The following is a 288,358-nucleotide window of genomic DNA, read 5'->3' on the forward strand; positions in this document are numbered from 1 at the left end:
TGAGTAGTGGGATCGCGCCTGTGAATAGCCACTGCACTCCAGCCTGGGCAACATAGCGAGACCCTGTCTCTTAAAAAAAAATAAAATAAAGAGCTCACCTACATTCAGTACTTGGTGGGGGGGGGAAGTTATATTGAAAGAAGAGGTGATTGTAGGCAGGGGAAGGGTTAACAACAGGTTTTGAGCGTTTTCTCTGTACCAGGAGTATGTTCTCTTAAGCAATTCTCACTACAGCTTTAAAAGATAGGTTTTAGCTTTCATCTTACATATGAGGAAACTGAGGCTCTGCAAGATTAAGTACATTGGCCAGACTCACAGGACTGGTAAGTGACAGAAGGCTGCTGTACAGTGACAGTCTGAAAGCTCAGCACCATTTATGTTTTTGCTCCATTCAGCAAATGTCAAAGGTGTAGAATAAAACCAGACATCCTTGAGTTCACACAAAATCCACCCAGACCCTTCAGAGAGAAACAACTCGGGATAACTAAGGGTATCACAGATACAGATTCAGAGAGGATTTCAGGCTCTCCTGATTTGGGATTTTGAAGGCAGTCATTTCACAGATGAATATAAAATTTAGACAAAGAAATTAACTTGTGGACTTTGTATTTGAAAAGCTCAAGTCCATATGTCTACAACGGTCAGTTGGTTTTAATATCTTGAAATACACTAAAGTTTTCTTAATTACTACTTTCTGCTTTAAAAAAACAATTTTAAGGTAATTTGGAGCAGGGATTTTACTGAAAGTTCTCTGTAGACCTCTCTGTAACTTCACCTGCCCTAAGCTTAGAGTCACTGTGACTTACACATGAAATAGCTTGAACTTAAACCCTAATATATTGACACTACCTCACATAGTTTTTCAGCCACCACACCAACATGCTTTGCAGTTATGAATGGGAAATAAGTGCCATTTCGGCTGTAATCTCAGTAATATCTGTGTCTAAGACACTGTCGTCTGTGGAAGAATCCCCCATACTGGTAAACTTCAGCACATCCCAGAACAGGGCATTAATTTGCTTCCTTCTTTTAACATTTCAATGCTCTCCCCACTGCTAATGGGAAACAGAAATGCTGGCCACAACAGGAGACCTCCAGGCAGAACATGGATGTACTCTTCAAAGGCATGGAGAATGGGGGACCTCAGAACCCAGCTGCCCCGCAGATGGGGCTCATTATCCACACCACCCTCCCACATTGAAGGAAGGCCAAGCAAGAGCCACAGAAAATTAGAGGCTTGTGCTGGAGAGGCCAGATGTGGAGACAACGGGGACATCCTGTCTCCACTGGCCTGGTCAGTGGCTTTGAGTACTCTTTGGTGTGCTGGAGAGTGTGGGCTTTTTTCAGTATAAGATAAAGGGCATATTAGGAAGGTCTGTAATGTTAGAAAGTCACAGGAAGTAGTTGCAAAAGAAAATGGTAGCGTCGTTTCCCGGAGGTTCACCTGTGCAGATACAGAGGGACACGGAGCAATCGAAGGGACCTGATATTGGTTGAAACTCCCCTGTGTGAATAACTGTACTCTGACACACGATCGAGTTGTAATTCTATTTTTAGTTCTTTCAGACATCTTCAAACTGGAAAAGCTGAGACTTACGTATGTTAATTCCTGCTGTAGGCTCAGGGACACTGCGACTTGGGACAATATCAACATTTTGACCTGGGAATTATTTTAACATTTCATAAACAGCAGCAGCAACAACAGAGACAACAATAATACCCTAGAGCTCAGAGGGGTGCAGCGACTTAGCCAAAGCCACCTGGTATGAGTCTCAAAGGTGCGACTTGAGCCTATGTGTTCTTGGACCTTCTCCATTTACATCTGTGCTCCTCAGTACAGCCCCTGGACCAGCTGTATCAGCATCACCTTAAAATTCATGACAAATGCAAATTCGCAGGCCTCACCCCAGACTTGCTAATCACTCAGAGATGTGCATTTTAACAAAGCCTCCGGGTGACTTGAATTTGCACTAAAGTTTGGGAACCACAGCCTTCCACAGTGCTACTGCCCTGTGAAGCAGCCCCTCACACTAGTCTCTGTAAGTTTCTAGTCTCTTCCAGTCCCTGTGAATTAAAGCCCTAGTTTCAGGAATAGAGAAACAGCTCTTCAAGAGTTCTGGGTAGGACACTGTGAGATTTGGCTGTCTTCAATGACAACAAACTACAGTGAAATAACTTTGCACATGGCTCAGCCCAGCTTCCTCTGGTTCAGTGGCTGCAGGTGGTGAGATGCAAAGAGGCAAGGGGATGGAACATGGAAAATTGCTTTGAGGAAACCGAAATTCTATCCTGATTTCCTTAGTTCCTGACCCACTGGGTACAATGTGCATTCTGGCTTTCAGCAGGTACAGTGGTGAATGGTCCCGGGGCTTGGATCACAAAGAAATAAACCCTCCAATAATGTTTCATCATCCAAATGCATGCTCTCCCTCCTGGGCTATAATTAATGAATTAGCACTAATTGTCTGGATCATTCCCATCACTATGACAGGCCCTGCTTAGGCCAAGTGCTATTCACATTGGTCATTCATTTTCCTACAGTTGTTTTAGGCCTTCATTAAAATGTCAACTCTAGAACATGGGAGTTGGCAGTTTTTATAACCAAACATGGCAAATTTAATGTTAAAACGCCTAAAATCTCTTCCAGAGTATTGTAAAAAAAAGGCATTGAATTACAAAAGTAGAAATTTGAGTTAAAAACATCTCCAACAGTCCCTAAGTATTTGCTGGTATTCAAGTAGTGGTCAGTACCAAGTTCTGTGAGGAAATCAAAGTTATGGAGCCATTGTACAGACTGAGATTCAGGGAGATGATTTAAGGAAGATATACCACGAGGGCCATTGGCCCTGTGGGTATAATCCCAGGAGATTCAGTTATGGCTGTGCCATAGCTACAGGCTTCCTGGGGTGATTGTTAATAAAAGATGTTGACTATTTTTACAAGTTGTTGCTTATCTACTGATAGGACCCAATGGAATAACAGGATGAAGGGGTTGGGATGGAGGAACTACATTCCCCCATACTCTCTGGGGTTGTTTCAAAGCAGATAGAAAAATAAATGAATGTGATAACCCTGGTCAGCTCTCAGGTTGTCTATTGTGTTTATTCTGAGTTCCAAGTTCCACGTTTTGACGAGATGTTGATAAGCTGGATGAAATACAGAGAAGGAAATTCTGTGTTATGAGAGGAAATGGCAGGACTTGGAGATGTTTTGATTGGAGAATAATTAACTTTAAAATAATGAGGAACAAAATCTCTTCAAATGCTCCTATCTTAACCTATCTCCATCATTAGATAGCATATGTAAATAGGGAACACGCAATTCCTCATGGTTTCACCATTCCAACATATGACCTTTTTCCATATTTTGCATATTCCCTCTTAGAACTTCCAGTACTTCCTTCTCTATGACTTCGAAAACGCAGGCCAAGGACAAATAATGAAAATTCTAAGGAGGTCATGTGTATTGCATTACAAATACGAAAGTCCACATGTTTAGTGTATTACAAATAAGAGGGTCTGAAAATCAAAGCCATGTAAGGCTGGAGTCAGACACTATTCTAGGGATGAGCTCTTTCCCTTTGGGGTTGTTCAAGAAAGAACTGAGAGGGCAGCTTTCAGTAAGGCTGCTGGGGGCTTTCTAGGTGGATTCAGTGTTTTCTGTTTGCTCAGGATAGATTTTTTTTTTTTAAGGCAGAGTCTTGCTCTGTGGCCAGGCTGGAGTACAGTGGTGCAATCTCAGCTCACTGCAACCTCCGCCTCCTGGGTTCAAGCGATTCCCCTGCCCCAGCCTCCCAAGTAGCTGGGATACAGGTACTTGCCACCACTCCCAGCTAGTTCTTGTAGTTTTAGTAGGATGGGGTTTCACCATGTTGGCCAGGATGATCTCAATCTCTTGACCTTATGATCCGCCCACCTCTGCCTCCGGAAGTGCTGGGATTGCAGGCATGAGCCACCTCAGCCGGCCCCAGGATAGCTTTTACAATCTTTTCCTACTCATAAGTGTACATGGGTCTGTGGTTCCATTATAGCTATCATACTTCCTTTCCTGAATCATCATTTCAGAAAGTAAATGGCAAGAATGGAACAAACATGTTTTTCATGTCTATTTGCTAGATCTATCCTTTTGGCTCCTTTATATTAGCTCTAGCCTAATGTGAAATACCTGCCCATTATTTTTGTATTGCAGATGGATGTCTTAGGACACATTTGCTCCTAAAAAGTAGGACTATAGCCAAATGGATCCAAAATTCAAAAGACTCAAAAGCTGGAGAATAGCTGAACTACAGACGTCCTTACCATGGACAAGAACCAATGAGGCCTCAATGGCTTCAGCGTCAAGAGTTGCTGGACGTTTACGTGTCTATTCCCCATCAGTAGCACTCACCTACCACAACTCTCGAGATGCCTCCTTGTGCAAATTGTTTTTCAGAAGAATCTTATTGGTTTATGTCAGCCAGTGGACCAGTTTTCCTTGGGTCAGGTCCAATAACCTATGATGAGGGAATGAGCTTGCAAAATGATTCACGTGAGATGCCTTGGTTTGCAACATGTGCAGGTTGTGGTGGCAGGAACAGAGGTGGAGTTATCTTAGAAAGATATGAGTAGGAAGCAGCAGTCCTTATTTCTAAGAGTCTTACAGTTGCCTAGGATCTCACAACTATAGATCCCAAAGCCTATCGTCAGAATAAAATCTGTCTGGATATGAAGTCCTTGATCTTGCTGACATATCTAGTAAAAGCAGCACAAGGCTGACTCTCAGAGAAGCTGATCTCTTGTCCAAGGCCACATGGTCAGTGGGAAATGCAGGAGAGTGCTGTTCACCATTGGTAACCCTCTGTCCAACACTGGAACATGCTGGAGAAGAGCCCAACCATTCATTTCTATCTGTTATATGAACAGAGTTGCAGAATCTAGGTAGCTGCTTTAATAATTAAATTGATGTGAATTCAGGTCCAGAATCTGTCTATGTCCAACTGTATGATCCTAGGCAAGTTAATTAATGAATAAACAAAGCACTAGTTCTTGGATTCCAATCCCTGGATTCTAGGAACCTCAGTTAATCTGAAATGAGAATGTTAACTATATCCTCTCTCAACGTCACTCCAGATCTCAAATTCTGGTGAGGGTCTTATGCAGGAGTTGGCAAACTATATCTCATCAGTCAAGTTCATCCATTTTTGTAAATAAAGATTTATTTGAACACGTCCACACTCGTTCATTTACATACACGGCTGCTTTTGCAGCTATGATGATAGAGTTGAGGAGTTGCAACAGAAAGTGAATGACCTGCAAAGCATAAACTATTCACGATCTGACTTTTTACAGAAAAAATTGGCTGACTCCTGGCCCAAAGGGAAATCATTTATTTCTGCTTTCAGCTCCCATGCTGTTTGCCCAGTTCTTGGCTTTCCTCGGTACTGTTCCCCTTCAATTCCTTTTATGAAAACTTAGAGACCGATCTTTGAACATATTCTCCCTGGGATCAAATCCCAGCTCTGCCACTCACTAAGGGTGTGAGCGTGGGAAAATCCCATAAATTTCCTAAGCTTTAATACTCCCTAGAAAATAACATTAGATAGATATATGCCATAGTGTTTTCCTGGGATTTCAATGGAAATTCCGTGGAAGCTGCTTAGAAAGTGCCCAGTGGATGTTAGCTACTATTACAATGACTGATCTCTTCTTAAAATATATATATTTGTACAAATTAATAGCGTACATGTACAACTTTCTTACATGTGTATATAACGCATAGTAACAAGTCAGGGTATTTAGGGTGTTCATCACCAGCGTACGGTGGCTTTGTCTTAACTATAGTCACCCCATGCTGCTATCAAACATTGGTATTATTTTCTGAATTAATCACTCTGGGCAAATTTTCATCTCCATGTTTCTTCACTAAGGAGTTTAACACTTAATCCCTGGTAGCTCATGGTTAATACATGGTCTGACCCACAGTAAACACATTATAGGAAAGAGAGATGTCTATGTTAATCCTCACAGCATTCCTACTTCGGTGACATTGTCAGTATACTTATTTCATACAGGAGGAGAGTCAGAGTTAGGAAGGAAGCATCTTACCACAAATCTCAAACCCTGTGAAGTTCAGAACCAGGATTCAACACCAAGGTTAAGGCTGCACTCTACACCACTGGAAATGCCAATGCTCATAAGGAAACAATAATCCAGAGATTTAACTTTCAGCCTAGTGGAGCATTTATTTCCAGTCTTTTCTTTCTGTTTGAATGATTTTCTTTTATACGCAGTTGATATCTGTTTGTGTATGAATGAGTATAACTTTGCATCTTGCTTTTAAAAATATATACACTACTATGAACATATTATCATCAGAAACTCTTGGTAACCATAACTGTAAATGACTTAATAGTCTGCATAGCATCGGTATAAAGTATGAATGTGTACATCATAATTTATTCACACCAGATTTCCAGCCAACTGTGTGTTACACCCCCCTCAGAGCACAAATAGGTACAAGAGCCTGCTGTCTACAAGTGCCAGGGAAGACTTGAAGGATGCCTCCACCCATCCACCCATTCTTTCCCCAGAACAGTGAGTCTCAGACAGTGCACAGAGATCCAGATTCCTGAAACAGTCCAGCCCAGGAAAGAAGTCACATCTCCTTAGGTTAATCAGAAGCAGGCACGCTCTGCTGAACCGGCTGCTCAAAAAAGAATACAAATGCCTATGTTTGGGGGAATAGAAGGTGGGCTCCACCAAACACACAAACACCCTCCCCTTCCCTTCCCCCAGCACAGGAAGCTTCAGGCTAAAGGCCTATATACCTTCCATGCATCCATACCCTGCATTTCCACCCCTTTCCCCAGCCGTGGGGGTTGAAGTTTCATTACATATCTCAGGAGGGATCTTCATTCTTTTTCAATGAACATCTGGCCTAAAGGATGTCCTAATTAAAACCACCAACTAATTATTATCACCTACTCTCTCCACTTATTTTTTATGATTTCCGTGTACTCCCACCTGCCCCCAAAACACATGGATTCCTTCAGGAATCTGCTTAGCTCTCCCCACTCCCTTTAATGAGTCTCATGTCCCAGCCTTGTTTCTCAAGGAATTGGAGGTCTGGGGCCCTGATTACTACCAGGGTTTCCAATTGCCTGTTCTCCCCCTGGCCTTTCTGAAAGGATCTATTGAGAAAGAGGTCATGATTAAAGCCTTCGGAACAAGCAAAGTGTAATTGAAGCAGTGCCTGGCGCCTGTCGGCTTAACCTCCCTCCCCATAAACTGCAGCCAAGCACAGCAGGCTGCAGGCCCCCTTCCTGCATCTCTACAAGGGGAATGTGAAGTGTGAAGTGGGGGCGGGACATTCCAAGTCTCTGCAAGCCAAATGCAGGGAGCTAAGAGAAACAGCTTTGACTTGTGATGAAGATGTTTGGGAAAATCCATGCAGAAAAAATTATGTCAGACTTGTCACAAAGAGAGTGGAAATGTATTTACATTGTTTACACTTTGGGTTCATATATTCAACTCAGATATTAAAGGTTTGTTGCACAGGACCTCTCAGGAGGGTAGTATGCTGTGGTAGAAGGAGGCTGCGCTTCTGAAATGTTCTGAATCCTCAAGATGCCCAGTATTCTCTGGCTACAAAATATCTTGGATTAGTTACTTCATTTTTAGCTTCATTTTTTTTTTTGCAAAACTCCTTCTTGCAAGATACTGGGGAGGACTCAAGAAGCTGGCTTGAGTATCTAATACAGTCTGTGCATAAAAGTGCTTATTCATTGTAAATGTCTATCTTTTCTTTCAAATATTAGGCACAGAGGAAAGGAGACTCAGGAGCATTGCTATGTGACTTGAGCCATGATCAACATCATCATGACAGCAGCTAACCCTGCACAGTTTTACTATTTGTGAGCAGGCACGCACACACACACACATGCACAGGCACACTGGCACTCCCACAGTTATAAAGCATATAAACCAGCTACCATTATTTTCGTTTGAGGAAATAATTGCTAAGATGTGGTTATTATTAAGAAGGGAATCAAGCCTTGCTTGGAAGCTACCTCAAGAACTCGTAACATATTACTACTCTTGGACTCTGATAAGTGCATTATGTTGCATATAAAAAGATACTTATTACAGCATCATTTATAGTCCCAAGGCAATTAAAGCAATAAGGGAAATAACTGAAACATATACTCAGAGTTTGCTGGTGTGAATAAATTATGATATACAGATTCATACTTTGTACCAATCCTATGTGGACTACTACATCATTGATTATTATGGTTATCAAGAGTTTCTAATAATAGTATATCCATAATAGTGTATTTTTTAAAAAGCAAGATATAAAGTTATACTCATTCATAAACAGATATCAACCATGTATAAACGGAAATCATGCAAAAAGAAAGTTAAGACTAGAAATAAAGGCATCACTGTGCTGAAAGGGAAATCTCTGGATTATTGTTTCCTTATGAACTTTGGCATTTCTAGGCGGTAGAGTACGACCGTAAGCTTGGGGTTGAATCCTGGTTCTGGTCTTCACAGGGTTTGGGATTTGGAGTAAGATGCTTACCTCCCTAACTCTAATTTTCCTCCTGTGTGAAATGAGTACAGTGATAACGACACCTAAGTAGGAGGGTTGTGAGGATTAAAACAGAAAATGCATGTAACATGTTTAGCTTGGCACATAATACTAGAGTTCATTATGTTTTCCTGGTTAAAAATAAGTTGGAATGGGAGGAGCAAAAGCCCAGCGGAGACCAGGAGAGTGGAACATTGCTGACAGAGGATGCAGTTGGGGCCAGGCCTGCCTGGTGCTGAGCGGAAGGCCTGGCAGCACTGGGCCAGTCCCTATCTCTTTCCACAAACAAACAAAACCCTTCTGGAGTGAAACTCCACACCGACCATCTGTGTTCATTCAACACCCACATTCACCCTTTTCACCCCCCTCAGTTTCCATTTTAACAGCTTTGCTTCTCTTTGATGTAGATAAAAATCTGCCTGGAGCAGCCAAATGTTTTAAAGTGGTGAGATTTAGACTCCAGGCCTCTGTCTGTGTCGGAGAACACTCTTATCCACGTTGAGAAGGAGACCAGATTCAGGTCAGCAACACCTGGTGAAGGGGCCTGGGTTCTTTCCTATGCTAAGTACAACACTGGGCCAGCCCACGACCAGGAGTCTGCATTGGAAGTAGGGGCTGTGTTCTGATTTCACTCAGGAAGCCATTAAGTGCAAGACTGTGGGTTTCCTCTTCAAACTCTGTCCCTGCTGCCCCTGTATGTGTATGTATGTGTGAGCTTAGAGACTTGTCCCTCTCTCCCTCAATCTCTCTCTCTCTTTCTCTCTCTCTCTCTCTCTCTCTCTCTCTCTGACACACACACACACACACACACACACACTCCAAGATCCTTTTTGGGCCCTAAATACTTCCCAAGAATATCTGTTATCCATTCCTGTTTCTGCAAAACAGCACAGACTTCTCTAGTGCACAATGAATATTATTTTAAAAAGGACTCGTATAATCTTGGTTTTCTCAATTTGGTGAACATTTCACAAGGGTAGGAATTGTTTCTGTTATGCTTGACGTCTCACCAGTGGCCATACATTCTAGCAAGATCGATAGTTTGGTACTCAAGTGAATAAAATGAGTGAATATACCAGTAGAAAAGCAATAACTGAACTTAGGAGCCCTGACTAGTCAGAGTCTTGAGAGTTCCCAGCTGCAGAGAGGCAGGGAAGGTGATGCCATTGGATGGGACAAGACTGGCTGAGGGATTCCAGTGGCCCAGGCTCACTTACTTTTTCCAACTTGGTAAGAAAACGGGTCCTTGTTTTTTTTTTCAAGACACAGAAGAAAAGATGGGGAGGTTCTCTCCAGGGAACTCACACATGGCGGTCAGAATCTGCCATGCAGAGTGCCCAGCACATGAAGCATTAAAACCAGCTAGGCTGGGCTGGGTGGGGCGGCTCACGCCTGTAATCCCAGCATTTTGGGAGACTGAGGCACAGGGATCACCTGAGGTCACTAGTCCAAGACCAGCCTGGCCAACATAGTTAAACACAGTCTCTACTAAAAATACAAAAATTAGGCGGGCATGGTGGCAGGTGCCTGTAATCCCAGCTTCTCAGGAGGCTGAGGCAGAATCACTTGAACCCAGGAGGTGGAGGTTGCAGTGAGCAGAGATTGTGCCATTGCACTCCAGCCTGGGCGACAAGAGTGAGACTCCATCTCAAAAACAAAACAAAACAAACCCCAGCCAGGCTGAGTAAGAAGCCCAGCTACCTGCAGAGGACCCAGTGACGGTCTCTGCGTTTTAAATGCAATAGTCTTATTTGTGGATACAGAAGCACATAGATGCCGAATGCTAAAGCTGGAGAACTGGAACGTCACAGGTGGTGCCACATGGCCCAAGGGAGCTGAGGTGAGGCTGGGAAAGGGAACAGCAGGGGATGGGCTCTGCGATGCTTCATTCAGTCCAGTACACACACAGGGAGCACGGGGCCCCAACTCTGTTCGTTGTCTGTGTGTGAATGTGTGAGCTTACTTTTGAGCTTAGTGATCACGACCTTGGGGGTAGCTATTATGATGCTCTCAGTGAAGCTGTTTTCCTCCATAGCCAGTCATGTGCATTTCTGAGCTCAGTGTACAATGTACGGCATGCAAGACACTCAGTTAGTGCGTGCTGCTTCTTAAAATACTAGAGTGTGCAAAGACTTGGAAACTAAGAGCAGGAGGCTTCAAAGACATGTTTAATTGTTTAAAAAAAAAAACAAAAAAATAACTCTCTTGTTTCATGTAAGTCAGACCAAGAGAGATTTAATAAACCTGTCTTCCCAGTTAGCTTGCTCAGGGAGGATCAGATGGCTACCTGGTGTCTTAAGAGAACAGCAGCAACCTCACAGGACTCCTAGAAATACCATTGTCTTTGGCCACGGAGTGAAGTCTCACTGCGCTGCACGACAGTGCCATCATTACAAAACCGATCAGCAGCTCCAAATATGATCTCACAGCCTTCAGACACAGCTCAGGACTCCAGCCACTGCTATGTGATGCGAATGTGCATACCTTTTCTACGCCCCTTTGGTTTTCGTACTTCAGTTTCATGGTAGGAATCGGGATTTTTGTGGAGCCTACTCTTTAGTTCTTTGGGGACCCCTGAGCTTTGCAGTAATGCCCTGGGATTCCTTTGGCCATGCCTGTAATCAGAGTTACACAATCAAGGAAAAAGCGAGCTCGGGGCTGTCATTTCAGATGGAGGAGCAGCAGGGAAGAAAAAGTTATTTGGTTGTGTCTGCAGAATGACATTGAACCCTCCGAGAAGGGAGTGGTTCCTCCATCACCTCTTCCTCTGCTGTGTTCCCTTTGGGTTTCCTATAGAGGCAGCGGCTGCCATTTACAACTCCCCCAGAATTTCTGTCCCCATCATCATCCATCCAGCTTGCTGGCAGGGGTGCATTCAGCTCCCCCGAGGTAACCTTCAAGGCAGTGTCAATGATGGATTTGCACAATTTCACTTCTGACTTCTGAATACATTTTGTCTGCATGACACTGAGGGAGGGGCGAGGTATAGTGCTGGGCTGCAGCCACCTAGCTCTCTGGCTGTCTCCATTTAAAGAATCATACCCTCGCTCCACAGGAGAATCTTAATGCTTGGCGATCTTGTGTGTACTGGAGAGGAAGGAAAGAACACAAAATAAACAGAAATGCCTGCACTCCTAATCTGGTCACCTCACCCTCTATCCCCCACTCCCTTTTATTTCTCTTCCTAGCTTTCCTTTCCTTAGCACAATACATATCCTCACCTGTCCTCCATCCATTCTGACATTTAAGGCAATACTTTGTCTATTTTGTTCTCTTCTGGATCTTTAATGTCAGGAATAGTGCCTGGCATATAGCAATCAGGCCCTGAATAAATATTTATTAAATGAATGGACTGGACCTGGTGGCAGCGTCGGTTTGAGATGAAACAGACAGCAGTGGCAGTTCTGGTGCTGACAGAGGACAGCTATCTGCTCCAGCGCCAACACCTCCCTTCTAGCAGCCTCAGTTTCTACATCTATATAAGGAGTGTAGTAATTACCCAGACCTGCCAGACATCTTGTGAAGAGGAAATGGAAGGATGCACGTGGAAGTGTCTATTAAGCTGCAGTATTCTATGTGTGAAGCATGGCTTGTTTAGCCTGATTTCAGTGTTTTGACGGCATTTTTTTTCTATTGAGGACTTTAAATCCTTTTGAAAGTAGATAGAATATAAGTGATTCAGGTAGAAAAAGAAAGTAGATGAGAATATTTTACAAATGAGGGTGTAGCATTAAAATGAAATTCTCACACACAAAAAAAGTACAAGTGGTAAAAACGCTTCTAAGACAATTGAGAATCAGTCCATTGATGAGAGGTGACTTTAGAAATCAAATTGGTGATGATCATACACACACACACACACACACATGCACACAAACTCTCAGAGTGGGCAAGGGTCCCAGGAGATGACAGTCATACATTCCTGGTGAAAATAGAAATTTTTACAAAAAATAATTTAGCATCAAGTATCAAGAGCCTTAAAATATTGATTTTTTAAAACCGACTAACCTAACTATTTGGAATCTATCCAAAGAATGAATTGCTGGTAGAGTTGCATGTAAAGATAGTTCGACATGATGTTGTTGCTTACAGTAGAGAACGGTTGGCAAGAACCGAATCCTTAACAACAGAGGAAAATTCTAAAAACCTTCCTGTAAAGAATAATGCACTGAAATTCATCAATTACAGACATTATGCTCTAAGAGTGTTTAATGTTGGGGAAAATTCTGTCAATGTAACTTCAAATGAAAAAAAGAAAAAAGCTGTATATATGGCATTTTCTAAGTTTTCAAATGAAAGCACATTTACATACAATAACTATTTCAAGTGTACAAATATAGAAGTGAAATTATCGGTCCTCCATAACATATAATAGGTACTACATATTTGCAAATTGTACATATATGTATGTGTATGTAATTCATTTTTCTATCAATGCTTTTTTGACGTTTTTATGTTTTTTAAAAATTTTTATTGATACATAATAATTGTACATATTCCTGGGCACGTGATGTTTCATTACATGTATAGAATGCAGAGTGATCAAGTCAGGGCGTCAGGAGTGTCCATCACTCTGAGTATTTGTTATTTCTGTGTTGGGAACATGTCAAGTCCTCTCTTCTAGCTACTTTGAAATGTACAACACATTGCTGTTAACTATGGTCGTCCTACTCTGCTATGGAACATTAGAATTTATTTATTCTATCTAACTGTATGTTTATACCTATTAACCAACCTCTCTTCATCCACTTCACCCACAACTTTCCTAGTCATTTCCATGTTATTTTTAATAATAATAAATAACTTTTGAAATAGAGAATATTTTTAAAGTTATTTTAAACTCTAATATCTAAACTTCATATTACATGTTAATAAATGTACCAGTTATATCATTGCTGAGTCTGAAATGTTAAATAAGCAATTGCTTTTTATTGCATAGCACAATTCTGAACTGGAGAAAGACCTGAATTAAACAAATGAGGCTCCAGTTATCCCAGGAAATTAGACCAACCCTGTGTATCCCACCCTTCACCTTCAGGCCTCCTTTTCCTGTTGAGAAGGACGGGGCATAATCCAGGAAGAATCCCAAGTTTATAAGGAACAGAAATAGCTGACCCTCCCTGTCTCTGTCCTTCCTGGAGAACTAAAACCTCACCCAGAGGTACCCCCACTGACATCACCTCTCACAGCCTCCAATAATGCAGGCAAATCTCTGGTCACCGTCTCAGTATTCTGGGGACCTGCTTTTCAGATTTTGAAATTGTTTCTCCTCTAACCAATATGTAAATTTTAGCAAGATTCAAAAGTCACAGGGCCTAAGGTCCATGTTAATGGGCAAATTATACAGAAACATTGGATATAGAAATCAAAATGCCAAGCACATTGAGATTACACACCAATTATATACAGGTGTTTTCCACACCTGCAAAGATGGAAAGCAAAAAGGTAAGGATAAAAACTCACACATTAAAGTAATGAGATTGTAAATTTCCTTTCTGTCTTCCAAAATTCTATCTGAAGTTCATCTTGTATGACTTACACAGTAAAATTATTTTATAAAAAGTGATTCTCAATAAGGAAATGGGTTCAGAAATGTTCAGCAACTTTCTCAAAGGAACACAGGAGGTAAGAGACAGGGCTAGGATTCAAATGAAAGCCTGTCTTCATTCCACCATTCTGTTTAATCCCTCATGGCTTTTCTGTGAAATGAGATCAACCATCGCAACAATTGGCACAAATCACAAACACACACAAAAGCATGTTTACACAGAAAGAGAAGACAGATACGTGAATGTGGATAGAAAAATATATATTTTTTTTTTTAAAAAAAGAAGGAAATCAAATAGGAAGGAAGGAAACCAACTGCAGCACTTTTGCTAAATTGAGCCTTAGAAATAGTTCAGATTTTGGGGTCAGAATATTGATCTCCCTCCACTGCTTGTCATCCCTAGCTAATTCAAAGTCACCCACTTAGACATGCTCTTAGCACACTGAAAATCTGTTTTAGGGCGTTTATCTGAGTTGCAATTTTACATTTCCTTTTGTACTTATCTATGGAGTGCCTTTCCTTTCTGTTAGACCCCAAACTGCCTAAATGCAAGGTCATGACTGTTTTTGTTCACTCTGTACCCATGGAGTTTGGAACTGAGCTTGGCAGATAGAAAGTGTTCAATTAATATTTGTTGGATGAATGGGTGGATGATGAATTTTTATCTGTCCTGATGTTTGAGCTGCTTGCTCTCCTGTCCATGTGTTTTTCCCTTGTGTGTGCTGACAGCTGGATTCAGACTCTTCTTTCAGCATCCCTTCACCATTCTCAAGTTAGGCTCTGCAGAAGGTACTGAGTCAGTTCTTTGACAGCAAAGTGCTGTAGCGCACTTAATTGTTCCTTCTACACTGGAGCCCTGGTTTGAGGGCCAGAATTTTATCTCAAGAACCAACTCTAGCTGAAGGGGGAAGGATTGCTTTACATGTCTGCAAACTCTTTTTGTGAGGCCTCAATTTTGTGTGTCATGTCTTTGCATCAAAACATTTACTTCTTTTCTCCTTTAGACTTGCATTTCTTGAGTGCAGCATCTGTAGGTACTATGGATTGAATGTTTCTCTCTCCAAATTCATATGTGGAATCCATAAGTCTCAATATGGTGATATTTGAAGGTGGAGCCTTTGGGAGGTAATTAGGTTTAGGTAAGGTCATAAGGGTGGGTCTCCCTGATGGGATTAGTACTGTTATTTAAAGGGATGGCTAGACTAGTACTCTTTCTCCCCACCATGTGAAGATTCAGTGAGAAGCCAGCTGTCTGCACACCAGGAAGCTGGACCTCGCCAATAACCTGACAATGATGGTATCCTGATCTCAACTGTCAACCGCCAGATTATGTGAAATAAATGTTTATTGCTTAAGCTACCCAGTTTATGATGTTCCATAATAGCAGCCTAAACTGGCTAAGAAAAGTATCATTCTGTGCTCAGCACAGAGGTCTATTCACACTTTCATTCCTTAATTTATCTATTTATTTAGTGACTTTTTATTAAATGCATACTTTGTTTTAGGCACTGGGGCTCCAGAAATGTTAGTAGCCAGTTTAGTAAGAAAAAACAGAGAAGACTAAAATTCTGTTCCCAAGAACGAATGTCATGTTTCTGAAATCCCCATTGTTCATGCTTGAGGAACTTGACAGTCATTTAATTCAGTGTTTCATGTGTAGAAGCTCATATTTAAGATAAAGAACTCAGTAAAGGTGGTATTAATGCTATAGTCTCATTTCTATAATTTAACTGGACATTTATTTTTCATTTACAATTCTTTATATATATATATATATATTTTAACTGCATTTTAGGTTCTGGGGTACACGTAAAGAACATACAGGATTGTTGCATAGGTACATACATGGCAATGTGGTTTGCTGCCTCCATCCCCGTCACCTATATCTGGTATTTCTCCCCATGTTATCCCTGCCCAACTCCCTACCCTCCACTGTCCCTCCCCTAGTCCCCCCTCACAGACCTCAGTGTGTGATGCTCCCCTCCCTATGTCCATGTGTTCTCATTGTTCAGCACCCACCTATGAGTGAGAACATTCCATGTTTGATTCTCTGTTCCTGCATCAGTTTCTGAGAATGATGGATTCCAGGTTCATCCATGTCCCTACAAAGGACATGAACTCATGGTTTTTTTATGGCTGCATAGTATTCTATGGTGTACATGTGCCACATTTTCCCTGTCCAGTCTATTATCAATGGGCATTTGGGTTGGTTCCAAGTCTTTGCTATCGTAAACAGTGCTGCAGTGAACATATGTGTGCATTTGTCCTTATAATAGAACAATTTATAATCCTTTGGATATATTCCCCTAATGGGATTGCTGGGTCAAATGGAATTTCTGTTTCTAGGTCCTTGAGGAATCACCACACTGTCTTCCACAATGGTTTAACTAATTTATATTCCCACCAACAATGTAAAAGTGTTCCTATTTCTCCACATCCTCTCCAGCGTCTGTTGTCTCCAGATTTTTTTAATGATAGCCATTCTAACTGGAGTGAGATGATATCTCAGTGTAGTTTTGATTTGCGTTTCTCTAATGACCAGTGATGATGAGCATTTTTTCATATGTCTGTTAGCCTCATTTACGTCTTCTTTTGAAAAGTGTGTGTTCATATCCTTTGCCAACTTTTGAATGGGTTTGTTTATTTTTTTCTTGTAAATCTGTTTGAGTTCTTTATAGATTCTTTTGGTTGGTAAGCTATTAATTGCTGCCTCAACTTCAGCCCTTGTAATTGGTCTATTCAGGGTTTCAACTTCTTCCTGGTTTAGGCTTGGGAAGGTGTTAAGTGTCCAGGAATTTATTCATTTCTTCCAGGTTTACTGGTTTATGTGCATAGATTTGTTTGTAGTAATCTCTGATGGTTGTTTGTATTTCTGTGGAATCTGTGGTGATATCACCTTTATCGTTTTTTATTGCATCTATTTGATTATTCTCTTTTCTTTTTTATTAATCTGGCTAGTGGTCTATTTTGTTGATCTTTTCAAAAAACCAGCTCCTGGATTTATTGATTTTTTTGAAGGGTTTTTTCTGTCTCTATCTCCTTCAGTTCTGCTCTGATCTTAGTTATTTCTTGTCTTCTGCTAGTTTTTGAGTTTTTTTTTTTTTTTTTTTTGGTCTTGCTCCTGTAGCTCTTTCAATTTCAATGATAGGGTGTCGATTTTAGATCCTTCCTTTCTTCTCATGTGGGCATTTATTGCTGTAAATTTTCCTCTAGACACTCCTTTAAATGTATCCCAGAAATTCTGGTACATTGTATCTTCATTCTTGTTGGTTTCAAATAATATCTTTATTTCTGCCTTCATTTCATTGTTTATCCAGTCAACATTCAAGAGCCAGTTGTTCAGTTTCCACGAAGTTGTGTGGTTCTGAGTTAGTTTCTTAATTCTGAGTTCCAATTTGATTGTATTGTGGTCTGAGAGACTGTTATGATTTCCATTCTTTTGCATTTGCTGAGGTGTGATTTACTTCAAATTATATGGTCAATTTTAGAGAAGGTGTGATGTGGTGCTGAGAAGAATGTATATTCTGTGGATTTGGGGTGGAGAGTTCTGTAAATGTCTATTAGATTTGCTTGGTACAGGTCTGAGTTCAAGTTCTGGATCTCCTTGTTAATTTTCTTTCTCATTGATCTGTCTAATATTTACAGTGGAGTGTCAAAGTCTCCCACTATTATTGTGTGGGAGTCTAAGTCTCTTTGTAGGTCATTAAGAACTTGCTTATGTATCTGGGTGCTCCTGTATTGGATGCATATATATTTAGAATCATTAGCTCTTCTTGTTGCATTGATCCTTTTACTATTATGTAATGCCCTTGTCTCTTTTGATCTTTGGTGGTCTATGATGAAGTCTATTTTATCAGAAACTAGGATTGTAACTCCTGCTTTTTTTGCTCTCCATTTGCTTGGTAGATCTTCCTCAATCCCTTTATTTTGAGCCTATGTGTATCCTTGCATGTGAGATGGGTTTCATGGATACAGCACACTGATAGGTCTGACTTTTTATCCAATTTGCCAGTCTGTGTCTTTTGATTGGAGCATTTAGCCCATTTACATTTAGGGTTAATATTGTTATGTGTGAATTTGATCCTGCCATTTTGACGCTAGCTGGCTGTTTTGCCTGTTAGTTGATGCAGTTTCTTCATTGTGTTGATGCTTTTTACCATTTGGTATGTTTTTGGAGTGGCTGGTACTGGTTGTTCCTTTCTATGTTTAGTGCCTCTTTCAGGAGCTTTTGTAAGGCAGGCCTGGTGGTGATGAAATCTCTAAGCAATTGCTTGTTCATAAAGGATTTTCTTTCTCCTTGGCTTATAAATCTTAATTTGGCTGGATATGAAATTCTAGGTTGAAAGTTCTTTTCTTTAAGGATGTTGAATATTGGCCCCCACTCTCTCTGGCTTGTAGGGTTTCTTCTGAGAGATCCACTGTGAGTCTGATGGGCTTCCCTTTGTGGGTAACCCGATCTTTCTCTCTGGCTGTGCTTAGCATTTTTTCCTTCATTTCAACCCTGGTGAATCTGATGATTATGTGCCTTGGGATTGCTCTTCTTGAGGAATATCTTTGTGGTGTTGTCTGTATCTCCTGGACTTGAATGTAGGCCTTCCTTGCTAGGTTGGGGAAATTCTCCTGGATAATATCCTGAAGAGTGTTTTCCAGCTTGGATTCATTCTCTCTGTTAAATTCAAGAACACCTATCAAACATAGATTAGGCCTTTTCACATAATCCCATATTTCTTGGAGGCTTTGTTCATTTCTTTTTACTCTTTTTTCTCTAGTCTTGCTTTCTCATTTTATTTCATTGAGTTGATCTTCAATCTCTGATATCCTTTCTTCTGCTTGGTCAATTCAGCTACTGAAACTTGTGTATGCTTCACGAAGTTCTCATGTTGTGTTTTTCAGCTCCATCAATTCATTTATATTCTTCTCTAAGCTGTTTATTCTCATTAGCATTTCTTCAAACCTTCTTTCAAGGTTCTTAGTTTCTTTACATTGGGTTAGAACATGACCTTTTAGCTCAGAGAAGTTTGTTATTACCCACCTACTGAAGCCAGTTTCTGTCAATTCATCAGGCTCATTCTCTTGCTAGCCTTGTTCCCTTTCTGGTGAGGAGTTGTGATCCCTTGGAGGAGGAGAGGCATTATGGTTTTGGGTATTTTCATTCTTTTTGCACTGGTTTCTTACCATCTTTGTGGATTTCTACCTGTGGTCTTTGTGGTTGGTGACTTTCAGATGGGGTCTCTGAGTGGATGTCCTTTTTGTTGCTGATGAAGTTATTTTTTTCTGTTTCTTAGTTTTCCTTCTAACAGTCAGGGCCCTCTCCTGTAGGACTACTGGAAGTCCACTCCAGATCCTGCTTGCCTGGGGATCACCTGCAGCGGCCTCCACATTTTTGCTGGGAACTGCAATCCAGAGCTGTTCCTATTTGGCCATCTTGTATCCTCTACTCGAGCCTTCATTTACAATTCTTTCCATACCATGGTATGGAGATGCTTTTAAATTTATTTTTCTTTATTGCTAATATCATACTTATTAAGAGGATTAAAGACTGTGCCTCATCCATCAGCAAAATATCTATATCACTTTGATTATATGAAATAGAGTTGACTACAATACCCATGGCCAGTTAGGATTATAGCCAGTTAAGAGCTATACAATAATTAGAACATTTTGTAAAATATATTTAACGAGTTTCTAGGACTATTTTTTCCTTCTTATAGTTTTATTTATTTCAAACCCCAATTTCATGGGTTTCTTCTTTTTTCTTCTTTAATATAATTTCCCCCCAAAAGAGTTAAATCCCTCTGTATTCTCCAGTGCGATATATAGGGAAACAGTTTACCAAATGCAAATTCATATGCCATAGTTCTTTCTAATAGATCCCTATGGCTGTGGAGCAATTCATAATAACAAATAATAATGGTAAAGTGGAATGCTAAAAGGGCACGCCTTGATCAAGACAAGAGACATTCTAGAGTTGGAAAACTAAGATGTTAGTTAATAAATGACCTCATCACATGGAAAACCATGAGAAATTAAAGGGGGCAGATTTTAGGGAGCTATTAGTAGAATGAGTGTCCCCAACGCTTCACAATGGAGAGAGGAGGAGGGCAATTCCTTCTTTCAAACTTTCACAGGTGGCCTTGGCAGTACTACTCTGCCAAGTATGTCATGTATCTCTCTTGAAATTTTGGTGGCATAGGATACCTGCCTCAACAACAAACATAACAACAAGAAAAATGCTTGCTAGAAGCTTTCATAGTGGAGCCAAGGTGAGAACGGCATGTTGGGTGGTCTACACTCCTAAAATTGACCCTACAAATGGTGCATGAGTGCTTACCATTATTTAGAAGAGCTATACTATTCCCCTGCACCACCACCCCCCGCCACACACACGCAAGAAGAGGAAAGGAGATCTGGCTTGACATCTTATTGGATTACTTCCAAACAGGGCTACCTTGAGAGGTAGCTGATCAGGTCCCAGCAGAAAATCTACATATCTGGTGACTGAAGAACAAGTCATTGTCCATTGAAAACAGAGATAACTTCTTCCTGTCAAAAGAACAGTGGGTAAGAGGAGGCTAGGTGGGGGGGTCTTTTAAGAACCAAACAAATGCTTTGGAGAAAGTCAGTTCTCAATAACACATCACCTGTGTGACACTGCTGCATGACTACCAGTCATATAACAACTTTCCTTCATAATCCCATGCTGATGAGACTCAGAATCTCAGTAAATTAAATAAAAAGGTGTCAAAGCACTGGGAGAGAAGGAAGAGAAGAAGCTGTCCACACACAGGCTTTCCTCCTGAAACTGCGGTTTTCATGTCTGCAATGGGGCACAAATGGGGAGGGAGTGAAATCTCAAACTATAAAGACAACTGGAGTTTGACTTTTCCATGGGATTGGATATTATACTTGCTAAAGAGAGATTGCTTCTCGTAAATTGACCTCAGAACTATTTGCAAGAGCTGAGACTGAACATAGGGTTCAGGTATTTGCTGTATTTGTCCAGTAGCAGGGAAAGACCTTGCACTGGAGGGCCAGCTTTGGAGACATGAGAGATGAAGGTAGCCTATCTTATGAGTCCTTTTAATTTGATGTGATGGTTGCAAATGTCACGGAAACATTACTGAATTGAAAGGGCCTAATCTGACGTGAGAGATGAGAGAAGGCACCTTTAAAGGGGCAGATGTCTGAAATGAGTCTTGAACAATGAGTGAAAATAGACAGATTGTTGAAGTTTTTATTATAGGAGCATCTGCCAGCCAAAATCCACACCTCATGAAATCACTTAGAAATAGTAAGAAACAGGCCTGGCTCTGTGGCTGATGCCTATAATCCCAGTACTTTGGGAGGCCAAAGCAGGGGGATCACTTGAGGTCAGGAGTTTGAGGTCAGGAGTGTCGAACGCTGTCTCTACTAAAAATACAAAAATTAGCTGCATGTGCTGGTGGGTGCCTATAATCCCAGCAACTCGGGAGGCTAAGGCAAGAGAATTGCTTGAAATGGGAGGTGGAGGTTGCAGTGAGCCAAGATTGCACCACTGCACTCCAGCCTAGGCAACAAGAGCAAAACTCTGTCAAAAAAAGAGAGGAGAGGAAGGGAGGGGAGGAGGAGAAATGGTGGAGAGGAGAGGAGAGGAGGAGAAATGGTAAAAAACATTGGAAGAGTACTACTTCCAGCTACCAATTTCTGAGTGCCTACTGTGAGTTGGATCTTCTGGTAAGAAGCATTTTGCATATATCACTAATTCCATCCCAAAATGGTAAGGATGAGGTTATTACTTCCATTTTGTGGATAAGGAAAATGGTCCTAGAGGGGTTAGGTAGAAATCCGGCTTTCAGTGCGTGAGTGGTGGAATAGGATTTCCACTAAGTACTTTCTAGCCCCAGGGCTGGTGCCCATTATTGTTCTTTATGTGGTAGGTGAGTTCATTCTTTAACTTAATTTTCAGAATTGTCTTCTCAGGAGAGCTATCCCTGACACCTCTAAACAGCCTCCTGAACGTCTTTCCTTCCCTTGCTCCTGTAATCTTTGCCTAAGTCTTGAAAATGCATTTACCTTGTTACTGTAAAGATTTATTTATACACCTGTCTCCTGTTAAACTGGAAGATTCCTAAGTGCTGAGATGGAGTTCTTGCTTTCTGTGTTCACTAAATATCTTGGCCAGCTTTGCACACAGTAGGACTTCCTAATGTTATTGAATGAATAAATATATCATTAATTATACGTGAAAAAAGGGAATTCAGAGAGTTGAGATAATAAACTTAGGTAATGCAAGTAATTACTTTGGAGCCAGAATCTAAATCCCTGATTCTTGATTTCAAATATAGAGCTCTTTTCCATTTATTTAAATTGGGATTAATACCATTTTCATAGTGGCTTTGGATATATTATACTTGACTACCAAGACAGAATCAGAAGGGTGTATGTGTGTATACACATGCACAGTAAAACACACACACACACACATACACACACACAGAAATATAAGTCAAAATTTTGTCTTAGTTGGCTAACTTGGGCCATTAACATGCTAGTTATTGAATTAGCCTCACTGTTTACCCTAATTCCTATTTTGTTTGGTTTTGTTTTTAGAGACAGTCTCACTCTTGCCACTGCACTCACCTAGGCTAGAGTACAGTGGCAAGATTATAGTTCACTGCAGCCTTGAACTCCTGGGCTCAAGGGATCCTCCTGCCTCTGCCTCCGAAGCAGCTGGGATTACAGAAACCACTCCGCCCAGCTAATTTTTTAAAAAATGTAAAGATATGGGTCTTGCTATGTTGTCTATGCTTGTCTCAAACTCCCGGCCTCAAGGGAGCCTCTTGCCTTGGCCTCCCAAACTACTGGGATTATAGGCATGAGCTACCATGCCTGGTATTTTTAAATTTTTGTTTTAAGAGAACATTCCACAACTTTCATTCAAAAAATATTCATCCTGTACTTAACGCGTTGCAAGCAATTTGATATACCCAAGGAGAACCCAAACTATAGATAGGCTTGGGTTTTCCTCTCATATATGTGTATATGCAATCTATATATATTTACTTTATGTCCCCATATACGTGTGTGTGTGCATATATATACATCTATATATATATACCTATATATAATACAAAATATACCTATACATATACCTAAATATAATACAAAATATTATATTTATATATATAGGTGTATACACACAATATTATATTTACTAATCTGAGTTCCAATTATATGAAGAAAAAGTTCACAGTGCTTTGAGAATATATGATAAAGAGACTTGACTTAGGCTGGTTCCTCAGAGGAAGGGTTCCTGGGGATATGAAGGCAGATTTGAGAGCTGATGGAGAGATGGCATATATGTCCAGAGTAGGTAGATAAAGGGATAGGTTTCCAAAGAATTTGTGAGCAGTTAAAAGGGAGGCTGATGTCACTGGGACACACAGACAAAGAGCTGCATGAAAGCACGTAGACCAGGGCAGTGGTCAGGTCTCGCAGGACTCTGCTAAGACTACTAGTATTTTCTAACTTACTCTAAAACCACTACAAAACACTGAGGTGTTTTAGCTGAAAAACAATATAGTCAATCTTGAATTTCTAAAGCCTTTCTGTTGAATGAGAAGAGAATAAGTTGGAAGAAGATGAGAATGGAAGCTGGAAGTCCAGTTATGAACTGATTAAGTAGTCAGAGAAGAGATAATAAAACGTATCTGAATAGTCTATAAACTCCTGGGCCATCTATCTTGGCTTCTCTACATAAAAAAGAGAAAGTTCCATCCTCTGGTTTGGGCCATTAAGTCTTGAAAAATTTCCCCTAAAGCATGCTGCCGTAATTTTGTTCAACACAATTCTCCCTTTGAAGTGTCCTTCAAAGGCACCCAGTGTGGAGAGAAGGTGTGATGGTATTTTCTAATCTATGTTTGTTCAGATCTGTGGTCTTTTGGATGCTGCAAGATCTTTTTCACCAACCTAATATCCCACTGTTTGTGGCTGAGCCTTTCCTCCATGAATCTGGTGATGACCTGATCTTGTGAGGCTCACATCTTTCAGTAGCCTGAGTTTCCTGTTGAAGTAGTTACTCTCTGGAGCCCTGTAGTGACCTAATTCTCTACCTTCTCTGTGCCTTGAATACAGGGGAAGGGTATCTTCATCTCCAATCTTCCCCTGCTTTGTCTTGACTGCTCTCACACTCAGAGCTAATGCCCATGGAAGTTTTCCTCCTCTTCTTTCTCTACTGCAGGAATGCAATGGGGAAAAAGGGACGGGTGGGTGGGTATTGAAGTGGTGATTTGGACCATTAACCTTGATCTCTAACCTCAGAAATTTAGAAAAGGGAAAAGAAGAGTGGAACATCCTCTGGGCTTTTTCCTAACCGGCAGTCTATGCATTTCACTAGCAGTAGTCATGCATTTCACTTGCAGAGATAATGCCAAATTAATGACTCTGTCTGCCTTATTAAGCCTTTTTTATCTTCTCTGCAACTGCAAAGGAAAAAAAGCCCACCTCAGCCATCATCACTACACTAAACCAGACCTCCTATTATTCCCATAACCTTTTACCATGTGAGAACTAACATTCCCTGAGGACCCACTTAGTGCACCTCCTCAAATGTTACAGTTTGTAAAATTGACAAACAAAGAAAACGAATTCATTCATTAACTCAAAAATTTGTACGAAATACTCATCGTATGCTAGTCTTTGTGCTTGGATAGGGAATCAGAGATGTAAATGAGTTAAAGTCTCTGCTGTTGAAGAGCTCACTGACTGCCCAGTAAACAAGTGAATTAGCCATAATCTTGTGAGAGCTCTGTCCTTGCAAGGGACTGATAGCTCCTTGTGAGGGGTAGACCAGAGTAATCTGGCCCTATGCCCAAGGCTCCTATGAAGGCTAAGTCAAAAGTTCCACCTCTACTGCTAAGTTGTTGTTTTCCAGAAAACATCTAATTTGGTCAGCCTTGGAGTTAAACACATTTTTTATTCTCCTTATCTTGTGTTTTTCAAACTGGGAATATTTCAATTACAACCTTATTAGATAGATAAATGTATATTTTACTGCTTTAATTTGGATCCAGAAAAAGATAGACAATCTCATAAAACTTATCCCAAGGCCACGGATACTGCAACTATTTAATATATTAAGTGCTGACTATGTGCTGAAAAATAAGAGTCTCTACTACCATCTAATTTCTTGGTTAGATGTGATGTCAAATTAACTTATACCAACAGGCATACTGCAATTTAGAATAAGTTGTCACAAAAGAGGCACCAATAGTGAGGATTTAGGGAGATTAGTGAAAAACAGAACGTGTGCATCAGACCTAAAAGAATGGGCAAGTTATCAACAAGGCTTGTGTACTGAAGAATGCCCTGCAAAGTATATCCTGCATAAGCTATTTCACCGAGTTGAGCCCGAATTTTCTCAACAATGAAGAAAGGAACATTATTTAATAACAACTGCCTAATGCAATAGGAACTAAATGAAATATTTAATACAAAACGAGACCCCAATGTATAGTAATAATGACAGTGGTAGTATTGGTGATGATGATGGTGTAGGGGTGGTGATGATGGTGATGGTAGTGGTGATTGTAATGATGTTGGTGATGCTGATAATGGTAGTACTGGTGGTGATGATGGTGGTGGGAATGGTGGTGATGATGATGGTGGTGGTGGTGGTGATTATGATGTTAGTGATGGTGATAATAGTGGTAGTAGTGGTGGTGATGAAAATGGTGATGGTGGTGATGATGATAATGGTGGTAGTAGTGATGTTGGTAGTGATGTTGATTGTGATGAAGAGTACAAGAATAATGATTGCAATTATCTTGGTGCTGATGAGATAGTGATGATGAAGAAGTGTACCACTTCTACGGACATAATCTATTACCTTCAATCATCCTTCAGGTTTATTTATTTATTGTGTATATATATATTTATACAATTATTAGTATATATTATACAATTATTATTATACAATGTATATATTATACAATTATATATAAATGTATATATACACACATTTATAAATATATATACATATATTATATTAATATATTTAATATATATTAATATACCTATATATTATATATATTAATATATATATACTTATATATTATATATATTAATATATATATACTTATATATTATATATATTATATAAAATAAGTATACTTATATATAATTATATATAAATATGTTATATATTATATATAAATATGTAATATATATTAATTATATACTATATCATATATATAATTAATATACGTAATATATTACATATAACTATATATAATTATATATAATATAATTATTAATATATATTATGTGTACATATATATATACCATAATATATATACATATATATACACATATATATACCTATATATAAATGTATATACACACACACACACACATATATATATATATATTTTTTTTTTTTTTTGAGACAGAGACTTGCTTTGTCTCCCAGCCTGGAGTGTAGTGGTTCGATCTCAGCTCACTGCAACCTTCGCCTACCAGGTTCAAGAGATTCTCCTGCTTCAGCCTCCTGAGTAGCTGTGATCACATCCGGCTAATTTTTCTATGTTTAGTAGAGACGGGTTGCCCTGTGTTGGTCAGGCTGGTCTCAAACTCCTGACCTTGCGATCTGCCCATCTCAGCCTCCCAAAGTGCTAGAATTACAGGCATGGGCCACCGCACCCAGCCTCAGGGTTCTATAATCACTTATTTTTTGTAGGACTGATGTACCCTCATTAGAATGACAATTTGCCTAAGAAATTGTTTAGTGATTCATGAGGCCCCAAAAGACAGAGTGACATCTCACAAATGGCAAAGGTGGCTATGGACCATGCCTACTCAGGGGTGTTGCCAGCCTATTATGGGCAGAAGGCAGAAAGCTCTCAGAAGGGCTTGACATCCAACACAGAAATTTCTCTTGTCTTTCAGCAGAAAGTTTATTTTCTATGGGGATGAATTTGATGGAGATTTCTTATTTCCTTGTTTTCTGTGGAAAGTAGTAAAGAGCACGTTCCATTTCATTCTGTACAATGTCTTATCAATAACAAGATTGCCTCTCTCTGCCTTTTTTGTAATTACTTGGGTTCAGGACCCTGTTTATAGCTTCTCTGGTTAAGGGATTCCTTTTACTCAGAGGAAGAAAAGCAGGGTGCTTGAGAGAAAGAGTTCTGGAGTTTGAATGTTGCCTTTCTCACAGATTTGCAGTGTGGCCTTAGGCAATTTTCTGGAACCAGCTAAGTTTAGTAATACCTATTTCATGCTTTTTGTCTTCCTTCCTCCATTCTCACTTCTTTCCTCTCTGCTCCAGTCTTTTCCATGCTGGATGACAGTGATTTCAAGACAACCAAGCCTTTTCCCTGGCCTGCCTGATGCTCTCTGTAGATGAGTAAGAACAGGTCTGCGAGAAAGGCAAAGCTTGATCCCACATGCTCCATGAGTCCTAGCTGTGGAGATGCTGCTCTTCTGTATAGAAGGAACCAGAACTTTCAAGAGATTCTAGAGATGTAAGTAAAACAGAGGATATCATACTGAAAGAGGTTGTGGAGCTGTTCATAGAAGAGCATGTTGTTTAAAAATAGCCCACAGCTCCATTCTGCAAATCTGCCCTCTCCCCTTCATTCTGATTTTGCTGCAGTCTATAATCAAATGTGAGTGAAAGTAAGTCTACCTAACCTTGAGATAAAAGCTTTCTCAAAAAAGAAAAGATAGCTTATTTTTAGTATGGCATGCAAGCAGCTGAGAAGTTTCTGCTCTGTCCTCACAACAGGTAAAAAGCTGAACAAACTAAAAAAATCAACAACTCCTCTTATACCGCAAAAGAAATGAGATCATAGGGTGAACTACTGCCCCCAAAATTGAAGACACAGGTGGATACAGAAAATCACAACTTACAGGAGCAGGAACTTATGAGTAGAAATCTCTGGAGTTGCTAGTGCCAGTGTAGGAAAATCTACAGTGTAATTGATGAATTGAGTAAGGTTCAGTGTGCCCAAGTCCAAAGGTCAGAAACTCCAAGGTTACCAAGTCATAGAAAAGTTCCAAGGTTACAAAGTCATAGAAAAGTCTTCACACTTTTTTCAGTTTTACTTCCAAGAGCTCTACCAAGTCCTCACAGTGGATAGGAAAAAAAAAATTCCTTCATGCTGTCAGAAATGTAAGGAAGCCATCTTAAAATGTGCCAGAACATTCATTCAGTTCTGCTTAACAAGGTCTGCTCTCAGAAAAAAACTGTTTAACCAGAGACTAATCTGCTGGAGTTTTATCAGATCCTAACTTCCCTGGGGGGAGGAAAATACCAAACTCCAGTTCACTCTAGTCATCCTGTCCCCGGGAGAGAAAAACACTACAAAACATCTGTAAAGTTCACGGCTCAGAGGTCTAGGCTTGCTAAAAAGCTGAGACCTATTAATAAGACTATGAAATATTGTCTCTTTCTCCATATTATGCCACAACATTAAAAAGACCTAATTATAGCAGTTTCTTTTACCTAGTACATTAAATACAGCTATCCACAAAAAAAAAAATTAAAGCATATTAAAAGGCAAAAAACAGTTTGAAGAGACAGAGCAAACGTAGGAGCAGAGTCAGATATGGCAGGGAGGTCAGAATTATCAGATCAGAAATTTAAAATAATTCTCTTAGGGCTCTAGTGTAAAGGTAGATCCCATGTAAGAAGATGAACATAGAGATGGAAACTCTAAAAGAAAAATTAAAAGATGTGTTAGACATAACACCCACACAGAGAGAGAGAGAGAGAGAGAGAGAGAATGACTCTGGAGGGCTCATCAGTAGACTGGCCATGGCTGAGGAAAGAATCTGAGATTGAGGAGATAACGACAGAAATTTTCAAACTAAAAAGGTAAAAGTTCTGAAAACAATGGAACAATATTCTAAAATGTGCTGGACAACTCTGAAAGAGTAACACACGCATAATAAGAACGCCGAAAGGAGAAGAGAAAGAGAAAGGAACAAAAGCAATATTTGAACCAATGATGACTAAGAATTTTCTCAAATGAATATCAAAAATCAAACCACAGATAAAAGCTCAGAGAACATTAATCAGGATAAATATCACAAAAACAACACTTGGGTACATCATAATCAAACATCAGAATATGAAAGATAAAAAAAATCTTGAAAAAATTGAGAAAAATAAAATTTCTCTATAGAGAAGAATTCTTTTAAATTTCTACTTAGAAATTCTGCAAACAAAAATAGAGTGAAATACTTGAAACATTAAGAGGAAATAAAAAGCAAGCAAGAATTCTCCTCCCAATGAAATTATTCTTCAAAATGAAGAACCAATAAAGACTTTCTCATATAAACAAGAATGGAGGACATTTGTTGCCAATAGTCATGCCTTGCAGGAAATATTAAGAGTTTTTCAGAGATAAGAAAAACGCTATAGGTCAGAAACTCAGATTTACATAAAGAAGCACATCAGATAATAATGGCAAATTAAGTGAAGGTAAAATAAAAACTATTCTTATGCCATGAGAGAAAATATTTGCAAACTATGCACCTGACAATGATCTAATATACGGCATCTATAAAGAACTTAAATTCACAAGATAAAAACAAGCAACCCCCTTAAAAAATGGGCAAAGGACATGAGCAGATGAGCAGACTTAAAAAAAGAAATCCGGCCAACAAGCATATAAAAAAAAAACACAATATCCCTGATCATGAGAGAAATGCAAATCAAAACCACAGCGAGGTATCATCTCACGCCAGTCAGAATGACTATGATTAAAAAGCCAAAAAATAACAGATGCCAGCAAGGTTGCAGAGAAAAGGGAATGCTTGCACACAGTTGGTGGGAGTGTAAATTAGTTCAGTGATTGTGGAAAGCAGTGTGGTGATTTGTCAAAGAGATAAAGGCAGACCTAACATTTGACCCAGCAACCCCATTTCTGTGCTTATACCCAAACAAATATAAATCATTCTACCATAAAGACACATGCAGGTGAATGGTCATTGCAGCACTATTCACTATAGTAAAGACATGGAATCAACCTAAATGCCCATTGGTGACAAATTGAGTAAAGAACATGGTACATACACACCATGGAATACTATGCAGATGTAAAAAATAATGAGATAATATCTCTTGGAACATGCATAGAGCTGGAAGCCATTATCCTCATATTCTCATTTGTAAGTGGGAGCTAAATGATGAGAACACATGGAAACAAAGAGGAGAACAACAGACATATGGGCCTACTTGAGGGTAGGTGGTGTGAAAAGGGAGAGAATCAGAAGAAATAACTATTGGGTACTAGGCTTGGTATCTGGGTAACAAAATAATCTGTACAACAAACTCCCATGACATGAGTTTATCTGTATAACAAACCTGCACATGTATCCTTGAACCTCAAATAAATGTTTAAAAATTGAAAATAAATAAATAAATACATTTCAAGGGAAAAAAACACGTACTTATTCTTAACTGATCTGACAGATAACAGTTTTTCAAAATAATCACAACAATGTATTCAAATATGTATTAAATATATGTTAAGATATAGTTACACTTACATGTAAGTAAAATGGGTGGCAGTGATGTTACAAGGAACACAAGGGAAACATCAGGGGCATTTTATATGTAATTATAAGGTACTTGCATGATCTGTGAATAGTATAGTGTTATTTGAAAATAAACTTGAATTAGTTCTAAGTGTGTATTTTAAACTCTAGGGAAATCACTTTTAAAAGTTTTGGAGGCCAAGGTGGGTGGATCACCTGAGGTCAGGAGTTTGAGACCAGCCTGGGCAACATGGCAAAACCCTGGCTCTACTAAAAATAAAAAATTAGCCAGGTGTGGTGGTGGGTGCCTGTCGTCCCAGCTAGGAGGCTGAGGCAGGAGAATTGCTTGAACCCAGGAGGCGTCGGTTGCAGTGAGCCAAGATTGTGTCATTGCACTCCAGCTTAGGCAAAAAGAGCAAAACTCTGTCTCAAAAAAAAAAAAAAAAGGTGAAAAATTGAATAACAAAATGCCCAGTTGAAACCATAAATAGAAGTTAGTATGGAAGACAAAAGCAAAAACAAAACAAAAAACAGGGCAACAAATATAAAACAGTAACAGATATGGTAGATATTAATCCAACTACATCAGTAATCACATTAAACATCAATACTTTAAATGCATCAGTTACGAAATAGATATTGCCAGAGTGGTTAAAAAATAAAAACCCAACTTATATTGTCTAAAAAATCTACTTTAAATATAAAGGACATATAGGTTAAAAGTAATGGAGGAAAGATATACCCTGCTATTAATAACAGTAAACTAAAGAAAATGGAAGTAGCTATGTCTATTTCAGACAGAGAAAACTTCAGAGCAAAAAGTTATCAGGGATAACAAATAGCATTACACTATGATAAAGAAGTCGATTCTCCAAGAAGATACAATAATCCTTATTGTGTATGTGCTTAACCACCAATATCAAAGTATGTGAGGCAAAAAGTGATAGAACGCAAGGAGAAATAGATGAATCCACTATTATAGCAGGAGACATTAACACTCTTCTATTGGAAATGGACAGATTCAGCTGACAGAAAATCAGTTAAGTATTTTCAACAGCAGTATCAATCAACTAACTATAATTGACATCTATAGATTACTTTATCTAACAACAGCATGTTACACATTCTTTTCACACTTATATGAAGCATTCACCAACATAGACTGAATTTTGTCCCATAAAACATGGCTTAATAAATTTAAAAGAATAGATACCATGCAATAGCTGCTCTCAGGCCACAGTGGAATTAAACTAGAAATCAATAATAAAAAAATAGTTGGAAAATACCAAGATACTTGAAGATTAAACAACACACTTCTAGATAACAAATGAGTCAAAGAAAAAAAATATCAAGAGAAATGTTAGAAGATTATGAATTAAATAAAAGTGAAAATACAATGTATCAAAATTTATAGATTCGGCAAAAATAGTGTTTAGAGTGAAATTTATAGTGCTCAATGTATATATTAGAAAATAAGAAAGATCTAAATCAATAATCTAAGCATCCAACTTAAAAAACTAAAAGAAGAGCAAATTAAATCCAAAGTAAACAGAAGAAAAGAAAGAATAAGAATTAGAGGAGAAATTAATTTAATTGAAAATGGGAAATTAATAGAGTAAATCAGCAAGACTGAAAAGCACCTTTTAAAAAAATGTATGATAAAATTGGAAAGCCTCTAATGAGGCTAAGAATAAAAGGGACAAGACAAAAATTACTAGTATTAGAAAATAGAGAAGAGACATGCTATAAAGCCCATGGAATTTAAAATGATAATAAAATAATATTGTAAACAACTTTATGCTCACAGATTTTATAACCTAGATGAAATGGACTGATTTCTTAAAATATGCAAACTGTCAAAACTCATGTAAAAGAATGAATGTATAAATAGGCTTATATCTACTAAAGAAATTAGATCAATAATTACTAAGCTTCCAAAACAGAAAGCACCAGTTATAGATGGGTTCACTGGTGAATTCTGCCAAAGATTTAAAGAAGAAACTATACAAATTCTCTACAGTCTCTTCCAGAAGTTTAAAACAGAGAGAATACTTCTTAACTCATTTAATGGGGATAGCATTACCCTAATGCCAAAACCAGGCATTACAAGAAAAGAAAACTACAGAACAATATTTACCATCAACATAGATAAAAAATTCTAATTAAAATAGTAACAAATAAAACCCAACAATGGTTTATAAAAAGAGAATTATATAACATAACCAAGGGATTTATTCCAGATCCGCAAAGTTGGTTTCACATATGAAAATTAATAAATGTAATCTGTGATATAAACAAGCTAAAGAAGAAAAACCACATGATCATATCAATAGATGCAGAAAAAGCATTTGACAGAATTCAACACCCAGTCATGATAATATCTACATATAATATAAGATACATAACAATATATAAAAATATATATTATATGTATATATGCTACATAAGGATAGATGGGAACTTTTAAAACTTAATAAAGAACATTAGTAAAACATTACACTAACATTACACTTAACGTTAAGAAACTTCAAGCTTTCCTGCTAAAATCAGGAACAAGACAAGGATGTTTTTTCTTACCACTGCTTTTCAACCTTGTACAGGAAGTCCTAGCAAACGTATAAGAAAAGAAAAAGAAAAAAGGTATTAATATGAGGAAGGAAGAAATAAAACTGCCTTTGTTCACAGATGACATTTGTCTAAATAGAAAAACCAAAAGAATCAGCAGAAAACCTTTTGGAACCAATAAACAGTTATGGACAATTTACAGAATACAAAGTTAATATAGAAATTCAATTGCTTTCCCATACTACTGAAACAAACAAGTGAAAATTGAAATTAAAACATGTTGCCATTTATATTAGTGCCCCTCAAAATTGTATACAATTCTGCAAAGCCTATATACCACATGATTCCAAGTACATGACATTCCCACCTGTCATGAGTGGGAGATAATTAAACAATGGGGGGCAAGTTTTTCCTGTGCTGTTCTTGTGATAGTAAATATGTCGCAGGAGATCTGATGGTTTTATAAAGTACAGTTTCCCTGCACACGCTCTCTTGCCTGCCCCCATGTAACATGTGCCTTTGTTCCTCCTTCACCTTCTGCCATGATTGTGAGGCTTCCCCAGTCATATGGAACTCTGAGTCCACTAAACCTCTTTTTCATTGTGAATTACCCAGTCTCAGGCATTTCTTTACAGCAGTGTGAAAATGGATGAATACACCCTTCTCTTTCTGCTAACCCTTGGCAACCACTAAACTTTTTGCTATCACCATAATTTTGCCTTTTATAGAATGTCATGTACTTGGAATCATGTGGTATATAGGCTTTGCAGATTAGCTTCTTTCATTTAGTAATATGCATTTAAGTTTTCTCCCTGTTTAATCATGGCTTGAAAGCTCATTTCTCTTTAGTGCAAACATTTCACTGTTTGGGTATATACCTCAGGTTATTTACCTATTCATCCACCAAAGGATATCTTGGTTGCTTCCATGTTTGGGATGTTGTTAATATGGCATAAGGTTTCACAGGTAGTGATTCAACCAACCTCAGATTGAGATCTGCAGATACAGAGAGCCAACTGTGCTACATCATTTTATATAAGGAATATGGGCGTCTTTGGATTTCAGTATCTGCGGATGGCCCTGAAGCTAATCGTTTATACATATGTATTTTGTTTAATTGATATCTAAGTATGCAATTTTGAGAGCTGCAGTTCAAGGTGAAATTTGGCTGGAACACAGCAGAGAGGATTTGTAGTGTAATGAAGCTATTCTGTATGATACAACTATATATAATACTATATGATAATACATGTCACTTTATACTGTATCTGTTCAAAGCCACCAAGAGTGTGCTATGGACTTTGGGCGATAATAATGTGTTAATGTAGGTTCATCCATTGAAAAAAAAATGTGCCATTGTGGTGCAGGATGTCAATAGTGGGGGAGGTTGTGCATTTGTGGGGACAAGAGTAGTATAGGAGCTCCAGACACTTGATCAATTTTGCTGTGAACCTACAACTGGTCTCCAAAAATGACACTTGCTAATCCAAAAAGGAAAATATCATATTAAAAACTGAGTGCCCTCCAGAAAATGAACATAGCAAATAGCAAAAAGTAAAAATAACAGCAGGTAAAATAAAAATAACAACTAAGTGTTTAAACATTTACTCTGTACCGTGTCTCATGAACTCTTTATATGCATTATCTTATCTAATTCTTATAACAACGTTATGAGATGTGTACTAGTGTTTTCTTAAACTTGCAGATAAAGAAACTGACCTACCAAGAGGGTAGGTCACTCCTCCCAGATGCACAAGTTAAAGGTAGTACAGTCAGGGTTGGCATTTAGTTCCTCTATCTTACACTTCGTCCCAAGACACGTGCTAATGTCATATTTGTTTTCCAGATCTTGGTTAGAATGCTGATAAGTAAAAGTGGCCGGGACTGTAAAATACAGAAGAGCACTTAGAGTCCTAGATGGAAGATGGGGATTTCCTTCACCTCTGCAGTATTGACATTTTAGGGCTCATACTTCTTTATTGTGAGAAGCAGTCCTGTACATTTAGAATGTTTTGCAGCATCTCCACTTCTACTACTATATGCCAATAGAACCCCAACCTTTAATGTGACAACCAAAAACGTCTCCAGGCATAACAGATTGTCCCCTGGGGACAAAATCCCCCTCAGTGGAGAAACATTGCTTTAGTACATGCTGTCACTCCAGGCCTTGATATCAATCACAGAACCAGGCTTACCGTTTCTGTAACTACCAAATATCTGGGCCTTCCTTTACTGTGTCTTTGTCAATCCAGCTTTTTCTAGCTGCCAACAATCTCTCTGTCCCAGCTCAATGAACGATAAAATGTAGATAATACTCTGCAGAAGTAATGAGAAGTTTAAAGCATGACCTTCCTCATGGATGACAATGTCAAATAATATTTACTAAAAGACCAAGACTATCATGATACTCAACAAATGCTGTTATCTAAACTTTGCCCATCTCACCTAAAATGCCACAATAAACCAAACTGAACCCGCTCTTCTTCCCTAATGAAACAATCTTATTGCCCACAGACACTCTACAAGGACCACTCTCAAGAATTGATGCATTTTAACAAAATGTCAATTCCTGAATTTGACGATTTTGCCAGTATACATTAAGTAGACATTTGAGAACATCTGAATAAAGAATGACATTCCTTAGTTTTTATCCATATGTCTGTGCCTCTCAGCCACAACCTAAAAATGACTTTAATTAACTATGAAAGCTTCAATGGGCTATATGGGGACTGAGTTCATCCATTCTTTTTTTTAAAACAGACCATGGTGTCATAGATTTAAATAACAATATCTCAGAATCTGATGTGGAATAACATTTATTTCACATTTCTGACATAGAATTTTATTTTAATTGAAAAAGGAGATGTGTGTGTGTGTGTGCACACGCATGTCTGTGTGTCTGTGTATATACATATATGATGTCAGCATTTACACATGTGTGGTGCTGGAAAATTATATAGCTGACATAAAGCTATCTGTATCAGATGAAGATTGAAAACAGAAAGTTTAACACATTGGCCAATCTGCATAGAGAGCACATACACAATTGCAGCCATCTTAAAAGGCAAAAGCAGCACTTTCTGCTTCTAATGGCTTGATAATAGCCATTATCGGCAACAATGTAAATGAAAAGAAAATAAAAATAGGCATTTTTATGCACTGCCCATTAAGAGCAGCATGCATATAAACTCATGAACTTGAAAAATAAATAAGCAGACTGGTTGCTAAGCAAAAGCTTTATTTCATTTCCAGACCTATCGATGGACAGTTTGTCATTAAAAAGATAGAGCTGTTTAAGCTGTCCCAAGGGAAAGACTTCAAGTGGGATAAAAAAGAATCCAGTGGAGTATGCAGACCTGAGCCAATTTTAAATAATTGCCATTCCACCCTGAAGCCTGAGATTGTGTTAAGACGTGGCTCATCAGCCACAGGGAGCAGGGCCTTCCTACAGGAGATGCCATGTGCCCAATTTGTCACACCATGGAGCCCCATGGGAGCAAACCTAAGGAAAAGACAGAGGAGTCCCTGCCTTCACTATGAGATAAAATGATGCTTAAAGACCTGTATATTTTCCTTGCTGGTTTGTCACGTGGCCTCATATATCTTTGGAATAGTGCCTGTGAATTGTGGAATGAAACTCAAGAGGTCATTTGGTCCAACTGCTTTTTGTAACCTCTCTAAATCAATTTAGCTCCCTAAGTCTCATTTATATCAATCCACAAAAAGGTACTAACTTTATTACTGGGTGCATTAGCTCAGTAAACGGCTTAACATACATGGAGTATATAACAGTGGCTGCGCACAATAGATGCTCAATATATGACCATTTCTGCTGTTCCTCATATTTAGTATTTTTTTAAAGGCTACTAATGTAAGAAACTTGATTGCCTTTGAAATTAGACAGAGCTACATTCCAATTATGACTGTGTGTTCTTGGGTGAGGATTTGGCAGCTATGAGCCTTAGTTTCTTAATTGATAACACAGGAATGAGGATACTTTCTGCGTTTCATGACTGTTGTGAGAATTAAATGAAGAAATCCTTGCAAAGGAGGGTGCATAGGAAATTCTTAGTGGATATCAGCTACTATTGTCATCACTGCTGTTATCATTTGCATCTCAATAGATGACATTCTGTTGTTGAAACTACAGACATACTGGGATGAAAAATGAATGGTAGTCTCTCCTATTACTTATGCCTTGGAGTGATGTCATGTATTGAGTAATTTTCCCATTGAATGGAGCTGACAGCTGAGTTTTATGAGGAATGAGAAAGAGAAGATGGTGAAGAGAAAGAGGATGGAGATCAAGATTGAGAGCTTGGACTCTGTGTGAGAAAGGAGATCTGAGTAGTGACTTACTGTCCTGGAGGATAGAAAAGAATCTTCAAGAGTGTTCAAGATCTCACTTTCTTGCATCAACTGAACTATGTTCAGGGCTGGAGTGAGACCACAAACAAAAATAGCAAGGTGTCTGGCTTAGGGATCTCAAGGTCTAGTCAGGGATAGAGGAATGTAAATGACCATTACAATACAAGTTGCAAGTTCTAGGATGGCTTAGAAACTCAGAGGTGCTGGCACTTAACCCTGACCCAAGGTAATGAGGAGGACTCCCTGGAGGCATATATATCTTAGAGGCTTCTGAAGAGTTCAGAAGACATAGAGACAGCAATTGCTCTGCCATTTTATAAATATAAAATGTGGAATAGCATGCTTAAACTTTCTTCAGTCTTGTTTTACTATAAAATATGGGTAATGGAATATGGAGTATGATGATTACAGACATTATAGTACATATTATACTTATATTGAGAAGTTTCATCAAAATTTCTTATTCATTTATTCAATGAATTCCAGCCTTTATTGCCAAGATGCAGAGCCTGGGCCAGTTACTCACCAACTATGGTCTTCACTTTGCAATTGGCAATCTCTAAGATCCCATTCTTAGGCTATACAATTTCATGAACAAGACTTCTCTCTGCAGATCAAACATCTCTCTCCTCTCCCTCTCTCTTTCTTTTCTACCCCTCCCTCTCCTGCTATTCAGTCCCCCTTAAAAAGCTTCAAACCCAGCTGAGTACAAGAGGGCATATTTAATGCTGGGTGCACACCCATCGGGGACCACTTCCCAGAACTCAGCTTCTCCCTTCATAATTAAAGTGAAGGCTTTGAAATGTTCAGTGCAGCTTTCTCTGAAGTTGCAGCTGACCAGTTTCTCCCGCTGCCTCTCAAACCCTTAATTTGTCAGTAAAATTGTTCATTTTTCTTATGACTACTCGGGGTTTTTCATCCTCCTGTGGCTGCAGAAACGGACCCCAGTGAGCAATGCCTGTTTTTACGAGAACTCCCTTGCACAACATCTGGGCTATCTCTGGAAGCTGTTTCAAAGGGAAATGGATGAGTGATTTCCTTCAAGGGCACCTGGGTACCTGGGGAATTTAAGTTTCCATTTTTTATTTCCTTGAGGGCTAAGGATATATGTTGCTTTCTCCTAAACAGCCAAAGCTAAAGCTCAATGCCAAAAAATGCATTTTTCTCTAGGCCATTGTAAAATCTCAGTTTTGCCCTTGACCAGCTGTACAGCTTGGGTAAGTTCTGAATTATTTGCAAGCCTCAGTTTCCTCATTGGTATAATAGAGATCAAAATGTGACCTAAAGAGTCTGATTTGAGAAAACTAATCACCAGCACACTCTACATAGCTATGGTACAAATGTTGACAGTTTCCCAGCCTCCACAAAAAATGCAGTTAGTGACAGGAGCTGGAAATGTGGGTGGGATTTTGGTGCCCCAATCCCCTCCTCCACTGTGGGTTTGTGGACTAAAGGGGCTACAGGCACGTTGAAACCATAATTATGGAGAAACACAGTATCAATTATATTCTCAGATCAGGCATTATTCCATAACTTCCTGTACAGCACTGAGGAGACTGTGTTGGAGCTGTGGTTGTCTTCCTCATCTCTCCTCTTTAAATCTCTAACAGTTGGGCCTAAACGGTCCTTTTCCCAGATCAGCTGCATGGATAAGTCAGGCTGGTCTGAAGAGTGCTCTGATATCTAGATGTTCACTACTTTTTAGCATAGTGTGTCCCATCCATTAGGAGATTGTGGCCCACTTAATGTTAAGCAGCTCCACTGTTTGATCCTGAAAAGGAGTTAATAATGTGGTAGGTGAGGAGGGCAGGAGCACAGAGCATAGAGGGTTAACAGAGTTGGTCTGTTTGTTTTCCCACAGCCCCTATACAAGGCTAACACACAAGGTCAAGGGACTATAAGAAACACCCCTCCCTGACCAAGCAGGGAAGATGTATATAGATCTAAACAGCCAAGTATGAGTGCAACCAGCTATATTGTGTAACCAAGGATCAGAAAAGGGCTGACTCTTTATCAGCACAGTCACAGACACTATGTATGTGACAAAGAATCAGGAAGAACAAGGGCAAAGTGGTCTTAGGAAGCAACCAGCTCTTAGGGAAATTCTTCTGTGCCCTGTAGGTTCTTACTCCTTCATGTGTAGAAATTTATTTCTGGATAGCAGCTCTTTAGGCCTTTTTTTTTTTTTTTTGGTGTCTACTTTTTAAAAATTCAATTTGGCTAAGCTTGTCTCAGTATCTACTGTAGAGAAGGGTATGGTAGGTACAGTAGGAAAGATGAAATGCAAAGTCCCAAACCATCTAATGGTCATCTGCCACAGAGGATTAAAAAAAAGATCTCTGGAATAAGACTGCAAGACTGTTGGAGGAGGGTTCATTGTGTTGCTGGTACTTGCAAACTGAGTATTGCTAGGCAAGTCACTTCTCTCTAAGTCTCAGTTTCCTCATCTGCAAGATGGGGTGCATAAAACCTGTGTTTCTCTGGGCTGCTTATATGATTTCACATAAGCAACTGACACAAAAGTTACTCAGTAAATATTAGTTTCCTGTTCCCACACTACCCACAGGAGGACTCAGATACTGGGCACCATCCTTAGAGAAACGGGAAATGTGGGGATAATAAATTTCAACATCTGCTTGTTGGACCTTTTATCTGTACTTGGAGACAGGGTGTTTATTGAGACAAAGTAGATTTGCAGTGATGCATTATTAATAGTTTGTGATACGTTCCGGGTGATGGATATCTTACCCCCCAGACATACAGCGACAGCTGCATTCTCTCTCGGGGAAAACAACAGCTTCAAGCCGGAGCTGAGAGCTTCGAGGGAAAAAGGAACAAAAAACTTCAGATGCCAATTATAGTCCTTGTGGCTTTACTCTGGAATACTAGAAGGATCTCTTCCACCTCCCACTCCATCAACATCATAAATCTTTTGCCTTGAATTCACCACACTTCTGTTTAGAAGTTCTTGCTGGCATAGACACTACACTGACAAGATCTGCAAAATATCCCCTTCTTTATGGTTGCTTTATGATAAAGTTTAGAGACTCACAGTACATCACTACCTACTCTTTTTCTGTGCATTGTGACAAAATATTTGTCCTGAGTAAAGACTGGTTGTCTCTGCAGCAGCTCAGTCAATGGTGATTTCAGAACACAAAACATGGAGCTTTGCTGCAGAATTTAAAACTTTTTAAAGTGACCGAAGGGGTTAGAGATTGAAGAGATTGTTGATCCCCATTCTTCCTGTCTTACAGGTGGGAAGAGGTAAAGGGTTGTGCCAAAGGTCTCACTGGAAATTAGAGGCTACAGAATGGATAAGAGCTTTGGGTTCAACAACATGCACACACTCATTTATTAGAGCTGGACCAAGGTCAGATTTTATGAAGGTGCAAAGTATATTTGATCTTGGGAGTGTAAGCAAGGACATATTGCTCTCCCATTCCACACTAATTTTTTTTGACTTGCTCTCTGATTCTTGCAACATCAGTTACAGGTTTGATGCCTTTCATTCATTTACATTGGGACAGACTAATGCTGTAGACATAACACTGTACTTGGAGACCAGCTAGTTGCATTCTTACTGAAACAATGGAGAACATAACTAAACTCTTTAAACTTTGATTTTTTTCACAAGTAAAACATTTAATAACAATAGTTCCCACCAATCTAAAAGTTATTTTATTTATTTATCTTTTGAGACAGAGGTTCACTCTTGTTGTACAGTGAATGGTGCAATGGTGTGTTCTTGGGCTCACTGCAACCTCCGCCTCTCAGGTTCAAGTGATTCTCCTGCCTCAGTCTCCTGAGTAGCTGGGACTACAGGTGCCCATCACCACGCCTCGCTAATTTTTTTGTATTGTTAGTAGAAATGGGGTTTCACCATGTTGGCCAGGCTGAGTTAGATTTATTTTTGTAACAATCATCTACTATTTATAGGGCAACCACCAAATGCCTAGTGATATCTCTGTGTTGGAACATGCATGAAGTGGATTACAACACTGCTCCTTTATTTTAGAGCTTTGGATTATACTGCTGGTTCTACTCCAACCAGATTCTAGGATTCCGTTATTTTGTTTCGTTTTTAATTTTTCAGCGATCTGATAATTTGTTATCATGGTAAAAAGAGTTTGTCACCTTTTGAGATGGTCCCAGTAAAGGATGATTTCTGATTACCTTGAAGAGTTGAATGTCAGCAGCCAGGCCCAGGTTTGGCTTTGTAGCAAGTATTAGTAGAAGTGAGTTTTTTGGGAAGATGTGTCTGGTTGTATATTTGCAACTATTACAATCAAGGCATTCAGGCTACTACCACCCCTAATTGTCCTCTCCTTTCATCCTTCTCTCTCTCCTACTTTCAGACATTCAGTTTGTGTGGCCTTGATCTCAGCATTATAAGATCTACCAAAATGAATTACTCTTTACCTGTGAAGCCCATTATCTGTATGGGGGATGCTAGGATTTATCCTAGGAATAGTCAGGTGGCAAGGGACATGCAAAGCATGGATATTACCTAAAATGTTGACATCTTCAACAACATGATAGGAAAGATATCAATGCCCTTTGTGATGCATTAATGTAAGGCAGAAGCTTTTAAAGCTTATAACTTGGTTGTAGCTGGATTGTGATGGCTGAGGACATTTCTTATCTGTGGAGGTTCTTAACTTTATGAGTAAAGATTACTTGCCTGGAAGCATCTCAGCTTTCTTCTAAAAGGTCCGGTCTTAGATACATCTTTAACGGATATATCTCAGCTTTCTTCTAAAAGGTCCGGTCTTAGATGAACACTTCCTGCATGTGCATGGGCATGTGTGTAGATATGCAGGTGCAGGCTGTGGAAGCACAGATTCATGAGCCATTACGGTTCCATCTGGGGCGTGTTTCTAAGACACTTCTCTACCTTAGTCTGTCCATCGGAACGTTGTTCTCTCTCGGGAAACAATGCATCCATCATATGTTTACCCTTTACAGGGGGAATGTCCTCTCTAAAAGATGTGTTATATTTCATTTAGACAATGAAGTTCATAAAGAGTTTGTTTAAAATACTCATTCTGAGGAGAGAATGAGCCAGAGCCTTTATTAGAGAAAACTGTATCACTGGGAGGGGACATTTAGGGTCTTGTGTTATCTTTCTGCACTGTCAAGGGTCACACTTAAGGATCTCATCTTCATCTGAAGGAAGCTTCCTCATTCTCTCTGCTTCCTTCTTGCAGCTCCAGAGAACTAGCTCTGAGTCATTTCCACTTTGAAGCTGCCACTTCCCACATTTCCCAGTTTCTCATGGTCTAATCTGCTGCCATTTTTTATTTTTTCTGATTTTCCTGGTTACGCTCATTGAACTCTTCATTTGTTTGTTTTTAAAACTGGAAGTCTGGAGGAAGATGGAAATTAGCTATTACTAATTGGTCTTAATTTTTTTTCAAATATGACTTTAATAGATAGATTGCTATTTAAAGTCGAGATAGATTGCTAAGTCCTTTTTCTGAATTATTTTATTGACTATTACTAACAACACTATATGTAAATGTTATTTTATCTCCAAGTTATGGGTAAAAAAACTGAGGTATCAGAAGATTAAAAGACTTGTCTAATATTACACAGCCTGTAAGAAGTTTAGCTCTTTTAGACATGATTACTAACATGCTTGGGGAAATAGAAATGAAGTCGAAAAAAATTATAAAACCTGAAAATTATGAAAGTTACCAAATTCTTAAAAGAATTTGAACTTTTAAAAAAATTGAACATATTTTTGGTTTGTCCCTTTGGTATAAAGCTCTTCTATTCCTCTCTTCTTCATTATCTTTATGTCCTCATCCTTTACCCAAGGAAGGTCACATTATGTCATTCTTTGGCAAAAGCTATGTTACTATAACTGTTTAAAAATGCGTGATATAGTTAACTTCTCAAAATAGTTCAAAGTTTTGAAAATGAATCATGTTTCAGACAGTCACCAACTGTAGCCCAATTTGCCTGCCATTAAGTGGTTTCCTAGATGCAGACTTTACCAAATGATTTCACTTTACTCTGTCATTTATTCCCAAAAGTGTTTAAGAATCACGAAGGAACTGAACACATCTTGAGGAATGTATAATGCTAATAATCATGGCTGTCATTTACAGAACCCCTTTATGCTCCAGGCACTTTCTTAAGCTCTTTGTACACCCTGTCTTATTTCACTATCATGGCAACTCTTCCAGGTAGGGATTACTCCCTCAAGCTTTATCAAATGAGGATAATAATGCTCAAAAAGGTTAGGCAATGTTCTTAGGGTTCTTACAAAGCAGCAATGAGCAGAGCAGGAATAAGCACAAGTGTCCATGTCTACGAAGGTCACACAGACGGAGGAAGCTGAACCCGTTTTTCATTGTGTGGCTAGATCTTCCAGGCAGAACAAGATGTCAGACAGTTCCTTTAGTGACCTCCTAACTATAACCCAGACAATATCTCATTGTCTCAATAATAAAGGTCTTAAGGGGAGACTTTTCTTCTAAAAATCTAATGAGAATAGCACAAGTTTGGCCAACTGGGGCGTTTTTTCCATCTTCATGCAATAAAATGGTGAGATTCCAATCAACACACAAATGGCTCAGTCAACACTATACTAACTAATTGGATTGTACTTTTGGGAGCAGTTTTAAAGTAGACTAATGGGAACACACCCACATTAGACACAGAGCAATAGCATAATCCTTGCAAAGTTGTTTCATTTAGCAAAAAGACTGAGTATTTCTGGATATAGTCTAGTTTTTTCTACGACATAACAGGATACTTTCCTTCTTTTCACCTTCATTTTTTCCTCTGAAAAAAACAGCTTTGTGATTAAAGGAGTTCTTTGAAACATGCAAATTTCTAGAACATTGTTTTGCACCTTTAATCCAAAATAAAATTTGCAATACTCACTACCAGCGTGATGGGATCCATACTCCAAACCTCAGCATCATGCAATATTCCAGTGCAACAAATCTGCACATGTTCCCCCTATATCTAAAATAAAAGTTGAAATTTTCACAAAATAATAATAATATTTATTTCCCCAATAAAACTTTTAAATATGAAATCAATTTTAGAACAGTGTGTGTGTGTTGTGTGTGTGTGTATGTTTATGGAGTTAAGTACACAGCAACCAATGTTGGTGAGTTCTCAAACTGGAATATTTGCCTTGAAATGTTTGCAATAGTGGTGTGCTGAGGGCTTATTGGGTGTGTTAAACATTTTGTGTACATTATTTATAATAAAGATATGTGATATAATAATATTTCTGCTCTACAGATGAGCAAACTAGGGTTTAGTGAGGCTGAATGGCTTGGTCAAGGTCAACTCTTTCATAAGCCCATATGGATCTGATGTCAAACTCTTAACTGACCAGAACTGCCTCTCCAGCCTACACTGAAGAATGCATATCTAGTGCTAGCCCACACGAAAGGAAGGTCACCATCCTGAGGCAATGTTATCCAATATCAGTCACATGTTCAGTCAAACACAACCTTAGAGCCAAGCCAAGTTTTGGCAAATACAAAACCAAGAGACTTGATTAAATGAAGGTGCTTTCTTCAGTGAGCCTCTACCGACAGTGAGGTCCTGGAGAACCTGAGAACATTTTAGAAGATGGGTCAGTAAGACAAAGGCTGAAGCTCTGCTTCTTTGTGTTCCCCAAGTAACCCACATGATGATCTGATGATTCTGATTAAACAGTATGATGTCCTTTGATCCCCAAGTATGTTCCAGCTTCAGGCAGCCTCTAGGTCCCTCTGAGTAGGCAGATTTTACATTACAGTGACAGCCATCATTAAGAAAGTGTTTCGGCTGGGTACGGTGGCTCACACCTGTAATCCCAGCACTTTGGGAGGCTGAGGTGGGTGAATCACAAGGTCAGTAGTTCAAGACCAGCCTGGCCAACATGGTGAAACCCTGTCTCTACTAAAAATACAAAAATTACCCAGGCGTGCTGGCAGGTGCCTATAATCCTAGCCGCTTGGAAGGCTGAAGCAGAAAATTACTTGAACCCAGGAGGCAAAGGTTGCAGTGAGCTGAGATGTATCACTGCACTCTAGCCTGGGCGACAGAGAAAGACTCCATCTCAAAAAAAAAAAGAAGAAAATGTTTCTCCAAACCAGAGGTAGGAGAATGCTGGAATTTATTATCTCCTTATGCATATGTTAAACACATCCCAGAGCAACTTAATAAGGCAAAAATTCTCCCCATTTTACAGATGAACAAATTGAGAATTAAAGGAGGTTATGCTTTCCCCATGGCTCCAAGCTAAATCTGAAATTCTAAACCTGTCTCACTGGACTCCAAAGCCAATCTTACTCTAACACTGTTCCTTCCTGACTGATTCTTTTTAGCATTCGGATCTTCTTGGTGTCAAGCCAGCAAAGAATGGCTCTCCACTACAAGCTGAGCATAAACTCTGAAGAGCTTAGTTTAGCCCTCAGGGAGGTATTCTCTCTTGAATCTCTGATGCAGAGTTTGGTTGCAAAGTTGGATCTATGTATGAGGGAATGACGCTGCTGGGGACTAGTGGAGAGTCCACTGGTCTGACGCCAGCTGGCTTAGGGAACCATCTCTCCTTCCTTTCCTGGAGCAAGCAGTGTTACGTCTGGCCATGCTTCTCTGCTTTGATGCCCATTTCCACAGTCATTTCAAGTCTTCCCACTCCTCAAACCAAGCATTTAGACTCCCATGGATCACCCCTTTGATATTTCTAGCCACGTAGCTTCAGCTTCGAAAACAAATCAGGAATGACATTCTGTGACTGTATTTTCAGCTATAGCTCATAATTTGGTGTAAAGCTTGTCATTGTCTAAGAAACATATCCTTGTGCAGAGAACCCGTTGGACACCAGGATGAAATTGACTAAATAAAAGCAGTTCCACTGAACAATTTGCAAATATCACTGCTTCTTGCCAATCCTTTTTTGGCAAAACTGTCTTCAGTGACTCGAGAGTTTTTCAGCCAGAAAGAAATTTGAGTTACCTTATGCTTTCCTCTCTACATTTTTCTGATATAATACTTCCATTAAAGCCACATGTCTCAGACAATGGAAATGTCATTTAGCAAAATATTAATGTTCATTTTGTAGGAAACACTATTCAGTTCTGTTGTTGTTTTGTTTTGTTTTTTGAGACAGAGTCTTACTCTGTTGCCCAGGCTGGAGTGCAGTAGCATGATTTCGGCTCACTGCAACCTCTGCCTCCTGGTCCAAGCGATTCTCCTGTCTCAGCCTCTCGAATAGCTGGGATGCCAGGCACCCTCCCATCATGCCTAGCTACTTTTTGTATTTTTAGTAGAGATGAAGGTTTGGGCTAGGCTGGCCTCGAACTCCTGGAATCAGATGATTTGCCCACCTTGGCCTCCCAAACTGCTGGGATTACAGGCATGAGCCACTGCTCTAGCCTCAGGTTTTTTTTTCCCCCTGTAGGAAGATGGGCCTAATGTTAGATCCAAAAGCAATATTTATTAAAGACAGTTTTGCACAGCACAATTAAGATATGCTTGCACTCATGTGGTGATAGACAAGAAGGTGTTACTGGAGCCATATTTCCTGGGAAAAGTGATGACATGTTTTCTGTCTCATTGAGGTTAAAAGTGAAGAAAGGATCTTTAGGATAGGAAAGAAATATGGCAGGAAGTATAATTGTGAAACTCCTGGGATGGACATCAAGAGCCAAGGATTCTAGTTTAAATCTAACTAACAATGGGTAGCATTTTGTTATAAATTAAATATATAGATATGCACACAACATTGAGTAAACTTAAGTTGAAATTTAAGTAAGAGTGGAATTTACAAAAAAAAAAAAAAGAAGAAGAAAGAAAAGGAGAACTAGATAAAAATCACAGCCCTTGTGGAGCTTACATTATTTCTTAGATGAGTCACTTGACTGGTTTAAGTCTCAGAGTTTTCATCTATAAGACTGGGCAAAAAGGAAGAAACGTGATAGAAATCAGTACTTCCGTGCCAGACACCACATAAAACTCAAGACAATATGTCATTAGCCCAATACTTCACTTGACAAACATCATAACTCCTTTATATACTCATTGAGACATAGTTTAGTGGCACTTATTTAGGGAAGCCATCATTAGGAAATAGAACACTCCCTTTCCCTTCCTTTATGGAGCTGCTTGTCCAGTGGCTGAGATCACACATGAACAATTGGACCAGCAAATCCAGACTCTTCCCTGTGCCCTGTTGTAGTGAGGATAGTCTGCACCGATGCCTGATCTTCAAACATAATTACTACTGGCCGGTGTGCCGGTTTGGATGATCAGTTATATGCCTACCCTCCCTAAGACTCAGAGGGTTTCTTCTAGGACTTGTTGCTAGACTATTTCTTAGGACATCCAAGTGAAACCAGGGCAGGACAAAAGCTAAAAATTTCAGTCCAACAGATTCTTTAAAAGTTTCTGGAATAAACAATTTGCTTGCTTATAGGAGACATAAAAGTTTGGAGCATCAAGTTTTCTAAACTCCTGTCCATTCTTCCCTCAGTCTTTTTAATGTCTCTATTTGAGTGTGGTCATCAAAGGGATGCATAAGAGTAATGGAGTATGGGAATCTTGCAAGATGGTGCTGTCGGTACTTTGAAGGCATTTCTGCAGGGAGAAAAAGAACCAAACCTCCCACTTCAGAAGAGTCTACAACAATAACCTGCTTTCTTTCCTTCAAATCACTTTATTTTCTTAGATGGAGTCTCTGTCTGTTGTCCAGGCTACAGTGCAATGGCACAGTCTCAGCTTACTGCAACCTCCACCTCCTGGGTTGTGATTCTGCCTCAGCCTCCCAAATACCTGGGATTACAGGTGCCTGACACCATACAAAATATATATATATTTTTTGTATTTTTAGTAGAGACAGGGTGTCACCATGTTGGCCCGGCTGGTCTTGAACTCCTGATCTTAGGTGATCTGTCCACTTTGGCCTCCCAACGTACTGTGATTAAAGTCATGAACCACCATGCCCAGCCTTCAATTTGCTTTTAAATTATTATTATTTTTCTTTTGCAAAAGCCCAGCAAGCTTTCTTTTTAACAGTAGAATACAAACTAAAATGTAATTATATAAATATATAATACATATCAAAACCATAATTCTACCACAAATGGATAAGCTTGATTAAACTCCCAGGGATATATCCTGGCAGGCATTATCTATGCTTACATAGACTTTCTTTCTTACCATAAGATCGCACTGATCATATTAATATGCAGTCTTTTTTTAAATTTGTTGATTTGTTTTTAAACCCATTTGACCATATGTCTCACCTTACTGGTATAGTTCTTTGAGTCTTTGAAAGGTGATTTGTGGAGGACAAGAAAGGCTTTGTAGCCATCCCATACCCACATCCCTGGAATATCCCTTCCCCCATCTCCTCCTGATGCCAAGAATTCCATTAGCAAGTCTGCATGTGTGTTGATGCATGAATTAGCAGGCAGATGCATGCAGGAGAGGTCGACATGAGGCCCTAATCAGTAATTGAAATCATAGCCAGTGTAGCTGATAGGATCCTTCTCAGCAGGCAGCTGGAGAGGAGATTTCTGGCCGGAGGGAGAAAGGACCCAGAGTGGAGAGTGGTTTGTGAGTCACTAGGGGGAAGGTGAGCAAGAGCTCCAGACACTTCTCTGGAATCTCAGCAGGGGAAGGTGAAGTAGCTACAGAAAGGGTCTAGACTTAGAAACTCCAAAAGGAGGACCCCCAAAAGAATGAAAGTAGAGGGAAAAAAAACCAGAAAACTCACCCCTGCCAAGAGGGAACTTTTCATCAGTGCCCTCAGCTTTGTTATTAAAATTGCAGTCATAATAATATCGCTGTTCATATCATTGATTCATTTACTCATTCAGTGGTTTATTTGCCAAAATTTATGCAAAGCCTGCGGTGTGCCAGCCACTTCCCCACATGCTGGCTTGAGATAATGAGCACGGCAGACACGGCCCTGCCCCATGCCATGCTGACAACCCAGTGCTGGAGTTGGACTTTTAACACATAGACACATGGATAATTACTTAATTAAAACTCGTTATAAGTGCTAAGGGGAAAAGAAGGAAATCACAGTACCTTATAAGAGAGAATAACAGAACAAGACATAACATAGACTGCAGGGTCAGGATGGCCTGTTGGCCTAGTGATATTTAAAGAAAATCTGTAGAATGAGTAAGAATTAAGCAGTCAAATTCACAAGAAAGGGCTCTCCAGGGTATGAAAAACCTGAACAAAGGCCTGGAGTCAGGAAAGAGTAGAGCTCAATGGAAGGTCAGAAAGTCTGTTTAATGTGGCTGGAGTTCCTCCAGCAGTTAGATGGGTAGGCTGGGGTGAAGTCCCCATATGCTCTCTGTTAATGATTTTAGGTGTTTGAAGAATTTTCTGCAGAAAAATGACATTTCTCAAGTTATTTATTTTTAAAATAATTCTGACTATGGAGAATTTTTAGCCAACACATTTTCAGCTTTTTTTTGCTCATTACCATTCTATAAGCAAGATACAAAAATAAATACCAATCTTTAAAAAAACACTAGAATATGGGTGTTACCTCTCTGAGTTTAGTCATTACTCCGTGGGAATTTTCTGAAGTTCTGAAAAGGTTGCCCATTCTCAGCAAGGCCAAAGTTGTGCTTCTGCCTAAACAGTAGCTCATATTTATGGAACACTTATTATTTGCTACATATTTTATTAAGAAATATGTAGAGATGTTTACCTTTTAATTTTTCAAAATGAAATTTTTATAGCAACCTTATGCAGGAAATGTGATTATTCTTATTTGACAAACCAGTGTCATGACAGACTCACTCGATCCCCACAATAAACCGGAATTGAATCCCTTTGCCTGTAATCTGTGCTACTGCTAATTTTGCTTCAGGCTATTGTCCCAAGAAGCTGGTGGCTCCAAATGTCTCCCCTGTTCCTAAAATGATTTAAATCTGGGCTCAAATAATTTGGGCTACAGGTCATATAGTAGACCTTTAAAACAGCTTTCTCTTCTGTCTAGAGAAAGTACTTCAGTATGTGTGGAGAAATTTCTGAGTGTCTAGAAAACCTTATTAGAATGGGCGGGGTGGGGGGGCAGTTACCAGCTGCTTTTGTCTGCTGCTGCCTGGGCCCAGTGACAGCTGATGCATTACAAAGGGATAATGTTGGTTGGTGATGCTCATTGACAGAAGCAAGATTGGCAGTAATCTCAACCCTTGAGCTGAAGGGCCCTCCCAGGAGCATCTGGTCCAGCCCTTTGCCTTCAGACTGGGGCAGACCTAATCAATCAACCCATCCATCAGTGTATGGGTACCTGTTAAGAGGTTCAGGATCCAGTTGTAAGGTAATATTTACGCTCAAGAAAAAAATATCATTTCCTGGATAGCAAGGCAAATATTCTTACAAGGGAAAATGAAATTAATTTCTACTGTTCCTCTTTACGATAATTAGAAAAAATATGAACTGCAAACAGTAAATTACAAAGCAACCTAAGGAATTCTAAAAAGGAAATTTTAAAGAAATAACTTTTTTTTTCAGCATTTCCCACAAGATCTCTGTATTGGTTGTGTGTACTCACACTGATATGCAGATAAACAGACAGGATCTCTAACTGGTCTATATAGATGGTCATCTCTTCAATTCTGTAAACTTTTTCTTTTTTGTACAAATCAAGTCTAGGCGGACACATTAAACATATCAGTTCTTTGGGTGCTTACTCTTCTTAATAACATTTACATATGTATATATATATTCAATTATAGTGCAAAAATAAATAGACTGGGATAAATTGAAACAAAAATGTTAAAGCCCTACCTAATAAATACAACAGATTTTGCTTGTCTGGAAAATTGCAATTTTTTTTCATTATATTTTTTGAATCTTTATTGGTTGTTGTTCAAGTAGAATGCTTGTTCAAAAATCAAAATTCTGAAAAAAATTTAAGAACAAAAGCTGCAAGTAGATCAAAATACAAATAAGGCTATTGTCAGAGTGATATATTTTCTTTCAGTCTTTTAAATCTAAGCTTTTGTTAATGTAAGCATTAAAATGGTATATAGATACATTTTACATTTGGACACTTATCAACTTTTATTACATTGACACTTTTCTATGTTATTACATTATTATTAAAAATATCATTTTACATATTAGTCCTTTGTTGGATGTATAGATTATGAAGACTTTATCTCACACTGTGGGTTTTCTATTTACTTTGCTGACTGTTCCTGTTGCTGTACAGAAGAAGCTCTTTAGTTTAATTCAGTCCCACCTACTAATCTTTGTTTTTGTTGCATTTGCTTTTGGGTTCTTGGTCATGAAGTCTTTGCCTAAGCCCATGTCTAGAAGGGATTTTCTGATGTTTTCTTCTGGAATTTTTATAGTTTCAGGATTATATTCAAGTCCTTGATCCATCTTGAGTTGAATTTTGTATAAGGTGAGAGATGAAGATCCAGTTTCAATCTCTTACATGTGGCTTGCTAATTATATCAGCACCACTTACTGAATAGGGTGTCCTTTCCTCACTTTATGCTTCTGTTTGCTTTGTTGAAGATCAGTTGGCTGTAAGTATTTGGGTTTATTTCTGGCTTCTCTATTCTGTACAATTGGTCGATGTGCCTATTTTTATTCCAGTACCATGCTGTTTTGGTGACCATGGCCTTATAGTGTATTTTGAAGTCAGGTAAACTCAAACAAATCACCAAAGCAAAACAAAACAAAACACCCGAATCCCATCATAAAGTGGGCTAAAGACAACTCACAAAAAGAAGATATACGAATTGCCAACAAACATATGAAAAAATGCTCAACATCACAAATGATCAGGGAAATGCAAATTAAAACCACAGATAGCATCTTACTCTTGTAAGAATGGCCATAATGAAAAAATTTTTTAAATAATAAATGTTGACATGGATGCAGTGAAAAGGAGACACTTCTACTGCTGGTGGGAATGTAAACTAGTACAACCACTATGAAAAACAATGTGGAGATTCCTTAAAGAACTAAAAGTGGAACTACTATTTGACCCCGCAATCTCACTACTGGGTGTCTGCCCAGAGGAAAAGAAGTCATTATATGAAAAAGATACTCGCACATGCATGTTTATAGTAGCACAATTCACAGTTGCAAAAATATGGAACCAGCCCAAATGCCCATCAATCAGTGAGTGGATAAAGAAATTGTGATACATAAATCAGCCATACAAAGGAACAAATTAATGGCATTAGCAGCCAGGTGGATGGAACTGGAGACTAGTATTCTAAGTACAGTAACTCAGGAATGGAAAACTAAACATCATATGTTCTCACTCATAAGTGGGAGCTAAGCTATATGGATTAAAAGGCATAAGAATGATCGAGTGAACTTTGGGGCTTGAGAGAAAGGATGGGAGGAGGGTGAGGGATAAAAGACTACTAATTGGGTTCAATGTATATTTCTTGGGTGATAGATTTACCAAAATCTCACAAATCACCACCAAAGAACTTACTCATGTAACAAAATAGCACCTGTTCCCCAAAAACCTATGGAAATAAAAAATTAAAAAAATATATATCATTTTAGTTACTGAATATGGTTTTATCAAGTGGGTGAACAAAGGATAATTTACTCTTCTATTGCTGAGCATGTAAGTAGTTTCTAAGTTTACATATTTATAAATAATTCTATGATTCTTATCTTTCTATGGAAAATATGTTACATATATATTACTTTCCAAAAGAAAATTAATAGAAATGGCATTAGTATGAAGAAAACAATTAACACATTTAGTGATTTTTTAATTAATTTGAAACTGTAGTTTACTGGTTTATCATCTCTTGCAAGGTATTTTTTGTGGGTGGTGGGGGTTTTTTTGAGACAAGGTCTCGCTCTGTCGCCCAGACTGGAGTCTGGAGTGCAGTGGCAAAACATTGGCTCACTGCAGTCTCCAGCTCCCAGGTTCAAACAATTCTCCTGCCTCAGCCTCCCTAGTAGCTGGGATTACAGGAGTGTACCACCACACCCGCTGCACCTGGCCAGCTTCTTAATCAACACAGAATATTATTATTTTCAAAATGGTTCTAGGTTTAAAAGAGTTATTCATATTTCATTGACTATTTCTCATTACTAATTGTTGAACTTTGCTTTCCACATGTCTATGCTTGTTTTTAACTACAAATAATTGGTATGTGTCCTTTGTTCATTGTGTACTGTGTTCCTACGGTTTTTCATTAGCTTGCGTAATATTTTTGTATGCTAAAAATATCAACTCTTTGTCTACTATATAAATTGAGAATATATTTTTAGTCTGATTTTTTGCTTTCATTTTAAATTACCTTTATTTCTCACAATAGTTCTGGGTTTACAGAAAAATGGCAAATAGCGTGCAGAGTTCCCAAATAGCCCTTATTCAGTTAATATCTTAGAGTAGTATGGGGCATTTTTTTATAATTAACAAATCAATATTGATCTATTACTACCAACTAAAGCTCATACTTTGTTCGGAGCCCTGTCGTTATTACCTAATATCCTTTTTCTCTTCTGGAATCCCATCCAGGATAAAGCATTACTTTTATGTGTAATGTCGTCTTAGGCTCCTTTGGCTGCGACAGTTTTCTCAGACTTTCCTTTTTTCTGATGACCTTGAGAGTTTTGAGGACTTTTGGTCAGACAATTTTTAATACATTGCTCAGTGGGTCTGACTTCGGTTTTAGAGAGGAAGAACACAGAGGCAAAGTGCAATTTCATTATATCATATCAAGGATACAGACCATTAACATAACTCAACTTATCACTGTTGATGCTGACTTGATCACCTGGCTGAAGTAATGTTTTTCAAGTCTCTCTCCTGCAATGTTACTATCTCTCCATTCCTAATCTGAAGGAGAAAATCATTATGCACAGCTCACACTAAGAGGTTGGAAGTTATGGGCTATATACATTTTTTGGAATTTTTCTGCATGGGCGATTTATGTTTTCTTTCTTTCTTATTTATTTGTCTATAGCAGTAAGAATGCATGGATATTTAGTCTATACTTTGGACTACAATCTAATACTCCCTTAGTTGCATAGATTGTTCCAGATTTGGCCATTGGAAACTCTTTGAATTGTCTCCTGTGTCCTTTTGACATAGGGTCTCTTGCTTTTTAAATTGGGTGTCTTTCGTGCATACCTGTGAGTTCATTTGTGAAATGTGTGTGGAAATTTTGCTTGTAGATGTGTGTGGGTTTTAATTTATCATCTCACTGATGTTGATAATGGGAAAGACAGAAATCATATAAGAAACCATGAAGCAATAAGACATCAACTTTATTTGATGGCTAAAGTAGCTTTCATTGAAATCAAACAGACCTAGATTTGAAAATCACTACTGGAGATTGCTACATTAATAGCTCTCAATAAATTATGTTTTGTAAAATACATCTGTTATGAAAATCACTCTCATTCCCCATCCCCCACCAAGCAGATTGATTCTAGGCTTGATAATGTAAATTTCTTTGGCTAATGAGATGTAAGCTAACTTGACACAGAGAGGCTTGATAAGCACTTGCACACAAACTTGGAGTCTTGGAATTCTGTTACCACTCTATAAGAACATTAGGACTATCCTGCTGGAAAGGACATGAGAAAGAAATGAACATCTCAGCTGAAATCCCAGTTCATTAGACATGTGAATGCAGCCATCTTGCAATAAATAGCCCCACTGACCATCTAATAACCATGGGCATGTACTAGAGCAGAGGATAATTTAGCAGAAGAACTATTTAGCTGAGTCCAGCCCAAAATGAATGTGCAAATAAATTGTTGTTTATAATTCAATAAGTTAACAAACGTAAGACCTAGTTCCAGAAGTGTATAGGAATACTGACTTTTGTAATTTCAGTTTATTATTTTAGCTCTGTGAACCTCAGTTGTCCATCTATTGCACAGAAACAATAAAGGATAATAATACCTACCTACACTCTGTTTTTTTTTGAGACAAAGTTTCTCTCTTGCTTCCCAGGATGGAGTGTAGTGGCACAATCTCTGTCCACTGCAACCTCCACCTCCCAGGTTCAAGTGATTCTTCTGCCTCAGCCTCCGAAGTAGCTGGGGTTACAGGCATGTACCCCATGCCTGGCTAATTTTGTTTTGTATTTTCAGTAGAGACAAGAGTTTCTCCAAGTTGGTCAGGCTGGTCTCAAACTTCAGACCTCAAGTGATCCACCTGCCTTGGCCTCCCAAAGTGCTGGGATTACAGGCGTGAGCCACTGTGCCAATGAAATCATGCTTATCAAGTGCCGCACCCAGAGTTAGAATGCTGACGTGGCTCCAACCTTATCCTAAGCCATTTCCTAAGACACAGTCACTAAAATGTTTCTTCCTTTCCCAAACATGCTGTTAGATAAATCAGAGTCCAATTGCAATAAAGGAGATTGCAAATTAAGCTTGTTAAATGCAGCAGGAATGGAATATGAACTAATACCTCATCCACAAAAAATGTGACCCCAGAGGTGTGCCACCTGAGTGCTATCTGGGACATTCTGACATGACCCACTAATGCCATTTCTAATTAGAATCATCATAGCATTTTATTCCAGATATCAGAAGCCAAACTCAGCCTCTCCTCCTCATTTTCCATCTTCTAGAAATAATTCTGGAGGCAAGGTCATGCTTTAATGTATAGATTTTATGTGAGAAAATAATATATGTCTTGAAACCAAAGATATGTGGGCATAGCATGGGAAAGTCCAGTATTGCAGAAAAGCACATGTGACTGGGAGATAGGAACAGACTCAACATTCTATTCTTTCTGGTGAGAGGAAAGTTACGCAGAAAGTGTCTGGGTTTAGTTATGGTTTTGTATTAGCATTTTAGCATTTGAGACTGGGGCTGGGTGATAAACTGTCAACATTAACTTACCTGTAATATTTTTTTCTATCATCCTGTTACATATTATTGTTTCCAACTAGACAGATTGAATGTAGTTGGTTATGTCTCATGACATATTAAGAAAAACGGTATTCAAATTTTGACCCACTAGCAAAATCAGAGTCATCGTGTTTTTTCATTTGCCAAATTTGTATTAGGCGACTTAACTTCTTGAATTAGGCTCAGGGTCTTAACACACACATGTGGGACATACCCACTTATAAAGAAACATAGACATATACGCATGAATAACCATGCATAAGCATGCATCCTGATACACATATAAAAGCATACACCCTCCTTCACAAATACAGACATTTCCCTCATCGCCATCACTGCCATTATTGAGTGACTGAATGAGTTGTATATAACTTTCTCACATCATTTTAGCAAGCCTCATCCATGGGTAAGACAAGCTGATGTGGCCCTGCCAGAGCCCCCAGTGAGTACCTAGATGTGGGTGTCTGGGTGGTGGGCATCACAGAGCACCTTTGGGGAAGAGAGTCCAATATTCATTGGATTCCACTTGGACTTTCACTCTCCTCCATAAAAATATGCCATATTGACCCTCAAAAGAGGGCAACCAAAGGGAACCAGATGTCACAGGTTTAGTTCTACCTCTTTCACTACGTTTTCTTCTGACTTTGTACAAATCACTTTCCTTCCTGGAATATTCGTTTCTGGTAAAGACTTCCAGTTCTAGCTAAGATGGAGTAGGCTCACAATATTCTAGCTCTCCTACTGACTATAACTAAAATCTGTGGCTATACTTCAAAAATCAAATACCTGCAGTCTCTGAAAGGGATGCAGTTTGATCAGGAAACAAAGTCAGAATTTGAAGAATGACCAATATTGCAGAGATGCTCTTCTTTCTCCTTTGTCTCCCCATTTTGATCCAAGAACAAAACTGCATAAATCTGACTAGCCAAACCTCTGAGAGGCACTCTAGCCAGAAAAGGGGTCTCTGTAAACCAGAGAGTATGGAATCCCTGTGAGCAGAGACGTACTTTTTCTTTTTCCTTCTTTTCTGTTTTCTCTCCTGGTTATTCCCAAAGACCAGCTTGAATTGCCGTGTGATGGTGGCAGCAATGTAGAGGGTAGAAAAGTAAAACCCCAAAAGAACAATCCATCTCTGTGGTCAGGTAACCTGTGCTTTGAAGAGTGTGTTTCTTGGTAGGGGAAGCCAGAAGCCATATTGTTTTTCCTCCATTTTTCTCTGACTGTATCGCCGCAAGATCAGATATGTGGAAATGGCCAATAGCAGGTAAACTCTAAGAACACTGCTTTCTGGTTAGAAAAACAGAGCAGGGAAAAAAATTCTTGAGAGCTGGAGAATTTTAAAAAATCCTGGTGAAAACAGACCTAAGAGGGGTATCTCCTAGTTCTGTGTACTAGCAACTAGAAAGCTCAAGTTGATGCCTGAGGTGTGCATTCAGGGAACAGACCTAAGAAGCACAAGGAAGGCTCCAAGGACTGAGCTAGAATATCAGCCATCACCCAAGGTTGGTGAGAGTTTACACAGTCAAACTAACTGCTGAGAGGTGCAGGGATGGGGCATTGCCAAGTCTTTGGAAACAGAACTGAGGTTGGACCCTCTGAAGGCAAGGCAGAACTCGTGATCTGTAGCTAACCAAGCCTATCAAAACAAACAAAAAAGAAATATGATAATGTTCTCCAGATGATTTTAACAGGAGTTGGAGTCTCATGACATAATATATAACCTGTACATAGCACAGTCCAAGATGAATTGAGGTAAAAGGAACCAGAAAAATGTGAAGAATTCTCAAGGGTAGGCCTTGGTACATTATACTTCATGCAACAAAATTGTACTAGCACCAGGATTAGTATGGCTCTGAAGATAAGAATAATTTGTACATTTCTTAGTGATTGAAAAATATCAGAAAAAAAATTTATAAAATGTGATATGTCATGTCATTCAAATTTTGGTATCTACATGTAATGTTTTACTGGAATGCAACTACACTCATTCATTCATATGTTGTCTACTGCAGCTTTCATGCTGCAATGTCAGAGCTGAGAAGTTGCCACAGGGACTATATGGCCCACAAAGCTAAAACAATTACTATCTGACCCTTGACCAAAAAAGTGTGCTGATCCTCACTACAGAAAAACAGAATCCCAACAAATATCCAAGCTTGAGATGACCTCGATGTTGGAAATACCAGACAAAAACCTTAATGTAGATATTACAGCCACATTCAATGAGATAAGGACTAGTGTATAGAAAGACAGAGATTCTCAAAAAACAACTATAAAAACAGAACCAAATGGAAATTTTAGAATTGAAAGGTACAGTGTCTTAAGCAAATGATATTCACTAGGTGGACTCAGCAACAGAATGGAGATAAGAGAAGAAAAAGTCAGTAAGCTTACAGATATATCAGGTAAATTGTGAAGAGCATAGAGGAAAATATGAGTGGGAGTGGAGGAGAAAGAACAGTGCTTCAGAAACTTGAGAATACAAAAAGGTCTAATATTTTTGATATCACGGTCCCAGAAGAAAGGAGAAAGAGATTGGGTTAGGAAAAAAATTGTTGTACAGATTATTTTGTCACACAGGTGTTAAGCCTAGTACCCATTAGTTATTTCTCCTGATCCTCTCCCTCCTCCAACCCTTCACCCTCCAATAGGTTCCAGTGTGTGTTGTTCCCTTCTATGTGTCCATGTGTTCGCATCATTTAGCTCCCACTTATAAGTGACAACATGTGGTATTTGGTTTTCTTCTCCTGCATTAGTTTGCTAAGGATAATGGCCTCCAGCCCCATCCATGTTCCCGCAAAGGATATAATCTTGTTCTTTTTCATGGCTGCATAGTATTTTGTGGTGTTTTAAAAAGTGGGCAAAGGACATGAACAGACACTTTTCAAAAGAAGAGATATATGCAGCCAACAATCATATGAAAGAAAGCTCAATATCATCAATCATTAGAGAAATGGAAATCAAAAACACAATTAGACACCATCTCACACCAGTCAGAATGGTTATTATTAAAAAGTCAAAAAATAACAGATACTGACAAGGTTGTGGAGGAAAAGGAAGGCTTTATACACTCCTGGTGGGAGGGTAAATCAGTTCAACCACTGTGGAAGATAGTGTAGTGATTCCTCAATCACCTAAGAAGAGAAATATCATTCAACCCAGCAATCCCATTACTGGGCATATACCTAAAAGAATATAAATAATTCCAGTATAAAGACACATGCATGCATATGTTCATTGTGGTACTAATCACAATAGCAAAGACATGGAATCAACCTAAGTGACAGTTTACACAGTCAAGCTAACTACTGAGAGGTACAGGGATGGGGCATTGCCAAGACTGAGTAGAGCCCATCAATAGTAAGCTGGATTAAAAAAAATGTGGTATACATTTTTTTCTATTCTTCCTTCCTCTTCTTCATGTATCACTTTCAAACACACACATGCACACACACACACATACACCCTAAAGAGGATTCAAGGGATGGGCTTTGATTTTCATACCCACATTGGGAACTGTAACATACCAAAGTGGTCCAAAGGAAGTCCACATTTCATGAGGACCTACTTAGGTCTTCTTGAGGAAATGCTGGAGAAGCTTTTCAACCTAATATTTGGAATCTAAAACTTTACACCTTCAGATGATAAAGAGGCAGAAGAGATTCAGTTTGGTAAAAGTGTTCTGCGATTGTGAGAGTCACTCGGCAACACTGAATGAAATCTTGTCAAGGTCCCTGGCTCAGTGTCAGTGTCTTGGGATTCAATTGACTTTCAGTGAAAACCCAGAGTGATTTATGTAAATATCTTAGAAGTAGTGAGCAAGACATCTGAAAGAACACTTTGGCTTGTTGATGGGCCTTTCTTTCTTACTTCTCTAAGAGTAAAGAGGAAAGAGACTCTGGAAAGACAGCCAAGGACAGCATTAGAAACCCTGGATATGGAAGGCAGGCATCAGAAGTCTCTGGTATGGCAACTTCCATTCATGTTGTCAGGTAGCTGCCACCACTCTGAGCAGGGAGAACAAGAGTGGAATGGGTGGCAGGTATAGGGCACATTTGAGTTCAGCCAAATAAAATGCTCCAGGGTTCTCTGGCTTCTTCTACGACAACAGACAGCGCATGACATCCTTGAATCTCCTCTGATTTGTCTTTGCGCAGAGATGGTACAAACTTCCATTTGCAGCCCTGCTATAAAATATAGGCATCTCCTTGACATTGCTGTTTTCTGGGGGAAAAAAGATCAACTCTGTATCACTGTTCCTTGCAAAGAATAACCAAAACAGGTATTTTGAGCAAGAAAAATATTTTTTAAAAAAATCTCAAAACCTCCAGTTTATTTTGCCAAGCCTAGGTTGATCTGGTCTAATCTTTTTGCATGTGACATTTTCCTCTGTTCTGTCCTTTTTGTCTCCAGACTCAATATAAAAACATATTGTTTAAAAAATGGAACGGATGACTGATATCATAAGGAAAGACCCGAGGGGGTTTCTGGAAAGGACGTAGAGGTCCAAGGATTGTTTTGAAAGCTCTGCTGCTCTGGTCCTTGAGGACAAAAGCTGGAAGGAAAGAGGTGGAGAGGTGATATAAAACTGATTAGAACTTGGCAGGCAGAAAAAGAAAAAACCCCTCCTGGAAGATAGGCACATTCTATAGACGTGGCTAAAAAGTCTTGTTCCTCCAATTTTGCTGAGATATTCAATATAATTTTATCTTATTTATTGTCACTATTATTATTTATTTATTTATTTTTGAGGTGGAGTTTCACTTATTACCCAGGCTGGAGTGCAATGGCGCGACTTTGGCTCACCGCAACCTCTGCCTCCTGGGTTCAGGCAATTCTCCTGCCTCAGCCTCCCGAGTAGCTGGGACTACAGGAGCATGCCACCATGCCCAGCTAATTTTTGTATTTTTAGTAGAGACAGGGTTTCACCATGTTGACCAGGATAGTCTCGATCTCTTGACCTCGTGATCCACCCGCCTCGGCCTCCCAAAGTGCTGGGATTACAGGCGTGAGCCACTGCGCCCAGCCCTATTATTATGATTATATTGCAGGAAGCTGAGCTAGAAGAGCTTGCCTTGAGTAATAATTAGAATAACATAATAAGAAGCTTCTCTAGTAACTTCCAGTGAGAAGAGTCTATATAATTGTTCTATGGACAGTGTTTTGAGAGATGTGATGCTGAAGAATAAACACATCTAAAAATTATTAGGCATGATTGCTTGCTGATATTAATTCATTCTAAATGGGTTGATCAGCTTCAAAGGAAGTTTCCAGATGCACATTGCCATTTCAATGATTTTGTACTCAGTACTGATTAAGCAGGATTGGACTCCATACCCTGGGAGGAAAGATACATTCGGCACCATCACAGCAGCCATTGGGAATAAAGAAGATCCAGCTGATGGCTTAAGAAAGGAAAAAAGAGGATCCCAGGAAACCAACTGGTGAATAAATAAGTCCACAGGCTGCAAGGCTGGTGTCTGGTGGAGGAAAAGCAGAAAGATTGTTTTGAGTTCCAAATCATAAACATATGAGCGTCAGCAGTCCTTTTTGTAAACTAAATGAGGTGCCAGGGCTCACATGATGTTAAATTATAAAATGTCTTCCTCTCTCCTTCTCTCTTCCTATATTCGTCCTTCCCTCTTCTTTATTCCCATTAACTGTGAACTTCTTGTTCTTACCAGAGGAGTCAGTAGAGATAGGAATGTTAATTTATTGAAGGAAGGCTTTCCCAATGAACGGTGTTTGTAAGCTGTTGGTGTGTTGGTGAGCTGAACAGATGTACATCATGTAAGTAAACTTCTAGAGCAGGGAAATATCACCAATAGAAATTTTTCAGAATACTGGCTTAATTCATTTCAGCAGAAGATTTCATCTTTTTTCATTAATAAAGGGAGTTACAAACTCCTGATTTCCTTTCAATTTAAATCAATTTGCTGAATATTAGTTACTACTCTGTGCCAGGTAGCAGTTGCTGCTAAAAAGGAAGCAGCAACTTAATTTGCATGAACTTAGATCCCACTCCATACTATACCACTGGAGTGGGATCTAGGTTCATACAAATTATTTCTAATCACAGTTCTTTTACTTACTACCTCTATGACTTTTGGTAGCATACCTCTCTGAGCCTCAGTTCTTTTCCATCTTAAAGTAGAAATAACAGTGCCCATGTCATGGGATTGCCATGAGGATTAAACAGCATATGTAAAATGCCTAACAGAGAGCCTGGTATACCTAAGTACCTTGTTAATTGTTGCCTTTATTTTTTTTTTCGTTCTTCCATTTTGCAAAGGGGATCCAGGCTTAGTCACGTCTGACACTTCCTAACACCTGCAACCAAGGCTCCCATCTGAATAGCAGTCACCACATTTTATGACTTTGTTATTGTTGATGCTTGGTGTTCACACATGATAACACTTAACCAAGCAGCAGAATGTATTGAGAAGAGCATGGACTTGTTCAAGATAGAAATAGGTCCAAAATGTGTTTCTTCCATGATGGCTTCTGAACGAATGCTTTCAAGCTTTGTTTCATTAATCAATGAGTCAATAATGTCTGCCTGGGAAGGTTGTTATGAGGATCAGACATTGTGAACTGTGGTAAGATGGAAAACACCAAGCACAGTACTTGGCACTCAATAGGCACTGCTAATATGAGCTCCCTTCTCTTCCCTTGCCTTCCTTGTTTTCAGACTCAATAAAATAAAATGATCTAATAAGGGAACAAAAATACTCTCGGCATGAGGGAGAAAAAAACCACCTTGGCTGATATTCCTCTGCCAAAAAGATCCTATCCAGACTTTTTAAATGACTCCAATTAAGAGGTATTTTTTGAAGACACACACGTACAGGGTTTTTTTCCCCTCTTTTTGCAGTGATCAGGTTAGACAGAAAGAAATAGACAGACTACTTCAATTTTGCATAGAATTTGATGAAAAATTTAGAACTCTAACCACTCCTGCTCCCCAAATTGGCATTTATTAGAGTTATGAGGAGAGGTTGCAAGAGAAAACTACATCAAAAATATGCACAGGGCTTTTGGAGAGATGTTTTCTGGAAGTGATGATGTCTTACTGTCAGCCTTTGAAAGAAATATCAAAAAGGTAATGTGAGCTGAAGCTTAAGATTTCTCAATATGTCCATTTGAGTTACAAAGGATTTTTATGCTCCATTTCAAACATTATTTAAACATTGGTATTCCTGCAAACATGCCACACAGAGATAAGGTTTTGCTCTGAACCACATCGAAATGCAGATTGGTCTAGAAAGTCAGTTTCAAAGTGCCTTCTCAGAGGTAACTGTTTACTAAGCCTTGGAGAAATGTCTATTGCAAACCTTTAGTGGGGGTGGGTGGTTTAAGATTTGTAATATTCTTTTTAATCATGTGATTCACACAACACTGGTACGGTTATAATCTAAATAGAGTTACTGAAGACATCAGGGCATTATACTGTAGCTGCTTCATTTAATCTAATGGTCCACATTTAGGTAATTTCTATGCATTTTAATCTATTTAATGATCACCTTTCTTGAGAGATTTACAGCAACTGGGTATCTGGGGCTCTGGTACCTAGAAGCCATCACGGCACAATAAATAGTAGAAAATGCTACCGGAAAATGCATGTTTTGTGTAGAGCTGCCTTCATTAAACACCTGAATGATATTTGCTGAGGACCCCCAGGTGTCTCACAAGATTTAATAATGAGCATTTTATAGGCATCCAAAGAACAAATTTGATCTTGGTTATTTTGTTAAATAGAGTTGAATATGTTGAAATACTGGATCCTTCAGTAGAATCGGTGGACATTTACTTACAGATCATTTCCCTTGATCAGGGTTTTCTTGAATGTTCAATGGAAGATGAACAAATGCCGTAGCTCCCTACATTCTAGGAGATTTAGAGTTAACTGTATTCATTTATTCAAGGTTCTGAGAAGTCCTGCAAAGGGATGTATTTTGCTTGTTTGTATAGTCTAATGTTTCCCAAACCAAGTTAATTACAAAAACCATCTTCACCTTGGAACCTCTTAGGTTATAGAGAGTCTTAGCCTATACCTAATATCAGATTTTCACTGGAAAAATCAAACATAAATTTGGAGACAGACATGGCTGGGCTTCTGTCTGGCATGTACACTCATTGCAATCTCACATCATAAGCTACTTCAGCTCTCAGAGACTTACTTTCACCTTTTGAAAAACTAAAGATAATAACAGCTACCTTGTAATGTTACTGTGAGGTTCAGTGAGAGAACATATGCCAAATGATTAGAAAAGCACCTGGCACATAGTAGGTTTAAATTCACTGTAGTCCCTTTCTTCACTCCATTCTATTCTATAAAATCTCTAAAAGGCTGGAAATATAATCATGAATAAGATGCTTCCTAATTTGCAGAATCTTATATAGTTTTTCCAAATGACAGCCTAGTCTGTTTTAGAGGGCCCTCTGGACAGGCATTTTTGGGAAACCTATAAAGGAGATCTCATTGTAAATGAGCACTTACCATATGCCCAATGTAGAGATTGCAGTGCCTCGTTTAAGCATCACAGCAATCTCACGAAGATGGCATTTCCTATGAGACAACTATGTTTACTAGAAATATGTGACATGTCTGAGATCACAGAGCCAGAGCTGGAGAAGTAGAAAATAAACCCAGAATTATCTCCTTGAGAACCTGTTCTCAGCAACCACTGGGCTGTTACTTATCATGAAGAGCTTGTTCTTAATCCTCCCAGTCTGGAATAAATGACCAATCATAAGGCACTTGAAGAGAACGAAGAAGGGGGAAAAAAAAAGAAAAGTGGAAAGAAAATTAAAAGGAAAGAAAGTCACAGAGCAAGAACATGAATGAGTCGGGGCAGCTGGATCATTTGTGACAGCAAGAGGTGCAGCAGGTGATGCCACTGTGGCTCTGTTTGGCAGAATTCTGCAAAACATTAGGAATCCATCAGAACTTGGTAAATAGTATGTCATATTAGCCATCAAAACTCAGAATGATTAATACAGATTAAAGTATTATTTCATGTGCCAGGATTTTGTCCATCAGGCATACGTACAAAATGGTAGAAATTTCTCTGCACTCCCAACTCACTGACCTCAACTGGTCATAATTTCTCTAGGAGTTTGTGGGCTATAACTTAGACTTTTGTGAAACACTATCAGTAAAGGTGAGAGGGATTACAAGAGTTTAATTAACTTTGAAGAAATAAAAGAGTGTTGATGAGAATATCATGTTTTAGTGACGTAAGTCTGAAATTAAAGACAGAGAAAATATAAAGATGAATGAGGCCTGGACATCTGCTGCATGGAGCTCACTAAGGGAAAGAGAGGCAAAAGTCATACTAGCTTTGTGAAATGGGTTCCAGGAGAAGACCATGCTGGGAGACTAGCCAGTCAAATGACTCGTCTTCATAGAGGAAGAATTACAAGAGGATGTCCACAGGAGGTGATGTTCAAGTTACATATTGAAGAAGGCTAAGACTTTGACTGGGAGACGGTGGGCAAAGAGAATCCCAAACAGAGGAAACCCCCAAGCAGAGGTAACTCCAGAGGAAACCCTGAAGTAGGGGAAACCTTCAGGGCAAAGTCAAGAAGGTGTGAGGTAGCTATGCATACTTCAGATTGCAGCCAGCCTGGAATGCTAAAGTCTATGCCCCCAAGGAGACATTGAGTGAACTGAAACTACTGGGCCAGAAGGGTCTTCTTGGTCCTAGTGGGCTTCAAAGGCCATGTCCATCACTTCCCATGGGGAACAGGAAGCCACAGAAGAACTTCAGCAAGACAAAGATGAATGCACATTACGTAAAAGACAACCCCAGCATCTCCATGGAAGAGACTCCTCAGTTAAGTAAAGCATCTTATATGATGTAAAGACATTGTGGACTAGTCAGAAAGGGCCCCTGGGGCATCTTTCTAACATGCAGCCATCCTCACTGAAACTCATACCCTGAACAGAATGATTTGGTCCTTCCCTTCAGTAAAGGATAAAATCCTTCTATATAACCTTCACATGAAGTCTCAGATCCTTTAGCAGAGTTTTGGGTCACATTGCATGGAATGGCATGGCTGCGGCAAACTTTAACTTCTACATATTTTATGTGGTATATTTTATATAGTCAGAAGTTCAGGATTGAAAGAGGCATCAAAGATAATTTAATTTGACCCTTCTGTTGATGCTTGAATCACTTCTATGAGATTCCTGTCACAGTTTGCCCAGTCTCTGTCTGATAATATCGAGCAACAGGGAATACATTGTTTGCCCAAATAAAAGTACTAATCAGGCCAGTGAGGACAGGGAACAGGATGAACTGAGACAGTGTAATGAACAGGCAGGAATTCAGTTTTTGCAAGCAGCAGAAGTCAGATGTGGAGAAGGCAGGGCACCTGCTGGGTGAGTGCAGGGGTTGTGTCCAGGTGACCCAGAGACCACATGGAGCTGGGGAAACTTGTGGAAATCTCAGTTGATGGGGAAGCATTGTATATGCATAGCAGGAGTGTCATTCTGAGCAGACTTCAGCACCCACATCACTGGGATTCATATGCAAATGCTGGAAAGTGAAGTAGTGAAGTAGTAGGGCTAAGTGTTCGGATTTAGGGGTTGGTTGAATCAAATGCCACCTGAAGCCACAGGTAGAAGTTAGGACTGTGACTTCAGATTGAACACAGGTTGAGATTACAAGTCCAGGGCTGTTTAATGAAAAGACTGAGGGGAAAGATCATAGAGTGTGAGAGTCTTTGGAGTTGGTTCTGTGATTCATGTCTACAGAGATAAGGTGGAGAATTTACAAGAAGTAGACGAGGCCGGGCATGGCGGCTAGCACTGTTAATCCCAACACTTTGGGAGGCTGTGGCAGGAGGACTGCTTGAACCCAAGAGTTTGAGACCAGCCTGAGCACCACAGTGAGACCCTCTCTCTCTCTAAAAAATAAACAAATTAGCCAGGCATGGTGGCACATTCTTGTAGTCCCAGCTACTAGGGTGGCTGAGATGGGAGGTCTCTTTAGCCCAAGTTATGTTGAGGCTGCAGTGAGCTGTGATCACACCACTGCACTCCAGCCTGAGTGATAGACCCACCACATCCTGTTTAAAAAAAATGCTGATGAACCTAGAATCAAAGACAGCAAAGAGTATTTGGGACTCCTCTGAATTCAAAATTTGGTGAGTAACTACTTATTCAAGGTCATGTGGTAGATGTGGCTGCCACAGAGTGGACAGAACAGACTCATCTTTACCTGCAGGGAGTGTATAGTGTACCTCATCTATTCATAGCACCCATGGCTGAGGTTTGGCTTCATGCATCCTCGTTTGACTTTAAACTCCACTGTGAATTCTTTCAATGTGTCAGCCCCTCTCCATTTTCCTGCTGCTGCTTTAATTTTAAACACTTGAAAATGCTGGACAAAAACAAGCTGCCTGATAATATGAAGAAAGTGCCTTTTAGCAGTGGGTGGGGGCGTAGGGTTTGTGTGCTGTAGGGAGGGTGTTTGAGGGGATAGGGGCCAAAGCACATCCCTGCGCTGATCTTTTTAGGAAATTGAGGAATGCAAAACAAAAGACAGATTTTCAAACTAGATTTCCTCTCTGAGAGAACATCCTGAGACATTGCTATTAGTCATAGATACATAATTTAAGGGTTCAAAAGAAGTGTCAGAAAACAATTTTCATGCCAATTTTTCAAACTCAAAATGGAGGGATGAAAAATATAGGCTGCATGGAGGTCGTGATCATGCATATTTTTCAGGCTTAATGCCTCGATGTAGCAATTATAAAAATCTGGTAATTGGGCAGTTACTTTATCAGGACACTTGACGTGAAATCAGCTAGGTAGGTGAGAGTCTGGGAGATAGTTTTGAGCATAAACTTATTAAATAAGAGTTTTTTAGGGCAGAGCTAATACAGGAAAAACAGTTTCTTCTGTTATACTATGAAACGACTTTACAAGATAAAACTAAGATGGAAGCAAATTAACTTATATTCTCTCTCTCTCCCTCTCTCTCTCTCCCTTTCCTTTCCTTTTTTTGTCTCTCTCCCACTCTTGCTCTCTTGCTACACATACATGTGAGTACACACTATCAAGAGAGCTATTTTATCTTTGCTAGCATAACTAGCCATTCAACATTGAGATTTAGGAAGAGACACAAAGTAGTTGCACATTTGCAGGTACAAGGAAACAAGAAAAAGTAATTAAAACCCAAACCGAAGTTTTCACTTGGCTAGGTAGTGAGGACTTCAGACTCAATACCCCTCAAACGTAACTCATGCTCTCTATGGCAACTCTTTCCATTTCCTGTTTCCCCAAATTTGGTAAATAGTACTAACCTTCATCTATACCTGCAAATCAAAATCATGGGTGTCATCCCTTACGCCTGTTTTCTCTCCCCTCTTTCTAACTAATGTCTATATTCTATATCGTTCAGCTCCTGAATAGTCCCCAAAATCTATCACTTTTCCCCTCTCTCCAGCACCACCACCCATGTCCAAGGTACTAATGCTCTGAATGGTTGCCTCAATCTTGTTAGTACATGTCCCTTTTGTTTGCAGTTGAAGTCACTGTTTCACCCACAACTGCTCACGATATCCTTTAAAAATGTAAATCTAATCATGCCCTCCACACTACCCCATTACTTAAAAACCTTTAGCAGTTTCTCATTGCTCTTAAGAAATCATTAACGAACCTACATATTTCTTTATAATAAGACCCTGATTTATCACTGTAAATGTGTCTAATAACACTAAGACAATATGTTTTCTTCTTATGGCATTAATATTTGTTCTTCATGTAGATCCTTGTATTTGCCATGCTTCTGTCTTCAAGGCCTTCCTGCACACCTTTGCCGTTACAAAGAACTTTCTTATTTGTTCTTTAAAACTCAAAGTGATTTTCCTGTTACTTAGAAATAAAATGTCTACAAAGAAGCTTTCCCACACCTCCTAGAATAAGTCAGGCTGCTGTTAGAAGCTTCCCTGATACTGCTTTTATTGTGATTGTTGAAATTAGTTGTTTAATAGCTAACTATTCTGCTAGAACTGAAAGTTCCATTAATTTAAGAAAAGATGTATGCTGAGCATGTGCCATGGCTCATGCCTATAATCCCAGCACTTTGGGAGACCGAGGCAGGTGGATCACTTGAGGTTAGGAGTTCAAGGCCAGTCTGGCCAACACGGTGAAACCCTGTCTCTACAAAAAAACAATACAAAAATTAGCTGTCTGGGAGTGGTGGCATGCACTGGTATTCCCAGCTACAGGGAGGCAGGAGAATCACTTGAGCACAGGAAGTGGAAGTTGTGGTAGGCCGAGATCGTGCCACTGTACTCCTACCTGGGTGACAGAGCAAGATTCTGTCGAAAGAAAGAAAAAAAAAAGAAAGAAAAAAAGAAAGAAAGAGAGAAAGAGAGAGAGAGGAAGGAAGGAAGGAAGGAAGGAAGGAAGGAAGGAAGGAAGGAAGGAAGGAAATGAAACAAAAAAGATGTATTCTGTTAACCAATGTATCCTCAGAGCCTGAAACAGAGTAATCAAAAGGCACATATAAAATGAATAAATGATTTTCATGACTGATCTTTCCTTTCTTACAATCTCAATGGATTGTCCTGACGAATCAGATGGGCCCAAGTAAATATGCAGTTCTGAGCCTGGATCCCAAAGACCAATTTTCCGAGAATAAATGGAGGAAAGTATTTTAAAAACAACAGAGAATTCTTTCTTGACTATAAACTTAATTAAAATGAAATACTGATGGTTATCATTGCTTAAAAAAATGGTTTTAATCTTGGGCTTTGTAAAAAGAAGGAGACTATTCAGAACGAGAAATGTGGCACTTTCATTCTACTCTGCACTGTGTTGGCTGTTTCTGAAATATTTCATTCAGGTTTGGGATTCTGGGAACTTATATTTTTGAATAGTCCAGAAGTGAGAGAAGCAGATGCTGAAGGGGACTGAAAATCATGAAAACTATAAGGCATTATTGAAGGAGCTGGAGCAGTACCTGGGAACTCTATTCAAAAATCTGAATAACTCTCATGCTTGCAATGAGAGTGTCCATATGGCCTAGAAGAAAGAGACAAGGATCATGGGTGGATTGGATGGGGACAAATGATGGCTTTCTGTATGGAGGACAGTTTTGACTAAACGTCCTGGACTATGATATAGGCCCTGCCCCAAACTAAAAGAACATTCTATAAGCCAATATTTTGTGGGGGTGGAATGGACAAACCTGGAAGATAGTTAGATTTCTGCCACTGGAATTTGTCAAATATAGATTGGCTGACCGCGAGATGCTGATACTCAAGATCCATCAGGGATCAGCCTCATGCTGGTACTAGCTTCATATTTAATTGGCATTTATTTAAAAAAATGTGATGTGCCTAGAATTGTGCTGGACTATTCCATGAATGCTGACTCATGTACGCCACACCACAGCTTCATAAGGCAAGTGCACGCTTTTGTAGTCCTGTCTTGCAAGAGAGGAAAGTGAGGCTTAGCAAAGTCAAGGGACTTATTTAAAATGGCGTAGCTGGTAAGTGATCCTTCCCACATCCTTGTAACTGATTCTTTCCAGGTCCTTTTTTAAAAAAACTTCACAATGTTATGTCACTTTAAAAAAAAAATGACACTTAAAGGCCCTTCCAGGGTTCATGTTCTCTAATTCTACCACACTGGGCTTGACACTTAGAAACCTAAGCACAGTGTCAGTCTCTTTCCACAGGGGTCTTCAAATTGGGTCATTTGTAATTACCCAGTGTAGCTAAGGTTGCACCAAATAAACCAGAGGGTGACAGTGGCTGAGTATTTGCAATATAGGGCAGGATGGTTTCTAATTTAACATTTTATTTGTACTTCAAATAGGCGAAAGTATCAGAGCTGGCAACTAGAGAGGTTATGACTCAAGCCATTGAAGGGGAAACCTGGAAAAATCACAATCAAAACTTTATTATGCTCATAATTAGGCTAAAAATAAGAGCATATGGCAGCTAAGGGAAAACATAAGCCACAGATATTGAATTTCTGGTAGACAAAGTTGAAGAGGAATGAATATGTGAAGTAATATTATTGTAGGTGAAGACAGGAAAGAAATGGATGGAGTTAATAACTTAATGCATCTGGAAAAGTGGGAGAGCTATTCAATGATAAATAGAAGTAGAAGAGAATAAATGAATAAATAAAGCAAAGAATAAATGGCCAATAATGCAAGACACTAAAATCCTAAGCTGCCATCAAAGATATAAAAATACAGGAATGGATGTGTAAAAAATAAAAAGGCAAGAATGAAATGCATCTGGCAAAAATGAGGATAAGTAATGTTTCACAACCTTGTAAGAAATCTCTAATTGGTGAAAAGCATGTAGCTCATAAAACCCTTATGAAATTAGAGTGGCAATAGGGTAGCCCCAAAGGAAGGGATTAGACAGACATTTAAAGCATCCTGAGATATTACTATAATATAGTGGAAAAAAGAAGAGAGATGTTACATTCCAGATTCCAGGGATTTTTTTTTTTTTTGCTTCTTGCAGGATGAAGGGCAAATGATGTGAAGAGTGAGCAGGCATATTTAAAAGAGCATAGATGAATTTGAGGATCATACCATTGGGCATTATGATATAAAAATTATGTTACATAGAAAGTGTGCCCTTTGCCAATTTTTCTAACCTTTATAACCTCAGTATTTTCTTTGTTGTGTGGGAAAACTAATACCTACTGTGCGGTACTGTTATGAGCATCAGATATAAAAAAAATGTGTGTAAATGGCCTGCCAAACAGCTCTCTACATGGAAGCTATTCCAATTGCAAAGTAGGGTGGCATCGTGGAAAGAGCTATTACAAAAATGAACTAGGAAGGAGGGAAGGAAATTAACCTTGACTGAGCCCTAGCAGTGTTCTGGGCACATACTCACATTAATTCTTTTAATCCTCACAACAACCCTATGAAAATGACATTAATTTCCCCCAAATGGAGGTACAGAAGGCTTAAATTAAATGTCTTGGGTCTTGCCACTAATGATTGATAAATCTAGAAATCAAAGCCCAGTTTTTTGCATTACACCAGTCAATTAAAATACATGGGCCATTTTTATTTGCCCAGTTTAGATGCCTGAAAACCGATCCTACTCTTACTATTGAGAGTCTTAGGTTCTCTATTATATTCAGAGAATTTGCTTTTACACTTTTGTTTTCACCTCCAATCCATGGGGTGGAGAAAAGATCCTCAAGACTTGGAATGTCTTAGGAGTTCGTGAAGTTCAAAAATTACTCCAGCTCCAGTTTCTCCAGCCCTCCATCCCAGTTAACATGCCGTGGAGCAGGAGACACAAGGAGAAATTACAGACTCCAAAAGCCACTGGCAGCAAAGGGAAGGAAGCAAAAAACTAGTAGCATGCCTGAGGGGATGCTTAGGCCCCATCTTTCTATCAGTTCAGCCAGTGGATCTTTAATCTAGTTTGAAAACTTCAGCCCCAGATGGACGTGGGCAGCCTTTAGAAATGTATTCTCAGCAAGGGAGGTGTCAGGATGGATTCATGAGAGGTATTTCATGCCTCACAAATCACCTTGAATATTTCATGTACATTAAAAAATTAGTAGACAAAACCGGAGCGGTGGTATATAATTTACCTAGATTTGCAAGATGTTTTTGATACAGAGCAGGGTGGAAAATTTATCTGGGCACATTAAGCGGCACTTGGAACAAAATGCATTGGCTCTGCATTAGTGTCCATCAGAGAGGGTAGCAAAGAGCTGTGTTGTGGTAAAGCAGTAAATATGGGCATAGCAAAGAGAAATATTGGCTTCATTTTTCTTTATCTTCTGCAGAGAGGATTGGTGAGTTTCTGCTCTCTGAAGGATAAGATAGCATTGCCCGTGTATGAATGAGTTTAAAAGGCATAAACAAGGGAGTCGGATGGCCTAATTTGGAAGGGTCCAGAGGGAATCTGCCTCCTTGCAGATAATGAGATCGCATTTGGAGTAGATATGCCACTGAGGGAGGAAATGAATTTAATAGAAATATCACTGCTATTTACAACTAAAGAAACATTGGCAAAATATGCCAAAAGGAGAATGAATTCATGGTCTGGGACCTTTTTTATGTTTGGAAAAGCGCTTAGTATGTGACCCTCATTCTGTGGATAAATGTAATATGAATTTATAGTAATTCAAACCTCTGAATTATATTTAGCTAGGGTCGAAAGAATTTGAAAATTCAGCCTTGAGCTACATTTACTGGCTGAAGAATCAGTGTCTTGCATTTACTTTCTTCCTCTCTAGGTCCTAAAATCCTCAAAATTTGGCTCTGGTCTGTTGGGATTTTTTTAAACTGATGATGTGTCCCCAAGTTGATGATACAAGGACACTCATTTGTGTGCCACTCAGAACGATTGTGTCTTGATCGACGATGTAAAGAAGGATTTTTACTGCTAATGGAAAATCATAGGAAGATGTAGTTTTTTTTTTTCTTTTTTTCTTTTTCTCCGTCCTTTGACTTCCTTGCACTTGTGGATATATTTCCTTGGAGATCTCTTGTTGGTAATGAATTCAGAGTTTATTGACATACATTTACAGAACACACAGATTAATTTCTACAAATAAACACTAGTTGAAGTCGGTGAATTTACAGGGCAGTCCTGGATTGGAAATTGCACGTGCCCTTGACTCTGTGTAAGCTGATACCCCTTGAACCTAGCTGCTTTGGAAAATTTGGGGTCTGGAACCAGGTTTTTCTTATGACTGTAGAAAGTAGAAGAAGGAGAAACAGTGAACCAGAAAGGACAGTGGGACAGGAGATGCAAGTGCCCATGGTCCTTCTGGTTAGAGAACCATGACGATCGTTTGTGTTTTGAGTTACCCACGTATCTTGGGCACATGTGCAGGTTATTTCGTTTGAGTTACATAATGTATCTGTAACATTTGTCTCCATTTTTCAGATAAGCAAACTGATTCGTGGAGAGTTTTAATGACTTCTCAAGTCACGCAGTCTTTGAATTGGAGAATTAGGCTCTGCACCTAGGATTGACAAGCCACACGTCCAGGATGCGGGGTGAGGCTCAGAGGCCTTGGAGAAGTAGAATTCTAGGCAAAGCCACAACCAATCAGGGAGGCTTGAGACTTGCCCCTTTCTCCCAGGTACCTGATTTCCTCTTACTTCCCTAGTGAGAACCCAGACTCTTTTTATGGATGTGGGAAATAAAATGAGATGAATGAGCCTGAGACTTAAATTGTTATAAAACTATTAAAGAGAAATCTGTCTTAAGTTATCACCTAAGGGGCCAGTAAAAATTGGTCGTCATAGAGGTGGATTTTTAAATAAAGGTTGAACAAAATTACACTCAGATCCTTAGGGATGCTCTTAAATACTATTTTAAAACAGGGGGTTATATAGTGAGGTGACCTTCCTGCCACACTTCCTGTATTATTCAAAGATATACTATGCCCAGCAAGGCTTGAAGAATGCACTTTCCCTCTTAGGAAATTTCAGTGTCCCCTGGATCTTTTGTTATCTTGTCCAGGACAACACTCTGATCTTAGGAAGATGGCAAGTCAAGACTTCCTTTAAAACTTGGGACTCACCTGAAATTTCCACCCTTAAAAATCCAGTATCCTTTATTTCAGAAAATGCATCTGCATTCCTAACTCCCCCACCTTTGATATATCACTCTTTTGCTTGAAAACCAGCGGCACTTACCCTGGCTTTCATGACGCATTATCCAATCTACCAACATCATTTCCCCACTTTCCTTGTATGTTCTATTGACCCCTATGTACAACCATGAGTGCACCACAATAATCGCCTCATATGTTGAGATTCTCTAAACCCAGTGCAACAAAGATATGCTTTTGCTGTTTTATGCCCTTAGCTCACCCTACCAAGTCAACTTGCAAATCTATGTTTGGGTGTGGCTAAGTCTATGTGTTTAGAAGAATTTTAAGGGCAAAACTGGCTGAAGCATCACTTCCCCCAAGCTTAGAAGAACATTTGACCTGCTGGATAAGGAGAGTGAATGTTTATTGAAATAAGGAATGCAAAGTGTATGAATGCATAAGTGGAAGGTTTGTTTTAGAAAGGAAGATGGAAGCTTCTCTATACCCAGGATACATCTGGTCATTTTCATGTCTCCTTCCTCTCTCACACACTTCTCTGACTGCTTAAATCTTCCCTGCCCATCAAGACCAAGTCTACAGTGTGCTTCCTCTCTGAACACATCCTCTTATAGCTTATTAACCTTATAGCTGCTTAGTCAGTGAGTCAACATTTGTGGATTGTTCAGCGGGTGTTGAAATTGATGGGAAAGAGAATGAGCTTCTCAGAGGTTTGCATCTGAGTCACTAAATTTCAGTGGAAAGACCTTTTTTTTTTTCTTGGCTTCATTTTCAGCCATCCTGAGCAAAGTGAAAGTGGTACACAATAAGAATTTAATGATCTTAATAAGGAGGTGGAGTATCTGGTGAAAATCACGTCCCAGATACTAGAATTGGGCCATAATAGGTGGGTTCTAGGGAACTCCATTGCCTACTGAAGGGGATGCGGAAATAAGCCCATCCTCCCCTTTCAGAGGGTGCCTATATTTAGGTATGCATGAAATTCACCTGAAAGGTGAAACTTAGGCCCTCAGAGAGAAAAGGCAGCCACAGAGGTTAGCCCATAATCTGCCTTTGTTTTCCTGGAGGTAGATATTTCACATATCAGAGAGCTGAAGTCTGCTGAAAACCACTTTGAGAAGGACTCAGTCTAGGTATTCAAAGATGAATAAGACTCACTGCATCATTCTGTCTACACCTGTCTAAGGAGGACATTGCTTCTAGGCTTCAGGCAGGGTAATTGATCTTAGTCCTGAAACCACATTATATCAGAATAGGGCTTTTGTCAGAAGCTCTTTAAGACCATGATTTCATTAAGCTTTCTTATACCTTGTAATAGAGAAACATCTTGCTTCCTTTACAGATGGGCAAAACAAAGCTTAGAAAAACGTGATGCTTCTGCAGAGGAAGTAGGGTGTGGGAGTTTATAGTGCATCCTGATTCCTAGCTCACCTGGCAACCCAAGCTCAGCTTCTCTCCCTGAATCATTTAAAAATCTCCACAATCAGCCAAAAGATTTATATTTTCTTATTACCTTAGCAGCTTCTTCAGAATAAATCTTTTTCTCCCGGCACGAGGAATGAATTTAAAGGAATATATTAAATTTCTAAAAAATGGGCTTGCAAAGCAAGATCCGCTTTGACCCTAATATTCTCCCTTAGATTCCCTCCTGCACACAGACATCCTTATCAAACATGATTCATCTTCTCTGGAAACAGGCTGAGATTGGAGTGATGGCCAAAGGCAGGAATGGAGGTGTGGGCATTTTCATAGTACATAATGAGCAAATAAATGACGGCTGTGAGGAATTTGGGGTGTCAGGCCACTAGTTGCCAATGGTGTTCAAAAAGTAGAGGAATTTGATTTTTAATATAATTACATGCAGAAATAAGTTTTGAGGAATGAATTTTTAAAATTACAGTCATTGATGTTTTTGCATTTCTCTTCCATTAGAGAGAATAAAAACAATCTAATTAAAAGAAGAGCCTCATGGTAGATCATCTTATGGGCTCCGCAACATTTTATACATAGGCTCACTGAACATCTGGAATTCAACTTCAGGGGCAACTTTAAAATAGATACCTAAATACATAGAGATATATGCACACAATGCACACACTGCTTTTCTTAAAACATAGAATACATTTTTTACATGAACTTGATCTCAAAGGAATGACATAGAAAGCTAAAATGGTAGGCTTCTTGTGATTTTCTAATTTGATTCAAAATCACATCCAATTCACATGAAAAATAACTTCTTTGAAAAAAGCAAGTTTTTTTCTCCTGATGAGAATACACAATCACTTTGAGAAATTTGGAAATGGCTGAGAAAAGTAAATAAAACATAAAGCACACGTAATCTCATGTCTCAGAAGTAGCTGTTTCATAGCTTCATAAATTCTTTCTTTATTGACTTTCTCATATTTTTTCACCTATCAAGTATCATACTACTCATGGCACTTACATTGCCCTATTACTGTTCATACTCACTGTAGCCATTTTCCACATTGATAAAAACATTAATAAGCATTTTAAATAGCAAGTCAATTTTATTATATAGTTACCTTTATTTCTTTATGTTGTGAATGTAGGTTCTTTGAATGCATTTCTTTCTGAAGAAAAGGTGTAAGTAAAATGAGTTGAAATTTAATTTGGAAGAAGAGTATATGACATTATAGAATGTTAAAACTAAAAATAATTTAGAATCTCGTGTCTAGCCACCTCGTCTCATTTGGAGATATGAAAATAACCCCTGAGAGAAGAAAGATTTTTTTCTAGGGTTATAATCTTGGTGAACAATGAAGGGAGGACTGGAACTGAGATCCCAGTGATCTTTCCAGATCCTCATCCTTCCTCTGGAAAGCAATTTCCTTCCAGAAAAAAATGATGTCCTGGTCCACTCTTTGAGAGGGATTGCTTATGAAATCAGCACCTGTGTCCCCACAGGAAGTAAAGATAGGACTGGATGGTGAGCCAGTAATAGGAAAGAACACCTGTTGTTATTTCAGGTTTAAACAAGGTCTTCTGCCAACCCAAATCAGGATAATGTGCTGAGAACACCTGGAAGAATGGGCTTCAAAAATTTCAGTTGCCACCATCAGAAAGAGTGCCAATGATATCATGTTCTGCGGCACTCCCTCCCCACAAATCTCACATGCTCCATACCAAAGTGCCCTTATTATAGTGTTCAAGAAAAAAAAGGAACATAGTTAGCAATTTCATAACCTTTGTTGTGTGTGTGTGTGTGTGTGTGTGTATGTTTCCACTGCATCCTTAAAATTAGTTAAGCAGTTGGAGAAAAAGCATTCCATCCTATTGGCGCTGTGGAACCAGGGAAGATACGGCAGAGGGTCAAACTTGGGCAGGGTTAAAGAGAACTCACTTCACTCAGATGTTTGGGACAGGGGAAGACCAAGAATTTTCATTCCTAGATGGTATAAGTAGAAGAAACATCAGAGCAATAATTTTGCTCTTTTATGAAAATAAATTTCTGAGCAACCAAGAAAGAGACAGAATGGGGCAAAGTTAGAGAAGGAGAGAAGGATAGTTTAGAAAAAGCAAATAACAAAAGAGAAATGGAGAGGGGAAGAGAAGTGAAAAAGAATACATCTTTAAATGTTGGCAATGCTAGTAAGTATGCCAATTATGCATGCATAAGAATGTTAGTTATTGTGGTCATTTTTCTGCAGAGCTTACTGAAAGGGAGCAATTTGGGGAGCTTATCCTAATACCAACCCTGTCCTCCCTGATTAATCAAGAAGATAGAATTCAGGTTTTGAGGAAGTTCAGTGTTCTCAGAAAGATGTTATTCTATCTCCACTTTTGTGGAAGAAGGGAGAGGGTCTTCTCCTTGGGCCACAGAAAAGAAGATGGAGTGGGGCCAAGATAATTGTCTATAAATACTGGGCAGACAACTACAAATGTCTTCATATTGAAGCCTTAGTTGACCTGTTTGCCTGCCCTTTAATTACCAGGGCAGGAAGCTAGACAAAGGGTAGACGGCATGCTGATACTTTCAAGGAGATGAGAGCAGCTAAGGCATACTCTTTATCTTTCCAGCCCAAATCTTGCTTTCTGTTCCCCATGACCTTGTGCTCTACTGGCCTGAAGGTCTTAGTTTTAAAGGGAGAAGTGCTCCCACCAGGACCCAACGATTACATGAAACAGGAAGTTAAGACTGCCACCAGGTCACTTTAGGCTTCCCCTGCCTCTAAATCAACAGGCAAAAAGGGAGTCACTGTGCTGTCTGGGGTGACTGCTTATGACCACCAAGGAGAAATTGAACCACTTCTGCACAATGGAGGTAGGAAGAATACGTCTGGAGTATGAGAAATCCTTTAGGGTGATTAAGTTCATGCCCTGTGATTAAGGTCAATGAAAAACTACAACAATTCAATCCTACTCATGGCACAGACTCATCAGAAATGAAGATTCGGGTCACTCCACCAGGCAAAGAACCACAGTCAACTAAGGCGCTTGCTGGAGGCAAAAGAAATATGAAATGGGTAGTGAAAAGAGGTAGTTATAAATCTCATTATATCATACCAGTATGCTATTGAGTATTATAAATAGTACATGTAGTAGTCAGGGTCCACCAAAGAGACAAAATCATTGGAATATATACACACATAAAAATAGATTTATTATAAGGAATCAGCTGCTCTATTCAGGCCTCAAATAGATTGGATGAAGTCCACTCACATTAGGAAGGGCAACATGCTTTACTCAGTCTACCAATTTAAATGTTAATCTCATCCAGAAACAACTTCAGAGAAACACCCAGAATAATGTTTTACCAAGTACCTGGGCATCCCTTGGCCCAGTCAAATGGACACATAACATGAACCATCACAGTAGAGTACCTGAAGCATAAGAATGCTAAAATGGCAGATATTGTTTATTCTTATTAATATTTTAGATTACCTTATTTCACCTTGTAGTTTCATTCATGAAAATGCAAGCAATTAATAAATACATTCTAAAGGATAATGAAGAATAGAGATGGGTTTAATAATACCTGAACTGCAACCTAGAGTTGGGCTAGATTGAGTTTTGCAGGTTGCTTGATGCTTAAGCAACCTTCAAAACCCAACATATAACACATGAAACATTTGTGTTTATTAAAATATAACACATGAAACATTTTGTAGAAGTTTCATAGTAAGATTCACCTATGAGTCACCCCTAGAATACTCTTTAAAGGTGTTGGCTAACAACCTCTATGTATCTCTATTCATAGATATATAAGTATACATCTGGGTCTGCACAGATACTCATATATGTGTAATCTTAAAGGTTTTTGATAAGTGTGAAATAACTTAACCAACTTTATGAATTTAATTAAACTTTCCTCACATAGTGTGTTGGAAAAGACAGCAGTTCATACAAAGACCATAATCTAAAGAAAAATTGTTTATGTTTCAAAACGGGAACCAGGTCCACAGGGCAACTGGGACATTTTGCTTGTCAGCAAAATAAATTTATTCTGAATTTATGAATGGATAATAAGCCACCTTCTCATAATGATTAATGGTAATTAACCTTTTAAAGCCCCATCACTTACCTGGCCATCTTTGGCTGACAGCCTTGAACACAGGATAGAATGCTGATGGTAAAAAGACCTTCTTCTGGACTCCCAAGGTCCTGTAAGGTAGAAACCATCATTTTTGTGTGAAGAGGTGGCAAATCTGATACAGCCCTAGATAATTTCAGACAAAGAAAAAACATACTTGTGCTCTGTAATGGGGAGAAGGTTTGATCCTGTAGGGACCACTGGACTAGACAATGGTGAGTCAGCTTTACTACTTGAAGCCACGTGACTTCAGCAACATCTTTTCACCCACTTTCTTTACCCATAAAATGGATGAGTAGAGATCTTATTAACAATTGACATTTTAAGTGAAGGGTCCTGTTGGCTGGCATAGGACAAATGAAAGCCCCTTTTAAAACAGTTAGTATCATATTAAAGCTGTCAGCAAGTTGGCGCTTGTCACACATCCTAAGACACTAGCCTGGACCCAAGATGTGCTCCATGGCTTTGTTTATTCCAGCCCCCACCACCTCTGACAATACGAACATCAAAGATAGCTGGGAAGTAGATTCTGGAATGGGCCTTAGCACAAAAGATGTTTATCAGGGGGGTTCCTTAGAATCAGTACTTGTGGAAGTGAGAGAAAGTAAGCAAGATTTCACAAAGAGAAAACCATTCAAGATGTGATGCAGGCACGACAGACTTGGCTGACCGCAAAGAGGGTCCTGGAGTTAGAATGGTCCATCAGAGTTGTTCTGAATTAGAGTCAATGGCCAAGACTTTATACTCCTACAGTGATCAATTCTTGACTGCTTTGCCCCAGTAAGGATCATGATCTTGACCAATGTGGCTGTTCACAACATGAGAGAAACGCTGTAGGGGCGAGAGTTGAAAGTTGTTTGCAGATGGCATTCCTAGTTGCTGAGAACAACAGAACTTCACAAAAGGGTGGCCCATTACAGTGTCTTCCACATTTATTGATTGATTGATTAATTGATTGCACATTTATTGAGCATTTGCTATGTCCCAAACAGACTCCGCTGGGGCTACTACCTGCTTTACCACATTTAACTCTCATCACAACCCTATCAGGTAGGTATTCAAACACACTTTGCCACATGAAATGCAGGCTCAGTAAGTTGTGCAATTAGAATTCAAAACAAGTTAACATTAACTTGCATGAGTCCAAGAGTTTGCCATAAGCTGAAAGACAACTCGCATTTTTATTGTGAAAACAATTGTTTTCAGTACTTATCTGATTCTTCCTTGGAGATTGGTTTTACTTTTCCCCATTTCAAATTTTATTTCTCTGTAGGATTTATTCCAGACCGTAACTCACACTTCCCCAGCCAGGTGGAAGTAATTCTTTCCTCATTCTGTTTTCAGAGAATATGGCTAGCTCTAGAAACTCTCAAAAGTTACTCATCTTCCCTGTCTCTGTTTCCACCATCATCTTTAATATGGGAATAATAGTAACACCTATCACATCAAATTTCTAAGAATATTTTAAAATAAATTCATAGGTATCATACAAGCAAGTGCCAAGTGTTTACTCTTAGTATTATTTGAAGATTTCATGAATAAATATAAATCAGTGTATCACTGTTTTTGTTTATGTATCACAATCACATATAGGTAGATGCATATATCATAAAGTTATCACATTTATTGATCTTCTTGTTAATTAGCATCATAAGATAGAGATTGTGTGATAGTTACCTTGATATACTTAGGGCTTAGCATGATATCTCATACCAGTAGGTTTACCCAATAAAGAGCTATTATACTGAATTACATTTCAACAACAAATAGCCAAGTTTTATCAATCATAAGCCATAGACATCTTTCAAAATTGTTCATTTATCTCGGCGTATTACCCTTAGCCCAAGTCACCATCATTTCTTCCTTCTGATTTAAAATCATGCAGATCTTGAGTCAAAATTGGCTGACATTTGTATTTAACTAGTTTAAGCCTCTATTTCTACATCTGTGTAATAGGAACAGATAGAGTACCTACTTCATGTGGCCGCAAACAGAATTAAATGACATATGTAAATAAAGGAATTAGTTCAGGGCATGGTATATAGCAAGACCTCAGCATTTGCTGGTTTTAATCATAATAGCAATCACAACTACTAACTCAAGTATTTTTCTTGTTGTCAAGTTTATTCTATGCGGTTTAGCCTACTGTGGAGATAACACACCAGATTAGAAGTATAATGATATTGTGCAAACAGCAAACACACTGAGTATGGTTTTTATCAAATAAACTTGTTCTTAACTTTGAGCAAGTAACAATCTGTTTTAGTCTTGCTTTTTCTATTTGTAATATGGGAACAGTATTAATGCATATGTCATAGAATTTTTTGGGTAAATGACATAATCTACCCCAAGCATTTATAGATCAATGAGACCCAGTCAACAAGTACGAATGTTAGCTTTGACTCGGACGCTTAGCATGTATGCAAAATGACAATTCACAGTGGCTACAGTGGAGTTATTGAGAGAGCTGAGTAATGCTGGCACACAGTAGGTCCACAGCACACTGAAGCCTTTCTATTGCCTACACTGTTCTGTCCTGGGAAGAGACAGCTGGCTTCTCACACTACATCCTGCACAATGCCCAGGAGAATGTTAAATGGTGGGGAAAACACTCTGACAAAAGCTGTTTTAATGAGACATCCTGTTAGCTCTGGCTGCTCCCAGGTCAAGCTGCCTGTGTCAGAGCAAGAACGCTAATGGACTAGGTGGTCGTGTCTTTCCATCTGACTAGACTCTGGGTTTTTAATGAAGCAAGCAACCCACACACTCAGGCAGCTTAGGTTGTGTATGTGTGCCTGTGTCACCAATGATAAACACTTTTCATCCTAAAAAAAGACTAGAGAGAAAACGACAGGACAGGGAGGCTCAAAACTCCTCTGATTTGCACCAATCAGAGAAAAGCTGACCAAGACCTTCCTACACTGTGGCTGACCCTCACACAGGGCAGAGAGGATAACAAAACATGCTGCTTTTCCAGGGGGCCATAATACACTCAATAGCGTGAACAAAGAGTAGTGTCAGCCGCCTGACTTCTTAATGATGAATAATTCATACACATCAAAGCAGCCCTCTCAACGTGTTTTTTCCTGCGGCCTCAAAGGTGATGAAGCAACAGCAAAAATGCCAAAAGGGGAAAGTTTTTTCCAATCACATCATGTTCCCATCTCTCCTCCCTACTCTGTAATATCCATTCTCTTGACTTGATTGAAATCAATTGTGATATTAGTTTATAAGCACATTATTAAATCTTTTGATTTGCTTCTTATTCTGTGTAATGGCAAACTCCTATATAGCCCTCAAAGCCCAGCTCAGAAGCTATCACTTTGGGAAGTCAACTCCGCCATCCACTTTCCCAACAGCCAGTCCAATCAATCCCCTTAGGTTAAACATATTTTCTTTAGTACAATCATGACTAACATCTTATGCCTTTACATCTCTGGCTAAGACTTGGAACCACTTAAGCTTAGACACACTGTCTTATGTATTACAGAATAATCAGCACTCAATTTAAAGCATGGGACATAGTAGGCACTCAATAAATGTTCACAGAATGACTTGAATTCTTGAAGTAAATAAAGATCAACTTCAAGAGAAGCATTGGAATGCTAATAAAGATTAAGTCTATGAAAGGGAAAATTAGATGAAAAGAGTATTTCCAGAACCTCACAAACATCATTGAGGATTATTCTTATCATTTAGCATTTACTAAGAACCTAAATCAAAGGCTTAGAAATGCAAGGAATGGGGGGAATCTGTTTGGAGGGCTTATCAGCACTCTTTAGGAGGGCAAGCATGTTAAAAAGAAATGTTTATCAGAACTGAGATAAAATTAAAATGGCAGAATCGTAATCTGGGTTGTGTTTATAGTCTGTCTTAAAATATAAACTCCTTATCCTCCCTTTCTTTTTGATCATCATAAATGACAATTTACTATAGACATACACACATCAAAATGCAGATGTTACCCACTTTTTGTATTTCTCAACTGGTTGCTGTTTCAACAAAACGCCATTTCAATGTCATGAGGGAACACGTTTCTTTTTCGGAGTAAATGCTTGTTATCAAAGGAAAAAAGATATATTTTTGAGATAACTCTTTATTCACTGAAAACATTATAATGCTTATTATGTGTCAGGTGCTGTACTAATCACAAAGGGAGTATTTGTATTGTAAGTCATAGGTCTCACACTCAAAAACCTTTTAGTTTATTAAGGTAGAAAAATGCCATGAGATAATTATGAGAGGACTTCAAAAATTTCATAGAAAATGCATATTACAAAGAAAAATCTATGCATTGATTAAAAAAAGTTTGCACCAAAATAAACTCATACTAACTTGTTATAACATGTCTGAAGGGGATCTAGTTTGAGGGACCAAGAAGGACAAGACATCAATTTGAAAAGAGCTCCTCTCACAGCAAAAGGAATTCTGCTAAAATTGAAGCAAGTGGCTGGGCACAGTGGCTCATGCCTGTAATCCCAGCACTTTGGGAGGCCAAGGCGGGTGGATTACCTGAGGTCAGGAGTTTGAGACCAGCCTGAACAACATGGTGAAATACCACCTCTACTAAAAACACAAAATACCTGAGCATGGTGGCAGGCACTTATAATCCCAGCTACTCAGGAGGCTGAGGCAGGAGAATCACTTGAACCCAGGAGGCAGAGGTTGCAGTCCACACCATTGCACTCCAGCCTGGGTGACAGAGTGAGACTCCATCTCAAAAAAAAAAAAAAAACTGAAGCAAGAATGAACATCAAATTTATGGTAAAGTTTGAGTGGAACAATGGTCAAATTATTGATGTTTGAAAAAGTGTATTGGACACAATTCCCCAAAGATATAAGCAGTTTGTAAAAGGGTACAAGAGGACAAGATGATGTTGAAGACGAAATCCACAGTGGCAGACCAGCCACATCAGTTTTGGAGGGAAAACTTCATCTTGTTTATGCTTGAATTGAAGAGGACTGGCAATTTATCAAAGTTGAACAAACTTTTCACTCAATAGTTGCCAAAAGTGTTATACCCAGTTCAGCTACAGAAAAGGGATGAGCTTTCAGTGGAAATTTTTGATAAGTGGGATCAAGATCCTGAAGCATTTATTCAAATAGCTATAACAGTGAATGAAGCATGGCTTTACCAGTACCATCCTGAAGACAAAGCACAATCAACGCAAAGGCTACAGATGTGGTTGGGCTGTGTTCCCACCCAAATCTCAACTTGAACTGTAGCTCCCATAATCCCCATGTCATGGTAGAGACTCAGTAGGAGGTAATTGAATCATGGAGGATGGGTTTTTCTCATGCTGCTCTTGTGATAGTGAATAAATTTCATGAGATCTGATGGTTTTGTAAAATGCAATTCCCCCGCACACGCTCTCTTGCCTGCCACCATGTAAGGCATGCCTTTGCTCCTCCTTCACCTTCCACCATGAATGTGAGGCCTCCCCAGCCAAGTGGAACTGTGAGTCCATTAAACGTCTTTTTTCTATGTAAATCACCCAGTCTCAGGTATTTCTTCATACCTGAGACTGGGTGATACCCAAGCCCTGTTAGTTCATTAGTTCAAGTGAATTTAATACAGCTACCAAGAAGTGGAAGTGGTCTAGTCAAAGCAAAGGTGGACCAGTCAAGAGAAAAGATTGTGACAACAGTTTTTGGCTCAAGACGTTTTGCTTGGTGACTTTCCAGAGGGCCAGAGGATTTCTTATAAGTGTGTTCTGAGAAAATTAGTCAAAGCTTCAGCAGAAAAATGCCCAGGAAACCTGCACCAAAGGGTCCTTCACAACCATTGCAATGTTTCTGTTCATTCTCTCATCAAACCAGGGCAATTTATCAATAGTTTCTGTGGAAAATCATTGAGTATCCACTTTACAGTCTTGATTTGACTCCCTCTGACTTCATTTTTTTTGTTTCTAATTCTAAAATATCTGTAAAGGGTATCAACTTTTCTTCAGTTAATAATATGTAAAAGATTGCATTGAGGTGGTTAAATTCCCAGGGCTCTCAAGTTTTTTTAGGGATGGTCCAAATGGTTATTATCGTGCTTACAAAAGTGACTTACACCTAGTGGAGCTTATGTTGAGAAATGAAGTTTATATCTTTAATATGTAACTTTTAATTCCATTTTTCATGAACTTTTTGAAATCCCATTGAGTTTTTAAATATTTATTTCTGCTTTATGTATAGAGTTATGGTTTTGCAGAAGGTGTGATAACTGTTTCATTCTGGAAAGTTAGAAATGGCTTCAGAGAAAATATGATTTTTTTAATCTTCTTCTTATTATTTTTAGGGTTTTACTCCAGTCACCTAGGCTGGAGTGCAGTGATACAATCATGGCTCACTGCAGCCTCAAAGTTTTAGGCTTAGGGGATTCTCCCACCTCAGCCCCCTGAGGATCTGGATCTATAGGCATGTGCCATCACTCCTGGCTAATTTTTATATTTGTAGTAGAGATGAGGTTTCGCTGTGTCACCTAGGCTGGTCTTGAACTCCTGGGCTCAAGCGATCTGCCTGCCTCAGCTTCCCAAAGTGCTGGGATCACAGGTGTGAGCCACAACACTCGGCCAATCTGATTCTTGAGGGGCAGTTAAAACGATATTTTCCACTAGACCAAAGGCAGCTGGAGTTCATTAGGAGTCAGCAGTGCTTTCAAAGATCTGGAGTTGTAGAAGGTATTGATGGAAAGTTTTATACAGCTGGGGTACCTAATTCAAGGCATGAGATGAGGCAGGTGAAGAGAGAGAAACTAGAAGATGCTTATTGCTTGAAATTACAATTTAATAAGTATAGTTTTTGCTTCATTCTAAGATGATACTGTCAGCCTCACAGTGGTAGAATGGGAAAAAAAAAATGCCACTAACTAACCATTTCTTTGCAGTGAATAAAATGATGACAGTTTGAACCAAGACTGTGGAATGGAATGAAAAAAAATAGATCAGGTCACTGAAATTATCAAAAGCTTTTGAGGATAAATAATATGCATAAAAATTGAACCTGAAGGTAAGAGTGAGACAGAATCGAGAATGGCTGAGTAGGGAAGGGAGGAATATTTTATGAAATTAGTTAAAAGTTACATGATTTCAAAAAAGTCAGGAACATAGACCAGTTCATTTAAAATGAGTATGTTGAAACCAAAGATTAAAAGACTTGCAAATTGAGACATTGTATGTTGTGAATGAAGGATGAAGGAAGATGACTTGGGCTACAAGACTAGTCTGTTTCGACTGGTAGATAAAAAAATACCATGAACTGAGTAGCTGATAAACAACAGAGATTTATTTCTTACAGTTGTGGAGACCGGGGAGTTCAAGATTAAGGCCCTGGCAGATATCGTATCTGGTGAGGGCCCACTATCTGGTTCATAGACAGAAACTCCTAGCTGCATCCTCACATACATGGTAGAAGGGGAAAGGGGACTCTCTTCAGCTGCTTTTATAAAGACACTAATCAGTTCATTCACATACCACCCTCATGACATAATCACCACCCAAATGTCCCACCTCCTAATATCATCAGCTTAGGGGTTAGAATTTCAGTGTATGACTTTTGGGGGGACACCAATATTCAGACCATGCAATGAACTACAGCAGGACTGATATCTGTAATTAGCTTCCAGATCATATACCTGAACTTAAAAGAGTGATCTTTAAGGATTATTGGTGTAGGTGTGTTTCAACCACATCAGGTAAACTGGTGAAGAAGGCATGAGAAGCACATATTGCTTCTCCTTTTCCACCCTCACCTGAAACCTTAAGTTCCTTACCCAATCAGCAACTAAGATGTTGTTATTCATGATTCTATCCTCCATCCTCCATCTCTTGCACAATCAGCTGAGAACCATGGCTGCCAAAGGTGTCCAGAGGAAGTCTGCAGGACCTGGGTCTCACCTAGATGGAACATTCTTTGAAATCAGGTAACAGATACAGTTTGGGCTAAAGAGTGGAGTAGATATGGGAGGAAAGACAGAACAGAGTCGTTCGTGGCGGAATCATGGCTATGACCAGAAAGATTCAAGTGGCGTTAACCTGATGCTCCAGGCTGATAAAGTGAGCATAGGGCCATGTGGGCAGCTTAAGAATCAGTCCTCTATTAGCCTATACTTCTCACTTAGGTGAGTTTAGGCCATCTTTGATTATTGTCAGTTTACGCCTCACCCAGTATTGGCAGGAAAGTTGCAATATAGCTTCTTAAATAAGCCTGGTGTGGTAATGCAGGTGAAACCCTGACTGTTGGTAAACATGTAGAAAGCCTGCCATTGGTTAGACTTACTAAATAAAGAATTTTAATGCCTTGTCAAGCAACTAAAATTGTGCCATATCCATTTCTGAAATACAAGATGCTAGCTCTTCATTCACTGATTTTTAACAAATATTTACTGAGTGCATACTATGTGTTAGGCATTATTCATAACCCCAAGGATGTGAAACAGCAAAAAACAGACATAATTCCTGTTTCTATGGAATTTTCAATCTCTTGAGGAATGACAGACATTAGTAAAATAATCACAAAACTAAATAATTAATTAAAACTGAAATTAGAGCTCAAACAGGAAGAAACACATTTCTATGAGAGCATGTATCAAGCAGACATGACTTGGACTGAGAAGTAACATAAGGCTTTACAAGAAAGTAAGACTTGAGCTGCGAACTGAAAGATAAGTGTGGTAGACACAAACAGCAGAAGCAGAGTTTGCAAAGATCCTGTGGCCAGAGGTCCTGAAAAATTTCTATTGTGGCTGGGAATACAGAGAGGAGACATGTTCTGAGAAGAGGCTGAAGTCAGGGGAGGAGCCATACAGATTCATTGCTAAGGTTTTGGATTTTTTCTCCTTATCATTCTTAGAACAGCAGGTTTTCATAGACAAGTAATTTCCATGATTTTGTTGCTTCAAAATGCACACTGCTTTTGTGTACTTACCTCTTCACAACTACATTTCTTGGCCAGTGCTATGTATCTGTCTGAGAAGCAAGTCAGAGATGGGGAAATAAATCAGATAGGTTTATAACCCTCTAGAATCCCACTGTTTAGAAAAGAGGCAAGTAGCTAGATAATGATGCAACAGTTAAAATAATGGTAAGAGAAAGAAATGCCTGGAGCGGGTAATAGGGCAAACCTCCTCACCAGCCTTCAGGAAGCAAGGACAAATTCCCAGACGAGTAACATCTGAACCCAAAGGGCAGAGAATAATAGCTCATATCTGTTCAGTGCTTACTGTGTACCAGGCACTAGGAAGGACTTTGCATCTATATTTAAGATAACAAAAGCCATATGAAGTGTATTCTATTATTATCCTTCATTTAAAAGATGCAGAAACTGAGGATTGAAAACCTGAACCGATTTGTTCAAGATCACACAGTCGGGACAGGGGAGGGCCAAGATTTGAATAAGGGTGCTATTTACTAAAGGTAAAGGTTGGAGGGCAGGGAGATTGAATTGTGTATTTCAGATCAAAATATTAAAACATGAGATATGTTGATTTAGAATAATTACAGCCTCTTTGAGAAATGTTTGAGGGCTTGTAAGTGCAGTTATCTTTGCCGAAATTTGGAGATAAGAGCTTGAGCCAAAATAACACGAACCTCCACTCTTAACATAGTGGAACCTTTTGTGCATCGAGTGTTTCAGAAATGAGAACTGCATATGCATCAGAGAGCACATTAGTAGTTAGACAATCCAAAAAGACCTGTTTTGATATCATTTGACTTTCCTTCTTTCCTCCTGTAATTACTTCATTTCAGTGAAATCACGCTGTATTATGATTTAACAACTGGAACAGTCACTTAAGCGCCGATATTTTGCAAGCTCCTTTCTAATGTTCCCACCCACAATCTGGCCTAAAAAGGGAGAACAATGAGCGATCACTTAGGGGCCCAGATAAACCACGTAGAAGTGCTCACTGGTCAGTTTTGCTGTTTGAATCCTGCCCTGGTTATCAGCTGCCAGTATTCTGTCAGGAAACTCTGAGGTAGAATAATCATGCGGCTAAGCAGGAAAGAGATTGCAATTTTTAAAGCATAGAGAAATTGGCTTGGGGTGAAGATGTTCTAACTACAGGTTGCAACCATACTTCCTCTTTTAAAATTGACTCTTTCCTTCCACAATGTTGTTAAGTATATTTCTTTCCCTAGCCACCTCTAGATAAAAAGACAAAACGCCTCTCAAAGCTAGAAGATAAACTGCAGAATTCAAATTGTTCCCATGCTTCCTGAAGATTTGAAATTCCAGCCTGTGCTTCATTCCCATGCAGTTCTTGTCAACTTCACACATGTGTAAATAATCAAAGGTATCTAGCGGTCAGTGAGTGTTTTCTTTGCAAAATGTATATCTACTAGGAGTAGGTACAACTCTGAGTACAAATAGTGACTTTTCTGAATTATAGACTTTTGGCCCCAAGAAAAAAAGTAAATCTTCAAGGCTGCCTTCTAGGCCCTGTAGTTTGATAAATACGGGGGCTTTGGCCCTGATGAGGATGTGAGCTGCCCAAGCTTGCAGGATGAACCACGGGCTTCCGGATCCTAAGCTGCTATTACTTCAGCTACGCTGCCCTGACCTAAAATAGCTTTGCATTTCATACTAGGTCCCCTAACTTCCTAATCAAAGGCATGATCAATCATCATTTGCAAGGCATTCATTTTGGGAAGTAGGAAATGAAATTCCCCAAATGTGTTTACATTCTAATTTGCAGGGAATCATTGATTCAGGAAAAGGAACACCTTTAACGGAAGGTCATCAAAATATATGCTGGTTTAAATTTTGCCACTAAAAATTACTGTGAATCTAGAGCAGGAGTTGCCAAACTTTTTCTCTAAAGGGCCAGATGGCAATTACTGTAGGCTTCGTGGGTCAAATTGTAGTTACTAGCAACTCTGCTCCGAGGCAAGAACGCAGTCATAGGTAATACAGAAAGGAACAGGCATGGTTGTGTTACAATGAAACTTTATGGATGCTGAAATTGGAATTTTACATGCTTTTCACATGATATAAAAGTTTATTCTTTCTTTGGATTCTGAAAATAATTTTTGAATGTGAAAAACATTCTTAGCTCACAGTTGTACACAAATGGGCAGTGGGCTGGATTTGCCTCTCCTGCCATAGTTTCTAATTCCTGAGATTATAAGAAGAGACTTGTAGCTGTTTCTTACTATGGCTTGTACCATTAGAAAATATACATATGATGGTAAATATAATTATTTTTAGTATAAATCCTGATTTTTATTATACTGAATGAAAAAATATCTAGATATTTCCCTGACCAAAATATTCAAAGGAATAAAGTAAATCCCTTTGCTTCCTGGATTATAATCTTCATCAAATAGGGCTACATTTCATGTGTCTTCAAATAACTGACATTACCAGCATCTAATAAATGATTCTTTGCTGGAATAAACCATGTTTATACCCTCTCTAGGATCCTTCAAAATCTTCCTCTCACTGTAGATTTCACGATTCCCAGGACAATTTTAGTGTTCTTTTTATTTTCATTCATGTATTTGCTTATTTATTCAGTAACTATCTCTTGAGCACCTATATAGTGGCATGCAAGGCTCCCTATGACATGATAATGGCCTGATTCTGTGTATACAGGTCTCATGTCATGACATGCCTGTATACACATTCATTCACTTATTCAACCCACAGATGCTGACTGTTTAAAATCTGCCAGTCCCTGTTTGAGCTACTGAGAATAAGTAGTGGACAAGCCACTTAGAATTCCAGTCCTCATGGAGCTTTCAGTGAGGATATTGTTAAAAATAATCACTATGGATGAATGAGTTACAACTTTGACAAAGGCTAGGAAGAAAAAGGACTAGGCGCTGTGAGATGGCGTTTCTCTCTATTCCAGTTATGCTGACTCTCTTGTGAGTTCCAACATTAGCTGTGCTCACCCATACAAACCCCTCTGATACAGTATCCTGAGCCTCAAATTCTGGGTAATTCTAATCATCCATATTTAAAGTTTCCCAAAATGGTCTCCTTTCCTTGCAAGCAGTCTAACTCCATCTGCCCAAGCAGAGTGGGCCATACCTGCTGCTGTGCCCCGTAGCACGCTGCCTTACTGTGATTGCTTCCTTTCCATCTCCATTTTTTATTAGACTTGGAACCCTTCAAATAATCAAAGAGGTCTCACTCAGCATTGTTGGCCCCCCTGCAAGTCGCCCATCACAGTGTCGGGCTCAGCAGACAGGCAATGTTGAACAAATGCATAAATAAATGAATTCAAACATGCGTATATCATGGTGGCAGGTCAAGTTCATGACACATGGAGACTCACTAACTGGAATGTTTATATTGTGCATTAAAAATAAGTCAGCATTTATCAGACACTTGTCCCTCTTTCCTCTTCCCCTCCCCACACAAGCACCTTTAGTTTCAAAGCAACTTCGTTTATACTTTGTCGTTTATTCCTGAAAATTCACCTTTAAAGTGGAAGGTCAAGTTACTTTACTCTCATTTTTTTAATTAAAGAGCCTGTCATGCTCCATTCAGTCTGACTCCACACTCAGCAATTCCAGGAGAGAAGTCCCTCTTATTTGAATGGGGGCTGGGAAGACAGCAATCATTTGCAGAATCCGACAGAACCAGGCTAAAACATTTTTCTCTGTCAATAGATGACACTATTTAACCCCAATTAACTCACATCTCAGGTTCAAGGCTTCGGGTTTACTAATCTGAATCAATACCCCACTCTATCAATTATGTAAATTCAAACCAATGACATTCCTTGACATTTTTTGGAATTGGTGTTAAAATCCTGCCAAGTGGGGCATCATTGGGAACTAGATTATGATCCTGTAGGAAAGTATGGTAGGTGGATCATATTTTGGTTTTGCGGGGGTGGGGGCAGGGGTGGTGTGTAAGACTGAAAAAAAGAATCACTACATGGTTTCCTGAGACAGTGAAGAAGACAAAACACACATCGAGATTCTTCAAATTTCTTCTTAGTGCTGTCATTTATGAAAATTAATGAAAACTATTTAAGAGGATGTAAACGAGCGACTAATAGATTTAAAAATCTACTCTCACTCACTCTTCCTTTTCCCCTGAGAGATGAGGCAGCAGAGTCTAAAGAAGGAGGGAGGTGAGCAGCTAAATAGGGAGCACAAGCATTGAGCTTAGACATGCCTGGGCTCAAATGCAGGTCTCTGCGTTTCCGTATAGCCAGAGGCAATTCACGATATCTCTAAGAGCCTCATTCACTTCATCTATAAAGTGAGGCTATGACTCATTTCAGCAAAGATCTTTGCAAATGTTACACAAAACCTGTACCATCATCTGTGGAGTGCTTGGAGCCAGGAACATAGTCCATGCTCAGTAAATATTGGCTAACATTAATGTTACATCCATAACTAGACGTTTTACAGTTTCAAGACTCGAGACTGGTTTCAGTGCTGTCTTTGAATTTTCTTTTGTTCAACCATTCATTCATTTGTTCAGTAAATCTCTGTTAGGCAGCTAAAAGTCCTTGGAACTGCATTACATCCCCAGGGAAGAAGAAATAAATGAGCAAGCCATAGCCCCCTTTTCTTGCGAAGCTCGTGGTGCTCCCTAACCCGCCACAAGTAAATATGTCACTTTTTAATTCAGATAATCAAACAATTTCAAGCATTCTGATGTAAGCAGTTAATCTGCCAAGAACGTTCCTTCTGTGCTTGGCACATTGTAGTTGCTCAGTAAATGCCAATTAAATGAATAAATGTCAGTTGAGTGAATAGAAGGGTGATGTTAGTCAGTGTCTCCTATTCCAAAACACTGACGTGTGAGTCAGAGGACATAGTCCCTTTTTAATGTTTTCGAGAGACTGTGTCTGTGTGTGCACGCATGTGCTTTTCTTAATTCACTTTCAGTCAAAGAAAACGTCTTGTGGAGATTTGAACATATTTAGGTTCAAATTCTGGAACTAAACTTTATATCAGCTGCCATGACAACTGTGTTTCTGAGGCAGTTAAATCTCAATCTGAGTATTCGGAAGGGCCAGTCATTTCTGGAGAGGGCTTTGGTTGGAAAAGGAGTCCTATTCAACTCTGAGCCCTGCATTTTGCAGTCACTCCTCTCAGAAGGAGGTCCCAAATCCCTCGCCCCTTCTATATTAGTTTGCTAGGCCTACTGTAACAAAGCACCACAAATTAAGTGACTTCAACAACAGAAGTTTATTGTGTCACAGTCCTGGAGCCTTGAAGTCCAAAATCAAGGTGTCAGCAGGGTTGAGTCCCTCTGAGGGCTGTGAAGGAGAGTCTATTCCTGACCTCTCTCCTTGGTTTGTGGATGGCTGTCTTCTGGTTTCACACGATGTTCTGCAGAGAATTTCACATGCCTTTCCACTATGGGCATCTGTGTCCAGATCTTCCTTTTTGTTTTGTTTTGTTTTGTTTCAGGTTGATTTGTGTTTTTGATACAGAGACTTGCTCTGTCACCCAGGCTGGAGTGCAGTGGTGCAATCGTGGCTCATTGCAACCTTCGCCTCTCGGGTTCAAATGATTCTCTTGCCTCAACCTCCCGAGCAGCTGGGATTACAGGTGCCCACCACCATGCCCAGCTAATTTTTTGTATTTTTAGTAGAGATGGGGTTTCGCCTGTTACCCAGGCTGGTGTCAAACTCTTGAGCTCAGGTAATCCACCCATCTCAGCCTCCCAAAGTGCTGGGATTACACTTGTGAGCCACCGTGCCTGGCCCAATCTTCCCTTTTTATAAGGACACCAGTCTTATAGGATTAGGAATCATCCTAATGACTTCACTCTAACTTGATTACCTCTGTAAGGACCCTAGGCCCCAATAAGGTCACATTCTGAGGTATGGAGCTTAGGACAGCAACATATGGACTTTGGGGAGGACACAATTCAATCCTAACACCTTCTCACTGTCATGAGAAATTGGACCGTATTAGAATGCTATACATATCCTCCAATGTATTATAAAGATGACATCAACATTCTCTTTCTAAAAAATGTCCATAGGTTTTTGGGGAACAGGTGGTATTGGGTTACATAAGTTCTTTAGTGGTGTTTTGTGAGATTTTAGTATACCCATCTCCTGGGCATTCTTGTGGGAGTAAGGTGGTATCACATTGTGGTTACATTCCCATCTTATAGAGAGGAAAAGTAAGGCTCAATGGGGTGAAGCTACTTGCCTCAGGTCAAATAGCTAAGAGAACAGGACTGTATTCATCATAGCATGATGCTATGCTAATACACATTTTTTTATCCATCATGTCTAGATATTTTGTGTTCTCTTTATAAGGCAGTCAGAATCTCAGGCAGAAGAATAGCTACTGTAATTTTAGTGTGCGACTCATTAGAAGAAGGGCAAAGTCTTCTAGATTCCTCCAACATCAACTTAAAATTAGTTCTGTGCAGCCTTGGCAGGCACAGCAATAAAAGAGATCCAAGGTAAATTTACCTGCCAGGCAATAAACCTATATAACCACAAAAGCTGACATTGTTTTGCCTTCTGAAAATGAAATGTTAATTCCCCACTTAAGACCCTCCACAGATTTAGTTTGTAGGCTAATCACAGTTCATTTAAGAACAAGTGAAATGTCATCCCTACTTTGACATGTGATCACAAAATAGAACTATCTTTAAATTCCCTTCAAAAGGGGCAATGTTTATGAATACACTTTCAGTGGGGCATATACAGAGATTTGTGAAAACCTGGTGAGATCTCAGCAATGCAGAAAAACAGTGCTGCATTCATTGAGCGAGCCCAAATGTGAGCTCACGAGTGGCACTGTTCTTCTGTATCCCTGGCCTTAGGGGTTGGGGTATTTTCAACCTCCTGGGCTTCTTAGGGCTTCTGGAATGAACATTCTTTCTCTCTTTCTCTTCCTTCCTTCCTTCCTTTCTCTCTTTCCCTCCCTTCCCTTACTTCCTCCCTTCCCTCCCTCCCTCCTCCCTCTTTCTTTTTTCTTTCTTTCTTTCTTTCTTTCTTTCTTTCTTTCTTCCTTCCTTCCTTCCTTCCTTCCTTCTTTCTTTCTTTCTTTCTTCCTTCCTTCCTTCCTTCCTTCCTTCCTTCCTTTTTTCCTTCCTTCCTTCCTTCCTTCCTTCCTTCCTTCCTTCTTCCTTCCTTCCTTCCTTCCTTCCTTCCTTCCTTCCTTTTTTCCTTCCTTCCTTCCTTCTTTCTTTCTTTCTTTCATTCTTTCTTTCGAGATGGAGTCTTGCTCTGTCACCCAGGCTACAGTGCACTGGCACGACTTGGTCGACTGCAACCTCAGCCTCCTGGGTTCAAGCAATTCCCCTGCCTCAGTCACCCAAGTAGCTAGGACTACAGGTGTGTGCCACCACACCCAGATTATTTTATTCTATTTTATTTATTTGTAGTAGAGACAGGATTTCACCATGTTAGCCAGGATGGTCTCGATCTCCTGATCTCATGATCTGCCCACCTCAGCCTTCTAAGTGCTGGGCATGAGCCACTGCACCCAGCTTCCTTTACTTTTTTGCTTATTATGTGTTTGTCCTTTGTGACGCTGATCGAAAAAATTTTTAAAAATACAAAGGGAGACTTTTCACGCACATCCTCCATCACAGCTCTGGCTAGGTCTTGATACCAGAAATGCCAAATCACCTGGCTTTGTCATTGGGGCTTTACTTTCAACGACTATGTAAAATCAGCAACTGGATGCGATTTCCTAATAAAGCTTTAGGAAGTCTTCCAAGCAGCTGAGTTGCTTTTGCAGAAAAGGTAGAAAATGTTGTCAGCAATAGAGGTTAAAGCAATATCTTCAAAGGCAGAAGGATAATAAAATGTTTTTATTTTTATATACTGGTTATTTGTTGTCTGCTATGTAATGCTCATCATTTTATGTTGCATTCATTTCAAATTAGGGATAACATTCCCATTTTTCTGACTAGGAAACTGAGACTCAGGTGAGTTAAGTAATTTTGCTAAATTCATGCAATTCATTTAGACTCCAAAGCATAGATAGAAACCCATACTGACTTGACTCTTCTTACTATACTATGATTCCACTTGTTGTAAAATATCCATATTAACTCAAGTATCTGCTCACTGGTGGTTTGTGCTATCTTTGTGACACTGAAGTCATTCGCTTTACAGATGACGAAGTATATTAGTTCTCTTAATAATGCCATGAGAGATACAGTTCCAGAAAGTTTGACAATTTGTTAGATGTCTCCTCATTTAGGATGAAGCTTACTGTTATCCACTTTAGACCCTTCAAGGACAATTTCTGTGAATCTAATTCTCTCAGTGAAAAAAATTTGAAGAGCCAACATCTAAATTCTTACAGGCCTGGCTGTTATTTAACACCTTCTAGAGAAGAGTAGTGGGGTAGAAATAGTACAAGCCTGCAAATCAAGAAACTTGAGTTATTTATTTTCATTCTGCCTTTGCCTGGTTGCATGACCTTTGACAATTCCCCCAAGTCATAAGATGTCATTTGTAAGATGAGTAAAAAATGAGCATACTATTTAAATACACACACACACACACACACACACACACACTACATATAAATACATTTAATTATAAATAATAATTTGAAGAATTCTACTAAAATTTGCTTCTGTACTAGGGCTCTTATATACTTTAAGTATTAAAATTATTCCTCTTAAGCAGATGAGTTGATTAAGGGTCCCAGAGATGTAAAGAAATTCCATACTCACACAGTGGAGAAGTTGCAAATCAGACTCAGAAGTGTCTGGTTCCTAATTCATGTTCCTTCTACAATATTCCATTATCTAAGGTCATCTGAAAGATTTTACTATAATTCAAATACATTCAACTCTGAATGTGAACTTGAGACCAAAGGAAGCTCAATGTACGATGCAATCTTCTAACAGGGTGTCTATCTAGGACAACTAAGTTACAGAGGTGCTTCTCTGGACCACAGGAGGACCAAGCCCATGGGTGTACATGGTCAGTCAATTGGATAGAGGTCTCAATTGACCAAAAATCCCCTAAACTTGAAGGTGATCAGGGAGAGGAGGACAGGCAATCATTAGACTCGTGTACAGATCTGTTTCCATTCTCAGTAGTAGAACAGAATATTTCATCACCAACCACCCCACCTGCCTTGAGAATTTGGCTTGTTAGCCATACACCTGCTATACAAATTTTCCATTTCCCATTTGACTACAGTTCCACTTTTCTGGCTATGATTTCCTGTGAGAGAAAATTTATGACTTCACCTAAACAAACAACTGTGACCACAACCTACTTCTGTTACACAACTGGGGAGAGTCATCTTTAAAATATGGGGTGGGGTATTTTGGCATCTTTGTTAGTTGTTATATTCTATTTCTATTCCATCTGAGGCATATATATCTTTTTTATTGTGAAAACAAAACAAGGCAAGCCAAAAAAACAACAACAGCAACCAAACCCTTAGATCCTTTCTGGAAGGAGAAGGGCTCAAAATATTTAGAAATAAATAAATATTGATCAAAGATGGAGGGTAGGTTCCTACCCACCATCATGAGACTCTGCAAATAATCTATTTCTATAATTCTAAAATTATTTAATTTTCTTGTTTGCTCTAATCTTTGTCAGATGTCCAAGATCTCCTCATTTTACACTGCAACTGAAATGCTTATTCAATAATCACAAATTAAGCACTTATTAAGGGTCAGATAAAATGTCAGTGAAACAGAGACTCTCTTAACCTCAGGCTCATGGTGTGAGAGACAGACATGAAAGATAGGTTAATACAATGTAATGCAAAGAATAATGACTTCTTTCCCGGTGGGATGGAGATGTGAATTTAGAGATGCCTTATTTCCCTGAATTTAATACTTTCTCACCTTCTTTGCCACAATTCACATTTCAGTTCATTCTGGAACTTAGGTCATCTTCCTTAAATACGGATCTAAATATGTTTTCTCCAACCTCTTCTAACTTACTAAGTTGTCAAGTGCCCTCTATTACCTTTATAATTGAGACTAAATCCTCGGGGTACCTCAATGGTCTAGGCTCATGTTACGTACATCAAGACTTATCTTCCTCCCACTCCATGAATCTTGCACTCCATATAAGCTCTTTTCATGATCCTCCTCATATTCATGGGAAAACTCATACTTACTCATAACCTTTGCTTTTGCTATTTCTCCCATCTCACATGACCTCTACCTGTGAAATTTCTAAGCTTCAGATAAGCCCCATCTCTGAACTCAACTCTCTCCTAATCTGCCCCAACTAGGCCATGGAATCTTAAAGATAGCTGGATCATCTGTGTGCACACTCATCCCAGTTGAGTAATTTCATTGCCCACCCCTAAGGTAATGAATTATGCTGTCCTCACTCTTTGTTCAATGACAAAGTGATCTCCACATGTTTAGGCAGCTGTACTCCTTACTGAATTATTCTTATCACTAGGAATTTTTCATAGAACCAAAATTAACTTCTCTGAAACAACACTTTCTTTGGCTTTGTTCTGCCTTTTGGAAAAGAAAAACAATTCTAATGTCTTTCTTATCTTAACACCTACCAGTCACATGATTGAACCCAGTCATTTTTTTATTATCATCACTCTGTTCAGATCTCTTCTCTAGCCTAAATATTTTATCAGCCTCAACTCTCCTGTGAGTGGGGGACATCTCACGCTTCCTCAACACCCTGTTCAAATGCAGTACCCCAATGCAGCATGTGACCATAGCTGCAGTCTTTATAAAAGAAGATGGTTCACCTATCTCTTCTCCTTGTCATTGATTTTTATTAGACTAACTTCATGATTGCTTTTTCCAGCAGCTATTTTATGCTGTTGGTCATTGTGAGAATGAGGTCAACCAAAACAGCCCATTTTTCTGCAGGAACTGCCATTTAGTTAGGGCTTCTCCATCCATTGCTGAGAGAGTAGAATTTAAAACTTGATCTCCATAAGCCCATACACTTTCCACCCCACTGTTCTCTGCCTCCATAAAATTGTTTGCCTGCTTAATGAACAATGGTTCTAAAGGATGATAACATCAAATGCATGGGCAAAAATCACAGGTATTGATAACTGGCCTGAGATATTTAAGTGTCATATAATTCCAGCAGACCAAACCAAAATAATAGCTGTGTTTTATACATCAATGTAATGATACTTAATAATGAAGCGTTGTATTTATACACTGCCTTTCCTCCAGAAATGTTGGCAGAGTAAAGTAAATCTAACATTGATACTAAAAAAATAACCCCTAAATTAACAACAGTGTGACACCTTCCTCAAAAAAAGTCAGAAAGTACAATATAAGGCTCTCTGACAACCTGGAAATGAATGGCTTTTCAAAGCATAAAAAATCGGCCTGTAGGATGACAAAAAAGTCACATGTCACCTGTGACTAGTTCTAACTCCTACCCTCAGGGTGGGTGTTGGTTTAATTTTTACTCTGGAGAAAGGTAGAACAGTAAAAGGTATAAAAAAAACATGAGTAAGTTCATATCCCTCACTTGTCAGGGATATAAAGCAAAATCAAAATTATTTCTAAGTCTTGGGACAAAAAGTGATTATTTCTGGGGAATGTAAACAGTTGCCAATTCCTACACATGTCAGTGGAATCCAGGTCAAGACTTAGGGGCCAGCAAGGTCAAGAGAACAGGCTGGCATCTGGATAAGAAAGTTAATAGGTATAAATTAATACAGGTAAACACCTCATTTGAAACTGATATGGTTTGGCTGGGTCCTTACCCAAATCCTACCTTGAATGGTAACAATCCCCATATGTCAAGGGCTGAGCCAGGTTGGGTTAATGGAATCATGGGGGCAGTTTCCCCTGTACTGTTCTCTTGGTAGTAAATAAGTATCATGGAATCTGATGGTTTTATAAATGGGAGTTCCTGAACTCCTCCAAGTTGTCTTGCTTGCCACTGTGTAAGACATGTCTTTGCTTTCTGCCATGATTATGAGGCTTCCCAGCCATGAGGAACTGTGAGTCCATTAAACCTCTTTCCTTTATAAATTACCCAGTCTTGAGTATATCTTTATTAGCAGCATGAGAGCAGACTAATACAGAAACACTGCATCAATTACCATGAAAGTAATTTACAGAGGAGCTATTCTAAGGTGTAACAATGTCTTAGACATAAGAAACAATTTTCTAATGGTAAAATTTTAAACATAACAGTAAACAGAGAGAAAATAAGATATCGAACATAATTATAGGTCTTTCTATTTCTTCAAGTTAACCACGCAGTATGCGGTGCAAGAATAATTTAATATTATCAGATTGGCCAATATTTCTTAAGCTAAGAAGGAAAATACAATTTATTTTTCTCCCTGATTCTCTCTTTTACACACTAATTCCCAAATAACTGTATTTGTTAAGTACTTACCATGCACAGAAGGAAATGAAACATATGATTTTTAAACAGTCCCTGAGCTCAAGAGGTGAGTAGAATCAACAAGAAGATAAAACGTCATAAATAACCAAAATCTAGGAAGGAAGTAGCTGAATGACACAATGTGCAGATAAGGTCTCTGTAGGATTATTGGAAGGTTGACCTAGTGGGGTATGGCAACAATCAGAAGTAAGACCTTGGAGAAGATTTTTTGACCTATGGAGATAGAGAAGGGGCATCCAGAGAACAGAACCAATAGGATATATAGATAAAGATTTATTATGAGGACTTGGCTTACGTAGTTATGAAGGCTGAGAAGACCCAAAACATACCATATATTAGCTAGAGGCCTAGGAAAGCTGTTTCCAGTCCAAACCCAAAGGCCTGAAAACCAGACGAGTCAATGGTGTAAGTCCTAGTCCTGTCTAAAGGCCTGAGAATCAGGAGCACTGCCAGTCGAAGGCAACAGGAAGTGGAAGTTTCAGCTGGAGGAGAAAGGGTAAACTGGCAAATTCACCCTTCCACATTTTTGTTCCATTCAGTCCTTCAAAGTATTGTTTGGCTTCTACCTAAATATTATCAGATGGCCAATGTTTCTTAAGCCATAAGTAGGAAAATATAATTTATAAATGCAAAATACATGGAGGAGAGAAATCTGCTCTACGCAGTCTACCAAGTCAAATGCTAATTTCCTCTAAAATTGCTCTCACAGACATACCTCCAAATTTTACCAGCTATCTGGGCATCCCTTAGTCCAGTCAAGTTGACATATAAAATTAACTATCGCAGCATCCTAGGATGTGTAAACATCCATAGCAAAGACATCTATAAGGAAGAGGAGACACAGCATTTTTGGTCTAGGGCACAGGGGGCATCACTGACACTATTTAGTGATAACTTATTTCATCATAAATGCTGTTACTTTAGTTAGGGTTAGCTCTATGAGTTTTAATTCTAACCATAATTCTGTTGTACAATATCCAATCTGTGATGACAGAAAACTTTTTATTAAGAAGTTAAATCACCTTTATGCCAAGCATTTTGAATTTTGTGGTAGTTTTGGCCAAAATTATTGGCTTTCCTGTAGCGGTGGACATTACTGTAACCTTGTAACCTTCTTTCTGATTTTGGGCTTGTTTTGTGGCAGAGATTTTGTTATACTAGATCTGAGCCCAAGCCTCAGTAGATTTTGAATCTCTCTTTCTCTCTGTTTCTCTCTCCCCCTCACTCTCTCTCTCTCCCTCTGTATTTTCAATCTCTCTCTCTCTTTCCACCCTCTCTCTCCCCCAAAACTTTGTCCAACCACCATGAGAACAAGTCCAGGATAGCTTACTGGAGAAAGAAAACCCAATTTTTTTCAGCAAAGACCATTCTAGAATCCTGAACTAGGCAACTCCCAAACACATGAAAGAACTCAGACAGGATCAGCAAAGCCACATACCCATCTTGCAGCAGAACGTAAAAGCAAAAATGAGCCCAGCTAAAACCGAACACCTGCCCAAATCACCCATAGATTCATGAGCCATAATAAACAGTTGTTTTAAGCCATTGACGCTTTGTTAGCTTGTTATGCAGCAACAGCTAGCTGATATACACATACTGCTCACAACAAACTGGGAAATAGGTACTGTTACACATCCCCATGTTAAAGGTAAAATAATGAAGCTTTAGAGAAATGAAGTCACTTGTGCTAGGTCACATTTAGCTTGTATTTTAATTCAGATTGTCCTTATTCTAGAGCCAGAAGGCTTAACCACTTGCTGTTACTACCTATCCATATGATCCAAATGCCACACTTATATTTGGAATAAATAAAGTCAGGCACACATTAATGAGCAGAAACAAGATGCCAAGTCAGATCCACCTCACCCTAAGCTCACACACTTGTGCCATCCTCTCCTCTCTCACACAAAAGGGAAGCACTGAAAAATAAATATCATGGTAAAGGAAGATTAAGGTCAAATCTACATGCTTTTGGACACCAGGGCAAAGAGCTTTACGTGCTTATGTTTTGAAGATAGTAAGCAAACCTACAATTATTTTAGCAGGGGTAGTACAAAAGTGCTTACCTTCTTTAGGCAGCATAGAGACAGCAGGAACACTTTCAAACATGCCATAACCCAAGAATGAATTTGGTATTTGTGTTTTCTGCCAAGCAAAATATCTCTCTGCAGAAAAAGTTTCTCTCTTTAGCTCAAAAATAAATTCAGGATGAATAAACCTCAAAAACTTTGGAGTCTAGCTCAGAAACATATCTTCCATGCCGAACATAAACACCAACTTTTTGTAGAATCATGAAGTGTCTATATTTTTTAAATCATAAAATACGTTGGCAAACTTTACTTCCACAAGGACCCCTACCATGAAGATAACCTTAATCTAGCACCAAAGAAAAATATTTACAGGAACTAAGGCCGGCAAGGTTTTCTCCCCTGTGTGATGTGATATACTGACTACCCTGATTTTGTGACAGTTTGATGGGCATGGCAGAAGAAAACGCTTAGGAGCATAAATATTAATGCTTAGGCAGTGATTTGTGTAAACTGCATAGCAAAAACAAAAGTACAAATATAAGTTTTTCACATATTTTGCCTCATCTACAGCATATATTATTCACCCCACATGTTTTCCATCTCTATAGCTCTTCTGAGTAACTGGAAACCATATTTCTCAAATGCTGAATTCTCATAAAAGGTTTTTCGTTTCTTTGTCTTTTTATTTAAATCTTGAATCAGATGAGAATTGTACCTGGTTTGCAAACTGGCATTAAAGCATTCAAATTGGGTTTTAAAAGTTTCTTTTGTGACTATTATGGGATATCCAAAAAGTTCAGTGTGGCAATATCAAACAGCATCAAAATATTTCTGAAGTTTTTTTTAAGTGTTCTATTCCATGTCAAATGATGCAGTGTTCATAGAAGAAAAATCTCTAATTCTCTTTTGACATGATCTGTAAGTTAGGAGGCAGTGGCATTCTTCCTTCCACTTTTAGAATTCTATAAAGCGGCTCTCAGTAGTGAGATGGGCAAAGGGGTTCTTCCTTTTCTTTGCTAGAGAATGAAGATAAGCTGAGTTCTTTCTCCTGTGCCCTGCATAATACACTTTCCACTAATACCATTACTGCTCATACCTATTGTCCTTGAGAAACACTAATGTGATCCTCTGCTTCTCTTTTCCACCAATTATCTGTTCTTAAGTTGCAACATGTAGCTAAACTGGGAACAGACATACTGTGACCCAAATAGATTTCCTAGCTTACCTGGTTGATTATAGAGAGCCCTATTGAGTCAGGAACTCATGACCAGGTTACCGTGTTAACCTTGCACAGTTAAAAGCACATGAGGTGTAGCAGGTCATATTCAGCCCTAAAAGTCTTCACCCACCTAATCAACAAATATTTTTGGAGCATCTGTCCACTGTTAGATCTTGTGCTTGGTCCTGGGGATACAGCAGTGTGGAATGCAAGGAGACAGATATGACCCCTGGAGACAGTGGGAGAGAGATAATTATAGTAAAAAAAAAAAAAAAAGGAGCAAAGTGCTTATTGATTGCGATACATGCTCTGATGTGAATAAACATGGTGGTACCGTATAGAGTAAGTCTACTCTGCAGAGGAAGACTTCTGCAAGAAGATGGCATTGGAGTTGAGACTGAAGTGATGAAACAAAGCTCATCATGTGGAGAAGGGTAGAAATACCCTATAATAAAAAGAAAAAGGAAGTGCAAAGGGCCCGAAATGAGAAGAGCTTGGCACGTCCAAGGGAATGGAGCAGGTAGCAAAAGAGGAGTTCAGGAGACTGGGCAGGAGCCAGATCATTTAGTGTATTAGTCAGCTTCCATGCTGGTGATAAAGACATACCCAAGACTGGGTCATTTATAGAGAAAAGAGGGTTAATTGACTCAGTTCCACATACCTGGGGAGGTCTCACAATCATGGTGGAAGGCAAGGAGGAGCAAGTCATATCTTACATGGTGGCAGAGAAGAGAGAGGACTTGTGCTGCGGAACTCATCATAAAACCATCAGATCCCGTGAGACTTACTCACTATTATGAGAACAGCATGGGAAAGACTCAACCGTGGGATTCAATTACCTCCCACTGAGTCTCCCCCATAACATGGGAATTGTGGGAGCTACAGTTCAAGATGAGATTTGGGTGGGTAAGCCATATCATTTAGACACCTGCCAACCCTAGCAAGAAGTTAGGATTTTATAGGAAGTAGAACGTTTTTGAAGGGTTTCAAGTGGAGGCGGAACATGATCTTATTTATACAGACTCTTGCTCAACACACAAGATTGGGACTTCCCTCCAACCTCTGTTTTGTAGGGAACTTTCCCATTAGGGGGCTTCTCTACTTCTTCTCTGGAGTCAGAACTCCACCCTCACCACAGGGATTCTGTTTACTGTCTGGGTTGCTACTTTGCTTTCCCTTCTTCCCTCTGATTCTGGTAGTGATGGCTATCTAGATATCTTTTCTTAATTTCTCTCCCATCATTTCCACATGCTCAGAGTATTATCCTAGCTGAGTCTGAATTCGAGGTGTTGCCTCTTTGCAAACTGAGGGTTGAGCTACTGTGAGTGTCAGCTCCAGAATCTAGACAGGTCTCCATCTTCTTCCTATTGTAACCAGCCTCTCAGATCCTGGCATGTCTTCTGAAAGCTGAACCGACAAGAACTATTCTAATGCTTAAAATCCCTGAGCAGAAATAACTCAAGGCAGATATCTACAAAACAGACATCTTACAAGCTTTGTCCTGTTCTGGTCATCTGAACCTTAATCGAAATTAATACACAGTATTTCCCAATCCTAATAAAATCGTAGTTCCTTTCTTATTTTGTCTTTCCTTCCTTCCTTCCTCTTTCTTTCTGTCTTGTTTTCTTTCTATTTCCTTCTCTATAATCCCTCTCAACCTTCTTTACTCTTTGGTCCTCTCTACTATCTTTCCTTTATCCAGCCTTTCTACTTCAATCACTAAAAGATGAAATCCCTTAAGGAATTAAGAGCATGATAATCCTAATAATACTAATTATGATGCTAATAAAATTGTCATAGCTAACATTTATTGAGCATGTGAATGCATCAGGCCTGGAACCAAGATCCTAACATACATGTAATCTTATAAACCCTCACAACTCTAATGGGTACTATTAATATCTCTATTTAAACATGACGAGCTTGAAACCTGTAAAGGCTAAGGCACTCATCAAGGTCACAGAAGTAGCATAAGGTGGAACTGGGCGTCCCAAATGCAAAAGCCATGCATGCCTCACCATGCTTTGTTAGATAGCTTGTATTGTGAGCCTATATTCTGTATTGAAAACTTTGTAAAATGTGCCCATGAAGAGACTAGGCATTTTAAACTATCATCTGAAATAAGATAAGTGCAATTATGTAAAGGGCTGTTCAATCCAGTTTTGATGTTGACCTCTTATTTCTCCTCCCAGAACTGCTGATAGAAATGTTTGACAACTGTATCTGATGGACACACACCTGGAAGAAGCCATGTTGTGTGTGTCTAAGTGTGTGTGACACCACTTTTTGCCGTGAATCCTGAGCCAGTCCAGATCCCCTGTCTCTCAGTTGAATATATACATCTATAAGGGTATATCTCCATTTATTTCTGCTTCCTTCCAACATGCTTTTTATTGATTTCTGTACTCATTTGCATATCAAAGGAGCTCTCTGTTTTGCTAAACTGAATGCTGAATTCTGCCACCACTCTCTCTGCAGTGCTGGTAGTGTTGGTGGTGTCTATATTTAGGGGTGAGAGTCATTTGACCACCGTCACTTGACGGACAAGTGCTTTACATCATTTTATGAGGAAAGAGTTAATTCTAATTGGGGGTTTATGGCAAAATTAATTATCCATTAGACAAATACAGTCCTCATAACCTTCTTCAGCCCCATTAAGTATCACCTGCTAATAGGCTCAGCAGTACCTAGGGGTGTGACAGCATAATATCTGTATTCCCATTAGTGGGTTGGCTCAGTTGTATCATTCACATTCAGAATAAGCACCATTCCAAGATGACTTACTTATAAAAGAATGTAATTTAAAATAAAAATCCAGAAGGTTTCTCTATTTAAAGCCATGGATCACTGAAGAAACTGGTCCTATTGTCACTTGATTTGCTCTATCAACTTAGACATCATTGCACAGAAGTATTTATTTGTTTTTTCTTTGTTTTTGTTTTTTGTTTTTTGTTTTATTGTTTTTAGAGGTGGTTTCACTTGGTTACCCAGGTTGGAGTGTAGTGGTACAATTTCAGCTCACTGCAACCTTTGCCTCCAGGGTTCAAGCGATTCTTGTGCCTCAACCACTCAGGTTGCTGGGATTACAGGCATGCACCACCACACCGGGACAATTTTTCTATAGTTTTAGTAGAGATGGGCTTTTACCATGGTAGCCAGGCTGCTCTTGAACCGTTGGCCTCAAGTGATCTGCCCGCTTCGGCCTTCCAAAGTGCTGGGATTACGGAAGTGAGCCACCACACCCAGCCAGAAGTATTTATTTGACCAGACAATGTATATAGAGGCATGCACACAAAATCATCCTGTACCATGTTATCCAAGAAATTAGAGCCTGGGATAAAATATGCTTTAGGAAGTCTCTGTAGCCTAGAGAATTGCTTCTGAAAAATAGATCAAAACTAAAATATCAGCCACTAAGTTGCTTTTGGTTGTCTTGTAAATTGCCTTCATTTTTTAATACATTTATTTTAAATATAATAGTCATTCCTTTTCCGTAGTGGTTTCACTTTCCGCAGTTTCAGTTACTTACAATTAACCACAGTCCAAAAATAGGTGAGTATTGTACAAGGTATTTTGAGAGCGAGAGAGACCACATTCATATAACTTTTATGACAATGTATTTTATAATTATTCTTCTTTTATTACTAGTTATTATTATTAATCTGTTGCTGTGCCTCATTTGTAAATTAAACGTTATTATAGATACATATTTATAGGAATAAAAAGTGTATATAGGGTTTGGTACTATCTGCAGTATCAGGCAGCCCATAGGGGTCTTGGAATGTGTCCCCCACAGATAAGGAGCGGCTACTGTATGGTGATGTTGTGTGGGTTTGGTCAAATTAGGGAGTATACTTTTTCACATGAACGAATTTTCCGGGTAACTAAGACTTAGTATTGATCCTAATGGTAATTGCTTATGTTAACTATTTTTAAAAGAAACTGTAATTGAATGTAACATATACCTCTTGACTTTTTGAAACAGAAAACGCAGAAACCAAGCAAACCTTTTCTTCATGTCACAGGCTACCATTATCAATAGCTATGGCAGAGAGAAAAGTGCTGGATTTGAAGTTATTTGATACTACGTGCATGTTTACACTTTGCTTCTCTTCACAAAGAATTTCAGGGCAGCCGACAAAATTATGTGTAATACAGAAGAAAAAGAACAAATAATTGAAGGAACCAAGATGAGGAGAAAATACAGAATGGCAAATACGAAAGCCAAGAAAAACATTAGTGAGCCAGGATCCTGATTTAGCACTCGGGCTGCAAGTGATGGAAATCCAGCTTGAAATTGCCTGAGGACCAATGAAGAATTAATTGCTGCATATAAAACACTGCAGTAGTAAACAATGGCGAAAATGGCCTTGAGGTTGACCAGAAATAGCATCTGAACACTGTCAGGACCCTCTCTGTAGGTTTCGCATCTCTGTCACTCTGTGCAGAGTCCCCACTTTTCCATTAGATGGTTTGACTTACTGGAACACCTGCATTTTTCTACAAGTTCTTAGAGTAGGACCCCAGTTGGCACAGCTTGGGTCCCATGGACATCTCTGGACAATTCATTCTGGCTAGGATGATGTTTAGTATGATGGAGGCATTCTCGTACCAATGCCATTCCTGTAGTTAAGTAAATGAGTGAATCTGTTTTCTGATCAGGGAAATGAGTGACCCTCAGAGAAAAGCAATAGCCACTATGTAAGCATCCTACATGGCCTCATGGAATGCTAAATACTGACCCAGATTTTCATTTAAGCTTTTCAGTGGCCAAAAAAGCAGAAAGTATGATTGTTTACATGATTCTTGATTTCTGTAACACCACAGGAAAGAGGGGCTTGGGAAAGAGTAGAAACGAATAGCTGGTATTTCAAGAGAAGCTCAGCTTTTCCTTGCATTGGTACCAGAGATCTCTCTCACCTGGTAGTTCTTGAGTCAGGGAACAACGGAATAGGTGAGTGAAGTCAGTCTCTGAGATTCTAATTAGCTCTGGTCACAAGCTTGGCTTAGAATTGCATTCTCTGCATTGAGCATTGACATACAATTGTTTCTCCTCACCACTCAGTCCTCTACTTGGTCTCATTGGGGTCTGGGCGGTCTGCTTTTGCCAGGATTCAGATCTATCCTTGCTGCAAACAACAGCAAAAATAAACAAATGAAACGTCCTGTGTCCTTTACCCACAGCAGGGAACAGAGGTCCACATCTTGGACTCAAGAATTTGCACAGAAGGAGACACTCCAAGCAGTGCTCAGGCACACAAAAGAGGCCCCAGGAATTTGGAGACCTGGATAACCCCAAGGAAGCCCTGGCCCCACTCAGGCTGCTGTTTTCAAACACAACTAAACAACCTGTATCAGTCCAAGCACAAAGGATACTCTCCAAGGATCATGGTCATGGAGATTTGGATTGATTTGCATTCTTTTGCCAAGGAAAGCATTAATTGGCCCTTTGGGAAACCTACCTAGTCAAAGCCTAAAAGCTTTATTGTGCATGGAGGACAATCTGCACTTCCGCTCCTTAGGGACTCACCTGCTCTCCTGATAATTCCATGCCAAACCACAACCTCCTAGTAAATGGATCTGACTCTGAGTCAGAGATGCATTCTAAGCCCTAGGGCTACTGGCCTGCCAACTTACTTCCATCTCACCCCTTGACTGCCAGTTCTCTCTGTTGCCAATACTGTCACTAATTGTAGAGTTCCCCTACTCCACACTACCACTTGCTTATTTCATTATTATTGCTCATCTGTGTAACTGTTTTGGAGAACAGAGATTCCTAGGTCTTTGTATCTGGGTATTTCTCTAAGATGGGAGGTAACCTGCTTTATCTAACCTTCCTGCTATCAGTACCCTAAGCAGTAGAAGGCACCTCCCTAATTGTCTCCTATGAGTTGGAAACCAGGTAAACAGATTTATTAGAAATGTGTACCCTCTCCTTCTCTATCCTTCGGATATTATCTCAGGGACCAAAACCGGCAGGAGCCTGTGGGGTAGAAATGCTTCCCTCAAAGGTGATTGCAGTGGGAACTGAAAGAGAAGAACACAGAGAACTGCAGTGCCGAGATGTTTGAACATGTTAACAATGAAGGAGGAAGATCATTCTCCCAGGGAATAACCTAATAGCTCTAAAGAAGATCCCTTCCTTAGAAAACGAGTGCTAAGTCGGAGGACGCAAGATGGCGCTGTGAGAACAACCCAGGATTGGAGCTCTCATTGTGTCCGCGGAGAGGTGAGTCTGAGCTGCATTTCCAGACTGATCTTTGATGCCCACGGAATGGGGAAATTCCCAAGTGAAGAGGAGACGCGGGACACCAGGCAGAACCTCTGCCTGGCGAAGCCGGCAGCCAGGGTGGCGGCGGCCGGCCCTACCCAGCACTCCCCACAGAGTGCGCTTATCCGGGTGCCCCGTTGAACCAGCAACTGGAGACGTGAGAGGGTTGGACTTGAGACTGAGCTAGACTTGGACAGTGGGCCAGCCCAGGGGATTGCAGGGACAGAGTGTTAGGGGTGGCCCAGTGGGACAAACAAAACCGCGATTTCAAACAAGCCCCGTGCAGACGGCCCAAGACGCTCTGAGGGGGAGGGGCGTCCACCATTACCGAGGCAACCCGCCCCAACTGTGATACACACCCATTGCAGACGCAGCCAGCCATTGCTGAGGCAACCCATCCCTACTGAGATACAGGCCCACTGCTGACGCAGCCTGCTGTTGCCGAGGCAACCCGCTACAACAGAGAGACTCCGCCACAGGGTGTGGTGGAGAACACAGCAGAACGGCAGAGCCAGGGTGAGCCTCACAACAGCAGGGCAGAGCCTCGGCAGGCAAACAGTGGCTAGTCTGCGTCCTAGCTGGGCAGGACCTCAACGGACATCCAAAAATAAAGCCCAAACCCCTCAACACAGAGCATTTGAGAAAATAAAAAGGGTTTTTTAATGAGCTCTGTTGCAGCAGAATCAAACATAGCAGCCTAACAGCCCTGAATGAACAACAGAGCTCACAGCTCAGCAACTAAGCTCCTATAAAGTACAAACTGTCTCCTCAAGCAGCTCCCTGACCCCTCTATATCCAAAAGACTGACATTAGGCAGGCATCATCCTGGGACAAAGATAGCAGAAAAAGAAACTGGTAGCATCCCTCGCTGTGCCACAGCTGCTAGAGGTGCACCCCAGACAAGCAGGGTCTGGAGAGGACCTCAGCAGTCCTACAGTGAAGGGGCTAGACTGGTAGAAGGAAAACCAAGCAACAGAAATACTTCATCATCAACATTCTGGGTGTCCACTCAGAGACCCAATCGAAAAGTCAGCAACTACGCAGACGACCAGCAGACAAATCCACAAAGATGGGAAGAAACCAGCACAAAAAGGAGGAAAACACCCGAAACCAGAACACCTCGCCTCCTAGAAAGGACCAAAACTCCTCACCAGCAAGGGAACAAAGCTGGACGGAGAATGACTGTGACGAAATGATGGAATTAGACTTGAGAAGATGGATAATGAGAAACTTTTGTGAGCTAAAAGATCATGTATTAAATCAATGCAAAGAAACTAAGAACCTTGAAAAAAAGATTTGAAAAAAGATTCGAGGAAATGATAACAAGGATGGATAACTTAGAGAGGAATATGAATGAATTAAAGGAGCTGAAAAACACAATACGAGAACTTCGTGAAGCAAGCACAAGTTTCAATAGCTGAATTGACCAAGTAGAAGAAAGAATATCTGAAGTCGAAGACCAACTCAATGAAATAAAACGAGAAACCAAGATTAGAGAAAAAAGCGCAAAAAGGAATGAACAAAGTCTCCAAGAAATGTGGGACTATGTGAAAAGACCTAACCTAAGTTTGATAGGTGTACCAGAAGGGGACGAAGAGAATGAATCCAAGCTGGAAAATACTCTTCAGGACATCATCCAGGAAAATTTCCCCCACCTAGCAAGACAGGCCAACACTCAATTGCAGGAAATACAGAGAACACCACAAAGATATTCCGCAAGAAGAGCAACCCCAAGGCACATAATCGTCAGATTCAACAGGGTTGAAATAAAGGAGAGAATACTAAGGGCAGCCAGAGAGAAAGGTCGGGTCACCCACAAAGGGAAGCCCATCAGACTCACAGCAGATCTCTCGGCAGAAACACTACAAGCCAGAAGAGAGTGGGGGCCAATATTCAACATTCTTAAAGAAAAGAACTTTCAACCCAGAATTTCATATCCAGCCAAACTGAGCTTCAGAAGTGAAGGAAAAATAAAATCCTTTGTGAACAAGCAAGCACTCAGAGATTTTGTCACCACCAGGCCTGCTTTACAAGAGCTCCTAAAAGAGGCACATAGAAAGGATCAACCAGTACCAGCCATTCCAAAATCACACTGAATGCTAAAGAGCTTCAACATAATGAAGAATCTACAACAACTAACAGGCAAAACAGCCACTTAGCATCAAAATGGCAGTATCATATTCACACATAACAATATTAACCCTAAATGTATTACACCAATCAAAAGACATAGACTGGCAAATTGGATAAAAATCCAAAACCCATCAGTGTGCTGTATCCAGGAAACCCATCTCACATGCAAGGATACACAAAGGCTCAAAATAAAGGGATGGAGGAAGATTTACCAAGCTAATGGAAAGCAAAAAAAAAGCAGGAGTTGCAATTCTCATCTCTGATAAAATAGACTTTAAAGCAACAAAGATCGAAAGAGACAAAGAAGGCCATTACATAATGGTAAAAGGATCGATACAACAAGAAGAGCTAACGATCCTAAACATATATGGACCCAATGCAGGAGCACCCAGATACATAAAGCAAGTTCTTAATGACTTACAAAAGGACTTAGACTCCCACACAATAATAGTGGGAGACTTTAACACTCCACTGTCAATACTAGACAGATCAACCAGACAGAAAATCAACAAGGATATCCAGGGCTTGAACTCAGACCTGGAGCAAGCAAACCTGATAGACATTTACAGAACTCTCCACCCCAAATCCACAGAATACACATTCTTCTCAGCACCACATCACACCTACTCTAAAATTGACCACATAATTGGAAGTAAAGCACTGCTCAACAAATGCAAAACAACTGAAATCATAACAAACAGCCTCTCGGACCATAGTGCAATCAAGTTAGAACTCAGAATTCAGAAACCGACCCAGAACCGCACAGCTTCATGGAAACTGAACAACTGGCTCTTGAATGTTGACTGGGTAAACAATGAAATGAAGGCAGAAATAAAGAAGTTCTTCGAAACCAATGAGAACGAAGACACAATGTGCCAGAACCTCTGGGACACATTTAAAGCAGTCTCTAGATGAAAGTATATAGCAATAAGTGCCCATATGAGGAGAATGGAGAGATCCAAAATTGACACCCTATTGTCAAAATTGAAAGAGCTAGAGGAGCAAGATCAAAAAAACTCAAAACCCAGCAGAAGACAAGAAATAACTAAGATCAGAGATGAGCTGAAGGAGATTGAGACACAAAAAACCCTCCAAAAAATCAATAAATCCAAGAGCTGGTTTTTTGAAAAGATCAACAAAATAGACAGACCACTAGCCAGATTGATTAAAAAGAAAAGAGAGAACAACCAAATAGATGCAATAAAAAATGATAAAGGGGAAATCACCACAGATTCCACAGAAATTCAAACCATCATCAGAGAATATTACAAACAACTATATGTGCATAAACTAGTAAATCTGGAAGAAATGGATAAATTCCTGGACTCCTGTGTCCTCCCAAGCCTAAACCAGGAGGAAGCTGAAACTATGAATAGACCAATAACAAGGTCTGAAGTTAAGGCAGCAATTAAGGGCCTACCACACACAAAAAAGCCCAGGTCCAGACGGGTTCACAGCCGAATTCTACCAGACACACAAGGAGGAGCTGGTACCATTCCTTCTAAAACTATTTCAAACAATCCAAAAAGAGGGAATCCTTCCCAAATCATTTTATGAGACCAACATCATTCTGATACCAAAACCCGGCAGAGACCCAACGAGAAAAGAAAACTTCAGGCCAATATCCATGATGAACATAGATGCAAAAATCTTCAATAAAATATTGGCAAGCCGATTGCAACAGCAAATCAAAAAACTTATTCATCATGATCAAGTAGGATTCATCCCAGGGATGCAAGGCTGGTTCAACATACGCAAGTCTATCAACGTAATTCACCACATAAACAGAACCAAAAACAAAAACCACATGATTATCTCAATTGACGCAGAGAAGGCATTTGACAAAATTCAACAGCCCTTTATGCTAAAAACCCTCAATAAACTCGGTATCGATGGAATGTATCTCAAAGTAATAAAAGCTATTTATGACAAACCAACAGCCAATATCATACTGAATGGGCAAAAACTGGAAGCATTCCCTTTGAAATCTGGCACTAGACAAGGATGCCCTCTTTCACCACTCCTATTCAATATAGTACTGGAAGTTCTAGCCAGAGCAATCAGGCAAGAAAAAGAAATAAAGGGTATTCAAATAGGAAAGGTGGAAGCCAAATTGTCTCTATTTGCAGACGACATGATAGTATACCTAGAAGACCCCATTGCCTCAGCCCAAAAACTCCTGAAACTGATAAGCAACTTCAGCAAAGTCTCAGGATATAAAATCAATGTGCAAAAATCACAAGCATTCGTCTACACCAATAACAGACTTAAAGAAAGCCAAATCAAGAACGAACTGCCATTCGCAATTGCTACAAAAAGAATAAAAAACCTTGGAATACAACTCACAAGGAATGTAAGAGACCTCTTCAAGGAGAACTACAAACCACTGCTCAACGAAATAACAGAGGACACAAACAGATAGAGAAACATTCCATGTTCATGGTTAGGAAGAATTAATATCGTGAAAATGGCTATACTGCCCAAAGTAATTTACAGAATCAACGCTATCCCCATCAAGCTACCATTGACTTTCTTCACAGAACTGGAAAAAACCACCATGAACTTCATATGGAACCAAAAGAGAGCCCGCATAGCCAAGTCAATTCTAAGCAAAAAGAACACAGCGGGGGGCATCACACTACTGGATTTCAAACTATACTACAAGGCTACAGTAATCAAAACAGCATGGTACTGGTACCAAAACAGAGATATAGACCAATGGAACAAAACAGAGGCACCGGAGGCAACACAACATACATACAACTCTACAATCTTTGATAAACCTGACAAAAACAAGCAATGGGGAAAGGATTCCATGTTTAACAAATGGTGTTGGGAAAACTGGCTAGCCATGTGCAGAAAGCAGAAACTGGACCCCTTCCTGACACCTTACACTAAAATTAACTCCAGATGAATTAAAGACTTAAATATAAGACCTGGCACCATAAAAACCCTAGAAGGAAATCTAGGCAAAACTATCCAGGACATAGGAGTAGGCAAGGACTTCATGACCAAAACACCAAAAGCATTGGCAACAAAAGCCAAAGTAGACAAATGGGACCTAATGAAACTCCACAGCTTCTGCACAGCAAAAGAAACAGTCACTAGAGTGGATCGGCAACCAACAGAATGGGAAAAAATTTTTGCAGTCTACCCATCTGACAAAGGGCTGATATCCAGAATTTACAAAGAACTCAAACAGATTTTCAGGAAAAAAACAAACAAGCCCATTCAAAAGTGGGCAAAGGATATGAACAGATACTTTACGAAAGAAGACATATATGAGGCCAACAATCACATGAAAAAATGCTCATCGTCACTGGTCATCAGAGAGATGCAAATCAAAACCACATTGAGATACCATCTCACGCCAGTTAGAATGGCGATCATTAAAAAATCTGGAGACAACAGATGCTGGAGAGGATGTGGAGAAAAAGGAACACTTTTACACTGTTGGTGGGAGTGTAAACTAGTTCAACCATTGTGGAAGACAGTGTGGCGATTCCTCAAGGCCTCAGAAATAGAAATTCCATTTGACCCAGCAATCCCATTACTGGGTATATATCCAAAAGTCTATAAATCGTTCTACTATAAGGACACATGTACACGAATGTTCATTGCAGCACTGTTTACAATAGCAAAGACCTGGAATCAACCCAAATGCCCATTGATAATAGACTGGATTGGAAAAATGTGGCACATATACACCATGGAATATTATGCAGCAATCAGAAATGATGAGTTTGTGTCGTTTGTAGGGACATGGATGAATCTGGAGAACATCATCCTCAGCAAACTGACACAAGAACAGAAAATGAAACACCGCGTATTCTCACTCATAGGTGGGTGATGAAAAATGAGAACACATGGACACAGAAAGGGGAGTACTAAACACTGGGGTCTATTGGGGGGAAAAGGGGAGGGCCAGTGGGAGGGGGAGGTGGGGAGGGATAGCCTGGGGAGAAATGCCAAATGTGGGTGAAGGGGAGAAGAAAAGCAAAGCACACTGCCATGTGTGTACCTACGCAACTGTCTTGCATGCTCTGCTCATGTACCCCAAAACCTAAAATCCAATAAAAAATTAAAAAAAAAAAAAGAAATATGTATAGAGTTAGAACCTGTGTGTACTGAGTGAAGTTCTAAAGTCTCCTTCCATAGTGTGTATGCGCGTGCATGAGTGTGTGTGTGTGCACGCACGCGTGCATGTGTGTGTATTTAAAGGGCTTTTTAAAAACCGTCTCTGCCTATTGCAAGCCCTTCTCACTTATTTCCAATTTCAGGAATCCATTTTGGTAAAGTTGCTAGAAGTATGGCCTCTAGGTAAGTGGAGCATCATTGTTCATAAAAAGACACCAAGTACCCTATGAATCCCAGGCTCTGCATCTCTGCAATGAGTGGTGGACGTCTTTTGTGAACAGATTGGGAACTCAAATGAATTGTTCCCATGTTCCAGTGAGAAACGTCATCACCGTGCTCCCAAACAACATACTATTTGCAAAAGAGAGAGACCTGAAGTTTCTCTTTCTGAGGGTGTGTTTGGTATAGATTTGGAGAGAACCACAAACTTTCCTACACATTATTGCTCAGATGAGCTGCCCGAGTTCAGAAGAAGGAAGTAGGGGTATGGCAGGTAGTTGCAGAGGGAGGTTTATGCCCAGGTGTTGTAGGAGTCATCAAATGGCACAGCTGTCCTGGGATTCCCAACAGCTTCTCATCAAGATCCCCTCAACTTCCCCAGCTTTGCCTCAGATATTCTAAGCTCAGTTTTGTATATGCAGTTACATCTCCCCTGCCTTCCTCGGGGGACAAGCTTTAAGTAAAGAGATTGAGAATGTGAAGTTACAGAGCTCAGCTTGCCAATACTCCCCTAGAGGAAATCACAGACCAGAATGACAAGATCACTCCATGGGGTTTAAGTACAAAGAAACAAGCCTTCCTGCCTGCACCACCCCCACTCCCAAGCCCCATGCGCCACATGCACACGGTGTGACTTAAGGCAAATTGCTTAATCTTTTCAGACCTGTTTGTTCATCTGTCAAATGAGAATAGCAATGCCCAGCCTCTAGCCAGCTGGGGGCCACAAGAATGCCATACACAGTGTCTGGCACATAGTCAGCACTCAAATCTTTCCAGATAAAAATAAGAACAATAATTGCATGTCTGCCTAGCTGCCTCCAGAGACAACTCAGGGGGTCCTCTCTCCATAAACCTCTGGTAATTTCCCCGGTTGAAAGTCTGTGCTCATTCTTAGATTTCGTTAGTGCTTTACAGGCCCTTGGACAGGCACAGCCACATTTTGCTTTGTATTTTTGCTTCCTGGTGTTTGGGTGTGCACGTGCACATGTGTGCTGGGGTCTGGGTGTGCATCTATGTTTCTTCTTGGATCTTTCCAGTTGTTAAATCTACTAGTTTCAGACAGGAAATGTGACTTCATCTCTCTCTCTATGTGCTCTGTACACAGAGAGGACTTAATAATTTTGTGACAAGTTTATTTATTTACCACCATGTGAGAGCTATTATTGTGTTTCGGGCTACTTACTAGGTACTTTATACATGGTATTTTATTTAATCTCCATAACAGCTCTAGGAGATAGGTTTTATTAACTGCATCCTTTTAATGACTATTTATATAGTCAATAAGGCTGTAATGACCTATACTCCTACTGAGCAGATAGGGAAACTGAAGCTCCGAGGAGTTACATGACTTGCTCAGTGTTGCACAACTACCAAGTGGTGGCCCTGGGAAGTTTTCTGTGACTCTAATCCAGGCTCTGAAGTCTAATTAACCACTGGCTCTTAAAGTGTGGCCCTCACACAGGCAGCATCAGCATCACATGGGGAGTGGTGAGAAATGCACGTTCTTGGGCCCTAGCTCAGATCTACTGAATCAGAAACTCTGGAAGCAGATTTCAATCCTCCACGTGACTCCAATGCATGCTAAACCATCAAGCCAGGCCAGGACAGTGCAATAGTAGAGTCCATGCGTCCTGCCTCTTGAATCCCTGAGTTCAAATCCCAGATCTTCCACTTTTTAACTATACAACTCTGGGACTGGTATTTATTTTCCCTCTGCCATAATCCTCTTATGTGTAAAATGCAGATAATAACAGGACAAATGTTGAGTTGCCAGCAGGTTGAAAAATATAAATGCATTTAAGACATTTAACCCAACACCTGTCACACAGTATAAGGACTTGCTAAATGCTACTTGTCATTATTATGATTTAATGAGTTTAGATTACTTTTCCAATGTGTTTCCTCACCATACCACCCAAAGTCTTAACAGTTTTGTTTGTTCGTTTTTTTAATAGAAGGAAAGTAACTTGGGTCTGGCCTTGATGAGGCTCCTGAATATTCCTGCTTGTGATACGATGGTGTTCTGAAGACTAGCAAGCACCTTTCTTGTTTCTCTGCTGCTATCCTGAAAATGTGACTTGCGTGCATTTGGAAGAGGAGTTTGCTGCCTGGGGCAGTGCAACCTAAGTGTAGAAGGCAGACTTGAATCTATCTGCACATATCAGTCAGGTGAGCTTGGGCATGCTCTTTAATATCTGAAACTTTCCCTCTCCTTTTATGCAAAAAAGGAGAAAATCACCTGGGTTCAGGGTGGAGGAGGTAACAATAATATTGACTGAGAACTTACTATGTCTCAAACATTCTTCCCAATGCTTTACATGTGTTATCTCCTGTGAGCCTACAGTTACCTGTGAAATAGATAGTAACATCGTCTGCACTTCATAGACAACCTGCCACAGAGAAGTAACTTGTTGAAAGCCACACAAAGATAAGATTGGAATCCAGGAAATCTGGCTCCTCGGCCACAATTCTTAACCATAACTGCCTCAGTGTGTTGTTAGGAGAAATTGCTATAAAGATGAACATTAAACGCACAACAGTGCTGGGCACATGAAAGTGCTTATTAAATGTAGCTGAAACAACAAATCATCATTCTCAGTAGCAACACCAATAACATGAGCGGAAGGGCGGGTTTTCCATTTGTTGCAAGTGGGATTTAATCTCCTGAGAACCAGGTAAAGAGCTCTTCATTTCACCCACGAGTTCAGTCAGCACTTGGCAAAGGTTTCCTTCTTTCTTCCTCATCCGTCCTCCCCTGGTGAACCACTGGTGTCATTAAGAAACAGTTAACACACATCATCTTTCTTAGCTATTTTTGCTGCCTGCCATCTGGAGTGCCTCGGCTCTCTTGGATATGTTCACACTAAATCACCAGATGAAAGCATTAACTAATTTCTCCATTTCAGATTCGCTCATTTGGGTAACAATGACCTTTAAAACTAGTGTCATCCACCTCATAACCATGTGCCATATGTCGGATATCAGATAATAAAGCATATTTAAACTTAGCAGGCTCCATAACACCTTATGGCTGGTTGGTGATGAATTAATGACTTCCTTACCAGCATCTTCCCGGTTAAGGCTGACAAGGCGTTTTGTTTGCCATTTAGTGTCCATTTCCATTGGAACCTTTTCAAACACACTCCTGGAAGACTTCATTGTGCACTGAGCTTTCTCATTCACTCTTGGCATATGGGACCAGCTGTATAATATATCTTCCCCACATATTTTAGTTCATGCAAAAGCATAATACCAGACATTGATCCTGAGTGCCAGACATTGATCCCTGAGTGCCAAGTGCCAAGATCCCATTTACTGTTCACAAAAGCTCCTCAGGACAAGGGTTTCTGTGCCCATTTGTGTACAGATGAGAGTGAGTCAAAGAAACTGAGCAATTAGCACACGTTCATGGAAGGTGTGATTTGAACATAGATCTCTGCCCCCAAATGCCATGACTTTATTTTTATTTATTTTTGTTTTCACTAAAATGCAAGATACCATGTTGGCTGTTTTGTTTTCCTCCCACTGAGGGAATTAAGCTATTCCCTAGTTCATATCTTCATCAGAATGAGAAGCTTTAAAAGTTCATTCCCAATATTCTATCCACTCTCCTCCCAGTTTTACCCTTCCATAGCTCTGATGGTTCACATCAGAAGCAGAGATTCTGACAGTCACCTTGCCTAAGACTTGTGTCCCTTCCTATAGCTATTCATTCACCTCGACCAGTAAGCCATGCTGGGTGCTTCTGTGTCCCCGTGCAATTCCTCAAAAATCTTGTCATTCCATTATATGAACCACAGTAAGAAACACAGATTACACTACTCACCCTTTCTGAACCTTACATTCCTAGGGAATGTATCTGATCCCAAGGAAAGTAACTTTCGGTCTTTGGAGAAAGTTTTCAAGAGTGATTATTCAGAATGAAAGGAAACAGAAAGGGGAAAATATATGTAAATACTTGGTTATTCATGGGTATTTTGACTGAGGAGATGGTTCTCCATCCCTAGCAGAGAAGTAACTCTGAAGTTGTTGTTTTTTTTTTTTCTATCTAAGTCCCATCCAAGTCAGTGGGAATATTAGATCCCTTGGGATTCATATTAGGACTTTGTGAGCATCCTACCTCTGGAACTCTGAATGCCTCAACACATGTTATTCTCTCTCTTAATCTTTTCTATATACATCCTCACAATTGATTTTGCATAAATCAGTATGTGAGACCTACCACCACCAAGGTAACTTATGCATCAATCTGTACGTTTCCATATTTTTCTCCATGCTCTGAAAATTCTGTATAGGATAACCTAATGGTGTGTTTTTCCTTAGTGGTGATTTGTTTTACAATAATGGCTATAATACACACGTTGTTAAACTTCACTATATTCATTCATTTGAATAATTATTAATTTTGTGTTGTGAATATGTCATAATTTATACACCTGTTCATTGATCAGTGGGTATTCTCTTTCGCACCCCCTACTCCCATCATGAGCATTATGTATATAGGTGCTTTGATTTCCAGGCTCTTGATTCCCAGAAATGAGACTATTACCTCAAAGAATAAATGTTTTTAAAGTTTAATTGCTGCTGCTAGATTGTTTTCCAAAAAGGCAAAAGTTCTTTGCATTTTGCCAGCAATACTTGAAATAAACTTTCTCCATAGCAAGCAGTTGAAATGCCTATTTTGTCTGATGGATGTAAAGTATACTCCGTTGTTACTTAAACTGGCATTCCATCATGACTAGTGAATTGAGCACTTTTAAAATATATTGGTTAGCCATTTTGATTTGCACTCCAGTAAATATTTTTTTTTTGCCAGTCTTTCTGTTGTACTCTTTGTCTTTTTCATGGCAACATGTAAAAGTACTTGTACACTACAGACATTATGATTTATTATAGGTGATACAATTTGATTTTTCCAGCTCTACTGATGTCTATTGGCTTTGTTTCTGGTTTTTTTTTTGTTGTTGTTTTTGTTGTTGTTTGCTTTTTATTAACATATGCAGACTTTACCTTCTAACTTTTGTATTTTCATTATTGATTAAGAATGTGCTTCCTTCTTCCAGATTGTAAATGTAGTTTTCTGTACTTTCTGGCAAAGTTCTTATTGCTTTTTGTTTGTTTAAAATACAAGTCTTTAGTCAGATCTTACATGGTTCTTCTTTGTCATTTTTTTGGATAATTTCAGACATTTACTCTTTGGAATAAAATTTAAGATTTAGAAATTAATCACAGAAACTAGACTAAATATGCATACCGAGTCTTATAAATATATTTTCAACACTATTGAATAATATATATCATTTTTCTCTTAATTTGTGATACAAATGATTATGGTAATAGATTGGCAATATTGTCCCATCTTTGAATTCCTAAAATATATCTAACTTGGCCAATAATTTTATTTTATAAATCTTGGAAAAATTAATTGTTGTAATGCTTATATTTTTAAATTAAAGAGGAAGTTATTTATTTCCATTAGTTGCAATTGCATTTTCTCTTTCAATAAGATATAAGCATTTTCCTGACACCATTTCTCTGCTATCTTGTACAAGGTATTCTTACATTTGTTTACAATATTAAAAATGAATATTTTCCCATTTAATTTCTATATACTGCTTTCTAAAACAGCATAAGTTATTCTTTCCTGTTGTTTTTCACATTATAAAACTTGTCCAAGGGCCGGGCGCGGTGGCTCAAGCCTGTAATCCCAGCACTTTCGGAGGCCGAGGCGGGTGGATCACGAGGTCGAGAGATCGAGACCAACCTGGTCAACATGGTGAAACCCCGTCTCTACTAAAATACAAAAAATTAGCTGGGCATGGTGGCGCGTGCCTGTAATCCCAGTTACTCAGGAGGCTGAGGCAGGAGAATTGCCTGAACCCAGGAGGCAGAGGTTGCGGTGAGCCGAGATCGTGCCATTGTACTCCAGCCTGGGTAACAAGAGCGAAACTCCGTCTCAAAAAAAAAAAAAAAAAACTTGTCCAATAATTCTATTTTTTATTCTCTTGTATTTTAAACTATTTTTAAATGGAAGTTTTGTTATGCCTCTCATTCTTCAATATTTATAACAGTCACTTAATTTTCTTGTCATATTGCATATGCTAAAACATTCAAGAGACAAAAGGTAATAATGCTGATGATAAATATTGCCATGTAGTTCTTGATTTGATTTTGAAGTTGTCTTAATATCCTTCTCTTTGGAATATATTTGCTACCATTTTTGTAAACATTGTTTATTATGTATAGCTATTTTATGTTTCTTATTCCACTGAATTTAGCAAATATATTTTTGAAATGTGGGTATATGATATAAAATTGCTAAAATTTCTAATATACTTGATTATGACAACAGATTACTAATACTGTATTATATTTACTATCATATTTCTATCTGTATTTTAAATTATTTGAACTATCCTTATTAGTTTTGAAGTTAAAGTTATGCTTGCTCCATTAAACAAACTGACAACTTCCCTTCTTCTTCCACAGCCTGAGTTTATTTAAATAACATCAACATTGTTCTTCAAAGCCCTCTAATCTTGGAACATTTTAAAATTATATTCACAGCCCCAATTTCTGCTATGTGTTCCTGGGATGGCTATCTGTGTGTGTGCGTTTGTGATATGTATGTTAGTTAACTTTCTCATTTCTACCTTTTGAATTTTCTGTTTTTTTATTAGTTCTTGAGGTTATGTCAAAAGACAAAAATTCCAACATATTCAGTCATAGATCTAATTGGCTTTCATTTGTGATTCACAAATCAGGGCAGCCTCCATTTTATAAAGTAGAATGAGAACACCCCCCTAGGAAATGGCAAAACAGTGGGTGCAAGGAAACAAAACAATGGGGTGAAAAGCTGATTGATTAGCATCAAGCTCTTGTAGGTAAGGCATAAAGCTGAGAATACTTTCTTATTATAGTGCCTCAGGCAGACTAAAATCTCTTGTTTTCAGAAAACACCGATCTGTTTGGGGTCTAGCTTTTCTTTAAAGTTTCAGTTTTATTATGTGGTGTTTAACATGAGTGACTTTGGTTTGGTCTGGTTTGTTGGGGTCAAATGCAAGAGCTTCATTCAAAACAACAGCCTCCTGGCCAGACGCAGTGGCTCAGGCCTGTAATCCCAGCACTTTGGGAGGCTGAGGCGGGAGGATCATGTGAGGCCAGGAGTTCAAGACCAGCCTGGGCAACATGATGAAACCCTGTCTCTATTAAAAGTACAAAAATTAGCCTGGTGTGGTGGCACACACCTGTAGTCTTGGGAAGCTGAGGCACAAGAATTGCTGGAACCTGGTAGGCAGAGGTTGCAGTGAGCAGAGTTCACATCACTACACTCCAATCTGAGTGACAGAGCAAGACTCTGTCTCAAAATAAATAAATAAAGCCCTCTCATAATTTTTGTTTAACAGTTATTACTTAGTTTCATTTGGTGTTTATTTTTTTCCACTAATAATTAATGCATTTAAGATTGGTGAGAAAAATTTTACTGTGTCCTATAATTTTCATAATAAAGTATTACTTTTTCATTGTTATTCAGATAGCCTGTGGTTTCACTTTTATATCTTCTTTGATTTTAGCATTATCGAAGAGGATATCATTTAATTTATAAGAAACTAACATTATTGAATATTGATTGATTTCTTCATCTTAGGATGAGAAACACAGAATATGACCTTTCTAACTTTAAGAAATGCTACTTATAAACATCCCTGTGACAAAGAGCAATGTATATTCTCTATTTTCAGAATGATTTGTTTATTATCTATTTATGTATCTATATGTCTACCTACTTTACATTTATTTATATTCATCTATAGTGTATTTGTTACCTATTGATCTATTTTTGGTTTCCCTATCAAAGCATTTGTGAGGAATCTTGTTTCTGACTCTCAGTTATACCCATCCTTGGTGGCTGGGAAGACTTAAGCCACTCATTTAGCTCATAGCACTCAGGGACGTGGGAGTTACCAGTTGCATTCAATTGGATTGAGGTCAGCTCTTCTCCCTGAGATCTTCAGTACCAGTTCCTGTCAGTTTCTGTTGATTTCTTATTCATACCCTGGATTCATTGCTAGTTCCAAGCAGAGAAAACTCAGCACTATTCTTTTCTCCATGTTTCAGAAATTCCAAAAAAAGCAAAGCCACATGTCTATCCAGCTGCCTATGGATCCAGACACTCTACATTCAGGTGGAGCCTATGGAATTAGAATTAGAGAGGAACTGAATGGCATTTATAGTCCCAAATCTTCTATAAGTCCATGTTATTAATGATTCATCTAAGTGAGGTTAAAAGAGAATGACCCAGGACTCTCAGGACCTATAACCTGAGAGGACTTATAACCTGCTTGAATCCAGCTGTAGCACAGTGGGAACCTCAGTGGAGCTATTATATAGGTCAAGATAAGGGATCCAGTGGAGGAGGTGGGATGGGAAGACTAGCCAGGCAATAGCATCAGTAAGAGGAGTCCAGCAACCCAGATCATAGCATCCCTGGGAGTGGGACTCAATTATTGCCAATGTCCAAAAACCCTTTTGTGGGAGAAGGTGGCGCAGTACTAGTCCCAAATTCCTTCTCAAGTTAGACAGATTATACACCCAGAGACATAAAGTGATAGGGACAGTACAGCAAATATTCTTTTGTTCCTAACATTTCTCTACCACTTGTAAAATATATTCCATATTAAAACCAATAGGGATATAGAAAGGAGCAGTAACAGAATTTGCATGAAACATTATTTTAAAACAAGAAGTGTTAACGAAATTTGGTCACTTCAGTGGATCGAATGGGGCTGTTCCGCCAGATTTCCCAGGCTAAGACTTTTCATTTACTCTCCAAGAGGCATGAAGAACTTGAGAGGAATCATCATGTTGCTCAACTGCCTTGAAAACCCCATGTACAATTCTGTCAAAAGGCCGTGTAGGTTTTTGCTGTAGAATTTGTCACAACCTGAACTTATCTAGTATATTAATCTCTTTAGTTCATGGTTTGCTCCTTCCAATTTAAGTGTGAGCTCCAGGTAGTCAGGGACTTGCCTGCTTTGTGCATGGAAACACGAAAAGACAATTTCATCCACAGCATCGGTTCATCCACCCATCCTGGAGTTCAGGTGAAGCTCCTCTGCTGTACGCAATCTTCACAACTCTAAAAGTGACATTGTCATGGCCACTGTTAGAGCAAAGGCATTTGGTGAGCAGGCATAAGAATATCATCCAGTAACTGGGATAAAGATAAAGGAGGTTAACCGAGCATGGCAGGATCAGGACTCCCATCCTGGAGTGTGCCAATTCACCTGCTTGTAGTTCCCTGTAGGCTTTTCTTAAGACTGACTTAGAGACTAAGTGAGGCAAGGCTTGCTTTAGTTCCTTAACACCTCTACAGAGTGTCTGGGATCAAAAACAGACTGACACTAGGCATTAGTCTAAGGCCCTGCTGGGATTTAACGGGGCATGAGGGAAGGGAACCTTGATGGCTAACGGGATCTGCCTATTCTCTCCTATACTGGTTCATAAAAGGAAATGCCACCTAATTTCTGGTGAGAACTGCCTTCCTCCCGACAGCCTCATCTGAAGTATTTAATTAAATCCAATCATACTGAATGCTGCATTTGAGATTCCACTTTTTACTTCTTCACTCACTTTCTGGTATAAAGGCGCCCTGGGTTTTATTTAGTCAAATGTCTAACTAGAAATTGCACTTTTCAGAAAAGATAAGAAATAATGATCATCTAATTCCCTATTTTCCACAGAGCCACTTAACTTTCAAGTGCTTAGTACTAATCAATAAAAGCCTTTCATCACAAAACCCAATAAGCAAGATCAAATTCAAGGGAAATGCTCAAAAGAGAGCAGTGGTTGGCACCCAAACCATTTTATGAGGTCAGAATCACTTTTCTACATGAAGCTAGTTTCTACTCATGGCCCAAAGCCATTTCAACTCTTGCATTCTGACTTCTTGCTTTCCAAAGCTGAGTCCACTGGGCCTGCTAGGAACACAGGTGCTGCTATGATCACCATCCAGAGAAAACCTCACACTGGAATTGATACCAGCCATGCTGTGATCCCAGCTTGATGCCCAATTTGAAGGTTCTCATTCAGGAGAAACTGCAGGCATTGGTTTAGAGAGAAAAGCAGCAGCTCTGAAAGACAACGTGAAGATTCAGAGTCATTCTGATGTGTTAACATGGCATTTGGACCCAGGATTTGGGGGCTCATTCCTGAGACCCTCTCATTTTTCCCCAACCTCTGCAAGGAAGATAAACAAACAGAAAATAGGAGCAAACAAAATTGGAAATGTCCTCAGTGTCAGTTGGGTTCAAGCCCCACATTTCTCTTCATATATATATGTATGTATGTATATATGTATGTGTGTATATATATATGTATGCACAGAACATATATATACACATATATAGAATATATATACACATACACACATACATATATAATTGCACTTTAGGTTCTGGGGTACGGGTGCAGAACATGCAGTATTGTTGCATAGGTACATACATGGCAATGTGGTTTGCTGCCTCCATCCCCATCACCTATATCTGGTATTTCTCTCCATGTTATCCCTCCCCAACTCCCTACCCCCCACTGTCCCTCCCCTATTCCCCCCAAAGAGATTCCAGTGTGTGATGCTTCCCTCCCTGTGTCCATGTTTTCTCATTGTTCAACACATGAGTAAGAACATGTGGTGTTTGATTTTCTGTTCTTGTGTCAGTTTGCTGAGAATGATGATTTCCAGATCCATCCATGTCCCCTACAAAGGACGCAAACTCATCGTTTTCTATGGCTGCATAGTATTCCATGGTGTATATGTGCCACATTTTCTTTGTCCAGTTTATCATCGATGGACATTTGGGTTGGTTCCAGGTCTTTGCTATTGTAAGCAGTGCTGCAGTGAACATGCATGTGCATGTGTCTTTAAAACAGAACAATTTATAGTCCTTTAGATATATACCCAGTAATGGGATTGCTGGGTCAAATGGAATTTCTATTTCTAGGTCTGTGAGAAATTGCCACACTCTATTCCACAATGGTTGAGCTAATTTACACTCCCACCAACAGCCTAAAAGTGTTCCTATTTCTCCACATCCTCTCCAGCATCTGTTGTCTCCAGATTATTTAATGATCACCATTCTAACTGGCATGAGATGGTATCTCTATGTGGTTTTGATTTGCACTTATCTAATGACCAGTGATGATCAGCATTTTTTCATGTTTGTTGGTCTCATAAATGTCTTCTTTTGAAAAGTGTCTTTTCATATTCTTCACCCACTTTTGAATGGGTTTGTTTGTTTGTTTCTTGTAAATCTGTTTTAGTTCTTTGTAGATTCTGGATATTAGCCCTTTGTGAGATGAGTAAATTGCAAAAATTTTTGCCCATTCTGTTGGTTGCCGGTTCACTCTAATGATTGTTTCTTTTGCTGTATAGAAGCTCTGGAGTTTAGTTAGATCCCATTTGTCTGTTTTGGCTTTTGTTGCCAATGCTTTTGGTGTTTTAGTCATGAAGTCCTTTCCTATGCCTATGTCCTGAATGATTTTGCCTAGGTTTTCTTCTAGGGTTTTTATGGTGTTAGGCCTTATGTTTAAATCTCTAACCCATATGGATTTAATTTTAATGTAAAGTCTTAGGAAGGGGTTCAGTTTCTGCTTTTTGCACATGGCTAGCCAGTTTTCCCAACACCCTTTATTTCCCCATTGCTTGTTTTTGCCAGGTTTATCAAAGATCAGATGATTGTAGATGTGTGGCATTGTGTCCAAGGCCTCTGTTCTGTTCCATTGGTCTGTATCTCTGTTTTGGTACCAGTATCCTGCTGTTTTAACTACTGTAGCCTTGCAGTATAGTTTGAAGTTTGGGTAGCGTGATGCCTCCAGCTTTGTTCTTTTTGCTTAGAATTGTCTTGGCTTTGTGGGCTCTCTTTTGGTTCCATATGAAGTTTAAGGTGGTTTTTTTCCAGTTCTGTGAGGAGAGTCATAGGTAGCTTGATGGTGATAGCATTGAATCTATAAATTACTTTGGGCAGAATGTCCATTTTCACAATGTTGATTCTTCCTAACTATGAGCATGAATGTTTTTCCATCTGTTTCTGTCCTCTTTTATTTCATTGAGCATTGGTTTGTAGTTCTCCTTGAAGAGGTCCTTTACATCCTTTGTTAGTTGAATTCCTAGGTATTTTATTCTTTTTGTGGCAATTGTGAATGGCAGTTTGTTCTTGATTTGGCTCTAAGTCTGTTATTGGTGTATAGGAATGCTTGTGATTTTTGCACATTGATTTTGTATCCTGAGACTTTGCTGAAGTTGTTTATCAGTTTAAGGAGATTTTGGATTGAGAGGATGGGGTCTTCTAAATGTACAATCATGTCATCTGCAAATAGAGACAATTTGACTTCCTCCTTTCCTAATCGAATGCTCTTTATTTCTCTTTCTCACCTGATTGCTCTGGCTAGAACTTCCAGTACTATATTGAATAGGAGTGGTGCGAGAGGGCATCCTTGTCTAGTGCCAGATTTCAAAGGGAATGCTTCCACTTTTTGCCCATTCAGTGTGATATTGGCTGTGGGGTTGTCATAAATAGCTTTTATTATTTTGGGATAAGCTCCATCGATACCTAGTTTATTGAGAGTTTTTAGCATCAGAGGCTGTTGAATTTTGTCAAAGGGCTTCTCTTCATCTATTGAGATGATCATGTGGTTTTTCTCTTTGGTTCTTTTTATGTGGTGAATTACGTTTATAGACTTGCATATGTCGAACCAGCCTTGCATCCCCGGGATGAAGCCTACTTGATTGTCATGGATAAGCCTTTTGATGTGCTGTTACAATTGGTTTGCCAGTATTTTATTGAAGATTTTTGCATCTATGTTCATCATGGATATTGGCCGGAAGTTTTCTTATTTTGTTGAGTCTTGCTGGGTTTTGCTATCAGGATGATGTTGGTCTCATAAAATGATTTGGGAAGGATTCCCTATTTTGGGATTGTTTGGAATAGTTTCAGAAGGAGTGGTACCACCTCCTCTTTGTATGTCTGGTAGAATTTGTCTGTGAACCCATCTGGACCTGGGTTTTTTTTGGTTGGTAGGCTATTGATGGCTGCCTCAACTTCTGCCTTTGTTATTGGTCTATTCAGGGTTTCGATTTCTTCCTGGTTTAGGCTTGGGAAGGTGCAAGTGTCCAGGAATTTATCCATTTCTTCCAGGTTTACTGGTTTATGTGCACAGAGGTTTTTGTAGTAATCTCTGATGGTGGTTTGTATTTCTGTGGAATTGTTGATATCCCCTTTATCATTTTTTATCGCATCTATTTGATTCTTCTCTCAGTGCAACAGGTCCTGGTGAGCTGGGTTGCAGTTCAGGGTCAGTAATGAACACCAAGAAGCTGCCAACTCCACCAAGTCCCAACCCAACTTTTGAACCTTCTCCTCCACATTCACACCCTAAGAAGAAGAGTGGAGAATGAAAGAATACTATGTTTAAAAGAAAGAATACTATGTGCCCCAGAGAGAGATACACATTCTTAACACAAGCAGCCATACCCTCGAGTGAATGCTAGCCAATCAGGTAATAACAATTTGCCTATTGATGTTGGACTACAACTATAACCTCTATGCAAATAACTCTTCTTAAATATAGGTGGCACTTCAGAGATAGATGCTTATTAATGGATGAGAGAGAAATTATACATATATAAATATTCCTCTCACATACTATTTTAAAGCTAAATTGGAAATATTCTTTCACAACCAAAAAAATTAAAAATTTATTGAAACACATCTGAAACACAATTCATCTTTAAATAGATTTCTTTCTATATTATATTTAAAAGATATTATCAAAGGTTGTGGAATTCTGTTCTAAATAAGAAAACTTCTAACTGTGGGTAGCAAAAAATATATATATGTGTGTGTGTGTGTGTGTGTGTGTGTGTGTGTGTGTAAAATCTGCTGCAATATACACAGCGTCACCAAATGAACATGCAAATAGCCCATGGTAGAAGGTCAGATGTCAATATAATATGAAATGCAATATAGGAAAATAATTTCTTTTTTAAGTTTATCCTCACAGAATTCAGGAATGGGTTGTCGGGAATTGTAATACAAAGGACTTCAAAATTATACTAGGTCTTAAGCTAGTTGGAATTGTTTTCTTCTTCAAATAAGGTCTAGAAATCAAGAGAAGAGGAAGTAAGCCATGTCCCAACATCTCATACCCAGAGGCTTAGCTTAAGACAGAAGAAGCCCACGACTGTGCTGAACTTACCCTATGTTTGCCATTAAGTTCAAAAGCCCAGCCCTTGCTAAGGAGGTGGTGGGCTGCATTTCAGCACCCCTCTAAGATCATCAGAATATCCCTGATGTAAATCCAGCCCAAGCACTAGAATTGGTTTGGAAATGCTTTACTGGTTTTCTCTCTGAACTTGAGCACCAATATTTTTCACAAATTGGCACCTCACAAGGTGAAACTTTGGAAATCCCAACAATTCTTACAATTGTGGGAATCCCAATTGTAAGAGCCCAGTAATTGGGCTCTCTGACCTCATTAGCATATTTGCAGCAGTGAGGTTGTCAGTTCCTCAACAATTGCAAAACTTCACCTCACCATCCTTCGCATACCCACACCAGACACCAACCACAGGTCCTTCTTCTGACAAATGGTTGTAAAATTGTACTCAGCTGTCTATAAAGAAGGCTTCTTTGTCTGCAAAATAAAAGGCCTAAATCTTTCTGAAAAAGGGATGCCTTCCTTTTTTGTTCCATGAATTCCACCCTTCCTACTGACTTTAGGGTAATTCATTGGTTTATTCGTTTACTTTTCACTTAACAAATGTCTGACACACAGAAGGACCCAAAGGATGCACCCATGAACAAGGCAAAGCCTCCTGCCCCAGTGAGGCATCCTCTGGGTCCCTCCATGTGTTGTTTTGCAGAAGCCGAAGCTAGATGACTTGGTTTTGTAACTGTGGGCTCTACGTTTCCATCACACACTGTAAAGGACTCAAGTTTCACCAGATCTTATTTTGACTTGAAATGCTTTGTGATAGGTTTGTGGTATTAAATTCCTCCTTTTCTGTGCACCGCCCTTACACGTGTTTTCTTCAGAAGATAAATCAGCTTGCTAGGGTGAGATAGGTGAGTGTTGTATATGCGACTTTAATAAATAATCCACAACAAACAGACCATAAGGAATTGTGGCCCACCATGGAATATCTATTCTGCCAGGTTTTAACGCTTAAAGCCACCAGAACACATAAGTAATCTGCTTTTTAAAATAAAGGAGTTTTAATTAAATGATTTCTCAGATCCTTATTGCTGACACCATCACTTCTATTTCTAACGGATTTTGAGACTTGTTGTTCAGAACTTAATCCTGTTAATAAGATTCGATTTTCTTTTTGCCTTAATAGTGTACTTTGAAATACTTATGATGAAGTCAGGGCATATTTGGTGTGCAGACTGCTGTAGTTCTGTGTGTAATTTTGGCAAATGAGACTAAGAAGAGAATGACTGGAGAGAGAAGAGATAACGTGTAGAAAGACTGACTCCTCTGCAATTTAGGAAAGAAAATAGGTCACCATTTCCTTCTGTATGTCTAGTTCAATCTTGCTCAATCTGTGATGCATGTATTCTAAGCAAGGGCCTTTAACCTAAAGGGTACCAGTCAACTCCTTCTAAAAAATCTGGCTATCTAATACACACAAGTGGCTGTACACTTGATTAAAAAGAAAAGTAATTTATTGGCATAAAGCCATCCCACTTGTTCTCCAGATTTTTTTTTTTTTGGTGAAATTTTCGTAATGAGCTTTAATATTCTTTTCTTTTTAAAACCCTTTTTGCCTACCTTAGAGATATAAACTCTATGGCTCTTGAATACAAACCAGAAACAAATGTGTTTTATTCATTCCTTTGTCACTGATATGCTATTAAGAACCTATTATGTACAAAAAAGTAAAGAGCTTAAAATCCAACCAAAATTTAATTTGGCAATTTGAGAAAAATAGTTTAAAGGGAAGCATGCCTACTGAGATCTGCTTTAAGCAAAAAAGAGATAGTGTTTGTTCAGCGGATATTCAATGACCATCTATTCCGAGCCAACCTATGTATTGACCCTGAAGACATATAGAAATTTACAATGTCGACACATGGGGCAAGATCAGAAGACAATGTGATGTCATAAGAGAGGCAGTCATCGAGGATGCACCTGCATTTAAGGATGCATTGTGGAAAGCTTACATAAATGAAGATGGTAAGGCTCTTGCAGGCTAGGAAAACATGGGCTCTCTCCTGTAGAACATGAGAAATGATGCATTTTGGTGGAGAGGGCAGTAGGAGAAATTCATTGTCCTGGCTGGTACTTGAAAACTCCAGTCAAAATTTTGAATTAGAGAATATTTTCTCATGCTTTAAAAATACCATTTCCTAACTTTCCCAGAATTATAATATCTGGTTATTGTCGATGCTCCATTGAACCGAAAACTTTTATTAATATTTGTGTTTTCATTTTATACAATTATCATAACTGATGGATTTACAGTTCTGAAACAGTAATCAAATTTTAATAATGAAGCCATTAATACATACCTGGCTTGAGGGTATGATATTTGTGACAATGCAATATTTGCTTTGAAAGAAGCAATCCCCAAACTAATATATTTATATCTCTCTGTAAGTTGCACAAAATGTCCCCAGCTAGCAACGCATTGTGTTGTCTTGACAATCGGAGCTCTGCCACCAATGTTGTTTCCTTATTCCTCTTTGTAAGGAAAGAAAGAGATGTTTAAAATATATTTAAAAATTAGTTATCAAGATGATCTTGAGACACTTAAAAAATAATTTAAGAAGGAACTTCAATTTCCAAAGCTCACTGTTTCTGGTATTTTTCTGCAAAAGCTGTAAATCCAGTGTGTGTGTTTCCAGAGACTCAGAGCAGCATTTATATTTAAATGAAAATGCAGGCATACATGTTTGACAAAGACCATGTACTTATGCTCCTTAAAACTGTTATTTTGTAAAAGGAACAGTAAACACCCTGCTGTGCCAATATACCAATTTATTCTTTAAGAAAAATAGCATATTGTGTATCTGTTGGGGATTTTCATTATCTATATATAATATATATATATTATATATATATATACGTATTACTAGATCCATATATTTGCTGAGAATCAGCCTCTTGAAGAAATAAACAAATAAGCGTTGTATTCTTTAAAATATTGAAAGTTAAAACCCAATAAAACTTGAAGGTTTCTCTTGTACCACCACTGCCATCATTTTTGTCTTCATGAAACTGAGACCTATGTGGTCCAGTGTCCTAACCTAAATTATGGACAAAATGACTGAGCTGGGGTTTGAAGTTAAATCTCTTAATTCCTTACTAAGCATTCATTTTTGACATGTTTTTTGCTTGCTCACCTAAAATACATATTAAGAGAATGTTAAAAGTTTCTGAAAGTGATTTTTTTAAAGAAAAATATCTCACTCAGTATTTCCATGCCTGCTCTAAGCCAGCCAATGTGCTAGGTTTAGGGATACAGGGATTTGAGGATAGGATGATTAATACTGACATTAGAATTAATCCTGAAAAGTCGGGATATGTAATTATGTCCTTAACACATTCCTATATTATAACTTTAATAATTTACCACAAGTAGTATCAGTGTCTGCATTATTATCTGCATTTTATGTCATGTGAGATTTGGAGACATCCAGTTGTTTGTCTAAACCACACAGCTAGTAAGTTTCAGCCCAGAGATTTGAACCAAGGTCATTTTGCAATCAAAGTCTACCATGATCTTTTTGATATTTGAAGTAATTGTTTCTGCCCAAAGAACTGTAGCCCGAACCCATCCTCACAAGCCTGCTAACTTCCCATTCATCTGTACAAATTGGCCCCTTTATTCCTAAATCCATATTGATATAATGCGACAACTGATCGAAGTTCCAGGAGCATGCATCATAGTAGAAATACCTATTTTCACTTAAAGCCTCTTGAGCCTTCAATTTCAAATATCAAAGCAAGACTTGCAGGTACTATGTGAAGATCTTATGGAAATGACTAATGCTGTAATGTTGGCACAAAGCACTTTGGGAAACTCCCCAAGCTAAATTACTCTCCTGACTCAAAAGCCAAACTTCCCTTCCAGGAAGGCTTAATTGTAGTTGAGAGTCTACTCATTTCTAATCTTCAGTAAGTTCAACCCAGCCGCTTACTTTTGTAAGACGCAAAAATCTTTCCATGAATATGATCTTTCCAGTTTTGTTTATTTATTCATTCATTTATTTATTAAAACAAATACAAGTACAAAACTAGTGAGGGGGACACTTGGATGGGAAAAAGCCACATCCTTCATAAGTATCTGGAACTGAGACAGATGTGTAGGTGTAAATTTACTTCCTACTCCATGCCCTGGGGAAGGCAACACAATGAACATGGATGAATATGAATCCTAGTTCAGCTACCCATCAGCTGCAAAACTGAGCATTTTCAGACTGAACCTAGAGACTGGCAAGAGTTAGTTTTAAAGGAGGAGAAATCAAACATCAAAGACAGTACATAAATAGGGATAGATAGATACCTAACAGGCACCCAGAGGTAAAATTTTCTGTATAAGAATGGGAAGCTAACATGAGATCTAGACAAGTCAAAGACGGGTTGAGGCAAAACGAGGAAAAGAAAGGGAGCCGACCCTGCCCTGGACCCACTCTCGGAGCAACCAGGCTTGTTGCCGCTAGCTCTGGTTTCCTTTGGGGCTGTCATAAAGGCATCATTAAGAATTTAAAATTCACTGACAGACGTGTCTCAGCATTGGTTCCCCCTAGGCTGTCAATTCCACCAGGGCAGAGAGTATATCTGCTTTGTCTCTCATTGTGCCCCAGACTTTGATTCCTTAGTTGGCATCTGGCAGGTGTGTCCTACAGGTAATGGTTAAGGTTATTAATAAAGTTGTTACTATTTTCCATATTCAGCTTTCTATAATGAACGAATATTTTTTTCTGTAATGGTAGCTTAGTTCCACTCTACCTTCTTGACTGTTTGCATTTATCCATCAGATCTTGCAGCTGCCTTTGTGGTTTTCATTCATTTGCATCTCAGTTCTTAGTCTCCTCCAGCACCCAATTCCCCTTTCCTGTTCCACACCTCACTTGGACTGTCCTTGTGTCCTTCCCCAAAGTACTTCAAGTGTCTGAGCCTCAGTTTCTTCCATCTTAAAATAGAAATAACCAAAAGGTGCAGGGTGATTACAATAAAATGTGTATAGAGTATCCAGCAGGATATTTAAGAGATACTTACTTACTCTCCTGCTATAAACCTCGTGATGCATAGTGGGCTCTAAACCTGTTCTGCTTGGACAAGAGCTGCAGATACTCTTCCTTCAGCCTGGAGAAACGTGGTGATGGGAAGTAAACATATGGGTCATGCTTAGCTGTGTAGTTTTTTTCTGTGTTGTTTATTAAGGTGATTTTCAGTAATAAAGAGATTCCCTTAAAAACAGAGAAAAGTAGAAATGTGTACCTTCTGAAGTCAAACTGCACTCAGAAGAAAAGTCCACTGCACTTAAGAACAGAAAATTAATACAGACAAAGCTGAAATGTAGTTTACTGAGAGTTAGGGAAAAAAAACAGAAAAAAAGAAAGATATCTGGACAGAGACAGGCATAAGCAAGAGTTCATGTTCCCAGTGACCATTATGCTATGAGACTCATAAGGTCAAATTTTACAATTACAAATTTTTGCATAGGTCACTTCTTTCGCATGGGGGATAGTTCTTTCTGAGACATGCTCTCTGCTCTCTCTTTTACCGTAGCTCGCTATGGCCTGTCACACTCTTTGGGTGCAACATTACAATTCAGCAGTGTAAGAGATTCTAAATTTGACCTAAGCCTTGGCAAAATTAAATGTGCCCTAGCTAACTAAAAATCAAAGTCATTTTTCCTTTGCTCCTTTCAGACATTTGTCATTTTATGGGGAAATGAACATATGAATGACTAAACTCATTTGTGTATCTCAAAATGGGCTAACCTCACCCGCCTACAGATCCAAACATAATAATAGATAGCTTTAACAGTGGGCAACAAAGAAGTAAGTGATATAAATAGAAATGTATGGAATCAAATTGTATGCGATATGCATACATCAATTCAATCCGTAGTTGAATGGCTGAATGTGCTTTCTGTAAAGTAGGATTTATTCAAGCAGTACAAACTTTTGCTCTCAAAAGATTAGGCTAGCCATGTTATTGAAAGAAGGCCTAGCCCAGAAGTTGAGAAGAAAAGAGAGAGATTAAGAAAAAGGGGGACGGAGTTCGAGGCTGCAGTTGAGCTATGTGAGTGCCACACCACTGCACTCCAGGCTGGGCAACAGAAGAAGCCCTCTTCCCTTAAGAAGAAAAAAGAAAGAAAGGAGGGAGAGGAGGATGGAAAGAAGGAAGGATGGAAGGAAAGAAGGAAGGAGGGAAGGAAGGAAGAAAAGGAAGGGAGGGAGGGAAGGAGGGAGGGAGGGAGGGAGGAAGGAAGGAAGGAAGGAAGGAAGGAAGGAAGGAAGGGAGGGAGGGAGGGAGGGAGGGAGGGAGGGAGGGAGGGAGGGAGGGAGGGAGGGAAGGAAAGGAAGGAAAGAAGGGAGAGAGGATGGGAGAAAGAAGGGAGAGAGGAGAAGGGAGGCAAGAAAGCATAAAGGGAGAGAAGATCACAGTAGATGATCAACCAATATATTCAAAAAAAAAAAAAAAGGCAAGAATGTCCATGGGCAATGGTTCAATAATTCATTCTTAGCACAGGCCTCAGAATGATGTCCTTAAGTATCTGATGTCATTATTTCGGTCTCCTACTCAGTAACCTTCATTATTTCCCAGTAACATACAGGGAAAGACCAACCCAGTAACTTGGCATTCAAGACCCTCCCCGGTCTGCCTCAGCCTCCCCATTTACATTTATTATTTATTATTTATGGGTAAACTCCAGCACTTGCCCAATCATGCCCAAAGCTTGTCGTGTTATGGAGAAATGAACATGTGAACAACTAAACTCATGTGTGTATCTCAAAATGGGCTAACCTCACCTGCCTACGTATCCGAACACAATAATAGATAGCTTTAACAGTGGGCAATGAAAAAGTAAGTGATATAAATAGACCTGTAATAGAAATGTGGAATTCCTTGATGAGGGTCTATTCCACTGTCTTTACCTCCTCTATGTCTATCTTAGCTCCTCTTTAACTAACTTAATGCCACCCTTCCTACGAGACTCAGAACAAGTCCTTTCTAATCTGAAACCTTTCTTGCCCTGGTCCTTCCCAGCCCACATCATCTTTGGTGCTGCTCCCACAGCCTGGTGGGAATCCCTAACTGCAGCATCCCATCTGTGTAGCACTATGGGTATGACTCACAGAGCACCAGACACAGTAGTACTCAACAAATACCAGTTGAATGACAATTACTAATATTTCTTCTGCTGAAGATGAGCTGTGAGCTCTGCAAGTTGCTGGGGGGGTGTTAAGACAGTTATTTACTCAGATAAAGGTGTTCAATCCCTGTAAGCTAGGAGGTTCACCTTTCTCTCAGAGATCAGAAATGAGGCTTAGAGGGGGCATTATCTTGTCCAGTCTTATAGGGTTGATTGCCTTTTTCTGTCTGACTCCACTGCACAGGCAGATTCCACTCCAGCATACTCTGTCAATATAGCTCTGATTTGGTTATTTGACTAGGACACGGTAAGATTGTTTAAAGAGACAGTAGCTAAAAGTCTAGCCTATGAAGTCATCCATATCTTAGTGACTCTTCTATTACAGGGTGTGACTTGGGGGTGCTGACATATCCAGCTTAATCCCAACACCTCTTGGATATGGGATAATGTGATGTGTCACATTAGAGTTGTGAAAATTTAAAAAGATAGTGCAAATAAAGACTCACGACAAACAGTAAGAGGATTCATAACCTGTTTGCACACTGTCTCTGAATTGTGGTTTTCTGGTACCCCCTTAATAATTCTATTGAACCCATCTGTGTTAACAGAAAATGCTGAGTTGTTAGGTTCATGAATCACCTCTTCAAAATACATTTTAATAAGGAAATGGTAGAATTGCATAGGAAATTTACTGAAAAGGCATACTTCTCAAATCCCTTTTATGTCAGTTAGACTAGAATTAGTCCAGGAATCTGTATTTTTAACAAATGCTCCAGCTGACACTGATGCAGAACTCTAGGGGACAAACATGACCTAGCAGATACTTACTCTAAGATTGGAAAGTTGAGCCATCGTATTCAGGATCATTTGACATATACGCTTTTGATTACAAAACTGATTCTTTCTGTGCGTATGTCATTGTACTGATGTGTAATTCACATAGATCAAGCTACAGAAATTTAATATTTAGATATACATATAAAATTATGTACATGTCAAATTGAGACATAAATCATTTCCTTGACTCCAGAAAGTTTCCTTGTGCCTCTTTCCAGATAATATCAATCCCCTAATCAACCACTATTTTTAAGATGTATCATCATAGCCCAGTTTTACCTATTATTGAACTCAATATAAATGGAATAGATCAGTATATATTCTCAGGTAGGCAGGTATTCTCAACATTGCATTTGTGAGTGTCATTTATATTTTGACATAATATACATTAAATCACTCAACATGCTTTCTGTCTTTTCCCTGATGAAAGCTACTTTCCTCCGTAATATCTGGAGTTGCCTAGAGGGACTGACCTTTCTTATTCTTGAAAACCACAGCACACAGCCCACAAGTTCCAGGCTGACTCACCCAGCAAGTTTCAAATGTGACCTTTGGGAAATGATGGCTCCTCTGACACAAGCACATGTTTTCCTATCCAGGCCAATATTTTACATTCAATACTGAAAGCAGGCATGAGGGGGAGGCATGTCTTGGCCACCATCTATAATTAAGGATGACATTTTTCTGAACTTGGAAAATAAACAACAACCTGCAGACTGGTTCAGGGAAGAGAGTACCATTGATGAAATAGGCAAAAAAGGAGCAGCCCATTTTCAAATCACATACCCCCTTGAATTACATTAGGAATTCAGTGTGTCATCTGTTATTCAGCCAATTTTATAGAAATTATAGAGAGATTCATTCCTAATTAAGAATAATCTGATGGTTGGGCTTGACCCAGTTAAATTCTTATCTTTATGACATCAATCTTTTATAATGCTTCCAGAAGCCTTGGCAAAGCCTCCACTTCTATAAGTAAAAATTAATTAATTGGGACATTAAAGTTGAAAGATGCTTTTATCTTTTCCCTGGTTCATGCCTTCACAACAGAAAGCAATAATTAACAGTTTTATTCAAATATATAAACTAATTCGTTGACGATTTCTAACCACTTTAAGTACTTCAGGAATCAAATGATATGATGTCTAGCTAACAAAAGACAAAAGTGAATTTTTTTTTGCAATTATTTTATTGAGCGAGTTCTTGGTGATCCCTTCCACTGGGGTATGACTGGTGGCCTGTGGTGAAGTTGACTTGGCACCAAAGTCTTCCAAAAAATAAAAAAGAATGAACACAATTTTTTAAGAAAAGTTTTGTTTTGAAGCTTTTTCTCTGGAAAATTATCCTAGCTTAACTCACCTAATTGGACTACCCAGAAAAATAAAATTCTTAGCCCACATCTGGAAATTATAATTTGAACACATTGTCATAAGATTAGTATGGTATTCACATGTTCATATAGGTTCCACTTGTTTGTTCATTCATTCATTATTACTTTTTGAGTACGGCACATTTGGAAGAGAAAGATTAAGGAAACCACATGAATTTCAGCAGGTTAATAAGGATTCCTAGTGGAACGAGTCACTTCACCTGATGGAGATTGGCGGGTCAGGCTGAAGAGCAGCCCCACTTGGTGTGCCCCAGCACTCTGACCTGCTTGAAAGTTTTATTAAAAACTTGGAAGAAGCTGGAGAAGATGAGCTGATTCTTTCAGATGGATTAATTTATTCAGATAACATGAGTTGAATAATAATAAGAAACTGAGCAGAGAGGAGTAAGTCAACTTGTATTTCTGAGTAGGGAGAGTGGCAGTCAGTACAGTACCCCTTTCCACAGATTCTAGTTTCTTACTCCAGAAAGGGAAAAGGTGGGTTTAGGGTAGTTTAGTAGTTTGCTCCAGGTGGCACTTAAGTACATATTAAAGCTGGCCACCTTCTCAAGTATGTCTGTGGGGCCATTTTATTTTCTTTTGTACTTATATATATTTTTAGATTTGGGACCTTACTATGTTGTTCAGGCTGGTCTTGAACTCCTGGACTCAAGCAATCCTCTCACCTCCACCTCCCAAATTTCTGGGATCACAGGCATGAGCTTCGACACCTGACCTGTGGGGCAGTTTTAAAATATGGTCATAAATTCTTGGATACACAACATATTATTATATGGGGTGTATGTCCTGTCTCTTGAGTGTGGGTTGAGCTTAGTAACAGGTGGATCAATGAAGTGTGGTAGAAGTGACATTGTGTGACTTCTCAGGTGAAGTTAGGGAAGGTCACACAGCTTCTCTCTAGTTCCTCTGGGGCACTTGCCTGTGGTACCCATACATCATGCTGTGAAGAAGCCACAAAAGTGATGGAGAGACTCATGTTGAGAGAAACCAGAGCCCATGACCCTGACCCACAGTCCCATCCAGGCTCTCAGTTAATAGAACCAACTGGCCAGCCATTTGAATGAGCTATTTTGAAAGTGGATCTCCCACTCCCTAAGCAAATCTGTCCTGTGGAAGACCCATGAAACAGAGATCAACTGCTGTTCTTGAGCCCTGCCCAAATGGTAGCTCCAAGAGTAGAATAAACAACCATTGCTATTTTAAGCCGCTAAGTTTTGGTATGGTTAGTTATGCAGCATAGGTAGCTCTGTATTCACACTACTTTCATGTCTGCATATTGTTTTCGGGAAAGAAAAAGTCATTAAAAACAAAGCGGCAATGCTTCTGAGGCATGGGCAGCGAATAGGGTTCACATTGGTAGGAGCACATGTGCAAATGCTCAGTATCTGTTCCCTGAGCTTGAGTTCTAGGAGAACAGAGTCTGGGCATTTAATTTGGATTTTTTCAGTTGAGTCCACAGGTCAACCAAAGCAGAAGCTCAGCAGAAGGGGCATGTGGATCTTCAAATGCAAGGTTTGCAGATCCCATCTCTCATCCTGATCATAGCCAGCATATTATTCTCAGTTCTGAGAGCTACCACCAAAAAAACCTTTGAAAAAGTTGACCTTGGCCAGGAGTGGTCGCTCACGCCTGTAATCCCAGCACTTTGGGAGGCAGAGGTGGGCGGATCACCTGATGTCAGGAGTTCGAGACCAGCCTGGCCAACATGGTGAAACCCCTAAATAAATATATAAATAAATATTTCTGAAAAATTATTAAAAATAAAAAGTTGACCTGTGTTCAAGGAAGGTCAATCAAATGATGATGGTCTAAACAATATATCCTACATGGAAGAGATAACGGTACCACTAACATTCAGCCAACCAGAGCCAGTGAAGTGTGGATCAAAAAAGAATAAGAGCCAAGATCCAGTACAAAGACGCAGTGACTACGTAAGGAGAAAACACCCACTCTGAAGTCAGATGACAAGGTTAATCACCTCTTGAGCCCTGTGATTTCTGGAAAGTCCTAAGCTCCCAGTCTCTACTCAATTGCAAAAGAAAAGAGATAATATCTACTATCTTCATAGGCCTAGGTGCAATGTTAGAATTATTAAACATAATTTACATAAGAGAATATTGTATGGGAGCCTTTCAATATTTACTTACTGCTAAAGTCAGAGGCTTGGGGGTTTGGAGTTTTGCTTTATCTTAAAAGGAGATGTCCATCAATGGAATGTTTGCCTTGGAAAATAGCAAGTCCCTATCTTAAGGTTTTCTTCCAAAAGCTGGATGGTTGCTCTTCAGGGAATTAGGAGGGCATCCATAGGGACCTCTGAGTTCCTTTTGGTCCCTAAGGAATTGCATTGACAGCTCCCTTCTGTGGCTCTGATGCTGTTTTCCTTAACGGCCTGTGTCTTCGAGAAACCCAGCACGGACCAGCTCTCACACCAATAAGCATTAGCATCTCCCTAGCACAGGAGAAATCTGAGTGAATTAGATAGCCAGAGGATTACTCTCATCCAGCCTTTGAGGTTTTGCATTCAACGCTCCTCTCTCCCCTCCACCACCAATATAGAACTCTTAGTTGAGATTTAGAATATTTTCAAAATTCATGTATGCAGAAAATGTTGTCTATCAGACAAATGCTTGCACATTAAAGGAACTATGCACATTTAATATTCTACACCAAATGCTGAAACCAAAATTCAAGGGCGTTTCGTCCTTTGAATCGGAGATGTTGTCACGCATCTTCCTCCCTCTTCTACTGTTGTGTCTAGAGTTAGCATTAAAGAGCAGCAGCTAGTTTTTGATGGGATTTAGTTTGGATTTCCAGCTTATCCCTTACTACCTCTGCAACCTTGGGCAAGTCACTTAACCGCTCTGAACTCAAGTCTCTGAATACAAAATGGAAGTAGTAACAGTTTCCTCCTGCGGATGCCGTGAGAATTAAATGAGATAAACTGCGTGCGGGGCAAATAGAAAATTAATACATATTTGCTTCTTTCCCGCTGTTTCATTTCCTTAGGCTGCTTCCGTGAAACAGAGAAGGAAGCATCTTTCCCTCCTTTCTTTCTGAGATAGACATCTGAACTGCAGTTACCAGGAAAGATGGCACTTGGGGGCTGGAGTCTTTATAGAAGAGAGAAATGCAACTCCTTTCACTTTCATTTTTTTTCCTATTTTTTTTTTTTCCTGAAGCCAGTGTCTCTCAGTTGTCATCTCAATGCTCATTCTCTCTGAACTCCTTAATATCAGAACTCTGGAGTTGGCGGGGGGGAGGGCAGGTGGGATTTTGCCTTCTGTCTTAGTCCCCTCTGGATGTCAAAACAAAATACCATAGACTGGGTAACTTATAAACACCAGAAACTTATCTCCCACATTTCTGAGAGCTGAGAAGTGCAAGATCAAGGCTCCAGCAGATTCTGTGTCCGGCGATGGTCTGCTTCCTCACAGAGGGCACCTTCTCACTGTGTCTTCACAAAGTGGAAGAGGCAAATGAGCTCTCAGAGGCCTTTTTTTTTTTTAAATAATGGCGTTAATCCCATTCAAGGAGGCTCTGCCCTTTATGACCTAATCTCTCAAAAGTCCAACTTCCTGTTACATTTACTTTGGGATTTAGGACTTCCGCATAACAAATTTTGGAAGGGAGCAAACATTCAAAACATTGCACTCCCTTATAAAAGAAAACAAAGCAAAACAAAAAATACAAACTAGATTTTCCAACCTCCCTTTTAGCCAAACACTGCTGTGTGCTTTCATTCTGTCCAAAGAGGTGTATGTGTACATGGTGCAGACCATGTCCTGCTTAGACAGAGCCCCCTGGCTGGGAGATGCCTCCATCTCGCTCTCTTGCTTTGGCTCGTTCTCTCAACCTGAAATGTGTTCTTGTGGACTATAGTGCCAGTCACAATCATAGATCATAAAGTGACCTTGAAGATGTGATGGACCAGAAAGATAGGACCCTTGGTTTCTGTAGACTCAAAACAAGGGGCCACCAGGACCAACTTGCACTGCCAATGTTAACACTTCTTTCACTAGGGAGCCAGATAAGGCTTTACCTTGGCTTAAGCCATTTTGTCATCTTTCCCTTTAGCATGCAGCCAAGTCAAATTCTAGAATACACCGCAGAGGCCCCAAGGAGAAGGCTGTTGAAAGTGAGGCTACTGCTCCACACTCCCTCTGGAAGAGTCAGGAAGCTTTCCTCACAGGGGCTCGAGGGAAGCAGTCTGTATAGGGCACATAGGCGGGATTTCTTTACCCCTTCCTTCCTTCCTTCCTTCCCAAATATCATTGACCATCTGCTATGTGACAAGTAGTGAGACAGGCACTGAGAATAATGAATCTTGATCTCGAACCAATCCCCGGGGGTGGAGGCAGACAACTCAAACATACATCAAGAACTGTCAAAGGATATGGATGCTCCTGTGGATGCTGTTCGTGGGCAGATCTACAGCCATTCACCCAGCTTGGGTTGGGGAAAGGGAGCCCAGAAAGGCTTTGCCAGGGAGGCGATCGGGCTGGGCATGAAAAGGTGATGGGTTTCAGCCAGAGAAAGAGAGGATCTGCATCCCTGACTGCATTCCTCCCCACCCCCTCACTCCCTCCCCCCACCCGGGCTGAGTCCCATGTGTCATCATGCATAACTTCTCTCCAGTCCCATGTTCATCCACATCAGCCACATTTCAACGTGGCTCAAAGGCCACTCAAAATCTCAGCCACTCAGCGTTGGATACAGAAAAGTGAACACTTTGGGAAATCTGCATGAGGTAATTTACCAATTTAATCTCAACAGCCTTGTGATTTGGGAAGCGATCTTCCATGTAACTGGCAAATTAGCTGGAGAATTGCTCCCATCCGTCCTGTGGTAGGTGGGGGCATGTGCCTGGGGCACTGGAACCAGAGACTCCAAGGGCCCTCTCAAGATGGTGGCTCTGGTCTCGGTAGGCAGAACCTGAGCCCACCAGGGCGGGAGAGGCATCAAAATGGGCAAAGTGGGTGTTATCAGGCAAGATTGCATCGTCTCTTAAAGACTTAATAGATATATAGATTTTTTTTTTTTTTTTTACTACGTGCCTGTAGGAAATGAACAGAAATATCACAGGAAGCAAGGGTGGAGGGAGGCAATTACGGAGCACCTACTATATGCCAGACAATTATTTTAGGCATTTAACATGCATTGTCTTATTGAATCCTCACATGAATACCTTTTTAAAATGTATTAGAACTCATAGTAAAAGTACCAAGGAGCCTCCAGGATAACAAAAGCCTGTCCACGGTCACACGGACACTAGAAGATTCAGGATTCCACTACAACCCACCTGACTCCTGAGCCCACATCGATGCGTCCCTAACACCACAGTGCATTCCATACCAGGCTCCAAGTCAAATCGCCTCCATGGGGTACAGACCACATTTTATCAGTGAAGATAGGGCAGGTTGAAGGCTAATAATGAAGACAGATCAGCTATTATTTCTCAGTGTCTCTGTGCCAGGAGATATGGAGACGTTTTCCTTGGTAAAGAACAGCTACTCAACAAGATATATTTGCTGGAGATGTTTTGTAGTCCTTTCCCAAAGGGACACAAGTAGCGTCTTGTCCCTAAGTAGGAGAAATAATTACGTGTGCTCTCTGTTTTTTTCTGCCCAACATTTGCCAGGCTGTTTGCTAGTTACTCCAGAACAACAGGTTCTCAAAAGAAACTAAACAGTGATCTGTTATCCAGGTACCATTTCATCCTAGCTCTGGCTTAGAGCAGAAAACAGAAGCATGACATATATCCTCAGTTAATGGGCAACCAAACAGATGACTTGGAACAGAACAAGGAAAGGGACGAAAAGATCCTCTCTTTGCCGCAGGAAACACATAAACCAAAATAAAACTCAGTATCACTGTCAAACGCTCTCGGGTGTCTCCCTGAAGGACATAAACTCCCACTTCAGGTTTGGCTGTTATGCACTTGAAAGCTTTCTTTCCTTTACCCCCAAATTATCCAGAGCTATTTCATCTCTCTTCCTGAGAGCAATCTTGACAACTCCCTTAGCACCTGGAAGATGGCTGGGTATGTATAGAGAACATGGAATTTGAAATCATTAGACAGGGATTAGATCTGGCCAGACACTTGCTACCTGTGTGATCTCAGGTGACTCAACCTGGGAGTCTCACCAGGTTATGGAGAGGAGCAAATAAGAAATACTTGTGTAAGCATTTTTGCAAACTGGCAGACTGTCTACGATTTTTCTTATAAAAGTAAATATTGGCATGTAGAATGTGAAATTCACAGGAGAATGTTAATGATAAATAGAATGGCATTACCCAGTCATTGAGCACCTATATTTGCCTGGTAATGGGCCAAAAACCTCCCCTCCTCCAAGGAGGGTGCCATTTGCATACCCATTTTACAGATGAGCATACTGAAAAGCAGAGAAGGTGATTCACTCAATAGCTACAGAGCTAGTAAAGGAGAGAGTTAGGATTGAAACCCTAGTTTGTCTGACCTGGAGGCCGAAGCATTTTTCTACTGTACCACACTAGTATTTTCATCACAATTCAAATACAAATCCAATGTCAGCTGACACTGGTGACATATTATGAAACAAATGATGCTGAATGCCTTCAGCAACTCTCAACAGCTGGCTCATTTCCCGGCCATGGCACACTGCTCAGATTGCATGGAGGCTGAGATTGATTGCTCTTTATTTGTCCATCTTCTGTCCAAATTCCACCCTTTGAAGTAATGTCACTTCCACTGCAATGGACACAAGAAGAAAACCAAGGACATTGACCCTGTAAAAAAAATTGGCTTGAATTCTGAACTTCTTTCCTTATCACATGCTCTGCAAATGGCTACACTTAAAACTCTCAGGTTTAAAATGCAATCATTACAAACAGAGACAAAAATGAGTACATACAATAACTGGTGATGCCAAAGACAATTTGTAGACTGGTAATTCTATTGGACCAATATCAATTGCCTGGTTTATATCATGCATAACAGTTATGTAAGATGCCACGAGTGAGAGAAACTAGGTGATGTATGCATGGGGTCTCCCTGTACTATTTTTGCAACTTCTTGTGAGTCTATAATGCATTCAACATAAAAGTCTTGACAGATGTCTTCAGTGAGGTTATTTCACCCAATGAAGTAGGGCAATCCTCACCTCCAGAAGATCACACATATGTACCATGATTTCGTTTCCTCCTCCTTTACATATATTGAGTTACCTATCTGTGCCAGGCCTCCCAGTGGGCATCTCCCCCCTGCTACTCAATCTCCATGATAATTCTGTGAGGACAGCATTGTCAGAGCAGTGTAAACAGAGACCTTGAAGATGGAAATTGTGCAATCAATAAATGTCCAGCTCTGGCTCCTTGGAGAGGAATCTGGTGATCTTTCCACAATCTCAAGCTAGTTTCAGTGAATATTTGATGAGTATGTACTATGTTGTTGAAATTATGACATGCATCCTGGAAGGCAAAATGAGGTATAAGGCTATTTCTTAGCATTTAATGTAGCTAAATGTGGAAGACAATAGAATATTCTGAAAAGTGCATCATGTGATAAAGTGGAAGGGAAGTAGGAATGGAACTCAAGGATTTTGATTCTAGCCTGTGTTGCACTTCTGACTACAGGTAAGACCTTGACCCTGTTTGCTAACCCTCACCGAAAGGCTGTTCTCTAATTTGCAAAATAAGTGACTTCAGCTAGAAAGTCCCTGAGGTTCCTGCCAGGTGCGACCTGTACTTCTTTACCTATACATGGCAAACTGACAGCCCCAAGTGGTCTGGGCTATGATGATCCAAGATAGTGATGTGGACAGAAGGAACTCACAGGAGAAAAGTGACCCTGGTGGGCATAGGTGCTCAGGGAAGGTGGCTTGGGAAGATCTGGTCTGCAATTTTTTCTGAAACTTATAGTGTGTGAAGGGAACATTTCAGGCATAGTTGGTAGTTGCCCCTAGAGTTGGTAGTGTGACTACTTGGTACTGCTAGGAGCATCACAGAGATTAAGAATGAGTTAATCTAGAATGCTCCAGATAAGGTAACTTGAAGTAAAACCCCAAATCACTTGAAAAAACACCTAAGTCTATTAACAGTTTTCTTTGTTGACATGCCCTACATAAACAAAGCAGCTTGGTTGACTTGAGGAGATCACTTAGTCAAGATCACTCTTCTGGACAGCTATAGTTCTCTACCAGCAGACATATCCTTCCTTTCTCTTTCTAACAGTGCCCCAATTTTTCATCAAGCATTCATCCATTCCTGGAAGCCCACAGACTCAGACTCACTCTGAGCTCCAGAGGTTGGTCTCTACTGATACACTACACCAGCACAGCCCATTTGCCAGGCAATGGTAAATGGCAAACAACAATAAATGTTTTCCTGGCAAACTTGTGAGCTGGGAGAATTCACATGAGACTTGAAATTTTGCTTCTTGGTAGAGGGGAAATTCAGTCTTTTGTATATGGAGAGAAGAAATGTGTGGCCTCAGGAACTCAGAAAATATTTTGCAATCAGGATGAGCCAACATTAATTTCAAACTAAAACCACAAAGGCAGAGCAGAGACATGTGAGTAAAAAGGATATTTGGTGAATTGTTTAAACTGCTGGATCAAAGTTAACCTGAAGCTCACAAACTTCTGAACTTTCCAGTTATTTGTTCTGAAAATTCTCCTATATTTTTTATCATTTAATGTTGAACTTTCTGATATATGGAACATAGACTCAAATTTACAGATATAAATATATTTAGTCTTCGTTATGATGCTTAAGGAATCCTAGGAAGCCTTAAGAATAGAGAATAGCAATGTTGAGAATCCTAATATGGTCCAAAGTCCTAGTTTACCAGTCAAGCAAAATTAAAGCTACGTGTTCAACTTCACCAAAATTCATCAAGCTCATATTTGAAATTAGTGAGTAGTCTGACTGATCTCCTTCCCTCCCCTCAACCCCATTTTGATTTGACCGGCCTAGCCCCCCTCACCAATCTCAAAATCATAGTTGCCTTGATTTGGTACTTAAAACATTGTTTTGACATATTTGATCATCTCAAAGTTCTATTGCTAGATTCTGAACTTTTAGAAGTCAGGGATATTTCCTTGATGTCATTGCATTTCAGGTAACTGTGTAGAGTTTGGTCCATGACTATTTGCGGAATATATAGGTAGCTTGTTAGTAAGAAACCTATGGATAGCTCACCAGAGAGACATACAGTACAGCTGTTATAGTTTTAGGGGGTTACCACAGGAGGCTCGTGCTGTTCCCAGAGGCCCACCTCTGCAGGTCATTTCAGTTACCTGGCCTGTCAGGTACATAATGGGAAGTACAAATGGTATGAGCTGAAAGTAAGTAAAAAGCCTTTCTAATAGGCAAAGTTCCACCAGAGATTTGTGAAGCAATTTTCAAAGTGAAATAGAAGGAAAATGGATGAGATAAAATATAAAATCAAAGGGGAAAAAAGTTTTCCTCCGTATTGTATGGACTCTTGCAGTTACTGTTATTGCCAAGTGAATGTTCCCTTTTTTTTTTTGGAAGAGTCATATGGCACTGGAGTGTCACCAAGGTGCAATTTGATCAGCGTTAAGTGATGCTGTTGAGTTTGGGGTCTGGAATGGAATTTTAAAAGGAATAATAAAACAGCAGCCATGGAGCTTTTCTAATTTCAGAAAGTGAAATATTGATCCTGAAGTTGAAAATGTGGCACCAGGATTATCATTGTACAATTATCCAGGTTTCTAGCGATCAAAAGAAGCCCCAGACCTGTTGATGAACCTTGGGTGCATTCTAAACCATATTTTTAATGTGTTTTATCAATACTCAGGCACATCTGACATCATTGATTTCTCCTTTCACATTTTAGCATTTTTGAAATCAGACTACTATTGGTTTGGGAGACAGAAACCTTAATGTAGTTGTCACCGCCTGTGCATATGCGTTGGGAGTTGCAGAATGAAGATTAGTTGCTTAAGGGGAAATTCCCATTACAATAGGACACTCTTTTGAGAAATGCTGTTTAACTAGTGGCCTTGGTATGGGAAAAAGAAGTTATCAACAGCTCTGAGTTGAAACGTTACCCTGAATGTTTCAACTCTGAAGAAGTTGCATTAATACTTTAGCCAATTTATTTCCTTTTTAACATAAATGCATGAACTATATATTACCAAACTCATGTCTAAATAAGTCTAAAGGCTAAGGTCTAAATAAGTCTTAAGTCTAATTGATGTCTAAGTAAGTCTAGTGAGATTTGAAAACTCAAAATGATAAGAAATCATTGTGTCATAGTTTAATTGGCAACCATTTTCTTTTTTAGTTGTATATATAATAATGTTACACCTTAAAAGTTATAAGAGACAATGAAATAAGTTGTGTTATGGGTACAAGTGTTAAAATTCAAGTTTATAAAACATTCCCAATCAGTTATGCAAAACCAGTTAAAAGGCGTGACCTACAAATGTTTTCTGCAAACGATTACTGTCAATATCCAATATTTAGAAAGATAATTTTTTAAAAATTTTCCATTTCTTTTGAAAATAGAAATTTAAAAGATATAGGGCAAAAGTGGAGATAACCCATGTTTCATAGAAAATCCCAATAAAAAGTTAATAATAATCTGATGGATGCATCTCTGTTGTCCTCTGACTACTCATGCCTCTGCTGGAAGAAACAGTCTATGGTTTCACTAACTAGGACTGTCTTTGAATCAGAGTCTTCGGCTGGGTACAGTGGCTCATCCCTGTAATCCCAGTACTTTGGGAATCTGAGTCGGGTGGATCACCTGAGCTCAGGCGTTCAAGATCAAACTCACCAAGACAGTGAAACATCGTCTCTACTAAAAACACAAAAAGTAGCTGGGTGTGTTGGTATGTGCTTGTAATAATCTCAGCTACTCAAGAGGCTAAGGCAGGAGAATCACTTGAACCCAAGAGGCAGAGGTTGCAATGAGTCCAGATTGCACCACTGCACTCCAGCCTGGGTGACAGGAGTGAAACTCCATCTCAAAAAATAATAAGAAATAAAAATTTTTAAAAATTGAATCAAAATCTTCAAGTTTCAAAGATGGAAAGGCACCCAGAGTGTTTCCCTTTACAGGTGAAGTAACTGCCTAAAGATTGACTCTGATGCTTAAGTCACTTACAAGATTGTCTTCAATCTAAGACTGTGGTTACATAACGAAAAACATGAAAGAAAAATATGAGAACATAAATATCAGCTAAATTACGAATCATCAAATGACCTCAACTTGGTGGTAGGTACCTTGCCTACAGTAGCTCAAATAACAAAACATTCACAAACCCAATTGCTGAATTTCATCGATGAGGAGACTGAAGGTCTAAAAATTAAAAATTAAGTGCTTTGTCGAAGGTGACACAGCTAGGGAAGGGGGTGGGAATCAAATCAAATTTTGTATGATCTACAAATTGCCTTTTTTCTGTCATGATACACTGCCTTGAAGTAAAGCCATGATGAAATGTTGTGCTTTTCTGAATCCGACACTTTTGGAGGAAAGACAAATATAAAGATTTGCAGCATTTGATGGCTGCTTCAGTAAAAATCTAGACACAAGAGATCTATTGCTTCATATGGTTGATGTGGTCTCCTTCCCCAGTCTCCCATGTTCAACTCCTGTCCATGAATTTAGCTTCAGCTCAGTTATCAGTTCTTCCAGAAAGTCTTCAAGGCTGAATTACTGACTTCCTCCTCTCTGCTCCCCCAGGACCTCATTATTTCCCTTTATCACTGCATTTATGTCCTTGCATCTCACTGAGGACAAGGAACATCCTTTCATCTTTAGATCCTCAAGGATGGCACAGATCCTGGGCATAGTTGGCACTAATGCAGGACTATTGAATAAATGCATGCATTGTCATTGTGTGGATTGTGAAGATTCACATCTCCTTCCGTGATCAGAGACTCTTCACTTGCCTAAAAGAATAGCTGCAGTTGAAACCTTTTAAGTGGAGGCTACATAAGAAAGAAGGAAGTTCTAGGTCTCTTTACTAAAAGAAAGGTTCCATGACGAATCCCCCAAAACGCATAGTAGAAACTAGGTAGGGGCAGTTTGTAGAAGGCAATTAACATAAGCTTCTATGTGTCATGTAGCTTGGAAAAAAAAAGAAAAGAAAGAAATCAGGCATTGAGAAACCATTGGAAGTTCTATTTCCAAAATGTTATATCCCCCTATTACTGGGCAGTGCCTACATTTTGGTGCATCACTCTCTTCCAGAACGTTTGGCATGGCAAACTGGGAGCATGCTGAAGAGACATTAAGGAATGGTTAGGACTTGATGGCTGATGTGAATTCAAGAATCCAGGGTCTTCACACATTTCTCTACTGTTTTTCTTTATAGTCTCCAGTAGCTCAAAATATATTTTAAAATAAAAACCCTCAGCATGTAGCTCCTAGTTGTTTGAACTTTGGATGAACATCCTGTCAGGAAATATCTGCCAGGTATTGCAGGACTGAGCCCTGTCTATTATTCTGTCTTTTTTTTCTCTCTACTTAAACTTGTTTCTTTGTTACACACCAGCCACATCAGCTCTCTCTCCTTCCTGAACATTCCTGGGTGTTTCTGACACGTGCCATTTACACTTATTTATTTATTTAGACAGGGTCTCACTCTGACTCTCTGGATGAAATGCAATGGTGTGATCATGGCTTACTGTAGCCTCAGCTTCCGGGTCTCCCAGGTTCAAGTGATTCTTCCACAACAGCCTCCCAAGTAGCTGGGACTAGAAGTGTGTGCCAGCATGCCCCAATATTTTTTTAAATATTTTTGTAGAAATAGGGTCTCACTATGTTGCTACGCTATTCTCAAACTCCTGGGCTTAAGCAATCCTCCCGCCTCTACCTCCCAAAGTACTGGAATTACAGTGATGAGCCCAGCCATGCCCTCCCCTTTTTAGAGCTGCTTACCTTTCTCTCTTCATCTGCTCAACTCCTCCTCTTTCAAATCACAACTAAATATCATTTTCTCAAGGAAGAACTACCTAATCACCTGGGTCTAGGTGAGCTCCCCTGTTATTTTGCTCTTGTTGCAATCCATCTTTCTCTAGGAGAGAGTGCATTACAATAGAAATTAAATAACTATGTGTGTAATAATTAGTTTGAGAACTGTCTTTCCCATCTGGCAACTCCCTGAGGGCAAGGACCACCCACATATTTTTTTTCAAAACTATCTTCAGCAGATGATACTCAGAAATATGTGTTGGACAAAAAAGTTAAAAAAATAGAATAAGCAAATGAGTGAATAAATAATGATTCCTCAGTTTTTCCCTTGGTATTAAGTGAGTACCAGGCAGGACAAGATAAGCCATTCTACCTTTTCCATCCTGCTGTTTTTCCACTCTGCAGCTGCTTTCTCAAAGAATCCCTGAATCTCTCCTCTTTAAATTGTGCAAGATTGCTGTTGGGAACACCCACAGATGCACTCTACAAACACACAACTCACTTTGAGTAATCATATTGATTTGGAATTAACGGCCATTCAAATACCTCATTGAAGATGCCATCTGGGATGTTATTGCTCTTCAGAGGTAGATCATATTCTGAGAAAATCTGTCAAAATGTAGAAATAACTCATCAAAATGGCCATTGCAGAATCTAGCTGCACTTTTTAGGGAAGCAGACTCTGCTGCTGAGGGTTTCATTGGCCCTAAGTGAGATGTTGAAAGAAGAAGGGCTGTTTTTTTTCTGTTTTCAAGCATCATGAGAAATTTGAAGTTCAGGAATGTGCAAGTTCAGAGTGCTCCTCGATGCCTTGTCTCGTTCAGAGACATCTCACTGAAAAAACACTCCTCAGGGTTATCTCTGCTCCTGGAGGGTATGCGCTTAAGCAGAACTGGGTTTCAGTTCTTCCTCAGCCACGTGTGGCCCAGGGAGCCATGGGCAAGTTTCTTAAGCTGTTGCAGACCCAGTTTCCTCACCTATAAATTTTGGTTAACAAGATCTACTGCATAGGCTACTACAGGGGTTTAAAAAGATAAAGATTGCATTGTTTGATATCTATAATGCCTGGAACTGATTAGGGACTCAACATATTTACCAAACAAACTGGATTAAGCCATGATATAATCCTAGGCTTGGACTTCAGATAAAGTAATGGCATAAGGCACCTTTAACTACATCTTAGTGGTTGGAAGGATAAAACCATTCCAGGCTGGATGCAGTGGCTCACACCTGTAATCCCAGCACTTTGGGAGACCGAGGTGGGCAGATCACCTAAGGTTGGGAGTTTCAGATCAGCCTGATCGACATGGAGAAACCCTGTCTCTACTAAAAATACAAAATCAGCCAGGGTGTGGTGGTGCATGCCTGTAATCCCAGTTACTCGGGAGGGTAAGGCAAAAGAATCTCTTGAGCCTGGGAGGCAGAGGTTGCAGTGAGCTGAGATCACAACATTGCACTCCAGCCTGAGCAACAAGAGTGGAACTCTGTCTCAATAAATAAATAAATAAATAAATGCCATTCCAAGTGACACTGGCAATAGTATGCCAGCAAACCAGCTCCAGTAGGGGTGGTATAGAGTGTTTGCCTATTTCCCTGGTGTAAATACTCCCACCATGTCCTGTTTCAAACAACCAACACATCAAAAATGAGCTACCCCAAATTCTGACTATTTAACAATTAGATCTTGCAAGTCACAAAAAGCCAGCTTCATCAAGCCACAACAGAAACATGTTGGTCTTGCCTCTGGGTTGGTGCCAATCCTTGACTATGCCTGGAGAAACCCAAAATGTAAGCCTCTCAGTAGATGCCTGCCCCCTCAAGCATTGATGCAGAACACCTGGTGCTACCCAGGTGCTCCCTGCTTCCACATACATAGTTCCTTTCAGCTCCACAGCAGAGCTACCCTCCGCCCTCCATGGGCAGCATGCCATTGTTATACTAGGGAAATTCAGTATTATTCAGCAGGCACTTTTGAATTGAAAATAACATTTGAAGAGGATTATCCCAGGCAAAGTCATCAACTGCTGTGTACTCATTGAAGTTAAAACAATGCAAGATTGATTATTTTTGTAGACTATGCAAATTACAAATAGCATTGCTATTAAATTCTTGGTATTTGACTTCACCTCCAGGTGCTTCACAATTACTGTTTTCAAATCAAGAATCTGGATTTTTTTTTTTTTAGAAAATCAAGCTATACATGTATATATTTCCCTTCCAGAGAAACAAAAGCAAAGGAAAATAATCACATCTGAAGGGTATTAATGATTCTAAATACGTATAAAGTATTAGACAAAGTGCTTTGCGAAGTGACTTCAGCTCTCTGTTGCTTTCTGACCTCCCATATGACACCTATAAAAAAAGTCATGTCCTTGGTGGAGGTCTCTCATTTCTAATGAAATGATTTTACCTTTTCCCACCACTATGCTAAATACAACCCTCACTCACAGCCTAGCCTAGTTGATTTAATCACTTTCATATCCGCATTAGAGAATATCATGGATGTTTTCATTAATTTACCTCATAGTCTTTGATATGCACAAACACACCTTAGAGATATTAAGCCGTAGGACATCAGACACAGATAGGGGTTTAAGAGGGAATTATTTCTTTTATATGGTCTGAGGGATAGAGGTGCTAACATTTGCATAACACTTACTAAATACCCAAACAGTATATTAGAGCATTACATAAATTATGACACTGTAAGATGACAGCATTTAAGAAAGACATATATTGTTTCCCTCACTGTACAAATGCAAAAACAGATGCTGGACAGTTAACATATTCCAAAGAGGCAAGTGTAGAAATAGACAAAGCAAGATTAGAACCTGGGTCATTCTAGCTAAAAAAACCATTGCTTTCTCTGCTGCATCACTCTGCCTGATGAATTCATGCCCCAAGAGCTGTCTGAAAGCTTGTCTCATTCTCTTCATCTATTTAAGCCAAAGAGAAAGCACATTCTGTCTCCACCTTGTCTAAAACTTGAACTTGAGATGATGTCATGGGGATAGCCAAATTAGATCAGTACAGATTCATCAAGGTCTTACTTCATTGGAGATGCTGTGCTGGGTGTAGAGTGACTTCAGAGTCCTTCCCAGTGGGAAAGCCGGCTTCTCTGCACAGAGAAGATAGCAAGTAGGACAAGATAAAACCTGGTTACAGCCAGACCTGAGTTCCGCTCCCTAGTCCAGAGGCCGGCTTGCTCTGTTCACATTAGAGCCATCCTGTTCACCTCCCTGTTCCCATGCACTCCTCACCCAGTTCCCAAGTCTGCTGAAGCCCACCTTTACCTTAGCTCTAGGATCCATCCATATCTTTTCATTGTCCCCACCATAGCTGCTGTCACTGCCCCTGCACTGGTCTCCATTATCTCTTGTCTGGACTACTTATCAATGTAAACTTTCCTCTTTATGTAATCCTACACAAACTCCCAGATTAGTCTTATGTTTACATATTCTGCTTTTATCATGACACTTCACTACTCCAAATAATTTATAGACTTAAGAAAAATTAAGAAAGTAATGATTAAAAGCCTAGATAATAAAACAGATAATAGCAGATCATCTTTATTTTAGACTTTAGTTGAGGGATCTCTGCCCTCTGGATTCCCTGTCTTCCCCGACAGCGCCCCTCTGAGGCATCTCCATGGAACACTGGGGTAGTGCAGAGCACTTTGAGATCACAGTTTGATCACTTATGGCCAGAAGAATAAATTTCAGCTCATTAGATTGATAGTCAAGGCCTTTCTGTCTGGCAGGACAGGGAGCCACCCTATAGGGTTGTTGCAACATTCAGAGTCCACATATTCAAGGCACTTAGAGCATCCTTAGTACACTACAAATGCTCAGCGAATGTAGTTCGCTTTACTGGCTGTTGTTTCCAATCCTCGTATCCATGTATGAACTCTAAGATTCAGTTTGTATGAGCTCCTATGTCCTATGTTCTCAACCCACAGTTGGCTGTCTCTAGTCATTCCTGCAGGCTACTTCCAAAGCCTGAAGTCTCTTTCCATCTACTCTCTGTCTGCACAATCCTCTTTCTCTCTCAAGTCCTACTGTAACTCTTGGATTATCCCAGCTAGAAGCCATTGCTCCTACCTCTGAATGTTTGCATACTTTTCCCTAGTCTGCACCTGCAACCTGATTGCATCATTCATTGTGTTACTGTATTCTGTTACTCTCAACCCAAAGAGCATCCTGTGGCCAAGTCATTTGTGTCTTTGCTACTGTTCCCACCTACCATAGTAGGTTGTTTATAAGTGATGAGTAAATGAACACAACCCACTTCATCACTTTAAATGGTGGTGCAGCACCCTATCCTTGGCACTGCAGCTGTTCAATTCATCAAGGATACCTATGACTACAAGATACTCCAAACTGTCATGTAAAAGCCAAAATGTCATAGAAGCTGAACAATTTCACTTCTCAAAATATTTCAAACTGATACCCTACTTGTACGTCAGGCTTGTTTTGTACCAAGGTAGGTTTCTTTCCTGTTGTTGATGGAGAGTTTCTCTCCCAGCAGGCGCTGATCTTCATGCTACCATTTCCCAGTCAGTGGGTCATGACTGTAGTAAATGAAGAATCCCAGACAATGGAAGCTGCCCATGGCTTAGAACCTGCTTCCATGAAAGCTTGTGCCTCCAGAGCCCAGTTCTGGCTGAGTTGTATTATTGGGTCAGCTTTCTAAGAGCTTCCCTGTGTTAGTTCTTCTCTTTTAGGTCATCCTTATAGCCCCATGAGAGGACTTTTGTAAAGCATGAATGTACCCACGTTCTTTAGTATATCACTTCTATAAAGCTGTCAATGGGTTTCCATTATAAATAGCCACATTCCTCAAAGTGTGATCCCCAGGACATCATCAGAAGTTCTTGGACTGCATGTTAACATGCAAACTCCTGAGCTCTGTCTGAAACCTAATGAACCCCAGTAAGCTGCTTTTCCCTCAGTGTCTTCAAAGGTGATTTCTATGCACACAACCTTAGGCACCTCAGACTTAAATAAAGGCCAGTTGTTGATATCAGCATTTAAATCTGAGCCAGACAATTTGTCTACATCCCCTGGAAGCAGCAGCATCCTTGGCGTCTCTGTTCCTGCACAGGGCTGTTGTTGTTCCCTGTGGGGCCTCCTTGCCTTGCCTGTGTGCTGCACACACTCTGGGCCCATCATATCCTGCCACTTTCCTCCTGCTGTCTAGGAATTGTCACTTCTCCCACAAAACTCCTTGGTTTTCTAGACATGCTTGGTTATCCCCATTTGCAGCACCCTGTCTATCTCCTGAAGCAGGGTTCTGTGAATATTAATCTATCTGCCTCCTATGGTTGGCTGTGTTCCCACTGAAATCTCACCTTGAATTGTAGCTCCCATAATTTCACATGTTCTGGGAGGCAACCAGTGGAAGGTAATTTAATCATGGTGCCAGGTCTTTCCCGCACTGTTCTTGTGATAGTGAATAAGTCTCACAAGATCTGATGGCTTTATAAACGGCAGTTGCCCTGCACAAGATCTCTTGCCTGCCACCACGCAAAATGTGCCTTTACTCCTCCTTTGCCATTCATCATGATTTTGAGGCCTCTCCAGCCATGTGGAACTGTGAGTTCATTAAACCTCTTTCCTTTATAAATTATCCGGTCTCAGGTAGGTCTATATTAGCAGCGTGAGAAGAAACTAATACACTGCCTTTGCCCCATCAGCCGCCCACCTTCATAAGCTGGAACCACATACAGATTTAGTTAGAATAATACTTTTGTTAGTAGAAACTCTAGTTTATGAGCTGCAGTCACATGTGGTGTGCTTCCCTGCCCTGCAGCTGCCTCTAAACAGAACTGACCACATCACTGCACCTCTCTGAGCCTCTTTATCCTCATCTGAAAATGGCCACAGCATCCCTCCCAGATTTCAACTTTTTTGATTAAATGAAATAATGCATGTGACAGGCTCAGAAGAATACTCAATAAGTACCAACTACACTTTTATTGTTAGTAATATGATCATTATTTTATTCTCTTATTATCCCAATAAAATGTCTGCCACCAACAGACAATGAATTATTGTAGACTTTATCTCCTCATAATGCTATTGGGATAAAGTCTACATCAGACTGAAGAAAATAAAGTATTAGCTTTTTTTTTTTCTTTTTCTTTTTCCTCTCTTACCTTCTATGAGACCAATGACTGGACTCTGCTGGCTTATAAGCCAGAACTAAATTCCATTAATGGGGCTCCTATGACTTCTGATGATTCTCCCATGGTGCAGGCAGGACAGTGCCACAGTGGAGGCAGCAGAGACATTGTGTCTCAGCCATGAAATAGGCTCTTCTGAACTGCCCTGCACACACCAGAGGCCAGGCTAGAATGTACAACAAGATTTTACTGGACACTGCGGGTAACAAAAAAAGAAGGAGTAAAGCTGTCCTCTTATACATCCTCATGTAAGGATGCTTACATTCTTTGAGCATCCTTCTAAGTGCTTTATTCAGTCAAAAGACATTGATTAAGTATCTACTTTTAAAAATCCCTCTCTCAAGGGCTAGACAAAAATCCCTGCCCTTGTGAAATTTGCAATAAAAAATAAGCATAACAAACTGTATATTATAAGATGACATGTACTATAACAAAGAAAAATGAATAAATCACAGTAAGGAGGATTCACATGTGTTACCTCAATGGTCATTATTGTATAGACAGATGCTTTTATTATTACCCCAATTTTATACATGCAGAAACTGAAGTACAGAGTGGTAAAGTAACTTGCCCAACTATCAGATCAGAATGTGAATTAATGCCTTCTTACTTCAGAGACGATGCTGTTAATTACAGTGCATGATCACAACCAATTGCGTTAATCAAGATGGAGCACCTGCCCGGCCCAGCTTGGGTCAGGTTCTGCTCAGCTCCTGGCTGCCAGGAAGGGTTGGAATGGGACAGCTCACCTCCCTTCACAGCCAGTGACCTGAGCATGTCTGCTCAGTGAGGACTGGAAAGACATTTATTTTTCCTTCACTCCAACCAAATGCCTTTCCTCGTGGAGCTTAGGGTCACCTTCAGAATTCTCACTGGTTCTTGTCATACATTAAGCCCCCTTTCAGGGAGATAGCAATAGTAATGTCCACTTCTTTTAGGGGAAGCCAATTCCTCCCTGCAATGAAGACATTATACAGCCTCAGTACTTTAGTTGGTGTTAAATAACATCACATTTTGCATCTCAAAAACCTGTATCTATGTTGAGCCATGCCAAACCCAATATTTAAGTTTTTCTGCCACTATTTCAATATAATCAGTTAGGCCTGTGCCTGCGTTGTGTTGCTACAGCATCCCACATGGCTGACAAGACATGTGCAAAGAAGAACACTCATAACTTTAAAACATATACATAAGGAAAACATAATTGTTTTTTCCAGTTACAGAGTGATCAGCTACACAGCTTTGGAGAACCTGCCCTCTGCCTAAATCACCTACATTCAAATAGGTCAAGATTTTCGTTTTCTCCAGGAACTTGGGTGAGGCTTAAAGTTCTGGTATCTAAGAGCCCCATGAGGTGATCTCCCTAGAAAAAGAGATGTTGCTACAATGATAAATGTACATTTAAATCTGTGAGACAGCAAACAATTTAAGGGTTTGAAATGGCAATTTTCATGTTTCAAAAATCTTAGAGACACTGTCATATCCAGGGCCCTCTGTGATGAGTGCTACTGTTAGGACATCACAGAACTGCTGAGATTGAGAGAATCTAAATGGCTCATCCCATCTATCAGTCCATGACAGAACAGAGTAAGATCCTTTTCAGTGACAAAGCCCCCTCAAGGAATGCTGTAGCGTGAACCTGTCTCTGTATGCCTCTCTCCTTCCATACCATTCTTGAATCCATGTCTCTGTGTGCACTTGCTGTCCCCCTCTAAGAGGTCATTATGACTCTTTTCCACTTCCAAAAAAGCCTACCAGTGCTATCATCATAGCTGGTTCTCACCTCCTCTATGAAGCCCTACTTCTCTGAAAGCTTTGCCCATGTCTGAATCTCCATTCTGTCCACAGATAAGAAATTACTGGTTTTCAAAGTTTAATGTGCATCCCCTCTCTCCCCTCTACTGCTATATACACTTGATAGAAACAATCCTTCACTCCACCCACATTTGTCAATCATTTATATTAGACCAACAACTGTTTCAGTTACTATAGAACTAAAGACATACAGCTGAGCCATTTGGATCAAGTAGCTGTTTTCATAGAGCTTACAAAAGAGTAATAAAGCAGCCATAGATTTCCCATCTGCTTCATACACATGCATTGTAAGCATTCGATGGATACCTGCTGATTGATTTACTGATTGGCTGCATCATTAATGTTTCTTTGTATTCAATGGCTATGTCTTTGAGATCCTAGTTTATACCAGCCAGTGTGGTACAGCCTGCAATTTCCAGGGTGAACATAAAGAAACAGTGTCCACTTTCATGAAGCTTTGAACCAAGTTTCTTATGTAAAGCTTACAGTTAAATCATTTATTTTTCAAAACAATGAAGTTTGCAGAAAGATTTCTGGGCAAATGCATCTTCTCACCAACACTTACTAAGCATCTGCATTAGTGGAACTGATTTTATTACCTCCAAGATTTTACTTAACTCACACTAATGTGTGCAGTTGATAAGACTTGCAGGTGAAGGCACTGGCATTCAGGAAGTGAAGTGACTTGTCCAAGCTACTCAGCCAGTGAGTAAGTGGTGAAGCTGGGACTCCCACATAACTGTCCTGGGTCCAGACCCCAAACATTATCCCCAAACATCTGGGAATGCTTTTCTCATTTTTGAAGGTCAGAATTGTGCCACTGACTTTTATAAAATCAGATAAATGCAGATGCAGTTGAGACACTCATGAAGACTTAAGCATTATGGAAAAATCAATGAGGGACAATGTCAGTAAAGTTGGAAAGCAGGAATTTTAGTATGAAAGAAATAACACGAAGAAATAAGATTGAAGAGGTTAAGTAATAACCTTATACATTCCAGAATTAGACCTAAAGTATATCCCATCCAAAATTATCCTCATCCCATCCAAAAATTATACCCCATTTCTGATCTTTACAGAGATAAAGAAACATTTGGGGAGTTCTCAGTTTTCCTGTTTAAAATGTTGTTATCAGTTTAATCTATGTCCAAAGGTTTTGTTTTTAATTTGATAAGGTACTTTGTCAAAGAAGAAACAGTTACTGGATTTCGTTAATTTTATTAAATAACTTGCTTGCTGTTCATAAAATACTTTAAGTAATGTACAAGGAAACTCTACAACATAATGGAGATCCTCAAATTACATCTTCATTTCACAATTATATTAAGATTATACTTCTAAGACCCTTATAGGCTCATGATTAAGTAACCCAAGTAGTTTGTCTTACAAACAAATGAGATCTTTCTGTCTCTGGTACTGTATAATTACTATTCCAATAAAAGGTCCAAGAGTTTGCCAGGCTTTTCCTTGACCCAATGACTAAAGCATTGACAGTAAGTAATCTTTGTATCATTACTTCAGCCAAAAAAACATCTAGTTATTAGTTGTGGCTTGGTCTGGTTTTTCCTTGGATTTCTAACTCATTCCTGAGCAGAAGGGCGCGTTGTATTTTATGTTAGCAATACTTCTTGTTTATTCTCATAACTCCACTTAATGAAAAATAAAACTTGGTCCAGCTTCTCAGTGTCTTGTGGCTCTTTGTAGAGAACAAATGGATTTGAGAAACAAATCCATTGCAGTAGTGTGGGAAGCCATCAATATATTTTAAAGTCAGCAGGTATAGTAGAAGAAAATAAAAGGCTGCCAATTCAGCCTTGGGTTCTAGCCTCCTAACTTACTGTGAGTAAACTTTGGAAAATTATTTAACTGTGTGGAGCCTTTGTTTCCTCAGCTGTAAAACAGGGTAATCCTAATAGGATCATTGGAAAGACTGAAATAAGATCAGGTATGTAAAATATTTAACACATGGTAGCGTCCAATAAATATTATTTATTACTCTCTCTAGTTTTGAGTTTCATATTCTAACTTTCTACTGGATTTTTAAAGAGAAACACCATATTTATGTATTTATCTGCATGCTATGTATATATTAATATAGATATAGCTATAGGTATAGCTCTAGACACACAAACATTTAAGTGTGTGTGTATGTGTGTTTATAGATTTCTACTTAAAACAGAATTTGTAAAGTCTATCTTTTTCAAATGTGTTACGCTTTAAAATCCACCTATTTCCCTCCACTCATAACAGTTCAACTTGCATGATATTCTTCCATAACTCACATGAGTAAGCTTCCATGATTCATTGGTTGTCCTTTTTTCCACCTTTCCAAGTTTGGCAAGGTCCTGCTCACAATTAAACCACTGCTCGAGTCCTTGACATACAAAGGAAGTCAAACTTTCTCTAACAGAGCTACCTGCGCCCAATCTCAAACCCATATCTACTCTAGTGGAAAAAGCAGTAATTCTTCTCTGTGTACTGTACTTCTGGGCACTACAGGCATAAAATAAATATCATTTACTTTATATATCGTGTCTTCTTAGGGATGTCTTGAAGATGGACTCCTTTTGATGCTGTTCTCTTAGGGAAAGAATTCAGAGTTAGAAAATAAAATTTTTGTAAAATGTCATGTTACGTGAGAAAATTTGTCTGACTCCTTAGTTCCTGTCTACTCTTCGTTGATTTATTCTTTTTTCCATTCCTCTCTTTTTTCCCCTTTATGCTCTAACTTTAAACATTTTTGGAGGTATTGTGATATGTCAAGACCTTTGAAACACAGGAATAAATAGACTATTCATTTTTTAAAGGTTAATCACCAAAAGTCAGTTTCCAGGTGTTCAAATGTTAATGTTTTAAGAGACATGAAAATCGTATAAATTGTAGATCACTATATTTTTATGGTGCAAATGCAAAATTGTCACTGGGGAGTGATACTATTCTACCTTTTCTATGTTCTTTGTCTTATAAATACCTTACAAGTGGTAGAAAACTTAAATGATGCTTTTAATAACTTATCTGGCTCTATGTGCTACAATAACTTCCATGGGGAGACTTAATTCTCAAAGATTTGAGAAGATTACTTCGTACCTTTTCAACTCCAGATCAATATGGAATCTATAATGTGAACCTGGCTCAGACATTACAAACATGTATAGATTTCTGTTTTAAAAGGTAGTCACAGATCAAATAACAAATTGAAAATAATATTTGCAACTTAAATCACAAGGACATTGTTAATATACCTCATAGAGAAAAGGATCTTCTAAAAACAGGATAAAAATAACAACAACCTCATTCTGAATATACTTTTCACATTTTTTTTTTCATTTCCCTGTCCAGGCCTTCTGCTTTGTTCTCACAGGAAGGGTAATACAGAGTAGTGGCTAGGAATTCCAGAGCTGAGCCCAGAATACTCAAGACTATTCACTAACTCTGTCACTTAAGGCAATAAACTTCATTTTTCCAAGTCAAAGTTTGCTTATTTGTAAATGAGATGCTAACCTCATGGGACTATTACAAAGATTCAATAGGATCATCGACACAAAGAGCTTAACAAAGTGGCTGACAAGAGAGACTATATAAATGGTAGCTATTATTTTTTACATAGTCATAATCATAGTGCATTTCCCATTAAATATCCTGTTTATTTATTTTACACCTAGTTGGATATTATACATGCTTTTCAAGTTGCTACATAATTGCCATAATTAAAATGTTTAATTAATTCATCTAGGCAATGGGTAGATCATCATTTATTTAACTTGTGCTGTGCTGGCTTCTTCTGATATTAAGCTCTAAATACACACACACACACACACACACACAATCAATCACAATCACACAATTAACCTCTCAGTTTATACATCTTTTTTTATATTTAGAATTGTCAAACCCAGGAAAGGTTCCCAGAATGTCTATTACTAAATAGGAATATATTTACACCATTTGGCAACTTCCTTCCGAGAAAAGATTTATAAAAACTTACTGTCACCAGCAATGTAAACGTGCAACCATTCCACTGCAACTTTTATCGTTTTCCATTCAAATAAGAGATGCAAGATGATACTTCATGGTTGTTCTACTTAGCACTCTTTGTTACTCAGACTAAACCTTGTAATTGTTTATTCATGGGATACATTTCCTCTCTTGTAATATTCAATATTTGTCTTTTCTTTATGTATCATTATAAAATCCTTTCTTAATTATTTGTAAGCACTCTTTATATATAAATGACATTTGTTCTTTTTTATTAATTACTCTACTGTACTGTTTCCCTTTTAATGCCATGGAGCAGAATTATTTCTCCTTTTATGTGTTAAGGGATGGTGCATTTTGTTGCATTCATGCATTTGCCCACGTGGAAAATATCATACCTGACTCTTGTCTCTCATTTGTAAGCAATCTGTCCTATCATTTCTGATCTCCTTTCTGAGCTAAAGTCTTTTCATCTGAGTTCATTCTCTTACACACTCCGTCCCCCTGAAATTGCACTGAGAACCCATGATCAAATCATACCACCACTGTAAACCCTCTGCTGAGTGCTGTCATTCGTCCAGGCATCTGAAATGGCTCTAATGTTCAAGTTCCCAATGTCAATGGGGACTGTGCTACCCTCATCCTCCTAGATGCTGAGTTTTATGCCCACCCATTACCTTCCGTTCGCTGGCGCCAATTCATAGAGTGCATCAGTTTTCTTTCATTTTTGTTTCTCAACTCCTACGGCAAAGTTTAGCACTATAAAATATGTGACATGACTTGATGATGAAACAGCAGCTCCCTGCTGAAACTGCAGAGCGAGAAGCATTTTTTTTTAAAGAAAGAAAGTCATTGAGCTGCCAGCTGTTCGCCTAAAAAAGATATGGCAGCATTAGCCACGCAGATATTCTGCAGTTGTTCCCTGGCCATAATGAAAAAATACTTTTTTTTTTTTAAAGACTCAACTGCATGTGTCTTCCAGGAAGTGGCTACAGATACAAAGCTGTTACTAACGATGACCAGTAAGAAGGCCTCTTAATTTTGTAATGGATAAACTGTGTCAAGATGCCGTATTCAGGCATTGTCAAGGTCACTTTTTATTTTGCAATTCCTTCTACAATTACAGATATACATAAATAGAAGATATTGTTTTTAGAAAGGTTACATGACACTAAAATGTGCTTCATCCTTCTGACAAATACCAGTAAATACCACTTAGAGGAAGTGTTGCCCAGACAAGGTAAAGCAAGCATTCCCTTGATCTGTCCAACTCCCCATGTCTTGCTTTTCAGTAACAGTATCCAAAAAAAAGTATCAACAATTTGGATGGAAAAATGTACTGGGGGAGAGACACCAGGATGAATTGTAACCCCCTAAATGATGCAAATAACAAAGACAAATGGAATTATTTCTCTAGATGGCACATAATAGGGATGGCTAGTTTGCAGAGAGAAGGGCATCACTCAACTTTATGTATTCAACATATGAAATCTCAAGTTCCTGCTACCTGGTTTATAAGCATCTCACCTACATGGTATGTTTACTCTCTCTCCCAAGTCTCCTGCTTGAAACCTACTGCTGCTGTGAAGCTTGGAGTAGATAGACGGTGTAGAAATTATGACTAAAATGTGTTTTCTCTTCTTTTCCAAAAATATTTGAACTACCAGGATTTATTATGGAATTATCAGAACAGTTAAAACACTTGCTCATGCTTGGATGGGAGAGCGAAAGTTGCTCAGCAGAGTAGGGAGGTAATCTGGAAATCAAACTACTCCTCAGATGCATGTTCAACAGGGAGGCTGCTCTGAAAAGCACCATCTTTACCCTCACTTTCAGAGGTACTCAGTGTTATCCTGAGCCATCTGGGGGATTCTGGGGTCTAAAATGGATTGCCTCTCAACTATCCTCATGACCAGCTTATGATTCATTTTTCTCAGTATTACTGAGTCACTACTCTTCGTCCTTTTGCTTTCCAGCTTCCAAAATTGTATGTGTATGCTTATTACCTCTTTTCTTCTCTCTTCTTCTTATTCATGCATTTTTCTTATTATTTCAGTAGATTTTTGGGGTAACAGGTGGTGTTTGGTTACATAAGTAAATTATTGAGTGGTGATTTCTGAGATTTTGGTTCACCTGTCACCTGAACAGTGTACACTGGATCCAATGTGTAGTCTTTCATTCCTCATCCACTTCCTACATTTTCCCTAAGTTCCTAAATTCCATTGTATTATTCTTAGGCCTTTGCATCCTCACAGCTTAGCTCCCACTTAGGAGTGAGAACATACGATGTTTGGTTTTCCATTCCTAAGTTACTTCACTTACAATAATGACCTCCAATTCCAACCTTGTTGCTGCAAATGCCATAATTTTCTTTATCCACTTGTTGATTGATGGGCATTTGGGCTGGTTCCATATTTTTGCAATTGTGAATTGTGCTGCTATAAATATGTGTGTGCAAGTATCTTTTTCACATAATGACTTCTTTTCCCTTGGGCGGATACCAAGTAATGGGATTGCTAGATCAAATAGTAGTTCTGCTTCTAGTTCTTTAAGGTCTTGCTCTATTGCCTGGGCTAGAGTACAGTGGTGCAATAATACCTTGCTGCAGCCTCAAACTCCTGGGCTCAAGCATCCTCCCTCCTCAGTGTCCCAGACTTCAAGCCTGTGCACCACACCCAGCTTATTCTTTTTATTTCTTTCTCTCTTTTTTATTTATTTATTTTTTCTTTTAGAGATGGGGTCTGACACATATGCTCAGGCTTGGGGTCAAACTCCCAGGTTTGAGTGATCCTCCCACCTCTGTCTCCCAAATCACTGGGCTATTACAGGCATGAGGCACGGTGGCACCCAGCTGATGCCCTTTACAGAAACCCAATATTGTCATTTTAATGGAATTTTGAGAGGAAGTATTTGTATATTCAATCTAATGCGTTTACCTGGAATTTACCTGTAACTTTTTTATATCAATACAATAAAATAGTCACCCTCACACATCCACAAATACATATATACAGTTTATGTGTAGAGAGGGAAAGAGAATATTTTCAAAATATTTAGAAATTGTGTTGAGTCATGGTGTGGCACAAATATGAAGTTACTAGAAATTGCATCATTTTTAATCTGGAACTTTAGAACATAGTCCGAGAAATAAGTTTATGATTTTTATTCTGTTGAATCAGTAGAGCATACTAGTAAAAATAAAAATAAAACATATTAAAGGTTCTCCCAGAGTGTGCCATCTCAAGTCAAACCGTGTCTGTTTTATCTGCAGCTTTTGTGTGTTATGAAATACACAGTTTCATAAGGCATTATGTCAGAATATTTGTAACTATCATATTTAATTGTCATGGAATGTTTCATTGCATTGTATCTTAGTTCATTTTGTGCTGCTCTAACAGAAGATCTGAGAGCAATTTATAAAGAACAGAGATTTATTTCTTACTGTTCTGGAGGCAGGGAATTCTAAGATTGAGGCGCCGTATCGGGCTGGGGCCTTCTTACTGTATTATCCTATGGTGGAAGGGCAAAGCAAAGGCAAGAACGAGTAAGCAGGGATGGAGGATGAACTCATCTTTTCACCAGGGACCTACTTCCATGATGAGAAACCATTCCTGTGATCACAGCATTGATTCATTCGTAAGAACAAAGCCCATATGACCTGATCCTGTATTAAAGGTCACGCCTCTTAACACTGTTGCACTGAGGATTTTTTTCAACTCATGAACTTTGGGTACATATTCAAACTACAGCAGATTGACATGCAATAATTACCTATTTCATTTGCATATTGTTTTCTCGCCATAAATAAAACATGCAAATTATTGCACTACTGCTGCAGATTATCTATCCCTATCTTACTATAAGTTCTACAGCATTTGGCATTATCATTTTAAGATTGTCTCAGCGGCCGGGCGTGATGGCTCAAGCCTGTAATCCCAGCACTTTGGGAGGCCGAGGTGGGTGGATCACGAGGTCAACAGATCGAGACCATCCTGGTCAACATGGTGAAACTCCGTCTCTACTAAAAATACAAAAAATTAGCTGGGCATGGTGGTGCGTGCCTGTAATCCCAGCTACTCAGGAGGCTGAGGCAGGAGAATTGCCTGAACCCAGGAGGCGGAGGTTGCGGTGAGCCGAGATCGCGCCATTGCACTCCAGCCTGGGTAACAAGAGTGAAACTCCATCTCAAAAAAAAAAAAAAAAAAAAAAGATTGTCTCAGCATTTGGCATTATCATTTTAAGATTGTCTTTTTTAGTGGTGATGCCTTTGTTTTAATTTTTTTTAATTTTACTTTAAGTTCTGTGATACATGTGCAGAACATGCAAGTTTGTTACATAGGTATACATGTCCCATGGTGGTTTGCTGCACCTATCAACCTGTCATCTAGGTTTGAAGCCCCACATGCACTAGGTATTTGTCCTAATGCTCTACCTCCCCTTTCCCCTGACCTCCCAAAAGGCCCCAGTGTGTGATGTTCCTCTCCCTGTGTCCATGTGTTCTCGTGACTTTAAATTTTTTACTTCCAACATTTACAGCAAAATCCTCTTTTCTATTGTGGGGGGATGGTTATATCATCTTTTAACTAGTAAATTATTAGTTTCCTAACTGAATTGGAATGAACTCTCTTTCATTAGACAGATACTCATAGCATGTTCCAGAGCAACAGAGGATGAGACTTGACTTTTGCTCTCTTAGAGTTCACAAGCTAGTGGAATACAAGCTATAACAAGCCCAAGAGGAGTGGTCGTGTCATCAGGGAAGTGGCAGCAAAGGATGCCATGTGACTGTCTGGGGAAAAGCATGGGGAAAGCATTTCAGGTTGATGGAACAGGAGAATCAAAGACAGGGAGGCTAATGCTTAGAAAACACAAAAAATAAGACCCTGACTATCTTATGTCCTACATGTCCTACAAGTAGCATTTCTCATTTTTATTACTTTGGAAAACTGTTTGTTTAATAATTTTCCGATGCATGTATATAATTAAAGTTGTTGGCCAGACTTCTGCGTTGTTATCATTTCTTTCAGAATCATTCCAACAGGGTCTGGGTCATCATGGTTGACTTGGACAAAAGTGTAATGAAACTACCACAGCTAACACCTCTCCTTAGGGGCAGTAATGCAAGCACATCAAAAAAAACGTAACCATAAGCAATTGATAAAACACTATTCGATTAAGACAGCTTTGTATCAGAACTGCATTCTCATTGTGCCTCTCTGAATGGTTTTGACCGCCACGTGTAAAAATGGCAATTGGCACGGCTGCTCATTATTCTGAGTAAAGACTGCAGTCATTTGGTTTTCAATGATAGATATGGAATGGGTCTGCAGTGACCAGATCTGGCTCCATTCCTGATATAGAAAGACTTTTAATATACAGGACTTTATAAAATGCAGTGGTCTTTGTTATATCTTCTTGCAGTTAGACACAATGAGTCACACTTTCTACACTCTCTACCATAAAATTCTGAGGATTTAATATTTGGACAATATTTTGTTATTAAAATGTATATGAACAAAAGGGATGTTAAGGTTATGGCTCTTTTCTTCAGGAACTTATAAATTTATTTATTATATTTTATTTATTATTTTATTATTTATTATGATTTATGCTCACTAAGGTGAGCATAATACTCAGACAACTGTATTCATATATCCACTTGCTTATCTATTGCTCTTACTAGAGCATAAGTTCCTTGAAGACAGGAATTGTATGTTATTCATTCTTATGTCCATAATGCTTGGCATACAATGGAAGCTTGACAAATAGTTTGCGTATTATGTGGTTGAAAGGAGACATTCGTGCATGCACAGCTCTAGTCTTGCTGCTCTGTGTGTTTCCAACACGTGATGAACATGTGAGCATGTGGGGGATGAAGAGAGGATGGCCAGCTGGAAAGAATGAAAATAGGCTGTTAGAGGAGCCAGCTTGTGGGCGTGGGCTGTGGGAAAGCCTGGAGCATGCAGAGGCTGGGGGAAGGGTGGTTCAGGCAGCAGAGGAAAAGGCAAGAATGAACGTGGAGCCGTGAGTCTCGGCAACAGTGAGCAGCTCAGAGTGGGGGTAATCACTGGTTATCTGGAGGAGAAAAAAAGAGGGGGAATCAGGGAGCAGGTGCTTAAGATGTGCAGTGCTATCAATAAAGTTAAGGGATGTGAGACTCCTTTCAGTAGGCAATAGGAGAGCATCCCCATTCTAAAAATAAATCAGAAGCAGAGGACTGGCATCCTCAGATTTACACTTTTGAGAGCTCATTCTAGTGGCAGTGTAGGCAGAGAGGGAAAGGGAAACCTGGGGAGAGGGAAGCTAATCATCAAGCTGTTGTGATGCTATTTGTAAAACTAAATAGCAAGTGCCTGGGCTGTGTGCTGAAAAAACAATCCTAAGCAGACAGACAGATACCTTATCTGCATAAGAATGCAATTACAAACTGCTATGAGAACAATGAGGTCTGATCCAGCATAGGGGGGTTGCTAAAAAGGCTTCAATAAGAGCTGAATATGTGACTGAAGGCCTGATGATCAGACTTGTGCTTATTTGAGGAAGGGGGTTTGCAGAGGATGAGGGTAGTAGAGGAGGAAACCAGGCAGAGTGGGGAGCCTAAAGAAAGCTTTGTCTTAGTGGGGAACACAGAACATTTTGTGAATGGCACACCAAGTTCTGGGTGGCTGAAAGCAATGAGTGGAAGGATGCTTGCTGAAGGTGGCAGCAGAGCCAGGCCAGATCAAGCATGGCCAACAATGGTGAAGAGGTACTGAACTGTTTCAAGCAGAGAGGAGGACACTACCAGATGGTTATTTGCAAAGCTCATTCTGGCTTTTTTCTATAAAAATGATTGTAAAGAGAAAGACATTGAATGGAGACATCAGTTAGGTGGCCACTGAAGTGAAGAGGCAATGGTTGCTGCTTAGACCAGACAGTTGTTGGAGAAGTGAAAGAATTCCACAATTCCTTAGGAGGACGATGGCTCATGAAAGTTAAAAGTGAGTACTCGTGCCGTTCACTCTAATAGAAAACCCAAAAGAGACACCAGAGTTTGACACTTAGTGTGGGGAAAACAACAAATTTGATTTTGGATGTGGCAATTTTGAGGTGGATTTGAGAGATTGGATAAGCAGAAGCATAAATAAATTTGAATTTTGGAGTACATATAAATTTGAGTCATTAGCTTAGAGTAACCCAGATCCTCCAGGCTCTCTCTTCTCTAGGAAATTAGGAAGGACATAGGCAGGCATGTAGTAAAGGTGGAGCATCCCAGCATAGACTCCAGGGGAGCTCCAAGGAGAATGGGAGCTTTTGGGGGCCTAAGGGCCTGTGTCATGTTTTCAAGACTCTCACTGCACTAGGAAACTTATGTGATCAGGCTTGTTCTCCCACCTCAAAGAGAAGGAAGACAGGAAGCACATAGGAGTGATGATATTCCCCTAAGACCCACATTCCAGGGTGAGCATTTAAATCAAGTTGATACTTCTTCTGTGTCTTATTGAAGACTTTAGTACATGAGACCTTAGGAGACCAGAAGTCATTTTCAGGATTAGAAATTGGTCAGTTTATAACAAGAATTTACCTCAAACACAAAAATCATTTTTTTAGAAAATGGGGCTTACTTCTTGAAGGCAAGATCATGCACAGAACACACTACCCTTTTCTCCAAGATGCCCACAATCTTAATTCAAAAAAACTGAATGTGTCGCCTTGCCTAGAAAAAGGAATTTTGATATGTATTAAAAGGCCTTGAGATGACGAGATTATCCTGTTGGACCCAATCTGGGTTCTTAAAAGTGGAAGTTGTTTCCTGGTTGTGGTCAGAGGAAAATGTGACCACAGAAGAAGGGTCAGAGCCATGCAATGTTGCTGACTTTGAAGATGGGGAAGAAATGGACAGTGAGCCAAAAAATGATAGCAGCCCCTAGAAATGGGAAAAAACAAGGACATTCATTCTACCCAAATGCCTCCAGAAGGAATGCAACATTGCTGACAACTTGCTTTTAGCCCAGTTCATCCTCTATGGGACTTCTAACCTTCAAAACAATAAGACAATAAATTTATGTTGTTTTAAGTCATCGTGTTTGTGGCAAGCTGTTATAGCAGCAAGAGAAAACTAATACATCTTATAGGAAGACCCCTACATTTGAAATTTTATGGTGGGCTCAGCAGGAATCATCTGACTCAGGACAGCCAAGCAGTTGGCACCTACATTTAGGTGAGTGTGTCCAGTGAAGCAGTGACCCCCGCCCTGCCACAATGCAGCAGCCAGTTATTCTCAGGTGATATTACATCTGAAGCATAAGCACTCAGGCATATACCTTCATAAACAAATCATCACCAAAACAGAATAACCTGCCAATAAGCAGGGTTGAGAAGGTGGCTCTAAGATATCAACAGCTGATTAAAAGTGGTTATAGCTATGGAATAGTGGCAAAAATAAATTATAGGTAGGTAGATAGATCAATCAATTCATAGATAGATAAGCAGACAAAAAGAAAGAAAGAAAATATGGAATTGATTCACACAATTATGGAAGCTGACACATCCCATGAAGTCCAATAGGCAAGCTGGAGACTTAGAAGGCCCAATGGTGTAAGTCAGAGTTCCAGGGCACAGAAAGACCAATGTCCCAGCTTAGACATAGTCAAACAAGGAAAGCAGATTTCTCCCTTACCCACCGTTTAATGGACTGGATGAATGTCACCCACAGTGGGGAAGGACAATTTACTGTACTCAGTCTACCAATTCGAATGTCAATTTTCTTCAGAAATACACTCATGGACTCAACCAGAATGATGTTTAACTAAATATCTGGGCCCCCATGGCCCAGTCAAGTTAACATACAAAATTAAGCATTATAGTTAGATGGACAAACAGATAGAGCTAATCAGAGGCATCCTTTCAATAAGATCATCCATTTTCCAAATTGAATGAATGTGACATTCCTGGAGTAAGGAAGCAAATAATAGCAATCAAGAACTCCTGCACTTTACTTGATTCTGCACAAAAAGGAATGGCTATAGGTACCACAATTGGAAGGACCTTCTGTCCTCATTCGTTACTTGAACAGCGCCAATTCCCAGTAGCCAATCATGAAATGACAAAGATTAGAAGACAGTGCAAAGTGCTCTTAGTTTATGCGTGCATGTATTTTGTTGATAGTATTTGTTTGCTCTTTCATTGATTTTTACTGGTTTTAGAGAGGTGTACCTCCCAAGGCTGCGGTTCTTCCTTTTTTTATACATCGAGTTTTATCCTGAGACCCAATTTAAACTCCACTGATGTCCACCTATGATCAATGCTGGAGAGATTGACCCTGAAGCAGTACTATGTCCTACTGGATACCATCCTGGGAAGGCAGAGTGAATCCATAATAACGGGGCATCTTACTACATGTGTTTTTCTACAGTCCTCTGTGATATAAACTTCCAACTTTTGTTTCGTCTTTTTTGTTTTTTCAGAGTGGAATAATTAATTTAAAACACTTTCTCTTGCTCATATTGGTCATTTTTATAGAAATCTATGTGTCAGGATAGGTTTTAAGTCTCTCCTATTTACCAGGGATGAGGCTAGGAAGGAACAAAGCCAGTAAAAGAGAAGATAACCCTGGGTGCCACAATATGGAAAGATTTTATACAAACAAATAAAGAAAACAAAACAAAAACTAGGACCCAAATAGACAAGTAGTGGACCTGAAAGAAATAATCCGTGAAAGAGGAATTAGAAATGACTAACACATACATGGGGTAGGGGAGATTTTTAACCTCTCTAATAAAAATAAAAAAGAAGGCAATTGAAAAAAACAAGAAGCAATTTTTCACCCATTTAATTAACACACATTAAAAATTTAAAAGGCAGGAGAGAGGAGAAAATGATGTTTGAAAGAATTTGGCTTAACTTACTTTCTTGCATTGCTCTGGGGAGTGTTAATTAACACAAACCTTTTAGAAACAATTTAGCAATAGGTATCATGGGTCTTTAAGACATTCCTACTTTTTGACCTGTTATTTCTACTTCCAGGATACAAACAAAAATGAAATAATCCTGAATAACAGAGAAAGTTCATATAAAAAAAATGCTTCATTAAAATTACATTTATGATTGTGATACACTGAGAATAACTTCTACATCCAAATAATTCAAGTTTTATCTGTGAAGAGTATTTTAAAAAACAATTTTTGTCATTGTCAAATTAAAGATATAATTTTAGAATAAAAACTTCATTGAAATATGCATATAAGGAAGCATCAGAATTATACAACTACTTTATGAAACAGGTGGAATTATGGGTGATTATACTTCTTTTACTTTTTTATTTTTGAAATTTTACATAGGGGGTCTATTGTACTATAATAATCAGGAGGAAATTTTATTTTAAAAAAAGCTTAGAATTAATTGTGAAGTTCTTATATGACATATCACTAAAGAGCACCCTCACCCCCTACTATCCCTCAAAAAAAAATTATGGCTTGTGTAGTTGGTCTGAAATTTAAGGACATTTAGTTGTGCCCCTCGACTCCTACCCAAAGGCATGACCCTAGACCTACTAAGCATTTGTAATCTGACAGCACTAAGAAGATCTCTGAAATCCCTCCTGTCCCATCAGGAGAGAAGCAAAGTCATTTTAGAGGAGAATAAGTTCACATTGGATGAGAGTCAATCATTGCCAAAGCAAACTGCATCAGAATTACACGTGATGAAAGTCCTACACTCAAACCAAATTTCGAAAAAATGAAGACAAAAGTAATTTTCTGAAATTAGCCTATCAACTCCTCTCAAGGTATGTTAACTCCGCGAGAGCACAGAAATTTCCTGTCTGTTGACATTTGTAATAGCCTGTGGCATGTACAAAGGGATCAAGAAATATGTGTTGGACAGGGCAAGGTGGCTCGTGCCTATAATCAGCACTTCAGGAGACAAAGCTCAGAGGATCACTTGAGCCCAGGAGTTTAAAACCAGCCTGGACAACATAGCAAGACCTTGTCTGTACAAAAACAAATACAAAAATTAGCCAGGTGTGGAGGCATGCACCTCTGGCCCCAGCTACTCGGGAAGCTGAGACAGGATTGCTTGAGCCCAGGAGTTTGAGGTTGTAGTGAACTAGGACTGCACCGCTGCACTCCAGCCTCAGTGACAGAGGTAGACCTTGTGAAAGACAGATGAAAAGAAAGGAAGAAAGAGAGAGAGAAGAGAGGGAGGAAGGATGAATGGAAGGGAAGGAAGGAAGGAAGAAAGGAAGGGATGAAGGGAGAAATGAAAAAAGGGAGTGAGGGAGGGAGGGAGGGAGGGAGAGAGGGTGCAAGGGAGAGAGTTGGTGAATGAATAAATAAACTCAGTTGCCTAAGCCAGAAACCTAGGAGCCTTCTTCAGTTTTCTACAGCCTTGGCCCCATGGCCAATCTGTTCTTTTGGTTCCTTCTTAGAACGTATCTCTATTTGTCCCCTTTAGCCCCTTCCACTGCCCATTACTCACTTTCAGGCCATGCTCTCTCTTTCCTGGAGAACTTTTAACAGCCTTTTCTCAGCTTTTCTTTTTCTAGTCCTCTTCCTAGGCATTCTCCACCAACCAGCAAGATTTGATCTTAAAGCCCCATCAAATCAGGTCACTCTGCTGCTTGGCTTCAAAGTTTCCAGCTGTTCCCACTCCTTCTCGTGGTCCTCAATCGCAGCTTTACCTGCCACGTCCTATTTCCTCCTAACTTTTAACTCATGCCACTTGCCTATTCATCATCATGCTGGGATCACATTCTTCTGCTTCTGGTTCCCCCAGTTTACTCAATATCCAAGCCCCTTCCCACCGCAAGCCCATTTAAAGGTTGTTCCCTCTGCCCAGAATGCACTTTCTTCCACTCAGGTTGCAGCTTAAATAGTCTATCTTCAAAGACACCTTTCTTGTCCACATAATTAAAGAAGACTTCCTTGTTATATTCCATAGAGTTCACTTTTATTCATTTGTACAGCACTTATGATAATTTGTTATTAGTTAAATATTTATCTTTCAGTCTGTTTCTCCCACCTAATGGACACCTCATGAGAACAGGGACTATTATCAGTATTGTCACTGTTGCATCCCAATGCGCTAGGTGTAGAGCTGTTCACATCCATTTGCTATTTGAATGAACGAGCTCCTGAAGAGAGAAGTGATTGACAACACAGGTATATTAAATGAGTAATGGATGGAATGGACCAGCATGGAGGTAGAAGGCTGATTTTTTTAAGTGAGAAAGTAATAATAAAAGTAGCAGTAAAGTGTAACAGCCTATCTGACCAGTGTTTCACCAGCACCCATGGAAGGCATGAATAGCAGAGCATCATTACAAGGACTCCAAGTACTAATGGAAGATGATGTATGCCAAAACTTTTTCAAACTTTATGTAATTAATATATTATATATATTAATATATTCTATATAATAAATATATATTATATATATATCACAGAGAGAATTCATACTATGAATTATATAAAGTTTGTAAAAAGGTTATGTGTATATGTATATATATCACAAAGAAAATTCATACTAATGAATTACATAGAGTTTGTAAAATGGTTATATATATATCACAGAGAATTCATATTAATGAATTACATAAAGTTTGTAATTACATAAAGTTTATAATATATATAATACAAAAATATATATATTTGTATATCACACACAAATGTGTGATATACAAATGTGTGTGTGTGTGTGTGTGTGTGTGTGCTTTTAGTTTTCAGTAATTCTCACCAATTTGTGTTTGTCTGTTGGTATAATATTCTAAAACTTAAGAAGACTATTGGACGAAAAGGATCAGTGAGGCTGATGCCCACATTGAATAAAGCAGACAAGACATACCTTTCCAGATTGGTCTAAACAGAGCCTGTTTACATGTCGGGGGCAGGATTATCCCTTAAGAGAACACAGATGGCAGAGGAGACACTGCAGGACTATGCACTCAATACGTGGGCAAAGTAATTATAAAGGGATTTAAGACCATGGCAGAAACGGAGAGGTTAAGTCTCAGTTCCTTCTGTGGTATATTAAATGGCAAAATGAAAAAGCTTTGGAACATCAAACTAAACTCATCTGGCAAATTGTTTTTGGAAAGAGATTGGTTTGTGCATTTGGACTCTTGTCAGCTATGTAAACACCCCATCATCTAGCCGGTTATCATCGAGGTTCTCTAAAAGCCATGAAGGCTCACCATACCTGCCCATTGGCCCAGCATAGCCTGGAAGAGAGTTGTCCTTGTAGGTGGCCTTGAAAGTTACTATCCCCACAATGGAATACATCATCACTATTTGCTTTATGTGCACAATGACCTTTTTTGGTAGGAATCCAGCCCACAAAAGCATCATTTTCCAAAAGAATAAAGGGTTGGTTGACAACCCTGACTAAATGGTAGGATTCAAAAAAGATGGTCTGCTGGCTGCATAATCATTCTGTTTTCTTTTTTAGGTCCCCCAATTATGTTAATTCAGAAACTGTATCTATTAATTGCCCAATTAGACATCTGGTAATCACTCTCTACAGAAATCTCCCAAATCATAGTGGCAAGAGCTGGGTGACTGTTTTATTGTATCGCAAATAAAAATCTAATTTAGATTTAATAAAAACTAATTTAAACTAATTTAATACCAATTGATCATTAATGGGGTGCATTTTGTGGTTTATCAAGTATATAAGGAGGGTATATAATTAACTCTAAATGGTGTCCACAAGGTTACAATTAAATCCTGGTAACTTTTAACTTTCAGCAAATGTTTTACCACTTAATTAACATTTCAGAAGATGATTTATAATATGATATATTAAATGCTGATTGCACAGAGTGCTGGGACAACTAATCAGTGTAGTGATAAAGCCTCCTATTTACAAAATGTCTCTTCTTTCGAGCAAAGTAAACATCTTCTTGCAGAGTAAATAAGATGTCTACAAATCCTTTTCATAAAAATTAATAATCAATTATGGACTAAAGTAATTGGATTATTTTAATATTCTAGACTGGCATTGTACTCACAGTAATTTTATTTTTATTTAACAGAGAGTCAGAATAACAAAGAAAAAAACGCTTGCTTGATTTTTGTCTACTTCCTTCTCTGAACTCTAAGCACCATTAGACTAGAAGAGGCAAGAGGGCAGGGACCACGTCTGCCTTCTTAACTGCTGCACCTTCAGCTCTTTGCACATAGTCGGAACTACCTGTTAACAGAGATGAAGAGAGTTACTATACGGAGCACAGAGCTGACAAGGTGGTAGAATCCATGAAATCAAGCCATCTCAGTTTACATTCAAAATTTCCTATCTTCTAAAGTCGGCTACAATGAATGCTTTATGTATTGATTTATAGTTTGATTTAACACATAAAATGGAAATGCAGTTGTGAGATTTAAAGAAGATATTGCATGTGAAGGGCCCAGTGGAGTAAACGCTCAACAGATGTTGACCAAATGCCATCTCCTATGTGGCATTTATCACAATTAATATTTCCCATTGATTTGGGTGATGATCTGTCTTTCTTCCTGACCAGATCAGAAGCTCCATGTAGGCAGGACTGGGATACTGTGGTGAGCAAATCTAGCTTTGCTCACCTGGTATCCCAGAACACAACAGAACGATCACTAACTCGGCCTCCAGTGAATATGTACTTAACCTCTGAATGGATGAATGAAGGCACTAGCCTTATTAGTTATTAAAACTGCCTAACGCATTTGGTCCTCCAAACCTGTATACTTCAAAATAGAAAAGAAAACCAGAACTCAGATCATGGTTTGTTGCTTATGAAGTGAACCATTGCATGTTAATAATTGTAGCAGTTTGTTCTCCACAGCAGGGCAAATCCCCACAAGACCCTGGCCTCAGGTTCTGCCTTCAGCCTTCCGACATAACTCCAGTGATTGTATGGTTGTGGTCTTCTGGCTTTCTGAGCTGCCTCTGTGCTCCCAGTACGGTTGTCAGAGCTTACTGGAGCATCATTTCCCTACAAATATCTCAATATGGTCTCACGCCAAGCCTGGTCCTGCAGGGACCATCTCATTTGCATCTGAAGGTATCAAAATCTTGCTGAGCAAGTGCCTTCCACCCCAAACATCTTTCAAGATACGCGCTCAGCACCGTTTTAACGTGAGGCTTCTCGCTTTCCCTGAGGCCTGTTCCGGGAAGGTGAGCTATATTAAACTTGCTGCCGTAGTGTTTGGGCTTATTGATTTTTTTAAAAAAAGTTGGCACCAAACATCTAAAAGGCAGTTTAAAAAAATCAAAGGGGGGAAGAAACAAGAAGGGAAAAATATGCAGTCTACTGCAGCATTTAGCAATGTCCACTGTGGAAGGCAATTTCCAAGCACATACACTTCAAAATGTATCAAAACCAGGGCTCTTTCCTTGATGGTTTTTTAAAATAAAGGTGACAGCATAAGGCCATAAGCAACAGCAAAGAACAAGAATCCAAGTTCATTGTTTTATACTGCCAGGCCAGGGCTTGGCTAACAGACTTAGGTGAGATTCCCTGCAAGTAAGGATTCTCTTCCGCCATTAGTTCTGGCAACCTCTAAAATCTGACAGCCAGATTCATTATAGGAATCTTGAGGTCTGCAATATTACCACAAATTCAAAGGCACTGTTCACACAGTTGCCTTTTGAGGGCTGTAGGATCAAGTTTGCTCATCGATTAGATTTGGCCTGTCTGAGTAGAGTGCAGAAAACGTTGAGAGGGGATGTTTAAGCCAGTATCAGGTACAAAATCATCATCTCAAACTTGCACCCAATAGCCACAATTGAAAGAAGGTTGAGGTCATGGTATCCACTTATTCATCCCTCTCTCTCTCCCTCCCTCCTTCCTTTCTTCCCTACATCCCTCTATCTATCCATCCTTTCATTCATTTCTCCCTTCCTCTCTCCCTCCCACTCCCCCTCTTCATCCTTCCATCCAACAGTTAGATGTCAGACATTGCACTAGGCACCGTGAGATTTATAAGATGATAGAATTGTGTCTTATTATCAAATATCTCTTCATCTTCCAGATCTGCCATGCTTCCCCATCCTTCATGCTTTTGCTCTTGCTATTACTAATCTTGGAATATTCTTGTCTAACAGAAAAATTCCTAGCCATTGTTAAAATTCCAGTTCAAAGGTCCCATCACTCAAGATGTTTCTCAAATGTCTGAGCCTGAATTAATTGTTTCTATTTATTTGCTTAATACTTCATGCGTATATACTTATAGCTCTTGCTATTTTTTATGTTAGTTGTTTAAAATAATGGCCAAAACAATAAATAGATCTTATTAAACAAATACAATGACTACTTTGCCAAGCACTTCACGTGTATTAAATATCTGATCCTCACAACAATTCTAAGAAGTGGCTATTATTATCCTTAGGTGACATAAGAAAACTAAGGATTCTAGGTTTTAAGAAGTTTTAAGAAGAAGTTACTATTATTATCCTTAGTTTACAGAATAAACTGAGGCACCAAAAAGTCATTTATGTGTCACTCAGCTTGGCAGTGAGGTCCCCTTGGGAGGCATGAAGGGAACTGTGCATACAAAGTTTAGTTAATGCTTGTCACAGAGGCACAAAATATGTGTGTGTGTGTGTGTGTGTGTGTGTGTGTGTGTGTAGTTCCCTGATTCATCATATATATATTTATGGATCTACTAGGGAATGAAAATAAATGCAACTCGAAATTCTGGGATTCCAGATCTGTTCTCACCTTCCTAAATGACTGAACATAATTCTGAAAATTACAAAATAGCATAATGTTATACTGGTTCCTACTTGACCAGCTACATTTGTCATTCAGATGTGAATTAACTCTGGATTTTTGTGCAATTCAAGGTACTGTTGCTGGGTGCTAAATATATATCAGGCACCCTGATATGCATTTTACGTAGATTATCTCATTTAAGAACTGACAACATTCTATTAGGTAAGGACAATTGCTGTTTCATTTTACAGGTGCAGAAACACGGAGGCTTAGATATTAAGAACCTGGCCCAAGGACACCTAGCTGGGAAACTGAAGTTGGTGGTCAAAGCTACACAGACTTTCACCAGAGCCTTGAAGCCTCAGCAGTATACTCTGCTAATAGACACAGAGAGAGATAAAGCAATAAATGAGGTGAGGGGAAAGGTAGATGCAGAGAAAGCAGGAGAAGAACATTATTTCTTGAACATAGGCAGTCTTACCCCGACTTTAAGACTCATTGCTTTCAATACCTATTCAAAGCGCCTTGAAATGTTAAGCACTTGATTAAAATATCCCTGAGAAAAGGCTGTACTTATACTCAAGGAAGACGTGTGTGTGTGTGTGTGTGTGTGTGTGTGTGTCTGTGTCTGTGTGTGTGTGTCTGTGTGTGTGTGTCTGTGTGTGTGTGTGTCTGTGTGTGTGTGTGTGTGTCTGTGTGTCTGTGTGTGTGTACAATTTATAAGACTCCATATTAATGTTGTTTAGAGGCTTTAGGATCAAAACAATATTCTTAGTCGCAAAGTTATGGCATGGTTGACCATGATGCCGTTTTAATCTCTACAGGATGGTTCTGTTTAGGTTTGTGAATAACTCAGTCTATACCACTGGCCTTGGCATTCAAAGTATCCCTACAAATGCCTTTATTTCTTGTACCTCAATATCCTACCAGGAGTTCAGCAAAGCTGTAAGAATGCCATGCACTCATTCTGCAACCACTTGCAATTGCTTATCTGTCCCCACCACAACCTTGAAATTCCTTTTTCAAATATCACAAATGACCCTCGGCTCACCAAAATGAATGGTCTCTTCTTAAGCATTATTTTTCTGTAACTTGCTGAACTATTAGATATCACTCACTCATCAGTCTCTCCATTGAAGCTCTGTACTGCCTGAGCTTCTGTTTCTTTAGATACTAGGTACCTTCTCATTTCACCATTTATTTACAATTTCACTACACAGCTTACAGAGGTCATCACATTCTCAAGGTTTCAGGGTCAACTTTCTATTAGTATCTTAAATAAAAACAGTTCAAGCCTCCTTCCTGGGATACGAGAAAAAAACAAATTTGATCATTATCCTGCAGATTTTGATCATCCATTTGAGAATCCCTACTTTTATATCATCAGCTGCAGAGTCAATATCCAAAAGCCGTTTTGAAATAGCTGTATGTAGAAAAGGAGGAAAAACCCAGTTTTTCAAAGTGGGTGCTGAACAACTTCATTTCCAGTCGTCAGACTCTTGTCTTGTACCTGTGATTTATCTGGCTTCTACCTGTTGAGTATGGCAAACTATATTTCAACAGACACAGACTTTAGAGTCTGAGAAATATGACAGACAGTAAATGAAAAATGGAAAGAAAACATGAGTCCTCTTTCATTTATAAAAATCGGCATTTTTTAGACCCTGTGTGCTGAACAAAGGTAAAGAGGAGTAGATGTTTGCAACCACAAAAAAACGCCTTGTAATTAGTATACAATTGTACAAAAAGAGTCAAGAAACTAAAACAATGTTTTAGAAGGCTCATTCACTCTGGGTTTTCAAGGAATAAAAATTATCTGTGGCAGAACACACACATGCACACACACACAACACACACACACACACATACTGCTCACAGTGCTTCACTACAACCCAGCTACCTGCTGTGATTAATTAATATGAAAACTCTATTAGAGATATTGGCACTTAACTTTAGGCTGTTCACACACATTTCCTCAATGGAGATGGCTATCAGGTTCTCACTTAGGAGTTTGGGGCTTGAGGGCAGACTGGGGAGTCCAGTCTGACCCTGACAAGTTTATCCGCTACACATACACACAGCGTGACATGGGTGCTGTTCTAGGGTCCAGGACTAGGTTAATTTTTATAAACTCAGCATGCCCAGAAGGATTTAAAAACTGGTATCCAAGCAGGGACTCTGATATAGACTTTGGTTCCGGGGTGTGGCAGTTATTCAGCAAGCAATAGAGCAAGGAAACAAAACAAGGAGTCAGGAGTCTCTGCGCTGTAGAGATGAGTGAGGGCAAAGAGAGTTAGAGGAGGTGAATGAAATGCATCTATCCTGCATGCACAAATCAGTCTTGGAGGGTCCATTAGCTGCTGAACCAGGATGCAGGTGGGTTGGTCAAGTTTCAAAGCAGAAAGCTGGCAAAGCTGAGAGCCAGCAGGGAAAGAACATATACATATTTCTCAAAAAATATACCGAATGAGAAAAAATGATATTGAAGGGACATTGGGATCATTTCTCTGCTTTTTTGGAGGATAAATGTTATGCAAATATGCTTCACTTTTTATATTTTATGATAAAAGACATTATTATGTATTTTACATAATAACTTGATAAACTAAAAACTACTTCTTCCACCTCTACTTTGGATTTGGGAAATACTATTTACATTGACATGAGAGCATATTTTTCTTGTCAATTGAACTGGCAGGTATGGCAATATTTAATTTCTTGAAGAGATGTCTGTCAACATCGTGGTGAAAAAAAGAAGTCATATACATGGTACCAGCATGAATATTCACTGCCTCCAACAGAAACAATGACAAAATATTATAATGATAACACTAGTAATAGCAACAACGACAGCAACAATACCAACTACAACAATTGAGGGAGAGAAAGTAGAGATTCCACCGTCAGGTAGCCCAAAACTCAAATTCCTGACATCTCGTTCTGATTCAGTAACCTTTGGTAAGAATCCCTTCCAATGATAATTTCAATTTCATGCATAGAGAAGGAAATTAATTATACATAATTCATAGGGTTATAAACGACTCGTAGGTTGTGGGGGAAATGTACTATGAAACAAAAATAAAAGGAAAGGAGGAAAAGAAAAATAGATGTCTTGCATATTTTCTAACACATAGTAGGCTCCTCGTAAATGACCATCTCCACATCCATTTTCCTGATCTCAAAGCCAGTTCAGCAACTTTTGAAGAGTTTTCAAAAAAAGAAAAACGACGATACAGACAGATGAATCAAAGCATGTCTGAGTTCGTTTCTCTTATGCAAAGCACTGTTATCTCTAGAGCCATTTGCACTACCATGCCCCATCAACAGTAGGGATGGCCCTTTAACTCCATGGAATTTCATTTGAGAAGTATTGACCTAACTCTAGCCCCATACATATCCCTCCCCTAGCCATAAAGTAAGATACTTCAATAATGCAAAGCTGAGAGCAAGACCATGTTTATTCAGAAAGATGATGATCAAAACAACTTTTGAAACACAGACCGAGATGAGAACATGCACAACAATATATTTAAATTCCGTTCCTATGCGAGAGGCAGTGTGCTGAGAACTATATAAATAAAACCTAGTCCAATGTTCAAAACAACCAGTAAAGGCAGGGACCTCATGATCTCTATTTCACAGGAGAAGAAACCAAGATTTTAGTGGCCATTAAGCCAATTGTGCAAAATCACAGAGATACCAAGTAGCTAGCTGAAATTCACAGGCTTTCCGCAGATCCCAAGTGCACGCCCTTGATTTTATTCTGGCGGAAGAAAGAAAATGCATAGTATACACAGAGGAAGAAAAGGCAGGAATAGATAAAAAGAGACAAAGAGAGAAATTTCTAAAGAAAGGTAAACAAAGTTTATTAAGAAACAATGATTGTCAATCACTGAGTGAAATTAGAGACTATTATTCTAAGTGATGTAACTCAGGAATGGAAAACCAAACATCCAAACGTTGTATGTTCTCACTGATATGTGGGAGCTGAGCTATGAGGACGTGAAGGCGTTAAGAATGATACAATGGACTTCGGGTACTTCGGGGGAAGAGCGGGAGCGGGGCGAGAGACAAAATACAACAAATATGGTGCAGTGTATCTGCTGGGGGGATGGGTGCACGAAAATCTCACAAATCATCACTAAAGAACTTACTCCTGTAACCAAATACCACCCTGTACTAAAATAAAATAAAATAGAAAAATAAAATTAGATTAAAGAAACAAATAATTGAGTTGTTTACTAAAAAAAATCACTAGACTTTTTAAATGCTTTTTTCTTCCTAATAACCCACTTTTGAAACACATTAGAATGTTAAGACCTTGAATAAAATATGCTGAAAGGAGAGAGCTAAATTTCCGTGCAGAGACAATACATTTGTACACATGAAGAACACAATTGATTTACATGTTTTTGAGAACTTTATTCTCAAAGGAACAGTCTTATTTCTATAGCCTGTAATTTATGCTGGCTTGGCTGGACCTTATTTTTCTCTTCACAGTCCCAGTGGTAAAATGTCATTTTCAGTTTGTGTCTACAAATAGACCTACAGACACCACTGACCTTGGTGGACGAAGCCCATGCCGTTGATGGAATTATTTTCATACTGGAATGACCCCCAGGAATTCAACAAAGTGTGGAGTGGTGACAGTTTTTTATCACTCAACAACCTTTTCAATCTGATATGTCTTCCCTCAGTGATCTTGAAATTCATCTCAAGAATCACAAGACACTCTTTGTCTCTCGAAAACACAACTTTTTGTGTGTTTTTTTTTTCTCAGCCTTCAATTGCTGTAGGATTTTAGTTATTTTAGGCTTTTTGTTTAAACCATTTAATATCCTATTTCTTTAAAATTGGTCATCTAAACTTGCATCATCTGTTGACTTTATTTTATATTTTTCACAGCAAAATTACCTTAACATCCAAATGTCTGCATGCCCAAAGTAAAAGAACTCCCCTTTGATAGCACCCACCTACTCCTTCATGTTAAAAGCCCAAATGTCCATTGATGACAGGGAAAATGTGGCACATATACACCATGGAATACTATGCAGCCATAAAAAAGGATGAGTTTGTGTCCTTTGTAAGGACATGGATGAACCTGGAATCCGTCATTCTCAGCAAACTGACACAAGAACAGAAAATCAAACACCACATGTTCTCACTCATAGGTGGGTGTTGAACAATGAGAACACATGGACACAGGGAGGGGAACATCACACACTGGGGTCTGTTGGGGGGACTAGGGGAGGGACAGCAGTGGGTAGAAAGTTGGGGGGGGATAACATGGCGAGAAATGCCAGATATAAGTGATGGGGATGGAGGCAGCAAACCACATTGCCATGTATGTACCTCTGTAACAATCCTGCATGTTCTTCACATATACCGCAGAACCTAAAGTGCAATAAAATACATATATTTTTTAAAAAATAAAAAATTTAAATTTAAATTAAAAAAGAAACCAAAGTGTGTGTGTTTTGTTGAAATTGTCTCCGTCTCAACTTCAGGTCAGACAGAAACTCAAGTTTAGAGGATCAGCCCAGTCAATATCCTTGGCCACAGTGATTAGTTCAAGAACGGGCATGTAAGCCTATACGATCCCAGGAATGTTTTCACATCTTAGTAGGTGAGGTGCTCCTTTTCCTTTTGAACTGGAACATGGAAAGATGTAGCCTCTAGGTGCTGACAGCAACCCTGCTACCATGTACCCTGTGAGAATTAATCCAACTCCGAGGAGAGCAGAACTGAGAGATGAAGGGGAGCTGACCCTGGTGATAATGAGCTCCTAGGAATATTGCCTCTGCATCACATTACCAGGGATAGCTTCATGGGCATGTGGTCACTGCAGTCACACATGACCCTATGGTTGGAATTTAATGCTCCTCAGTCATTGTCTGAAAATTACTAATAAATGTATATTCAGAGTTGTATTTAGCAAGTAAAGTTCAATGGGACAATGGAGCATGAATCAGGAGCTTGGAGCTCTGGCTCATGAATGGTTCTGCCTCCTGCTACCCTCCTGCCTCCTTGGGACAAGTTCTCCCAAGGACCACAGACTGCACCTGGCCTACTGCTCCCTGCACCCTATAGCTGCTCTGCAATAGGTGCTTCTTTTTGCCAGGCTAGGTGGCGGGCTAACATCAACAGGGGAAGACCTGTGTCACACAGCAACTTAGAGAAGAGCTATATGGTGACCATCTTTGTCCCAGGCTGAGAGAACCAAGGCATATTCAGCAGTTGGTCCACTAGGCCACATCCGAGTGTGTCCTGGAATGAAGGGTGCAATATTTTGGATTGTAGCAGTAGGCCCCATGGAAAAGACAGATTGATTTCCCATCCTCCAACAGGTCCCACTTCTTTATTTTTCACTTATCCCTGCCAATTATGACACAGGCCCTGCATGTTATACGTGGAATTTTCAAGTATATGAGATAATAAACTCTGTTTTCTGCTTAAGAGTCTTTGAATGAAATTTTGTATTGGGGGCCTAATGGACACACTGTTTTCTGCTCAGTTCTGGGTCAGCTGCCACACTGCAGCCCCTGGTCTTGCTCTTTGCCTGGCTACCCTCTACACAGCTGCTGCTGGCCTCACAGATCACCTGTTGCTCCTTCTCACTGCTTCTGTGTGCTGCTGCTAATCTGCTGATTCCCCTGAGCCCAAGGAGCAGACATTAGACTCTTTCTTAATCCCCTAAAGCACAGCTGAACCCGTGATATTTGAAAATGAGTCTAGTGCATAGAAAATTAAAGCAGATGCTATAATAGAGGCATAGTCTCAAAGCTAGATTGTGGGTCCTGGACTCTTCAGGTCCCAGGCTTCTGCAGGAGGACACCTCCTTGCCATCTTTCTTGTGAGTAGAAATCCCAAATGGATGCAAATCCCAGTCACCCTCACACTCTCGCACCACCCCCAACCACAAGAATCTATACCCACATTTCCCTGAAACCCTTGGAAAAAGAAATTCCAATGTCAGACCAACCTCTGAATAGTAACAAAGGAAATCATTAAAAATACTAGTGCTGATTTTTATGTTCAAATCTGACTCCATTTTCAACCACCAAAATGTTAGAGATGCTGTAGTTAGTTAGGTCACTCACAGGACACCTCGCTACATAATATATATGTTGTTTCATGTTTGTAATCACTTTAGAGATGCAAACATTTCCATTTCTAATAATTTAATTGAATAGGAAATCATAAAACAATCTTACTTAAAAATAGAGATGTGAAAATCCTATCACGTTGATAAAAGGAATCCAAGACTGTCACGATCACCAAGGGCTTACTGAAGAATGAAACAGTGGTTAAATACTAGACATTTCAATGTTTCAGGAAGAAAAAATTATTTTTCAGAAGATAAAGAAAAAAATTAAGTTCTTTTAATAAACAAAGTTTTAGAAAATAAGGAAATGGAAGGGAATTCCCATAACCTGACGAAGTCACCTAATAAATAGTGATGTTTTAAAAATGTTTCTATTAAACTGAGACTCAAGATGTGAATTCTCATTATTACATCATTTATTCAACCTATTCTGGAGGTCTTGGCCAGTAAATTAAGGTAGGAGGAAAAGAAAGAACAAAAGAAGGAAAAATGCAATCAGGGAGAGAGGAAGAGAGAGAGGGAAGGAGAAAGAAAGTAAAATGTAGTGACTGAAAGAACATAATCAAAAGTAGTCACAAATAATATGGTCATTGTTTAAAATAGTAAAGTATCTACAAGATAATTTATTAGAACAAATGAGAGCATTTATCAGGATTCTTAGGAATAGTTTAGTGGCAAAATACATAAATTTTTCAAATCAATAGTGTCTGTAGAAACAGATTAAAAAATATGATTTTTAAATATCGACAACAGAAATTAAAATATAAAACACAATGAGATATATCTAAAAGAAAATATTGAAGAAAGTAAGACCTAAATATATATGTTCTAAATAAATGTGTTCGTATTTATATATTTATGTAACATTTTAAGAATGGGAAGATTTACTGTGTAAAATATACTGATTTTTCTTAAAATAATCTCATGTGAATCTTCACTGACAGTAAAACACACCCTTTACTGCATTGAATACTATTAAAATTTCGACATGTTTATTTTGGAAACTAGATAACCTATTCTAAAGTTAATATAAATGACTAAAGGACAGAGGAAAAAAAGATGCACATCACGCTAACATTAACAATATTCAAGGTGAACTTGAACAACTATTTCAGAGTGGTATTGGTACAGAGATGGGAAAAATAAGTCCATCTTTTACGCAGCGATATCATACAATATTATAATTAGAATCCCAAAACATGCAAGCATGTAAATGGTACTTGCTATATTTCAGAGTTGGCTTTCTAATGAGTGAGTAATGGATAGGCAACTGAACTGATGTTATTGAGTGGGGGTGGGGGCAAGAGGGGTGGCGAAGATTGTCATCATATACAAAATCAAATACATTTACATACTTGTCTGACACTAGATTCACAAAAGTAACTTTGGCAAGTGCAAAATGGCAAAGACAGATACCGTATGCTCATGTTAAAAACAGGATTAATCCTGTGTTCAGTTGCAGGAACATCCTTAGATAGCTAAAGGACAACATTTGATGAAGGATTCTCATCAATTTTAGTACTACAAAAGGAGAATGAAATGAGGGTGGGTAGGTTTTGAGCTGTATCTCTACATTTGACTTCTTCAAAAAAAGAAAAAAGAAACATAGCAGAATATTAAGAGCTTACTAATCTGGTAATAGGCATAGCAATATCTGATTTCTAGTTTTTGTAATTTTCTCTAACCTATAATTTAGGGGTACTATAAGAAATAATTATAATAAATAGGTCAGTTACCATGTGTTCAACGAATGACATTCATCACTTAAACAGAACAACAGAGGGACAACAATATGAACATTTCTATTAATGCAGAAAAAGCTTCTATTACAGTCAATATCCATTAACAATAAGAAAGAAATACTAAAATCCCAAAAAATTAGGAATACAGGTAAACTCCTCAACCTGATAAAGGGCATTAAACAAACCACAACTAACATAATATTTAATAGTAAAACATTGAATGTTTTACCCTCTACATGTAGAAGCAACATACATATGTCCACTCATACCTTATCTAATCAACGTGGTTCAGGAAGCTCTACCCAAAGAAATTAAGACAAGATAAATAAATAAAAGAAATACAATTTGAGGGAAACCAAAGCTCTCAACAAATGAACTACTAGAGTTAAATAAATGTGCTTAGAAAAAGTCACAGGATACAAGGTCAAAAGACAAACACGAACTGTTTCTAAATATGTGCAGGCAAAAATTTGAAACTGAGCCCTCCAAATTAACTGAAAAAAATTTGAATCATAAGTAAATGAAAAGAGATCCAATTAAAAATGGACAAAATACTTGAACAGGGACTTCAAAAAGAATACATACCAGTGACCAATAAAAGCATGAAAAGACGTTATATATGATTAGGCATTAAAGAAATGTAAAATTAAACTCAATTTATATTAAATTAAATTAAAATACAAAGTTAAAACTATCATAAGGTAACGTATCATACCCAACAAAATGTTTAAAATTTAAAAATCTAGTAACATCAGGCATTGGCTAGAATGTGAAGCAACTGAAACTTTTATATGTTGCTAATAGGTTTTTTGTACAATAGTATCATTACTTTGGAAACGACAGTTTATGACAAAATAAACATATATCTAACCTACCACTCAGCATTTCACTCCTAGGTACCTGTCCAAGGCAAGTGAGTGTATATGTCCTTGAACAGATTCGTGCAAGCATATTTTACAGTGTCTTATTTATATTAATCAAAAACTATAAAAGCCAAGTATTCATAGGAGAAAAAAATAGATAAATTGTGGTATATTTATACAGTGGGAATACTAGAATAATATTTAACCATCACAAAGAACACACTGCTGATATACTCAGTGAGATGGATTATTTTTTGAAACGTTATGCTGAACAAAATAAGCCAGACATAGATGAGTACATATTGCATAATTTCATTTATGTCCAAAGTAGGGAAAGTACAGTCTGATAGGACAAGAATGAGGGGGTCTATCTGGACAGGCTAGGTTATATTGGGATGATTAATAATCCTATAATCTCAATGGCTTAAAACAAGAGTTTATGTCTTGCTCATTCTACATAATCATTGTGAGCCAACAGAAAGTCTTTGCTTTTAGCCAGGCTGATGGAGCAGATACCATTCAGAAAGAGAATTCAGGAAGCTCTTGCACAGGCAATTAAATTCTCAAATCTAGACATGTCACAAGAGATTTTCTTTTATAACCCATTGGTAGGAACTTGCTCCTGGCCCTATCCAACATAAGGAGGGAGACAGGAAGAGTAATCCTTCCATGTGCTCAGAAGGCAGAGAGTCAGAAGTACATGGCTAGCAATTGAGTTGACTACTACAGCTGGATGGTAGTGGTTGAAATACAAATCAATAATATAGGGAAAGGCCTTAAAACTACTAGGATGATGTAGCCAATGAAAAATCTATTTGACGTAGCCTAAGGGACTTTAGTCACAGAGATCTCTAATATTCAGTTACAACCTGTTGGCTTTGGTTGATTTCATATGTTACTCCTTTTCTCATTAAAATCTTCTATAGAGACAAATACTTTTGTTCTTTAAGTTTTGTTTTGTAAAAAATCAAGGTAAGGGATGACATTTTATGTAGCAAGGAATTTATGCTCAGAAGAGGTATAATATCATTGCTCCAAGTCAAAGTTGCTGATCAGAAGGAGTCTTCAAGGAATCTATAGAAATCATGAAGAATCTATATGACAGTTCTCAAGTCACGGATTGGGGTTAGATCCCAATTTATCTAACTCTTAAGGAGCAGAGTTGTCTTAGCTAATGATGGTTGTCAGGAAGAAAGAAAGTAAGAAGTTTTTGAAATGGTCTCAGACAGTGCTTAGTGGGGAAGCAATACTCAATAAATGTTAGTTTAAGTGTAAAAACAAAAGAACCCGAGACCTGAAAGAATTGTGTAAGTTCTATACAAAGTGGGCTTTGTATAGAACTTTTGTGAATAAAGTTGGGATCCTCCTTAACTCATCCCTTCTTTGGGATGCTCTCAATTGGCGTGTTTACTTGTTTGTGTTTTCTTTATTGATTCACATTTTACATCTTCTCCTTTCTACTTCCTCAAAACAAATACTTTAATAAAGAGAGGAGGGAGTTTGGTGTGACTTTCCTCCTCTTCCCCACAGCTTTTCCTGACGACGTGCTACTGACTCTGCCTCAGTGTATGCCCTCGTGCCCACACAACCTGACTGCTTTGGTTGCCTCTTCATCTCTACCCTGGACATGCTGGGCAGCCTTCCTTGGAGTCTCCTTGCCTCCTTCCTCGTCACTTCCAGGCGATTCTCTACAGTGTCCAGAATCAAAGCACTAAAATGGAGTCTTGGCCCAACATGTCTGGTTTAAACATCTTCAACATTCTCTGGTATCTAAAGCACAGGTTGCAAGCAGGGTGCCCTTAGAGGATGTTGATGGGGCTTCCTGCAGATTTGTTTGCATATCTTTTCATAATTTCTGCTTGAGTCTTGCTTGGTTTCCATGGACTTTTGCTACCTGTCACTTCTTCATCTGCTGGCACAGGGAGCACAAAGTGCTGAGGGGTTTTAAACCCATGAATAAAGGGAGAAAACTCTGAAGCATCACTTCCACTCCAGAACTCCCCTACAGCAACAGCCTGAACCTTCCCTCCATGGGCCTTGGCCTGAAATCACACCCCACCTTGGGTTCTGGCCCATCTATTCCCTGCTTTCCCCATTCTTATGCTGGCTTCTCCTTGGAGCACCTTCTTAATAACCCACTTGTTTTTGAATCCCCCTCTCAGGATCAACTTCTAGGGACCTGATCTAAAGCATCCCACTCCCCCTGGCCAAATTCCGTTTCAATAAATAATCAAATGAGTATGTTTTTTTACTTTTATAAATTTTTCTTTAATTTTTATGAGTCCAAGTAGTTTTTTGCACTTTGAGTTTTAAGGAGAATGATGCCTAATAATAACTTGTATCTTTGAGGGAAGGTAAAGTCTGTAGCCATTTTAATTATATAATTTGAACAATTCCTAGTAGTCATTATTTGGTAAATTTCCTAGAGTTTCCAAAGTGTGATCACATTCTCCTAGAGCCATGAAGTCCACTTCAAACAGCTTTCAGCCCCATTAAATTGTCTCCTTTCTTTTCCCTTCAACTTTCACTTCAAGTTCCAGGTGACATGCGCAGGATGTGCAGGTTTGTTACATAGGCAAATGTGTGCCACGGTGGTTTGTTACACAGATCAACCCATTGCCTACGTATTCAGCCCATCATTCATTAGCTAGTCTTCCTGATGCTCTCCCTCCTCCATCAACCCCCGACAGGCCCCAGTGCGTATTGTTCCCCCCGATGTGTCCATGTTCCATATCAGTATTTTTATACTGCTTTTACTAGCCCAGTTTGGTTTTTAACCAATTCCTTTGGTTTTATTTTGGTACTGTTTTTTTTTAATTGACCCTCTTTGCCCTGCCTCTGAAGGCATTTGAGTTTTTAACCCCTGACCCACAGGCTTGAAACTAGATGTTTTTTATAATTAGGGCTCTTGACAGTCTCACTCCATTATGTACGTCTGGCTTCAGTTTTCAGCTCTGTTTCAGATACCCTCATTTGTTCCAAGAGACACTTGATGTCTTCCCATTCTGTAACCATGTAGTTACTCACTCAGCTTTGTTTCTTTTCACATCTGTTTGATCTAAATGAAAGGCTCTCCCCTGCTTTAGGTCCACCTAGCAAAATTCCATTCATCAAGGCCTTTATCACATGCTCATTCTCAGTGCATTACAGGTTAGAAGAACTGAACAAAGCTCAGTGCTGGAGGTAATAAGAAAGAGACAGACACAAGGTAGAGAGTAAGAAGGAGAGATGATCTGGGGAGGAAGCTGCTTCTGTTCTGGAATTCATGAGAGTGCCAGGAGACAGGAAAGTCTCCTCAACTCTACACAATATTGTTATATTTCTGGTTGTTTCTGGGGAGTTCATAGCTTTTATGTCTTAGATATCTTTACTAAGAGACACAGAGAGAGAGAGAGAATAAGAAGGTTTTTTTTTAACATTCTCCACATTTCAGAACTATATTTGAACTTTTACTCCTCACCATAACATCGTGAGGTCTACAGCTACCATTGTTGCCATTTTAGCAGTAATAAAACTAAGGTTTGCAAAAGCGACTGCTCTTCAAGAACACACAGCCTGACCATATCAGATATGCTACGTCAACCTAGTTTCAAGAATTTCAAGGTCATGCTCACTATTCTAATAGTCCCTGGACCAGAGAAATCCAATGGCGATATTTCCAAAAAACTTCTGTGTGACTTCCTGTGGCCAAAACAGTAAGCTGCAGGCAGAGGATGACTGGCAGGATTCCATTGTATGCTCCTCTGCCTTCTTGGCTCATAAAACTGAGGGTGCGTGGGAGCGGTGGTCACTGGAACCAAAGCTTGACTTGACAACTTCATTTGAAAAATGCAATACTAATCAGAATCCTGAGAAGAGAGAAATAAAGTCATCTGCTCTTTCACCTGTGGCCTTTGTTGACTTAACAAGTGTTCTTTATAATTATCTGTGCTTTAAAGCTGTGGTTCTCAAAGTGTCTTCTGAGAATCAGCAGCATCAGCATCACTTGGGAACCTGTTACAACTGGGAATTCAGGGTCCATACCAGCCCCACTGAATCAGAAACTCTGGGGGTGGAGCCCTATAATTCATTTTAACATGACCTCCAGGGGATTCAAATGCACATCTGAGTCTGAGAACCACTGATCTCTAAATGTGCAAAGCGCTCACAGATCTATTTTCTCAGTGTTTCCTCTTGGAAACTTTGAATCTGTCTTATTTTTTCCCCACTGCATCTTTGAGGATACTGAAGCTTAAAAAGGATGTGATTTTTTGACATAAATTCAGATGAACTGGCTTTACGGCCAACCCACTTTTGTTTGAGTATGGAGAATCTCCCATCCTATTCTCATGGTGTCCCTGTCAGAGCCCCAACCAGGAGGATCAAAAGAGCTTTCCACCTCCAGAGTGACATAAGCCGAGGGACATGTACTGATGCCATGTATGACCTAACTGATGGGAGAAAATGTGTTCAGACCAATCCACTTGACTCCAGCTAGGAAAATAATTTGGGTGTTCAAGTAAACTTTTGATTCATTAGAGACATATGTTGCCCCCATCAAAAAAAAAATCTTCAGACCGGTAAAATAGCCAAGTGTTTTAAAAACCGTAAAGTGCTGTAACATTTTTCAGAATTGCCAACCTTTTGATCAGCATCTACTGTGCACGATTACAAAAGGATAAAAATTCAATGCTGTTTCTGATGTGATGATGACCACGGTCACTCTCCTGCTTCAAACTTTCAGTTAACTCCTATGTGTCTAAAACACTGATTCTGAATCTTGGTTGCACATTAGAACACATTAAAATTCTAATGCTCACACTCTACCCCAGACCAATTGAATCGGAATCCCTGAAGAAATAACGTGGTATTTTTCAAAGATCCTGGATTGCTCCATACACAGCCATGTTTGAGAATCACTGATCCAGACACTTCAGTGTTCTTAATGTGGTCTACAAATGCCTAGATGCTCCAGCCCCTGCATACCCATTCAAAACTTATCCCAGAGCTCAGGATCCTGACCTGTTTCTGTTTCCCAACTGAGCCTCAGCAGCCTCCTCATCCCCAAAGTCTTTTCTTCTGCTCTTTCTCCTACCAGGATGCTAGAGCCAGCAGCTTTTCCTGTGGCTGACTCATTATCATCCTTCAGGTCTCAGCCCAAATGCCTCCTATTCTAGAAGCACTATGTTGGCCGATTCATTTAAAGTCATGCTCAATGTCATTCTCACTTACCATCTGGTTTATCTCTCTGGATGCATGTTTGACAGCCTTGATTTTGTATTTATTGATTTGTGTATTTCTGAACTTGCTCCACTTTAATGGAGGATCCAGAAAACAGAGACCTTGCTCTTTCTATTCACTACTAGGTGCCCAGGATCTGGAAGAAAAGTGTGGTTCAGTCAATATAGCTTGAATAAATGAATGAAGGAGAATGAATGAACTCCAAAAGTCCAGTGATTAATCTTCAGTCTTGTAAATTATATTCAGGACTTGGATTCCAGTGTTCTGAGTCCAGGGTCATCGATTTTTTCTAGCTCAATCTAACCGACCATTTCTGCTTTCACTCTATTCACACTTGTTTAAACCAACAGGGTTAGAAGAGACATGCTGTTTCTAATACGGAACCTGGGACTTCATGACTCAGAGTTTACCTTATGTGATGTGGCAAGGAGTAGGCAAGTAGGCACAGCACAAAAAACAGCTGTGCAAATAGCATCACCTCCAGTCTAGTTTAAATGAAGTCAGTAAATTATGCCTCCAGACCCTAAACCATTTATTTCACCATGTTGGAGAAGGAAAAAGGACTGTACAGAGAAGCAATTTCTCAACACAAGTATTTCATTAAAAAACAAATGGAAGGGCGCCTATGGGAAAACATGGCGCTTGATATGATTGTGGGAGACACTTTCTTAAAAAATAGAATAATCAAATGGTGGCTCACCTACTCCGGTCAGTTCTCACCATTAGTAATAATGGAAGGCCATGAGCTGGGATGAACTTCAGCCCATAGCATGCCCTGGAGGAGACACAGAGGGACAGGCAAGCCCTCTGCCAGCAGAAGCAATAACACCAATGTTAACAGTAAGTCCCCTTTGTCAACTTTTTGGGGGAGAGTTATTATGGGGGTCGTGGTAACATTTTTCTTCCCCTCTATTGTTTCTGACAATGGCAATGAACTTGTGGATAATATTTTTTAGCTTAACATGCACAACAGAACCAACCCTTGCTCTTTCACATCTCACAATAAAACAATCTCATCTAATATCAGTATCAGAGAAGGCTGAGTCTGCACAGTCATCACTGAGAGTTAAATACCAGTATTTACCCAGCTAGAATTTGTTTTTAAAGAAAGTTTGGAGAAGCAGGGGGTAATTTAATAACAATATTTTTTATAATTATAATTCTAAGAACAACGCCAGAGAGCTCTTGTTTCCATTTGAGAGAAGAGGGACCGTGAAACTTGCCTATAATCCCTTAGTTATTATTGAGTAGCAGAGCTGGGATTAACACCCAAGCAGAGTACAATTCATAACACACTATAGACTTAGGAAGCCTTTACAGGTGCTAATAATAATAATACTGACAACTTACTATACACTTAATAAAAGGTAAAGGCAACACTAAATGTGCATTACACAGAAAATGTAACTTATTTTTTATTTATTTTTTTTGTTTTTAGTTTTTCTGACATAGGGTCTTACTCTACCACACAAGATGCAGTACAGTGGCATGATCTTGGCTCACTGCAACCTCTGCCTTCTAGGCTCAAGCAATCCTCCCACCTCAGCCTCCTGAGTAGCTGAGACCTCAGGTGTGAGCCACCACTTACAGCTAACTTTTATATTTTTAGTAGAGACAGAGCTTCACCATTCCCAGGCTGGTCTTGAACACCTGGGCTCAAGCAATCGGCTCACCTCAGCCTCCCAAAGTGCTAGAATTATAGGTGTGAGTCACCGTAGCCAGCCCATAGTCTTATTTAAATATCATAATAAGTCATTTAATTATTTACACAATTCTACCAAGTAGGAACTGTTACTTTCTCTTCATAGATAAAAATATCCAGGGTCAAAACGTTTAATGGCTTGATTAAATTAAGAGTCAAGAATGGACAGAACTGCCATTGGACATACATTTTTCCAGTGCTTTTTGCTCTTCCCAGGTATCTTGTATGAACTAGACGAGAAATTGCCAAGCTTTTCACAGTACCAAAAGTATTGAACTCAGAGGTTTGAAACTTGATTTGGCTATGACGTCATCATGTGACCTTTGAACAGGTCCTCTCCTCTTTCCGACAGGTTGTTGAGCTGCTCTGCCTCCATCACATCTTAGCTCCTACTCTAGCACTTTTCTCCATCGGAAGCAAACTTGGTGGCAGCACACAAAGCCACCATCTGGTATGCCATCCAACTGGACTCTCAAATGTGAGGTTTAAAAAATTAATGATGAGGGCTGGGCCTGGTGGCTCACACCTGTAATCCCAGCACTTTGGGAGGCCGAGGTGGGTGGATCACGAGGTCAAGAGATTGAGATCATCCTGGTCAACATGGTGAAACCCTGTCTTTACTAAAAATACAAAAAATTAGCTGGGCATGGTGGCGCATGCCTGTAATCCCAGCTACTCAGGAGGCTGCGGCAGGAGAATTGCCTGAACCCAGGAGGCGGAGGTTGCAGTGAGCCGAGATCACACCATTGCACTCCAGCCTGGGTAACAAGAACGAAACTTTATCTCAAAAAAAAAGAAAAATTAATGATGAAAGCAAACCTTACTGGACACAAGTCTCAAAAAGACAAAGAGCTGAAGCTCCTATTAGAAATAAACAGGAGATCCTCTCATGCCCTTGTTACCATTATTTGCAGGAAAAGAGGAGCAAGTGGTTCATTCCTGCACTCCATGTACTGTTCACAGGGGCTTTGGGGAAAAAAAAGAAGAAAAACAATTCTGGAGCTGAGAACATAATTACAACAAACTTGAAAATGAGGTAAAGACCAAATTAAAGCAGTAAGCCTCAGGCATAAATACAAATGGATGACTATCAGCAAATCTCTTGTGGCAGCAAATAAACAGAAATATACAGAGATCTTCTTTCTATTAAAATAAAAGTTGGAAAGAAACATGGGAGGTACCACAGAGGCAGAATCCAAGGGTTTTGAATTCCTCATAGAGCTCCGAGTAGACACCATTGTAATAGCAATAGTGGCTAACAGTTCTTGCAGTTTGCAGGTGAATGCAAACTGGGTCTGCGGCATGCATCATCTCATTGAGTTGAGTTCTCACTCAGCCCTGTAGGGTAGGTGCCATTACTACCCCTCGTTTTACATATGAGATGAGCAAATGGATTCAGATGCTAAAAACTTGTCCAGATCATTCAGCTATTCAGCAATGCAACCGAGATTCAGAATCAGGTATTCAGCAATGCAACCGAGATTCAGAATCAGGCTGTCCTCATCATGAGCTCTTTCTTCCACCCACTCTGATGGACTGTTCATTGGAGGAGAATTTAAGAAGAGCCCTTGGCATTGGCTCTATTCCAGAACAGGGCCAATCTTCAGTCAAGTGACAAAATGATGAACTCAACTTCCAGTGGCCAATTTTGCAATCTTGGCTTTCTCTGCCTCCTTTCTTATTCCCACACTAAGTGCTACCTCTGCCCAATTTCTTAACCACCTCTGCTCAGTCACTGCCCTCCCTCCCATTATTTGTGACATGTCTTTCTTCCTTCCTCTTTACATTGAAGCTACTTTATTTGGTTATTGATCCCTTATCAATTGGTTGATTCATTCATTATTCTTTAAACATCTCTCAGGTACATACTGCAATGCCATGCTTGGGCTGAGATGCTGAGCACAGAGAAGAATGCAGGGCAGGGGTGTAATGGGAGGCACAGGAAATTTCCCCAGGGGGCTCACAGTACACTGAAGGAGATGTGTTTACAAATGTGCCACAGCCCATAGCTGAACGGGCGCAGGAGACACGGAGTACACAGAGAGAACACCAAAACCTACTCTGGAGAGGACAATACGTTCTCTAGAAGAAGTGTCTAATGTTGGAGAGCAGAGGCTCTTCTCCCTCGTCTAGGATGGTGCACACAGGAGGGCTGTGATCCTGAACCTCTGCCATGCATGAAAACCACCAGGAGACTTGTAGAAAACACAGAGCACAGGCCTCACCCCCATACAGCCATAGATTCTCATATGGGGGCCTTGGTCATGTCAGGAACTAAAATGTTTAAAAGGTTGGCAAAGTGATTTCATTTCATGTGATCTGAGCTGCAGCAGGAAGGCGATTCATACTTGCTAATAAATGCATGCAAACATACACACAGATATCCAAGAAATAAGACAAATAAATGTTGGCCACTCCACATGGACAGTATTTTATAACCACCCTATGTAGTTGTTGTATGAGCATCACTGGGTGAGAAAATTCATTTTATTGAGACCCCAGGAACTGAAATGAAGGATAAACACACTTAGCTCAACATTATAATAAGAGGTTTAATAAACAACAAAATACATTCACCATCTGCGAATGTGACTCAAAACATCACTTTCAAGATGTGTTGAGATTCTGAGGCTGGAGCTGGTAAAACCTGGGTCCTTCCTCCTGCCCCATGGTGCTTCGTTTCTCTTCCTGAGTGATCACCCAAGGCTGGTGCCCACTTTGGTGTTCACACTACTGACGTGTCTTTAGAATCCACAGCCCATGCTGAGTCTTAAACGTGCCAAAATTATCAAAATTTTTTTTCTCTATTGAACTATCATTGCTCCTCCACATAGACACTGATCCTGCCTCTGTAGCAAATTAACCAACCCTAACCTCCTGATTTTTAACCTCCTGATTTTCACATATCACATAGAAGCTGTTGCCTGACTAATCCACCATCTGCCAAAAGTGAATCAAAAGTAATTATTCCCAGTCTTTGCTATTGTAAATAGTGCTGCAATGCCGGGAGGAAGGGGAATTAGAGCATTAGGACAAATACCTAATGGATACAGTGCTTAAAACCTAGTTGATGGGTTGATAGGTACAGTAAACCACTATGGGACATGTATATCTATGTAATAAATCTGCACATTCTGTACATGTATCCCAGAACTTAACGTAAAGTAAAATAAAAATAAATTAACCTTAGAATATCAAAAAAGTAATTATTCATGCATGCATGCAACTAGTATTTATTGAGCAACTACTAGGTACCCGGCTCTGCTCCAGACACTGTATGTGCTGTAATGGAAATCCAGACACAGTTTACCATTCACTGTGAATGGTAAGAGACATGAGAAAGGGAGAAAGGGAGCTTGGGAAAACAGGCATTGAAAAAATAAACAACTGATTAACAATATGAAGTATTTTGAAGGGACATTCACAGGGCACGACAATAGAAAAATAACAGAGGTGATAGTTTAGATGCATGTAAGAAAACTGAGGACACACTAACACCGAAAGACCCCGAGTCAGGAGAGGACTTGGAAGTTTTAAGAAGTTGCATATCAAGGTGATGAGAGGCCAGGCATAGTGGCTCACACCTGTAATCCCAGCACTTCAGGAGGCCGAGGCGGGCAGATCATGAGGTCAAGGGATTGATACCATCCAGGCCAACATAGTGAAACGCCGTCTTTGTTAAAAATACAAAAATTAGCTGGGTGTGGTGGTGGGTGCCTGCAGTCCCAGCTACTTGGGAGTCTGAAGCAGAAGAATCACTTGAACCTGGAAGGTGGAGGTTGCAGTGAGCCGAGATCGCTCCACTGTACTCCAGCCTGGCAACAGAGTAAGATTCCATCAAAAAAAAGAAAGAAAGAGAAGGAAGGAAGGAAGGAAGGAAGGGAGGGAGGGAGGGAGGGAGGGAGGGAGGGAGGGAGGGAGGGAGGGAGAGAGAGAGAAAGAGAGAGAAAGAGAGAGACATGAGAAAGGGAGAAAGAGAGAAAGAGGACATGAGAAAGGGAGGACTAGTGTGAGAGCATGTTGGAAAGGTTGAGTGGGCTGCATAACCTGAGACCCTGTAACCATGGATGATCCAATCCTGTTTAATACAAATTCGAGGGAAAGCCACTGAAGAGTTTGAGCAAGAAAGTGATATGATTTTTTCAAAGGCATGTCTGGATACGCTACATATTTTACCATTAACCAATTGATAGACATGTGGAATGGTTGCACCTTTTAGCTATGATGAATAGTGCTGCTATGAACATTAGTATACACTTACCTTTCTGATTTCAATTCTTTTTTTTTTTTTAAGGGAGTCTTGCTCTGTTGCCAGACTGGAATGCAGTGGTGTAATCCCAGCTCACTGCAACCTCTGCCTCCCGGGCTCAAGCAATTCCCCTACCTCAGCCTCTCAAGTAACTTGGACTACAGGCGTGCACCACCATGCCCGGCTAATTTTTGTACTTTAGTAGAGATGGGGTTTCACCACATTGGCCAGGATGGTCTCAATCTGCTGACCTCGTGATTTGCCTGCCTTAGCCTCCCAAAGTGCTGGGATTACAGGCATGAGGCACCACTCCTGGCCTGACTTCAGTTCTTTTGAGTATATACCTAAGAGTAGAATTGCTGGGTCATGCAGTAGATGTTTGACTTATTAAAGAATTGTCAAACTTTCCCACAGTGACTGAACCATTTTACGTTCCTATCATCAATGTATGGGGGTTCTAATTTCTCCATATCCTTTACATGCTACACTATGGATGAATATTAAACACATCATGCTAAGTGAAAAAAGCCAGACACAGAAGACCACATACTGTATAATTCCATTTATGTGAAATGTCTAGAATAGGTCAATCCGTTGAGACAGGAAGCAGATGAATGGTTTTCAGGAATGGGGAAGAGGAAGAATGGGGAGCGACTGTTTAGTGGGGACAAGGCTGCCTTTTGGGGTGATGAATTAGAGTTCTAAGTTATATAATTAGTAGTGATGGTTACAAAATGTTCAGAATATATTTAATGTCACCAAAGTGTACACTTTAAAATGGTTGAAATGGTAAATTTTATATTGTATGCACTTTACTACAATTTTTTAAAAGGATTCCTGGCAATTGCCTGGAGAAATAGAGTTAGGAGGGGAAATACAGGGCCGTAGGGAGGGTGCCTGAGGATGACTTCAGTCCTCTAGGTGGGAGCTGATGACATAGCAGGGAGGCAGTGGTGTTCTGCAGAGGAAAAGGGAATTTCATTTGGTTGATGCCTTGTTCCTTCTTAATACAACCTATTTTTTTTTTTTGTTTCCCATAGCTGTAATCCCTTGTTGTTTCTTCTTAATGTAGCTTCTTTGTGTGTCTTCCATAAATTTAACCCTCATATCCACAGATTCACCCCTAGGTCTCTCTTCCCACAGAGTCCTCTGTCAAACTGGAGGCCATGTCTTATTACACTTGTTAAATAAATAAAATAAATTGGTAGCATCAGATAGCTTATGGCTGTGTGTGCAACCCTGCTGAGCAGCTCTCCTCATTACACCTTTCCTCCACACTTTCCTATCCCAGCCAGCTATGGATCCTGAGCTGCATGGAAGTAAGAAAGTCCTAAAATCAATACCGTATTTAACAGGAAGGCACTGAAGCGTGGCCAGCCCAGAAGCAATCTGCTGACTTGGAAGCATCAGGAGAGCTTCTCAGGTCCGGCTGCTGCCTGCCCGAGCAACAGTGGAAGCCCCAGAAAGACAAATTGCAGTCATCAGTCCCAGAGAAGAAAGACTTGCATGCTACCGCCTGTATCAGCAGGAGGGAGAAAGAGTTGCAACCTGGTAGCTCTGTGTCTGAGATGGTAATGAGGACCATTCCCGACACTGGATGACAGTGGACTTAAAGGCAAGTCAGAAATTGCCCTGTGTTTCCTGTTAGCAGCCTGACTTTATATGTTGCAAGGTCAGCACAGGCCAGGTCTGTTGGTGTGACTTTGCAGAGAAAGTGCTCTGATCCCATTAGTATGGACTCTACTTCTTTCAACCCTAACACGAATAAGCATCCTGTCACCCACCATGCAGCAGAGATCAGGGACAAGAGCGAAGCTCAAAACCACAAAAAATAAACACAGCAGACTTGTACAAGCATCATTCACTGCATAGTCTTCTCATATAATATGGCCTCGCGTGCCACTGCCAGTTATAGTGACACCTGGTGCTAGGCATTATTACATTACTTTTCTTTTTTCTTTCTTTTGCTTTTTTTTTTTTATTTTGCCATTTTTAAAAGTTACTGCTACCCTGTTTTGATCCTCAGGCTGGTGACAACTAAAACATACTATTTTGATAGATTTTGGGAAGACTTCATCGCAAAATGGATGAAACAAATTGTGGGTTAACAAGTACTTAGGAACAATTCACCCCTCTTTTCCTCAAGCCAAATGGGATTCATTGGCATGTAATAAAATAATTTCCCCAAATTTAATAGAATTAAAAGAAGAATCTAAGTTGTCTGAGCTGTAGACAAATCTCTATTGTGATTTCGGATGAACATTATTTAAATCAAAATGTCCTTCTTTGTTCAATTAATATTATATTAATGACATCAAACCGAATATAAAATTGCTCACTCGTGACACCCCCTGTCCTATTAAATAAAATTGTGATCTTTAAGCATCAATCAATGGGCGCATGTTAAATTTGATAACCACTCCTAATCACTGAATATGGAGATTTTTCTAAAACTTTGATGTTATAAAAATTACCACATTAAAATGTTTCTGTATAGTCAGATTGTTTTTCCCTATTTTTTTGGAATATTGACAGTAATTAATTGGAATTTATCTTTACTTATTAAGAGTTGGGCATGTTTGAGTTCTGTGAAATATGCTTCCTGAGTTCTTCCTTTTAAAAATTGTAAATTTCACTGCCAAAGTTTATTTTTAGCTTGCAATTCCTTTTTATTTTATTCATTCATTTTTTAAAAAATTTCCCTTGTGGGGTTATTTGGAAGAAGGTCAGAAGGATTTTGGCTCTCATGTTCAACTCTGGCCTAAGTGGGCACTGCAGATTCATAGAAAGAGGTAATTCTGTGAAAGGCAAATTTTACGGCTGTGAGTTTATCCAGGCTTTTGAAATAGGACCAGCCACGTGCCGCCCTTCTCAATATTTCTCAACCAACCGAAATCAGACTTCATATTCAAATCATATCTGGCTCAATTACTTCCAATCTAAAATGGCTTTGAAATTTTTCATATTAATGGAGTGGAATATAAAAAGTAATAAGAGAAATCTATAGACCTATATAATTTTAAAGTTTTATATATGTGAACCTGGAAATATTAGAAATGTAGCTCATCCTGATGAATAATATTCTCAATGTAAGAAGATCTATGATGTGGCCTGGGTGCTGTGGAAGGACTTGCCCAACGGCACAATCAGTTTCTTAAAGGTCATGAATGGAATCTAAGGCAGGGAAGATACTATAGCAGACAAAAGAAAGAAAGAATGAATGAAGCCATCTAAAATATTCTATTTTCCGCCAGTGGGATGCTGGAAGACCTGTATGCCTCTTCCCACAAATGTCATGCTGTACTCACCAAGTCCTCAGATTTAAATTTTTTCCCCAAAATGTTTTCAAATGGTTTATTAAAGTGATATTGAGTAGGTATTTTAAAGGGCAAATAATTACTAGCAAAAAAAAATTTAAAAATCAATATGACAAGTGTAAGGGTTAAAATATTTCTGCTATTAAAAATCAAGTAAGGCTCTGAGCTCCCTGGCATCCAAGATAAAGAAGGAAACATAGTTTCTTTCACATGAGATGAGAAATCTTACCAATTCTGTAACTGAGTCAAAAAAGCAGCTTGATTTTTGAGTGAAAGTCTTTTCTGGTCCATTATGAGAGGGTCACAGGGAAATATGCAGGTCAATATTACCTGCCAAAATTTTACTGCAAATGCAGAACTTGAATTCATTCTTCGAGCTTTCAGAGTAACCTTCAATTAAAGTTAGAGATGTTGGCTGCCATCCAATTCAGCAACGGCCATTGTGTGAGGACTAGGATGATATATTACAGGTTTGTAATAAGAGTCCTGCAAAGACCTCTACTGCATTTAGGTTCCCAGTGAATGATCCTTTATTTAGCTTAAGGGGCCACCTGGACAAAGGGTGAGTGTCTACAGGAAAGGTCAGCATGACGTTTAGAAATCAGGGTTTTACATAACTTATGGATCATCAGAATCGCTTGTGGCTTTTTTTTTCTTTTCGACACACTGAACCAAAAACACTCAGGGTAGTGCCTAGAAATGTGAATTTTTAAAAAAATGCACTCCTTAGATGAATCAACGGTGGACAGTTTGGGTCAGCATTTGGAAATAAACGAGAAAGCTCTTCCAGAAGCCTTTCTCTGGGTTCTGGCCTTCGGCAGGACCAAGAAGCAAAGAAGAGGCAAGAGGGAACCCTGAAGATCATCTACAGTGCAAGTCAGCTCATGTGGAAGATCAAGGATAAAACCTTCTTCTTAAGAGCTGCTTAGAGCACATAATATTTTGGAGAAGAAAGCAGAGTCCAGGGCATGAGCCCATTACCCTAGCATGTCCACCTCTTCCATTCATGGAGCCCAGATATTCCCTGCAAGGCTCAGGGGCCCATAACAGTCATTCTTTTCACATGGCGATGTCTGTCTGCTCTGGCAAATTTTGATAAATACAATGCCAAGTTGAGCAGTGTGCAACCACCACAAGCAATATTAATCAAAGAAGGGGCTGGAAGATCTCTCAGGTACTTTTGTACCGAAGGAAAAATAATCACATGTCTGATTTCTTCAAATGACATTTGTTCATTCTTTTTTTTTTTTTTTTTCTTAACCTAACAATCAGGCTGCCTGCAGTCCAATAGTTAGGCTAGTATCACTGGCTCATGTCTAAAAAGATGTCCCCTGGAGGCCTATTCTTGATTTGTACTCTCTCCAGGTCCCCGAAACACTAAATAAATAAAAGTGGATGGCTTTTAATGAAAGTTTTAGCTTCCTCAGTTAAGCTTATAATTGTGTGACAGTCAAACACACATAAACAAACACACACACACTCTCTTTCTCTCTCTCTCACCACTCACATCACATCCTGAGCTGTTTATTGGCATTACAAACCTGCAGCCTAAATGTCAAGCTATGCCACAGAGAAACGTGAACAGCTCAGTTTATTAATGGCAAGTTCGAAGGTTGTTCCCATCATTTACTGCAAGGAGGACTCCAGCTTGCTCAAGCTCTCAGCTTCTAACACAGATCAACACGATCCCAGTGTTGACTTAGAGGAGATTAGAAACCCCAGGCACAGGAGAGGCTGATGAAACTCTTTGACAGGCTCTGAGTAATCTGTATGCAGAAACCTGAAGCATAAAGACAAGAGGCACTGCGTTGGCTTGGATTAAAATGCATTCCAGGGTTGCCTCTTTCTGATCTATTTACTCTCGATTTGGTGTTGAGCAATGTCTGGGCCTTCTTTCTTTCATCAGAGAGTATCCATAATGTCATCATCTTCTATAAGGATGTTGTGACATTTTGATATAACATATTTTAGTATGCCTAGAACAGTCTCTGACACATAGGAGATTTTCAAACCAATAGGGACAATTTCAATTAAGGTAGAAAATGTGGTTTTTGGGGGGAGGGGGATGAAGTCTCAAAGTCTTACTCTGTCAGCCAGGCTGGAATGTGCAATGGTGTAATCTTGGCTCACTGCAACCTCCACCTCCTGGATTCAAGTGATTCTCCTGCCTCAGCCTCCTGAGTAGCTGGGATGACAGCCACCTGCCAATAAGCCTGGTTAACTTTTTGTATTATTAGTATGAACAGGGTTTTGCCATGTTGCCCAGGCTGGTCTGGAACACCCAGTCTCAGGTGATCCGTCTGCCTCAGCCTCCCGAAGTGCTGAAATTACAGGCATGAGCTGCCATGCCCTGCCAGAAAATGTTTTTTAAAAATGTATATGGTATAGTTTACTCTTGAATTGAGAAGTTCATTCTTTCAGTTGGGGAATTCAAAGACAAACACTTATAATAAAGATCACATCCAGATGAAGGCCTATGAGGCACATGAAAATAACAATTGGAAGTGCAACACCAAATCAGGCAAGACATTCTGATGCTGACTCCTACATTCCTAGTGGCACCCCCAGATGAAAACATGTCTACGTGGATCAAAAGCAAGAGTCGCTTTTCCACTTCTTTTTGTCAGGTCCTTAAAGTACCAAAATGCTGAAGGGACAGGAAGCTGTGGAGAAAGAACAATGCCAGCTGCCAGCAAGGAGGGCGGAAGCATCCTACCCTAACACATAATGCTAATGTGCTGGACATTATGAGTTTGTGATACCTTCTTCCCATATGAAACGAGCAAAAAATTGACCCAAGGAAATGACCTTGGACCAATAAACATCTATTATCCCATAGGCATCTCAGAGCATATAAACCCCTTATATTTCATCAATGTATCCATCAAGGGAAATGGAATCATCACCACTGGAAAAACAAGCAGCCATATAAAGATGGGTATCTTCATGTTTTTCCTGAGGAATTCCTCCCAGAGAATTCAGCCTCATCGACCTGCAAATTTACAGACCCAGAAGCTTTGCTTTTACAGACTCAGAAGCTTTGCTTTATACGGTTCTACCCACATCTCCTGTAGACGTCATCTCCCCTTCAGCCGTAAAGGGTAGGAATTAGTTTATCCGAAGGAAGAAGAGACACTTGGCTATTACTGGCAAATTTAACAGCAGTTACTGAAAATGACTCTGTTAAATTCCTGTCCAATACATTTGATCAGTTTCGAAGTGGTAGAAAATAAGGGTTTTGTGTATGTCGGGGCCCCAAATAAACCTTTGTGACCTGGAGTTTGACTTTCCTGTGACTACAGCAGGTGAGGAATGGAAAAGTCTTACTGTGTACTAAACTGCCACCAAAGAATGATCATGCTAAGGTCACTAGCTCTTAACCACAGGGTTTACCTGAGACCTGAGGTCACTCGCCCTGGGGCAACACACCCCCAGGAGACCAAAAACATATCCATAAGCTGTCATGTACCGTGAGCCTAGCAGCTGCCAGCACCGTGCACTCAGCATGCAGAGTTTATGTCTAATACAGTTCTTCTCCTAGTGTATGGCTGAGAAAACAGCTCCAGAGAGATTAAGTAACTTGCTCAAAGGTACACAACCACTGAGGGGCAAAACCGAGGCTGGAACCTAGTTCTGTCACTCCAAGTGGGGTGCACTAAACTCCAACGTCATCCTGTCTCTTTATGCACTGCTGTCGGAACATAAAAGCCATTAAGGAGGTGAGAAGTCATTTATGTTCCTGCTATAAATTCTTCATCCAGTACAAGACTTAGTTCAAAACATGAACTCAGTAAATATCTGATGAGGGGCAGATGTCAGGACAGCTGACTTTGAGACTATGGGCACTCTTAACCCCTTTAACTCCTTGCCTCTGTTTATACCTGACACTGGATTGGACATTGTTCATATATTTTTTCTGTCTGGAATTTGTGTCTTGACTTCACTATGCAATATTGCCTTTGCCCTCTGCCTCCAGAGTCTCTCATTTCCCAGGAGATCATTTCTAGTTTCATTCTCAGCATCATTCACTGGACAACCCCTCCCACCTGTCCTTTCCTCTGCAAGGGCCATAACTGGCCCTTGACCGGCCTTTGAGCAAAGGCACCATCTCCCACCCCCTAAGCAGAAGAGGAAGGTCATTCAGAATAGGATTCAATGTCTGTAGCACTAGAGAAAATGCCAGACATTCAGGAAAAGTCTCTGCTTGAAAAATGAAATCTTATGATTTGTGCATTTACACCTGGCATTAGTGTTAGTAAGTCATGTTTAAAACAAACAATCAAAAAACGACTTTATTTTCAGAAAGGTATAAATCTCCCAAATTAAGTAGGACAGCTCACATTCTCCTTTCTAGGTTTCTTCTTTAGTGGCCACAGAGAAAAGAGAGATCCCAGAAACATGCAGCAACATATTTGAGGAATGGGGAAATATGAATGCTTTATTTAATGCTTGTTTATGACTGAGTTATATATATCTGTATATATAATCGAATGTCTTAATGTCATAAATATGTATCACCACAAAATATGATGGAATTAAATTTAAAGTAAAGATATGCAGAGCAGATAAGAGTTTCCAGTTATGTCACATCTAGGCTTTTTAGGTACCGAAAGTTCCTTTTGCAACGGGAAGGATCTTTATAGAATATTTCCAATGCCTCCTTCATGAAGAATGTCCTACGTCTCTGCTCGTTTTGGAGAAGTGTAATGTCCAGCACTCTCATCTTCTTAAATTCCGTGTAGAAAGCATGTGAGGCAGGAGCAGTCAATCTCTGAGTCACATCCAGGCCATACTTGTGTTCCTGGCTGCTCTGGGCCCCCTGCATCCTTCCTCTGATTACTCTGTCACTATTGATTACTTTTCCTGGGCACCCGACTAATGATTGCAGTAAACGGTGACTACGGAAGCACTTCCTGTTCCATAAAGATCAGCCTTGATGATGACCAGCCTTGACCTGACAGTAACCCAGGCAGTATGAGCATAGAAGATAGGTAGGTTGAGGTGTGTGTGTGTGTGTCTGATGTAAGACAAGGCAAGTAAGCAAAATAATTCAGGCCATATGGTCTTGGCTGGCACATACTACCAAGGAAAGATGGGGCCCAACAAGCAAACCCACAATATTAAGTTTCCTATGAAACAGCTTGAGATGACACTCCCTACTCCTCTACATCCTAGCTTCGGGCCTAATCACTCACCAGCAAGCTGGCCCCAAAGTCTCAGCTCCATACCTCTGCTTCGTTTCCCCTCTGACCCTGCAGGCTTGGCCGCCTGTGCATTCTCCACACTTGGCAATGTGAAATTTGGATGGACATTTCAATGGAGAAATCCACTGCTGCCCACAAAGTGCCCAAAAGTGTCAATTAATCCATAGTGGCTTTTAAACCCACAGCAACTAAAATCTCACTGGGGCAAGGGCTGTGCTGATGACTTTGCAGTCAGCTGTATGGAGGTACCAGCGAATTTCACCGGCACCAGCGCCCTTCACTGTCTGATAGTTCAGCAGCAGCTCAGTCTGGAAGCTTCTATTCATTCAACCCTGGTGCTATTTTTATATCTCTGTGAAATCTCTTCCTGATCCCTCTCCTTTGAAAAGGATCCTCATAAATCCTATCATAATGGCAGGAATGCAAGAAACTGCAAGGTTGGGCAGAAACTGGGGGACACGTGGTCCTACAGCTGTTACCATCTTGGTGTTAGAAAGCAGGTGAAGTTTTAAAAAAAGACGGCCACATTGCTGTACCTCTGGCACCAAAGACAGACCTCACACGTCTGTCTCATGTGTGTTTTTAAGTGTCTTAACAAGGCTGCTCATGTCTTTCACCCTAAGCAATACGTAAGCAATTTTTAAAAATAAAACTAAGTCTTTTTTTAACCATATTCTGTGACTCTTGGAACATTAGCCAACTAGAATGTTTCATTTATTTATTCACAGGGTCAATGTGCTAAGGAGTTTGCAGCCAACTTACTTGTGTATATGATAATGGAAAAGACTGCAGATACTAAACAAGCAATGCCATGGAGGGTGACACATGTCCTCACTGGAGACATGCCAAGGGCCGGAGGACCCCAAAAAAGGGATTCTGAACTCAGATTTGCCAAATAAAACAACACTGCGTGGGAGAAGGATCATGTAAACTGAAAGCTGAGGATGAATGAGAGTGAGAGCCAGATACAGAGCAGAAGTGTGTCCCAGGCACATGTTCCAGAATGCAAAGGTTCAGGGAGCAATGATAGTGCAGTGAAGAAAATCTGGTATCATTTTTGCCTGGTAGCAAGGGACATAGTAGTGAGAAATTGGGCTATCAAGGCAACGAGGGCCACGTCATGAAGAATTTTGATAACAGTTTCGAATCACCTTTATAGTTCACTCCAATTCTGAATCTGGAACCTGAAGGATCACCCCATGCCCTTTATTTCTAATAAATGGGGGGCTTGGCTACTTATTTATGGATATTTTGGGAGCCCCATCACCTAGAATATAGAGTTTATACTCCTCAGTTTTTAATTGAATGGCTCCAATTCACCCTATTTATGAGCCAAGGCAGACTCATCTCAACCCGTCGTCATTCTCCAGCACCCCTTGATACTGACACCGTCAGACCCAATTTCTCTGGGTTTCCTAACACTTCACTCTCCTTTCCTAACACTCCATTTCTGTCCATGCCTGCTCTGCCCAGAATTGCCTCTACTCACATTCCTGTTCACATTCAGCTAGCACTTGCCAATCTTCCAAGATTCAATCAAATGCCACCCCCTCCAGAAAGGGCCTTAAATTCCATTCCCAAGGATTGAACGTTCCTTCGTTTGCATTTGCACAACACTACCAGCTTTCTTCCCTAGACTTTTGTTCATAGGGCTATATTTAAAGCTCTCAATTTCATCACACAGGGTCTTCTCACACATATTAATACATAGGTAAATGCAAAGTACTCTTTTAATATCAAGAAATGACAGTTTGTGCCAGGCATGGTGGCCCATGCCTGATTCCAGCTACTTGGGAAGCCAAGACAGGAGAATCATGAAACTTTAGCTAAAAAAAAAAAAAAAAAATTGTTGACTAGTCATTTTGTATACTGTATAGGACAAGTCATAAGTAAAATGTAAAATCATGTCGTGTGTACTCATAGTGACTTGTGTGTATAGTCCGTATCCTCAAAGAGATTCTAACTTCCTTCAAAAAGAAAACATACTTTTCTTATTCATTTTTATATTCCTAGTGTTTAATTTCAGGGCATGGGACTTATCAAGTGCACTCATGAATATAGTTGAAAAAATAAATGAGAAAAACAATATAAATAGACCCTCCTACCCCTCCCTCCTATGCATGCAGGCAGAAAACCCTTAATCCTCTTTAATTTCCTGCTAAGAATTAAACAATACAAACCAATGAAGCCCCTCCTACCACACACACTAGACACACACACACACACACACACACACACACACACCCTTCCTTAATTCCTTAATCCTCTTTAATTTCCTGCTAGTAATTCCTAGGTCAATGAGGACAGCAGTCGAATGTCCAAAATCTCTTTTTGGGGTGTTCAGGAAAAATGGAAACTTTTGTGGAGAATTATTCAGACTGGTGAAATTCAACAAGACAGAGATTCACTGGGGTTTTCCTCTCAACTTTTCCACTGACCTTTGAAAGGCACTCAACATAACAATTAGAAACTGCACATTTGCACAACTCAGTAAATTAATAAACGATTTTTAAAATAAAACTTTTCTCCAATTCACTTTTTAAAAATTATACTTTAAGTTCTGAGGTACATGTGCAGATCTTGCAGGATTGTTGCATAGGTACACACATGCCATGGTGGTTTTCTCCATCCATCCCCGCATCACCTACATCAGGCAATTCTCCCAATGTTATACCTCCCCAACCTCCCAACCCCCTGCTGTCCTTCCCCTAGTCCCTATCCCCTAACAGACCCCAGTGTATGACTTTCCCCTCCCTGTGTCCACGTGTTCTCATTGTTCAACACCCACCTATGAGTGAGAACATGCAGTATTTGATTTTCTGTTCTTGTTTCAGTTTGCTGAAAATGATGGTTTCCTGATTCATCCGTGTTCCTACAAAGGACAGGAACTCATCCTTTTTTATGACTGCATAATATTCCATGGTGTATCTGTGCCACATTTTCTTTGCCCAGTCTATCATTGCTGGGCATTTGGGTGGGTTCCAGGTCTTTGCTATTGTAAACATTGCCATTTACAATATACATGTGAACAGGTAAATGAACATACATATGTATGTGTCTTTATAATAGAACAATTTATAATCCTTTGGGTATGTACCCAGTAATGAGATTGCTGGGTCAAATGGAATTACTAGTTCTAGATCCTTGAGGAAACGCCACACTGTCTTCCACAATGGTTGAACTAATTTACGCTCCCATCAATAGTGTAAAAGTGTTCCTATTTCTCCACATGCTCTCCAGCATCTGTTGTCTCCAGATATTTTAATGATTGTCACTCTAACTGGCATGAGATGTTATCTCACTGTGGTTTGATTTGTGTTTCTCTAATGATCAGTGATGATGAGCATTTTTTCATGTTTCTTGGCCTCATATATGTCCTCTTTTGAAAAGTGTCTGTTCATATCTTTTGCCCACTTTTTAATGGGTTTGTGATTTTCTTGTAAATCTGATTTAGTTCTTTGTAGATTCTGGATATTAGCCCTTTATCGGATGGGTAAATTGCAAAAATTTTTTCCCATTCTGTTGGTTGCCAGTTCACTCTGATAATTGTTTCTTTCACTGTGCAGAAACTCTTAAGTTTGACTAGATCTTTAAATAGATTTGTCTATTTTGGCTTTTGTTGCCATTGCTTTTGGTGTTTTAGTCATGAAGTCCTTGCCTATACCTATGTCCTGAATGGTTTTACCTAGGTTTTCTTCTAGGGTTTTTATGGTGTTAGATCTTATGTTTAAATTTTTCATCCATCTGGAATTAATTTTAGTGTAAGGTGTAAGGAAAGGGTCCAGTTTCAACTTTCTACATATGTCTAGCTAGTTTTCCCAAGACCATTTATTAAACAGGGAATCCTTTCCCTATTGCTTGTTTTATCATGTTTGTCAAAGATCAGATAATTGTAGATGTGTGGTGTTACTTCTGAGGACCCTGTTCTGTTCCATTGGTCTATATATCTGTTTTGGTACCAGTACCATGCTGTTTTGATAATCATAGCCTTGTAGTATAGTTTGAAGTCAGGTAGCATGATGCCTCCAGCTTTTTTCTTTTTCCTTAAGATTGTCTTGGCTATTCAGGCTCTCTTTTGGTTCTACATGAAGTTTAAAGTGCCTTTTTCTAGTTCTGTGAAGAAGGTCATTTGTAGCTTGATGGGAATGGCATTGAATCTATAAATTGTTCTTGGCAGTATGGCCATTTTCACAATATTGATACTTCCTAACCAGGAGCATGAAATGTTTTTCCATCTGTTTTTGTCCTCTCTTATTTTCTTGAGCAGTGGTTTGTAGTTCTCCTTAAAGAGCTCCCTTACATCCTTTGTTAGTTGTATTCCTAGGTATTTTGTTCCCTTTGTAGCAATTGTGAATGGGAGTTTGCTCATGATTTGGCTCTCTGTTTGTTATTGGTGTATAGGAATGCTTGTGATTTCTGCACATTGATTTTGTATCCTGAGACTTTGCTGAAGCTGCTTATCAGTTTAAGGAGATTTTGGGCTGAGACGATGGGGTCTTCTAAATATACAATCATGTTGTCTGCAAATAGAGACAATTTGACTTCCTCTTTTTGTAACTGAATACGTTTATTTCTTTTTCTTGCCTGATTTCTCTGGCTATAACTTCCAATACTATGTTGAATAGGAATGGTGAGAGAGGACATCCTTTTCTAGTGCCAGATTTTAAAGGGAATGCTTTCACTTTTGGCTCATTCAGTATGATACTGGCTGTGGGTTTGTTGTAAATAGCTTTTATTATTTTCAGATACATTCCTTCAATACCTAGTTTAGTGAGAGTTTTTAGCATAAAGGGCTGTTGAATTTTGTTGAAGGCCTTCTTTGCATGTATTGAGACGATCATGTGGTTTTTCTCTTTGGTTCTGTTTATGTCATGGATTATGTTTATATATCTGATATTTTGAACAAGCCTGCATCCCTGGAATGAAGCCTACTTGACTTGATTGTGTTGGATAAGCTTTCTGATGTGCTGTTGCGTTTGGTTTGCTGGTATTTTGTTGAAGATTTTTGCATCCATGTTCATTATGGATATTGGCCTGAAGTTGTTTCTCTGCCAGGTTTTGTTGTCAGGATGATGTTGGTCTCATAAAGTGAGTTAGGGAGGATTCCCTCTTTTTGTATTATTTAGAATAGATTCAGAGGGAATGGTACCATCTCCTCTTTGCATGTCTGGTAGAATTTAGCTATAAACCCAACTGGACCTGGACTTTTTGTGGTTGGTAGGCTATTAATTGCTGCCTCAACTTCAGCCCTTGTTATTGGTCTATTCAGGGATCCAAATTCTTCCTTGTTTAGTCTTGAGAGGGTGCAATGTGTCCAGGAATTTGTTCATTTCTTCTAGATTTACTGGCTTATGTGCATAGAGTTCATCGTAGTAATCTCTGATGGTATCTCTGTGGAATTGGTGGTGATATCTCCTTTATCAATTTTTATTGGATCAATTCAATTCTCTCTTTTCTTTTTTATTAGTCTGTCTAGCAGTCTGTCTATTTTGTTGTTCTTTTCAAAAAACAGCTCCTGGATTTATTGATTTTTTGAAGGGTTTTTTGTGTCTCTATCTCCTTCAGTTCTGCTCTGATCATAGTTATTCCTTGTCTTCTCCTAGCTTTTGAATTTTTTTGACCTTGCTCCTCTAGCTATTTCAATTTTGACAATAGCGTGTTGATTTTAGATCTTTTCTTGCTTCTCATGTGGGCATTTATTACTATAAATTTTCCTCTAGACACTGCTTTAAATGTGTCCCAGAGATTCTGGTACATTATGTCTTCATTCTCATTGGTTTCTAAGAACATCTTTATTTCTGCCTTCATTTCATTGTTTATCCAGTCATCATTCAAGAGCAAGTTATTTAGTTTCCATGTAGTTGAGCAATTTTGGGTGAGTTTCTTAATCCTGAGTTCTAATTGCATTGCACTGTGGTCTGGGAGACTGTTTGTTATAATTTGTGTGCTTTTGCATTTGCTGAGGAGTGATTTACTTCCAGTTATGTGGTCAACTTTAGAGTAAGTGCAATGTGGTACTGAGAAGAATGTATACTCTGTGGGTTTGGGGTGGAGAGTTTTGTAGATGTCTATTAGGTCCACTTGGTCCAGATCTGCATTCAAGTCTTGGATATCCTTATTGATTTTCTGTCTCATTGATCTGTCTAATATTGACAATGGACTGTTAAAGTCTCCCATTATTACCGGGTGAGAGTCTATGTCTCTTCTTAGGTCACTAAGAACTTGCTTTATATATTTGGGTGCTCCTGTATTGGGTGTATATATATTTAGGATAGTTAGCTCTTCTCATTGCATTGATCCTTTTACCATTATGCAGTGCCCTTCTTTGTTTCTTTTGATCTTTGTTGGTTTAAAGTCCATTTTATCAGAGACTAGGATTGCAACCCATGTTTTTTTTTGCTCTCCATTTGCTTGGTAAATCTTCTTCCATCCATTTATTTTGAGTTTGTGTGTCCCTTTGCACATGAGATGGGTCTCCAGAATATAGTACATTGATGGGTCTTGATTTTTGTCCCATTAGCCAGTCCGTGTCTTTTGAATGGGGTATTTTGGCTGTTTATATTTAATGTCAATATTGTTATATGTGAATTTGATCCTGCCATTTTGTTACTGGCTGGTTGCTTTTCCCATGAGTTGATGCAGTTTCTTTCTTGCGTCATTGGTCTTTACCATTGGTATGTTTTTGCAGTGGCTGGTACTGGTTGTTCCTTTCCATGTTTAATGTTTCTTTCAGAAGCTCCTGTAAGGCAGGTCTGGTGGTGACAAAATCTCTCAGCAATTGCTTGTCCATAAAGCATTTTATTTCTCCTTAACTTATGAAACTTAGTTTGGTTGGATATGAAATTCTACATTGAAAGTTCTTTTCTTTAAATGTTGAATATTGGCCCCCCACTCTCTTCTGGCTTGTAGGGTTTCTGCTGAGAGATTCACTGTGAGTCTGATGGGCTTCCCTTTGTAGGTGACCCGACCTTTCTCTCTGGCTGCCCTTAGCATTTTTTCCTTCATTTCAACCCTGGTGAATCTGATTGTGTGCCTTGGTTTGCTCTTCTTGAGGAATATATCTGTGGTGTTCTCTGTATTTCCTGGATTTGAATTCTGGCTTGCCTTGCTAGTTTGGGAAAGTTCTCCTGGATAATACCCTGAAGAGTGTTTTCCAGCTTGGATTTATTCTCCCTGTTACATTCAGGCACATTGATCAAGCATAGATTAGGTCTTTTCACATAATCCCTTATTTTTTGGAGGCTTTTTTCATTTCTTTTCACTCTTTTTTCTCTAATCTTGCCTTCTTATTTTATTTCATTTAGTTGATCTTCAATCTCTGATATCCTTTCTTCTGCTCTATCTATTTGGCTATTGAAACTTGTGTATGCTTCATGAAATTCTCATGCTGTGTTTTCTAGCTCCATCAAGTCATTTATGTTCTTCTCTAAGCTGGTTATTATAGTTAGCATTTCGTCTAACCTTTTTTTCAAGGTTTTTAGTTTCTTTGCATGGGGTTGGAACATGTTCCTTTAGCTCAGAGAATTTTGTTATTTCCCACCTTCTGAAGCCTGCTTCTGTCAATTCATCAAACCAGATTGATTCTCCATCCTGTTTCGCTTCCTTGCTGGTGAGGAGTTGTGATCCCTTGGAGGAAGAGAGGTGTTCTGGTCTTTGATGATTTCATTCTTTTTGCACTGGTTTCTCCCCGTCTTCAGGGATTTATCTACCTTTCATCTTTGAAGTTGGTGATTTTAGATGGGGTCTCTGAGTGGATGTTCTCCTGTTGATGTTGAAGCTATTTCTTTCTGTTTTTTAGTTTTCCTTCCAACAGTCAGGCCCCTCTACTATAGGACTGCTGGAGGTCCACTCTAGACCTTGCTTGCTTGGGAATCACCCATGTGGGTTGCAGATCAACAAGTATTGATGCCTGATCTTTCCTCTGGTAACTTCGTCTCAGAATGGTACCCACCAGGGGACAGCCAGAGCTCTCCTGTATGAGGCATCTTTTTGATTATACAGGGGTCAGGGAGCCTCTTGAGGAGGCAGTCTGTCCTTTGTCTGCCTGCAGAGTCATTCTTGGGCTGTCACAGACTCAATCCAGCTACTGTGTAAGTTTCCTCTGGCTTTTGTTTACACAGGTATGTTTAGACCCACCTCAGCAAATGCAAACACCCTTTCCTGCACCGAGCTCGATCGTCCCAGGTCAAACTCGAACTGATGTGCTGGCTGCAAAACTCTCAAGCAAGAGGACTTCAGTTTGCTGGTCTTTTTGAGGGTGGGACCCGCCCAGCCATATCACCTGCCTCCTTGCTTTGAGCTCCCCCTTTCTTGGGAGCGGGTAACTCCATCCTGCAGGCACTCCTGGTGCTAGTCAAACCATTTGCCCAGATCTGTGCCAACAATCCGCAGCATCTACCAGACCTGCCGCTCAGATCTGTGTTGGTAACTCGTGGTGCTTTTCAGCCCAGTGGGGATCTCCTGATCTGTGGGTTGCAGAGGGCATGGGAAAAGCACAGTATCTGAACCAGAGTGCTAGGGGGTAGAAGTCCCTGATCCTCCAGTCAGTTGCACTTCCCGGATGAGGCAGAGCTCCACCCTGCCACGGTTTGCCCTCCTTGGGCTACACCCACTGTCCAACCAGTCCCATTGAAATGAACCTGGTACCTTGGTTGGAAATGCAGAGATCACTCTCCTTCTGCATCTCTCTCACTGGGAGCTGCACTCAGGAGTTGTTCCTATTTGGCCATCTTGGCAGAATCTCCTTTTTATTGTTCCAATTCACTTTTAACTTTCCAATCTAAAGCCCAAATTGCTGCACACACATTCACTAAAAAAAGCAATGTAAGTTCATTTTTCATCATTAGCTGCCTTCCACTTTCTTTTTTGTTTTTCTATTTTTTTACACCCTCTTAACCCCCCATTGATATGGTATATGCAAAATTAACTGACCTTGAAGAAAGAAAATGATTTGGGGGTAAGTTAACAGGTTCCTGCTTGAACAATGCCATACATATGGGACCATGCCCACTCCTGCATGACTAAACTTTGGGCCAAGGAAGGACGCATCTGTTTCTAATCTGGTTACAGGCCTCAGGAGTTTAAACCTGAAGTTTGTTGGAGAGTAATTCCTGGAATCATCACCAGAGTAGACTCCTAAGAATAGAGGCCTTTCTGAAAGTAGCAACTTAAAGGCAGTCTGGTAGGGGCCCTCTTCTTTGGCATGATGGAGAAGATCAACAGGAATTTAATAAACTTTCCCCTAGTTCTGGGAAATTGAAAATCAACTCACTGATTTTATTTTGTTTAGCATCTGGTCTAGGTGTCTTTTTTTTTTCTTAATTACTTACAGAGATATTAACAATATACCTACTAGACATTTCCTTTTTCTGAGGCCTATTTGTAAACATAAAATGTTAAAGATTTATGGAAATTGTAACATTAAAATCAATCCTAGTGTTTTAAACAGGTCTTGTAGCTGTTAAACTTACTCAATTCCAATTGCATTGTGCAAATTGGTTTAATAATGAAAAGCCGTACATTTTCATTAGTGCACTTGTCCTGTCTGCTGATGGCTGACATTCTAACTTTTGATAAACAGCAGGATTCTCTGAACTACTGATTTTGCAGCTGTAACTCTCCATTCAGAAGAAAGAAAATTTGACTTCTGAATCCTGCTGGCAAGAACTCCTCTTCAAAGATGTTTTAAAATTGTAGGCATGTTTTATAAGACCAATCTAAATGGTCACCTCTTGTTATAAGCCAATCTTATCATCTGCAAAATGTGCATAATAATGCATTTAGGCCATTCATTGAATCCTTTATTTTTTGTGACAGATATTCACTGATCGTTTCTTATGTACCTGGTCCTAGATTAGGAACACAAAAATGAAATAACACAAATATTCAGTGTCTGTTAAATAGAATAGTATATTCAATAAGCGATAGAGACTTCTTCCATTTTTACAGGAGTCTAGATAATACAGATAATAAGGGGACATTTTTTTTTTTTTTTTTGAGACAGAGTTTTGCTGTTGTTACCCAGACTGGAGTGCAATGGTGCAATCTCGGCTCACCACAACCTCCACCTTCTGGGTTCAAGCAATTCTCCTGCCTCAGCCTCCTGAGTAGCTGGGATTACAGGCGCGCACCACCATGCCCAGCTAATTTTTGTACTTTTAGTAGAGACAGGGTTTCACCTTGTTGACCAGGACGGTCTCGATCTCTTGACCTCATGATCCACCGGCCTCAGCCTCCCAAAGTGCTGGGATTATAGGCGTGAGCCACTGCACCCGGCCAGGGAAATTTTTATTATGGTCAACATTATGAAAAAGGAATTGACATCGCTCCTGAGAAAGACTTAGCTTTTGAGACTAAGAAACATCGTTTGATACCATTCAGTTCTCTGTCCAACCCCTACTGGGACCCCTCACTGTGCTGCTTATGTTTACCTATCTTCGGCAAAAGTGAGCTCAGTCTACAAGGCAGCCTGTTCTGTGAGTAGACTGAGTAGCTAGATCTTAAAAAATGCCTTCAAATAATGGTTCACCCCTTATTGGGCTTGTCAGAAGTAGAAATGTAAATGACCTCAATTTTCAATTTTTTATATTGGAAGATGGTTGTGTTTCCTCCTTTCCTAAGCCTTCTCCTCTCAAAACTCATCACCCACTTTTCTTTAACTGTGTTTGTTATAAGATGTTGCTGTAAGTTTTAGCCTCTTCACCCTGTTGTTTACCTGCCTGTGAATGTCAGTCAGCCAATGACCCTCTTAAAAGAAAATGTGATCTGACTCAAAGTGAATGAAAAACGGTAACAGGAGTATTTCCTATGGGCACAGTGCTCAAGAATCACTGTGTGTTCTACTACTCTTGGGTCTTCACAAGCAGCTCTGTGTGGTTTCCGTTTTAGTTAAGGAAACTGAAATACAGAAAGGTAAGGATTGGCCTACAGCCACGCAAATACTGACAGGTAAATACTAAAAGTCAGCAAATACTAAAATACTAAAGACTAAGTAAGCAAATACTAAAAGGCAGCTCTCAAACCCTGGGCTCACTCCCCAAAAGTTACTGGATTATTCTTCTACTCCACACATCCTTTGTAGCTGGGGTGTTTATGAATCCATTTCCCATCTGCCCTATTTATAGAAAATGTTTCTCTTGCACACACAGGCCCCAAGGAAAGAACATAGAGGAAAGACTTGTTTGGAGCTTTAGTTCTATGTTATCCCCTGAATGAAACTGTGAAGTCAAAGACCAGGAACCAAACAAAAGAGAATTATGTGAAAGTAAGAGGGCTTTAGATGATATATGAAGGCATTTATAGAAAAGTGGCTATTCACAGGGTTATGATTGATTACATATTTAAAATAAACACAGTTACTTTTCTTTACTTTGGCTCTAAGAGGGGCTGAATGTTAGCATCATAATGGCCCACTGTTGTCTACAAGGCAGGTGGCTAGCACATAAATCCCAGAGAGTGGCAGATTAAGCAGCCAATGGATGGCGCCCATCGATGAACAATGCATACCCTGCATTTTTGCCAAGACACAAGCTAGCAGTTTCTGCCCTCCCATGTCTGTGCTTCATCTTCATGGGAGAAGCAATAAGATCTATCTCCCCTTTGGTTTAAAAAGGGAGATGACTATGTGCAATTAAAAGCTAATTGTTGCAATTGCTCATGCAGCACATCTTTTCAGAGTAAGGAAGGTGCATCTTCATGAACTCTGAGGTTGCAAAAGTATCCTCTATGGTTATCAAGTCCAATCTCTAATGGGATACATTAGGCACCTGTACAATAACTCAAAGGCAACATAATGCCTACTGGAATATTTTGAAGGACTCTAAGCACATTATTTCCCAAAGTCCACCCTTTCCTATTTAACTACACATTTCTTTCAATATGGTAACATTAAATACTTTTATAATGCCAGTTCACTCTAATATTTTATATTCACTGAAGTATAGAAGGTAGGAGGGTCAACTAAAAGAAAAAACAAATTGCCATTGAAAATCTATCTATGTGTCAATGGCAGATTTGGAGTGGAAAAAAAGCATAGAATTTTAATTGGCTCTGAAGATGGTCTGGTCCATCATAGTGATGTTTACATGAGAAAACCAAAGCCCAGAGGGGGCCATGACTTGTCCACCATCAGAGTGCAAATCATGTTTAGAAATTTTTTTCTATTCTACTAGAACAACAATAGACTCTGAATTTATGTCACCACTGCTCCTTAGCCTTCATTAACAGACATATATTTAGGCAATGTCAGGCAGTGGTTAAAAAATTAGCAAAAATTTCTCTCTGATTCCACACACACATCAACTTCTAATTGAATGACCAGGCACTGGTTCAATTATTTTCAGAAACATGAGCACCGTACTATATCATCTCTTTTAATCTCTCTGAAGACAAAAATAACAACTAAAAACCACATTAAATAGGTGTTAATCCTATTTTACAGATGATAAATGTAAGATTTTGTTTTATTTTATTTTATTTTTTCATCTTTTTTTTTATTACTTTAGGTTCTGGGGTACATGTGAAGATCATGCAGGATTCTTGCATTGGTACCTACATGGCAATGTGGTTTGCTGCCTCCACCCCCTCGTCACCTATATCTGGCATTTTTCCCCATGTTATTCCTCCCTGACCTCCCTACCCCCTACCATCCCTCCCCTAACCTCCATAACAGACCCCAGTGTGTGATGCTCCCCTCCCTGTGTCCATGTGTTCTCATTGTTCAACACCCACCTATGAGTGAGAATATGTGGTGTTTGATTTTCTGTTCTTATGTCAGTTTGCTGAGAATGATGGTTTCCAGATTCATCCATGTCCTTACAAAGGACATGAACTCATCATTTTTTATGGCTGCATAGTATTCTATGGTGTTTATGTGCCACATTTTCCCTGTCCAGTCTATAGTTGATGGGCATTTGGGTTGGTTCCAGGTCTTTGCTCTTGTAAACAGTGCTGCAATGAATATACGTGTGCATGTGTCTTTATAATACAATGGTTTATAATGTTTTGGGCATATGCCCAATAATGGGATTGCTGGGTCAAATGAAATTACTATTTCTAGATACTTGAGGAATCACTACACTGTTTTCCACAATGCTTGAACTAATTTACACTCCCATCAACAGTGTAACAGTGTTTCTATTTCTCCTCTCCAGCATCTATTGTCTCCAGATTTTTTAATGATGGCCATTCTAACTGGCGTGAGGTGGTATCTCAGTGCGGTTTTGATTTGCATTTCTCTAATGGCCAATAATGACGAGCATTTTCTTATATGTTGGCCTCATATATGTCTCATCTGTTCATATTCTTAACCCACTTTTTGATGGGTTGTTTTTATTTTCTTGTAAATCTGTTTTAGTTCTTTGTAGATTCTGGATATTAGCCCTTGGTCAGATGGGTAAACTGCAAAAATGTTTTCACATTCTGTTGGTTGACAGTTCACTCTAAGGATTGTTTCTTTTGCTGTACAGAAGCTCTGGAGTTTAATTAGATCACATTTGTCTATTTTGGCTTTTGTTGCCAATGCTTTTGGTGTTTTAGTTATGAAGTCCTTGCCTTTGCCTATGTCTGTGTCCTGAATGGATTTGCCTAGATTTTCTTCTAGGGTTTTTATGGTGTTAGTTCTTATGCTTAAATCTTTAATCCATCTGGAGTTAATTTTATTGTAAGGTGTCAGGAAGGGGTCTAGTTTCTGCTTTCTGCACATGGCTAGCCAGTTTTCCCAACATCATTTATTAAACAGGGAATCCTTTCCCTATTGCTTGTTTTTGTCAGGTTAGTCAAAGATCAGATGGTTGTAGATGCATGGCATTGCCTCTAAGGCCTCTATTCTGTTCCATTAGTCTACATCTCTGTTTTGGTACCAGTACCATGCTGTTTTGATTACCATAGCCTTGTAGTATAGTTTAAAGTCAGTAAGCATGATGCCTCCAGCTTTGTTCTTTTTGCTTAGGATTGTCTTAGCTATGCAGGCTCTCTTTTAGTTCCATATGAAGTTTAAGGTGTTTTTCTCCAGTTCTGTGAACAAGGTAACTTCATGGGGATACCACCGAATCTGTAAATTACTTTGGGCAGTTTGGCCATTTTTTACAATATTGACTCTTCCTAACCATGAGCATGAAATGTTTCTCCATATGTTTGTGTCCTCTTTTATTTCTTTGAGCAGTGGTTTGTAGTTCTCCTTGAAGAGGTCCTTTACACCCTTTGTTAGTTGTATTCCTAGGTACTTTATTCTCTTTGTAGCAATTGTGAATGACAGTTCATCCTTGATTTGGGCTCTCTTTAAGTCTGTTATTGGTGTATAGGAATGCTTGTGATTTCTGCACAGTGATTTTGTATTCTGAGACTTTGCTGAAGTTGCTTATCAGTTTCAGGAGATTTTGGGCTGAGAGGATGGGGGACTTCTAAATATACAATCATATCGTCTGCAAATAGAGACAATTTGACTTCCTCCTTTCCTAATTGAATACCCTTTATTTCTTTTTCTTACCTGATTGCTCTGAACTTCCAGTACTATATTGAATAGGAGTGCTGAGAGAGGGCACTCTTGTCTTGTGCCAGTTTTCAAAGGACATGCTTCCAGTTTTTGCCAATTCAGTGTGATATTGGCTGTGGGGTTGTCATAATAGCTTTTATTATTTTGAGATACTTTCCTTCAATACCTAGTTTATTGAGAGTTTTTAGCATAGAGGGCTGTTGAATTTTGTCGAAGGCCTTCTCTGCATCTATTGAGATAATCATGTGATTTTTGTCTTTGGTTCTGTTTATGTGATGGATTACGTTTATAGACTTGCATATGTTGAACCAGCCTTGCATCCCTGGAATAAAGCCTGCTTTATCATGATGGATAAGCATTTTGATGTGCTGTTGCAATTGGTTTGCCAGTATCTTACTGAAGATCTTGCATCTATGTTCATCATGGATATTGGGATGAAGTTTTATTTTTTTGTTAAGTCTGTCAGGTTTTGGTATCAGGATGATGCTGGTCTCATAAAGTGATTTGGGAAGTATGTGGTGTATTGATACACTGCCATGTAGGTACCAGTGCAACAATCCTGCATGATATACATATGTACCCCCCTTTGTGGATTGTTTGGAATCATTTTAGAAAGAGTAGTATCAGCTCTTGAAGCCCTGAATAGACCAATAACAAGGGCTGAAGTTGAGGCAGCAATTAACCAACCAAAAAAAGTCCAGGTCCAGACAGGTTCACAGCTGAATTTTACCAGATGTATAAAGATTTTGTTTTAAAATCACATTTTCTTATAATAAATAAGCAATAATAAAATAAATAACACTTACTGATTTATTAGTATGTTCTTAGCATTAGGTTTAGATGTTTCTGATTTTTTAAATTTGAATAATGATAATATTTGGCAAATACTACTATTTGGTTCATTTTACAGAATAGAAAACTGAGGTTTCAAGAGGTTAAGAATCTTCCCCAATGGCACTGACTGGAAAGATGGAGCTGGGATTTAACACAGGTAGTAGGACACCAAAAACCTAATTTACCAGAAGACAAGTGTGAAAATATGTAGTAACATGGACATTTAATTGTACAATGGAAAACAGAATACAAGCATTTGCTTTAAACACTGAAACACTAGATGTAAAAAAATCAATGAATGATTTCAGAAGTGAGAAGAGCAAAATATCTGATTGTATGTGACTTGTGACCACACACATGCAAAAATATATGTACATATGGATACCCATTGGAAAGATAAAAGCATTGATTTCTAAGTAATGAGACTTGGAACTCTTTACTTTTATATGGAAAATATTCTTCATGGCCGGGTGAGGTGGCTCATGCTTGGCATCCCAGCACTTTGGGAGGCTGAGGTAGGCAGGTCACTTGAGGTCAGGAGTTTGAAACCAGGCTGGCCAACGTGGTGAAACCTCGTCTCTAATAAAAATACAAAAACTTTATCCAGTCTATCATTGATATGCAGCCATAAAAAAAAAAAGAAATAATCTCCTTTGCAAGGACATGGATGAAGCTGGAAGCCATCATTCTCAGCAAACTAGCACAGAAACAGAAAACCAAACACCGCATGTTCTCACTTATAAGTGGGAGTTGAACGATGAGAACACAGGGACACAGGGAAGGGAACATCACACACTAGAGCATGTCGGGGGGGTGGGGGGGCAAGGGGGAGGGAGAGCATTAGGACAAATACCTAATGCATGCAGGGCTTAAAACCTAGATGATGGGTTGATAAGTAGAGCAAACCACCATGGCACATCTATACCTATGTAAAAAACCTGTACATTCTGCACATGTATCCCGGAACTTAAAAAAAAAATGCCGGGCAAGGTGGCATGCACCTGTAATCCCAGCTACTTGGGAGGCTGAGGCAGGAGAATCACTTGAACCTGGGAGGCACAGGTTGCAGTGAGCCGAGATCAGAGATTGTGCCACTGCACTCCAGCCTGGGCAAAAGAGCGAGACCTTGTCTCAAAAAAAAAAAAAAAAAAAAAAAAAAAAAAAATATATATATATATATATTATTCTTCAGGTGACTAGTATTTTTACCAATATCATTTTGAAAACTCAAATGATAATAAAATGAACTTTTCAATGTTGTCCCTTTGTCATATTGTCTACAGAACTCTGCAGACTGGATGAGAATAATAATTAAACTCCTCACAGAATTCCTTGTTCCTGTGCCAGCATCTCCTTTGCTTATGCAGTGATGGCACTCTCCCACAGTTGGGTGCACTGGTCTGTAGTGTTGGTTTATATTTCATTCAGCAGAGATTGTTGGGCACCTACAACATGGCAGATGTCTGAGCTGAGATTTGCTCTGCTCTCAAGATATTCTAGTTTAGTGAAAAGTTCCCACACAGAGACTGTAATAGATGTAGCGAGAAACAAACAGAGGACTACAAGGGACCAGGGCGGGGGCAAATCCTCTTAGCTGTGGTCTTCACAAAGGAACTTGTAAGGATGAATAAGAGTTTGCCAGAAGAGGAAAAAGAGAAACATAGGGGAAACTGTGCAGAGTCATGGAGTCACAAAATCAACACAGGCAGAGTGTGGCTGGGTGTGACCAGCAGGAGGGAGTGGCTAAAAATGAAGTAGGAAGGTACTGGGAGGCATTTTCTTGGAGGCTTTATGTGCCATGCTGGAGCTGGAGGACTCCTGGATGCATTTTGAGTGGAGCAGTTCAAGGACTTGCATAGAGTTCCAAGAAGGGTTCCCATCCCTGATGCTACCACTCCTGGACATGGAGGGAAAATTTCAACATAAGGAGCCATTATGGGAACAGGCTGGCTGGCTGGGGGCCCAAAGATCTGGTTTGGATCACTTTGGAGGTACCTCTTATTGAAATGAGGAGCTGCACCCACATCAACAAACCACCTCACAGACAGATCGACCAACTCGCAGACCATGCCCAAATTCCTGTGCTTTCCTGGTGGATCTCCAATGCTGAGCAGCATCTGGTTATTAAACAGTAAAACACACACAAGCACCAACTTCCAAGAAGTTTGTTCTCCAGTTTGTGTTTTTTTGTTTCATTTTGTTACACAGTCTGGCTCAATCACCCAGACTGGAGTGCAGTGGCACAATCTCAGCTCACTGCAACCCCCGCCTCCTACAGTGAGTCTCCTGCCTTAGCCTCCTGAGAGCTGGGATTACAGGTGTGCACCACCATGCCTGGCTTTTTTTTTTTTTTTTTTTTTTTTTTGTATTTTTAGTAAAGATGGAGCTTCCCCATGTTCACCAGACTGGACTTGAACTCCTGACCTCAAGTGATCTGCTGCCTTGGCTTCCCAAAGTCTGGGATTATAGGCATGAGCCACCGTGCCCAGCTTAGTTTGTGGTTTGGTTTGGTTTGGTTTTTGAGCATAGAATAAGCAGTAAGGACCGTCCAAATAATCAATGAAATGGCATTCCTGTGTCCTGCTCTGTTCTGCTTTTGTGTTGTTAATGAGCCTCACTGTGAACACAACTCAATGTTATTAAAAAAGAAACAGCCTATGACTGTTTTTTCACAGTCTTTCTGTTAAAGTGCTTCCCTCTGTTATTTCAAAAGTATTAAAAGCTAATTGTTTTAGTTTTCAATTAAGGCCTGCATGCATGAGAGTTTGTGTCCATATGTGTCCCCAATAAAATTGCGTTTTCACCAGCCATGACTCTCCCTTGAGTGGCTGATTTGTATTTGGTGGTGAATGATGGCAGCTTCTTCCCAGCTCTGGTGAGCTGTCCATAGAGTCTGAGCTAAAAGTCACCCAAGGACTACACAGCCTGGGTTTTTGTCTGCCTAGGAATATAAATAATTGAAAGCAAGAGGAAGCAAAGATGCTGTTTCTTGGAGTCTGGTTAGACTGAAGGAGATAAAATGGCTTTGATTTAAGGGGAGAGAAAATGACACCATAATGAACTCTGAGATTTCATAGGCGAATTTTTGCCATTTTATCAAGGGAACAGGCAAAACCAATGTAACTCAAAGTGCTGATTATCTCCCTTCTTGGATTATGCAAGGTAGTAACTTCTGGGAGCAGGGACACAAATTGGAGCAAGTTTTAGGAGGAAATGATTGGGCTGTTCTCATTTAGAAACATCTCCCTTTCCCCAGTCCTACCCAGGCAAAATGCAAATGGAAATTGCCTGGCAGTTCTTTCTAATCAGTCCGCCTCTGGAGGTAGTAAATTCTCCCTGGCCTCCTCTTTCCTTAATGCTGCTCCAGCTAGAACAAGACAGATGCTCTGCCTTTTGCAGCCTCCATTTGTGACACCTCCGAGAATTCAAATCTTGAACATTCGCCACTAAGAAAGGGCGAGGTGCCCAAATCCCACCAATCTTAAACTGAATAGTTTTTCAGTGAAGAAGCATCTTATTAAGAGCCATGATATTTCATTTAATTTCAACTCATCAGAAATAATTCAGTAAGGATGTCACCTTCCCCGATCAACTGCAGAAACTCACCGGCACATGAAGATAAAGATATCTTAGCTTGTGAAGTCTAGGGTACTTCTTCAAGGTCAACATTCATTATGCTTTCTTTTGTTTACATGTTTGATGTCAGTCAGATCTGCAGGATTGTATCACCACACTGGTAGAGAGAGCATCTGACCTGTTCACCTTCCTTTTCCCCACACCATGTTAATGACTGGCATAGGAGAGCTTCTTAATCAGTATTTCATTCATTTATTGATTCAACAAATTGACTTAGGGCCAACTATGAGCCAGGCCCTGTGCTAAATTCTTGGACTAAAACAATAAGAAAAACAGACATGGCTGTGGGCTTTACAAAGCTTACAGTTTGTGGAGGAGTCTTGAATTAGCAGATAATTATGGAGTGCATGAGAAAGAAAAGGAAGAGGCACAGAGAAGGCTAATCAGAAGAGAGGGCACCCTTCATGTTTGAGTCTGGGAAGGCATTTCTGAAAAGGTGAGATCCTCAACAGGACTGGAGGAGTAAGAAGGACCCAGGCACACAAAGCATGAAGGAAGTACACTTCCAGCACCCGGCCGTGTCGGAACTTCACATATTTTGGGAAACTTGATGTGTTAGTTGTTTGCTGGGGCTGCGGTAACATAGTACCACAGACTGCGCTGCTCAAACAACAGAAGTTTATTTTGTCACCGTTAAGGATGTCAGGAAGCCCAGATCCAGGTGTATTATTTGTTTTGGAAGTATTACTGTTTGTTTTAGTGTATTATTTGTTAGGAAGCCCAGATCAAGCAGGATTATTTGTTTGTTTGTTTGTTTGTTTGTTTGTGTGTTTGTGTGTTTTTCCTGAGGTTTCTCTCCTTGGCTTGCAGATAGCTGTCTTCTTTATGTGTCCTCACAGGACCTTTCCTTGGTACCTATGTCAAGGTTTCCTCTTGTTATATGACATCAGTCATACGAGATTAGGGCGACCGCAAATAAATACCATCATTTTAATTTAACTACCTCTTCAAAGATCCCATATCCAAATACAGTCACATTCTGAAGCTATCGGGGCTAGAACTGCAACCTATGGATCTGAGGGCACGCAGCTGAGTCCATAAGAGTCAGAGAAGGCCGGTGGGGTTAAATCCTTCAGTCTAAGTGTAAGAGTCATCGATGGATCATAAACTACTCACAGGGCCAATTTTTTTTTTAGGGTCACTGCTTTGAGAGAAGCATGAGGAAGAGATTAGGGTGGAGCAAAAGCAGATGTAGGAGAGATCAGTGAGGAGGTGTCACAGTTGCCCAGCCAAGAGAGAATGGTGGAAGTGAGGTGAGGGAGGAGCAACAGTCCAGGTGGAGCCTGGAAACGAATGACATTTCCTGAATAAGAGAAAGAGTGAATGAATGGATGCATGCATGCATAAGTTAATGAAATCCACTGAATGAATAAATCATGCCTGATAGTCACTGTGAGAAGCTCTGCCCTATAGTCTATGAAATCATCTGTCTCTCTCCCCTGTAGGAGAGACTTCCCTACATAACATATGGGTGTATTTGTGTCAGGGAGCCTCTTATTCTGCATATAAGGACATCATTCCCCTCTCACAGTCACAGAGTAGGCATTCTGCGTGCACACTCTAAGTGAGAAGGCGGCAAGGACAGGGCCTGTGTTCACCTTGCTGTGCCTTACTGGGGACACTGGTGCTTCTAATTTATCATTCCTTCTACATCTTAGACAAACTCCTGTCTTTGAGCATATTTCAACATGAAAATGCAAAGTCACTTTTTAAAATGAAAGTGGTTTTACTTGGGAGGGTTTGTGACATTAGCCAAGCACCATCCTCCACAGTATTTATAATGTTAGTTTTCTTCATTCACCTCACACATTCACACGCAGGACAAGAGGGCCATTTCTTGCTAGAGAGGTCCACTGATTGATTAATTAGTGCAATCAGGAATTCACAGAGCTGTTCAATTGCGGTGCTGGATGGAGCCTCGGTGGCATTTCAGTCAACCAACCACCTTCCAACATGACATGAATCCTTGTTAAAAAATGTGTGCCTCCACTTCCTCCTGTCCCTTCTGTAAGACGAGTTGCTGACCACTTCACAGCATTGCTGTGTCTCACTGCTAATACATTTAAATGGTCATGTTAGATACAAAGAAAAACGTTAAGCTGGTATTCCCATACTCACAGGCTCTCCGCCTCTTCCTATGGGGCCGGCATTCAGGCTGGTAGCTTCCTGTTAAACAGCTCCATAGCCTTGAGTAGATGCACATGGGAGATAATTTCAGCACATTACCAGCCTGGATGTTTCTCTCCCTGAGGGTTCAAGTTGGCCACTGTCTTCCTTACAATGAAGTGCAAACACTGAACAGAGGGCACCAGGCATAGAGTGACCAAGAACCTGTCCATCCACCCAAAACCAAAATCTGGACCCAAGTTCCTTTCCCTTATTTTTCTACATCCAAATCACACAACTTTGTGGGATGTATCCCTTAGTTTCCTCTTGTCTGCCATCTTGACTCCCATTTACAACAGTCTACTAGCTGTCCTTTCTCTCAACTAAAGAGTACAAAAATCCCCAAGTAAAATATAAACCCTTGTATCCAGCCCTTTCACATTTGCCCTGACAGTTATCACTAACACTGTCCCAGTGACTATAAATTGTGGAATGTGAACTTGCCCTGACTTCACTTCCCTAAAGCCTTTCAATGTGTAGTGTGTTGGTGGAGAAAGGGGAAAGGTTTTCAGTGGCTCTGAAATGCCTAAAGTCCAACTGCAAACTTCACCTTTTTCTTCTCCCATTCATGAACTATCCCTGATTCTCCCTCTCATTCCATCTCCTATCCCTCCCCTTGGACTGCATTTTTTTAAATCCCATGTTCATCCTTAACCTCATCATATTCTTCCTTTCATCTGACTTGTTCATGCTGATGATTCAGCTGGTCACAACCTTCCCTACTTCTTTACTAGAGTGACACCTACTTGTCTGTTCGGGTTTAGAGTCACATCTTATGGGGCTTGGGGCTTCCCAAGTCAGGCTAACACACCGCTCTTCTCTACCAGTCTCTCATGAGGCTGTGTCCCTGCCTTCACAGACAAATATATCATGATGCAGGGTACATGTCTGATGACCTACGTCTTTCCCTGCTAAAACCATAAACCCAGGTTAATCCTTATTGTCCAGGACCACCTAGGATGCAGGAGACTATCAGTGCATGTTTGTTGAGCTAAACTTTTCTCTCTGATGAGGCTGCATTGGGATATTTGGGGAGGCCAAATCATGTTTCATGTATTCCTTTCCTGAGTGACGTGCCCAGGGAAGATGCAACCCTTTCTCCAGAGTATTTTGAAACCCCAAAGTCATCAAGACTTGGTAAAAACCCTGCATCTAAGCCATTATAATTTACTGTGCTGTTAGAATATCAGATCCAAGACAGACAGTTCCACAATAACTCAAGAGTCCTGGGCATTTTTTATGGACCAAACGCAACCTCAACCATAGTCTCTGATAACCTTTTATTGTCTCAGTTCAACATTAACCATATATTAAGTCAATTTACTAACTGTCCCACTTAAGAATTAAGGAAGAAAAACGCACCCACATTCTAATTAGTTATTTTTAAAAGTGATTTTATACGTACTTCTATGATCAAACAATGCAATATAAAACAAATATTTAAAATTTGTCTTAAAACATAGCTACCCTGATAAGCATAATTTAAAAACCTTTAATGAATTCACCTCAATTAGCCTTTAATTAAATAGCTCATTAAAAGCTGATTTGAATACTGCTCATGGAGAAATCCTTGCTCAACTGTTGTGACAGAGCAGGAAGTTAATGAAGTTAAAATTAAGCACAATTTTGAGGGAACAGTCTGAAAGTCATAAAGCTACGAGAGGAAATGATGTCTCTGAACTTTGCTTGACACCTGAGACTTCCTTCATCACCAAAACTCAGGTACATGGTAGACTTGAGGCCTGGGGCTTGGCCAGCAAGCTGCCCTTCCACCTCTTGTCCTCAGTGTCGGGGTTCAGTACCTTGGAGGCATAAAATAATGTCTGATGAATGAATGAATGAACCATCAAAACAGATATGCACAGATTCTACATTTAAGCAAAAGGTGCCTCCCTCTGAGAAACCTGGCCAGAGGTTAGCAAGGCTGTCATGGGGGGGCAGAATGTGAAGGAAGCTTACATTTATGGAATGTGTATCAAGCATCAAATATTTTGAACAAGTTCTTTTTATTTATTTCTTCTTCTTGCTGGGGACTAAAATATCATTCCTATTTTACTGTTGAAGAAACAGAAGAGCAAAGTGATTAACTAACACTAACATAGGTATTAATAGTTTCGTCTGAGAGGAAATTTTAATTCACATACAGGAGAATACCCCAAATATTTTAACATTTTCAAGGACCCCTCTTTTTTAAAAACCAAATGGTTATTATTTCATTGACATTTTTATATTTTCCAAATTTTCCACAAGGAGTATGTATAACTCTTGGAATAAAGAAAAAGGAATAAAAAGTGGTTTTATTTTTCATTTTTATTTATTTTAATTTTCTTCCGTTTTACATTTTTATTTCAGCAGTTGTGTGGATACAGCTGGTTTTTGTTTAAATGGATAAGTTTTACAGTGGTGATTTCTGAGCTTTTGGTGTACCTGTCACCAGAGCACTGTACACTGTGTCCAATGTGTAGTCTTTTATCCCTCACCCCCTCCTATATATTCTCCTAAGTCACTGAAGTCCATGGTATCTTTTTTTTTGAGATGGAATCTCACTCTGTCACCAGGCTGGAGTGCAGTAGTGCGATCTCAGCTCACTGCAACCTCTGCCTCCTGGGTTCAAGCAATTCTCCTGCTTCAGCCTTCCAAGTAGCTGGGCCTACAGGCATGTGTCACCATGCCCAGCTAATTTTTGTATTTTTAGTAAAGACAGGGTTTCACTATGTTGGCCAGGATGCTCTCTATCTTGTGACCTCATGATTCACCTGCCTCGGCCTCCCAAGTGCTGGGATTACAGGCATGAGCCACCGTGACTGTCCACTGTATCATTCTTACACCTTTGCATCCTCATAGCTTAGCTCCCGCTTATAAGTGAGAACCTATGGTATTTGGTTTTCCACTCTTGAGTTACCTGAGGAAATGCATACAGTAAGAGCCTTTACCTTCTCATGTCTGCTACTGCCAACTACTCCTAAAGAAAATGTCCCCAAACCAGTGGCTGTTGTTGCCACAGCTTCATTTCTGGGTGTGGCATCTATCAGATGATCATTCAAAGATGTAAATGCTGCTAAGATGCCTCCCTCTGAGAAACCTGGCCAGAGGTTAGCAAGGCTGTCATGGGGGGCAGCCACCGCTCCTGAGACACCTCTGGACTCTCTGCCCTGCCAGGGGAGCTCCATACCTTCTTAGGAGAGAGGAAAGAGAGACACAGATACTATTTTTATTACCTCCATCATGCTGGGATAAACCTGGCAGATTTTAAAGCAGAAAAATACTCAGGGAACCAGTCTAACCTGAAATTTCCAGCAGAATGCAAAATGCTCTGAGATCTATGTGGCTGCCATTCAGGAAACCTCACTGTGGGAGGCAGGGGCCCGCTTCCAGGTCCTCTGCTGGGCTGAGATGCCTTGACAGTCAGCAGCATCAGAGTTTGTGCCCTGCAGCATTGGAAGCAGGGCCTGGGGAGGCAGAGGGCATGAGGAAAATGGACTTGGGTCCTCAGCGCAGCAGAAAGCAGGAGTCAGACTCCTGCCCAGGACTGTAGCTGGAACCACTACAGGAAACCACCCCTGACCGACCCACCACAGCTGGTGTAAGCTACTTGTGGCCTAGACTTAGGTGAGTAGGGCTGGGATATCTGAAGATCCAGGAATTCCAGGGCTTGGAATCTGAAGTGAAAACTTCAGATTGTGGAGCCAGAGGTTTTCTAGCCTCTCTGTTATAGCTGAAGTGAGAAAACAGAAAGGCTGCCCAGGCAGTGGTGGTGGGGGAGGGGCGGGGAATATTGAGGGACATACAGGGGTCTGGCACTCTTCCCCGTGATTGGAACAGCTATGTTTTTCTCTTTTTATATTAGGACATTGCAAGCAAAGTCTAAGCAAAAGTTTTCTTGACTTAAAGTAACATTTGCAAAATGCTGATAAGCCTCCCATCCTACCAAGCCCACTGAGTGCTTTTATAATTTCTGCTTGAATATTTGCAGGTCAAGAAGTCTCTGTGGTCTGAAGAGTAGCCAATACCACTCTTAGACAAGGGTGACTCTTGAGAACAGTCTTTTTGTGTCATATCAAGAGACTTTTATGTAGTTTGCAGACGCCAATCCTTTCCATGTGCTCTGCAGTCTCACAGAAAACCCATTTTCTATATTCACACTAATTAACACTTACCAAGCACCTGCAACTGGGCCAATGCCCTCCTCAACCCCACTCTCTCACATATAGATTCTGTCAGGTAAAGTTTAGCAAAGCTTAGGACAGAGGCCACACTGATGGTGTGTAGCGGGGTGACAGTCAAGGTGGGTCTTACTCCTATGCAGACCAAAGGGTTATGAGGAGCAGAATGATGTGCATGCTGATCTTCAGGGCCCTGTGAATGCACAGGCTGGGATGCACGAGCTTCTGTGCCCTGCCTTTGGAGCCCAGCATTCATCTAGCCATCCCTCCTCTTCTCACCCTAGTGCCCACCCACAACCGAGCACATTCCTACATGCTCCATAACTATGTACTGCCAAAGTAACTAAAAGCAGAGGCTAGGAAATTCTTCTAGGTGTCTTCTACTTCTTCCATGCAAGAGTTCTCAGGTTTCCAGTTTATAAACTCTACTTAATCAACTGCCCAAGAGTAGGTTTTGAAAAATGAAAAACACCATGTTCAGGAAATACGTATCTGTCCCCTGCTCATTTCTCCAGCTTGGCCTCCTTCCCTGTTCTCGCTGCCTTCCTGTGCTCCTTCCTCCCCAGGATCTTGCCTCATCTTTGAATAGAACTTAGTCATTCACCTCTTTTGTGGCGGACTTGGCCTGGGCCTTTCCCCCTGGTTGGACACTTCTCATTTGCCTTCATCTTTACTTGCTACTCCATGGTCATCTACCCCGTCTTCAATGAGGCTTTCTCTTTCTTTCCAGTGTTAAGTAAGCACCCATATGTGTCATTTCATGGCATTCTGTACTATTTCCTTCTTTGTGGTATAATTCTGTGTATATACTGAACATTTGTAGCTTCCACTAGGAAAATCTCAGTCAAAGAGATGATGTTTGTTGCTTACCACAGGATTCCCAGCATCTGGTACATAATAGGTGCTCAATAAATATGTATTAAGTGAGCAAATACATGAGTGAACAAAAATGAATGCATGGTTGTTTAATACATGTATATGAGCAATTCCAGAATATAAAGTAAATATTCAAATGTTCACATCTATGTCAACAGCTCATTTTTCTGCTCTACCCAAATATCTCCATGAGGTCCACTGTGTTCCTTTCTTCACTTGCCAATATGTGTCTAACTATGACCATGCTAGCACTTCTAGGATGAATAAAGGACTTCTCAGAAAGTTGTGTTACAACCAGATTCCATTTCAAGACCACGAAGGGTATATGGGACACAGCACCATTCGAGTGAACATAGCTGGTTTTGAATAAACTTGAAATTTCTTCAGAGGTCCATCTGCATACATAAGAAACCCAGTCAAACTCTACACATCCCTCTTTGTGCAATTAACACATTTATATTCCCATGCAGCTCCCAATGTAGCCACACTGCCTGGGCAACAATAAAACATCCCTTGCAGAGGACATTGACTTCTGTCATAAATCCATCAATGATTCATTCTACCTTCAATCTTTATTTTCTTGTTCATTGCCATCTTCAGTCCTTCAGTTAGACCCTGGCATTCACGATCCATCCATCATCCACCCACCCGTCCATCCATCCATTTGCATTTCTAAGCATCTGATCTTCTCTTAAGACCCAATCTAGCTACTATGGGATCTACGGGGATGGAGAGTCTGAGAATTCATGCCTTAACACTGAGAGTTCATATCAAATTAGAAATAAAACAGACAGCCAAGAAGAATGGAAAATGTTCCTCCTTCTCTACTCATTCACTGTATGTCAGGATTCCACATGCCTGGCAAGGCCTCCTTATCACATCAGCTGACACCTGGATGCAGAGTACTCACATACGTATTTCTCCAGGCCAGACCTCTTTGGTGCACTCCACACAGACCATTGAAACTGTCTATCTTGACATATTTCCCACTTAATTCAAAATCAGGATTTTCAGAATGGCCAAGACTGAACCCTTGATCATCAGTCCAATTCATTGTCTTCCAGGGTTTGCTCACTCACCAATGACTCTGTTTCTACATCAGAAACCTAGGGATCAGTGTCACCTTCCACCTTCCTTCACAACAACCCATCCGTCATATTTTACATCTTCCATATTCTCCCCATTCTAGCATTGTCACCCTAGTCCAACTTCCATCATCTTTCATGTGGGCTAACGTGTATTTCATGTGGGCACACGTATTACTAACGTGCGTCTGCTTGGACTGCTCCAAATATGTCTTAACAACATTGTTTTCAAACAGATCTTACCCGGTGACCCATCTTATGCTTGAGAACTTTTCATGGCATTTTTCCCATTGCTCTTGAGGGTGAGGCAAGGTCTACAAGGCTGACATGAGCTGGCCCAGAGTATCTCCCTCATCTCTTTGCATCCCCACCCTCCCTGCCTGGCTCTGCATGTTCCCACCACACCAACCATATTCATGCTAACGAATATGATACATTTTTCCTCTTGGTATAAAAAGCTCTGCCATGCCTTCCTCCATAGATGAAGTACCTTCGTCTTTTCTCCACTGCCCCCTTTTGTTTTACAGTGTTTCGCTTTGTCACCAGGATGGAGTGAAGTGGCAAGATTTTGGCTCACTGCAGCTTCAATCTCCAAGGCTCAAGCTATCCTCCCACCTCAGCCTCCCAAATAGCTGGGACCAAAGATGTGCACCACCATAGCTGGATACTTTTCATTATTATTTGTAGAGATGAAGTCTTGCCTTGCTGTGTTGCCAAGGCTGATCCTGAACTCCTGGGCTCCCAGCTTTGCCTCCCAAAGTGCTGGTATTACAGGCGGGAACCACCATTCCTGAACGTTTTCTTCTTCATCCCTGGTTTCCTCATCTTGGGATCAGGGAGTGCTTTTGCTGTGTCCACCTAGAGGATGCTGTCAATAGCCCATAGCCCCATAAACTAGCCATTTATAGCCGGCCCCCATTGTATCTCTCTCCCAGAGAACTCTCTGGCTGTAGGAAAATGCTTGAGCCACATGGGACAGGCTGGGAGTGTTAGGGAGTCAGTAATCTGAAGCACGTCTCAACCAATAAGCCACGAGGGTTGTGTCTTGCCCACAGTAAGGCAATTCTCAGGCGTGTCCCATATAGTCCTAGGAACCCAGAAGAGCTGAGTGTCAGTTTCCCGCAGCGTTAATTAGCTCCGTAACATAATCTTTATTGGCTTTCCTCAACTCCCTCTCTCACTTCTCCACTCCCTTATTGTGCTGCCTGAAATCACCTCCCAAATAAACATTTGTACCCATACCCTTGTCTAAGTGTCTATTTGGGGAAAAACAAAATAAGACATTTCTATAGAAAATGCTCTTCTTCCAGATCACCAAACCCATCTGTGATAATGTGTTTATTACCGCAAATCTTTGCTCACTGCCAGCCTTTCTCTTTGGGCTATTAGATTCATGAGAATAAGATTCCTGGCTATTTTTTGTTCTTCATCGATTTCCTGGTGCCTACCACAATACCCAGGACATAGCAGATGCTCAATGAATCTTTCTCCAATACGAATAAAAGGATACATCAAGCTGTGTCCCCACCACTGGAAAGAAAACTATTATGATTTAATCACTGCCCTTAAGAGGCTCATATTGTGGGAGAAGTAAATTGAAATATTCATAGCATACTCTCAATAAAATTAATGTCACTCATTAGCATCGGATGTTATGAGATCTGAGGAAAAGGCATTTCACCTGCCTAAAAGATGAGTGAGGGAAGAGATCCCAAAGCCTCATCCCAAAAGGCACACACCCCAAGAGAAGAAGGCTTTCACAGCAAGATGCTGTAGAACCATTGAGAGAAAGTAGAATAAAATATTTTCTTTATGGGCTTGATACGTGGGAAAGTTATAATAACCTCTAACTCAGAGGCTCAGAACCAGACTAATCACATTATAGTAAATATTAATAATGGAAATTAAATAGCAGATACATCAGTAACCACGTACACATGGAGTGTGAGCACTCAGATGTGGTTTGTTCTAAAAATTAGGCTGATCTAAAAATACTCCTGCGGAGGTGCTCTCATTTTCCAGAAGCAGTGATTAGGGCGGCAGGGGGCTTGGCCCAGGAAGTTTCCTGTCTGCCAAGGCTTCGTCAGCCCCCAGGGGGCCGGGGAGTCTTGCTCATGGAGTGGCTGCCTCACAGAGCCTGTGAGTTCTGAACTCTGCTTCTGTCTTTCAGGACCTGTACTTGCAGTTGTCAGTGAACTCTGTTTTCATTTGTAAATGTACTTAACCCCGGCAGGAATCTGCCAGATCATCTATATCACCTGTCTTCACTGGGTAGAATCCAAGTTTGTCTTTTGTCTTATAATGGAGCCTAATGCTGTAACCAATAACCCCAGAACGTCAGTGGCTTAACATACTAAAAGTATATTATTTCTTGCTTGTGTAGAGTAGAATTGGATGTTTGATACGGGGCCTTCCACAGATCTGATGCAGAGACAAAGACCTCTTCAGTCTGGTGGCCTCTGTCCCCTCAGATCTCAGAGTCCTCACTGGATGCAGTGCCTCTTTCCAGCAGATGGGAAGAGCCTCTTAGGTGGTGAAGGAGGTCGTTGAGGCTGGGTCTGGGAGGTTTGCTGTTTCCGCTCACATACATCAGTCATAACTCAGCTCCAAGCTCCATTTACATGCAGAAGAGCCTGAGAAATGAGGTCCAGCTGTGTTCCCAGTCAGACAAAGAAACAGGTTCTTCTTGTAAAGACTGAGTGGTCTCTCTTATACTTTTCAAGACATGTTTAGAAAGGGGCCATAGGAAGGTAACCCCAGATGGCATTCCCTATGTAGCGTATGGAATGCAGCCCACCCTTATCTGTCTCAATGAGATCATATTTTCCACTTTTCAACTGACAAAAAGGAGCTGGGTCTATTGGACCTAGTGACAAGTGTTGATGTTAGGACTTCCTGGATAATATGTATCCAAATTACCTTTTTACTTCGGGAAATACAAGGTCCAAAAACCAGTGATGTTCAAGAAATGGACATCTTCTTGGGCAAATAAGTAACTGGAGTTCTTGGAAAAAATCCTTAATTTCAGATAGAGAGAGAGAGAGAGAGAGAGAGAGTGTGTGTGTGTGTGTGTGTGTGTGTGTGTGTGTGTGTGTATGTGTTGTGTGTGTGTGTGTGTGTGTGTGTGTGTGTCCATCCTCCAAAAGGTTTTGGAAGAGGTAATGTCGAGGCACAGCAAATGAGAACTTATCCCTATTATCTCTGTCCTGGAATAGCCCTAGATTAGAGTTACAGGAGCTGAATTTATTTTCCCCTTATTAAGAACAGAGTTGAAATTCTAAGCTCAGCAACCATATTGGGTTGTTATTATAATCATCTCCATTTTAAAGATGAGTAAACCAACACTGAGAGTCATTAGGGATTTTCCCCCAAAATTACACAGTGACTAAGTGGTGGAGACAGGATTGAAATCCCAAAAATCCAATATGGGAGCCAGGCTTAACAGCATGCATTCCCAAACATCTTGGAGGAATTTGTATTGCAGGAAAAATATTGCTTTCTAAAATGCATGTAACTCATTTGTAAACTTTATATATTACTGCCTGAAAATTCAGAATAAAGCAGAATAAACAAAAATCTATAGTCCTTTACCCAACTACAACCATAATTGAAATTTTAGCAAAAACTGGAACAAATGATATTTATTATTTTTTAACCACTCCATTCACCATACCTCATCTTCAGAAAGTTTTCTTACAAAATTACTAACTCTGGCCAGTCCTTTCTGCTTCTGAATAACCCTCAATATCTTCTCTAACCTTGGACTTACAGAAGCCAAACCAACCTCAGGGTAAGTCCAGATGGTTTTTATTGGAAAGTCTATTTTTCAATGCAAAATAACAATTTTGGCAACTATGAAATCAGAGCTGCTGCTGATTATAATAGACCAACTTCAGCACCAGTAAGAATGTCCTAGTGATGTGGCAGTTCTCTGGAAGAGGCCGGTGTCACAGCAAACTGGATGCTCTGAGCACACTGTCTCTAAACACTGTGACACCTCTTCTTTCTGACTTGCCATGGAGATCATTGAGAAACACTTTAGGTAGAGTTCGATAAATATGTCTATTAGTGCCTCCAATATTAATTGATGTGCTTTCTTGCACGAAGTACCATGACAGGCACGAAGGATAAGACACAGATTAGATTCTATCTCATGGTGTACCTTCCAACTGGAATCTGGGAAATGAGCTACAGGAATTGGTTGTTGATGTCATATATGTTCTTTTTAAACATGGGAGGTAAAGGGGGCACATCAATCTTACCGTTTTGCAGAGAAGGAAACTAAGGCTATAAGGCATTTGGTGTTTTCTTGAGGGCAAAGCACAGGTAGAAGCTAGTTGCTATGGTTTGAGTGTGTCTTCTCCAAAATTTAGGTCCTGAAACTTAATGGCCAATGTGATCATGTTAGAGGCAGAGGGACATTTAAGAAGTGAGTAGGCCATGAGGGATCCTCCATCATGAATGAATAAGCCCCTTATAAAAGATGCTTCATACAGCCTTCAGTTTCTTGCCTTTTTACCTTCTGCACCCAAGGATGCAGTGTTCCTCCTGTATGGAGGTTGCAGAAACAAGGCACCATCTTGGAAGAAGAGAGTAGCTCTCATCAGACAACAAAACCTCTGGTTCCCTAATCTTGGGCTTTCCAGACTCCCGAACTATCAGAAAGAAGTTTCTATCCTTTATAAATTACCTGTCTCAAGTACTTTGTTACAGCAGTGTCCAGGCAAGAAACACATGAGGGGAGAAGAAAAGACACACACACAATACCTTTAAGGGTAAACAACCTTTATCCCATGTAAATGGCAGTGCAGATATAATCAACAAAGATATAATAATAAGCAGATTGACATGATAAGCAAATTGCAATGGGAAGGGGAGAAGGGAAAAGATATTTGCAAGTACCAGGCAATGGAGGATTCACCACCGGACTGGGAAGCAAGAGCCTGGGCTCCAGAGTCAGACACTACACTCACCAGACTACGGAGGACTCACCACCAGACCACGAAGCAACAGCCTGGGCTCCAGAGTCGGACACTACACTCACCAGACTACGGAGGACTCACCACCAGACCACGAAGCAACAGCTTCTGGGCTCCAGAGTCGGACACTACACTCACCAGACTACGGAGGACTCACCACCAGACCACGAAGCAACAGCCTGGGCTCCAGAGTCGGACACTACACTCACCAGACTACGGAGGACTCACCACCAGACCACGAAGCAACAGCTTCTGGGCTCCAGAGTCGGACATTACACTCACCAGACTACGGAGGACTCACCACCAGACCACGAAGCAACAGCTTCTGGGCTCCAGAGTCAGACACTACACTCACCAGACTATGGAGGACTCACCACCAGACCACGAAGCAACAGCCTGGGCTCCAGAGTCAGACACTACACTCACCAGACTACGGAGGACTCACCACCAGACCACGAAGCAACAGCTTCTGGGCTCCAGAGTCGGACACTACACTCACCAGACTACGGAGGACTCACCACCAGACCACGAAGCAACAGCTTCTGGGCTCCAGAGTTAACTACTCATCCGTGCACAGACAAGGAGAGGTCTCACGAAGCTTTGGCACAGTCTGGGACCCCAGCTCTTTTTAACGAGTTGATTGGCATGAGACCCAGTCACGAGGGCCCTTCGCGACTGGGTTCGAGGAACACATAAAGGTCAACTTGTTTTTGTGATTGTCTGCCACATCCTTTTCCGACCATATTGCTTGACAAAGTCCAGATATGGGGAGACGAGCTTCAAAGAAGACTCTTTCCTGGAAAAGGACGAGGCGTGAGGATGCAATTTCTTGGGTGGATCAGTGGGTTCTTGGAAATTGTCTGCTTAATCATTTTTCTTGCTAATAAAAAAATTATGTACTCGGTGATGTCACCTTAGGGTCCCAATTTTCTACTGACACTCCTAGCACCTCAGAAATCCCCATTACTACTAATGGCCCCAGATGTCACCACAGTATACTTGATATCTTGAGGAAAGAACCTAAATTCATTAAAGACATAAAGCAGTTTATGCTTGAATTACAACAGGTGAAAATACTCCAGGAGCCAGTCACCCCTACACCTATTCCCAGAAATAAAGAAAGAACAAAAACTTAGAAATTTACTTCCCACTACCCAGAGGCTTCCTTGGGTAGCTTATAAGCTGGGGAATAGATTTTGGCATCCCCCTGAAGGAGCAAAAGTTAATTAGAAAATAATTAGACTTACTGATCCTTCTCTACCTTACACAGAAGTAAGTAACAAGGACGGAATAAAAATGGTTAATATAAACAGTGTCCCTTATCATTCCCTAACATTTATGAAAGGGCTTGCTAGAACAGGATTTCCTTGGTGAATAAAAACAAAACAACAAAGAATATTTGTACTAAAACAGTTAGAGCATGAATCTCCACGCTGTCCTCTACCTCGTAGTCTGAACTCCATTGACCTATACCTGTAACCATAGTTAATAACATGCGTTGCCAATGTTTGATCCACTCATCCCTGAAGACAGAATGGACAATGTCTATCACTTGGTCAAAATTTAACTCTTAATCGGTTTTATAATTTCTTTAACATTTAGTTATAAAAGCATAATGTCTAACACAAGTTAATCATAAATTAATAACCTTTAAGAAAAAAGAAAGTCAATTAAAAACAGCAGAATGTAGATATCAAACGTTTCCTTGGAATCATCTTTGAAACAAACTCTTCTGATTATTCTGGCGAATCATAATACAATGTAATTTTTTTGAAGTGTAACTACAAAACCCTGTTAATGTTTGAATTTCCTGATTTGTCTGTTCACCTGCCAAAATTAAAAGTATAAAAATCATAAGTTGCCTGTACTAAACAGACACACATCTTTTGGTTAACACCACCTGCAAGTCGTGCTGGCTCCTTCTTCTGCCGACACCTAGCTCACCTTCGAGATCCCCTGGACCCTGCCCGGCCGGACCGCGGCAATTGTCTATGGTTTTTCAATAACTAACGTATAGGTACAGATTGAAATAGAGATTTCTCTGGAACCGTGCTGGATGAACACCTCAAGGGGCCCACACAACCTGTTCCAGGACTTGGTGACCATTCTTTGTGTCCATGTTCAACTGAGCTTTAATTTAATATTTAACTTTTCCTCCATAATCAGCACAAAATAGATGAAGACAGTAGTCCATCCAGGACTCAAACATAAGTTTTTGATTTATAATGTAGACAAAGGCATTGAAAGGAGTTTCAAATGGTCATTTATACATACCCTAGAACACTCTAAGATCATCCTCATCAATATTACTTTCCTATCCTAAATGTTATGCCACTGGCATGGAGGATCACAATGATAGTCACCTGTCAGGATTTTCTTCCATTTGTAAGTCCATGAAAAGCCTATGTTTTCTCTGCCTCTGAAACTGTGCATTGATTATATATCCCTGCACTTTTTGACCGCATGATTACCAAAATTATGGAAGAAAGAGAGAAAGAGAGAGAGAGGAAGGAAGGAAGGAAGGAAGGAAGGAAGGAAGGAAGGAAGGAAGGAAGGAGGGAGGGAGGGAGGGAGGGAGGGAGGGAGGGAGGGAGGGAGGGAGGGAGGGAGGGAGGGAAATAAAATAAAATAAAAAAAGAGAGAGAGAGAGAGGGAGGGAGAGGAGAGAGAAATAATTTTATTTTTCTGGTCCCTGAGACAGTTCCATAAATTATTAGAAAAAAAGTACAAATTTACTAATAAAATGAAATGTAAATCTTTGTAAAAATTTTCTTTAACCTCGACATGTTTAAAGAGGAACGTTTGTTCATTGTCTGACTCCTAATGATTATTGCCCTTAAGTCTTGGGCTGATGTTTTTTAACCCGGAATTGATTTGAATTGGGTAAGCGGTAGCCAACATAGAACACAAGGAAAGCATTAAGGCGAGGTTTTTTTCATATCATGTGTTTATAAATTACCTTCAGCACAGAGACTTAATAAATGTCTCATTAAATCTAACTTTTACTTATGGAGTATGTAATTGTCATTATATAAATATTATTTAATTACATAATGGCTCAACTATTAAGAAATCTGTATTTAACTGATGTTTGAGCCATATTCATAAAATGCTCTATTTTAGGAACTATTTGAGAATTTCATAATATTTTGATTAAAGACGGTAGTACTCTACTGATTTTATTTGGATAAGCCATGTTGTCTTTATAATAAGGTGTGTTTATATTAAAAAATGTTTAAACATCTTAAGGGAAAACCTGCTTCATCTTCACCCACGTTTCATCTTCATATTATGAATTATATATTATTCTTTCACTTCTATATCCTCAATCCTTTTTCCTTTCTTTGTAGGCAATTATACAGTGACCCATCCATATAGCTCATGAGGTTTCTCAATTTTTTATGAGTGTTCGTAAATATGGAGGAAATGAGTGCAAAATTTATAACAAGTTGGACCATATTAATCTTTTTTTGTTGGGGGTTGGCTATAGTTATCACACTGCAGTGTTTGAATTTAAGAGAAAATTATTTTAGGACAGTATGGGGAATGAAAGATGTTTAAATCTAGAAAGTCCCTTTAGCCAAGTAAGTGGAAGAATTTGGAAGCCTGACTTGAATCCTTCTTTATTTCCTGAGAGATGACAGAAGACTCAGGGTCCAGAACATGATGAATGTTGGCTGATAGGTGTGGAAAAGAAGGTGAAGAAATATTGAATTGGCCTGGGTCAAGTTTAGGGAACTCACCTTTGGAAGATATCTGTGTTGCGGGGGCATGCTACGCTTAAATTTAGTCTTACCCTAATGTTACTATCCAAGGGCTATTCTCATCACAGTGGAATGCAGGGAGTGGTTGCACTTGAGATGCAGCTAGCACCAGAGCGGCTTAAAGCCTGTCTCGGGCAGCAGGCAGGGATCAGAGCATGCAGTCTTCCCAACTATGACAGGACATAACCCATAATAGAGTATGAGCTCAAAGAGGACAAAGCCCTTTCTCGTTCTTGGTTATCTCCATAGTGCCCAGGACAGAGCCAAGAACACTAGGTTTCTAGAAATATTTGCCAAACTGTGGTTGGAGAGAAGATTCAGTCCATGTCAGGGCAAAGAGAGTATGTCAGTTCTGTGGGCTTGGATTTGGCACATGGTTGGGGATCTAAGGCAGAATCCTAATGATAAGCCAGTTGTGTGGGTGGTTCTCGAGTAAAAAGGCATCATCTTAGAATAGGGGAAGGTACATGATGATCAGAGGTCATTCAAGGGGCAATGGGTTTTAATCTTCAGTGGGTTGTGTATCTACCATTCTCATTGACTCATTCAACAATCATCTCTGGGGCACTGGCTTTGAACCAAATATGGTGTGAAGTGTTGGGACACACAAAACATCATGATTCCTGGTTTGGAAGAACTTGAACTTTTGCCCTATTGGAGAGAAAGATCTCCATACACCATACACTGTAATGATTGAGTATGGCAGGGTATTGGCCTGACTGTCTCCAGGATAGCGGTTCAGATATCTGGTATTTGAGAAAGTTGTATAGCTCTCTGATGCTTCCAGGGAGCCCCAGATCCTCCTCAACCAGCAGGGCTTGAACATTCTATGAAACTCCAAATTAAAATGAAGGTGTTGGTCTTTTATTTCTTTTTGGTAAACATTTGAATTGGCTCAGGCACTATGCCAAGGGCTTTGCAAATATTTATTCATATAATCAGTCCTCACAACAACACGGAAATTCTAGCATTTCCATTTGACACATGAGGAGGCAAGATCTCAGAGTTTAAGTCATTTGCCCAAGATCCTGCAAGTAGTGTTTGGGGGATCTTAAATTTGAACTCCGAAAGTTTCATTCTAACATCCATCATCTTGAACTATACACTGTGGGATGCATAGTTATGACTTCAGAGAAGGGGGAGTTCAGTATGAGGTAGAGATAGGAAGGGCTGTACATGAATGGACCAAGCATCTCATGGAAAATGTAGACTTGAGTTAAGCTCACATGTGGAGGAGAAATCCGCTGTCATCTGACTCCTCAGTGGGGTGAAGGTGTGAATTCAGGAATCCACTTGTTCAGTTGAGAACTATTTATTTAGCATCTGCAGAGCATGGCAGGACAGCCTTACACTAAAGTCTGATCACAAGGTAATGAGCAGGGGAGACGTGGCTTTCCCCCACCCAGAGCTCCCAAGCTACTGAGAGAGTCAAACAAATTAACAGATGATTTCTACAGGAGCCAGCAGGGCACATTCAGCACACTGTGGGGACTCCTAACCTGTGAGAGGAGGCTGGTCAAAGGAGGCTTTCTAGAAGGAGTACGATATGAAGATAATGGCATTGGAAGAGGCTAAAACGTTTTGGGGAGAATGTTCTAGAAAGTTAGCAAAGGCAATAGAAGCTGGCATTGTGACATTCCCATTTAATGACTCCTAAAGTGGCAGCAATTGAACAAGATGGAGAGTTCAGAGAGACCCACACTTCGCCCCCATTCCTTTTCCTGGTGCTCAGAGTAGAAGCATAAGGTCCTCCAAGGAACAGAGTCTTAGTAATGATCTCTAAGAACAGTAGTATTCGTCACGTTGGGCTCCTCAAACCCAACTCAACTTTCTCCCTATATCAGTAATTTAGTAGGTTTCACTAGATGACTTTTCTGTTCCAATCTGCTTTGTGAAGTGCATATGAAAAGACCCTTTATAAATCTCTGTAATAATAAATTATGAACAGCAAAAAATGGGGCAGTAGCATTGCCCTCCTGTTCCTCCAAGAGGAAAGCTAGGCCTAATTCATACATTCCGCTCTGTCTGGCCTTGTTTTCTTTCAAAGACAAGAGAACATCATAACCTTGAGCTATCTGGTGGAAATAAAAGATTGATGTGAACTTTACTGTGTAAAATTTGGGGTCTTTTCATCCAGACGAGAAGACAATTGAATATTATAAAAATGTGTGGCACACTTGAAGATAACTTATTTTATTCAAGCACTAAGAACCTTCACCCTGAGAGAAACTTCTTTCTGCGAAAAATAAATTAATTAATACATGCCCGCATGAGAAATAGATTTGTCTGGCAGTTTTTTAATCTGAGAACCTTGCAGCTGAGAAGTCCAACTGCTTCATTTTAAAAGTGCAGAAACGAATGACCCTTGCAATGGAAAGTAACTCACCTAAGATCACACAAACATAGATGGACAAACTCCACCAGAAGAATTTGACTCCGGGGTCTTCTTTGGCAACCACAATGCCAGGTTATCTCTCATCTTTGAGGCCATGCTGGAAAGTCTGCAATTTACCCTGAGATGTCCCAGAGCACATTGAAAAGAGGGAGAGTTAACAGCCCAGCCTAGCTGGCTGAGTCCACTGCAGAGAAGGGGCCAGAGGAATTGAAAATAGCTCTAATGGGAGGTTGTCCTGAGACTGCCCCCCTTGAGGTTCATCTCTAATTGCCATGCTTATGATACATGAGCACTGGTGTGTCTGATTAACATAGCATGAAAGGGATGAGGCTGCCAACCTCCCAGGGCAACATTCATCATGGTGCGCAACCAAATCTACCCAGCCTGGACCACTAGCACGTGGTGTCCAGTCCTGGTGCTGCTTGCAAATTTACTGAGAAAGCAGAAAGCAGAGCTGGCTCAAAAGAAGTTCATGTGATAAAAACCTATCCTGACTCTACCCAGGAATGAATCAATGATGTCATCCATTAGAAAAATATATATATTTAGATTATGATCATAATTTTTAAAACTTTAGAAGATGAATCAGCAAACAAGCCAAACCCTAACATAATCTCAAAGTTACACTAAGAAAAGCAGATTACCTAAAGCATAAATATGGGAGGTAATGACCTCACTCTACTCTTCTTAGGATAAGCAACAATCATCAGTAGTATTATTTTTAATATTAACCATCTTATTATTATCATCTACCATTTTTTTTAGACTCAGGCACTCTGCTAAGCATTGCAGGTGTACAGATTCCTAATCCAATCAATCTGCACAATAATACTATGACATGAGTGTTTTTATCCTCATTTTGCAAGTAAAGAAAACAGGGCTTGGTTGGTATTTCCAAAGTCACATGACTGCTAAATACGGAAGTAGGGGGTTCAGAGTTGGTTAACTTTGAGGCTCACTGACATCCTCAATGACCTAAGCTCTTTCCACCTTTCTGCTTCACCATCCCAGTGGATTAGCTTGTCCCATAGTCGCTGCTGCAATCCAAGGCATTAAAAGCCGAGGAGGATGTCTTGAGGCAGAAGTCAGTCACTTTTTCCTTCCTTCTCCTATTAAAAAGAAGAAAGCCTTTTAGTACATCTAACTTTATATCTCATCGAGCAGAAGTGAATCCTGAAAATAAAACATCCCAGTGGGGACATATTTTAAAGCTCTCTGGATGATTCTTATGTGCAATCTGGACAGACAAGCACTGGTCATGACTAATTTAGAGTCACCTGCTGGGCCTAAGACGGGTACAGACACTCCTGGGGCACAGGGTGCCAGACAATGACCAACACTTGTGTCATGCTGGCAATGAAGAAGGGTGTGCCCCCCCAGTCTCCCATAGTTAGGCATGGGCAAAACCAAAACCAAGGATAGGGTGACCAGGCATAGGAAAATGACCATCCCCTGGGGAGCTTACATGTCAGGCAGAGCTTCCTCTCGGTCACACTGCTTTTTGAGAAAATCCTTTCTATGTACAAACCTTCAAGGTCCTGGGTTTTGTGCTAGCAAGGGAGTGATTACAAAAGTGCTCTCAAATCATAGGAATTTCTGTTGTATTTTGGGAACTGTTGCTACATGGCAAGAGTAGGATGACTTTTTCATCTCAGAGGAGTTCACTGGGCAGAAAGAATAAATCACCAAGTTATTCTATTTCAAAACCTTTTCTAAGACATGTATCTAAGGCAAGTATAAAACACTTAGATGTAGACTGTTTTTAGGCATCAAAATTTAACCAGATAGTTTCTCTTCTTTTCTTCCTTTCTACCCCCTTTTTTTCTTCCTTCTTCCTTCTCCACTCTCTCCTCCCTTTGTTCCTTACTTCCTTTCTTCTTTTTCTTTCCTTCCTCCCTCCTTTCTACCTCTTTTTTTCTTCTTCTTTCCTTCTTCACTCCCTCCTCCCTTTGTTCTGTCCTTCCTTTCTTTTCTTCTTTCCTTCCTCCCTCTCTCTCACCCCTTCTTCTTCTCTCCCCTTCTCTTTTTGACGGTGAAATGAGTCAGGTGGGTCCTTCTGCGATGGACTGACAGTGCTCCCTCTCAGTCTCTACTGGAGAATTAACTTCACACATCACTGTTTGTTTAATGTATATGACTCTTGCCAGGATCTAGGATGTCAAAGCTGCCATAGAAGCTGAAACTGCAGCACATCAGCTATTAGATAAACCTCTTAAAAGAGGGTTGCGGAAGGGGATACAGGTCACTGCCTACTTGGTATTGCCTTTGGAGGTAGGAATGGAATATAATGTGGACTCCTACTGGGAGTGCCTCCCGGCCTGCTCATGTCTGTGTATAACAGGGGTTCTCAAACTTGCATCAGAATCAGCTCCAAGGTTGGTTGAAACACAGATTGTACCCCTCTTCCCATTTCTGACTCACCAGGTCCAGGATGGGGACTGCGAATCTGCATATGTAACAAGTGCACAGGTGATGCTCATGCTGGTAGTCTGACATTTTCAGAACCACTGCTCTGGAGTTTTCTATCTCAAGAATTCACAGAGATTCCTTAGGGATTATTGGGAACCACTAAGTCAGTCCAAATCTCTCTCTGAAAGGAGACTAACAACAACTCGCTGGATCTCTGAATGGACATCAAGTCTAGGGGCTAGCAGCTCTCAGGGACAGCACTTCCTCAGGAGTGGGGCTGGAGAGAACTCGACCAATGAGGTTAGGGGAGAAGTCTGGAAGCAGGGGCTCCTCCTCTACGGGGTCAGGGTTGTAATTTACCCAGATGGCCGCCCAGAGGAGACTCAGCACTGGAAAGGGTCACAGTCACTCCACAGTCTTCGCTATCAAAGCATTTTCAACGTAGGTCCAGCTCCCCCCTGAAAACTAAGACACACTCACTGTGGAGCCTCATTCTCTCTCCTGGGCCATGCATGTCAACGTTTGAGTTCTCTTTGGCCTGATCAGAGTTTTCCTCTGTGGGTAACAATAGGGCATGCATGGGGGCAGGGAAGTACTGGCTGGAGTCATAACAACCTGCAAGATTTCTGAGCTAAAAATACATTCTTCCCATTGTGGAGAATCTTGAGGCCAAAAACATCCAGGGCAACAACATTGACACTCTCTCTGGCAGTAGTAACACCTTAAAATTGCGCTTATTTCGGAGAAGCAGCATGGCATGCGATTTCAGGGTTTCTGGAATGTGAGAGAAACTCCAGCTATCACAAAGGGATCCAGTCCAGGACTCAAGGGAGCATCAGCTCCAACACCTATGAGGTCTGTGAACTTGAGCAGATTCTCTCTCCTCTCTGAATCCTGCATTCCTCATCAGGAAGCTGGGGGAACATGCACTCAGTTTTTAGGGCCAATGTGACAACTTGGTGGGAGGGTATTTATGAAAAGAGTCCTTCCTTTAGAGTAGAAGAACCACCTGGAGCAGAGGAGGACATTGTGGAGGAGGAGCAATAAGAGGGCCTCCACAAAGGATGGATGGGGAACTGTGACGCGGAGAGGAGAGGTGAGTGATGACTGGCCAAAGCAAGAGGCTGGAGAAAAGGTTTGCAAACTCAGAAAGATGACTGAGATTTCAGGGAGACAGCAAAAATGCTGCCTGAGATGTAATATAGACAGTTTTCTGTGGCTGATGGAGCCTCACCAGAAGCTTTTGAACAGGGAGGGACATCAGAGTTATATTTTAGAAAACATGAAAAAGATAGAAATAGCCTGGAAGCAGAGAGTCCAGGGAAGAGAATTTGGCAAAATAGTCGGAAACACTTCAGGGCAGTGGGGATGCAACGTAGGAACATGCAAGATATTTTAGAGGGACAGGAAAACAGGCCCACTCCTGATCAGAAATTATTTGCAATTAGCATATGCCAGTGAAGTCTTCTTTTTCCCAGTGGCTGTCTCTTCCTGGAACCGGCCTGCCCCTTATTAAACAAGGGGCTTTAAATCAGTGTTGGCCCCACCTCAGCCTTGTCCCCTCCATCCCCCTTGTCACCCCTTGCTGTTTTGGTCTATTGTTTCCTTCCAGGCCAGAACCCAGAGCCCAGGCTCACCCTACCAACCACAGCCAAGGAAAAAGGAAATCCAAAAGGGAGGAAACCACAGAGTTTTCTGTTTTCTTCTGCAGGAGAAAGCAAGGTTATTTTTGGCCCCTTTCAGTACCGATCAGATTCTTTTTCTCTCTCGAAGCCCCGTGTCTGGCAGGTTTCAGGCAGGGGAGTGAAAATTAGAGCCACATTTTGAATACCTTTGCATTTTTGCTCCGTGTCAGTTTTGCTTGTCTTCCTCTGCCTGGCTGTCTCCCATGTCTCCGGATTGTTGACTTTTCTCAAAAGCTGCTCTTAAGCCAAAAACCAAGACCTCATGTTCAAGGATGGGGCGCTTTGGTCAGAGGAAAAGACAGAGAAGAAACCACCCCCCAGTCTGGGTCTGGCTGTACCATTGAAAGTATAGCCCCACTTTCAGTTCTTATCATTGCTCTGGGATAGAACTGGCCCCTCGGTCAGATAAGACCCTGGACTCCCCGGGACTCATCCAGCTGGTGGGGCACTGCCAGAATGGAAGCCAGGCTCTTCAACCCTAGGGTCACCTTTTCCCCAGGATTCTCTCCTGCCTCCTTTGTGGGTTATAAAGTTTGTTAGCGTCCCCTGAGACAGTGGAGGAACCAGGAGCTATGAATCTAAGCTTAACTGTCAGACTGCTCAGGTGGGTTAGAACCCCGACTGAACAAGTTACTGAACTTTCATAAACCTCAGTTTTCCTGATCCATAAAATGGGAATGTTAATGGTAAATTCTTGATTTGCTGTGAGTGTTAAATGAGTTGGTCCACATGAAGATCTTCGGGAAAGGCCTGCAACATATCTAGTGAACAGGTGTTAGTGCTTGTGCACACGTGTGAAAGCCACAGTGACATTTTCACCCAATGGCACCCAGTTTTGTGACCCATACATATAATTTTGAGGGAGTTGAAACTTAGTTTCAATCCTTTTTTTTTTTTTTTTGAGTCAGGGTCTTGTTCTGCTGCCCAGGCTAGAGTGCAGTGGCACAATCTCAGCTCACTGCAACCTCCGCCTCCTGGGTTCAAGTGACTCTCCTGCCTCAGCCTCCCGAGCAGCTGGGATTACAGGCATGCGCCACCATGCCTGGCTAATTTTTGTATTTTTAGTAGAGACGGGATTTCACCATATTGGTCAGGCTGCTCTCGAACTCCTAACCTCATGATCTGCCCGCCTTGGCCTCCCAAAGCACTGGGATTACAGGCATGAGCCACTGTGCCTGGCCTCAGTTATTTTCTTAAGAGATTCTTTTATTTCTTTTTCTCCTTTTCCCAATGGAATCATTCACTTAAGGCAGTTCAAGATAATGTAACCTGAAAGAATCCAACAAGCAGGAATTGGGAAGATTTTTCTATTTAATTCCACACTCACGTTGCCTGTTTTTAGTCAGAATCACTTGTGGGTGCTATTTGCAACTCTTTTTTTTTCTTCAATTAAGTATAACACAGGCATGTGCACTCACAAGCATATATATATATATATATATATATATATATATATATATATATACACACACACCAACCTGATGGCACTGTCTACACACTACCTTATCTTATATCTAGCTCATCATTTTAAAAGCAAATGTTGCTGCTTGCTATACAGGAGGTATTTTAGAAGTTCCCATTCCTGCTAACACTAAATAACAATTGATATTATAATGATAAATACATACTCTTGAATAAGCATCTGCTAGGTTTGGGAACCTGCTTACATTATCACCAGTATTTACAATAACCCTGAAATCTATCCCCATTTTTTAAGAAAAGCAAGGCATAGGAAGTAAAGGATGGAAGTCACTCAACCAATACAAATAAGCAGGACCAACAATGAAAGCTATGCCTCTCTGGTTTCAAAAGCAGTGCTTTTACTGTTATGCTAAGACGCTTCTCCTTCAAGGCAAGAGGGAGTGTCTGAATTGTGCCCTCTGCATCCCCAGTCCTTGACACATATTTGTTCAATATTTGCAAATATTTGTTGAATGCCTGCATAAACAGATTAGTGTGCACACACACATACACACGTGCGCGCACACACACACACAAACATACATGCAGATTGTTGTGGCTGTTGTTTTTATGACATACATGGCTCCACACTCAGGCTTTGGTGGTCATGGAGAGGAACAGAGGCAGGCATTGTGATCCTGAAGCAGGGCAGGGAGAAAGGTCTCAAGGAGCACAGGAGGCAACAGCTTTCCGAGGCACCTGGCTCCACAGAGACATTCCAGTCCTGCCTGGTGTTCTTCATGTTGCAGAGACCACGAGGCATCCTGGAACTCATCTCCTTCTTTGAATATGAACCAATTAATTACCACTGATATAAACAAAGAGCTGGTACCTATTCACTGGTGTCCTACATCGAATATTCTCAATTTTCCTGGACTGCAGAATAGCATACACGAAGCATCAACTTTCTCACAATGGCTCACACTTGCCACGTTGATTCCATTAGCACTGACTGCACTGTCTGGAGAAACAAGTGGGCCTGACCCTCCCGGCTTCCCTATGACCTCTTACCCTGACTGATGCTGGTCTGGTAAAGGCATTTGACACCAGTCATAGGAAAACCTTTTTTCCTCTGGTCACTTTAGGCTTTCTGAGGGGCTAAACACTGTACCTGAGAATGTATTTGTGTGCATATGTGTGTGTATTGAAATGGGCCTTTCTATGAGCCCACTGTTTTCTTCATTCATTGAATGAAGGACTTTCTCCCAGGAAGGTGTTTCTCAAACTCATCTCTGGAAAACATCGTTTCTGTGGTCTGGTAATAAATTAGATTAGGATGAAAAAAAATAAGAAAAGGACATTCCTTAGTTAAATAATTTTAGGAACTTCTGGAATAAACAAAGTTAAACATGTTTTTAATATAGAAGAATGTCTGTGTCTTTAAGAGGCTAATGTACATCATGACTGTGAAAAAGATAAATATGATATGTTATAATTAACATACTCTCTGGCAACAAGGGTTTTCCTTCCCCAAGAACCTCACAGAGAACTAATGTTCTATACCACACTCAGGGAAAAAGAACTTCCATAGAGGAAAAGTAAGTGCACCCTGATTCTTTACCAAAGTTTTTATACAAAGATGGAAGAATTTCCAGATGACACAAGACAGGTCAGTATAAAAGGCCTTAATGTGTGGATATTCTTTCTTTTCAACAGCAGCTTCCTGTAGGAATTCCCCCACAACAAGCTCATATTATCTCCATGGGCTCCATGTAGGTCTCTGCTGTGCCTTCAGATCAGCTATTTTGGGAGAGGCCTGGGACTGTCTGACCTCATGGATGGGTGGGCATTCCAGGCTTTGAGGAGCAGACAGATATTTGGGCATGCTGAGCAAGACAGGGCAAAGAATCACAATAACACAAGGCACCCAGCTCAGCTTTCTTTCCTAGTCTTTGCTTTTTGTACTCAGATTAGTTATGCTCATCAATCTCTGGGAAAGGCTTAGATAAGGGATTTTCAAGTGTGTGAGTTCACAGACTTTGCCTTGGGGTTGTGTTTAAGCCCAGGTTCCCGGGCCTAACCTGAATGGATTGTACCCAGAAAGATCACAGTTTCAGAAATGCTTGTATAGGTGTGGAAGCAGTGATTACATGGCTGATATCAGGAGATGGTCTATACTAGGTGGGAAATCGTTGCAGACAGAAGTGTGACCATGAGGGTCTTCAATGATGGGATGGCCTAGGTAATTTCTCTAAGCAGGGCATTTGGTCATGAATCTTTATAAGATTCTTTATATTCATTATCATCCTTAGTATCCTTTTTTTTTTTTTCCTTTTTGAGACAGGGTCTCGCTGTTGCCCAGGCTGGAGTGCAGTGGTGTGACTTCAGCTCACTGCAATCTCTACCTCCCATGTTCAAGCACTTCTGCCTCAGCCTCCTGAATAGCTAGGATTGCAAGCATCTGCCACAAAACCCAGCTAATTTTTATATTTTTAGTAGAGATGGGGTTTCACGATGTTGACCAGGCTGGTCTCAAACTCCTGACTTCAGGTCATCTGCCCACTTTTATCTCCCAAAGTGTTAGGATTACAGGTGTGAGCCATTGTGCCCAGTCCATTCTTAATATCTTAATGCACAGGCTCATTTTTACCTTCGAGCAACCAACTAAAGTTGACTTTTGGAGGTCAGATCACATGAAGGTTTAGGAGGTGCTGCGGTCTGCTGAGGACCTGAGTCTTGCCCGAGGTTGGTGCACAGAAGCACTCTGCTACCATCCACAGGGCTCTGTGAGACTGTCTTCTCTCACTCCACACCCTCTCCTGTGGCAGGGAGATTGACTCAGAGAAGAGATGATAAAAGGATTGTGATAAGGAAAGACAGAGATTTCAGGAATGCCATTGCCATTCTGGCCAGAAGCTTCCAAAACATCAAACCCTGACCTCACACTGCGCTGGTTCTCAGAAAAAGTGGGATGATAGGGAGATGCAGAGCGTCACTGAAATTGCAGCCTTGGCCCCTCCTTAATTGTTTGGCTGACTTAATGTGCCAAGGGCTTTCCTGAAAGTGTTTGGAGACATTTTCTGAGTGATGATTAAGGGACAGGCATTGCATTTGATCTCTGGTTCTCAGAGTTGGCTGTGCACTGGAATCCTTGGGTGGGTTGGTCGGTTGTGTATTTTAGAATTACTGATTCCTAGGTCCCATCCCCAGATATTTCAATTTAATTGCTCCACAGTGTGACCTGTCCATCAGAGTTTTGTAAAGTTCCCAGGTAAATTGAATAAATGTGAAGCAAAGTTTAAGGACTGCTGCACCAGAAGCTTTACCCGTTCATTCCTGTTCTGTCTTGCAACAACCCAGCAATGGGGATATTACTGTCAACTCCAATTGACAGTTGGAGAAGCAGAGGTGCAAAGAGGTTAGGGGCTTTCCCAAGACGGTGCAGTCCCAGAGGATTAGAAAAAAGTTTCCATGTCAGGTTTTATATCATGCCAACTCTCTAAAGGCTGCAAAATCCTACTTGATTCAATAATGAGGCCATCTTTAGGCATTTTCTGGCTTGAATGAGTTGGCATTTGCTGCAGCCACGAAGCTCGTCAAATACCGTCCCTTCACATGCTAGTTGTAAAAAGTAGGAAGTTGCAACTCATGCTATGAGCCGAGTGACTTGAGCCACACAGCTATCAAGCCCACCCAGGAATCAAGACAGGAAAGATCTGGGCCAAGTTTATTTTTCTTTTCCCTTGGAGTGTGATAGCTGGAGGAGCAGACTGCACAGGAAGCAACGCAGACACATGTGGGCCCCGAGGAGTGTGGGGTTCACAGTCCATCAAGAAACCAGCCAGGCTTGACACGTCATCCCCACATACTTACTCAGACATAAGGAGCTTTGCATTCCCACTGGTCTTAGAAAACAGAGAAATGACTCAGAAAAGGAAAGCATGGCCAGAAAGATGCTAGGGCTGGAACTCAAAAGGTCGAGGTTTTTGCCAAATTGTCAAAAGATTAAACAATGGGGACTGTGGTGCAACAGAAAAAATAAAGGGCATGGAACTGAATCTCCTTGACCTTGAATGAGACTCCTCACCTCCATGAACCTCAGTTTCCTTATCTTCATATCAAAGGGTAAAAATTCAGCTGCCTTAATTTATAAAGGATTATAATCATCCTCAGTTGTGATCATTAAATCATTATACACATACAAATCGTTATATATCCTGCTATATAATGTGTACATAATATGTATTATAAATAAATTCTATGCTGATTATATTTATATTTGCTGTGCTAACAACTACAGCAAAAAGCACAATAGAACAAGACTCAGGAAGCTAAACCTTGTGTGTTAACTTGCTCCATCAGAAGCCAGTTGGAGTGGTCAGATAAATTACAGCACATCAACTGAATGGACATTTTTGTAGCTGTGAAAAATGAGACATATCAGTACATATTTAAGTAAGGAAAACCTTTCCCAGACAGATTACTGGGAGGAAAAGCAATGTGTATGGCCATAAGAAAGTAAAGTTTGGACCCTTTTTCATACAGAAATGCATTAAATATAAATATGTGCATGTATAAAATATAAAAGAAAACAAAAACAGATCCTAGCTACGCATACAAATGTGCATGTCCTTTGTGGATATGTATGTATTTTCTGGAGAAAATATATTGAGTATGTATAAGAATGGAATCTGGCAAAAGAAAAGGGAAAAAGGGGCTTTCCATCTTATTTTACCCTTCCCACTTTATTTCATCTTTCCAGTTTATTGCATATTTATCTACACTCTTTGTGTTTATAATGTATATATGTGTGTGTGTGCATGTGTGTGTCTGCATTTCAACAACAGAAATAAAAGGAATTTTAGTTAAATGCACACACACACATACACGCACACACACACACACACACACACACTCACACACAAAGGCTGGCCAGACCCGGAGCATTGAGTTTCCTTCTCTGTGTTCGAGGCCAGTCCAGTAGACATGATTGTTTTTCCAGCTAGGAATAATTTCATTTTCTTGCCCTAAATACTGGGTAAAGCCCATATCTAGCCCAAAGGCTGACAGACCTAGTTCATGGGAGAGCAATTTCACCACCCTCATCCCTGTGACAGGTTTTGCTGTTTTGACGTATGGGCACAGGGTTGGGCATGTTTGGGGAGTTGTGAAGAGGGATCGAACACATCTTCAGAGATGGGCAGCAGAACTGACAGTGCCTAATAAGAAGCCTGGTGTGGCATGGCACTAAAGTTTTCAATGCTTTAAAGTAAAAACAGAAATAAATTTCATTTCAAGTAAAATGCTGATGTAATCTATGCATAGAAGCTGGAGTCTTTTGGGTGAACAGATGCTAATCTGGGGTACTGTCCTTTCCTTCACTTGCTATAATATGTGGAACCGTGACCCCCCCACCCCAGAAGAATTTGGCTGTGCCTTAACACCTAGAACCTACAAACATGACCATATCTTGGAAAATGGGCTTTGTAGATGTAATTAAGTTAAGAATCTCAAGTTGAGCTCATTCCTGGGTTATCTGGACAGGCCCTACATCCAATGACAAGTGTTTTTATAAGGCATTTGTAAGAGACAGGAGAGAAGACCAAAAAAAGAGAAGGCTGTGTGCAGACAGAGGCAGAGATTGGAGTGACGTGGCCACAAGCCAAGAAATGACTGGAGTCACCAAAAGCTGGAAGAGGCAAGGAAGAATCCCCACCCACCCCCGCCCACCTAGAGCCTTGACACCTCGATCTCAGGCTCATGGCCTCTAGAACTGGGAGAGAATAAATTATTTTTGTTTGAAGTCATCAAGTTTGTAGTATTTGATTACAGCAGCTCTAGGATGCAAATACACTTACCAAAGTGGCATAAGTTGCCTTAGATTAATTTCCCATGCAAAAACACAAGATCCAACGATACAGGAAGAGGAAAGATAGACTTCCACATCTCACCGAGAATGCCTGTAACCATACCATGCTAAACCTTCAGACAGGCCCTGGACCTTGATCTTTCTTCTCTAAGTAGTTTCTCCCAGTGCTCTCTATTGGATTATTCTGCTCTATTTTTCTGCATGGAGCCTGTCATGACCTGAAATTATGTTATGTATTTGACTTCTTTTTGTATAGTGACTGTGTCCCCTGGGGAATGAGAGCTTGGGGGCAGGGGCCTGCCAGTCTGACTACCTCTGAATGCAGCCCCCAGAACAGTGCTTGCTATGTGGAAGGTCTGAGATGATCTCTGTGGAAGAAGTGGGGAATGATGTGTGGGCCCCAAGAGGGAAGCAGAGAGACCCCACACTCAGACCCAGCCCCCACCAAACACTCAGGCCAAGCAGGAGGATATAGTAAGTACTGGGGAAGCTGTGGCACAGGTCAGAAATGTTAAAAGAAAGTGGCAAGAAGTTGTGAGAAAGGATTGGGGAGTCTGAAGGAAAATGAAGAGGAAGGGACACATGTGAGGGATACTTCAGGGAAAACCCAGGATGATCAGGCTAGCAGCAGTGCTGTGTGTGCTGGGGATAAAAGAAGGCACAGAGGCTTCAAGCGGGGAGCTGGCCCAAGTACATGTCACAGCACTAGGTGCACTTGCCCCAGAAACCAACTTCCTCAGCTCCCAGGAGAGTTGTCTGCATGACTTTTCCTCCTTTACAATTTCCCAAAGCTCATAGTTAGTAACTAGAGCTATGCATTAAATCATATATGCTAAGCACCATTCCTATGAACATTTTAAATAATTTCAACAATTCATATTATAGGCAGGGTAATTCCCTTTTTACAAGTGAGAAAATTGAGGCTCATATTGAAGTAACCTCAGAGCAGGCAACTGGGGCAATCAAGATTTAACCACAAATCTATTGACCTCGAAGCCTGTGCTTTCACTCTGGTCTGTGTAGCTTGCTACTGCAAAGAGTGTTGTGATTTCTAGAGTACTGCACATACAGGACTCTCATTTGACCTGAGAATTTTGTAGAATCCAGATCAGAGGCCCCTCACCCCATTTTAGAGAAGATAAAGCTGAGAGTTCAAGAAATACAGGGGTCTTCCCCAAGGTACTGCAGACTTGGTCAGCTGGAGAGCTGCAGACCTAGAATGAAGAACATCAGTGTTCCATGCTTACAGTTCTTTGCTTGGGATGCTGTGTAATCTGAGCCATGTCAACAGACAAATGCAAGATGAGAGCAGTGCTTATAGGAAGCAATAGGGACTGGGGTGCGATTTGCTCCAGATATGATGTAAGCTGAACAGGACTCTTCCCCTGGGTCCAGGTCAGTGGGCAGTGAGCCAGCACATCCATCACCAAAAGTGCCTTCCAGGAAAAATCTTACTCCCCAGAAGAAGGGGTTGGCTGCATCCATCTTGTAAGATAATATGCTATTTTTGCCAGAGAGCTACAAGGCATAAATTTAGATTTTGGAACATTTTTTATGAACCAACATAATGGCCTCTGGACACCTCTTTACAAAGCCATAAAGAGTCAGACAGCCCTTTCCAGAAACTGCACATCCACCTGTGTCCCAGATACAGCTGAGAGCCTACAGCCACGTGGCAGAAAGGGCCTTTCTTTGTTTGTTGGGGGGAAAAAAAAGAATCAATGGCCAATGCTCTCGGTGCAACTGTAGAGATGAATGAAGTGGTCTCCAGGGAGCCTTCTCTGTCTGTCCTGCTTTGCCATCTCTTTCCTTGTGCCCTCTTACCAGGTCAAATCCTGGGATGCAGAACAAATCCCAGAGAAGGCCTGCCTGGGTTCTACCATCAGCCTCTGCTCAGTGCCCATCATCCACTGGCTCTCTGGACTCCCCACCACCACAGGGTCTTTGCCTGCTGCCACTCTGCCTGCCTTCTGTGCCTAGGTAACCCCTAACATTCTCAGACTTCCAGTAAGCCCTGCCTCCCACCATCTAGGTCAGACTCTTCAGTTACATTTTCCTAGATCTATATTTATTTTCTTCTGAGCACTGAGCTCAGTTTGTCAGGGTTTGTGTAATTATTTGATTAGAATCTGTACCCCACTCCAACTCCCTGATAGGCTTCATGAACAAGAGGAATGTGCTTCCATTGCATGATCAGAGCCTAAGAAGATGTCTAGTTTATACTCAGCTGGAAGAAAACAGAGTTAAATTAAGTTTAGCCTAAAGCTGCATCTTTACATATTTTACATTCAGTCTACAGCTCTCTTCTTACACGGTGAACTGTAACCGAAACAGTTGTAACCTCCTCTTGGATCCATCACTGAGCTTCGGCCAATCAAAGGTAGCCAACTGTTCAAACTAGGATCAAATAAGGCAAACACCAAGCCGTGACTGATCCAGCTGTTCCTGCACCTCACTTTCATTTTCTGCACATTGCCTTCCTTTTCCTGCCCATAAATGTTCTTCCACCACATAGTAGGGCTGGAGTTTCTCTGAATGTATTCAGATTCTGGAGCTGCCTAATTTATGAATTGTTCTTTGCTCAGTTAAACTGTTACATTTAATTTGTCTAAGGGTTTTCCTTTAACAACAGTTACAAATAAATAAAGGCATGGACGAATAAATAAATGAATGGACAACGAGCACTTGCTTAGTGTAGTGGCTCTCTACCAGGGAGATTTTACCCCCCAGGGTACTTGACAATGTTGTATACATTTTAGTTTGTCAGAACTGGGAGAGGTGGTGGTAGTGCTACTGGATTCTAGTGGACAGAGGTCATGGATGCTGCTAAACCTCCTACAGTGCACCAAACAGTCTTTCCTGCCATCCTCCTAGCAAGGAACTGTCCTGCCCAAATCATGCTGAGGTTATAAAATTCTGTGTATTTGTTCCCTAGGGCTGCATAACAAAACACCATAAACTGGCTGTCTTAAAACAGCAGAAATTTATCCCCTCACAGTTCTAGAAGCCAAAAATCCAAAATCAAGGTGTTTTCAGGATTGCTTCCTTCTAAAGCCCATGAAGCAGAATCTATTCCATGCCTCTCTGCTGGCTTCTGCTGTTTGTTGGTAATTAGTCTGTTCTTACACTGCTAATAAAGACATACCCAAGACTGGGTAATTTATAAAGGAAAGTGATTTAATGGACTCATAGTTCCACATGGCTGAGGAAGCCTCACAATTAATAGTGGAAGGTGAAAGAGGAGCAAAGTCATATCTTACGTGGCGGCAGGCAAGAGAGAGAGCATGTGCAGGAGAACTCTCATGTATAAAACCATCATATTTCATGAGAATTACTTATCTGCAGAACAGTATCGGGGAAGTCACCCCCATGATTCAATTATCTCCGCCTGGCTCCGCCCTTGGCACCTGGGGATTATTACAATTCAAGGTGAGATTTGGGTGGGGACCCAGCCAAACCACATCAGCCACCTTTGGTATTCCTTTGTTCGCATTGCTCCAGTCACTGCCTCTGCATTCACATGGCTGCCTTCCCCATGCATCTGGGTGCATACCCTCCTCTTCTTATAAGATAATCTGTCATGGAGTTTAGGTCCCACCCTAACTGAACTCATCTTAACTAACTACAAGGCAGAGACCCTATTTCCAAATACGGTCACCTTCATAGGTACTGGGATTAGAACTTGAACATATCTGTCTAGGAGACATAATTCAACCTGCTATACTCTGGTTTAGGGGAAAGTCAATCATATTCAAACCCCTCCCCTCAAAAAAGAAAAAAAAAAAAAGCAAAGAAACTAGTTCTTTCTCTTCTCCTCTCACATCCCTGCATTGTCCTGTCACTCATCCAGATGCCTGGTTGGCTCCTCAGCCTTCTTTCCACCCCACCTTCTCATCCAATCTGTCAGTCACCTACACGGTGTGAATTCCTTACTCTCAAGACATTTGAGAAATCTGCCTTCTTCTCTACATCAGGAGCATCATATCAAGTGGGTTACGTACATATAATCCTCACACCAATCCCACAAGCTAAGTATTGTTGTTATTGCCTTTGTTTACAGATAACGAAATCGAGGATAAAGTGTCCAAGGTTGTAGACCTTGTCGGTGACAGAACCTGAGGATATAAAATTCTGTGTATTTGTTCCCTAGGGCTGCATAACAAAACACCATAAACTGGCTGTCTTAAAACAGCAGAAATTTGTCCCCTCACAGTTCTAGAAGCCAGAAATCCAAAATCAAGGTGTTGTCAGGGTTGGTTCCTTCTAAAGCCTGTGAAGCAAAGTCTATTCCACGCCTCTCTGCTGCCTTCTGCTGTTTGTTTAGTCATGTGATTCTATGGCCCACGCATAACCCCCGTTCTCTAGGGGGCTTCCTCATCCTCAGGTTGAGGATCCAGTTCTCTCCTTTGCTTCCTTTCCAGGAACCCTGCCCTGTGCTCTCAGAATGCGAGGGACTTGCCTCCATCACAGCCCTTTGCTCCGGCATCCTTACTGTTTGTTTACATTCCTCTCTCCCTTCTAGACTATGAGGTCTTTCAGGGAATATGCAATGTTTATTTCATCTCTGTATCCCAAGCCCAATACCTGCCCTGGAGCCTGGCCCTCACAACCAGTCAATGTCAGTTAAATAAATGAATGCATTCATAGCTTCAACAATCTAGACTAGAGACATCACCTTTTTTTATATTAGAATTTTCCAGGTTACATTGTCATAAATGCAATACAGCACTACAGCTCTGTCAGAAGAGATCAGAAAGTGAATCATATTTTTAAAGAAAGAAAGAAAGATTCCATAGTCAAATTACCCTGAATAACTCTAGATTAACCAACATTAAAGGTGTTTCCTTCCTGCTGGACTTCACAGAGCTTTAAATATTCTAATTTGCTTTGGGACTTTTTGGAAGACAAGTAGTCATCTGGGTATGCAGAATTCTTTTATTAATCATGAAAACTTTTTAAAACTTTATTTGAAAGATCTCAAGAAATGCCAACCAGAGTTGGAATAAGCCGGGGTGCACCATGGCCCCTCCTTGACGAAGAGGCCTCCCTGAAGTTAAAGAGGAATAGGGGCTTCCCTCTGGAGCTGGAGATGCTATCACTGGCCAGCTAGGATTATTCTTCTCTCCCACAGGGCTCAGGTCTTCACCCACCATGTTCCTGCGACACTTTCATTTTTGTTTTGGGTTGATTTTCCCACTCTTGTTAGAGCCTGTATTCCCTGTTTCTGTCCTGAGCTGAAAATGAAAGTGGATGGCCTAAAGCTCTCTGAACCTCATTAACCTCCACATTATCTCAGGGAAATTATGCCAATTATCTCACCAGGGCTCAGGATTGAAAAGCTACCGTGTCTGGGCTGATGGTGATGGATGCTACCAATTTACAGAGAGGAGGGGCAGCTCCTCGTGTGGTGAAAGAATCATTTGTTTTGCCAGGAGGCGCTTTCTTGTGGCGGACACAGAGCGTGGCTCTCTGGCAGGGAAGGGCTCCTGGTGTCCTTTTGAAATCGACCATTCTGAACACAATTTTAAAAAAAAATAGCATGTATCGGTTAAGCTTGCTTTTTTGTTGTCTTAATACAGAGAAGTACAGAGAAGAAAACAAAACACATAAAAATGGCCCATAATCCCCTGACCCCGTGACTTCTGCTGACCTTTAAAACCAATCAAAATGAAAGTAATACAATATAAGTAGGTCTAGACAATTCAGAGTTCAATAAGTAACAAAGTTAAAGTAAATATCTTCAACTTCCTTTTCCAAGTCCAGTCTCTTAACAGCTAATAGAGTTTTGTGGTTCCTTTAGAAACAATGTAACGGTGGAACATCAGGGCTGAGATCTGTGGCTCTCCTGTCTGAGGGGACGTGGAAATCACCTGGATTTGCTAAACCAAAGGTTGCCTGGCATCTGCCTCACAGATTCTGATTCAGCTTGTCTGGTAGGGAGTTTCTCAGCTCATGCTAAATCCCAGCTTGCTTTCCAGCTGTGTGATTTTGAACTAGTTCCTTAGCAGCACTTTGCCCTGTTTTTTTTTTTTCTTCCATAAAATGGGGCTAATAAGAGAGTTGTGAGAATTAAATGAATTAAAATGCTAAAAAGACTCTGCATATTAAGAACCATGTAATTTTGCTATTTAGCGTATACCAGCCTGTAAATATGTATCCAACTACCACGTATCCTTTTTAATGATAGTTAACAAAGGGATACTTTCATTTACACTTCCGTGCTGTTTATTCACAATAACTTTTTACATATTTACATACAGATATATTTAATCTTTGTGCTTAACATGGAATCATAGTTTAGATGTATATTCTGAAGGACATGCTGGTCTTCTGTAAGTGACCACACTGATTGTTTATTCTCTTGTTTTGTTTTTATTTTTATCTTTTATTTGAAGTTTGGGCATACAGGTACAGGTTTGTTATACAGGTAAAGTGTCATGGATTTGGTGTACAGATTATTTCATTACTCGTGTAATAAGCATCATATTCAATAGGTAGTTTTTGATCCTCACCATCCTCCCACTCTCCATCTTCAAGTAGGGTCTAGTGTCTGTTTGTCCGTTCTTTGTGCTCATGTATACTTCATTTTTAGCTCCCACTTATAAGTGAGAATATGTGGTATTTGGTTTTCAGTTTCTATATTAGTTTGCTTGGGATAATGGCCTCTAGCTTCATTCATGCTGCTGCTAAGTACATAATATCATTCTTTTTTCTGGCTTCATAATGTTCTATGGTGTATATGGACCATATTTGCTTTATCCAGTTTACCACTGATGTACCAATTTTCAGGTACTGGCTAATCTAAGAAGCACAGCAAGCATATGTCTAACAAACATTTTGTGAGTATATTCAGAGCTGAAAAATTAAAAGTTAAACACACATTTTGGGGAAGACTACTTTTGTTTCTAAGCCTGGGTCTGCCAAAAATCCTGATGGGACCTATGGGCAAATGATGTTTTCCCCATGGACTGTGTGGTCTTCATCTTTAAAATGAAGGTGAGAAAGCAAGCAAGCAATGTTGGCATACTGAAGCATATGTTCATAGCAGAAACAAGAAGCTGAGGATCTAGAATCAGTTCAAGTGTGCTCCTATACACAGAAACTCTGGTCTTCAAGGGGGCAAGTGAGCCCCCTGCAAACAGATGCCCTGCAGGCACAATAATAGAGTAATGCATCAGATAAAAGATTGCTCCAAAAGGGAGTGAGGCTGGTAGAAGGGGCCAGGAAAGGCTTCAGGAGGAAGGAGTGGATGTGTTCTACAAAGTGAGTGGGAATCACAGCATTGGTAAGAGGGAAAGGCATTTCAGAGAGAAAAAACAGAAGTGCAAGAGCCCAGTAGCTTGCTAGCACCTAACATAGCACCTAATATAAGATGGGCACTCACACAATGTTAGTTTCAGCTGAACACAATTTTGGCCCTCAAGGGGTGTAGGACACAGAGAAATCTAGTGTCTTGGGCTCTCTTTAATCCAACTAAAGACCAAGAATCTCTTCAAACAGGCCTGCCACATTCTACATGAGATTTTAGCTTCATGAATAGCTTAGTAATTTTTTTTATGAGTTCCCATAATCAAAAGACAAGATTTGCCCTCTTTTACCTCTAAAATCACCAGGTTGGAATATAAATATAGATATAACTTTCAGATCGATCTTGGCCTTGGCTGCACATCTACGTCCATGGTGCAAGCCCCAGGTTTCTGTGTGCAAACTTTCTCCTACCAAGATATCATTCCCTGGGGACAACAAATGGACATCACTTTAGCTCCCACTGCCTGCTCAGAAAGGCTGTTAATACCATCAGTTGAAACCATGTAAACACACAAAGCCTTTTAGTTGAAACACTCCAGTGTTGCAAGCTTTTTGTTCAAATGGTAGAAAAAAGGAGAACATGAATCTGAACTCTAGGGGACATTTGATCCTGTTGTTTCAAGGGACAGCATGCACTGAGCTACGCTGCTCTTCACATATTTCCAAGGCTGCACTGGGACACTTCACATTAGTATTGTGATGTTTTATTGTTACAGTTTGCATTTGGTTTCAGACAAGAGCCGCCGTGAGTCCGCAACATGGCCCACTGTCACGGAATAAAAGCAGCAGATATAGTCTTCAAGTTGGCCCCAAAATATTCCCAAGCCAACACCTCCTTAAAAGGAAGCTGGGAAAGAAGGTCTTTAAGATACTCTAATTAATCTGCTCCATGATCCGTTTCCTGATTGATAACAAGCAAGCATGGCCTCTGACCCTGAAGTTTCCCAAGCATAGATTTAAAGAGAGAAAGACTGACTTGAGTTCAAACTCTGCCACATTCTAGCCATATGACCTAGAGAAAGTGAGTCAACCACACTGAGCCTCAGATTCCCTCTCTATAACATGTTGATAACATTGGGAGAATTAAACAGTAACCGTTTTTGGAAGGATCCAGCTCAGAGCCTCAATCATAGGCAATTTCCACAGTGTCCTCATCCTACTGGAAAAAAGAATTGCCTTACATCCTTTTTAGAGGTGGGATGGCCTATAAGCTTGTCCCTTGACTATGGATTTCATTGGTGTTCTACCATACGTACTAAAAAGAGGTAGGTGGAAAAAATAAAGTGATAGAATTAGTTAGGACTTTTTTTTTCTGGTTAAGGCTATACCCAACTTGAGGAAGGCAGCAAATCACACTGCCACGTGTGTACCTATGCAACTATCTTGCATGTTCTGCACATGTACCCCAAAACCTAAAATACAATAAAAAAAAATGCAAGTGATATATTAGAAATAGTGAAGCTTCATAAAATGATGGGATGAAAATTGCAACTGTGCGTAGGGAAGGGTCTGGAAACCAGGACAGAAACTCATAAGTAAACCTGATAAATGACTGTCTCCAATTTCTATTCCTGCTTGTGCTTGATTCATTGTTTCTTCTGTTTCCTAACAGAAGCTCTGCTCCCAATTCTCATGGTAGAATATACGGCCCCACAACTCCTGTCTTCACCTGTTAGAGGACCAGTCAGAAGCCAAGACCATCAATACTTAGAAAATAGAATCCGATTGTTACAGTGTGAGGCTATACTTGCTCTAATCAGCAGGGGGATAGAGTCATAGAGCATAAAAATAGCCATTAAGGGACTCTTGAACATCATGGTTATAAGGTAGAAAGACTCTAAGTTATAAGGACAGGTTGATAATTTTAGGAGAGAGGAAAAGAGACGAGGTGCATCTTCAGTAGTTGATTAAATGTTGCTCAGTTCCTGCTCTCTGTAAGTATTGTTGAAGGCAGACAGGTGTACATCTAGCTTTGGCGAAGTAACAATTTTATCTATTTATTTCTTTTTTTTTTTATTTTTTCATAAGTTATTTGGCTACAGGTGGTATTTGGTTATGAGTAGTTTCTTTAGTGGTGATTTGTGAGATTTTGGTGCACCCATCACCCAAGCAGTGTACACTACACCCTATTTTTAGTCTTTAATCCCACGTCTTTCTCCCACTCATTCCCCCAAGTCCCCCAAATCCATTGTATCATTCTTATGCCGTTGTGTCCTCATAGCTTAGTTCCCACATATCAGTGAGAACATACGATGTTTGATTTTCCATTCCTGTGTTACTTCACTTAGAATAATAGTCTCCAATCTCATCCAGATCATGCAAATGCTGTTAGTTCATTCCTTTTTATGGCTGAATAGTATTTCATTATATGTATATGATAAGAGTTAGGTGGGAAAAATAAACTGACACAATTGGTTAGGACTTTTTTTTTTCTGGCTAAGGCTATGCCCAACTTGAGATAGATAAAGGTTCCATGATATATATACATACATATATATATATATATATATCACAGTTTTTAAAACTCTGCTCATTGTTGGAGGGCAGAGATCAGTGGATCATGAGGTCGAGAGATTGAGACAATCCTGGCAAACATGGTGAAACCCCATCTCTACTAAAAGTACAAAAATTAGCTGGGTGTGGTCGTGGGTACCTGTAATCCCACCTACTCGGGAGGCTGAGGCAGGAGAATCACTTTAACCTGGGAGGCAGATGTTGCAGCAATCCAAGATCGCACCACTGCGCTCCAGCCTGGCAACAGAGTGAGACTCTGTCCCCCCAACACCGTAAAAGCAAATCTACTCACTGATTTATGGGCATTTCATTTGGTTCCACAATTTTGCAATTGTGAATGGTGCTGCTATAAATGTGTGTGCATGTCTCTGTTTTGTATAATGACTTATTTTCTGAGAAAGTTGGACTAGATCAATGGTTCCTAACCTTGGCTTATTATTTAAATGACATGAGAAGCTTTTTAAAAGCTCAATATACAGGCAACACCTCCAGATAGAATAAATCTAATCTCTAGCTCTGAGTATCAACATTTTAAAAATTTCCTTAGATGATTCTAATCTTTAGCTAAGGTTCATTTTCATTCATTAATATCTCAAAATTAGGCTGAGCATTATAATTGATGCTGTCTTATAATTACACTTGGCTGTGCAGTGTTATGATGTTCTCATCATTGTCTTTGCATGTACCCATGTCAAAACTCACAGAATGGGTGTCAGCAGCTTGGAAGAAAATCCTAGAAACAATAGCACATTTTTGTTGTTGTTGTTGTTGTTGTTGTTCCCAGGAATCAAATGATTGTGGAGAAAGGGTGGCAGAGGTCGTGAATCAGAAGTATTTAGCAATATTCCGAAAGCAGACATCAATAGTGGACATGCACTACATAATTGCAAAGTCAGATTAGTCACTCAGAAAACATGACTTCTGGTTCTTTTAAGGATTATTTTACGAAATGCTGCATCACCAACAATCTTGATGACACAGGAGCTGGTATTGTTTGGAAAAATATTTGATGACTTGGCATTGAAAAGTGACTCTGAATATGAAGGCAGTAGGAAAACGTCAACCAATTTGATTCATTTATACATTTTTAAAATATGTGCCAAGAGTAACCTGTGATGAAAAACTATGCCAATTAAGTCTAAAAGAGCTTTTTAGAATTCCAAGAGCTTAAAGACATTGGGTCAAGGTTATTTGGAAATGTCTTTTTCTTTTAGTGGTGTTTGAGTGGCCTATCAGATGACGAATGTCCTACAAGGCTAGGACAGGCAGCATCTCAGAAGAAGAGGTTCCCAAGCAATTGTCTGAAGAGTAAGAAGTGATTAGCAGCGAAGGAAGGGGAATGTGGGAAGTGAGAATGTTCTAGGCAGCAGGAATAGCCAGTACAAATCGCTGTTGGTTAAATATTATAGGTACTAGTGAGCCCATTTTACACGTGAAACTAGAAAGATAGGTGGTTTTCTTTGCCTAGGGTCATGCAGTTAGCTAGTGGCAGTGCAGGAGTAAAAAATGCATTGAAATAGTCATGGAGTTGCTACAATGTGCCGTATCTCCAGTGGGGGATCCATCAGTGGAGGAAACAGGCATGGCCCCTGTCTTCAGAGTTTCCAGACCTGGGAGTTGCGGGGAGGGAGGATGGGGGGACAGATAAGCAGGTAGTTACGATACATCCTGATGGGTCTATTGAGAACAGGAGGATCAGCCCTTGTCTTGGGGGCTCTGGGGCAACATCTGAAAGGAAGCAGCTCCCAAGCTGTGTTATGAACGGCCAGAAGGGATTATTAGCGATGCAAACAGAAGACAGGGAGGAAAAATGTTCCAGGAACAGGAACAGTGAGCGTGAGCACCTGATCATTTGTGAGCGTACAACTCTTTCTCCCTGAGACCGCAGAGGCAATGTTTGGTTTGGGCAGCTCCCTGTGGTAGACATCAGCCACTCTGCCATGGAGAACGATTAACTTTCCTGGGTCCTGATACTTTGATCCTTGTTTTTCCTAATTCCCATGGAATTAGGGGGTGACATTAACACTCCATTTTAAGGTAAAAAAAAAACAAGGTTCAAAGTGCTCCTTTGCTGTGCCCAAGGTCATGCAGGTAGCAAATGATGATAGTGACAAATGAAGTCCAAAGGATCTCACTCAAAGAGAAAGTTTGTGTCACTACATCAAACTGGATCCAACACTTCCCAGAACAGAGGAGATTCGGGACCCATGTAATTTAATGACACCCCAATTTCCCTATCCTTGGGTATTCTCGGGTGGGTTGGGGAGGGAAACAGAGACCCAGCAGGTAGGTGGTGACCTGTTCAGGTCACAGAGACAAGGACAAGCGAGGCACTGGACTGTCAGAGAGCAGCCTGCTCTCCACTCGCTCATTCATATCTTCATTATTTTTATCAACATGTATTTAAGGATTGTCCAAGCAGAGCAAACCACAGCTTTGAAGCAATTACTTGCGGATGATCAGGAGGGGCCAAAGGGATTCTGTTTGCTTATTTGTGTGAACCTAAAATGCCTGCTTCCTTAATTAAGCCTTCACTCTGAGTCTTGCCTCCAGCTCTTAAAGTTTTCTCTTCCTCCTCTTTAACAGGTCTCAGTCTTCTGCCACACTGCAGGCACTGGGCCCAGGAGGGCTTTGCCTCTGTTTGCTTTCTCTTCTCTAAGAAGCATCTGCTCCTGTACCACTGCTGAGGATGCCTCCTTTTCCTAAAATCCCCAGTCCCCTGCTGCTTTTAGTTTCATAATTATCAGCCATGAGCATTGTGATCCTTGGTGACTTAGGGGCAAAGGATGCAGCTCCTGGCAGCTCCTTCCTCCTCCCTAACTCCTCTCAGTAATGCTTATCTTTATTGAAAACTCATCTCACATCACCTGCTGGTGGCTGCCTTCTCTGATTGGCACCGAGTCTGTGCTGGTGCTCCCATCTGTCTATCATGGACCCTGTGGAACTTGTGTCTTTTGGCTTTATACCTCCAGCAACTGGCAAAGTATCTGGCATGTAGGAGATACTCAAAAATGCTTCTTAAGGAAATGAATGCATGAAAGAAAGACTGAACAAATAAATTAGGCTTTGTGTTCAGGTGGGTGCAAGTGTCTGGGGGTGGGGTGTCAGAACTGAGGCGTTGACAATTGCCTTATCCCATAATTGATTTTCACATATTGAGATGTTGATTGATATTTAATGGTGGCCTATTTTTTGTTGGAATATCTATATACCCAACCTCCTCAAGCGGGACATAATGCATGCATCTTCCTTCACAATTGCCACAGAGAGTTATTCAACCCTGTTTAGTGGGACTATTTTAGAAACTTGTTTCCTATCCTTGGATTAACTCTTACCATTAATTAGGATCCCTTTTAGTTGTCCCAGGTGATTTCATCCATCTGTTCATTTGCTCACTCACTTGGGAAATATTTATTTAGCAAAGACTGTGCTCCCTGATGAAGATACAATGCTATGCAGACCAGCATGGTACTCTGGCCTCTGGGGACCTCCTAAGATAGTGAGTGAGAGAAGCTAGCAACCAGGCACATTCAGATGGGAGAGGTATAGATTTCTAAGGGCACCTAGAACGGCTTTGTGCCATCAGAAAGGCTTTCCAGAGGAAATAACATCTCAGCCAAAGATGCATATGAGTTAGTTAACCAAAATTAGGGAGAAAAAGGAGTCAGGTGATCTGTTACTACATAACTAGCTGCCAAAACTTAGTAGTTTAAAACAATAAAGATTTTGTTATTTCGCACAATTCTTTGGGTCAGGAGTTTGGATGGGGTTCAGCTGGGTGATTCTTCTGGTCTATGGGTGTCAGTTGTCAATTGTGGTCATTTGGTCATATTGCCTTGGTGGGGACCATTGAGAGGCTGGCCCAGTGGGCCCCCTTTTGCTTTTCAGGACTCTCTTCACGACCCCTCTTACCTCTCTAGCAAAGCAGTCAGGCTTCTTATATGGCAGCTCCAGGTGGAAAGAGAGAAAGAGAGAGAAGATGGTAGCTTCTAGTCTGTGGCTGAAGGTCGCAAAACACCAGAGTGTTATGTCTCTTGGACCTGATTGGTCAGATAGCGTGTCCGGATTCAAGGGGAGGGAACACATATTTCCACCTGTTGATGGAGAAATGTCAATGAATTTGTGATCATCTCTAATCTGCCATTTTGGAGAATTAGAAAGAGGGTTTCAGACAGCAGAACAGAAGTGAGGCCTCAGAGGCTGGAGCTTAGACAGCAGGGGCCATGGTAGTGGGCACGGCTTCAGAGGAGGCAGCAATTAGGCAGACCAAACCTTATTGAGATGTGTTATTGAGTCTGAAATGTATCACGAAAGGACAGTGAGGACACACTGAAGGTATCTGGGCATGGATGTAAACATGATTAGATTTGGGGGTTAGAAAAATCATGCTAGTGGCTGTGTGGAGAGGGTGGGACAAGGATTGTAGAGGGTCTGTCTGGAGACCCAGACACTGTGTGAAGGAAGAGCCTGACATACTTGGATGAGAGATGCCGATTCCTTAGCAAAGAAGGGTGGTGGGTGGCAGGAGCGAGACAGACGGAGCTCTAGGGAGGTGCATGCACAGGAGGGCTCCATGGTCCCCTGTCTCCTGCTGTCCAGCCTGAGGTTCTGCATGTCCTGGTCCTGTGTCTGAGGGCCCGAGGACCCCATCTGATGCCACTGTCACCAAGGCATTCATCTGGGCAGCTCTATGGACTTCCGCCCCTGCACAAACAGTTGCACAAGCAGCTGCGATTTCAGCCCAGCATTTCCAACGAGCATCAGCCAGCTTCCCATATGTGAAAAATGGGAACCAGAATATTAAATGTGAAAAACATTTAACCATCTTTGAAGCTGTGATCTCGATAACAGCTGGGAGGAAATGATAAAGTGGCAACAAGGACGGAAATCAGATTTCCTGTTGGAGAAGCTGATAAAACATTTCATTTTTCTAAACAAAGGGAGTTTGAGATTGACCTGATTTATTTCCAGCTTTCAGGATCTCATTTTGGATTTTCCAAGTCCAGAATTTGAGAAACCTGAGGGTTTCTTTGTCCTCAAATTGGTCTCCTACTTTCCTAAGAGGCAAATGATGAGTTCCACAGAGCATTCAGGTTGCTTTAGATGTGCTTGGATTTGGAGCCTTCCCCTGCCCTCACCAGTGGAGCCGCTTCCTCTTCAGAATTTCAGTTTCCTTATTTTAAAAATGAGAATAACCAATTTCCACTTCACAGCGCTTGCACAAGCATCATATGAGATACTGGGGATGAAAGCTTGGCTATCCCTACCTCTTTGACCCCACAAACACTCTGTTGTCCAGTTGGGACCTCCCCAGTTTAGATGTGAGGAAACAGGGGCCCCAAGAGATAAAGCAACCTATCCAAAATCACCCCAGAAAAGAGATTTGAAGTTCTGTGGGGATGGCAAGGGTTAGATTCATTTTCTGTGACTCTGTAACGTGGCACTTGTACCAGTGGATGGACACTGCATGGAAGCGGGTTTGAACTCAGTTCAAAGCAGAACTTCCTTGCAAATAGAGTAATACGAGCATTTGTGTGTGCAGGAGTGCTATGGTTCAGATATGGTTTGTTTCTCTCCATCAAAACTCGTGTTGAAATGTGATCGCTAGTGTGGTGGTATTGGAAGGTGGGGCCTGGTGGGAGGTGTTTTGATCATGGGGTGTGGATTCCTCCTGAAGGGCTGAGTGCTGTTCTCATGGTAGTGCGTTCATGCTCATGAGACTGGATTAGTCCTCTGGGAATGGACTAGCTCCCATGAGAGTGGGTTATAAAACCAGGATGCCCCCAGTTTTCCCCCTTTTTGCATAGGTTTGCTTCCCTTTTCACCCTCTCCACCATGTTGTGATGCAGCACAAAAACCAGGAGCCAGGGCCATGCCCTTTATCTTGTCAGGCGCAGAACTGTAAGTTAAATAAATCTCTTTTCTTCATAAATGACCCAGTCTCAAGTACTCTTTTTTTTAAATTTGTTTTTTGAGACAGAGACTCGCTCTGTCTCTAGGTGCCAGGCTGGAGTGCAGTGGCGCAATCTTGGCTCACTGCAATCTCCGCCTCCTGGGTTCAAGCAATTCTCCTGCCTAAGCCTCCTGAGTAGCTGGGACTACAGGCACGCATTACCAGGCCCAGAGAATTTTTGTATTTTTTAGTAGAGACGGGGTTTCACCATGTTGGCCAGGATGGTCTCAATCTCTTGACCTTGTGATCCGCTTGTCTCGGCCTCCCAAAGTGCTGGGATTACAGGCATGAGCCACCACACCTGGCCCACAAGTATTCTTTTATAGAGACATAAACAGATTAAGACAGGTAGTGAGCTCCTCATTATCAGAATTGTTCAAGTGGAGGCTAAAATCACCGAGTCAAAACCATGGTTGAGGCAACTCTTGTTGACAGCTGGGAGCAGAGTGAGAGCACAGGGGATGATCTTTAAGTTAGAGCCTGGCTCTTGAGAGTCTGCAGAGTCAAAAAACAAAACAAACAAACAAAGCCCATGTATTTTAGGAATACTGAAATAACCACAAGTGGTTTTTCTAGTTATTTATGGCCAACTTCTCAGCATTGGATCTGTCACTCGGTAGCCAGGTGCCAGAATGAACTGGATCTCTGAGGGGCTGCTTGGTCACATGTCCGGATTCAGCCTGGGCCAGCTGCATTTCTCAGAACATCTTGGACTGAATAATCTGAATCCTGTCATGTTACCTGCAAAGATGCTGGCTTCTGCCAAGTATGACACATCTCTATATTGGAGGCCAAGAGGGACTCTACATGGCCTTCTGGAATACATCTGGTTTCTCTGTTGGCAGAGAAACCTAAGGAAGTCTAATCTACCATCTTGCTGTAAAGATGGACTAACAAAAATAAGTTCTCCAGAATCTGCAAGGAACTCAAACAACTCAACAACAAAAAACAAATAACCTCATTAAAAAGTGGGCAAAAGACACAAACAGACCTTCATTCAAAAGAAGACATTCAACACCAACCATATGAAAAAATGCTCGATGTCACTAATAATCAGGGAAAAGCAAATTAAAACACAATGAGATGCCATCTTTCACCAGTCAGAATGGGTATTATTGAGAAGTGAAAGAATAACAAATGTTGGTGAAGATGCCAAGAAAAGGAAACCCTTACACATTATTGATGGAAATGTAAATTAGAACAATTAGTAAAAATTCAGTGAAAAATAGTATGGAGATTTCTCAAAGAGCTAAACATAGAACTACCATTTGATTCAGCAACCCCACTACTGGGTATCTACCCAAAGGAAAATAAATCATTATATTAAAAAGACAATTGTACTTATATGTTTATCACAGCACTATTCACAATAGCAAAGGTGTGGGATCAATCTAAGTGTCCATCAATAAAGAAAATGTCTGGATAAAGAAATGTGACAAAGAAAATGTGGTGCTCACAAAAACACAAAAGGAAACACTACTCAGCCATAAAAGAATGAAATCATGTATTTTAAAATAACAGGGATGGAACTACAGACCACTATCATAAATGAAATAACTTAGAAAATCAAAGACGACATGTTCTCACTTTAAATAACATGTACACAAGAACATACAGTGTGGAATGATGGACACTGGAAACTCAGAAGGGTGGGGTGGCAATGAGAGATGAGAAATTACTTAACGGGTACAATGTACACTATTTGGGTGACTGCTACACTGAAAGCCCAGACCTAACCTCACCACTCCATTTAAGAAACTGCACTTTTATCCTCTAAATCTGTACAAATTGAAACAAACAAATAAACAAATAATGAACTCTCCTCAGAAATGGAGCCTCCCTGATAGCCATGCCGGAAGTCAGCTGGCAGGGTGTTGGAGTTGAAAGCACTACGTGATGAAGTGTGTTTGATTTCAGATTCAGTATATTTCTCTCTCCTGTCTCTCTCACTCTGACTCCTATTCAATACAAGTTAGCCTCACCTTAACTGCTTGGTCATCTGGCCTCTTCTTAAATGACTAGGTAGCAAATATTTCCAGCTGTGTAGGTAACACAGTCTGTCACAACCTGTTGCTGTTGACCCTGTTACAACAGCAACAAAATAGCCCGAGACAATATGTAAATAAGTGGGTGGGGCTGTGTTCTGATAAAATTTTATGTACAACATGCGGCAGCTGGATTTGGGCTACAGGCCTTAGTTTGTGCCCCATCATTTCTAGCTGGTCCTCAGCAAATCAAGGAAAAACAAGCCTCCCACAGCTAACATGATGGGCTGTGGGAGTCGCAGGCTTACTCCTTCAGGGTGGTGCACACAGCGGCGGCAGCAGCCTCACCAGAGCAAGGACCACCACGGCACCTGTCAGAAATGCAGCATCTCAGCACCCCTCTTCTCTCCTACACCCTAAATGTACTCTCTTCATCAGAATCTCGTTTAAAAACATTTTTTTAGATGATTCACATATACATGGAAATTTGAGAAATACTGAATTGTAACAGAGGAGTCTTGAGGGGCAGTGATTAATATTTGTGTTTAAATATTGTGTGTTTTTTCTCATTGTTATTGCTAATTGGGCGCTAGAGAAAGTGCTACAAAGGTTAAGGCCCCACAAAGGGAGGATCACTGTAGAGAGGGTAATTGTAAAACTTTTTTTGATAACGATTGTGATGATGGCTAATCTTTGCATAGTTTGTGACTTTTCCAAAGTGGTTTCACAGAATCTCATGAAATTCTTACCGAGATTGGTCAAACCACTGTTCAGGGGTGCCTGGCACATGTGGTGCCTCCAGGAGTTGTGCAGTGCACTGCCTGAGCAACTGTCCATGTTGGCCCTGCTTCTAAGGCAGTGACATTGCGACCACAGGCTTTCTGATGTGGAAATGGAGGCCAGAAGCCAGAAGCCTCCCCAACCTGCCATTTCTTTCCTCCCAGGTGTGCTGTTCACTTACTTTCTCCTATCAGGAAGGTTAGACTGGAAATGGCCTTCAGGTGTCCTGGACTGGGGTCTTTGTCTCTCTGACCTGATAATCGCCACAGAGAGGTGGCTTTGTAGAGCACAGATGAGACCTTGGGAGTTGGGCACAGCAAGTCTGGGCTTGGTTATCTCACAGTGGCCACTGAGGGAACTGGTGAGTCTGTGTGATGAACTTACGCATTCTTAGCCTCTCCTTGAGGCCTCTTGGAGAACAAAGGCATTGCCAGTAAAAGCCTTCTGAACACTGTGGGTGTGCAAAGGGTGATGTCTTTCTTTCTCCTAATTACCTGTGGCTATGCTTGCTGTCTTGGGTCAGCTTCCAAAGGTAGCCCCTAAATCTTGTTTCTGTTCATCTGGATGTTAAGAGCCATTCTATTGCATGAGTCTAGTCTAGTAAGATTGCTGTTTCATGCCTTTTTGTGTTTCTAGGATGAGGAGTGATCCTCCCAGACTGTACTAGGAATAAGCCAAGTCTCCTCTGCTCAACCCAGGATTAGCTGGTCCTTTTGGGAGACGTCTGCTTACAGCTGAGGGAAAAGCAACTTGGTGCATAACTGACTAAGACCTGGGCTCCTGGCCGGCCCACTTAAGGCAAACTGTGTGGCTGGACGCCCCACTGTTCTTGAGCCCTAACCCCAAGTGGCCATGATGAGCAACAGCTGGGAGCACTAATAATGATCTAGAGCTGGTTTACCCCAGCTCACCACGTGCTCGGGCCTATGTGGGTGCTATCACTCATGTCTCCTTGACATTTACCACGAATCTAGAGTCATCTCACTTTACAGATTTCAAAACTGAGTTCCAGTGGTTCTGTCTTGAGCTCAAGGTCACATAGCAGCGAATGTATGAGCAGAGCTCCATGGAGTTTCCTGAGCCAGGCCTGGCCCTGTACCTACCGGAGAGGCCATTTAGCTGTGGGCTTTGCAGATGTGCCGTGATCCTAAGAAACCTGGTGACTTTGGGAGCGGCAGATGCTTTGCTGTTATGAGGGACCTGCTGAGCTGCTGCTGACTCACATTCCAAAGCTCACGCCCAGCACCCTGACTATTTGCTTAGGGTTTTGCTGTAGCTCTTGCCAAAGATGAGACCATAAAAACTCGAAGTGACAATGCCATTATTCAGGTATCCAAAGCCCTTCATGTTTCTTCCAATGCTCACTGGTGTTTTATGTCATTAAAATATATTGTTGATTAATATTTGAGCAGCTACGCATAGCTTACGTCCCACCCAGTCTCACATTTCTCATTCCTTTGTGCTCCTGCAATGCTCGGATCTCCCTTTGGTTCCTTTGTACCCTCCCTTCGTCCTTCCCATCTGATCTACGTGTCCCCAGTTAAAACCAACCCAAAGAGCTCCATGCAGTCTGTGTAAACATCATCAGTGGCCCATATGGATGAAGATAAACAACCCCACTGAGTCCCCTCCCATCCTGGCCTGCACTGTCTCTGGCTGTACCCTGGAGGACTCCTCTGGTTTGCATTCTGCCCACACTGTGTTGTGTTGGAAAGACTCCGCACTGTTTTATAAGGCAACTTGCTTGTCCAGCCCGTGAGCTGGAGGCATCTTTCCCAAATCTCTCCCTAGGCTATGTTATATTTTGGTCACAAGAGATGGTAACTCAGCTCCAGAATCCCTCCTTGGGCAACCTTGGCAGGTCTCCCAACCTCACTCAACCTCTGGATTTTTCTCTGTAAAAGGGGGTGATAGTAATACCTACCTTTATGGGGCTATTGTGAAGACTGAATATTATAATCTTTTTAAAATAGAAAGTGTTCTCAAAGCTTGAGTGTAATTTCGAATTTTAATAATTTCAGAAGCACCTATGCTATACACTTAACAAAATCACATCCTTTGAAAGTTGAAGTATTTCCCTTTTCTAAGAATCTTTATTTAGTTCTGTGCATTTATAAATTTTTCATTTTAATTTTTGTTTTATGCCAGGCACAGTGGCTCACGCCTATAATCCCAGCACTTTGGGAGGCCAAAGCGGGTGGATCACCTGAGGAAGGAGTTTGAGACCAGCCTGACTGACATGGTGAACTCAATCTCTATTAAAAATACAAAAAAATCTCCGGGTGTGATGGTGGGTGACTGTAATGCCAACTACTTGAGATGCTGAGGCAGGAGAATCACTTGAACCCTGGAGGCAGAAGTAGCAGTGAGCAGAGATCATGCCATTGCACTCCAGCCTGGGCAACAAAAGCGAACATCCGCCTCAAAAAAAATACTGTTTCAGTCAATATTTGCTCTGTTCAGTCAGAGGGGCTGAAAAAAAAATTTTAAGGCTTGTTTTTGTAAAATTCACAGAGGCAAATAAATGTAAAATATATATACAATTTCAGATACTGTTTTTATTTGTAGCATTTATTTCTCTAAAGTTATTAAAGCTTAAAGCTACAGAGTCTCACTCTATCACCAGGCGCCAGGCTGGAGTGCAGTGACACTGTCTCGGCTCACTGCAACCTCCGCCTCCCGGGTTCAAGCAATTCTCCTACCTCAGCCTCCCGAGTAGCTGGCACTACAGGCGCACGCCAGCTAATTTTTGTATTTTTAGTAGAGACGGGGTTTCACCATGTTGGCCAGGATGGTCTCGATCTCTTGACCTCATGATCTGCCCGCCTCGGGCTCCCAAAGTGCTGGGATTACAGGCGTGAGCCAGCACACCCGGCCCTCTTCTTTTTTTATAATTTGTATCATAGTAGCCATTATCTCATTGTCATTTGGTCAATGCAGCCATAAAGGAAGACTTTAACAGATATTAATTACTGTAGATCAAGAAACTGTCCTGTGTCTGCCATTCCTCCCGTGCCCCTGCCTTCTGCCTATGCTCTCTCCCAAAGGCCCCTTCCTCAAGCTTTGGTGGTTGCCGTGCTATTATGGGACAGCATCCCTTGACAAGTGTCATTTTCTCATCTTCCACTAGCTCATCCACTGAGTTCTAGATTTTGGCAGGAAACCAGGGGTGGGGGATTGTTGGGGGAGGAGTAACACCCCATAGCAGCACTGCAGACACCTTACACCCAAATTCCACTTTGACCCTGGACTTCAAATCATCCCATCTCCATCCTTCTCCCCATCGCAGCCACCCTTGCCCTGCTTATCACCACCACCACTTAAAGGGTAAGTCATCTTGAACACAGAGCTCTCATGTCCTTCCTGTGACCTAAACAGCCCCATCCTCTCACACCTTTTTGTGTTCATGGTGCCTTGTGGAACCTCCATTCCAATGCAGAGCTTCCTCCAAAATACTACTTCTCCAAGGACACCTTGACCTGATGATTGCCCTGATAGACTTTTCTTCTCTCCAGTCACCTCCACTCAGCAGGAAATCTCCCATGCCTCAGAATGTGGGGTCCAACAGGATATCAGGGATGGAGGGAGAAGTTGAGGAGAAAATTTCCCACTTGTAGAAACTGGGTTTATTGTTATATCAGCTACATGAGATGGCATGGGAAATGACTGAGTTTGTTCTTGAATGTTGAGTTTCCTTGGTCTCTGTGACATCCAGGAGGTAGCTGCATATATGGGTCTGAGTCGTCAAGAAGAATTCCAAACGGGTGTTAAACATGAGCACGCTCAGTCTGGAGGGGCTGGAGGGGTGGCCTGGGAACACCATGCAGTATGAGTGGGGCAGGAAGAGGACCGAGCCCAGGGGAAATGCAAGGAGTGCTTGCCCGGCCAGGATCTGGAAGGGCGACATCATGGATTACAGAAGCCAAAGGGGTCAGGGATTCAGTGCAGTTGCAAACAGGGGCTGATGCTGGAAAAATGCCAAGAAAAACAGGCGGGGCTTAGGAGGCCAAAAATTACCCTGAGATGGGAGCTTTAGAGGGTTGGTGGTGATAGCAGAATTTTTCTTTCTTCTGGAGTCGCCAGGCTGGAGTGCAGTGGCGCGATCTCAGCTCACTCCAACCTCCACTTCCCGGGTTCAAGCAATTCTCCTCCTTCAGCCCCACAAGTAGCTGGATTACAGGCACACGCCACCACGCCTGGCTAATTTTTTTTTTTTTGTATTTTTAGTTGACACGGGGTTTCACCGTGTTGGTCAGGATGGTCTCGATCTCTTGAACTCATGATCTGCCTGGATGGGAGGATTTTGAGGAGGAAGGATGTTGATCATGACCAGCCATTTTAGCAAGAGGGGCCACAACAGGAAGTAGCAAAGCAACCCAGAAGCCAGAGAAGCAAAGGGTGTTGGTTGGAGAAGGAGAGATGTTATGATCATTTCTACTGAAGGGACGGATTGAGCGAAAAGGTGGTTTGTAGCCCTCCCTACCTCTGAACATCGGATGAAATTCTGAGTGATCTACTCCTCTGTAAACATTACTCCCACATAGATTTTGCATCTTGGGGTGCAGAGTTCACCCCAAGATGAAGTCCACCCATGGACCCCAACAGAAGTCAACAGGGTTAGGGAGGACAAAAGGAGCTGGAGGCCACTGAACTGGGGCTTTGGACGTTTCATTGGCTGCTTACTTCCTTTTCGTCTTTTTTATTTTTTATTTATTTTTATTTTTTTGAGATGGAGTCTCGCTCTGTCTCCCAGGCTGGAGCGCAGTAGCACTTGATCTTGGCTCACTTCAACCTCCGCCTCTCAGGTTCATGCAATTTTCCTCCTTCAGCCTCCTGAGTAGCTGGGATTACAGGTGCGTGCCACCAAACCCAGCTAATTTTTGCATTTTTAGTAGAGATGGGGTTTCACCATGTTGGTCAGGCTGGTCTTGAACTCTTGACCTCAGGTGATTTGCCTGCCTCGGTCTCCCAAAGTGCTGGGATTACACATGTGAGCCACTGCGCCTGGCACCTTTTCTGTCTTATTCAGGGTCCTTTACTTCTCTCACAAGGACTACCCCATCTTAAGGTGGGAAAACTAAGGCAAAGGGGCAGGAATTAGGGGCTGCTTTGCTTAACTTCCCTTCAGCAGAGGCAGGAAGGCAACCGAAGCCTTTTGAGTTGCCTGGTCTAATTAGCCTCTAATTGAGTTCTCTCTCCTTCCTCTCAGGCATCACAGTGACATTAAATTACAGGATTCAAACATATAATTTCCTAAACTTAAATGTGATTTATCTTAATAGGACTTTGTACCAGGTCACTTTATCATGCACAGTGTCGGGGAGCAGATCTATTATTCACAGGGACTATTATTGAATCGGAGGATCTGGAGCCAGGGGAGACCTTGAGAGGTCAGCTGTGCTCAAGTCAAACTGCCCTGGCTGCAGAAAGCCCCTTGCACCATGCTGGCTGCCTGTGGGTGGACCGAGCTGGAGCTGGGTTTAAATGGGAAGAGAAAAAGGAGAGGCTTAACATTCACAGACCTCACATTGCTCTTTGGGTCTAAAGTCCTGGTGCTTTAAGTCACCCTCTCAATTAAAGAGAGACTGTGGGTATAATGCGAAACTTAGATGCTGGTCCTACTGCAGATGACTGGGGTTCTGGGTTGGCCAACAGAATGAGCTCTGCTTTAGAGAAATATTTTAGACTCATGGTTTTATTTTTATTTTAGACTCATAGTTCCTTAGAGCAGGAAAACGGCTGGTTGTACTGTATCATTTATTCATTCATCGGTTCATTTATTCAGTCAATTCAGTTGTTCATGGAATCCACATTTGCTTTCCAGCTGGAGAAACAAAAGCCAAAAGAGATGTGGTTTGCCGAAGGTCACATGGCAGGGTAGCAGCAGAGCCTAGATTCAAACCCAGGCCTCCCAGTCTCAGTACCAGGCCTCCTTGTCCTGCCACCACCTGCCAACCCGCTGACATGTGCTCTTTGATGGTGGCAGTGGGGGAGTAGATAGCTGATGTTTATCTCCTTGATAAATGGAATTCCGGTTGGCAACTTGATCTCCCGCCTTTGCAACTTTGGGAAGAGAGAGGGTGATCAAAAGAAAATATTTTTTCTAATGAAAGATGCCTTTGGAAATCCAATATACCACTCTGTCAACCTCATGAGTCAGGGGAGGAGGGATGAAAAAGATCTGTTGTGAGCGAGCCCTGCCGCTGACAAGTTGATCTAAGTGTGTACAGGCTGTGCAATCTCGCTGAGCCCCGACAGAATCCAAATACGTGCCAAAGAAATCCTGATGGAGAGGAGGTGGGGATAGCGTGGCAGTCCCGAACTCCAGCTCCGGACTCAGGCGGCTGGAGCTCAAATCCCGCCAGGCAGCTTGATGATCTAGCATCCTTGTGACCTGGCCAGGCAGAGACCTAAACTCTTGTCTGTTTCCTTCTTTGTAGATGAGAGAAATTGAACTTAGCTCATCAGGTGGTTGTGAAGCTTAAGAGAGATAAGGAATGTAGAATAATTAGCAGAGGGGCTTGGTAGATACTGAAAATCTACCATGATGCTGGCTGTATGAAACACACTGTACCTCCTTTTCCCAAATCCAAAATGGCAGAAGATGGTTGCATTTGGATGCAATCAATGTGGAGTAGTATTTGCCTTGCTCTTTGATAATTGAAGACGTGCTCCTGAAGAGAGTGCTGGGGTGGAAGCAAAGGCTATGGTACCTTCAGCCACAGCAAACCTCTTCTTGATGAAGTTACTAGCTCAGAAAAGCAGGAGAAGGAAGCCCTTTTATTTTATTTTATTGGTCATTTCAGAGTGTGGTAGGTTTCTGTGTGTTGGGAACTATGCAGATACCAGGGATATTAAGGGTGGTTTAGGCCCAGCTGAAACAGATGCTCATTAGCTGTGATAGATGCTTATCCATTCCCATGGGGACATGCTTAGGGGCAAACTACTGCTGGGGCAGGGAAGGGATGTGAGGGGCACCAGGGATCAAGGGGAGAGGCACAGGTAGGGGAGAACTGTTTTGCAGGTTCACATCAGGGGAGGCTTCTGAGAAGAAGTGATATTTGAGCTGATCCTGGAAGAAGGCTGAAGAGGAGGGTTTAATTTTTTAATTCAGTTTGACAAAGGTGAGGATGTCCCGAAGGATGCTGCATGGACAGTGGCTCAGGCATGAGAAGGATCTTGGCAGTCTCAGGAAAGAGGAACTCATCTGTTTGGCAGAACCCCCAGATGTGAGTGTGTATGAGGGAGCTTGGCTAATGCAGCAGGGGAGGATGCCTGGGTGAGGATGAGGCTGGAGAGAAAGGTGGCATTGAGCATGTGAAAGGCTTGGCATTTATTGCCTGGAATCAACACATCACTGCGGAAAAGGCTGCTGATCCATACTGGGATCAAGGGAGCTTCCTGGAGGGTGTGATGATGAAGTTCGGCACTGAAAGCCTGGGGAATGACTCAGCCAGGCCCAGCGAATAGCAAGTGCAGTATCCTGGGGCTTCTGGAGGTTGGAGGGAGGAGGAGGATAGGATGCTGCGATCCCCAAGTTGGGATGAGAATGGATGAGGGTTGATAGGATCATGCATAGGCAGCAGCTGGTATGAGGTCATCCAGGGCCTTGCAAGCCATGCAGTCACTGGGATCTAGGGC

Source organism: Callithrix jacchus, chromosome 20 (assembly GCF_049354715.1).
Source record: "Callithrix jacchus isolate 240 chromosome 20, calJac240_pri, whole genome shotgun sequence".
NCBI lineage: Eukaryota > Metazoa > Chordata > Mammalia > Primates > Cebidae > Callithrix > Callithrix jacchus.